The 288,358-nt window shown below is 47.3% G+C and overlaps 1 protein-coding gene and 1 long non-coding RNA gene across 2 annotated transcripts; both read left to right on the top strand.

The window, feature by feature from the left end:
* Positions 1–74,576: 74,576 nt before the first annotated feature.
* Positions 74,577–233,785, top strand: LOC138527028 (uncharacterized). Its single transcript, XR_011283800.1, has 3 exons — positions 74,577–74,829; positions 202,930–203,032; positions 233,313–233,785. It is a non-coding gene; the product is annotated as an uncharacterized lncRNA (long non-coding RNA).
* Positions 75,729–80,057, top strand: IRF2BPL (interferon regulatory factor 2 binding protein like). The gene has a single exon (XM_069638018.1). It carries the CDS (start codon positions 76,207–76,209, stop codon positions 78,235–78,237), a length of 2,031 nt encoding a protein of 676 aa, XP_069494119.1. The 5' UTR covers positions 75,729–76,206; the 3' UTR covers positions 78,238–80,057.
* Positions 233,786–288,358: the final 54,573 nt, after the last annotated feature.

Consider the following 288,358-nt stretch of genomic DNA (forward strand, 5'->3'; position numbering starts at 1 on the left):
TGGGTGGTCACAGAATTCTCATGAAACTGTTCTTCTACACAAAGGGGTTTTATTTTGAAGTGCAGTGGTGTAGTAATATACTGGTATTTTTCAAAAACATAGGACATTCACATTTGAGGACATACAAAGTGTAGTACCTAAGTACAAATGATCAAGTAGTCAATACTTGAGAAATCTACTTGTACAGTTTGTTCATTCTCTATAGGTTCTTTGGGAAGGAAGCTTAGAGAATTCAGTGGAATCATAGACAGGTAGGGGGCCCATAGAGTGTGGGCACAATCAAGAGTTGAACAACAGCATATAATACATGTCAACACAACAGTGTTCGGCCATTTTGCGTGGAGCTAGGTGAGCTCTAATGGTGTAGGCCTTCATCAGGACAGGAGTGTCTTTACGAGTGGAAGGTCCTATGTGGTCTGTAGGAGTGAAACAGACAAAGAACGTGTCAGGATGTACGTGGTCAGCAAAAGATCTAGCAGAGAGAAGTTATGAATACTATGTAAGCTGGATGCCGGTGCTTACCGAATCCGAGGAGCTTAGTGGCTCAGATTAAGAAGTGGAAGGATCCACTTCTTTAGGATGCAGGGGATAAGGAGGTAGGATTACTAAATGGCGCCCCAAGGGTGCGGTTTCTCTCTAGCCCATAGTTGGTGTGTGACTAGGGAGGTGGTGGTGTAGGTTTAAACAGATTTGGTGAGAGTAGACCTAGTGGTGGTCACACTAAACGTGGAGAGCGCTTAAATGGGATAAAAAGGGCTTCTGTGGAATCACAAATGCCATTTATAAAGTGCACGGAGAAAATAGTGCAAATCTGTATTTAATACAATGTGATTAAAAAGAGTGCCCCTTCTCAACGGTCCTGGGGGAAGGGTGGACCGTGATCTATGTGGGCTGTGCAAGTTCTGGATTACGGTGCCACAACACGTGTCATGCAGCCTATGGTGTAGGTGGCACGAAGGGCTATGGGCGTTTAAATGTGCAGAGTCATACTGTTTAGAGATTCCTTACAGTGAGGGTAGGCTTACCAATTTCTGTGCATAAAGCTGCGTGCAGTAAAGCTTACCTATTGCCAGTGCATTCAGCTGCCAAGATCATTGAAGCAGCAGTGTGTTGTCTCGGATGTCGAGGATGCAAGTGTGTAGAATGCAGGCTAAAGCCAGGTTAAAGAACAAGGGCCCTGTGGTGGGGTGACTACCTAGATGCCTGTTTGGAGTTGATGCAGGCAGTCAGTCGGGCCACAATGCAAGTCATGCAAGGAGTGGCACAGGATGATGACGTCAGCCCCTGTCAATCCCATTGGGTGTCTGGGGCTAGGGCTGTGTTAAAGAACAAGGGCCCTGTGGTGGGTTGACTACCTAAGTGCCTGTTTAGAGTTAATGCAGGCAGTCAGTAGGGCCAAAATGCAAGTCATGCAAGGTGTGGTGCATGATGATGATGTCAGCCACTGTCAATTCCTGTGGGTGTCAGCTGTCATGTAGTATAGAATCAGGCCTGTGTTACTTCATTCTCACATGTTGTTCATGACAGGTATATGACATCAATGGTTTATATCAATTTACAGAAGTAATTACTTTAAAAAAAGATTTGACACAAAATCAAAAAACAAATTGTTACACAGTGCAAATTCTTGTTTTTAGAAAATGGAAAGGATCTGTATGAAAGTCTGCCCAGATGCAAGGTGGATGTGGTTTCTCAGAGTGCATCTGCAGCCATATTGTATAAAACACATTGCTGTAGACGGGTGTTCTGTCATAGGACATACATACTGTCGCCATATTTTACAGGAAATGCTTCCACTCTACAGTTATGTTCAAACCCTCTTTGACAGTTCGTAGTTTGTGGACCCATTTCTGTTCTAGTCTGGTCAGGGTTTTGTCAATGTCTCCACCTCTACGGGTGGTGTTCACTTTCTGTAAAACAGACCACTTTATATCCATGTCGGTGTGGTTCTTCTTAACATAGTGTTCCACTAGTGGTTTGTCCAGTACCTTGTTTTTTATACAAGACAGGTGCTCGCCAATTCGGGTCTTCACAGCTCTCATGGTTTTCCAAACGTATAGAAGTCCACATGGGCATTCAATGGTGTAAATAACTTGTTTGGTATTACAGTGTGTGTGATCCTGTAAGGTCCACGAGATCTCTGTGTGTGAATACTTTGGTTGTCTCTGTGAACTGACAGGCCATGCATTTGCCACATCGGTAGTGTCCTTGGACAGGTGGTAAGTTCCATAGAGTATTGGGTTGTTTTGGAGTTTCAAGAAACGTATGGACCAGTGACTCTTTGATGTTGTAACTGTAGTAACACCAGCATATCCTGCCCTTGTCCACACGTCATCAGCTCTCTCGCCATGTATGGCGTTCAGGAGACCCTATATGTCCTCTATAGCTAACGTGTTTCCCCCGTCATTTTTTCTAACTCATGCATTCATTTCCCAGCACCAGAAGTTAAACTCAGGAGTTTACACCTTAAATTATCCTTGTCCATCTGGGGCCATGGTATATACTGTGCTCTGGCCCCTCCCCTTTCCAATAAGGGGAACTGTGATGCCCCAAACTCATTCTCATCTCTCATCATTTGTCTGTCCACCGCAGAGACAATATTCCCGCATCGGCATCTTACTGGTAGCGACTGTAATCTGCTCAAATAAGGCGGCGACTACCCCCTCTCACCACGGAGTTGACCTTTAGGTTGGTTTGACTGTCAATGGTTCTGACGCCCTAGATATAGGTGCATTTATATCTGACCATCTGACTTTTTTCTCCATCGAAAAACATCCCTGAGGATTGCATACGTTCCCTCTCTCTTCCCCATGGACGGTATCTCTGTCTTAGTCTTGACATTTCTTGTGCCCAACTTGTGCAACTTCTCTCCTCGTCATCTCGGTTAAGAGTCAGTCTATCTAGAGACAACTCCTTTTGCCTCGTACTACATGAGGCTCCCTCTTTGTCATACAACTGAGTGCTCTCAAGTTGATCATTTTTTCCTTTCCCCTTTGAGTCTTTCTGGGCTTTCATGTCATGTTTCATGATATACTTAGTCCTAGAGTCAAACTCGTCTTCTAGATTTACTCTATATGGGCCTGGAAATGACTTGTATTCTGGGAAGAATTCCTCTATGTCCTCCCATGCTACTTCTGGCTCAGGATTTCTAATATCCTTTTCCAGGTAATCGAGATTGCGTGCTCTCGGCCTTCTCTTACGTTCCATATCATCGGCAAATTCTCCTTGTTTCCTTGCTTCCTCTCTGACTGCCTTCTTTTTTCTTCATATCCCTACTCTCGTTTACCCTAAGGATCTCCTCATCTTTTTGTCTCTGTATTCTCTTTTCCCTTAACTTCTGTTCCTCTTCTTCTATTCTTTTCGCTCTAGCCTTTCCTGTTCATCGATGGTTCTCCGTCTGTTATCTCGTTTTTTTTTCTCTCTTGTTTTCTGGACTGCTCCTCTTGATATAACTGCTCTTGTCTTTTCCTATCCTTTCTTTTCGCTCCTTCATCTTTCTATCATTCCTCTCTTTATCTTTTTTATCTTGTTCATCTTGATCTTCCCTTTGTCTTACATCCTCAATGCCTTTACCATCGAGTTTGAGCAGAATCTGACCACCCATCCATTTGTTCTGTAAAAGCATCTCATCAGCTTTGTCTCTTTCTCCTTTCTATCTCATTATTTTTCTTCCTATATCTAGAGATGTGCTTGCTCAATCACTTCTCTCTTTATCGTGTCTCTCCCTGTCCCTCGGGACCTTAGAGATTGCATCTCTCTCCGTACTTTTCTCTGGACCCTTGTCACTACTTTGCTCAGGTGATTCATACGCCTGGTTGCTATACCCCGTTGCTGCCTTAAGCTCCTTCAGTGGGTATAACCCATAGTCTTTCTTGCTCTCATCTCCTATTTCAGCTGGGGTGGGGGGAGCAGTGGGCTCCTCACCCCCTTCTTTGCATACATTAAGTATCCAATATATATGGGGCGGTTCATCTAGCTGCTCTTGGTATAACTTCCAAAGCTCTAATCTCGCTGGGCGCTTGTCTAGCTTTTTTCCTGTGTACGCTGCATGCAAATATGTCATCATATGCTGCAGGACTGCCTTCGATAGTGACCCTCCTTGCAGTCACGATCATTTTATCTGCGGTTCCTTTAACCCATTCCGCACTGTACTGTCTAAGCTTAGGTGCATGTTTTGGCAACTGCTTGCAGAGATGCACAAGCGGAGTAATATCCTCCATTCTCAGCTCGTCTACTCTAAACCTGTTTGACACTCGCTTGCTTTAATCACAGATTTAAAAAAATACATTTCAGAAGAACACCACAATATGTGTGAGCACCAATCGTCGCAAGCTCCAATCCCGTTAACCACTATTTTTACTTTAATCTTACTAAAAAAAAAAACAACCACCAAGTTCAATTTAAAACAATCCATTTTTTCCGTTTATGATGTCATCATTTTTCAAAACCACATAAAACGGACAAACTCAACCGGCCACATAAATCTTCTACAATCTCACCTTTAAGACTCGTTTTCCCCTCTAACCTACTTCATACCAAGTGTAAATTAACCTCTTTAGATTCACCTTTAATCAAATCAGTTTTCTACGTGTTTTGCTACGGGACTCTAGGTTCAAATTTCTTATGTTACGTTTTGTAAAATAAGCAGGCCAGGGCATGTTCTCTGATTGTGGCCACACCCAAGACAATATTGCATTCCCTACATATATATATATTTATAATATATATATATATATATATATATATATATATATATATATTACACTCTTACTCTCACGTTATGTTTATTCCGCCACCCTCCGTTACTCACTTTGTTTCTTCACTCACCACCCATGCTTTTGCCAACTCACTCAGTTTTTTACTCACTGCTATCATTTTCGTCTTCTGACTCTCGGGATTGTCTGCCTTTTTTACTGCCTCTTCATCCTTCCGATTGATCCGCTTCTCCTAGACGTGGCAGGGGATTCTATGGAAATTAGGGGACCTGTCACACCCAACTTGCAAGGTTTTTTCAAATTATACTAACCACTATCTACGGGGAGCTTCATGTCCTTTCAGCCGAATGGCCAAGGTCGTCCGATATTTCCAGGACTCTAAGGTTTACTCAGATCGATGGCTCTGAACCATCCTCTCACTACCAAGTGAACTGGATAGCCCAGCCCCTTTGATGAGTAGCAATTACCCTGGAGATGGATGGGGATACAGACTTAATTCATACATCAATAATAGAGACGACTGGTAGTTGGCAAAAGGAAGACTGTTTTAATATCAAGTATCTAAAACAGGGAGCATAACGAACTTGCTCGATCATCTTACTCAAACCTTCTTAGTAAAAACAGTGATCTTATAAGCAATACTCTGCATAAATGACTTTAACCTACGTGTGTACAAATGTCATCCTAAAAGGCAAATTACAAAAACCTATGTGCATGGGTGATTGGCTCTGAGTGAACAACTACGTATACGATCCATACTATCCATAATAGTATAAAAAGTGTGACTATATGATTGGTTACTTAACATCAGGTGGGGCAAGTAACCCTGCCCTAAAAATAACCACTATGAACGTCACTAAATACTCATCATCCCATTGGTTTCCACAACTATAGGACCCCTAATTACATGGTCCTCTACAATTGATTGGCACTCTACCCTCCGTCAGTACTTTTCCACCTACGTCTAACAGCCTGCAGGGTGGCCATCCAGGTGCTGGCGAGTTCGCCTTAACCATTGCTTCCCACCAATTAGCATATCAATCTATTATCACCTCAATGGTCTACTGTCAATACTGGTCTACTGTCAATTAGGCTTTGAAGCTCGTCCTTGAAAGTGTTATTTACTGTGAGAAATTTAGGCAGTGAAAAGCACGGTTTGCCCTCGTGCGTAGGTGTGACCATCTTGTTCATCCAACTTCATGCTTCCATGTGACTGGAGACCATGGAATCGAGCCTGTTTGTGCATTTAATACTATTTTTTAATAAACCTCTGACGTCTTCCTTGTTATGTTCATGCCTTCTGAACAAGAGTTTTGTTCTTTCACACGATTTGTATCCAATGTCAGTTTACTCCAGTTTGACAAGACCTTAGCTTCTTGGCTCGTCCAGCTTTGTCTGCTGAGATTCACTTTATAATTCTATTTGCTTTTTAAATGCGACACACTAGAAATTAGGATTTCTTGCTACTGTCCAGCAGTGCTATAATGCGTAGTGGAAACATCCATCCTTCACTTGTCCATAGGTATATATGTATATTGGCGCTTTCCGCAATCTATTCACTATAAGCTAGCCTCATGATTATTTTTTCTACTTGCGTTTCTTTTGCATCTGTACACGTGTAAAATGACTCGATGTCTTCATCTATTTCTGTGGCATAAGCTTCTTCACCTTGATCCCAAGATGTAACTTATCCTTGTTACTTTCTTGATGCCATATAGAATATCTGCATTCTCTGGTCTCTGCATCTCTTCTATGTACGTTATCTCAGCTCTTTGTGACGTGTACTGGCAATGGTTAGTGACGTTACCATTCGTCCTTGCCATTTATTGGCTCTGCTTCTTCCGGGATTTCATTCAAAGGACCATCATATTATCTTGTATGCAGGTATGGTTTTCTCAATGGGAACCTTGCCTCAGGAGTCTCTTTGCTGTCAGTATTTTCACTGGTACTGCAGAGTCCATACTCTGCCCTTTGTTGGCTCAACTGTTCTGTGTACGTCACATACTCTGTTTTCCAGCATACAGGTACAAGGGGCGGAACGGTTGAGGTGGGGGTACTTGACTCCTCCTCTACAGTCTTAACAAATGCAGAGCAGCTTGACACATTCCATTGTATGGTCATCATCACTAGGGGTGAACAGTTGCCTTCCAGTTCGTTAGAGCCATAGATTTAATCTATCCACAATTGTGTTTCGCCTCTATGCCAACCATAGTTAGTCCCTCCCTCCTATGAGGCATTTCATGCACTAGGCCCTAATTGAGAAACAAGGGAAACTTCCAGCCATGCCCAAGCTCCCATGAGGACAACCCACATCCCCAACCACCATAAAGCTCATTCATTGTTCTAAAAGTGTTGTAAAGATGTTTTCTACTCGAAAGGAATGTGCCCTACAAAGCCGCGGTCATAGACCGGCTCCTGGTGTGCATGTTGTCTGACACTAGCCAAAGCCTGACCCGGCCCGCTCCCTGGCGACCACGAGTTATAGCCCATAAAACTGACTAAGCACCCAGATCCCTGAATTCATGGCACAACGTGACCATCAGCCCTAAAGTAACAAGTCTTGAATGGTCAAAGAGAGCGGACATTGCACGTCTGCGTGAGCTTCCAATCATATGATTTGTATTGCAAGGTGCTGTGAGGGATACATTATAATTCAAAGCAAGGGTGGAGACCTTGTGTGTGTGGGTCAGTGTCTCCTAGTAGTTCATTTGTTCTTCGACCTTCGTCGGTGAGAAGATGATCTCTGCAGCACCCACGTGATGGAAGATGGACGGACTGGGCTGGGCTGGAAGTAATGATCTGGCATCCCTTTTGGAGCAGGCGGATCCTGTTATTGCCGTTTGTATTGTAAAGATATTTTGGTAAGACATTATAAGGTAAGGCAGGGATCCCCTCCTCAGAATGGGAGGGAAGGCGGTACCACGATAAAATACATTATTTAAAGGAGAAATACGGAAATAAAAGTAGTGGTCTCACATAAGTAGTAGGCTTGGAACAAATAGTGTTTATTATAGCTTGTTAATTGTATTTGTGTTTAATTGGATGAAGAACAGGCCCTATGAAGGGCATCGTGTGTGTCACAGCGTGGTGTGGCATTGGATGGTGTCGTAAAGCAAAAGCAAAACAAAAGGAAACAGCTAATAGCAGGCACTGTGGGGGCCTACTCACTCAGCAGATGCCACCTTTGTCCTGCTTGTAGGTGTACCAGGTATGGCAGGATGGCATCTGCTGGCAAAAGGCAGATGAAATCCAATACAAGGCAAAAGAGGGAAAAGAACGGCAAGCCCCAGCAGCTAGGAACAAGAACTGCAATTCCCAGTAGCCCCAGTGCCTCCTACACATAGGAAAGCAGGCACACGCAGCCTGTAAACTTGCTGGGCAACGCCCAGGCCAACACCCCGACTCGTGCGCATGCGCAAGGACTGAACGCTTGTTTACGCTCGACTTTTCCTCCGGGTGGACGCATCAGGAGAAGCTCCAGTCTGGCAAAGCACATTGCAGGGCCCAGCCCTCGCCCAAAGCAGATCCTTCAGGCCCTGCAGGCCTTAATGATAAGTGGCATTAATCAGGCACTTCGATACTGTGAAAGGAGCATGATTTTAACTTTTTACTGACCACATGCCAGTGTTGGCACAGGCACGGGAGGGATTCCGGTTACTGCAGATGCAATACCGGAGCATTGAAGGCACGAGTGGGGACCCGGCTAACACGGCGGCTATACTGGAACATTAACCGCATGCAGCATATGCTAAATACTATTTGGGATGCATGTAGTTTTCTTGATCCTCAGAAAGAATGTAAACGTAACGCTCTGTGATACAGAGCGCATACTAACTGTTTCTCCTTTGCCAGTCATAGACGTGGCTCACAGGCCTTCGGGAGACCGCAGGTTGCAGGGACAACTCACAGGACATGCGAAAAAAGCCCAAACTAAGTGCTGGTTTTCTTCACATTATAACATTATGTGAAAACAGTGTTTATACGCAAGACAGCGTTTTGCAGCACAGTAATTAATGGTTTAGTTGTTAGACCAGCAGTGTACAGTTAGTATCCAATGTTATTTATTCCTCATGTTTTGTAAAAGGTGGCACTAAAGCAAGGTGCTCAGCAAGTTGCCTCATATTGGGGCACAGAGGTTAGGTGCCAAGTTCCTGAATCCGTGTCAAGGGACTGAGCAAGCACTTTATGTGCTCTATTGGTAACAAGCCATATCCTGTGGGGAACTCAGTGCTGATACAAACTGAGTGGTAAGACCTCCAGTAGGGTGTGTGAAAGAGTGCATGTATGAACGTAATAGGTGCTGCAAGGCCTTACCAGCACAACGCCAGCTGGACTAGGCCCACAAGACAAGAGCCAAGGAGCATGTTTTCCCTACAGTCCCTATACCCATCCATTACTTCTTCCTAACTCTCTTTCCGGTGTACCTACAACCCTCTACTCATCCAATCCGTGGACCCTAATCCTCTTTCCCCGTGGGGGTCGCGGAGGCCTGTGTGCCTACAGTTCCAAGACCGCCAAGGAGGGGTAGGAGTTTGTGCTGCCTCTGCGCTGGACTAAGATTTGCCTTGGAAGCAGCACAAACCCATGTATCATTTAGCACCCAGGTAGCACGAAGTCAGCCGCCATGGAGCAATTAGCCCAGGTTTTGCATGAGTTAAAAGCCGACTTGGCCGCCATACGGCAGGACTGTGGAACGTTGGCCACTCGTGTGCAGGTGCTCACCGCGCAGGGAAGTCCACTCCCTCAGAGAGGCCCAGCGGCTTCCCCAACCCCAGTTCAAGTCCAGGTGACTACCGAACCACCATTGGCCCTAGCTGCCCCAGAAAGGTATGGGTGGGATCCCCAGAAATACACTACCTGTATCACTCAGTGCCAGTTACATTTTTTAATGAAGCCTACCATCTTTCGATCTGATCAGGCCCGTACAGCATTTGCTATTTCGTACGTCACGGGGGATGCAGCAGTCTGGGCCACGCCTTTAGTGCAGAAAGACGATGCAGTGTTATACGACTGGCGGGGCTTCCAAGAAGAGTTCGGAAAAATCTTTAATCGAAAGGTAACCTCTCTCATGAGAGATCGGGAAGAGTTAATGTTGCAACAAGGCAGTAAAGACTTGGTGAAGTATGTGACCTCCTTTAATCGCCTGGTGGTAGAGGCAGAATGGCCTTGTGAGAAAATACTGTCTCTCTTCTATCAAGGCCTTAGAGACGACCTGAAGGATCTCATTGCGCAAGAAGATCTGCAGCCAGACTCATGTACAGAGATGATGGATCTGGCATTGCATTTGGATCATTGTCAAGGTGAGAGACGTCAGAACAAACTAAGGTGGGAAAACAAGCAGAGCTCAGCGAGGCTGGATTACCAAAGGTCAACGACGACAAAAAGTGATAAGGCTCCGGAAGCAGAACTGATGCAAATAGATCAGTCAGAGGACATATATCCATAGAAGAAAGGGAAAAGCGGAGACGAGAAAAGCTATGTCTGTACTGTGGTAAGTCAGGCCACTTTGTGTAGGAATGTGGGGCCAAACCAAAAGGGACCCCGTTGCTGGGAAACGCCAGCGCTTGCCAGTGATTGGGGTGGATCTGCCGAGACAAAGCCTTATCAACGTCCCCATTCATGTGTCAGCTAACGTAACCCACGCTTACAAGTCCCACATCACAGTCACAGGAGTTCTGCAAACACGTCAAAAGGACTTGCCAGTCAACATGTTGGACTCCGGAGCCACCAGGAATTTTTTGGATAGTATATATGCGCAATCACTGGCTTGTCCGTTAGTCTTAAGGGAAGCAAGCAGGCGGTCTGTTCAGTAGATGGATCCCTGTTGAAGTCCGGACCAGTAATGCAGCACACCGAGGAGGTGGTTCTGGAAATACAAGGGCACAAAGAAATCATCTGGTTTGATGTCATATCAGCCCCGCAGTTTGGACTCATTCTGGGTGTACCGTGGCTCACGTTGCACAATCCCGCCATTGACTGGACGCATGGTACGGTTTGGTTTTCTTCAGAGTATTGCAGCAGCCACTGTTCCAAGAAAAAAGGACGAGTCGTTCAGGTACTGGGTGCAACGCAGGCAAATAACACAGACGTGGCAGTGGGTTTAGCCCCAGACTACGAGGAATACTGGGACGTCTTCAGTAAGGCAGCAGCAGAATCCTTGCCTCTGCATCGGTCGTTTGACTGCAGGATAGATTTAGAACCAGGAGCCACATTACCATGTAGCAGGATTTAAGCTCTAACAGAAGCGGAGAACAAACACCTCAAAGAGTACATTGATGCCAACTTACAGAACTGTCATGATGTCCGCTCCCAGGGAGCCGGTTCAAGCCCGGCGTCTCTGAAAGCGGACATCCAGTCCCCAAGGAAGGACCCAGCAACCCCATATAGGGGCCCTTTGGACAGTGTCCTGGCGCCATAGGCCCCAGGCTCATTATGGGAATGCTTGGGTGCACTTACCTGATGCAGACCATGCTGCAGGATCCCGGCCTCCTTGAGGCCTGAAAGGAACTACTTTACCTGTGGGACTAATTTACCATCCGGGCGTGGTCGGGGAAGGATACATACCTGATTGGAGGAAGGATTCATACCTGGAACTTCTTCCAAGGCTATTTAAATCCCACCCGAACGGCCACACGTGCTTCGCGTTGTTCTGCATCTAGCAGCTGGACGCTCACCGTGTCTGCTCCTGCATCCTGACTTCTGCCACGCCTGGCAGCATCCTGGATCACCTGCAAAGGAAGAGAACAGAAGAAGGAAAAGTCCTTATCTGCTAAATCTGCATCCCGGAGACATCTCGCGACAATCCTGAAAAGGAAGACTTTAATTTAAAAGCTCATTGCGTCGATCGCTGCAGCGCCGCATTCCACTCACCTTTACAGGGCGCCTCCATGTTCAGCAGCGATCATCCGGATTCGCAGTCACGCCCCAGCGCCTAGGGAGAAAAAGACCAGACCAAAAGGTGAGAGAGAGAAGGGAATAAGGAAAGCTAAATCTCCATGTTAAGACTTACCTGTTGATTCATTCCCTCTTCATTTCGGGTCCGCGCCACATCCTGGCATTTCCAGACCCTGGCCCCTAAGGGGAAAAAGAGACATCAGCGTTAATGAGCGAATGAAAAGACATTACCAAAAAACGCTCATTAAAGACTTACCTGATTTCTACAAGGATTTCACCTCTCATCTCGGGTCGGTGCCTGTTCCCCGGCATTCTGTACCCCGGCCCCTATGGGGAAAAAGACACTAGCATTAGTACATTAATGCATGGACACAAGGGGAACCTCTTATCAAAAAACTTACCTGGAAGCCAAGCAAGTTTGGTTCTCACCAATCCGAAAATCCAGTGAAGTAACTGGATACCAACGCGCCCCTGCATCAGAAGCAGGATGGAGAGCTCGTCCTTCCAGACCCTAAGGTGAGACGCTACGAGAAATCATAGAAGGGTTTCAAGGAGGGTGAGAGGGGAAAGTGGGAGGCCGATTGCATTACCCCGCAGACAGTTAATACCCTATTTTCGCCTACAGAAGGATACTTCTGCGAGCCAGACAAGCCAGATTTGGGGGCCCGGTTCAGTCCGTCTTCCGAACCCTGCGCATCACCTTAGAAGAGGTCACAGCAGCGCGAACCAGGCCAGCGCCTCCGTGGGAGTCAGGTGAGCGTAACAAGAACAGCTTTATATGCCACTCCACCTAACCCGTGTCCTCACTATTGTTCTTTGTACCGAAAAAAATGCGAGACCTTAGGACTTGCATTGACTACCGCGCAGTGAATCGTATCACCGTGAAGAATCGGTACCCTCTTCCCCTCATACCGGTTCTGTTAGAACAGGTGCGTGGAGCAACCATATATACCAAGCTGGATATCATCTGGTGCAGGTGCGTGAAGGAGACGAGTGGAAGACTGCGTTTAGAACGAAATTTGGACTGTACGAGTATCAAGTCATGCCATTCTGTCTCTGCAATGCACCTGCCGCCTTCCAGCATTTTCTGGACACATTCCTCTGTGGTTACCTGGATGTCGTTGCCGTGGTTTATATCGACGATAGACTGATATACTCCCAGACCAAAGAGGAACATATACAGCATGTGAAAGCGGTACTGCAACGTTTATGGGAACATTGCTTGTATGCAAAACTTAAATGTGATTTCTACTGTACCACAGTGGAGTATTTAGGGTTTGTCTTGTCGCCTGAAGGAGTCAAAATGGACACCCATAAAGTCCAAGCTATCCTGGAATGGCCTGCTCCGAAGAGCATCAAGAAGTACAATCGGTTCTGGGCTTTGCAAACTTCTAGAGAAGGTTTATCCAAAACTTTACCAAGAAGGTACTCGCCATCACACCACTTCTCAGGAAAGGTACACCGTTTGTGTGGGATGCAGGGGTGGAACGCAGCTTCAATCACCTGAAGGAGGCCTTCACATCAGCGCCAGTCCTGCTACACCCCGATCCATCACAGCCATTCATAGTGGAAACAGACTCCTCCAGTTACGCTTTGGGTGCAGTTTTATCCCAGCATGACCAGTCGGGCCACTTACACTAAATAGCATACTATTCGAGAAAGCTAAACCCAACAGGACAGAAATATACGATAGCTGATCGTGAGTTAATTGCCATCAGGGCAGCCTTCGCCGAATGGAGGCATTACTTACTGGGAGCACGACACACCATAACAGTCGTAACGGATCATCGCAACCTCCAGTTCTTTAAGTCTGCATGCGCCTTGACTCTGTGCCAACTAAGATGAACCTTGTATTTTGCATACTTCGATTTTGTGGTGACACATCGTCCAGGACTAGAGAACAAGAAAGCAGACATATTATCCAGGTACCCAGACATTCCAATGTCTACAACCTCAGAAAAAGCAGGAAAGCCCATATTACCACAGACAAAAATCATAGGAAGTACTATCAATGGACTATTTGAACAAATAGGAAAGGCAATCACAGCTCAAGAATTGCACCAATGGGAAGATCCCAAGAAAGGCTGTCATCTACTGAATGGGTTACCTTATCGGGTAACAGCAGTATACTTACCCACCACAGTCCTTCGAACACAAGCACTAAAGTGGTGTCATGACTCACCATTAGCTGTTGAACCAGGTGTTAATAAGACACACGAACTGATTCAACGACATTACTGGTGGCCAGGTCTCCATAAGGAAGTTCAAGAGTACGTGCAACAATGTGAAGTATGTGTGCGGAACAAGACTGACCACTGCAAACCAATGGCACTTTTTACGACCTCTACCTACACCTACACAGCCATGGCATACCATTTCAATGGATTTTATCGTGGAACTACCCTCTGACCAAAGACACACCACGGTATTGGTAGTGGTGGACTCACTTTCAAAGCTCGCTCACTTTGTTCCCTGCAAGGTATTGCCATCAGCCAGTGAGTTAGTAGATTTGTTTCTACAGCATATAGGCCACCTACATGGGATACCACAGCATATAGTCTTGGATCGTGGATCACAGGTCACTTCAAAGTTCTGGTGCCTATTCTGTAAAAAGATCGGAGTCACCCTACAAATGTCCAGTAGTTACCATTCAGAAACAAACTGATATACAGAGCGTCTGAACCAGACACTGGAGCTTTACACACAGCACTGAGGGGGTTTGGGTGGAGGCCCTTTGGCTTGGCAAACTAGCCTATAACTCCCAAAATGCCTCTACTGGGTATTCTTCTTTTTACACCACATATGTGTACAATGCACATATGCAACCCTCCGTTACTCATGTCTCGTATATGCTACCATCAGTGCAGGCACGAATTGAACTCTTAACACAAACATGGGCAAAAGCACATCAGAATCTGTTTACCACTAAAGACATAAGCAAAATATACACAGATAGAAAACGTTGAGCAAGTCCAGAATACAAGGTGGGAGATGAGGCATGGTTATCGACACATTTACAATTACCTGGGTCCGAAAAATTGAAGCCTCATTTTCTTGGCTCATTCCACATTGTACAAATCATGAATCCAGTCCCCATGCATTTACACTTACCATCCCATATGAAAATACACCCTGTGTTCCACGTGGCTGTCACAGGTTTCCCCACTTCTCACCTGTCTATGTTACCTGATGTCCTCCTTTGATGGAGTCTTCTTTCGTATGGTTCGGGTCTTAAATAAGCCCGCTCGGCCGTCCTCGGCTTCCAGATTACGTTCAGCTTCGATGTCCAGGATCACGGGAAACTCCAGGAGTATTCAAGAAGGTGTTGGGGGCACGCGCAAGCGACACAGAGATTCCGGGAAGTAGAAAAGAGGGAAGAAGTCGAAAGAAGGGAATCCAGGGGCCGGGGGATAGCAAGTAGCACTAGAGAAAGTCCGGAACACACGTCCGATCACAGCTAGTAGCAGCGTTGAGACGCGGGGCCGCAGGGGTGTGGTTTCTTTATAGAGGACGCTGCATAGAATGTGAAGACAGGCGAGCAGCGTGCTGAGCTTGCCACCATGTTGGTAGTATTATGGAGTGCAAGGCCCGATGTGACAGGGACCAGGAAGCCCAGAAGGGGCGAGTTTGATGGTTCATGACAGCATGCCTCCTCCGGAAACTCGTTCCACCGGGTTTGCCCGGGTGTATGAGATGGAACCTTCTGAGTAGCTTGGGGGTATTTAGATTTGAGATAGGTTCCCAAGTGCGTTCACTAGGGGGATAGCCTTTCCACTCCACTAGGTACTGGAGTTTGCCACGTCTATATCTAGAATCGCAAATCCTGGAGACCTCATACTCCAGTTGGTCAATGATGATTAATGGTTTGGGCCGAAGGTTAGTTCGAGAGGTCTGAACATATGGCTTTATTAAGGACGGGTGAAAGACTGGGTGGATTTTCTTCCAGGAGTCTGGAAGCTTGAGTCGGTAGGCCACTGGGTTGATGGTTTCCTTTATAAGGAATGGCCCATAATATAGAGGAGCCAATTTATTTGGTTGCAAATGCCGTGGTAGTAGTTGTCGAGGACAGACAAACCTTATCCCCTATTGTATAGGAGGGGCTTGGTCTTCGTTTGGAATCCGCATACAGTTTGGTCTGGGTCCTGGCCTTTTCTAATTGTTCTTTGGCTTCTCTTTGAACATTAATGAGCATTTCAATCCAGGAATCGACTGTTGGAACTGTTGTAGGATGAGGAAGGATGGAGGGTAGAACCGAAGGGTGAAATCCTTGGTTACAGAAAAAAGGACTGGTCTTAATAGCAGAGTGGTCCGAATTATTATAGGCGAATTCCGCCACTGGTATTAAGAGGGATCAATCGTCCTGGACCTTGGTAGCGAAGCAACGGAGGTATTGTTCCAAGGTTTGGTTTACGCGCTCTTTGGCTCCGTTGGTTTGGGGATGATATCCTGAGGAAAGAGCGCATTGGATTCCTAGTATTTGGCAAAGATGTTTCCAGAACTGAGAAATGTATTGGGGTCCTCTGTCTGATATGATCTTGGAAGGGAGTCGATGCAGTCGGAATATGTGTTCCAGGAAAATTCTGACGAGGATGGTAGTTTAAACAGAGGTGTATCCCCTGGAAGGTGGTAATTCCACAATGAAGTCTGTTGCTATGAATTCCCAAGGCCTTGTTGGAAGTGGAGGTTGCTGCAATAAACCCGCTGGTCGCTTGTTGTCATGTTTGTTTTGATTACAGACAGAGTAGGCCTGGATATACCTTTGTACATCAGTTTGCACTCCAGGCCACCAAAATTGCCTTTGTATTAATCGGAGGGTATTGGTAATACCACGGTGCCCGAAGTAAAGAGTACTGTGACAGAGATTTATTATCCTTTGCTGTAGTTTTGTGTTGGGATGACCAAGGCATTGTCTTTGAACAAGTATCCATCTTTGGTCTTCAGTTTCCACTGGTTCCTGTCCGAGATACCTTTCCAGAGTTCCGAGGATTGAGTCTGAATGCGGACTTCATCTAGGAGGCTGGTCGCCTGGGCTACAATTATTGTGTGGGGAAACATCTAGGGAAATGCTCGGTCATCAGGAGGTTCATAGTCAGGGCGCCGAGACAAGGCGTCAGCAATTATGTTTTGTGTTCCCGGAACATGGTGAACTTGGAACTGGTATTGAGCAAAGAAGAACGCCCAACGGGCCTGACGGCTGTTCCTGCATTCCAGGGCCTGTAACACTTGGAGATTTCATATGGTCCGTCTGAACCTGGACAGGATGTTTAGCTCCTAGAAGTAAATGACGGCACTCGGTGAAGGCTTGGCGGTTGGCTAGAAGTTCCTTTTCTAAGACTGAGTAATGAGTTTCACTGGAGGTCAATGTCTGTGAAAGATAGGCAAGAGGATGTTCCAGCCTGTCATCTAGTTCCTGTTTCAGAACTGCTCCGATGGCATAGTTAGAGGCATCTGTTTCCACTAAGAATCGTCGATTTATATCAGGTTGAACCAGGATGGGGGCTTGTGTAAATTCTGTTTTTAGGCGTTGGAAAGCCTTCTCCTGGGCTTGGGTCCATCGATAGGGAGTATCTTTTTTCAACAAGGAGATGATCGGTTGAACAATCTCGGAGAAGAATGGTATAAACTTCCGATAGAAATTGGCCAAGCCCAGGAAAGATTGGATCTGTTTTACGTAGGTCGGAGTTGGCCAGGATAGTATGATTTAACCTTGGATTGATCCATGCCTATGCCATCTGGGCTAAGGACAAATCCTACATGGTGAACAGTGGAAACATGAAAAGGGCATTTCTCGGATTTTGCTAGAAGCTTGCGTTCGCGTAGCCGTTGTAACACTGATTTAACATGTTCTTCATGCTTGAGAGGATCCTTAGAGAATATCAAAATATCATCCAAGTAGAAGATGACGAAAAGAAATAGCATATGCGAAAACACCCGGTCCATGAAGCGTTGGAAGATTGCCAGAGCATTAGAGAGTCCAAAGGGCATGACCAAGTATTCGTAATGACCGAAGGGTGTTCTGAAGGCTGTCTTCCATTCGTCACCTTCTCTAATACAAATCAAGTGATAAGCACCCCAAGATCCAATTTGGTGAATATTACGGCTCCTCTTACGGCTTCCAGGATATTCGAGATCAAGGGTAATGGATAACGATCCTTAAGGGTGCACGGAGTAAGACCTCGATAATCAAGACAAGGTCTGTGTTCCTTGGTGTCTTTTTTAGGAACAAAGAATAATGAAGCTCCAGCCGGAGACTTGGATGGGCGTATGGTGCAATTGTTTAGGTTAGTATCTAGGTATTCACAAAGGGCCTTTTTCTCTGGTTCAGACAGGATGAACATCCTTCCAAAAGGGAATCACGGCTGAAGGTTCAGTCTCAATAGCACAGTCCTCAGGCCTATGGGGTGGCAGGGCTTGGACAATAGCAGAAGAGAACACATTGGCGTATTCCTGGTAGGTTTTAGGAACCTGGATGATATTGGAGACCATAAGAGGATCTTGCCGAGTTGTTGAATGTTCTTCTGATGTTGTCGGTGAAGGATCCTGGAGCAGACAATGGGACATACAAAATTCGGAACCTAAGAAAAGGGAACCAGCTGTCCAATTGATGTATGGGTTGTGTTTTTGTAGCCAGGGCATTCCCAAAACCATTGGGTAATGGGCAGATTTTATGATGTCAAACTTTATCCTTTCTCGGTGATGGTTTATAGCGAGCTCAATTTCCTTAGTCTGAAGGGTTATGGGTCCAGAAGAAAGAGGTCTTCCATCAATTGCTTCTACAGGTTGCTGGACGTTCCGGGATTCGTAAGGAATATGGTGTTTAAGGACCCATTCCTGATCTATGAATATTCCCATGGCCCCACAGTCCACTAGTGCCAGAATGGGGTAGGATTCCTTCTCAGATGACGATAGAAAAGCCTGTAAGACTACCAGGGAGTTTTGTCCAGGAGAGTTCAAGGATGGTATAGATGTGGAGCCTGCAGCTCTCTCCCGAAACTGAGCTCCATCTAGGATCGGGAGCTGGCGTTTCCCGAACGCTGTGGAGGGGCTAAGGGACATTCTCTTAAATGCTTGTCCGAGGCACAGTACATGCATAAGCCAGTATGGATCCTTCTCAGCCTTTCTTGGGGGGATATGGGTCCACGGAAGGCCCCTAGCTGCATGGGTTCAGGTTCATTTGTAATAGCAGGAGAATCTTCGGATTTTGAAGGGCTTGCAAGAGGATTTTTTTGGATGGTTGACTTGGTCTTCCTTTTCTCTGCCTTTCCTTCCTGGATTCGGAAATCAATTTGTAGAGCAAGATCCATAAGTGCCTGGTAAGAACTAGGATGTACTACCCTGGCTAATTCATCCTTAACATCTTCATTTAGCCCTCTTCGAAAGAGGGTGAAGCAAGCTTCAGTAGGCCAACCCGCTTCTTTAGCCAATTGCTTGAATCGAGTTACGTAGGTGAGCATGTCCTGAGAGCCTTGCTGGAAATCGAGTAAGCGTTCTTGAGCACTAAAGACCTGTTCTGGGCGATCAAACATAGTTTTTAGTGCTTGAATGAATCCATCATAATCATCCAAAAGAGAATCTCCGGTGTTAACTAATGGTGTGGCCCAGGCTAAGGCATTCCTGGAGAGGTGAGAAATAATAAACCCCACTTTAGCCCTGGGGGTGGAAAAATAATAAGGTTTAAAGGTAAAGTGGACCAAACAAGAATCCAGGAATCCTCAGAGGGTTTTTGCACAGCCGTCATATTTGTCAACAATGCCGCCCAATAGCACGCTGTCCTTAGAGGCAGAGTCGCGTGAGAGTATCAATTGTTTCAGCGCGGCGTTCTCCGCTTTCAAGTTCTGTACTTCGGTCGATAATTCTTGCATGCCACGCATAAGATCCTGGATGGCCGCCTCCATGTCTGTATCGACTTCAGTCAGGTGGCGTCTCAATTTGTCAAAGGTTTCCCCCCTTCTCACCTGTCTATGTTGCCCGATGTCCTCCTTTGGTGGAGTCTTCTTTCGTATGGTTCGGGACTTAAATAAGCCCGCTCGGCCGTCCTCGGCTTCCAGATTACGTTCAGCTTCGATGTCCAGGATTACGGGAAACTCCAGGAGTATTCAAGAAGGTGTTGGGGGCGCGCGGAAGCGGCACAGAGATTCCGGGAGGTAGAAAAGAGGGAAGAAGTCGAAAGAAGGGAATCTAGGGGCCAGGGGATAGCAAGTAGCACTAGAGAAAGTTCGGAACACACGTCCGATCACAGCTAGTAGCAGCGTTGAGATGCGCGGGGCCGCGGGGGTGTGGCTTCTTTATAGAGGACGCTGTGTAGAACGTGAAGACTGGCGAGCAGCGTGCTGAGCTTGCCGCCATGTTGGTAGTATTATGGAGTGTAAGGCCCGACGCGACAGGGACCAGGAAGCCCAGAAGGGGCGAGTTCGACAGTGGCACTTTTAAAACCAGCTGCACCACATACATGCATGGAAAGACCGCCACCCATTCTGGTGGAAAGGTATCCAGAATACGAGGTACGAACCATTCTAAATTCACAAATAAGAGGGGGTCAATTGTATTATTTTATTGACTGGGTGGATTTCGGCCCCCGAAGATCGTTCTTGGGAACCCGGCACCAATATACATGTTCCTCGGCTCTGATGCCCGTTTCACCGCAATCATCCAACTAAACCAGGCCCTTCTGTGGGGAGGGGATGTACTGTCGTAAAGCAAAAGCAAAACAACAGGAAACCGTAGCAGGCACTGTGGGGGCCTATTCACTCAGCAGATGCCACCTTTGTCCTTCCTGTAGGTGTACTAGGTTGGCATCTGCTGGCAAAAGGCACAAGAAATCCAATACCAGGCAAAAGGGGGAAAGGAACTACAAGCCCCAGCAGCTGGAAACAAAGAACTGCATTTCCCAGCAGCTCCGGCACCTCCTACGCATAGGAAAGCAGGCACACAGTGCCTGCAAACTTGCTGGGCAACGCTCAGGCCAACGTCCTGACTCGTGCCCATGCGCGAGGACTGAACACTTGTTCGTGCTCGACTTTTCCTCAGGGCGGCCGCATCAGGAGAAGCTCCAGTCTGGCAAAGCACATTGCGGGTCCCAGCCCTCGCCCGAAGCAGATCCTTCAGGCCACGCGGGCCTTAAAGATAAGTGCCATTAATCAGGAGCTTCCATACCGTGAATGGAGCATCCTTTCAACTTTTTACTGACCGCATGCCAGTGTTGAGACAGGCACGGGAGGGATTCCGGTAACCGCAGAGGAAATACCAGAGCATTGAAGGCACAGGGGTGAGGAAACCCGGCTAACACTGCAACTATACTGGAACATTAACTGCATGCAGCATATGCTAAATACTGCTTGGGATGCATGTAGTTTTCTTGATACTCCGAAAGAACGTGAACATAACGCTCTGTGATAACAGAGCGCATACTGTTTGGGTCCTTCCTCTATCTCTAACTGTGGTGTTCCCCGGGGGTCCATCCTTTCTCCCTGGCTGTTCACCAATACCTGGCACTTCCTGCCCACTGCATTGCCACTCTCTGCCCCAAATTTCAGTGCTATACGGAGGACACAACTCATTTTCAGGCTCCCTTCCGCCACCTCGTCTTCTCTTATCTCTGTCTGTCCGTTATCCAGGATTGGTGTACCGCCAACGATCTCTGCCTTAATGCCAGTAAGACTGAGATTCTCCTCATCAGCACACCTGCTACCTCCTTTCCGGTCACTCTCGGGCCGGCCTCTCTTGGCCCTCTTCCTGCTCCCACATACAAGGCTAAAAACCTTGGGGTCATCTTTGACTCGACACTTTCCTTCTCTCCTCACATCACTGACATCTCTAAGAAGTCACACTATCAGTTGGACCTCCAAGAGGTATTCTTCCTTTCCTCTCCTTCCCCCAGAAGCTCACTGTCTCCAGAGCTTTGGTTCTCTCTAGGCTGGACTACTGCAACAGCCTCTTTCTAAATCTGCCTGCCTCTACTCTCTGCAACTCATCCAAATCAGTACTGCTAGACTTGTCCTCCTCCTCAAGCCCAGGGATCGTATCTCTCCAGGAATTAAATCTCTGCCCTGGCTCCCAGTGGCTGCGAGGACTAAGTTCAAAGCCCTCTGCATTGTCTACAAGGCCTTCTGATGCCTGGGACATCAATACTTTCAACTCTCTCTTCCTTAATATCTTTCTTCCCGAGCTCTTCGCTCACCCGCCTCCAACTCCCTCAGGGTCAGTCGCTTCTCCAACCAGCTAGTTGGTGGTAGATCTCTTTCTTCTGCTGGGTCCTGCCTCTGTAACAGCCTCCCTGCCTCTCTGAAGCTTGAGGAGAACCATCTCCAGTTCCGGAAGCACTTCAAGACCCTCTCTTTGCTTTTGCTCTCTCTACTCCTCTCCCCTGCTGATCTCCCGGCTGAATCTAAAACTGCACTGGTTGCTTGGATAACCTCTGATCTCGGGCCCAGGTCTCCTACCCGCCAGTTGCACACCTGCACTGGCACCCCTTGCAGTAGGGGACTGTTTCTGTATCCCTACAGCCCAGACCATCACTTGACACCTGATGTCTGCACTTACACTAGCCACCAGCTGGCCGCAATTTTATTTGTCTTTATCTATTTTACTGTTATCCTATGTAATGCACTGCCACCTCCCTTTTCCCCACGCACATTTCCCCTTCCCCCCTTCTCTCTAGATGCGCAAGCTCAATGTCACCTGGCCTAGTAGGATCGTTGTCTCTGTCTTCCCTCGGTTTCCCCTCCCTTGCCTTGTCGCGCCTTGAAACACTTGCGTATAGGCGCGTTATAAATGCCATATCATAGGTCGAACAACTTCCATATAAGATACAAACTTAACATTATGTCCATTATTTATGACCCCTTATGCTTTATATGTCGTATATATGTGTCCTAATACTTCTTGTTTGTCCCAAACACACAGAGTTAATGTCATATAGGAATGTGTGTTCGGCATCAGTTGGCCCGAGGCACCATAAGTAGCTCTGGGTAGCTGTTGGTGTCAGGCTAACCAGGCTCTTCTAGGCTACAAGCAGGAGCTAAATAGCTCCCAGCTCCCCTCAATTTCGAACCCTGAACTGTTCCCAACCCCTTATCTGCCACCCCCCAACCCCCAATATTTTGATGATTTTTTTTGCCAAAGTGTATTCGTTAAGAAAACAGTCATAAAAGCAACTGTCAATGAAATAACATTGTACCCAGAAGTATGGATGCACAAATGATAATATATGGGCGTGTGCCTATTACTGTGGAATGACCATTATTGCAGGTTTATGTATGATATTGATGGTATTGTTGGGGCTTTATTGGGGAGAGTATGTTATAGGGGGAGGTCATATAAAGGGGGGGAATGGGACTATATACTTAAACGTGACAGTACATATAAATGTTAATAATATTAGTGGATTTACATATATAAGTAGCAACTTGAATGTTAACAATAATAATGGAAATGCATATAGGATTCGCAATGGTGTTGATACAAGTATTGGTGACGATTATAGCAGGAACAACACGACAGCGAGTGGGTGTGCACCGTTGGCAATGAGGGTAATAGTAAAGTGTTTGTTTCCAGTAATTCGAGGACTGTTTAATAACTTAAAACAATATGATATTTTTGACAGCAATGTTAAGGCCGGAACGAGAGCGTGTATAGAATAATGAAAAGGGAAGTGTCATGGGCACCTGGCAAGGACCACTAGTTCCATCATATAAAGGGTCCAAGTGGACCCAGTCCGAGAAGGTGTGCTCTGCACACTTTGTTTCTGATGCATGTGTTCTTTCCGCCCGTGCAGGGGCCCCACGTGCATCCAGGTCAAGCGTGGCCATAGGAAAACATTGGGCTGCATGTGCAGCATCCTCTGCGTGCAGCAAGGTGGGGCCACAAGGCAGTGCCAAGGGGGCATGGCTGGGACCAGGCTATTAAAGCCTGCCCCGCCCGCATGCAAGCGCTTCGCGTTAGTCTGCTGATAGCAGTGTAACGCTCACCGCCGCCTGAAGCGCTCTTACCTGATTTCAGCAATACTATCCAACGATACCATCGCCTGAAACGCATCTTCCCGATTCTAGCAGTCATCGCAGTCGGAGCTCATCCTCACCTGTTCCGGGCATCTAAGCTACGCGGGAGCTTGCCTCGTTCAGCATCCTCGTGAATCCATCCATCCAGCAACCGCCAGCAGGCTTTCAGATAGCTGCCTCTCGTCAGACTTCGCCAGGCCATCCCTGCAGGAGAAAGGGTCAAACAAGGTTAGAAACAACAAAGACTTTACGCTAAGGTCGCACACAGCACATTCATCGCACTTGACCTTAGAACCAAACTTACCTTCTACTTGGGACATCGTAAACTCCTCTGGCCCCCATTTGGACTTGCTTCTAACACCGCGACTCCGCTGGACCCTTCATCCCCTTTTGGGCAGAAGGAAAGACATTATAAGGGTTACGGACAATAATCACGGAAAAATGACATTGCAAAAGGATACGGAAAATATTCATTGTTGAGAAACACTTACCTGAGAAGTGGTCAGCCACAGCCGGTCTGGGCTGCCACGCACATGGACAAGTGAAGAAACTAGGTTCTTTAAAGGCGCCCCTGCAGTTGAGAAGCAGGACTGAGAGCTCATCTTCATAAATAAAAAGGTGAGACTATATGGGAAAACGCATGCTCATCTCGTTCTGGGAAGAAGGGTTCGAGGGAAATCACAGTCCGACCACAGCATTCTCACGGCCTCTCGTACTCTGTCAGGGGCAGTGTCAGCAACCAGCACAGTCCACACTACCGGAGCAGGGGAAAAAGCCTGATCCAGGGGAGCCAAGTGCAGGGAGGACAGGAACCGTGCCCAAACGCCCCCGCAGAGACCAGGTGAGCGTAACAGAACACGAAGCCTCTCTAAATCTCTGCCTGGGCGTTATGGACACCTCGGAAACTGACCAGTTGGCCCAATTGCTGGGGGAACTGCGGGCCAAAGTACATGCCTCCAGACAAGAAACCAATGCCTTAAGAAGGGACCTTATTGTAGCCCGAGAACAAACTGATGACTTGGCAAGGCAGATGTTTCAGACACAGGCCGGGCAGGTTCCATTACCTGGAATTGAACAGACTCCTATGCCGCAGCCATCACCATCAGTTCAAGTGCTACTCCCAGGGGCAGTGCCACTGGCCCCGCCCAAACGTTTTACCGGCGATCCTAACAAGTATGCCTTATTCATGAACCAATGTCTCCCACTTTTTGTGCCGTCCTGGGGCCTTCCCTAACGATAGCGCAAGAGTCGCCTTTGTACTTTCATACTTGGGAGGCAGCGCAGCGGACTGGTGGATACCATTAGTAAATCGGCATGATCCTCTACTCCGAAACTTAGGAGAATTCCAACGAGAACTGGAGAAATGGTTTGCTAGACACACCCAAGGACAAGCCCTCGATAACGAACTATTGTCCCTCAGACATGGAAATCATGATCTGCTGACTTATATTGCTACCTTTAATCATCTTGTAGCACAGACAAATTGGCCAGAAGAGAAGCAGACCACACTATTTTACCGGGGATTGCCGGGTGAACTAAGGGATGTTCTAGCCCAAGTGGTCAACCCTCCTGAATGCTATGCGGAGTACATCAATCTGACTGTACAGGTGGAAAACAGATTGCAGGACCGAAAAATGGATTGCAAAAGATCTGAAATGAGGTCGGTCTATATGCGACCCTGGGACAATCTAGTCAAAGCCCACAAACCAACCGAGCCTATGCAGATCGGGGGATTGCGGGCTCCTATCTCCAAGGCGGAAAGAGAAAAGAGGAGACAACAACTCTGTTTATACTGCAGAAGAGCAGGACATTTCCTCCGGAAATGCCTGGAAAAACCCCCCAAGAGAATAGTAGGTGCAACGGATAACGTCAACAAGGAGAAAGAACAAAACCCGGAAAACTCCAACGCCCGACAAGTGTAGGGGTCCACTTGTCGAGCGAGAAGAAGGAATCTGTACAGACCTCACATCTGGTCATCCCGGTACTCTTGGTCAACCACCAACAACTGTCAAAAGGTACATGCCTTGGAGGCATACATTGATAGTGGAGTGGTGGGAAATTATATTTATCAAGATCTGGCTGCACAAATAGGCCTTCCCCTCCAGCAAAAGCTACAATCGGAAAACGTCACAGCAGTGGATGGATCTCAGTTGATATCCGGCCCAGTGATGCAACATATCGACAAAGTCACGCTGATTTGTCAGGATGGTCATCGGGAAGACATCTCTTTCGATCTTAGCAGGGCTCCTCAGTTCCAAATGATCTTAGGAATGCCTTGGCTGGAAACCCATAAGCCCAGGATCGACTAACAAACACAAGTGCTGACCTTTCCTCAAGAATGCGCCAATCGCTGCTACCACAAAAGCGTGAAGAGCCAAGAACTCAAGACAAAATCTATCCTGGGGCTCTCTGGTTCCCCAGCCCCCGAATATCTGGATTACCTGGACGTGTTCCAATAGGAGCAAGCAAACACCCTGCCTCCACATAGACCTTACGACTGCCAGATCGATCTGGTGCCCGGAGCACAAATCCCCTGCAGTAGAATTTACGCTCTAACAGAGCAAGAAAACCAGCATCTGAAGTCTTACCTCGATCAGTACCGATCTAACAGATTCATCTGCCCATCTAAGTCTCCTGTCTCCTCGGTGCTCATTTTCATACCAAAGAAAGAGGGTGACTTAAGAACTTGCATAGATTATAGAACCCTGAACCAAATCACAGTAAAAAACAGATATCCCCTGCCACTCATCCCGGAGCTGCTAGCTCAGGTGAAGAATACTCAAATCTACACAAAACTGGACCTACAAGGAGCCTACCACCTTGTGAGAGTTAAAAACGGAGACGAGTGGAAGACAGCATTCCAAACCAAATACAGACTTTGAGTATCAGGTCATGCCCTTTGGGTTATGTAATGTACCAGCTGCATTCCAATTCTTCATGAACTATGTGCTTCACGAAATATTGGACGTTTGCATAATCGTTTACATTGATGACATTTTGATCTACTCAACGTCCAAGAAGGATCATGTTGGCCATGTAAGGGCAGTTCTGGAGAAGCTGTGGCAGCATCGGCTGTTTGCCAAATTGGAAAAATGCTTCTTCCATGTTACGGAACTTGAATTTTTGGGCTTCATGCTTACCCCACAAGGAGTTCACATGGACACCCGCAAGATGGATGCTATCCTCCAGTGGCCATCCCCAAAAGGAGTACAAAGTGTGCTCGGATTTGCCAATTTTTACCAATGGTTTATCCCAAGGTTTTTCGCAAATAGTTCACCCAATCACTTCCCTACTGAGAAAAAATAAGAAATTCTTCTGGCCCCCCGAAGCAGAAAACCCCTTGCAGGAATTTAAACTTGCCTTCACCACAGCACCAGTTCTTCGGCATCCCCGACCCGACCTGCCACATGTGGTTGAAAAGGACGCCTCCAGCACAGCCATGGGAGCAGTATTATCACAAAAGGACCGAACACGGGGCAATTACATCCCATAGCATTCTGGTCCCATAAGTTTTCCGCGCCGGAATTAAACTATGCAATCACTGACAAGGAACTACTAGCAATCAAAGGAGCCTTCAAAACATGGAGACACTACCTTTTAGGGGCAAGACACACAGTCACAGTTATCACAGATCACCGTAATCTGCAATACTTGAAAACTGCCGAGGCCCAATCCTCGCACCAGCTTCGCTGGGCTCTCTTCTTTGCCAAGCACGATTTCGTCATTACTTACAGACCTGGAGTACATAATGGGCAAGCAGATGCCTTGTCACGCATGGGTCAGGACAAAGAAGCTTTCACAACATCCTTGCCAGTGGTCGTTATTCCCGAAGAACGGATTCGAAACCAGATTGCCACAACCGCCTGTTGGGAGGACTTAAAGACCGATCTTCAATCTCGGTTGAACCAAACAGCTCAACAGGAGTGGTTAGATAAGGGAGACCAATACTCCATCAAAAATGACCTATCATAGTTTAAAGGAAGACCATATATTCAGGACAAGAAAATGCAAAACCCAATAATAGCAAACTACCACAAATAATTAGTGGAAGGTCATCCAGGGATTGCCAAGACTCGGGACAAAATTCAAAAGAGCTATTGGTGGCCAACCTGGAGAAAAGATGTTGCCCAATTTATTGTGACTTGTGGTGTCTGCACGCAACACAAATCCCAGAAGTTAAGTCCTGCAGGGTTACTGCGTCCATTGACTGTACCACCAGTACCATGGCATACGCTGTCTATGGACTTTATCACCGATCTTCCTCCTTGCAACGGGTTTAACACTATCCTGGTCATTGTAGACTTATTCTCCAAGTTAGCGCATTTTATTCCACTGAAGGGCCTTCTCACTGCTTCCGCTCTTGCCACTGTATTTTCTGGAACAAGTTGTCAAGTTACACTGTTTCCTGTCCATATTGATTTCAGATAGCAGAACACAGTTCGTCTCAGCTCTCTGGGGGAGGTGCTGTAAGATAGCCAAAATTGACCTTCGGCTATCCACGAGTCACCATCCCCAAACCGATGGTCAAACTGAACGAACCAATCAGACCCTGGAGCAATACCCAAGATGTATGTTGCAACAAACCGAGGAGTCCTGGAAAAGTATCCTCTGGTTAACCAAATTTGCCTACAATAACTCTATCCACACCAGCACCAGACAAACCTCATTCTACACAATGCACGGTCGACATCCTTGAACGTCCTCCTTTGATCCACTTGACAAACTGGAAATGCCAGCAATTACCACATTGCATAAGACCATTACTCGAACCCTTAAAGAAGCAACAGAAAACCTGACCAGAGCCAAAGAACAACAGAAAAAGTTTGCAGACCGACATCGAAGAGAGGCCCTGCATTACCAAGTCGGAGATAAGGTATGGGTGGCATCCAAGAACATTCCATTGAAAGGACCCCAAGCCTTCTGTCCCAGATGCCTGGGACCCTATCCCATCAAAGCCATCATTAACCCTGCTGCCATGAAATTGGATTTACTAGCCAATATGCTAATCCCTCCGGTATTCCACGTTTCTCTCCTGAAACCAATGAAACCAGATACTCGGATTAAGGCACCCCCCAACCCTGATATCATAGAAGGAGAACCAGAATACAAAGTCAAAGCCATTCTGCATTCCAAGATAGTGCGATCTAAACTGTACTACCTGATCGACTGGGAACGTTATGGACCTCAAGACCGCACATGGGAACCTGTTGAATTCATCCATGCCCCACGACTAATCAGACAATTCCATCATAACAATCCCGTCAAACCAGGACCTGGGGGGGGAAGAACCCCCTTGAGAGGGGCCTTGAGGGGGAGTGCTGTCATGGCCACTGGGCAAGGACCACTAGTTCCATTATGTAAAGGGTCCAGGTGGACCCAGTCCTGGCGCCTTTGGCACCAGGCTCATGAGAAAGTGTGCTCTGCACACTTTGTTTCTGGTGCACGTGTTATTTCCGCCCCTGCAGGGTCCCCATGTGCATCCAGGTCGGGCGTGGCCATAGGAAAACATTGGGCTGCATGTGTAGCATCCTCTGGGTGCGGCAAGGTGGGGCCACAAAGCGGAGCCAAGGGGGCGTGGCTGGGACCAGGCATGCAAGCGGTGTCTAGTCAAAGTTACGAATACAAAGTTTCGAAATGCAATATGTTCGAAACAAAAGGATCCAAAAACAATGTTCGAATGCCCTTTTTTGAATGCATTTCTTTTTTGTTGTGTTGGTTTCGTATAGGAAAAATTAGTGGTATTTCACCCAAAGAAAAGGGTGTTTGGGGGGTACCCCCCCCCCAAAAAACAGGCATTCCATTTTTTTTTTTATAGATTCTTTTGGTTCGAAAGTATTGCATTTGATCCTTTTGTATTCAAACCTTTGACTATAAACCCATGCAAGCGCTTCGCTTTAGTCTGCTTATAGCAGCGTAACGCTCACCGCCGCCTGAAGCGCTCTTACCCGATTTCAGCAATACCATCACAGCTTACTTGACGCCAGCAAAACCATCGCCTGAGTGCATCTTACCTGATTCCAGCAAAACCATCGCCTGAAGCGCATCTTACCCGATTCCAGCAGTCACCGCAGTCGGAGCTCATCCTCACCTGTTCCGGCGTCTAAGCTACGTGGGAGCTCGTCTCGTTCAGTATCCTCGTGAATCCATCCATCCAGCAACCGCCGGCATGCCTTCAGATAGCTGCCAGACGTCGCCAGGCCATCCCTGCAGGAGAAAAGGTCAAACACTGTTAGAAACAACACAAAGACTTTACGCCAAGGTCACGCGCATCACATTCCTCGCGCTTCACCTTAGAACCAAACTTATCTTCTGCTTGAGACATCGTTAACTCCTCTGGCCCTCATTTGGACTCGCTTCCAACATTGCGACTCCGCTGGGCCCTTCATCACCTACTGGGGAGAAGGAAAGACTTTACAAGGGTTATGGACAATAATCACGGAAAAAAGAATTGCAAAAGGATACGGACAATAATCATTGTTGAGAAACACTTACCTTAGAAGTGGTCAGCCACAGCCGGTCTGGGCTGCCACACACATGGACCAGTGAAGAAACTAGGTTCGTTAAAGGCACCCCTGCAGTTGAGTAGGAGGACGGAGATCTCGTACACAGAAATTAATAGGTGAGACTATATGGGTAAACGCATGCTCATCTCGTTCTGGGAAGAAGGGTTCGAGGGAAATCACAGTCCGACCATAGCATTCTCACGGCCTCTCGTACTCTCTCAGGGGCAGTGTCTGCAACCAGCACAGTCCACACTACTGGAGCAGGGGAAGAAGCCTGATTCAGGGGAGTCAAGTCCAGGGAGGGCTGCAACCATGCCCCAACGCCCCCTCAGAGACCAGGTGAGAGTAATAGGAAGTATGAAAGAAGCATAATACGTGTCAAGGGCTGGATTTGGATGCAATTGAGGATATACGCCACCCCGAGTTTACCAACATATGGTATACTGATAGGAGTGGCGTGGGAAGAAACGTGAATGGAAGCTGGTATGTGTGTTCACTCATTCCACACCCGTCAGGGGCTCCCACTGTGTTATTACCACAAGCAGTCCCAATTATAGAGGCACAATGCCTAGTTCATCTTGCGCTATGTAGAATAAAAGGAAAGTTCCAGGCACACACTGTGCGACTGCAAATGGTGGGCCCAGATCTTATGAAGTGCAACGATCCAAAAAACATCAAGTGTGCCGGGCTACCCTATTTGATGGTGAAAGGGCGTAAACATGTTAATAACAAATGGCAGGACACACACTACCTTGCCTGGCAGAAGGACTGGTAACCTATGACAAGGTAGTGATTGCGCGGCTGGACAATTTCTGTGCACAAATTCAGAGCCTATCATAATGCTGATGTGAATTGCAACAATGGAAAAGCTGGTGCGTTTGCTGTCACGGTTTTATTACCCGGCACACTCCAGGCCAGGGACTCCTTCCCCGACAATGAAGGTGGCTTACAATAAAGCGCTTTTTATTTTGAATAAACCACAGGTTCTTTTATTTGAGTAGGCCTCTAACCCGTCTCGCACCCAACCCCCACAAACACCCTGTGTCACAATGGACAAGGAATCAGGCCAGCGTGTCTCAATACAATATTTAATAATTCATTATTTAATAAAAAAGGAAAATCAAACAGTTTTACAGCCACTACTGTCGTGGTACACAATTGCACTAATCTGTACAAAACAATTCAGTGAAGATATACTGTTAAAATTCTTACAATCTTGAATGGCAACAGAGAAAAAGAGCAATTTTTAGAACGAGGTAACCCCACTGGTTTAGCACTCCCTTCTGCAACACTCATCCTCAAACATTAGCTAACTTGATTTCTTTGAATGGAAGGCAGTGGCAAGGAGTAGGGAGAGAGAGAAAATCGGATTTTGAGTAAAGCCCACCACCCCAGGATGGGAGGCCAGCACGGAAAGTGAAGAAATGTTTTTGGAGCAAAACGCTAGAATCAGATTGTTACTCACACTGCTATGGGACAGAATGAAAGGAATTTTGTGTTGCTACACTTGAGGCGATAGGGAAGCTTATCAGCACACCAGGGCAACGATAGAAATAAAGTATGGGAAATCGATTTTGGGGAGAAACAAAATGCAAAAGGAAAAATACAAATGGCAAATGGAAATTTGTTTTACACAGGATTTACAAGGACATGCAGCTCAGGGAAGGGTATAGTTCAGAATAGGAAAATCAGTTTTCATGGACACGGACAGAGACACAACAGATAGATTTGTCGGCAAAATGAATTGCTCTCAATGGGACTAGGATTTGGGGTTTTAATAGGACAGATGCAAATAGGAATTTGTGGGGTAATGCACACAATAAACGGGCAAATTCGGTTTTCAGTTACAAGGAGACTCATTCTTTTGAGGCTATACTTCAATGGTTATAATTATTAAAGTAAGACACAAGGGACAAGGGGGTTGAGTTAATTTTGAATTTTAACCAACTTGTACCGTGAATTTCAATGGGGAATTAATTGATTTACTTAAGCATATCATAAGGATTTACACAGACACTGATAGGTTTACCAAAGAGAATACACAGCCTAAACACAGATTCTTCTATGGGAAGGTGACTGATTTACACTATCAATTTAAGGTTTTCAATTGGGGTTTCAATGGGGTGTTCTATGGGGTTTTAATGGGCTTTTCAATGGGGTGTCAATGGGTGCAATGCTACAAAAGGAAGGGTTTATGCAATTTAGGGCTAAGGTTATTTGCTTCTTACAAAGTAAGCCTTGGTTTGGGATTCTGGGATGTCAGCTGGATCTCAGGACCCTCTGGACAGCTAGGCAAGGGGTCTGGTCACGGCACTCTCCTTGGTTTGGTTCAGCTGCCCCCTCTCTGTCCTCCTTCTCCTGTCTCCCCAGATTTTTGTGTGTCTCTTGACTTAGTACAGTCCCCCTTATATAGCCCAAATTACCTCACTCACTTTACAATCTAGGGGGGGGTACTCTATAATTGCCCATACCCCTTGGATAGCACAGTTTACCATTCCTCTCTCTGCCCCCTGGCATGATTAGTTCAAGGGAAGAGAGCACCATCTGTGGGGTGCATTTAGGCCCTGAAACAGAAATCCCGGTCACCTGAAAAATTGCATAAAACAGTGCAACCCAAAACGGATGTGGGTTGCTCTCCCTGGCACATGCGTGGCAAGCATTTGAACACTGCAACCCAAAAAAGAACGGCCCTGCGTTTGCCTTCATCGGAATGCCAAAAAGTTATGTACTACATCAACAAAAAAACGGCCTAGTCTTACTGTTAATTCACATGAGGGGCAAGGATTTCAACATTGCAACCCGACACGGCTTTTGTTTTCCCTTTCATGTGAACAGAAGCGCTCTAAACATTGCAAATGAAAAATGGCTTGGCTTTTTCTTTTTATCCCATGTCAAATCAAAAGAACCCTATGCAGAGGGCCTAGCACTCCGCCTCCATGGACCAACAGTAAATGCAAACCCACTCAAAAGGACAAGTTCAAAGAATATCCCATGACCTAACGAACCGCATTTCAAGCATTAGATGAAATATGGCTTGCACACGTGTGAAGGAAAATAAGGAAAAATGGCGTTTAAAAGCCAATGTGAAATGGTAGCTTTTGCTTGCACAGAAATGTCAGTGAACGTGTGGGTGGGGGGTTGGCTGCGCAATATACATTATGTTTGTTACCACACGTTTTCAGTCACCTGGGAAGAGGCTCAGAATATCAGTAAAAACAATTTTTGGGCTCAGGCACAAAACTCAATTGAAAGCCTTGCCTCCCACTGGAAGTCACACCAATAAGTGAACCATTCCGCAATGACATGTGAAGTGGCTGAGGGCATGATGGTTCTGCCAGACTAGAAGGCAGTATTAGCAGGGAGGACAAAGAAAGCAAGTGAGGAGAGAGCTGGACGAAGAACTGCGAGTTCCTCCAGCACCCACTCCCAAGGACAAACTAACAAACTTCAAAGGGTGTAATAAAAGTCATTTGTTGCAAGCTGAGCCAGGGGGAGACAGCTGGCTGTGGGGGATGAAGCACCACCCTTGCTTATGTGACAGATCCCCCAGATTGACATTAAAGGATTGATTCATTTTAGGCATTTTTTCCAGCACTCAGAATAAGAAAGAATTTTGTTTTATGCTATTTTTCCATGCGATTTCCAGGAGTTTGTTAAGAGACTATGTGCAGGTCCCTAGGACTTTGTGGACTGAAATGGCCAGTAAAGGCTAGTTTCTGGCTGATTTAAAAATGTGACAAGCATGAGATTTGATGTAAAGATGGAGATGGACATTATGAATATGCTTGATCATTTGTAGAGTTACAACTATTATACATTTTATGAAAATGGCCAAAATGTGCCAAAGGGCCGTACTACCAAGCACAGAGTTGGCTATCGGATTGCTTAATTCCAAATGACCCACTCAAACCACATCTCTAATGCATATGTCAGGGGCTAGTTGAAATATGAAGTTATGGAAAATAACTGGAGTTTGTCAAAAAAAAGGCCAAGAGAACAAAGAACTATAATAAATGTCAAACAGACATAGGATGCTCCCACCCCTGGAACCAATGATGCCTGGGGTCGGGAAGAGGAATGGTAGGCTGTCCTATCCCAGGGTTGGAGTAATTCTAGAGCACGTCCCCTAGATTGTAAAATGAATTATGTAATTTGGGCTATACAAGGGGGGACTGTAATAGACAGAAAGGGGAGACACGTGAGAATCCAGGGAGACAGGAGAAGGACGACAGAGGGAAAGCTGAACCTTACCATCCAGGAGACTGCAGAGACCAGAACCCTTGCCTAGCTGTCCAGAGAGTCCCGAGATACAGCTGGCTGTACAGCAGCCCAAGCCAAGGCTTACTTTGTAAGTAGCAAATAGCCCCAGCCCTAAATTGCATAATCTTTTTCTTTTTGCAACATAACCCTATTGAAAATCCCATTGAAAGCCCCAAATTGCCAGTAGAATTCATTCACCTTTCCATAGAAGAATCTGTATTAGCCTGCATATGTTAGCATATTCCTTTGATAAATCTTTCAGTTGTCTGTATAAGTCCTTAGTATCATTTTGAAATAAATCAATTAATTCCCCCATTGAAATTGTAGGGGAGGAGTGGTCCAAAAGACCCCCTCCCTTGCCTACATCTCCACCCCGGGTGAGGGCCATGGCTCATCGGGCGTCCCCTCCTACCACCAGGGCCCAGGTGGTGGATGGCTCACCTGCTGAAGACATCGCCCGCACGTATTAAATTTAGCTAGGCCTCAGAAACCAGTTCTTGTTTGCTAAAGATGGTGTGAGCTCAGCGCGCTGTAGAGCGGCCCCCACCTTCGGAAAGAATCAGTCCTCCCTGTCTCCGCAGCACCATGGTAGATCCGCTGCAAGCCCGTTCCCACGAACAAGACGGGCATGATCTAGCGTAATACATTAACAGTGTAACAGTTCACCTTCCGCAGTGTATCGCTGCTCCCACAATGACCCGGTCAGCAAGGCCTGGGCGATGGGAAGATCTGTAGAATGGACATCTGCTGAAAGCAGACAGGTACCCAAATATGAATGTAAGAAACCACTTTTTACATATGTATTCTCTCCATACAACCACTCTTACTAAAGAAACCTGTGACATTGTGTAATTATCGTACATGACACCAGCCGTGAAGGACCCACACCCCTGCAGGGGTGTGCAAATGATAAAAGCATTTCCGGGGGATTATTCTTCATAAATATCATTGAAAGCCCCACGCCCCGCGGTCCCGCACCACAACTGAACTGATGCTGCTAGAGTACGCAAGAAAACGAATGTAACCGTATCAAGGGCACATGTGAAGAGTGTGCGAGAATGCACTCGTCACACGTGTATGTCTAGGCCCCTCATGTGCCACCTCCGCCACGTACAGTGGCGGGTTACTTTCTATGTACTCCACCAACCCTAAGACTACCTCACTTACTGCAAATGTATATGCTTGTTTGTTTGTTTGTTTATTTATTTGTATAGCGCACCTGACCCAGAGGTATATGGGCGCTTGAGCATCATGTTACAGGCATAGGTAGGAACATTTGTACAATTGTGCAATGTAAGTATAGTTACAACATCGGTTATGACAGCAGTTATAGTAGAATGAGTGACATACATACATACGGTGCTAGTTAATTGTTAAGTAACCAGGTGATGATCTTAGTTCTGAAAGGTTGAAATGTAGGGGTAGATTTGATGTCCGATGGGATAGTGTTCCATAATTGTGCAGCTAGAACTGGGAAACTGGATCCGCCGGCTCTTTTGAGGGAGTATTTGGGCACTGTCAGTTGTAGTGTGTTAGAGGATCTGGTGGTTCTAATATTCTGTCTTAATTATGCATCTAACTAAATACTGTAGTTGTTAAAACATAGTGTATGAATAAGGTGCTCAGACTGGGTATAATCGAGACACATCCAGCAAAGTTTAAATGCATGTTTCAAAATGATTTGAATAAGTATTATAGAGTGTTCAAATGTTTGTGATGTTTTTACCTAAAATCGGCAACACACGAGGGAGATACCTTTGTGAAATACGTGCAAGGCCATTCCCCCTCCCACCCTGCGAAGGCTGCCAAGACGTGAGAGCAGAGGCCCGCGCTGCGCTACTCCACCTCCCCCAACCAGACTGGAGCCGCTTCAAAGATTTGTAGCCCCCTCTGCAGCACCCAAGGCCGCGGCCCGCCACCTGCATTATTTACAGCACAGCAGTAAACCTCTGCCTGAACACACGCTTCCAAAGGTGCCCCCTCATAAACCCCACAACCCACCGGATCATCTTAGACTTATGACCCTGTGCAATCAGGACACCCAACACTTTGACAACACACAGCGGAACATCCATAACAACTTCTAACAAGGCAGAAAAGACCTGTACCGCCCGTCCCAGGCCCTGAAGCTTAGCCCCCTTAGCCCCTCGACCTATGGCCCCGGTCAACAGGACACTGGTAACCATGTCCTGACGTATTACCTCCAGACCCCTCACAAGGTACATTCCTCCTGTGTTGCATTAACCTGTAGAATAACCTATTGGAAGATTTACTAAAGAAGATAATATTGCAATGACTGAATGACTGCGGTCTGCATGGCCCAGGGCAAATAAGTCAGGAAAGGACATTCATCTCTGACACTGGCCGCGATGGCACAACAACACCGCCCGGATGAACTCAGCCAACCTGCCAGGCCCAGCCCAACCCACGAGGCTGACCAGTGACGTCTTCCAGCCAAAGCCAACCGCATCGCAGCAGCACCTATAGTTAGTCGTCGCCACCCAATCCCATTGAACTTGTGCCCCCTATAGTGTGTAGGTTCTTATGACGTTTTTTGTAAATATATACGCCTGTCTTTGCTATTGTCAGACAGAGCACTCTCGGAGTTTTGCAGAGTTCTTTGCATGCCCTATTCTAATTGATAAACTCCCATTTAATCTCACCCGCACTCTGTCTTGGCTTGTTTCCCAATTTGGGAGAGTCCTTTATTGTCTCTCATTGCGGGGAGGATCGTGCTGGGTGGGGACGCTTGCCTTCAAAATTCACGTTCAATATTGTTGCCATTTGAAATCAACCTTGTCGAGTGTTTTTATTAACTATAGTCATTAAAGTATAGCCTCAACAGAATTAGTCTCTATGTAACTGAACATCGAATTTGCCTGTGTGTCATTTGTATTACCCCCAAACTCCTAAGTTGCATCGGTACTATGGAGAACCCTAAACCGTAGTCCCATTGAGAACAATCCCTTTTGCCTAGAATCCCACCTGTAATGTGCCTCTGTCTTTGTCTTTAAAAAACGATTTCTGATCTTTACAACTAAACCCTTTCCTTAGCTACCTGTTATTACAAATCCCATGTAAAATGAATTTCCATTTGCCTTTTGTATTTTCCTTTTGCATTTGTTTTCACCGCAAAATCGATGTTCCTTCCTCATTTTCACATTGTTCTGTGTGCTGATTAGTAGTCTCTAAGCTTCCCTATCTCCAGTGTGGCAAAACAAATGCCCTTGTGTTCTGTCCCAGCATCGCAATTGTGAGTTGCTGTGCGAGTTATCATCCAAATCCGATTCTGCCGTTTTGCTCCAAAAACGGGTTTTCCTTTTCTTTTCTGACTTCCCATCTTGGGGTGGTGGGCTTTATTCCAAATCCGATTTTCTCTTTCTATCCTTACTCTTTGCCACTGCCTTCCATTCACAGGGAATTAAGTTAGCTGATGTTTGGGTGCAAGTGTGGCAGGGGGAGTGCTTAACCTCGGCCCCATCATTTGCTTTAAAACCGTTTTTTCCTGTTTTGTCATTAAAAATCCATGTGAACTGTGTTAGGATGTTGAACCAATTGTTCTGTAGGAATCATTGCATTTGTGTTTTGCCACAACATTGGTGGCTGTTGTAAAATTGTATTTTGAATATTTTTTCCTTTTTCATTAAACAATAAATTAATAAATAGACACCGGCCTGGTTCCTAGTCCATTGTGAGACAGGGTGTTAGTGAGGGTTGGGTGCGAGACGGGTTGGAGGCCTACTGAAGACAAATCCATGGTTTATTAAAGATAAAAAGTGTTTTTATTGTGCGCCACGTTCCTTGGCAGGGGAAGATGTCCCTGGCTCGAGTGTGCCGTGTTATAAAACTGTGACACATCTGTTTATTGGCATTTATTACCCTTCTTTGTTCTCTTGGCCACTTTTTGACAAAAACCCAGTTATGTCTCATAACTTCATATTTCTACTAGCCCCTGACATATGCATTAGATATGCAGTTTGAGAGGTCCATAGGGAATTAGGTAAGCTGATCGCCAACTCCGTACGAGGTAGCATGGCCCTTTGGCACATTTTTGTTGTTTTCATCAAATGTATAACAGTTATGATTTTGTACATGATCAAGCATATTCCTAATTTCACCTTCCATCTTTCCATCAAATCTCATACTTGTCACATCTTCCGAGCAGCCAGAAAAACCGCCTGGAAATGACATAAAAACATAGCATAAAACAAGGTGTCAGTCCTTTAATGGCAATTTGGAAGATCTGTCCCACTCTCTGGAAGGAGCACTTTATTCCCCACAGCCGGTGACCAGAGATTTTTATTACCCCCTTTGAAGTTGTCAGTTTGTCCTTAGTTGGTGCAGGAGGAACTCACACCTCCCAGTCAAGTTTTTAGCCACACTTGCTTCGCTTGAATTCCCTGAGCCCCTGCCTTCAAGTCTGGCAGAGCCAGGAATTATAACGCCCCGAATACATCATGTCATTGCAGGCTGATTCACTAGTAGGTGCGACTTTCAGTGGAGAGCGGGGCTTTCAATTGAGAAGTTTCCTGCATAAGCACGAAAACTGTTTTTTCCGGTATTGTGAGCCTTTTCCAAGGTGATTGAAGTCTTGTGGGTGGGACCATAATGCACATTACTTTGTCAACATCCTCCCCACAGCAGTTTTCACTTACATTTCTGTTCGAGCAAAGCTATCCTTTCACAGTGGCTTTTTAAAGTTATTTCTTTATTATTATTTTTACACGTGCGCAAGCTGTTTCTGTGTCTGATGTTTGAACTATCTTGTATGCCACAGGATTTTTTAATTTGGCCTTTTTGAGTGAGTTGGCATTTGCTGTTGGTCCATTGACAATGAGGGGTAGGCCCCCTTCCACCTGGTTCTTTGATTTGACACTGAATAAAAGAAAAGACCAAGTCATTTTTCATTTGCAATGTTTTAAAGGGCAGATGTTCAAGTGAAATGGAAAGCAAAAGCCGTTTCTGTTTGTAAGATTCCAATTCTTGCCCCTCGTGTGAATGAAAAGTACAATAAGGCAGTTTTTGAAGCAGTGCATGACTTCATGTCATTCAAGTGAAACAAAAGTAATGCAGGGCTGTTTTTGGGATGCAGTGCATAACTTCATGTCATTTAGTTAAAACAAAACAATGCAGGCTATTTTTAAATGTACTTCATACTTGTCATTCAAATGGAATAAAACAACGCAGGGCCGTTTTTTGGATGCAGTTTTCGAATGCTCGCCACTCATGTGACAGGGAAAGCAAATCACAGAGGTTTTTGGTGAAGAGTTTCAATGCAGTGTTTTTAGTTGAAAAGAGATTTCTGTTTAAGATGTAAATGGACTTTGTTTCCGGGGTCAAGAGTACAGTCTTTGTCAGCTCAAATGAACGTTGCAATAAGACTCTCCTGGTTCCAGACATTAAGAGGAGAGCGGCAGCTGCGATGGATTATTACTGGGTCTGTGGCCAACAAGCTTACTTGCACCTCGCACCATCATGGAAGAGCTATTGTTCGCTAGCCATGGTGTACTCCGCGCTACTAGTAATCCCAGAAAAACACCTAAAGGGGGAGCACTGCCTTCTGAGGAGCCAACTAGCCCCCCTGTATTCGAAAAAAGAAATGTACCCATTGCCCACACAAGAGCTCCTCATCCTGCCAGGGAAAGGGCAGTTCCAACAACTAAAGATCAAATTACATATCCAAAGACTTCAGCTCAGCAGAATCCTTTTCTGCATCTCTACTGTTCCCGGGAGTGCAGGCTCCAGCAAACGCCAAATGGCTGCAGATCGTGCGCTGGGAGCTGGACCAGCTCGCAAATGACACAGAGTACGGGTTCAACGTGATCAAGGTTGAGTTGCAGGGATTGAGACTTATGACGATGCAAAACCGCTACATGCTGGACATGTTAACAGCAATGGAAGGCGGGTTTTACAAAATGTTTGGCGATTCCTGCTTCACATTCATGCCTTCAGAAGATACAGAGAACGTGTTGTTATCCCACATCATTACAGTTGTCCATGACCTGGGTGTTCGCATGAAGAAGGAGGAAAGAGTACAGTAGAGTGAATGGTTCACCTTAGCATTCAACTGGGCCCTGTCTTGGCTTGGAACTATCATGAAGATGTTGATGCCCATTATTGTGTTCACCCTAGTTATCTTCTGCATCTGCAAACAATGTTGTGCCGCTGCCGCACCCAATAGCGCAAGAATTATGATATCAATTGGGGTTTCAAAAGCACCTCACGAGACAAAAGATAGTGAAGTACAGACTGATATCCCACTGAGTGTCCAAGTATGAAATGATCCCCATCCCGTTTGGAAATGAAGTAGACTACAAATACCACACTATCATTACTCCACCCCTGGATCTAGAGAACTACACAGAGGTTTGGGTGAAGCTGACGGGGCACGGGGGATGCATCCATATGACTTGCTCACTTGTGGAATACGCGCGTAGCGGGGAGAGTTTCTGGGCGTAAAGGGGTATTAAGGAGTTTGTTGCTGTAGAACATGGGTTCACAACATACGGCCTGCGGGCCAGTTGCGGGCCGCCATGCCTTTTTGTCCGGCCTGCGAGGCACAAAGACTTTCCTAATGGAATGCGGCCCGCAAGCAGCATCGGCCGCCCTCCATTAGGAAAGTCTTTGTTGTCTTCCGGGCTGGACAAAACACTGGCCCTCATTGGCTCAGCACACACGCACCACGTCGCTCCTACGAGCCACGTAGTGCGTGTGTGCTGCACCAATGGTGGGCCAGCACTACGGCTGGCGTGGTCTATAAGGCTTGATGCCGAAGGCATTTCAGCCTTGCCACACCAGCCATAGTACCACTCCACTTACCTCTCCAGCGTTCCAGCTAGCCTGCCTTCCAGCACCTCCGGTAAGTGGTCTGTTTGTTTGTGTTTGTGTGTCGGGTCTGTTCTGCTGTATGTTTGTGTTATGTATGTTGAGATGCAGGGTTGGGGGGTGTCGGATGTGCATGAATGTTTGTTTTTGAATGTTTGTGTTGTGTATGTTGAGATACGGGGGTGGGGGTGTCGGATGTGCATGAATGTTCGTTTTTGTATGTTTGTGTTCTGTATGTTGACATGCGGGGGTGGGTGTCGGATGTGCATGAATGTTTGTTTTTGTATGTTTGTGTTCTGTATGTTGAGATGCGGGGGTGGGGGGGTGTCGGATGTGCATGAATGTTTGTTTTTGAAGGTTTGTGTTCTGTATGTTGAGATGCGGGGGTGGGGGGTTGTCGGATGTGCATGAATGTTTTTGTATGTTTGTGTTCTGTATGTTGAGATGCGGGGGTGGGTGTCGGATGTGCATGAATGTTTGTTTTTGAAGGTTTGTGTTCTGTATGTTGAGATGCGGGGGTGGAGGGGTGTCGGATGTGCATGAATGTTTGTTTTTGTATGTTTGTGTTATGTATGTTGAGATGCGGGGGTGGGGGGTGTCGGGTGTGCATGAATGTTTTTGAATGTTTGTGTTGTGTATGTTGAGAGGCGGGGTTGGGGGGTGTCGGATGTGCATGAATGTTAGTTTTTGTATGTTTGTGTTGTGTATGTTGAGATGGAGGGCTAGGGGGTGTCGGGTCTGTATGGGTGCATGTTTGAGAGTTTGTATGCTGCGTTGGGGGTGTTTTTGTAATGTTTGTGTTGTGTATGTTGCGATGTGGGAGTGTGCGGGGTTCGGGTATGGGTGCATGTTTGAGAGTTTGTGTGCTGAGTTGGGGTGTGGGGGGTTTGGGTCTGTATGGGTACATGTTTGAGAGTTTGTGTGCCGAGTTGGGGGTTGGGGGTTTCAGGTCTTTATGGGTGCATGTTTGATAGTTTGTGTGCTGAGTTGGGGGTTGATTTTTTAATGTTTGTGTTGTGTATGTTCAGATGTGGGAGTGTGCGGGGTTCGGGTATGGGTGCATGTTTGAGAGTTTGTGTGCCGAGTTGGGAGTTGGGGGGTTTGGGTCTGTATGGGTGCATGTTTGAGAGTTTGTGTGCTGAGTTGGGGGGTGGGGGGTTCAGGTCTGTATAGGTGCATTTTTGAGAGTGTGTGTGCTGAGTTGGGGGCTGGGGGGGGTTCAGGTCTGTATGGGTGCATGTTTGAGAGTATGTGTGCTGAGTTGGGGGTTGGGGGGTTCAGGTCTGTATGGGTGCATGTTTGAGAGTTGTGTGCCGAGTTGGGGGTTCAGGTCTGTATGGGTGTATGAGCGTTTGTGTGCTGAGTTGGGGGGTGGGGGGTTTGGGTATGTATGGGTGCGGGTTTGAGAGTTTGTGTGCGGAGTTGGGGGTGGGGTGGGTTCAGATCTGTATGGGTGCATGTTTGAGAGTTTGTGTGCGGAGTTGGGGGGTGTGGGTCTATATGGGTGCATGTTTGAGAGTTTGTGTGCTGAGTTGGGGGTGGGGTGGGTTCATATCTGTATGGGTGCATGTTTGAGAGTTTGTGTGCCGAGTTGGGGGGTTTCGGTGCCTGTAGCAAGGTGGCTGGACTAAATGGCCCATCTGTCTGGGACGCTTAGTTCACTCTAGACGTCCGTAAATCCAAGACCCAATTATTTAATGCATCTGCAAGTAAGACTATTAAATAGAAGTAGCTCCTTGGCAATACTAGCCATAAGAGCGGGCCATTGCGCATGGCCTGTATGCTCAGATTGAAATAGATTGGACCTGATCTCCCTTTGCAGAGCAGGGGGTGATGAGATTAGGTGTACCGCATGCTTCCCGGCATGTTTCTCAAAACCATCCAGAAATGATAATATAACTAGGGTCGGGCCGGCACTGTGGGAATAACTCCAGATTTATGTGCACTATCCTGGGCTACAAGCCCTGTAGAATCAATCTTCAGTAGTGAGCTATCCAATTCCTGAACTGGGCATTACAAGGGGAGGTAGGATTCTCAGGGTTCTCAGAGTTATTTGATCCAGATTTTGTGGAAGGAAATGGCTTGCAAAATTCAAACTGGTAGCACTCCCAGAAGAACCTATTTCTCTGGCGCAATATGGTAGAGCTCCTGTCAGTTTTGCCCTGGCCAGGAAGAAACGGAGATCAGTTTCTTTGTATGTTCACTAAAGTAATTGGTCATCCGGGAAACCATTTTCTTGGCGGTTGACATGCATCAAGATAAAGCCCACCTTGGATGCCTGTGAAAACGTAGCGTGTACAGCGTAAGTCTGTATTTTAGAGACGGTTCCTCGAACAAAGTGAAAACTGTATGTCAAACCTCAGTGCTAGGATGGACCATTGCACACTAAATGTCTACTGGTAATTATGATGGTTGAAGGGAATTGTGTCCAGCCTGTATATAGGTCAACATCCCCCAAACCACATGAAGACTGACAGGACATCTGAAGCTGTGGTGTGGGGAGAAGCTGTGTTTCCAATGGCTGCTGTAGTAGGGCCAGCCAATCCCTACATTTACCACCTTAATCTCAAACATAGCAGTTTGATATGCTATGCAGCCCGCTATTCCTGAAAGTATCCATCAATAAGTGCATGAAAAGGTATGCTGGCAAGGCTATGTTCTTTTGTCGCTTCTAGGCTTCTCAAACAAGTATATCATTTTTATATACTCTAGACTTGGACCGTCATAGTGGGAGCATAACAGTGGAGTTTGTATCTTTATCCAAAGATGTCCCTGCCAATGTTCAGTGCAGTAAAGAAAAGAAAGATTGACCAGGAGCACCGTCAATTTAAGGATGAGTGGACAGACTTTTTTTTCATTGAGTCCAGACCTAATGTGTACTCGTCTCATTTGTCTCGAAGCACAGCAGTCCAAGGAATATAATATCCGCCGCCATTGTGAAACAAAACATTCACAATATAAGAATTTGCAGGGGGAAGTGAGAATTAAGAAAGCTGGGGAGCTAAAAACACACCTGACTAAGCAACAGGGTGTTTTTGCCCAGAAAACAAAAGAATCTGAATGTGCCACCTTTGCGAGTTATAAGGTTGCACAGCTTATTGCAAGGTCAGCACGTACTTTCACAGAAGGGAATTTCGTTAAAGACTGCCTGATGGAGATTTGCGAGGCAGTGTGTAAAGAAAAAAAAAGATGCTTTTACAAATGTTCCCCTTTCACGTACGAGTATCCAGCGGCGTATTGTTGACATGGCTGACAATTGTTACAGCCAACTGAAAATGCGGTGTAAGGATGTCAAGTTCTTTTCAGCTGCTCTTGATGAGAGCACAGATGCAAGTGACACAGCCCGACTCTTAATTTTCATTCGTGGGGTTGATAATGGTGTCCAGACATTTGGTCGACCTAAAACTGGTCGAATGACATTTGGTCGACGCAATTTGGTCGAAAACCAAATGGTCAAATTTTTTTTTTAATTATATATTTATTTTTTGGGTTTTCGTTTTTTACAAAAATGGGTTTTTGGGAAAAAAGGGGGTTGGGGGGGGACCCCCCCCCCTCCCCAAAACCCTCCCCAAAAAAAAAAAAAGGTGAAAATAAAAAAAATAAAAAATCGACCATTTGGTTTTCGACCAAATTGGTTCGACCATTTGTCTGGTCGACCAATTTTTTCGACCAAATGTCTGGTAACCGTTGATAATCAATGCAAAGTATTTCAGGAACTGACTTCCTTGGTTTCTTTGCATGGCAGGACTACTGGTGCTGACATTTTTAATGCCTTTCAAAAAGTCGATGATTTAAATTTGCCATGGAATGCTTTGGTAGGCGTGACGACTGATGGGGCGTCAGCCATGGTTGGGGAGCAAAATGGGTTTATTGGCTGCTTGAAAAGGCACTTGGGCGAGAAGGCTGTCCATTAAGAAAATTATCACTGCATCATCCACCAGGAGGCATTATGTGCAAAACATTTGAAATTCACTGAAGTGGTGGACTTTGTTGTGAAAACCGTTAATTTTGTCCGTGCACGCTCTTTAAATCACAGATTGTTTCAGGCATTTTTAGAAGAGGTAAAGGCAGATTATGGTGATGTCCTATATCACAACGATGTTCGATGGCTTAGTCGTGGCAATGTGCTGAAGCGATTCTTTGCTTTACGGCAAGGGAATGGACACTTCTGTCATGCAAGATTTTTACTGGGTAGCTGACTTTGCTTTTCTGACTGACCTGACAGGCCATTTCAATGATTTAAATTTAAAGTTGCAAGGAAGCCAAAATCTAATATCGGATCTGTTTGAGGCAGTTTGTGCCTTTGAAATAAAGTTAAGTCTTCTGACTGGAGAAAGGGATGCTGGTACACTACCCCGCATGTGCAGAGGTTTTCCCCCCATGACAAGTATGTAGGGTGGTATCGGCATGTGAAGGTCCTGAAGGAACTGCAAAATGTTTTTGACAATCGTTTCTCACAATTCAAATCCCAGCGAGCCTCTTTTAAACTTTTTGCAGACCCTTTCTCTGCTGATGTTGACAGTGTGCAACCTGAACTGCAACTGGAACGGATTGAACTTCAGTGCTGTAGTGCCCTCAAAAATAAGCACAGAGAGATGCCTTTATTAGTCTTCTATCAGTCTCTGGACACTGCTCAATTCCCCAATTCCCCAATCTGTCAAGGGAAGCATTAAAGATGGTATCTATGTTTGGCAGTACTTACATTTGTGAGCATGTTTTTTCACAAATGAAACTACATAAATCCAGCCTAAGGACAAGACTAACTGACCAACATCTCCATGCTATCCTGAGAGTAGGAACAACCTCACTGGAGCCCAAGATCCAGAAACTGACAGCTGAGAAACACTGCAATGTTTCTCACTGATCAAGTATGTCTGGTTCACTGTTTCATCCTGTATGATTTAGGGAAATGTATAGTACAAAATGTAAGTTTTAAATACAAATCAAACGGTACACCTCCAAAAAGGTATTCTTTTTCCAACTGTCATAGTGTTTGGTTGGGGTGAGGGTGCCATGGGGCATAATGTTTGGTTGGGGGAGAGGGGGCCATGGGGCATAGTGTTTGATTGAGGGGTGGGGCCATGGGACATAGTGTTTGGTTGGGGTGAGGGGGCCATGGGGGATAGTGTTTGGTTTGGGGTGGAGGAGCCATGGGGCATAGTGTTTGCTTGAGGGGTGGGGGCCATGGGGCATAGTGTTTGGTTGGGGGTGGAGGAGCCATGGGGCATAGTGTATGCTTGAGGGGTGGGGGCCATGGGGCATAGTGTTTGGTTGGGGGTGAGGGGGCCATGGGACATAGTGTTTGGTTGGGGGTTGAAGGAGCCATGGGGTATAGTGTTTGGTTGGGGGTGAGGGGGCCATGGGGCATAGTGTTTGGTTGGGGGTGAGGGAGCCATGTGGCATAGTGATTGCTTGAGGGGTGGGGGCCATGGGGCATAGTGTTTGGTTGGGGGTTGAGGAAGCCATGGGGCATAGTGTTGCACTCCAAGAGTGAACCCAATAATAAAGCTAAAACAGGCACAGTTAGGAGATGAACATCCTTTGCTTTTTGAGGAAACCTGACTCAACGAAGGCCATACTCTTCTTGGGCAACCCAAACAGCAAACTACAGCAGTCCAAAATAACGGAATGTCCAATCAAGGGTCAATAAAATGTATATAATTTAATTAAACAGACAATATACAATAACTAAATAGAGATAAATTATAACAATGGAAAATGTGTAGTATAAAATGTAAATTCGAAATGCAAATAAAAATCGTTACCCCTCAAAAACATTCTTTTTCCATGTGTTTAATACAAATTGGGGGTTGAAAAAGCCTCCTGTCACGCCCCGCCTACCGCCCCGCCCACATTTACTTTTCGGCCCACTATAGCCATCATGTAAGGTACTTTCGGCCCTCTGTCAAAATCATTTGTGCACCCGTTGCGTCTATGCCACAACGGTCATTACAGACTTTTAATAAGGTTGACAGTAACCCCGTTTGAACCATGCTAAACCGATTTTTGTGTGAATAACATAACAAAAGTTATTAATGGATATTTGATTGGGCCTTCCCTTGATTCAGAGAGATGTGAAAGTTGGTGTGAGGGTGAAGGAAATAATTAACATGGGAACTATAAAGTGGCATATTTTTCACTGATACAGCTCCTCAGTAAATGAAGACAAACCATATCTCGCATAGGAAGGGCGTGCTGACTTCAGATTAGCATCATCCGATTTGCCTTAAAATTTAGTTCTTAAAAAAATATATTCATACATGTAAAGATTTGAAAAATGAGGGTACTTGCCATGTTGATAGCTTTTAAGAGTTTTGAACATGCCGAGCCCACCATCAGTTTGGGATGACAAAGCTTTCTCCTCCCACAGCTGTCCTAACTCACACCCCCATCTCCTTGTCCTATTAGCAAACAGGTGGGAGGTGGGTAGATAAAACCAGCCAATCCCTTTCACAGGAATCATGACATGTTTGTGATGTCATTGGCCCTATAAGTAGACCAGTTTGCATTAAAACTGGGCTTTTTCCCTTATTTCGGTAGGCAACCTGCTGCTGAACTCTCGAGGGAAACATCCAAGCAGAGAGGTCCAAATCTTGCATTAGAGACAGGAACCAGGAGACATAGAAGCGGACTGTGACCCCTTGGAGGATTCACAGGAGACTATCCTTAATTGACAGCCTTGCTGTCCCAGCGGTGCCGTCCCGTTCCCTGATGCCCATTTCAAGTCCCCTCCTGTAAGTAAAACTATCCCCAAAGCCATAAATTGTGTAGGCTCTGCATTTGTCAAGTATTGTTCTAGTTAATTCCCCATAGCAAAATATCTTCTTTGTCTGTGTAGATCCTTAGCATATTAAAGTAAATCGATGAATTCCCCTATTGAAAACACGGGATGTGTTTTGTTGGCATTCGAAACCAACAAGCTCTTCCCAGTGTGTTTTGAGCCGGCATAGACAAAGATCTGCCAAAAGAATTAATCCCAAAACAACCCTGTTTCCACGTGAGTGTGCAGGGTGCAAACCGAAATCCCCATTGATCCCCTTCATTTTAAATAAGAAGTGTGAAGCCTGATAGTGCCTTTGCATGTTGCATGTGCAGGGTGCAAAAAGAAATTGCCCCTTTGTTACCAAAACCACAAAGCCATGTGTGTTTTGTTTAGCTGTGGCAAAACAAATTTTCCCATTGCTTTTCTGCCCCTCATATTGCATCTGTGGTAACAAGTAGTCAACCGATCTTTACCCTTGAATCCCTTTTCCAAAGAGTGCATTTTTACCAGAATTAATCCCACAACGATTTTCCCATTGTGTTCCCACTCCCTGCCACTGGCCTTCAAATCAGAGGGTGTTAAGATGGATTTCTGACCTCTGACATGGTGGGCAGAGGTTCAGAAGGCCAGCCTAGTTTCTTTGAACAGGGTATCCTTCTGGACAAGCCAGACCAACCAAGGTAGCATTGGCGGCGGTCAAGTCTAGGTCTCAGGAGGGTTGAGGGTGACTCAAAGACCTCAATGAGTAGACAGAGTAAAGGACACTTACAAATCAGGTATATATATATATATATATATATATATATATATTAAAAATAAAAATACATTTATTCAGGGCCTTTGAGTTTCAACACGATAGTTATTAACAGTAACACTTTTAAACCAACACAATCCTACTAAAATACATATATACAAAACCACGGGGCCTAAAGGGTTAATGCACGAAATGGGCCACATCCTAGAAAAGGGTAGGAAGCAGGTAGTGCAAAGTGTCTTCCGGCAGTTCTGCAGTAGTCACAATCCTAACTGAAAGGCAGTCCAGTCCCGAAGAAGAGGGGAGCCTAGTGCTCTAATGAACTTGCAATGCTGGCGCACGAGGTAGTGCATATGGGCGAAAGCGGGGTCTCTTCTAGGGTCTGTAGCAGCTCAGGAAGGTGGGTGAGGTGATGCAGAACAGGTTCCCACTATTTGTGGAGGGTCTCCCCGTGAGGGCAGAGCAGGTTCTAGGAGTTAGGAATAGTTTGCTAGCTCAGGCTCGCAGTGGAAAGGAGAAGGGCCCTCAGGGGCCACTTGTGCGTAAAAATGGATGGATGCGCTAGAGGCCACTGGTAAGGGGTGCAATTCCTCACCGACAACCAGCGCACTCCAGACCAAACTTCGAGAGTCGAGTTTACTTCGGTTGCAGGTTCAAATGCGGCAATCTCACGGTTCTGCGGCTTTCAGCATCAAAGTTACAGCATTGATTCCTAAACGAGACAGTGGCGATTTCTCCACTCCTGGTGGATGGATCAGGCCAGTTTCACTGTAGCAGGCTTCAGGGCACAGAGGGACACAGCTGCAATGCACTTGCAAAGTTCGTCACCACGGCTGGACGACACTGTAACCACGTGTATTCCGGTTCGGGCGCTCTCTCTTTACTCCAGATCTGGGAATGCCAAGTGTACGAAATTCGGTGCGAGAGTGCTGTGAACAGGGAGCTTTCAATGTTAAGTTTCGAGGGCCTCCTCGAACGGCGGCAGCGACAGAGCAAAGGTCCTGCGCAAGCTGGTCAGACCACTGATTGGCACAGGGACACTTCTGAGAAGGCTTACTTGCAGGGTTTAATGAAGGTGCCGAGAATAGTTCCACTACTCCAATGGGTCGAAGCGTCTTTGCAGACCTTCTAGTTCAATCAGATGCAGAGGGGTCCAGCGGGACAACAGGGGCTCATGGTGACAAACCTTCCAGCGGGTCAACTGCGGTTCTGCAGCTCAGCTTCTTAGTTTCAGGATACTTGGACCCTATCCTTCGTTCAGTGAGAACTCCAGAGATCGACATGGTATGGGTGTTTGGAGCCTTCTCTTATCCAAAATCTCCTTTGAGCCAAAACGAAGAGGACCCAATGGGAGATCTGCTCACATACAGGCATACCATACGTGAACCAACCATGGACCATGGTTGCCCCAGGCATTCACAGCACACCAGACTCTCTGGCACCCAGGATGTGTATTGGAACCAGACAGTCCAGCCCACATCCTGGAAGCACACACACACAAGGCATGCAGAAGCCCGTGAACGCTTGGCGTTTTGTGGGAAAATGCATGCCCAAATAAGGACTGACCCGGGTCGGCTCGACGTGGAAAAGGTGAAGGGGCAAGATGGCCAAAGGACAAGAAAAAGAACCTCTTGGCATGGCCATTTTGGAGCCAGGCCACCTATTCGTGCCAAACGCGGTAAACACGGTTTACCTGGCAGCAAAGGGTTACAAATACATGAAAAAATAAGCTGCCACCAGCCCTGTCCAAGGCACACCTGCACTTCTCCTAAAAAATCCTTTGAGAGTATCTAGGGCCCTTGGAAATGACAGGAAGACCTAAGTGCACTGTACTGTAAGGTACATTGTGCACTTGCAACATGTTGTAGAAATGTTGCTGCATTTTTTTTCCTTTTTTTTGGTTATTAAACTTACAAAGTTTTTTCTCATTGCAGTAATATTTTTTTTGTTCTTCATATATTACATAAATTTGCAAAGCTGCAGTTTTGGAAGTATCTCACCAAAATAGTTGCATATACACACGTACATCAAGGACTGCGGATACAGAAGTATATCCATACTTAAAGTGCCGAGTTTCAGATGTGCAAATTCTCAATTGTGCAAATAAGAAAACAACATTAGCTCATATACTCACAACATAAAAATATTATATAAATTTTACGTGACTTAAAAGCATTATCGACCATATGCCAATACACATACACTTTACTATCATAATAAGAACAACACTATACAAACATAAAATCATGATTCAAATCTCATATAGCTCTTTGATTACACAATGGAACTGGGTTAAGACATGAGCTCAATTTCTTGTTCAATTATTTTGAAAAATGCTACAAGTGCATAGATCAGTGGTTTACATTGTCCTTGCATTAAACGGTTCCAAAAGCAATCCATACAGTCATCAAATTGCATGTTAACAAATTTCAATAGAATGTTTTTGACCATGCATCGTTAAAATGGAATCATTCTAAAATGAGATGCTTTAATGTCTCATCAGTTGCTTCACATTTAGAAAATCTACATGATTTTGAAGGATAGTTGTCCTTATTTGCACCCCAAATCTAATCTGTTCTAATTTTTTCATTTGATTGAGCTTAAAACGCATATATCTACGAGTGATATTGCAAGGGAACATTTTCCAATATAACCAGCAACCATCTCGTTTTCTGGAGAATTTACCATATTCACTATAGGTACTATATTTGGATAATTCAGAGATAGTATTGATCCAATCTCGTTCGCGTCATTTCTTTTCCACAAAACATGGACGCATTACCAGGTCCTATTGTTCCACCCCAAGATCACTAAGTATCGCACTCATTCTCACATTATAGCTCGTAAATGATTTTGAACTACAACCTTTTATCATCTCATTGAAGTCACAATAAATGGAATTCTCCAAAGGAGAGAGCATCCTAGCATAGTTAGAAAGATATCTCCAAACGTTACGACATGACAAAGAAATAAGATCTAGTTCATGACGTATGATACAATTAGGGATGGATAGCGAAAGATTTGATGCCGATTTAAGCAGTATGCCTTGAATTATATCAAGCTGCAAATTCATATTGGTAGTACAAAGGTCCAGAGCATATAGAATTACAGACTCCACTTTTAGTGTCATATATTCTATTAGAGGAACAACCGAAAATTTGCAGTATTTAGGAAATATTTTCAACTAGCTAGCGAGAGGTCTTAATTTAGTATGCAAGTATTCATTCCAAGCTTTGCACGAAGACATTGTACTCAAATTATAACCAAGGTATATAATTTCTGAAACCTGAGCAATTACAAGTTCATCAAAATGCCATTTAAATTTGCACATTTTCCGTCTGGAATCCAAAATCATAATATTAGTCTTTGCAAGATTAGGTTTTAAGTTATGTTTGAAAAACAACTCAGAAAACGGCTGCAGTTTTCTGTTTAGACCAGACGGAGTGAGGTCAAAAAGAATGAGATCATCAGCAAAGGCTAACCAGTGTAATCTTAGCACACCGAGCCGGGCAGCAAAAGTATTACTTATTTTCCACATATCTTCCATATCACATAGATAGATGTTAAATAGGCTTGCTGCAAAATTACAACCTTGTTTCAAGCCTAAGAATGCTAGTATTGGATCAGTAAGAGAACCTTCCTTAGTGATTCGTACTCTAGACAAAGTGTTTGAATGCAATTTGGAGATCCAATAAATAAGTTGTTCAGGTATACCTAAAGTAGCCATTTTTCTCCATAATACATTCCGAACAACAGTGTCAAAGGAACAAGTCATGTCAATAGATGCAAAATAAATTGGCCCGAGCTCATTGTTCTTAGTCCCAGCAATTAGATGCACCATAATTGTGGCATTCAGCATTGTAGACATAGATTTTCTAAAGCCAGTCTGAAATTTCGAGTATAAATTATAAGCTTCAAGGTCTCTAATAACCAGAATAGAAAATACTTTTGCTGCTGCATCGGTTAGAGATATAGGACAATCATTTTCTGGTTTATGCGGATCATCTTTTTTAAAAATAGGAATAATAATCTCAACCATGAATCTGGAAGGCTACCTGATTTAAGTATATTGTCAAATTTAAAGATAGCGGCCCAAAAGGTCAGCCTTATATACACACAAGTAGGGATTCGATCAGGACCAGGTGCTCGAGAATTCGAAAGCTTACTAATAGCGGAATCAATATCCGAGATTGACCACTTAAAAGGACTTGGACATGAATTAAAGTTATCCACATAACCAATGTGGGAGAATCTCAAAGGTAATAGATAATTTGTACTAATAAATTCAGTCCATGAATCTGCACTTATATTGTCATACGAGTCACGAGTATTGCCAGCATGTCCTTTTTTAATGATTGCCCAAATATCCCTAGTGTTATGTGGACATAACGATCTAATCATAGAACAATTGTTCCTAATACGGAGATTTAAATGTATACCCTTTACTTTGAAATTGTAAAATCAATTTTTTCTGATATAGTCTTTGAGAATTAGATAATAGATCATACTGTAACATTTGTATGTCTTTGATTTTCTGTCGTTTAAACAAATTAATTTCATGACTATAGGAGTGTTTCTCACAAGAGATACCTGGTTTCTGGATCGAATAAAATATTCTAAAGTATCTTCAACAGAATTAGCAATAAAATGTTCTAGCTTCATTATATAAGTCATAACCTTTGTAATATAAATAATTCCAGACCACTTTAACCATACGCTTAAATAAATTTGGATTCCATCTAACTGAAATCATATCGTGTTTGTTCTCGAGGGCTAATAGGAGCATCTCTTATTAACGGGATAAGATGCATGGTGATACTAATATGAATAGGAGCATGATCACTATATTCAAATTTATGAATAATAGCAAATTCAATAGTAGGTGTCAAAGAATTGGATATGCAAAAGTAATCGATCAAAGAACAAGAAATACCCCTTCTCCAGGTATAAGCTGGGAGCGGTGCCCTATAATCAACAAAGGACATATCCCAGTCATCACAATAAGAACTCCAAGTTTTCCCATTTCCACTAATCACAAGGCCCTTCATATTGATAGGACCGTTAGAGTCAAAATCGCCCAACCTACACACAGTATTAAAATCACCTCCCATGATGATTTCAACGTCTGAGTTGTATTCATAGGCGTTTTGTAAGCATAAATCCAAATCATCTAACACATCTGATAATGTAAATTTCAGTGGATTCCAGTATATACAAATCAATAGTAAGGGCTTGTGGGTACATGCCTTTAGGGTACATAAAACTGCTAAGACATGATAGGATGAGTGGATGATTTTGGCTAGATAATCCAGCGAACTTCTAATTCCTATTGCTAACCCACCAGATGGACGGCCCTCAGCTCCTCGAATAGCTTTAAAACAAAAGGTAGTATAATCCAACAGCACCAAATCATCTTGTTTCCTGGTTTCTTGTAACATTATGATGTCAGGTAATTTTTCGTATGCAAAAGATGAAAGCCACCATACAGTATTGCGATATCCGCAAGAATACCATGAATAAATGATGATTTTATCTTTCTTCTACGAACTATTATCTACTGATTTAGAGGAAAAAATGTACTTTAACAGGGGTTCGATCCATGACATTTCGTGGCTACCATGAGCAATTGCAAGTAATTGTGAAATGCATAAATTATCGATTTTCAAATCTTTAATTTAATCGTTTCTTCTCCAGAAATGTTTGCTGTAATTTGTTTCACTGGTCCATAATGGAGAAACTCATTGGCCATTTCTTCATTATTAAATATGTGTTAGCTGAAACCCAGATCTAACAATTCTTTTCTAAATGACCAGATAAGTTCATCGCAAGGGCAATTTTATCAAAGTCATTTGATGTGAGTATTCTTAAGGGTGGAATACTGTAAAGTAGACTTACTAAGTATGATCGGTTGATTTGTGACGTCCCTACAGTATCAGGTTTACCCGCCAAGCCCATCATATTAACCTCTTTTTGCTTCACATCAACTCCTTTAGGCTCCAACTTGCTATTTATATTAGCACCAGTATTTGCTACAAATGGTATAGTACTGGCATTAGTGTTAACAGCAATCGGAGGTGCACTGGCATTGCTATTTACTACAATTGGTGTTACATTAGTGCAACAATTACTCACTACGGGAGGGTTAGTACTGATCCAAGGGATTCCTATCTGACATTGATTTTCACCACCGCCTGTTATTACCAAGCGTTCAACATTCATTCTTGTAGGTTCTGGATTTAATAGTTTAAATACTGTTGCCAGAGATAAGCTGCCACATTTCACAGCATATTCCAAACTTGATAAATCATATCCATTTGAAGGAACGTTAGTTACATCGACACCAGGAATGAGATCCTCAACATTATTTTGAATGGCAATGGGTCCTTCAGGTATGGAAAAATAAGCCAAACTCTGATTTGCCGGAACCCAAGCGAATAACTTCAAAATCCTTTTTAGGATCATACATAACATTGGCCTCATTCACTTATTTCATACATACATCAGAATACAACATTTCCTGAATCGGCATGGCAATGAGATCATTATTATTATCCACTATTTCAGTGTTGGTTCGTAGCAACTTTGAAGTGCATTTCCTTCCTTTAACTTGTCAGCATCACCGCCGGTTTATTAGCTTCTCCAGCATTGGATCTTTCATAGATTCAGATGCTTGAATATTCCCCGTCGTCAGACTGGGAATCCTCGGTGATAAATAAAATAATAATAATAATTTTTTTTTAAATATACATACATATATATATATATATATATATACACACATATATATATATATATATATATAAATATATACTGCCACCTAGCAGTGCATGTACATAGCCCATTATAACCTATGAGCCACTTTATTATGTAGTCCCTCCACCTCACTTTGGTCCTTTATGGCCCCAGCCAATGAGGTGGCAGGGCTTAAGCTCCGCCCCCGGCAGCCATCTTCAGATTTTTCACCGCAGTCTATCAGACACAGGGAATCCTCAAGCTCTCTGAGCTTTTTCAAATTCTTTCTACTTTTGTGTGGAATATATTTGTAAAATATATTCCATCTTGTCCCCCTTCTTAGGGGCTTTCTTTCCAATTAACCTTGGTGGCAAAACTTGTTGTTTTCCTCTCAAAATCGTCGACTGAACTTCTCTTCAGAAATGGAGGCACCTCAGGCTGTCAGGAAGCCTTCCCTGTTCAGGGACTGCACGAGGTGCAAGAAGAAATTGGTTTACTACAAGGACCCCCACGAGCATTGCATTTATTGTCTGTACCCGGATGACATTAAAAAATGTGAGATTTGTAAAACTTTTTCCACCAAGACCCTTCATGACAGGCATAGAAGACTCCTTTCATACCTGGAATCCAGGGATCAATCTTCGGACGAAGAGTCTGTCAGAACAGCTCCTGTCCAATCCAGCATTCCATCTGAGAGGCAAACTTCAAAGAGAAGGGCCTCTTCAGTGGAAAGGAGTTCCTCTCCCAAATCCAAAAAGAGGAAGCTGGAATTGACACCCTTTCTGCCTCCAGTTGACCTATCAAGCCAGAAAAAGTCAGCAAAATCTGCCTCCAGAGGTAAGGAGGAGTTTGCAAAAAACGGGGGGGGGGGCAGTCGTCGGCGGGTAAACCACCCACGAATGAAGGGAAAGGTAAAGGCCCGTCATCGGCCATACCGTCGACGAAACCAGCATCGACGACGCTTAAGACATCGTCGACAGTTAGATCATCGTCATCGGACATGTCGACCACGAAGCAATCGTCGACGAGCAAGAAACACCACTCGTCCACGAAGCATTCCTCCATGACGCAGTCGTCCACGGAACACACTCCACATTCGTCAACGAAGCCCTCGTCGACGGGAAAAGGTCAGTCGTCGACGACGAATCCCTCGTCGACGGGAAAATCTCAGTCGTTGACGGGAAAATCTCAGTCGACAGCGAAGCCTTCGTCGACGGGACAATCTCAGTCGTCGACGAGAAAATCTCAGTTGGCGGCGAAGCCCTCGTCGACGGGAAAATCTCAGTCGTCGACGAGGATAACATCATCCATAACGCCTTCAGAGGCACCGCAAATTTCGGCAGTTACAGAGGAATTACTGCCTCTCACTCTTGAAGCTCCTGTCATTACAAGCAATATCATTGAGAAGAATACTGTAACTGAACCTCCGGTGCAGCAATTTTCACCTTTGGGGCACATGGCAGAACTTCCGGATATAATTCTTCAGGAAGAATTCTCTGATGCGGAAGTGGTGGAAGAGTCCATCGGTCCCTTACCGAAACAATACAGCCCTCCTTGGCACCCGTCCACGGGAGAATCCGAATATCCTCATGACCCGGTGCTCATGTTATCCGTGCAGAGGATTGTAGAAGAATTTTACAAACGGCAAAGGGAGAAGCAAATTCCGATTAATCCCATACTGACACAGCCAGAGCCATCAGTTCTTTAAAGGACAAAAGTAAGGACCATCGGTCTTTTCGTCCCTTTAGAGGTTCATCTTCCAAGTTCAGGGGATACAGTCGTTCCTCCTATGGTCAAAAAGCACAAGGCGGCACGTACCAAGACAATAAATATCAGTCATCCAACAGATACGCCCATAGAGGCAGACGTGGCTCCGCCCAAGGGAAGTCGCAAGGCAAGCAGAACTGACGACCAATCTCCCCCCCCCTTTGCCACACCCCGGTGGGGGGGGAAGGGTGAGCCAGTTTTTCCAGCGCTGGCGGTCAATTACATCGGACAAATGGGTGTTACAGGTGATCCGAAAGGGTCACACCTTGGAATTTCTGGACCAACCTCCTTCCCTGCCTCCAACTCCCCGCAGAGTGCATATGCTAAAACAGGTCATGTCCGAAGTGAGAAAACTGCTCCAGAAAGCTGCAGTAGAACCAGTACCCTATTCTCAGAGGGGAAAAGGTTTCTACTCCCGATTCTTCCTCGTCAGAAAGAAAAACGGTCAATGGAGGCCCATCTTGGACCTGAGGGCTCTCAACAAGTTCATCAAGCGCATAACTTTCAAGATGGTAGCTCTACAAGGGGTGCTACCTTGGTTAAACAAGCACGACTTCTTGGCCACTTTAGACTTGGAGGATGCATACTTCCACATTCCGATCCATCCAGCACACAGGCAGTTCCTCAGGTTCACAGTGGGAGGGCTCCACTTTCAGTTTCAAGTGCTTCCGTTCGGTCTAAAATCGGCGCCAAGAGTTTTCACGAAATGCCTGGCACCGGTAGCGGCAAGTCTCAGGAGAGCAGGAACGGACGTTTTTCCATACCTGGACGATTGGCTGATAAAGGCAAGTTCAGCTGCAAAGGCTCGTTCGGCAGTGTCGAGGACGGTCAACCTCCTAAAAGAGTTAGGTTTCTCCATCAACCAGACGAAGTCCTGCCTCGTTCCCAGCAAGGTAGCTCTCTTCCTGGGAGCCGAGCTCGACTCCAACATTCCCAGAGTGAGACCATCCACAGAGAGAATAGCAGCGATTCTACGCTTAACTTCGAACTTCCTACAGAAAGAGACAACATCTGTACGCTCTTACAAATCCCTATTGGGCATGATGTCATCATGCATATTCCTCATACCGAACTGCAGGCTTCGCATGAGGCCGGTTCAGGAAGCTCTGGACCACCAATGGAAACAAGCTTTCGGATGCTGGGAAGACATTGTCCAGATTCCATCGACGTTGCACAAGGCCCTTCGATGGTGGAACGCTCCGAGGAATCTTCTACAGGGAATGCCGTTTCAAGCACCGACATCGACCCTCCTGCTGCGGACGGACGCTTCCTTATCAGGCTGGGGCGCTCATCTTGCGGACCTCCAAACCAAGGGATCTTGGTCGGCACGAGAGTCCCAGCTACACATCAACGTGTTGGAGCTCAGGGCCGTAAGGTTGGCACTGAAAGCCTTCCTACCGGTTATAGCTGGTCAAGTTCTTACAGTCCAGACAGACAACACGACCTCCATGCACTATACAAACAAGCAGGGAGGCACGAGGTCTCAGATTCTGTCGCAAGAAGCCCAACAGCTATGGGCATGGGCCTTGCGCTACGGGATACAGATCAGGGCAGAGCACCTTCCAGGAGTGGACAATGTCCTAGCGGACAGATTAAGCAGAGAATACACAGCGTCACACGAGTGGGAGTTGGACGACAGAGAAACCCGACGGATATTTGCCTTATGGGGCCATCCGCAAATCGACCTTTTTGCCACCAGGAACAACAAAAAATGCAAGATATTTGCGTCAAGATACCCCGAGCACCAATCGCTGGGAGACGCATTCTCAGTGGATTGGTCGGGGAAGCTCCTCTACGCCTTCCCACCCATTCCCCTCATGTCGAGGGTACTTCGCAGGGTGAAAGAACAGGATTGTTCCTTGATTCTTATTGCACCCGATTGGGCACGGCAAGTCTGGTACCCGACGCTGAGACATCTATCCTGCAAAACCCTGATTCGTCTCAAATCACATCAATATCTACTGACACAACAGAACCGCAAGGTCCTCCACCACGACCCGAGGAGCCTGTCCCTCAAAGCATGGTTCCTGAGCAGCGTAAACTGATGCACCTAAAGTTACCATCAGAATGCTGGGATATCATCAGGGCCTCTAGAGCCCCGTCAACGCAACTCACCTACACCAGAAAATGGACCAGGTTTTCCAAATGGTGCGAGACCTCTGCGATCGATCCCCTCACGGCCTCGATTGATCAAATTCTGCCTTACTTGTTGCACCTGGCTAAATCAGGGCTCTCACTGTCCTCTATCAAGGTCCATCTGTCAGCCATAGCGGCCTACACAGTAACCGCAAGCCTTACTCTCCTTACCAGCGATCAAGATCTTCCTGAAAGGACTGATGCGTACTTATCCGCCTACACCAGTTCCGGACTGGAGCCTCAACACTGTCTTAACAGCCCTCATGCAACCTCCCTTCGAGCCCATACATAGATGCGATATGAAATTCTTGTCCTGGAAGACATCCTTCCTGGTAGCCATCACATCGGCCAGAAGGATCAGCGAGTTGCAAGCTTTGTCTTCGGAACCTCCGTTTACCTTGTTCCAGAAGGACCGCGTCATCTTAAGGCCTCACCCGATGTTCCTCCCCAAGGTACTTTCGGAGATGTCCTTCACTGAGCGCATTGTTTTACCAACCTTCTTCCAGAATCACGCTTCGGAAGCGGAAAGGACATTACACTCTCTAGACGTTTCTAGGGTGTTGAAGTTTTACTTGCAAAGAACCAAGGAGTTCCGCTCCTCAAACCGGCTATTCATTTCCTTCTCTGGCCGTACCAAGGGCCAACATATATCCAAACAAAGCCTGGCACGCTGGGTATCGTCCTGCATCACCCACTGTCATCAGTTGAAAGGCGACCCTTTAGCTAGACCGCCGTCTGCGCACTCCACCAGAGGAAGGGCGGCGTCAACAGCATTCCACGCAGGGGTGGCCTTGAAAGACATATGCAGAGCTGCCACGTGGAGCACTCTGCATACTTTCGCGAAACACTACTGCCTGACTGAAGATACCAACAAAGAAACTGCAGTTGGACAGGCAGTGCTTCGCCATCTCTTTGTATAAGGTAGGACCAGCCTTTTTTCCCACCTTTCCCGAAGTATGTAACCGTTGTGTTGCTGCATGGTAAAGGTTTGATCAGAAATATGTTTTTCTGTAATTATGCATATCTGTTTATAATGGTGGCATGTTTTAACTGCTTGGTATTCTATTCAAGCATCTGAATCTATGAAAGATCCAATGCTGGAGAAGTCTTAGTTACTTACCTGTAACTGTATTTCTCCAGCATTGGTATCTTTCATAGATTCACATGCGCCCGCCCGCCTCCCCTGAGAGGCTGCTCCTATGCTCAGCATCCATCATACTGTAATCTTTACGGTTCAAAATCTGAAGATGGCTGCCGGGGGCGGAGCTTAAGCCCTGCCACCTCAGTGGCTGGGGCCATAAAGGACCAAAGTGAGGTGGAGGGACTACATAATAAAGTGGCTCATAGGTTATAATGGGCTATGTACATGCACTGCTAGGTGGCAGTATATATATATATATATATATATATATATATATATATATATATATATATATAAAATAAAATAAAATAAAAATTATTATTATTATTTTATTTATCACCGAGGATTCCCAGTCTGACGACGGGGAATATTCAAGCATGTGAATCTATGAAAGATACCAATGCTGGAGAAATACAGTTACAGGTAAGTAACTAAGACTTACTACCCTTTACTAATATAGGGTTGAGTTCAATTGCTGCCAACGGCCCGTTCAAATCATTAGTATTCAGGTGTAGTGGACTCTCTTCAGTAAGTTGTTTTAAATCTATTACGTCTTCCTGACTACAATTTTCAGAGGGAGAATTTCCATCAATAGCATTAGACAATTTGGTAGAAAGGTTTTTCATTTTTTTCTTCTTCTCATTGGCAGAACGCCTTTTTTTTCAGCACGCTTCACTGCTCGCTGCATTTGTTTACGGCATCGTCTTGACACGAGTACTGGTGTGTCATTCTCTAAATCATCTGAACCTTCAAATTTGGCTTCAGTCTCAATAATATTAGTCAAAGCTATCGGACTATCCAGTTGCTCCTAAACTATTGGATCAGTATTGGTCACTATTCTCCCTTTTAATTCATTAAGCTCATAACATAGAGACTGGACTGTCGAATTAGTAGATCGTAATTCATTCACTATATCCAAGAGCATTACTTTTTTATTGTCGTTATTGACACTACCCTCAAAGTAAGAGGGTTCGTTATCTCCATTCCATTGAGAACCTTGCTCATGGGTGATTTCTATTTTATGACTTTGTTGGGGAATGATAGATTTATTACATGATTCTCTAGCTACAATTAATCCTTATAATTTATTCACCTTAGATTGTATTTCAAGAATGGAGTGTTTATGATCTCGTAGCTCAAGATGAGTAACATCATGGCCCTTATCTAATAGATCAAGGATCCTAATTATGACAGGAAATTAATAGTAATCATGCTGCTCCTGTACCGAGGGAGCATTAGCTTCACTGTCATTCAGGCATGATAAATCGGATCATGACAAATACCTGCACAGTCATTATTACCATTCTTTCTGTCACCAGGGATTGAGTTCCCCTCAATGCGTCCTCTAGGTATGAGCAGAGTTAATAAATTGTTTGAATGACATACCTGTTTGTTCAAATTGGCCATATGATGAATATTGCTATTGCTACGTACAGGGGTAAACTCATGCGTAGAACTGTGCAACGTTGATCTAGAACAATCGACCTGCGCCTCCTCGCGAGTGGGCGACGGGCTGGTGGCATTACCCTGAGCGTCATCATGGTCCAGGCGCCCTGGGACATACAATATTTTCTCCGTAGAGGAGGCTACACTACCTAAGTTGTTATTAACAGCATTAGGAGTAGTAGTAAAATCTGGGCATTCATCTACCGGATTATGATGTATTTGGCAACGTGTAACCAGGCTGTTGATCTCACAGTTCAGACTCTCATAAACGCTCTTCATACTCAGTTCATTAGTAACATCATCAACAAGTCGCTTACTACCAGTGCTCACCGTAGCTTCAGTAGTATGTATTTCAGCTGGGTTGAGACCCTTTCCGCTACGTAAACCGCTTGCCATAATGCAAAGAAAAACATACAAGAGCTACGTCTGTCAAAACCTAATCCACAGGGCAGTGAGTAGAGACAAAGAGAAAAAAAATACAAAGTACAAGAAATTACGCTTTTGTATGTAACTCAGCGAAAAATATGCAATAATGGCCTCACACACCGCACACCCAAACACTTCAACACCTGACACTTGCAGGCACTTGATGCGCGTGGCCTGCAGGTTAAGTTGGGTTCTGGGAGTTCGGGTGGGGTTATCAGCCTCGCAGTATCTACAAAGACCAAAAAAAAAGAAAAAGAAAAAAAGAGTTGGTGACGTAACACAAGGGGGTGGATACATTCAAAAAAGCATTACAAGTCTAAACCATACAGCCCAACCCACTTCAGTGACAGCAAGCTCAACCCACAAGAATGGGGGCAAGCTCACCCCACAAGAATGGAGGCAAGCCCAGTAAACACCTCCCACAGTATCACTGTAACTTCGTGATAATTACTTTGGGAATTGAAGTCCAGTAATGCAACGGGGCAGTTAGCGTTTCACTGCAGAAGTAGAAGTTGTAACTTCCTCTTGTCCATACAGTGATTCCTGAGGCTGGAACAAGAATTGAAGAGCAGGTAGACAACAAGCAGCGAACTTCGTCAACCTCAACACCTGACACTTGCAGGCACGTGATGCGCACGCAGATGCGCGTGGCCTGCAGGTTAAGTCGGGTTCTGGGAGTTCGGGGGCGGGGTTATCAGCCTCGCAGTATTTTGGGAATTGAAGTTCAGTAATGCAACGGGGCAGATAGCGTTTCACTGCAGAAGTAGAAGTAGAAATTTCCTCTTGTCCATACAGTGATTCCTGAGGCTGGAACAAGAAGTGAAGAGCAGGTAGACAACGAGCAGCAAACTTCCTCAACCTCAACACCTGACACTTGCAGGCACTTGAAGATTGATTGCAGCATTGACTAATGGAAACAAAGTCTCCCAGTACTGACTGACTGTAAGGGCATGTCAGTTTCCCCATAAGAACATGAGTGAAAGCCCAGGGGGGTGCAGCAGAAGGCTATGGTGTTAAACAGCAGCAGAAGCTTGGGGGGGGTACACAACTGGAGGGAAAATTACACATGGAATGGACATTTTTCCTAATAGAGGGGTCAAGTCTAATTGATGTTAGGAGGGTGGGGGTTGCTGGGAGAAAAGTATTATAATCAAATCAGCAATCACTGTGTGTCTTGAATTGTTCTTTTTCTGTATTGGTGGGTGATTTGAAAATAAATTGTGACTGCATATCTCTGTATTGTCGCTGTGTTGGTGCCTTTACTGAAGTCGGTGCCACAGCACTGGTGGCTGATGTTAGTCTGTTTGCCAAACTTTGTTTAAATAAATACATTAAATAAATTCTTAATACACATCAGCCTGGTTCTTAGTCCATTCTGGCACCGGGTACTTGTTGGAGGCCTTACCAAACTGACCTGAATCAAAATCATAGTGATTTATTGTGCGCCACATTCATTGGAGGGGAAGGAACTGCCTGAGTTGAGAGTTACCACGTCATAAACCGCAACACAAACAAGTTTAGAACAATTTGTGGCTTTACATACCAAACCCCTGTTACCTCAAGGGGTATTGCAACTTCACCAAGATGGAGAAGATCTAGGGAATTTCTTTTTGTATTTTGACCGGCTAGCAGAGTAATTCGGATGGCCTGAAAATCTAAAAATGTGTTACCTGGGACCATTGCTGAAAGGGGAATTACAGACTATCTACCAGTTACTCACTCTCCCAGTGAGGGCCATCTTTAACTTGATTAAAGAGGGACTTCTTAAAAGAGTAGGTCAGACCAGCAACTTTTTTAGGCAAAAATTAAGAAGTATCCGACTGAATCTAGGAGAAACCCAAATGTAGGTTTGTTGTGCCTCTGGAGCATATACATGTGACTTGCCCGGTATTCTGCTGTCTCATAATTCTCAGTGGTGGACCATGCAGCTCCGCACATGGTCAATCATAGAGCAGCATGACGGAGCTGTGTGCTACTCCCAAGCACAAGACTGAACGCCTCCTTCTTCCCCTATACACAACTGAACTCCACACTACAACTGCGATTTTTGCCCTCTGCCCTGGCTGCTCTGTTCATATTTTGAAAGCCCTCTAATTAGCGCCTCTTCCCTCCAGCGAACTACTAAGATCTTCACCCCTCCTTGGCCTATATTAGAGCTCCTCAGCAATCCCAGCACTTGACTGAGCACATACCCGAATTCCACCCCTCCCCCTGCCATTAATTAGTGACCTAATTTTCTCTCCCCAACCCATGACTGTGTTCCTTGGTCCTTCATAGATCATGGCTATGTCCACACCCTTCTCCAGCCTAACTGAGCTCCTCTCTCCTTCCGCACATGACCTAGCTTCTAACACTTAGCAAGCAGTGTAACCAGGCTCGGACTGGCCTATAGGGCAATAGGCCCATGGCCGAACCGAAAACACAAAATGCTGGTGTGGGCCAGTTGTTTTGGTAAAAGTGGGCAACTTTCTTGGCTAATTTGGGTCCGTTTTATGGGTTAATTCACTCTGTGGCTTGCAATTTTGACCACTGTTGCTGAATAGACATTCTTTCAAATGCACAATGTGCATCAAAAAACTCCCCCTTGGCCACTATTCAAACAGTCTGTCGCAAAAGGAATGAATAGCCATTTGCAACTGTGAGCCACGTTTTCATTGGTGCAAAGACAATGTTATGTCCCAGTCTGACCATGAGCTTAACCCCTATCACCACATGACCAGCCATCTGAACCCTGCCCCCCTACTTGCCTGAGCTCTTAACAACGTTTTAAGTCTCAACACAGCACAGACTCATCATTTTTTTTCTCCCAACAAATCGAGCTGAGCTTTTCACAGTTCTTCAGCTTGACTCTGATCTTCTACCTATCCCCAACATTACTGATGTTCCTACCCCCGAAGACATGACAAAGCTCTCCGCCCCCCCCCCCCCCCCCCCCCCCCCCCCCCTCCTATCACACCATGATTCGAAAACATACACCCTCGGCACATGGCTCTGCCCCACAGGCCGCTCCAGCAACATTACTAAGCTCAACTATAACCAGCCCAGTGCTGAGCTAATCGCTCCTCCTCCCCGTCGTGACTGATCTCTTGCCCTCCCCTCATGCTTTCACTCCTCACCCAGGCCTCAGCTCATTCCCAACACATGGCGGGGCGCCTCGTCCCTTTCCGAGCACATGACCCGGCCCCGCCCCTTCTCTCCCCGCAGGCCTTCGAAAGCCTCCTGCCCAGCTGCCGCTGTTTGTGTACGCCTCCTCACGCTACAGCGCTTCCTGGTCCCCCAGCCCTCCCTCCCTCGGCTCTGCAGCTAGTCATGGGGTTGCTATGTTGGTATTTCATGCTTAAGTGACTGAGCTAAAGATGCTCTTGCGTAATCCGGACTATACAACACACACAAACTCAGCAGCGACGTCTGAGGCAAGTCTTCGCCGTGCAGGAAAAACAAGCAGGCCCGTGAGCGGCGATATATAGGGGCTAATCCCAGTGCAGATAGATAAGGGAATCTATATGGCAGTGGTCACCACAACCGGACCCGTGTGCAATGCCCACGCCTACAAACAACCCCCAGATACAGGAAGAAACGTGTAAACGAACCTTTGACACTTGCAAACAGAAGAAATACGACATGTGAAGATAATGGGGTCGCCACAGACAGTTATAGCTAGCGACAACGAGACATGCTAAGGTTACCTGCAGGCAGTCACGGGCTCACGGAGACATGCTGAATTTACCCAGTTAGACACTGGGAGAGACTGGGATGTATAAATCGTCTACCAAGAAATGAATTCCGGAACGCAGAGACATGCCCATGTCACCTACAGAAAGAGGGACAGTGAGAAAGGCACATATAGTCCACTTGAACAAACACAAAACCTTGCCCCAGCACACTTTCTAGGCCCAGGCAGTGCTACAGGCATCTGCCCACAAGCTGCGTGCCTGAACTCTGCATCCGTGAGCAGCGGAGTTTGTGCACACAGCTCCTCCGGCCACAGGCGTTGCTCAAGTGCAGAGTGTGTAAGCCACGGAGGGCAGTGGGAACAATGTGTACTGTGACTCAGTAGCACGAGCTCAGCTCCAGCCGCCTGTGCACGGAGCAGCTGTGTAGAATCTGGAGAACGCAGTGCCTACTGAGTCTAGACACCTGGCCGGCGCTTTAAGAACACCAAGTCCATCGCACTGCCTGTGGGAGAGGCTAGCACCTTAGGCAGTCCAACTGCCTGTTTTAGGGCCTGGAGTTTGGACACTGAGGAATTAGGGGTGGGAGTACTCTGCTGAAAGGCACACTTCAAAACTCGCTCACATATAGCGGGTCTCACTCACTTTGCAGTCCCGCTCCTTCCACAGACTTCAATATGGGGACCTTCCCAGCCAGCCTTCAATAACCTCACGGGTTTTTTTTTTTATACTTAGACATCCATTGATTAACTGCTCAAAACATACGATGTCACCCCTAAGATCTGGAGTCCAAGTACTCATGGCTTGCGTGGGCTGAGCCAGGAGAAAGTGTGCGCTGCAGTGTATTGACGCAAAGGTGTCCTTGATGGGACGCAGCTTTCATGTTTAATTTCCCTGCTTCAGACTTGTCCATACCCCTCAGCCCCCCACCAGTATTTACATGACTGCTAGTGAGTGCGGGCTGTACAGCTAGTGGGTGGGGGTGCTGCTTATTCAGGGGTTAATAGCTGTGTGGCTGTGCTGGCGCCAGTTCGGGTTGCTGGTGACACCCACTAACTTCCCTGGCATTGGCAAGTTCGCATTAGGGCACTATCAGGCGAGGCACATTGAGCTCAACGTACCAAAGTGCCAAGTAACGCTTTTATGGGGGTTGAATAGCTCGTATTGTCCCCACTGCTATTGTTTGATGGAACCGAGATAGGTGGGTAGACTTCTACTACGGTTTGATCAGCCAGCGAACTCGCAACTAACCTCCGACATGTGAAAACAGGACATTTTCCCCTGAAATGTTAACACAGGTGGCCAGCATAGTGTCAACCGTTTAAAACAGGTGCGCTTGTCCAAGGGGGACTTTCCCCAATATGCATTTGGCTCTCTAACGTTAACAAGAAGGGGCTGACTGCAGAATATCTTAAAGTCAGATTGTAGTGTATTTCTTTAAGAGTGTCAATATTTCAGTGTCAAGGTTTCTGTGCGTTGACTGGCGAGGATGGTGGAGGGGGGGCAGCCAGTCTCCTACCACAATGCGCTCTTAAATCCTGCGGTAGGCCTTACCACAGGGAACTACAATCCTCGTGACAAGCCACCGCCTGTGGGGAAGTGAGGCGAGAGCAGACTCGCTCTGTTTTCAACATATTCTTGTCTGTAGTCAGTCAACTTCTTTGAAGTTTTTTTCGATTTGGGGAAAACAGATCCGTCATCTGACCTATGCACTCCTTGTCATCGTGTACTGCCTCACTTCCCACTGGCACCCTCGTTCATTGAGCCCCCCCCCCCACCGCCATCCATTTTCAGACGTAACCTCCTCTCTGACACACAATGTGCAGCATTTCTGCGAAGACGACTTTAAGAAATAAACACACACTTGCACATATCTTACGCATTGAAAACAATGCTGGTGGGGAAAAGTGTGCTTGTCAGTGAAGCAAATAATGCACATAAACCAATGTGGGCTTCTGTGAAGGGTGGCCCCAGTCAGATCCAGCGATAGCCAGAAGCCTGAAGTTATACAATAATCATGCGTGCCTGAGGCGCAACCTTTCACACACCTACTGTTTACTTGCTCGTCCAGTCTCGCCCCAAAAGCCTGTTCTACACAGATATCGACACAGTTATTGACAGGCTACGAACCAGCAGGCCAATCTAGTTGGCCCAGTCCTCTGCTATGGCGCCCTAGGCATAGCTTAGCTGCTGCCTAGGCCTTTCCTCTCCACTGCGACCAGTAGCTGCGGATGTGCTGGAGCATAAGAGTAGTGGGCGACTGCGAAGAGTCCCTATTCAGCTGCAGACTTTAAAAAACAGACTTTGAGAACCGTGCATGATGTACAGGCACGGACCAAAAATGCGAGTGTGGGGCAGTTCTTTTGGTCAAAGTGAGCCAGTTTGATAAATTACTTCACCATGCGACTATTCGTTTTGACCAGCGTTACTGAATATTCTTCAAAATGCACAATTTGCATCACATTTTTTCAAAAAACCTCCCCCTTGGTACTACTCAGTCAGTCACAAAAGGGCTGAATTGCCATGGACAACTGTGGGACACTTTTTCATTGGTCCTGAAAAAACTTGGCTGGTGCCTCCCTGAAACTTGAGCAGAACCATCTCTGGTTCCAGAAGCACCTCAAGACCTTCCTCTTTGCTTCTGCCCTCTCCCCTGCTGACGACCTGTCCGATACATGTACTGACACCTGGCAATGAATTCGGGACCAGGTCGCTGCCTGTCCAGCTGCATACACACACTGCCTCCTGGCACCCCCTTCACTTGTGGTCTGTATCGGTAACCCTTTCCGGCACTTATTAGACACGTATTGTCTGTACTTCTAACACTGGCACTTGCCACCTGTTGGCTGCACTACTTGTGCTGATTCCTTCTCCACTTGTCCTCCCTTCCGCCTCCCCTCCCCTCCCCTGGCACTTCTCCCATCCCTGCTCCCATGCACTTGCGAGATCTCAATGCCACTAGGCCTAGTAAGAGCTTGTTCTTCTCCTCCCTCCGTTTCCCCTCCCATCCCTTGTCGCACCTTGAAACACTAGTGTATAGGCGCCTTATAAATGCCATATCATAACTGTATGCCCCAGTCCGACCCTGACAATGTGCCCATTAAAGCCTCTCTCCCACTCAGGGAAAAACAGGGCGATGCCGAGGTCTAGGCCCACACACCCTTTTCTGCTAATAGGCCTTGTCACTTTGACAAACAATACGAGGAGGTCTGGAGCATTAAACGCAAGGATGATGGAAAGACACGCTCTGCCCTGTTTATAAAGGCCGACTTCCCCATCATTACAAGGGCCGTAGAAAATGAGTGACGCCCAACAATTGCACAGTAACTTCAGGGCCCAGCCCAAACAGGCATACTCAGACATGCAGCACTACAAACGAGACAGGCAACGAGCAGGAATGCACATCTGTTGCTTACAGATCAACTCACAATAAACCACGTACATGGATACACAGTGACACGTACAAAATTACAGCACAGACACACTAACGTGAATAAACAAAATCACACATATACCAACAATCTTCAACCTAAACATGCAGGCACAAAGAATATGGACGTCTAAATTACGCACTCACAGAACCCTAAACACAGATTTGATTTCTACACAATTCAGAGAAAAATACACATATACTAACACCCCGTAACCCAAACAGGGCAATGGAGCGCACACCAACATATAAATACCAACCTTCAAATTGACACTCTCGAAACAAACATCACAACCCATATAGGCGCCAACATGAATACATACACATTGGCATATACCTTGATTAACACCAACACCAAATCACCAAAACCGAGGTACACACGTGCTTACATCAAGCAGACAAAATCAGACATACAGCAATCGACACCCACAGGGATAAGCACACAGACACACATTCATATACTGCCCATAAATACACGCATTTAATGCTGCCGCAGAAAATGCAAACTGGCATGGAACAATAATATGATCAGGTTTGCATATAGTGCTTCATGCAACATTCCTCCCGCATGTAAGTGCTGTAATGAAATCAGTCATTACTTAAATGAACCAAACTCAAAGGCCTCATGGGATTCGAACTCGTGACTGGACTCAGGGTGGCAAGCACTGCTGACCACCCCACCCCAACAGACATAGCTTTTCTTGAAACAACTCACACAAAGATATCCCCACATAAAGAGGCACATCCTTACTCCGTGTTAAGACACACAGTTAGATACATACACAAGCCCAATTACTGTTAACTCCATAAGCAGAGTTTGTGCAACACACATTTCTGTTTGCTAAAACGTAATTTGATTTTGCAAACTGCCAGTTTGGGGAATGGGGGATGGGGCGTTGTCTATCTGAAACAACGCAGTCAACGGCCTTTCTGAAGACAGATTATATCAGAGGTGATTACTGACTCAAGGTACTTTAAACCTTGGCTTACCGGCCAGGGAGAGGTAGAGAGATAATGAGACGGGTGTGCGTGTTGAAAGAAGAAAAGACAATCCAGTAAAATATGGGCAAAGTGGGTGGTGGGGCGGGGGTGTATATTCAGGGGAAGAAGGGGGGGGGGGGGCGCCGAACACAGATCCCAGGCCACGGGAAGGGAATTAGACGGCCGCAGACAAACACCCACCTCCATCTTTCAAGATACTGGAGGATTTCAAAGCGGTTTTCAATCCATAATGTGTTTACTTCAAAGGCGAGTTCTTTTCGCCGTCTGAGCAGCAACCTTTGAAGGGCCGGCTTCGCCCCCTTATCCCTTGACGCACACGCACCCCTTTTGGGCGTTTGCACTCATCTGTATGCCAGAGAAAGGTTAGAGACTAAAAGCGAAATGTGATCGGGCGAAAGACGCCAACTTTGTGTGGGGGCAGTAGGGGAAAAGCAAGGAGGAGGAGAAAGAGAGCAGATACATGGTGAAGCGAGGGAATGGGGCACGGGAAGGAGAGCAACGAGAAGAGACGACATGTAGAAACATATGGGCAATAGAGCGAGTAACAGACGGGGGGGGTGAGTAGGGAAAAGTCAGTGAAGGGCATGGATCGAGGTTACGCGGAGAGGGTGGGAAAGGAGAAAGCGGAGTAAGAGGCGAGAACGAGGATTGCGGGCAAGGGGCGAGCTATGCCAGGGCGAGGGTATCGGGATCAGCAAAATGAAGAGGTGGCACGGGCAGAGAGAAGAGGCGAGGGAGACGGCGAGAGAAAATGAGAGCTGGGGTGGGAAAGCGAGGGGGAGGCAGAGAGAAAGGGAGCGAGAGAGAGAGAGAGAGACTGTTACCAAACATGGCGTGTGTGCAATACGAGACGAGCGAGCGAGCAGGGAGGGGTGAAGGACACGGCAGGATTTGCTGAGGTTGAGCAATGCTGCTTTACAAATGTGGGCCGTTTGTGTGTAACGTCTGTTCCAAAGCACGGGGAAGAGCTGACACACTGCCAAGAAAGCCAAGACAAGCCGCTCCTTTCTGGCGTTTCCTTTTCTGTCTTAGCAGCTCCTAGCGTTGCTTGGAAGGAACTGTACCCACAGTCTAGCTGCGTGCAATGGGGGGACATCTCCGCACAGCCCCCACTAAAACACCGAATTCACGCACACACGAAGCCCTTACACCACTCTCTGAGAAGCTTTAGCTTGATTACAAACAAAGCAGCACACCGTCACGAGAATGGTATGCACACGACACTGAAGAAGCACGGAAGTGTAGTCGAACAGAGCCATGCTTGGTTACACCGCAGGCTGCTGAGGAGCCAGCCCGGTCTTCCGGGGGAGGACCGAAAGCCTGGTTCTAATAAGACCATGGGGCAATACCACCCAGACAGGGGCTCCCTACTTGCAGAATGAGAAAGGAGGAGGCCCCAATAACGAGATGTGAGCATTTGAATGGTCTGGTGTGTTTTTGGGAGGTGAGGCTTGAAGGGTCTGCATGGTAGAAACCTTGGTAGTGAGGTGAGGGGTTGGAGGGTCTAGCCTGGTAGAAGCCTTGGTACTGAGATGTGAGGGGTCGGAGGGTCTAGCATGGTAGAAGTCTTGGTAGTGAGAGGTAAGGGGTTGGAGGGTCTAGCATGGTAGAAACCTTGGTAGTGAGGTGAGGGGTTGGAGGGTCTAGCCTGGTAGAAGCCTTGGTACTGAGAGTTAAGGGGCTGGAGGGTATAGCACAGTAGAAGCCTTGGTAGTGAGATGTGATGATTTGAAGGGCCCGACAGAAACCTCAGCATTGAGAGTTGAGGTGTTGGAGGGTCCGGTGTGGTTGAAACCTTTGTATTGAGATGTGATTATTTGAAGGGCCTGGCATGGTAGAAGCCTTGGTATTGAGAAGGGAGGCTTGGAAGGGCCTGGAATGGTAGAAGCCATGGTATTGAGAAGGGAGGCTTGGAAGGGCCTGGCATGGTAGAAGCCTTGGTATTGAGAAGGGAGGCTTGGAAGGGCCTGGCATGGTAGAAGCCTTGGTATTGAGAAGGGAGGCTTGGAAGGGCCTGGCATGGTAGAAGCCTTGGTATTGAGAAGGGAGGCTTGGAAGGGCCTGGCATGGAAGAAGCCATGGTATTGAGAAGGGAGGATTTTAAGGGCCTGGCATGGTAGAAGCCTTGGTACTGAGAAGGGAGGCTTGGAAGGGCCTGGCATGGTAGAAGCCTTGGTACTGAGAAGGGAGGCTTGGAAGGGCCTGGCACGGTAGAAGCCTTGGTATTGGGATGTGAGGATTGGAAGGACCTGGCATGGTAGAAGCCTTGGCATTGAGAAGGGAGGCCTGGAAGGGCCTGGCATGGTAAAAGCCTTGGCATTGAGAAGGGAGGCTTGGAAGGGCCTGGAATGGTAGAAGCCACAGTATTGAGAAGGGAGGCTTGGAAGGGCCTGGCATGGTAGAAGCCTTGGCATTGAGAAGGGAGGCTTGGAAGGGCCTGGCATGGTAGAAGCCTTGGTATTGAGAAGGGAGGCTTGGAAGGGCCTGGCATGGTAGAAGCCATGGTATTGAGAAGGGAGGCTTGGAAGGGCCTGGAATGGTAGAAGCCATGGTACTGAGAAGAGAGGCTTGGAAGGGCCTGGCATGGTAGAAGCCTTGGTACTGAGAATGGAGGCTTGGGAGGTCCTGGCATGGTAGAAGCCTTGGTACTGAGAATGGAGGCTTGGGAGGGCCTGGCATGGTAGAAGCCTTGGTACTGAGAATGGAGGCTTGGGAGGTCCTGGCATGGTAGAAGCCTTGGTACTTAGAAGGGAGGCTTGGAAGGGCCTGGCATGGTAGAAGCCTTGGTATTGGGATGTGAGGATTCGAAGGGCCTGGCATGGTAGACGCCTTGGCATTGAGAAGGGAGGCTTGGAAGGGCTTGGCATGGTAGAAGCCTTGGTATTGAGAAGTGAGGCTTGGAAGGGCCTGGCATGGTAGAAGTCTTGGTATTGAGAAGTGAGGCTTGGAAGGGGCTGGCATGGTAGAAGCCTTGGTACTGAAAAGGGAGGCTTGGAAGGGCCTGGCATGGTAGAAGCCTTGGTTTTGAGAAGTGAGGCTTGGAAGGGCCTTGCATGGTAGAAACCTTGGTACTAAGAAGTGAGGCTTGGAAGGGCCTGGCATGGTAGAAGCCTTGGTACTCGGATGTGAGGCTTGGAAGGGCCTGGCATGCTGGAAGCCTTGGTACTGAGAAGTGAGGCTTGGAAGGGCCTGGCATGGAAGAAGCCTTGGTATTGAGAAGGGAGGCTTGGAAGGGCCTGGCATGGTAGAAGCCTTGGTACTGAGAAGGGAGGCATGGAAGGGCCTGGCATGGTAGAAGCCTTGGTACTGAGAAGGGAGGCTTGGAAGGGCCTGGCACGGTAGAAGCCTTGGTACTGAGAAGGGAGGCTTGGAAGGGCCTGGCATGGTAGACACCTTGGTATTGGGATGTGAGGATTGGAAGGACCTGGCATGGTAGAAGCCTTGGCATTGAGAAGGGAGGCCTGGAAGGGCCTGGCATGGTAGAAGCCTTGGCATTGAGAAGGGAGGCTTGGAAGGGCCTGGCATGGTAGAAGCCTTGGTACTGAGAAGTGAGGCTTGGAAGGGTCTGGTATGGTAGAAGCCTTGGTATTGAGAAGTGAGGCTTGGAAGGGCCTGGCATGGTAGAAGCCTTGGTACTGAGAAGGGAGGATTGGAAGGGCCTGGCATGGTAGAAGCCTTGGTACTGAGAAGTGAGGCTTGGAAGGGCCTGGCATGGTAGACACCTTGGTATTGGGATGTGAGGATTGGAAGGACCTGGCATGGAAGAAACCTTGGTACTGAGAAGGGAGGCTTGGAAGGGCCTGGCATGGTAGAAGCCTTGGTACTCGGATGTGAGGCTTGGAAGGGCCTGGCATGGTAGAAGCCTTGGTACTGAGAAGGGAGGCATGGAAGGGGGAAAGGGGGCGGGTTTGGGTGGCATTAATACAAGACAAAGTTCAACTTCCCTTGTGCTTGCAATCCTAGATTTGCCTTGGATGGTCCAAAATCACAGCAAAACCAACTAGAATATACCGCCTCCGGGCTACTGTAATTTAGACTAGATTCCTTCCCACTGTTGTGCACACACAAGCACGAATGGAGACGAGACGGTACAGAGTTGCTGACTGACTTACACACACACAGAAACTAAAAATGCACACTCCAGGTACCCAACAGACAAAGCACAGGCTCACGTGAGCATGCACACCTCAAGCGCCTTTGTTTTGGTGGAGAATGTGAGCTGGTGGGGTGATGTATGACTCGTCCTTAAGTGTAGATGAAAATGAAGCGCCTGACTGGACGATATAGTGAGAATTGAGAATTCGAACAGTGCAGAAGCAGCAACCGCAGCGGTTGGAGGCCCCCGTGGTCCCGCCATCACGGTACAAGGTAAGATGGATTGCAGGCATGCAGGGACGGGGGCTGGTGTTAGGGGCTTTCACATTCAGGCATACATCACGCCGACGGAAGCCGTGCAGGCAGATCTCTGCACGTGGGAGCTGTCTGGGCAGTGTAGGGGGGCGGGGGGGGCTTCACACCTCAGCACGGTGCGGACCGGTGTTTGGGGACAGAACCGCGTGGGAGCAGAGCCCTCGATACCCCAGCACCGGGGGGGGGGGGGGCAGACTTTAATTTGCCGTCACCAGAAGATTCAATAGGCTATCAATGCAGCCGTGCGGGGGCTTAATTACCGCAAGGCAAGGCCCCTCCCAGTCTGGGGGCGAACACTGTAGAATTTACCAACGACGGGCGTGTATGTGGGGAGGGGGGGTTTGCCAGTCGCGACTGTGGGAGGTATGGTGCGGTGAGGGTGTCTTTGGTTAATATATTTGAAGGTCGAGTGTGTGGGTGTAGGGCACACGCGACCGTGGTTACGTGTGTGGGCGTTTCGTATTTCATGGGGGTTGCATCTCATATAAAGTTTGTATGTGGACTGTGTTTATGTGTATACGTAGAGTGGGCGGGTTTCGGAGTGCGCGCGCGAGGATGCGGACGGTGGTTGTTGTGCACGCGATTCCTCCGGATTAGGCTCGGAGTTGCATAAACACATGCATTTCCCTACATGGAGCCTGGGTGTGGTTTGTGCGTGCAGTGCCCGGGGCCTTGCCTTGCCTTTCCTGGTCTGTCCCACGTACATGCAACTGCTGGAGCTGTACAGACGATGCTTCCTGAATGCCGGGGGGAGGGGCGGCCCAGAATTTTTCTTTGACTCATTTCATCACCTAGTTTGAAATACACACACAACAGAGACAAGAGGGCGGGGTGTAGCGCGCATGCGCACGGAAACTTGGCGGATATGCTGGGCTGTCACTGTTCGGGCTGGAGAGCGTGGCCCTGACGTCACGGGCCGGCCAGGTGGCATTCCGAGGAGAGCGAGGGAGACGCGGCGCATGCGTGGCCCTGAGCAGTGCCAGAAAGAGAGAGAGAGGCAGGCGAAAAGAAACGAAGCTTCGAAGCAACCGAACGTTGAGCAACAATCGCAGAATTCCAAATCGGAACGTTCGGAGCAGGATGTGAGCAGCGCGTGCCACGGTGTAGCAAAGCTGCAGAGAGGGGGGGATCGGAGGGTACACGAACCCCCCTCGCTGTGCACCGACTGTGCATCCCGAGAACCCACAGCCTGTAGCCCCTGGACTGAACGGATCCGCGGGCTGTGCACCGTCCCTCAAGAGCCCTCTCTCCCACCCCCCCAGCTTGTGCACTGAGCTCCCCGGTGGACCTCAGAGCTGTGCCCCGCTGCAGAGAGCCCGCAGCCCGCGGGGCACCATGTCGGCGGCGCAGGTCTCGTCCTCCCGCCGCCAGTCGTGCTACCTGTGCGACCTGCCCCGCATGCCCTGGGCCATGATTTGGGACTTCACGGAGCCCGTGTGTCGTGGCTGCGTCAATTACGAGGGCGCCGACCGCATAGAGTTTGTCATCGAGACGGCCCGGCAGCTGAAGCGGGCACACGGCTTCCAGCAGGACGGGCGCTCCCCTGGCCCTCCCCAGCCGCCCACGCAGCCCCCCAAGGCGACCAAGGAAGCACCGCAACTCAACCACGTGGACAGCAAAGCTGGCCTGGAGCGCTACTCGCTTGGGGAAAGGACTCCACGTTTCGAGTACCAGCCTCTTGCGCACCCCAGTGGTGCCTCCACTTCAAGGCTCCCCAATGGGCTCAGCGGCCCCAATGGCTTCCCCAAGCCTCTGCTACAGTCTGAGGATGGACCACCTGAACTCAACAGGCAGAGCCCCAACTCTTCCTCAACCTCCCGCCGTGGAGGGGCCCCTCACCTTGGAGGGCCTTTGCAACCCAGTGCCCCAATGGCTGTGCCACCCAACTTGCTCCCACAGACCCTACTCAATGGACCTAGTGTTGCCAACCAGCACCCGCTTAGTCGACCCACACAGGCCCAACCACCCTGCGACAAGAGACCGGGCTCCGTGTCTGATCAGGAGCTGAAGGAGAAGCAGCGGAACGCAGAGGCCTTGGCCGAACTTGCTGAAGGCCTGCGTGGCCGTGCCGAGGAGTGGGCTGGCAAACCCAAGGCAGTAAGGGACACACTGTTGGCTCTGGCCTCCTCCTGCCCATTCGACGTGAGGTTCAAGAAGGATCATGGCCTCCTTGGTCGCGTCTTCGCCTTTGATGCAGCACCCAAGCCTGGAGGAGGCGGAGGAGGACCAGCACCAGAGCATGAGTTGCGCCTCTTCATTGAGTACCCTGCTGGTTCGCTCAGTGTCTTTTCCAGTGCATCCGGGGTGGCACGACAGATGTACCAGGACTGCATGAAGGACTTTGGACGGGGATTGTCTTCTGGCTTTAAGTACTTGGAGTATGAGAGGAAGCATGGTTCTGGAGATTGGCGCCTCCTGGGAGACTTGCTGCCTGAGGCCGTGCGGTTCTTCAAGGAGCCTGTAGTGCAGGAAATGCTACCTCAACCCTGGTTGGACGCAGGATGCCCTGTGTTGCCCAGCGCACTAGTCAATCTCCCTCGTATGATGCCCACTTCCACAGCCCGGGGAGTCGGAAGGAAGAGGAAAGCTTCCCCAGAACCAGAGGCCACTGATGGAGCAGGCCTCAAAATGGCAGAGGAGCGGCAGTGGATGGCCAGTCAGACCGAGGCCTTAAAGCTGAGCTTGGGTTCCGGTGGCTATGGTGGCCCACAGCCTCAGCAGCAGTCCGCACAACAGGCCTCTGCGTCTTCGCATAGGACCACCCCACCTGAATCTTCTGCCCCATTGCCACCAACACCTCAAAATGGCCCATCACCCAAGGCGGCCCTAATGTCGGTGACGGACACACTGGGTACAGCACATTCCCCGAAGGATAGCGGTTCTGTGCACTCCACCACCTCCTCCTCCAGCTCCACAGCATCTGGGGCCCGCAGGAACAGCAGCAGTCCGGTGTCCCCAGCCTCGGGCCAGCGTCGGCTCCCTGGGGCCCCTCAGTCTGGTCCGCCTCCACCTCACCTGGGCATGGAACAGCAGCAAGGTCACCCGCAGCAGCAGCAACAGCAGCAGCAACAGAACATTCCAGACTCTCCCACCATGGCCAGCAGTGGTGCCCTGTGCTGCACCATATGCCATGAACGCTTGGAGGACACACACTTTGTACAGTGCCCGTCAGTGCCCAGCCACAAATTCTGTTTCCCCTGCTCGAGGGAGAGCATCAAGGCACAGGGTGCCACGGGTGAAGTGTACTGCCCCAGTGGGGAGAAGTGCCCCCTGGTTGGCTCAAATGTACCCTGGGCCTTCATGCAGGGGGAGATTGCGACCATCTTGGCGGGGGACGTAAAGGTGAAAAAGGAGAGGGACCCCTGAGGCTGAAGCTGCACCCAAAGACATGCACTCTCTTGTACCCTGTAAGAAGATCACCATCTGACCCCCCAGAGACCTTTAGCATCGGCCATCCACAAACATGAGACATTCAGCACACACACAAAAGACCTAGCAGTTCTTCTGCACCCTACACAATGCTAGGTGACCATCACCCCCCCCCCCCCCCCCACCCCACCACTGTAAAAATATGAGGCAAACCTTAACCCCACGAGATCTCCAGCACCTTTACATAGAAACGGGGTGACTAGCAACACACCCTACCCCAATGCTGGGTGACGCCCACACTTCAACCTCTCGAGATCACCAGCTCCCACCATATCCCGGTATAGGCGAACCATTTATTCTTCACCCACTGGTGGTCCAAAGATATCCCCAGCACTCGTTCGAGACCTAATGGCTCTGAAATGCCCCACACCCGCATCGCATACGCATTGACCTGCAGCAGCTCCGTCGACCTTGCTGGCTCCTCTTTCGTAGTCCACCGAAATGAAGGGAGAGAATTTTGTAATCCCTCCACCACACTCCCATCTTCTGGACACAGTGCATTTGCTTTAACCATGCCCTTTTACCCCATCCACACCCACATTAGAAAAACACATCTGTGCACCATATCCCGAAAATGGGAGCTTGAGCAGATCATTCTTTAGCATGCAAAGTTTTAAAAGGTTTTCACTATTCTGTGCAGGTCTTTTCCAGGCCTCTTGAAATGGCAGACACCCCCCTCCCCCGTTCTAAAAAAAAGACCCAACAGGTATCCATTACCTCCTTCGACCGTCATCAAAACATCTGCTTTGTACTGTCTAATCAGGGCACCTATGCCATCTTATTCTCTTGGCTCTAAATGTAGAAGGGTTACACCTGCCCATTTTGATACCATTTCCCTCCCCCCCGACTCCCCCTCCACCGGGTGAAGTGAGGTCGCCTAAAATACGTTCAATGCACCCACCCCTAAAAGCAGAGGCGACCTTCAGGACCCACCATGAACTCTCTAGAGCTGTACAATTGTGAATAGAACTGACCACAGACACAAGTCACACACAAAGTTAGTCTTATGTATAGACATTATTTTCGTGGTATGTTTCTATATTTTGAAACAAAGGTATGTAATCTTCATTTGAAGGATGAAGCTGTTTTTTTGTTAAACAGATTATACGATATTGTTTGGTTACACGACCTGTGATCATTATTATTTTTGTACCTAACCCTCTTTCCTTTTTGGTGGCAGCGTTGGCTAGGTACAGAGGCGAAGGCACTTAGTGAGTTCCTGTCACACTGGTGTGTATTTTTTTTTTAGTGTAAAATGTATATGCACTTCTGTAGGGAAGAGAGGCGATGTCAAATGGAAGTTAAAAACCTCAAGCCTTTTTTTTTTTTTTTTTTTTTTTTTTCCTTGCCAGGGCCAGTGAGCATGCCTCCAATTGCTACAAAATGGTGACAGGTTGATAATTTTTTTTTACCCCAAAAAACCCTGGTGTTTTTACTCCTTTGCCTTCCCTCCCACCTATGTGAAGTCTTCAAACGTTGGTGGCGGGTGGGATGAGGTTATGGGTGGGAGGTAGAGGATAAAAATGTTTCGGTTCCCCCCTCCTTTCAGAGAAAGCCCTTTTTTTTATCTTCCCCTTTTTATTTTGTTGCTTTGATGCACGGTGCTTTGATCAGTAGAGCAAAATGCTGTCTTGTACATTTAAATGAAAAAAGTAAGAAACCATACTGTTTGTCCTTTATACATTTCTGTAGTTAACAGATCACTGTAACGTGCCTTGGAGCTTTAGTAAAAATTGTAATAAATTCAATTGATATTACCGCTCTGTGGGTGCCCCCGTTTACTTTGCTGCTAAGTGTTCAGCCTCGCCTCTACTACCCCTTTGCTTTTACTGTTTCGAGGGGCGTCTGTGTGGCTTTCGCCCGGTTGGTCGCTTGTTCTCCCATTTCCTGGCTCCTGGCACGTTGCCCGCAGCAGCAGCAGCCACCTTGCAACGTTGCAGGGGTAGAGCCTGACTAAGCATTTTCTGCAGACTGCCTGCCTCGCTTGCTCACTATCGCACAGGCCGTTTCGGGTGCACTGCCCTGTGTTGCTTGATTGCCCGAGCTGTACCAACATGTTGCCTCTGCCTGTCATGTTATGCCTGGACTTGCAGATCAGGCCAGCCATACAGGTGGCGTGTTTTGGTGCACAGCAACGGAGCCACTTCGTCGGGGGAGGGGGCGGGGGAGGGAGTTGATGGTGGTGGGCTCCTAGAGCTGGGTTTCTCACAGCAGTTGCTATGGTGCAGTGAATAGAACCGGTAACGGTTAATGACTTCCATGTCTTGGTGAGAAATGTCACCACAAAACTCCCCCAATTAACATGCGGGGGTTAATATATATATGCTGAGTCAAACCTCGTTTTCGAATGAAGGTGGGGATGGGGGCCAGTATGTCGACACTAGCGTTTTTTTTTGGGGGGGGGGGTAAATTCGATCAGGACTACGGGAGAAGGACTATGCTTATGGAAAGTAGCCGATAGCAATGTTCCGAAACGAAGTCTCATGGTTGTATGGTGTTGAGAGCGAGGGGGTGGGGATTAGTGCACGTGTGACCAGGGGGTGCTTGCTCGTCAGTACAGCCATTGATATTGCGCCATGCTGGGAGTTGGTTACCATGATCCAGAACGTTACAGTTGGATCTGGCTCGGGGGTGCTTGGCCCAAAAGCACAGTGCCGATGCCTGCGGGCATGCAGAGTTAATGCTTCTAATCAAGGTCCCTCTGAATGGCACTCTGCATACTGACTGCAATGCCAGGGCAGCAGGGGCACGAGACGAACCGGCACAGCATGTAATGCCCCCAAACCCCACCCCGCGCCCAACTTCCCTCTGGCAGATCAGAGGGTGGGGGGTGTTGGGTTTTAAATGAGCCTGGTGCTGCATGCTTGAACCGAGGGGCCACTGCTGCCCACTCGGCCTTCTAAGGGGTAAATATAGCTGTGTTTTAGGGTGATGAAGCGTATGGTGTGTTCCATCCCATAGGTTTGGCGTCGCCACTGGCAGAGGGCTGGAGATAGTGGCTACAGGATAGCCGGCACTTGTAAGTGGGTGGTTTGGTGCCGCAAGGATTGGGTTTGTTCGCTGTTGCCACATGAGCTCTGGTTTGTGGGTAGGGGTGCCTAGTGGTTGACAGGTTGGTTTTGGGGATACCTTGCAGTTGGGGCTCATTGGCGGTGGGTGGTTTAAGGTCGATGTTTGCAAATTGAGGGTTGAGTCTGCCTGCTTATCGCAGGTTGGGGTTCACTGATGTGTCAGCTGGTGGGGGCTTCCAGTTGTGCCTGTTTTGATTTTGAGGTGGTTGTTTGTAGGTGGGGGGTGTATGAGGGTGGGTGGTTAGCGGTTGCATTCCTGGTTTTTGATGGTTGGGTGTGCAGCACACTTTCCTTGGCTAGCGCACGGATTTAGAGTTTTTCCATGTACTGAATTGGCCCTTTGGACGTGTTATTTGCTGTGCCTCTCTCCAACATGGACTTCGTTGTAATACATTTTTGAGCTTAACGTGTGCAATGTACTTGTCAAGAGAAAGGGTTCTTCTGAACATTGCCTTGTGCATTACTTGGCAAACACAATGTTAAATTGTGCATTCGTTGTGTGAACTCTGCCTGGGCGGCTCGTGCTGGGCTGTGTATGATAACGGAATGCGGTTTGAAATGCCCCCAGACTTTGAACTGGGCAGGTATAGAAACACGGTGAACATTTTTGAAAGTGCAATAGTTGCATATATTTTTGTTTTTTGTAACGCCACAATCCCGCTGGAAAATAACATCTTTTTCCTACGGTGCTTCGGCCTTTCTTTCCCGCTGGCATGTAGGATAGCTTAGTCAGCAGTTTTCATCTGCTGCAGCAATCGCCGTGCCACCACCTAGTTGTGCCCCTGCTACCTCCAGTCTTTTCTATAAGAATGCCTGCCTGCTTGCAGTCCCTTATCGGACTCCTGCAGCGGCGGCGGACCATGCACACGCGCACAGACCACCCAACGGAGCACTGTACAAGGGCCTGCAGTGATCGCTTAATATGCATGCCTCTAGATGGGTAGACTTGGCGGGGCTTCCAAAGGGGGCATGGTACAGTCGGGAGTTAAGCTGCAGCACTATCTCGTCGTCTGCCGTGCCTACAGCATGCATGCACACGGTCACGTGATGTTTGCTGATGCAGCTAGGAGTGATCCCTATCAGCTCTGCTGCCAGCGAGTGCTTTTGTGCCCGTGAGTCATATGTGGGTCACCCCGGGTAATGACGCTGTGCATTGCCTGACGCACAGCGCAGTGCCCGGTCTCACCCGCAGGCGCGCCCTGTAATCTGGGAGGGATGCAGCGTTTAGTCGCTGACTTCATCTTTGCCAGACTGCTTCATAATTATTGTTTTGATTCCTTGTGCCACCATCCTGAAGCCAGCATAGATGGGAGGAAGGTGCCCTTCTCTTTCACCCTGATTTCTCCTCCCTTTTGGGGGAGTGGGCCTGTTAACGAGTGGACCTTTGGACCCACAGCACAACCATGGTTTGCAGGCTGTCGCATTGATGCACGTTTTGTGGATTTCTTATGGAAAATGTTGAGGTGTCGCATGGCCCAAAAGTACAGTTGAAGGTTCCCGTGCAGCCTTTGCCACTTGACTCAAAGGTTTACAAAAGAATCGCAATAGCTCTGTTATGCTGGGGCTACTCTCTACGAAAGAATTGCCTACCATTGTAGCTTATTTCTGTGTCGAGTACACCAGCGTTGTCCACTTGGGCGCCTCAACTTCGACCCTTCCTTGGCTTCCCACCAACACTTGTTTTGCTTGTGCCTGAATCAATTCTGGTGCCATCCAAGGGAAGACAAGCGGGCCTTCTCTCGGGCAAAGATGGCAAGTATGGTTAGTGAAGGGCGTTGCAATGGGGCTGCTTTGTCACTTGTTGCATAAGGTCCAGAATGCTGTAGGCTTTGGTTTGTTTACTACATCCATTGTCATATGTCAACTTTGAGGGGTGTTCCTCTTGGAGCATAACAAAAAAACACCTACTCTTAGTTTTACTAGGTGAGGTGGAATTTAGGGTGAAGTTGCCTCTCGGGACCCATCACGTTTGTCACTTCTACTACCACACGCTGGTTCTCTGTGCACCCCGAGCTCGGAGCTCGTTTGCTCCAGCTGGCTGGGGCCCCTGTAACCTGCCTAGGGTGTGAATGGGACCCTGGTGTTGCACTGTTGGGGCACGGGCACTTCATACTCCACACTCGCTGGTGAATTTAGCGGGTGAAGATCCTGCAGTTGAGGTTTGAGGTCTAGGCATATCTGGGACTAACCTTGGCAGTTGCCTGGGGAAGTCGAAGTGACCTTGCGCATCTTGCGTGCGTTTGCCTCATCCCATACACAGCCCTTACTTCGGTTTGGGCTGCGTAAGGAATGCTTGGGGTCGGCAAGGCAAGGCCAGTTTAGTACAGGGGCTACTCCTCCCTCCACCTCCCGTCCATCTCCATATCTGCTGCCTTAGGTTTTCAGAGCTGCCCCTGCCTGCCTGCGGGTATGCTAGCATTGAGAGGGTGTTTGTATCGACCAAACCACCCCGCCCCTCCACCCCCCAATATAGTGCTCGCGTTCACATCGGGGCGGGTTTCCACGCTCCCCAATCTGTTTCTGCCTTTTTGTTCTACGACACATTTTAAATTCCTGGTGGCAGTATTCGGGAAGGGAGGGAGTTGTTTGTTTGGATGGAGTCGGGCCTGTTTGTTCAGCTGTCTCTCCAGGGAAAGGGGAGAGGAAACGCACTTTTTTTTTTTTTTTGCGAAAAACATTCTTGAGAGCGAGCGATTTTGCTCAGAGTTGCTTTCTCGCGTCACGTGGCGTTTGTGGGTCCCCGAGGGACTGCAGTCAGTATCTAGGATGTGTGCCCCCCTCCCCGGACCCTTACTTAATATGTTTGGGCTTGCTGCTGCTGGGCACTGCCCCTCCTTATGGGTCTGGTGGGTGATGCCCACGGTATGGTTCGGGCTGTCGGATTGTCCTGGGAGGTGGCACGTTCCTATCTGCAGGCTTTTGGGGGCTCCCTCCCTGTGCCTGGCCATTCTCTACAGCGCTGTGCCCCGCCCCCTCCGTGTGTTGGTTTAGCAGCCCTGCGCGCGCCCCCCCCCCCCATTATTTGGCGGAGGGGTTGGGGTAATGGGGTGGGTGTGTCCTAGCGGGATGGTGTGCGGTTTCCTTGGAGCTGTGTCGCATTCCTTGGGTTGGGGGGCGGGGGTATGAGAAGCAACTGCTTAGATTACAACGCTCGATAAAGGGCGGCTGGTAATTTGATGACGGTCGCGCATTGTTGTGTGCGCGCCGGTGAGTGACCCCCTCCACCCCTCCTTTGCAGGACGTCACCTGCCTTAAGTTGCCATCTCCGAGGCGCAATTACTCATGTCCCGTTATTCGGGGGGAGAGGGGGGCTGTTCAGCGGTGTGGCTATAGGCGTCTTATTGGGTTTGAGATGCATTCTTATTCTGCACGCTTCCGGTGTCCATGGACCGTCGCCCCCCTCCCCCCTCATGAGCAATGGGGTCTTGCCAATTGGATGTATGTTCTCTTATTCCATATCTTTGTTGGGGGGCTGGGGGAACTCGGGCCCAGGTTGTTATTCTACCACCCCCATTATGCACGTGTACCCCCCCCGCGCCCCCTTCCGGGTACACCAGGCTGTTACTCGCATGTGATATCGTCATGCCTCAGTTGGTATTTGTTGTGATCTGGAGCCTTCTAAAGGGAGCACTTCTTCACACGGGGCCTGCAAGTCACCCCGCAGCAACGTGCCAGCTGTGGGTGCAATATTATAGGTGTGGTGGAAACCCTGGTCTCTGGGAACCCCCCCCCCCCCCGCCTGTAGTGCCAGCCGCTCCTGTTCTCTGCTGCCACAGTAGCGCCCATCTCCTTTCCCCCTTCTGCCCTCCGCAGTCTCTGCGCTCCCCGTATGTCCCGAGCCTGCCCTGCTGCCCTGTCGGACATATTCCCTCTGCCTAGGGTTCTCGGTCGTTTTTTTCTGCCTTACTTTCTCTGCCTCCTTATAGACTTTTGCATCGTCACTCCCACCCCTTGTCTGGTTACACAGCCCTGTGCCTTCTCTAGGTTGTCTCACCGTGTCTCCATTGTAGCTCTCTCTCCCAGGTGGTGGCACTCTCAGTTTTAAAATTGTACCCATGCTCGTCTCCATTTTGACACCCCCTTTCCTTGTGTTCACCATAATACCCCTTATTCTTGAACTCAAACAGTCCACAACCATTCACAACACTGTGATACTTCAAAATGTCTTAGCTGCACAAGGCAGCCAGGCATCTCGGTGTATTGCCTTGCTCGTGCTCGCATGCCAGAATATAATGTGAAAGTGTGCGTGCATTGCACTGTTTCAGGCTTATGTGCTGCTGCCGTTCACTGCGGAGAGCAGGCAAAATGAGGGGGCTCTGGAATGCTTATGGCCCCTTCCCAGTGAGCTGTGACTCATCAGGGAAAGGCTAGAACTCCTCAGTTCACACGTCTACACCCGTCCAATAATACAAGGCCTCAAAGAAATAGACTTGGGGAATGACCTAGGGGGCTGTGAAGCCCTACTGTGGTTTTTACTATAGCTTGGCTTGCTGGTCCCAACCTGCATTAGGATTTCAGGATGTCAGTTCACCGTGTTTCACACATCAAAAAAAGCACCCCTTTCCTTGTTTTTGGGTCCGAGGATGCGTACCACACCACAGTTTATGTGCCACCACCGGGTTTCTGCAGCTGTCTAGCCTCAAGGGTATGTCTCTCCCGCTCCCCCAGTGACCAGGGGAGGAATTGGGCCGGAACAAGGCGCAGCTGGCGGCAAAAAAACTGTCTTGCCGGAGCACCGTTCTTGTACAGACAATAGGCTGACGCCATCAGTCACGAATTGCATCTGAAAGTCGTCATTTGCTCAACCGTCCAAACTTAAAACAAAAACTGTCCAAAAGCTATATATATGTCTCATGCTTTACACACGTTTTACTGTCAGGGTGGATATTCTGACAGTGGAACTGAGCACCATACCCAGAGTGCATTGCATGCTCAGAAGGAATGCACGTGTGAATTACTGAGCACAGAGAGGTTTCTTAAATTGCTGGCCATTCTTATGTTTCCAAAGTGCACTTTGTTTTTATGCAAAGCCGCCAGCATCCTATATTCGGGGCACGCACATCATTCAACACCTAGCTCTGCCCCCAACTGGCAATCTGCCTTCTGCGCGTGCGAAAAGGGGGGGTTCCGCCGAGTAACTTTTAGCACTGGCCTCTACACGCATTCTCCCACCCCCCATTGTAAGTGGGGGTGTATCACCAAGACCAGGTAGTTGAGTAGGATGGGACAGTTGGTGCCACCATGTTTAAAGTAATTCCCGGTGGGTGCTGAGGTGGGACCTCGAGCAAGCCATCTTTATTCGTGCCCTAAAATGATATGGGGGGGGGAGCCTTCACGCTGGAAGTCCAAAAGATGGCTAGGTCCAGGGGCCATGTTGGAGATTTTTCACATGCATTCTGTTTTAGTTATTTAATAATCTAACCCTTAAAAACAGTGTTCTCTAGATGCTTTGGCTATGCTGGCTAAAACTGTTGGGATTCGCAGTGCACAAAATTTGGAGAGCCAATGGTTGCATACCTCTGCTGTAAAATGTTGAGAGAGGCGCTAACTTTGGAGGGGGGAGGGCGAAATGACTTGGGTTTGGGCATCTAACTTCTTTACACATTCTAATACAACTATTCTGGTGCAGTGTCAATGTTGCAAGCGGTTGGCGCTCTCCTTTCTGAAGCACACACTTGGACCTGATGTGAGACTGAGTCCTGTGCCTCTAACCTTGTAATCGATCACCTCCTAGGCGAGTGCTACAACGTTTATTGCCTGTGTCCTGCCGCAGCTCTGTAGCTCAGCTCAAGCCAACCCAAGACGTAGGAGGGCTAAAGCCTGGTCTGCCCAGTGGCCCCAATATTGTAGGTCTTGTTATAGAATCTCTTTATAGTTGGACCCATGCGTGTGAAGCGTCTTCTTTGTTCATGGCATCTGGACAGTTGTTCGAAGCGGTTGGCTTGTTTTAGAAGTCCCCGAGTGTTTGTACTGCGTTATACCAACAACTTGCACTGGCCTGTCCAGAAGGAGAAGCTGTAAGAGGCTGAATGTAGGATATGGCTCTTGAGTAAACCCTCGGCATGTGCCAAGGGAAAAACGAGCCCTTGCTGCGTTTGGAGAATGGATGGCCTGCCCATTGCAGAGCAGTGCACAAAGGCCTTCATTGTGTTGCCGGCGCCTGCCGCCGCTGATATGCAGGTGAGGGTTTGCCATCAGCAGCAGGCAGAGGTCCTGCTCTTGCGATACTCCTGATATGGATGGATGGATTCTGTTTGCTGTTGTGGCAGTTCCACAATCACATTGAACATTGCCTCTCCTGTATTGTGAAACCCGGAAGATCTATTGGTTGAGGTTGCCCCTGGGCCCTATTTTGCAGCAACCGAACTCTCCGTTTCGACAGCATCTTGCATACCACAGCCCCGGCCAATGCATCCTAGCAACAAAGAGCACACACTGCTCCCCGCTGGAGCCGAATGCCTCTGTGCCCTGGACACAGGCCACCTAGAAACAGACCCGCGCAGAGCTGCGGCTATTTCCGGTCTTCATGCACCGACGCCACAGCAGCAAAGCCTCTAACCTAACGCACCCCCTTCCCTTTCCACTGCCCCTGGAGACAGAGCATGCCAAAACCTCGAACGTAACACGTGGGCCCCACTTAAAACGACAAGAGCACGTTTCTTGTCCAATTCTGCACTGTGGATAGCTCTTGCGTGTTCTGTATGTTTCTGGGCATTCCTCCCGCTTTACTGGCAAGGCTGCAGCGCAACAGATCTGCTTGACTGCAATGGCGTCGGACTCTGCGTGTTTGCAAAGTCATGGACTAAAGCTGAGGGGTTGTGGGTGGGTGGTCCCACCGGAGCTCACTGTGCTTTTATTGAGAGTGCGTTGGCTGATACCAGACGTCCTCCCAAACCAAATGAACCTGGCGTGTGATGGTTGACGATCTGGCGTAGGGTCGTTATTATTTTGTTCACTTTTTTTCGAAATTGGAAGTACAATATACAATGATTGTTTTGGTGTGTAGAAAAAAGTAATTCCAGTGCGGTGGATGTTCTTTAGGCCAGTAGGTTTAACTGTACAATGTAATAATACCATTTTGTAAACTATATTATGTCTAGTAATTAAAATTGTACGTTCACATCAAATTTGCACCACAGATGAGGCAGTAGTGATAGTGAAACACCTTTTACCTTCGCCTGGCACTACTCGGATAATCTAGCCTCTTGGGCATCTACTTTTGCCCAGACTGTGTGGTATATTCCCTCACATCATTGGCGCGAGTCCTTTGGGTCGCTCTTCCTGTTGAACGCTTCTGTTCGGTTCTGCACAGGTTGCGTTTCGCTTGCTGTGTTTTACAGTTTGTTGGGCGTTACTGTAGACCAACCAATCCATAGCATCCTGAAGAAGGCAGAGGAGACTGTTCGTCCTTCAGGTAAAGGGCATTGGATTGCCAAGAATACATTTCCAGAGTGGGGCTCATGGCGACTCAGCCCTTTGCATCCGTTCCCGAATGTTATCTACTGACCTGTTAATGTGCTAAGTTTATGGCCACGGTGGGGGGGGGGGGCGGGCCGGGCTGAGTCCAGGATCCAGCAGGGCTTGCCCCGCTCTTTCAGCTCTACTATCCAGTTCTGTCGCTGCACCTCATCGTGCCCCCCCGCCCATCCAATCCATGGGCTCGCTAGTGAAACCACCACGTGGGATAGGTAGGTCACGCCTTACTTTGCCAGTTGGGGAGCAGAGGACCTCATCCATAATGCAGAGGAGAGCAGAAAAACAGACATTAGGAGAACTGGGGCAAAAGGCAGCTAAGAGAGCAGCGCGGGAGGGGGACGCTTGCAGGCATACGTTCAAATCCAAAAGGCCACTACTGGGTGCACCTGCTACCCACGCACACTCGCTGCAGTCTTTCTGCTGCCACAGCACTAAGGGCTGAGTCGGCAGAAACCAGAGGATGAGAAATCCACAGCCATACTAAATGATCTTGGGGCGAAGCTGACCCTTCATCTGCCTGGGCAGGATCAGCCCAATAGTGACGGAAAGGGCTTTGGGATTTGAACGTATGCCTGCAAGCGTCCCCCTCCCGCGCTGCTCTCTTAGCTGCCTTTTGCCCCAGTTCTCCTAATGTCTGTTTTTCTGCTCTCCTCTGCATTATGGATGAGGTCACTCTGGAGTAGCCACTGCCGCCGCCGGGAAGAAATATGTATTCTCTGACTAAAAAGAAAAATGTATGCCTTCTACCACAAAATAATTCCGACTGACTGGAGGAAGCTTCTTACTCGGTGCGCTCTCACGCGCAACACACGCACAGCATCGGACAGCGGGGGTATGGCTGCTGCTAGATGACTCCATGCCCAGAGAGAGTCACCCCTTTCTCCACTCCTGGGCTTTGCTTTTAGCTTCCCTTCACTTCACTAGAGAAGTGACACTGCTCTACACCGCACAGCAGCAATTGATAGAGCAGTAAAACTCCAACACCGGGGCGTGATGTCCATCCTGACAAGGAGTCAGGTGGCAAACCGATTGTGGGGGAGTGGGCTGGTGCTTTGAGTGCAGTGCATTAAACTGTGTGCTTTCATACTGCACTACCATGGCTAGGGAGGCGTATCATTGAAAGACAGTGGGGACACCTATACTACGTGCTGGTGGCACTGGCGTTGGAGCCATTGGTATGGAACTGCCCAATTGCCACGTCCTTCCGTAAGTAGCCACCTTTTTTCTGGTAATCAGTAAGATGGATGTGCTGGCAAAGTAAATAACCGGGGGCAGTCGAACCTTTGTTACATGTACAACTCGTAGCAAAGGCCAACGAATTCAACTGCAATCGTAAAAGAGAGCCCCTTTTCATACTAAAGTTCATTTTATGGAGGGGGCAAAGTCTTTACAAATACAGACAATGTCCTGTAGATTGGGGTACTTGCTTTGTCAAGGACACCTCGCCCCTCGCTTTGCCAGGTTGAATTTATCTGGACTACGCCTGTCCAAATGCAGATGATCTGGGAGTGGGGTCTCTTTTGTGCTGAGGCTCTACGTTATGTAGGAGTTGCCTATGTCTGTTCTATGCAGTCTATGTTAAGAACCTAGGTTTAAGAACCTAGGTTATCTAGGAGTTGCTTATGTCCATTCTATGCAGTCTGTAGTAAGAACCTAGGAGTTGCCTAGGTTATCTAGGAGTTGCTTATGTCCGTTCTATACAGTCTGTGGTAAGAACCTAGGTTATCTAGGAGTTGCCTAGGTTATCTAGGAGTTGCTTATGTCCGTTCTATGCAGTCTGTAGTAAGAACCTAGGTTATCTAGGAGTTGCCTAGGTTATCTAGGAGTTGCATATGTCCATTCTATGCAGTCTGTTGTCAGAACCTAGGTGCTCTAGGAGTTGCTCGTGTCTGTTCTATGCAATCCGTGGTAAGGACCTAGGTTATCTAGGCGTTATGTCCGTTAAATGCAGTCTGTGGTGAGAACCTAGGTTATCTAGGAGTTGCCTAGGTTATCTAGGATTTGCTTATGTCCATTCTATGCAGTCTGTAGTAAGAACCTAGGTTATCTAGGAGTTGCCTAGGTTATCTAGGAGTTGCTTATGTCCATTCTATGCAGTCTGTAGTAAGAACCTAGGTTATCTAGGAGTTGCCTAGGTTATCTAGGATTTGCTTATGTCCATTCTATGCAGTCTGTAGTAAGAACCTAGGTTATCTAGGAGTTGCCTAGGTTATCTAGGAGTTGCTTATGTCCATTCTATGCAGTCTGTAGTAAGAACCTAGGTTATCTAGGAGTTGCCTAGGTTATCTAGGATTTGCTTATGTCCATTATATGCAGTCTGTAGTAAGAACCTAGGTTATCTAGGAGTTGCATAGGTTATCTAGGAGTTGCATATGCCCATTCTATGCAGTCTGTTGTTAGAACCTAGGTGCTCTAGGAGTTGCTCGTGTCTGTCTATGCAATCCGTGGTAAGGACCTAGGTTATCTAGGCGTTATGTCCATTCTATGCAGTCTGTAGTAAGAATCTAGGAGTTGCCTAGGTTATCTAGGAGTTGCATATGTCCATTCTATGCAGTCTGTTGTCAGAACCTAGGTGCTCTAGGAGTTGCTCGTGTCTGTCTATGCAATCCGTGGTAAGGACCTAGGTTATCTAGGCGTTATGTCCATTCTATGCAGTCTGTAGTAAGAACCTAGGTTATCTAGGAGTTGCCTAGGTTATCTAGGAGTTGCATATGTCCATTCTATGCAGTCTGTTGTCAGAACCTAGGTGCTCTAGGAGTTGCTCGTGTCTGTTCTATGCAATCCGTGGTAAGGACCTAGGTTATCTAGGCGTTATGTCCGTTAAATGCAGTCTAGGTTATCTAGGAGTTGCTGAGTCTGAGCTATGCCCTTTGTGGTATTAATCCTTCATATGATCTGGGATAAAGGTGGCGGGAAACCTCGTGCATAAGAATGGTAGCTTTTGCATACGATCAGACCATGTCGAGATTAGCCATGATTAAGTCATGTTTTTTCCTGCAGTGAATGCAGCCGGGCTTCTGGCCTACTCCTTCTGCATCTGCCACCTTGCCAGCTGTACCCTGCAACCAACACTTGGAGGATTCCGTGCCAGCTGGAGGCATGGAAGAGGTGGGTCCAGTCAGGGGAGTACTTGCCATGCTGAAGCCGAAGCTGTCCTTTCAGGCGAGAATAGGGCAGCATGCTCGGCACCCACTGCATCCAAGGAAGTTTGTTTTCCGTAACCTTCAGTTGCGGTTCGGGTGCTAGGACTTTCCATGGCATACAAGCGACTTAAGGTAAGGTGGGTGGCTGAAGGAGTCTGCATGTACTCGGACATGCACCTGGCACTTGCGCAGGACCGTCTCCTCCGGGTCCGAGACGTGTGTGGCAGTGTGGAGTGGCCCAATTCGTCCATTTGACTGCTCTTTCAAGCCCAAGAAGGTTCAAAATGCAGTCTCCTTACTGTGCTGAAATGTGTTTCCTCTCTGCCCCGGATGCCCCAACCCTCCTCGTACCAAGAAAAGGAAGTGAGATTTCTGCCTGCCGGCTGACCTCGGAGCCCGGCTCTGACGGGGCTTTCCTGCCTCATCGGTCCAGGCTGGTTCCACCCATCAAAGGTTGCTCCTTCCGGGGCTTATGGGAGCTCTTGCAGCATCGTGCCCGCCTTAAGAGGAAGACAATTTCACAATCGAACATACAAGGGGGAGGGTGTGGGGGAGAGGAAGCTACCGTTTTTTCAGGAAGGCGAGGTCTGATGGTTCCTACTTTATTTTTCTCTTTAAGACCCGGCTGCGCTCTCGTGAGCCACGTAGGCACTTACCCTTCCGATAAGCAACGTGTTGGCGCCACATGCTGCTAATCTCTCTCTTTAAGCAGTACTTCGGCACAGTCTTGTAGATCAGTGAGTTCTTGGGCATCTGCGCTCGATTGGGCATGACTTGTTCAGGGGTGCCAAGACCCCCTTTGTTGCTGCCCGCTCCTACCTGCATAAAATCGACAGAGCACTGTGGCAGGAAACCGTTCCTCTGGACTCGATGCAGACGGGGCCATTGTGTTTCTTGGCCACCCTCCTGAAAGGTGAAGCCTCTATGTAGTCTCTGGGTGGGATGACAGGGGCGGGCTATTGGCGTGGTTGCAGATCCCAAGACGAGTATGCTGGTTCCCAACCAGTGACGGTCACATCATCTCTGCATTGAGATGGGGAAACCAGGACTCAGAATCCTAAGCCATATGGCACGGCGATTTGTGAACATGAATTGAAATCCACCCTTGCACGTGACATGCTTGGTGTGAGCCAGAATGAAAGCTTTAAATGTGGCTTGGCCTATCCAAGGCAGTTGGAGTTAGCGGGTGTTCTGCTTTACTGTCTTGAGTTTACTGTTGACCATTTTAGGGCTTGTCATATATGGTATTATTCATTTTCTGGTCAGGCAGTGGGCGTGCCCTCTGGCAAGCTCCATCGGTGACAATCGTCCATCATCATAGCTGTCGCCCACTTACCACTGGCATTCATTGCAGCCATCTCTCTCCAGTCTAAAGGGACACTGCTTATGCCGCGCAGGCTCCCTCCCTGGACGCCAATAGTCTTACGATTAATCCCAATTTCCTGCTTGCCCTTCATCTGAATTCCAGATCTTTATTGGTGACTACATTTAAGATGTTAGTCTTGTTATAGTTCTTGTTTCTTTTTCATTTTGTATACTTTGTATTTGTGTGACCGCTCGGGGCCTGGGAGGCGGCCGCACGAGGAAAGCCATTCTCTTCAGCAAAGCCAAGCTGTGTCTCTTGGCCTGAGCTTGTTTTCTATGTGCCGTCCATCTTCCCCTTTCAATGACTTTGTTAAAGGCCAAATACATCACAGGGTAGCTGAAGAAACTGCCTGGAAATATGTGCGATGCGTCACAGCAGCGGTTGCTCAACACTGTTGAGCTGACCGAGCTAAAGCCCCCCCCCCACCCACCAAATTGACATAACATGGCCGATTTACAGAACCGTGGCCAGACAGAACAGGACACATGTTTCACTGTTGGTCCCTTCAAACATGTTTAGTCAATTGAAATCGTGATGTGGGGTTAGTACTTGATATGATAGTGTATTCGTAATACGCTCATGCACCAGTGTTTCAGAGCATGGCGAGGCAAGGGAGGGGAACATGGAGGACAAAGCAGGGAGGGTAGGTACTAGGCACAGTGACCTTGTGAACGCGCGAGTGTGGGGGAGTGATTGGAAGGGTATAGCCCCCCTCTACTGTTGAGCAGTACCGCCCTCTATGCATAGCTCTCAACCATTTGTCTTGCAAAGGCGGGTGAAATCACCCGATTTTGTTTTTGGCGGGTGAGAGGCCCATTGGAATGAATGGGCGTGCAGGAGGCTTGGCGGGTGAGTCAGCCCTTTACAAGGCGGGTGACACCCGCCAAAAGCGTGTTAGTTGAGAGCTATGCCTCTACGTGTGTATAGTCGCTGGCCCACACCAGAGCGCACTTTTTTTTTCTCCATTCCCCATCTTTTGTTAGAGTGAGGGAGACGCATCCAGGTTCCCCCGCGAGCGCACACGGAATGCTGGGGGGGGCACCCTGCAGGCCACAGGGCTCTGCCTGGACATGCCTGCGCCGCGTGCGTGTTCTGCACTCCCCCGCAAGGTGGCGTGAAGCATCTGGCCTGCAGAGGGGGAACGTCTGCCCAGGACATCCGCTTACTGTGATTCAGGGAACACGTTGCTTGCTGGGCGGCTGCTGGAGCCTGCCTGGCCGCCTTCATGGTTCTACAACATGACACGAGAACGTGGTAAAAAAAGACCGTGCGCACAAGCTCTGGATTGGGGGCGAGTTTTAGGGCTAGTTAACCATTGGCCCCTCCTATTTTTTTTTTTTAGGGCACAAAGCGGTGTGATGGTAGATGTCCAAAGCATAACCGCCATGTGTGATTGGGAGTACTGCTGCTTCACAAGTACAGCATCCCAGTAGGTGCGTGTCTAAGTTGTGAAAGGTCCGAGACACAAGAGTGTTAGTTGTGTTCTTTTCTGGATGTAAGTGTCCCACTTTGGCCCAAAAAACTACGCAACACTAGAAGGTTTGGTTTTTGGTTCGGGCATTGCCCTGTAGGCCTGTCCAACCCTGAGAGTACCCACTTCAGGGCCGCCGGGTACGAGGCAACCAACTAGGATGCAGGCTAGCGATTCCTGAGCAGCACTTGATGTGAATGTTCAGCGCGCATTCACTATATCCCGAGCCCGGAATAATTTCTAATGTTACCCACTTTGGAGCAGGAATGTGCGCCCATAGACCCTACGACACTATTGGTTCTCTCTCCTTTGCCTGCCGAGAAATAGCAGAGATGCGAAAATCTTCTGCTTTTGAGTTTCGATCGCGCGCCACCAGGTGCCGCTGCTGCGCCAGCGTCATCCTGGTTCCCTCCCAGGTTTCGGGGGCAGGCAGCATGGCGGGGCCCAGGTGGCTTGAGCAGTGTTTTAAACGCTGCTTAAGAACGGGCCGCTTTAGGTGAATCCCGTCTGACTTACTGTGGTTTGGGCTGGCAAGTCATATAAGGCAGGCATGGCTGGCACAGGCATGCCAAGTTCTACCCAGCGACAGGAGGCTTGTTCTGTGCTGCCCTAGGTGGGGTGAGCGGAGTGCGATTGTTGTGGGAGCGGGAGGGGAGTGCTGTTATGCCGTGACACGTCCGGCTGGCTGGGCTCTCGACGGAGCTCTGCCATTGTGCTCTGCTCCCCAATGCTTCCAGGAAGGGCACGGCTGGAATGTCTCCACGCAGGAGCGGCGCAGCTCTCTGGGGAGCTGTGATGAAATACTTTGTGTGCGCCACGAGTGTAGGAGCTTTGCTTGTGCTGCAAGAATGTTTGTCTGCTTTCTGCAGGCCGTATCTACGGAATGCCACCTACCCACTGTCCACATGCTTCAGGCCCTGACCTGCACCCCTCCGTCCTATTCCTCCAATGTTCTGCCTCTCGACCCACAGCCCCAATTTTCCACGTTCCACACTTGTCTATAGGGCAATGCCCGAATCAAAAACGCAAAATGCCAGCCTGCGCCATTCTTCTGGGCTCAAAGTGGGTCACTTTTTTTGGGCCCAGGGGTGTCCAGTTTGAAGAGTTACTTCACCATATGCGGTTAGTAGTTTTGACCAGTGTTGTTGAATACGCAGAGGCGTTGCTAGGGGGGTGAGGGGGGGGCAGAGGGGGCTATAGCCTCGGGTCTTTTGGTTGCAGCCCCAGATAGAAGCTCAGGGACTACAACCAAAAGGCTATAGCTAGCCCCGAATCCCGCCAGTCCCGACATTATCTTAGCCCCTGATCTTTTCCAGACCTAGCAACACCCTTGTGAATACGTAATGTTTAAAATGCAAAATTTGCGTCACATTTTACCAAAAACCTTCCTCTTGGTACTATGCAAGTAGTCTGTCACAAATGGAATAAATAGCCATTTGCAACTGTGGATCACTTTTTCATTGGTGCCCGAGGTCATTTTATGCCCCAGTCTGACCATGCTTTGCACCAACATCTGCCTTGGTTTATTCAACCCAGGTACCGCCCATCAAGACAGCAACCACATACTAAAATGTATCCTCAATTCACTCACTCCCTATGGCCTCGCTTAACATATCACCTACCACCCAGCCATGACTGGCAACACCCTCAACTTCCTGATTTCTTGCAAAAATTTGGGTGTGGCAGTCTGACCACTTCGTGTTCCCTTTCACTTCACTCTGCCACACAATGTCTCCCTATTTGCCAGGCACCCCACTGCCTGCTAACCAACCAGATAAACCTAAAACATTACAGAAACAGCATTTGAACCGCTTATGACACCCCATTTCCTCTCACTCTTCCTCCATACTCCTCAACAATTACAGACACTCTACACAATAGCCCCCCGCCCCACACACCCACAAAAACAACTCGCACCCACATGCCATAGTTCATCCATGATCTCCTATCATACAGAAAGCCAGGCGCATTCAAAGAATCTGCCAAAATAACACATGTCCTGCCTCCACCCCCATGACTCCACTCCAGCATTGCTGCAACAAATTCACAGTGGCCAAACACAACCAGACTCGCACAGACCACTTTTAACATAGTCAAACCATCACCCACAACTTCCCCATGCAGTCCCACCCCCCCCCCACCAAACCTGCCAACACATGGGGCACGTTCCTTCCTACCTACCATGACGCCCTCATAACCATCACAAAGACAAAACCAGCCCACTTCTACTCACCCCAATGTGCATCACCATCCTGGCTTAAAATCACACGGTGCAATCCCACCTACAAACGAAACCAGGCAAACATCCCTCCATCTCCAGCACCCATCACCCAACCCCCTGCTCCATGCATTTCCAACACATATTTTCCATCTAAAAAATGTGCATCAAATAGATTTTTTTTCTTTTTTAGGAGGGGGCGGCTCCCCCAAAATCCCTGATTTTGACCTTTAAAATCCTCCTGAACAAAAGTTAACCCTTTACCCCCCAAAAAACATTAGATGCACATTTTTTAGATGGAAACATTTTTATGGAATGGCATTCCATGCAATGACCAGATACCTCCTCCCACGCTTCTCCAGAATTGTGGAACACTTTGTCACGAGTCACCTTCAACAACACTGCACCACAAACTCCACAGCCCTTCCAAACTGTCTGACCTGACCACAGCACTGAGACCGTAACAGGTCCCATCACCAATGGCCTCTAAAACTTCACAAAAAATACACAGCCCTCTTTGCACTTTTTGACTTCTCTGCAGCCTATGACATCAACCACCATACAAATGTGTGAAATCATATCCCACAGACTAAAAAGGCGCTGTTCATCGCCTGGTTCAACTTCTTTCTCACGACAGTACACACTTTATCTCCATGCCCCACCTGGGTTCGAAATTGCTGGAAGCTATTTAGTACTTGCTTCTATCTACTAGCAACTGGTGCTTGACAAGCATGCACATGTGACATTACCCTGGAGTGTATTAGAATGGTAAATAAAGAAGATTTTGGGCACATACTTAGGTACGCATGGTGGGTTACAGATCACCACCACACAAACAGTTACAAAGTAAAGTTACAGGTTACAAATGTCAGCAAACATTTACAAATCAGAGAAGCAGGGATTCGCCTGGATACCGATGATGCATAATTTACAGATTTATAATTTTTTACCGTGATACGAGGCAGGAAATGCACATACCTTATACAGTGGTGTGCCCAGTGTGGAGTGAGGGGGTGGGGGAAGCATTGCTAGTACATGGATTCAGCCGGAAGCCATAATTTGGTTTTGGCTCTGAAGGTCCAGAAAGCGGGTTCTGCTCTTATGTTTGGGGTCAGGGGCTCCAATATTTGGTCGTTAACACTGGGAAACTAGAGCCTCCTGGTGTTTTTAGGTTGTATTTGGGGATGGTAAATTGGTTAAGGTAGTTAGATCTGGTCGGTCTGTTCGAATGATATCTACAGAATTTGTCAGTTGGTTATTTCTCGGCCAGGTTAGAGGCATTTGTGTGTGATGACGAGCGATCTTAAAGGCAATTCTATCCTATACTGCTAGCCACGGACTACCTAGTTCCATCTTACATTCATACACCACACTGCTGCCGTTACCAAAACATGCAACCTACACAATATAACGCATCCTTTCCACCGACAGCTTCTTCAGTGCAGTCCAAGCACTAGTTCTGTCCAAGCTGGATTACGGGATCGCCCAACAACGACCCTCTCCCCCCCTCAAGCCATACCAAATGCAGTGGCAAGACTCGATCCGTAGGTACCCAAACCCTCACACTTAGCCCCATCTCTTTCCCAGATCACTGGGTCTCTGTACAATTGCTTTAAAGGACCCTGCATTGTATACAAAACTATGAACCTCAAAACCCCATCCTACCTCCACAACAAACTGAAATCCATCATCTGCACAATCGCCAGACAATCTTGCCAACCTCTCCTACGCATTCCGCTCTGCAAACTAACATGCACACGAAAAGAAGCATTCACCTAGTGGGCACCCAGAGCCTGAACACCCTTCCGCTCAACATCTGCACCACACTCGTCACTCCTTTCCTGAAAAAAAAACCATAAAAACATAACCCCCCTCCCCACACACACGCACACCTAATGCAGCCACACCACCTCCCCTGTCTATCCTTTCTTCCTATCTTGAAAAATGTGATGTCCCTGAACTTTTGAACCTCCGAGACCTGGCTATGGTCGGCGCTGGACCCAACAAATGATGGCCATCGCTTTGGATTCCATACACACTGAGCTTCTAAATCATTCCTTTCCTCCTTCGGTTCCCTGCCTGATCGCCGTCTGTGGCATTTAGTGCACGTTCTTATCCTCTTCCCTTTTCCCTACTAGGGTCTGGATTCCCAATGTGGGCGCCCAATATTCCGAACTCCAGACAAGAGGCACTGATACCACTAGGGTGATTATTTGGCACAGCATGAAAGATCTGTAACGTAACAGAACGTATGTTGTGGAATGGGTTCCATGTCATTTCATCGCAGGATTAACCCTCGCTGGGTTTTTCTCTGTGGAAATTTTATCGAGAAAACTCATTGAATGTTTTTTTTTTATTTATGGGGGGTTCCCCCCAACACCCCATCCCTTTTGAATTTTTTTGTATTCCTGAACACCCGCACCCCATATATATGCCCCCCCCCCCCAAAATCAGAGTTTTTTTTCTCGATAAAATGTGCATGGAGAAAACCCCAGCAAGGGTTAATCCCGCGATGAAAGGACGTTGTATTGTGGAATGGTATTCAGCTGTTTGTTGAAGTCACGAACACAGGTTGTTGAGCACTGCATTGTAACTGAGAATTAGATAAACCAAGGCTGCATTACCCCCACTTTATCTATCTGGCCTTGCATAGGAGTGTGTTATAGGGTCGTTTACTGGAATGCCCCCTCAGACTTCGAAACTACTGAGGTCCATAGAATGAGTAACATAATGGGTAACAGTTACAGCTTTTATCAGAATGAACAGGTGTGTCTAAAAGGAAGCTTGATAAGACTAGATTAAAAAAAAAATGTAAGGGTTGGACCAAAAGCTTTACAAAGCATAGTTAATGTTACCGCATGCATTTACAAGGTGGTTTATAGAAGTGTGTTGGCCCTGCATTCTACATAACGTACACAGTAATGTACTCCATGAATGCAGGGTCGAGTGATAATAACATTGATTGTTAATTGATCATCACAGTCCCCAATTGAATGTACTCTTGGTGCTCAATCATTTTCATGGCCTAGGAAGGGTAAAGGGCTCTGTGCTTGTAGGTTACCTACGGACGCCTGCAACAGGTGGTTAATCCTCAGAGCAGTGTTCATAGCACTGCAGGAAGATTATTAACTTTTCTTTGTCAAACATTTGCATTTAATAAGAAAAAAACAAGCATTTCTAAGAGCATGGTAAGCTGAGCAAACAGCGGGTGAGAGCCGTAACTGCACCGTGGGTCTCCGTATAGGGCCCACGGCAATTTGGCACAATCATAGGAACCTTGTTGACCAACTAAAATAACCTGCATGCTTGTATATCATTATTGTTCACACACATGTATGTAGTCTGTTAATATGGATAAAGTTCTGAGTAATAATAGGCTTCTAATTTCACTTCTGCCGCTCCTCATTTAATATCAGCCCTCCATTAGCCATCAAAACATTACCCTACAAAACATTGCACATATCATTTGCAAATGCTACATAGAACTTTGCTTTCCCCAGTCACAGATCCGTTTATAGAATTAGAATGTTCCCCCCCCCCACCAAGTGTAAGTGTGGGATTGTGGGTTTCTAGCTTGTGCATGTAATTGAATGTGTGCCGTATTATGCATTGCATATGGATTTTCAATGTTTGAGTTAGGGAAACAATATCAATTTAGAATGCACAGAATATTTCAATTCACCCACCCAGCCTGGAGAATGGTTTGATAATTTTGTTAAACTGGCATACGTGACTCACCTTTTTAATAGAATGCGATTTTACATTTGCATAATTTTTATGGGATTAGCCCTGACAAAATAAAACTTGCTCTCTTTTTCCATTCCTTCTTAAATGGCTATGGACTTCACAGAACACCCTTTATCAAGCAGAGCTTCATTAGGCTAAGAGACAGACATCGTCTTCATATCAAAGCTTCATGTTGATTAGTTCTGTGACAACACGTTCGGTACAATTTTAATGAGATTATAAATGTACAAAGAGTTGCGTGCAGAGTGCAAAAAATGCTATCTGTACCACCGTGCATACGGCTCAAAATTGTATTCTAGTTTTGATGGAAAGTCATCTGACTTGGTTTAAATGCACTGAGAAAGTACTGTACATTTCCTAATGTAATCATCAATGTATTGTGGCATCTCCTCGCACTTGCAAACGACTTTGCAGAAATCCAGAACGCTGCTCTCAGAGCGCCATCCTTGTGAAGGACCCGCACGGCTTCGCGAGCAGTTCCAGCTCTTGCCGTTCCACGCTTCCTGGAGGAGGCGTGGCTTGCGATAGTCACGTGGAGGACCACGTGACCCCTAAGCGCTACTTCTGCACCAGTGAGGCACCCTTGCGGCGTTAAGCCCGACAGGGGTAAAGGCCTTGGGCTGTTAAGCGGGTGTTGCGCGGAGGTGCGCCTATGAATCCCAAACCCCGATCCCAGTAAAACATCTACCCTGCAACAAATAGGTTTGGTTACATCGCTGACCGTGCGTGGACGCTCAATCAGCTGCAGTCCGTAGCAGGAAACCAGCTCTCAGGTAAGACCTTCTTGATCATGGCCACGCGTTCCCAAGCCCGCTCGAAAGTAATTCAAACAAGTCACTGTGCCGGGCGGGAAATGCCTCAGATTACGCCAACCGCCCACTTAGAAGACAATATTCTGGTGGCCGGGTCAAAGGCACCGAATAACACATGTAGCCTGGGCGCGGGGTACGAGGAACCTGAGCCTCCCCTGTTGAGCCCCGCCATACGTGGTTCACCAAGTCTGGATCCCTCATCGCCTGATCATCGCGACCCCTCTCAAACCTCCCCACCGCCTTCAGACGCAACCAAGGCACAACAAACACTTAGCCCAGTCACAGAAGCCGCCGTTTCAGCAGGACAACCTGAGGCAAAGCCTCCAACTAATAGCGCAGATAGGCGCAAACGTAACATCTATCCCGATGCTCCACTAACCATGGGCAGAGAGGATTATTCTGCCAATCCTATGAACAAATATGACATCACATCAAAGTCTGAAAGAAATGTCCATTTCGTCTCAAAAACAATCTGTGAAGCCTCATTAAAAACACAGCCTCAATGTCGCACACAAGAAGAGCTCAATGAGGAAGGCGAAGACTCATTTTATTCGCCGTTTGATGTGACAGATGCTGAACTCTTGAATTCAGACGCACCTAGCATTCAAAAAAACATCAAAACTTTAAGATTCCACTTCCGGAAACAGGCCTCAGATCAAACCGATGCCAACTCAAAACCATTGCCATTGACTCAGACGAGTCATCCACTAATCACCCAGCTGGCGAGAAACATCTCATCGATTGTTGACACAACAAACCCTGACACCTCAGTGTCTACAACGGAAAAAAAAACGAAAATATTGAACATAAACGACTTCGACTTAGCAGGCCGAGAAGCCAGACTTACAACGAGGCTAGAAGCCAATTATGAATCCATGAAAGAGAAGCTAGTTAAAAGTTTCTCTAAAGACAAATATAATCACGGTCTGTGTGCCAGAGAAAGTGACATGGATCTAGGGTGCGAAAATCACCAGAAAAAAACAATAAGACATCAGGTGCAAAAGGAGAATGAAGTGGGCATCTTGTCAAGATGGGAAAAGGACGCCCCAGAATCAAATCACCCCCACGATTTTGGTGATGGACGTCCTGAAAAGTCACGAGAGGCAATACCACGTGCTAAGCACTTGACAAAAAAAGATGACAACGTTCCAACCTGTTCCACTCCTTTAATCACCCACACGGAGAAAATTTCAGATTCATACTGTGGGAAGCAATTCTCGCCCAGAAAACCCGAACAACGAGAAATGACTTGCCATTGCAAGGACAAGAGGACCAGCCTGATGGAGTCAATCACAGAAGCCAAAGCAAATTTGTCTGTCGCAGCAGCTATACAGATACATAACAACGTGCTAGCTGCAACATCGCAAGCCCTCCTACCTTTCATAAAATTATACGAAAGTGTCAATGAAGCAGTACATAACAATGGAATAACCATTGGACAATTAGCTGAAAAACTATCACTGTTGGAACTCAACTTATTTACTCAACAACAGCAAAGGATAAACGAACATAACGAGACAGAAGATGGACTCAAAGGAATATTTCGGTTAATCGAAAAAAATTCAAATGAAGCCAGGTCCCAAATGGACGACCTGTCAAACTTCATGAAAAAGGTGTTCATGATTCAAAATCCAGCACTTCCAACTCCAGAAAATCTAGGAAGTGACACTTGGCCAGACACAAGCCCAGGAGAGCCATCCATCTTATATGGATTACCAACTGATAATAATATCCAAGCTCACACTCCACCCAGTACACTCCACCAGGAGAGCTCTGACACAAGCACAACAAAGGAAGTCATAAAAACAAAAGGAACGGTCACAAACAGTGCCAATCCAGCACAACCTCATTCCAACGGATTAGGGGCCCCTATACCGCACGATGCGAAATCATCAAGTGACGACTTGAAATGCACAGTTCCACCGAGTATTTGGGACCTCCCTCCCATGATACCAAGCTGTTCCAACTCAAAGGCGTCTTTCGGCATTTTCCTTGGAGGAGCAAAAAACCTTCAGAGTGGAAAGAATCTAGGCACCATCCAAATTGAAGGACAAGGAGAGGTAGCAAGAAATTTACCACACACAAAGAAGAAAGAAAAGACTAAAAACACAGCTGTCAGGAAGCAAACCACAAATTCAAGGAAATTTATAAGAAATTTAACAACTCCTCCCAAACTCAAGACATCTTTAAGCGAAAATCCCCTAGGAAAAACGAATAATAAATTATCGTTATTTACCACTGCAGAAATACCAAAAGAATACGAAAAGGAAAACGAAAAGAAAAAATCACCTAGCAATTCGACTGTAAACAGAAAAGACACAAGGACAGCGCCTAAACCGTTAAGATCAAATCCAAACAAGCGAAGGAGAGTCGCCTCAGACTCTAGCTGTGATATGACCAGCGACGGACTCGAAGAACTATGCAATTTGTCAACTTACTCATATGACACAAGTGAATCAGGCAGCTGTAAAGCCCACGCCATCCTGAAAAAACAAAGAATGAGCTTTCAAGAAGTCCTAACCCACAATCATCAAAACAGGTCGAAATCCACACAACTTCCTCACCAAAAAATGGGAGGAAACCGAGCTACGACTCCTATGACGTCCATCAACCAAAAGGACGAAGGAAAGATGTTCCACCCTCGAAACCACACGGGAAAATGTGTCACCGAATTAAATCCAAAGTGCACAGCTGCCCACAACAAAAAAACTGGAGATTTTAATTCAAAGACAGACAACAACGCACAAAATCGCACACTACCACAAAAAATCAAATTGGTAAATGTGCTGAGTGACGACATCGATGTAAACCTGAACCGTGGAAACGTAATGCGCCTCCTGCACTCAGTGCCATTGCTAAGGACAATTACATCTGAAGATATACAAATTGTCGAATATATCTCAGAAGCTCGTGTCGATAATGTACTTCTTCATATCAGCTCCCAAGCAGTCAGAAGGCTACTGATAGGCGCAAAAGACGAAATACTAAGCCTTGGATTCGAGATCTCGGAGGATCACCAACCGACAAGAAAAAAAGGAGTAGATGGTGCAGAAATGCGAGTCTCAAAGAGCCCTGCGAGAATCTGGCATGACGCGACTTGTAAATACCCGAACTCAAACTCTATGTCTGTCACGGAAAATAGGCATACTTACCATTTTGGCAAAAAACATTAACTAGGCAATGACGAACGAGATTCTGTTAACACCTTGATCTCATGGAACACCAGAGGCTTCAGCCATCTATATAACAACTTCCCGGTGGATTTATCAGACAATTTTATAATTTGCCTACAGGAAACTTGGATGCGTCAACCCCCGGTAAAGGATGGATATCAGATCCTAATAAACCCTGCAAGCATAGGCACAAAAGGTCGTCCTTTCGCGGGGCTATTGACGATGATAAAATCAGGCACAAGCTGGGAAGTGGTGATTTCATCTAACCCAAACAATTATGTCCAATCGACCCTGCTTGTAAGGAAAAATAGAGGAATAGGAAATGAGTACAACATCTCCCAACACCTACTGTTACTTAATGTTTATTGGAATCCAGCAAAAATCTCGACAGGAACATTTACTCAATCAATAACAACAATAATTGACAAAAATGTGAGGAGTCTCCAAAATCTTTGGATCATTGTATGTGGCGATCTAAACACTTCTTGGTTCAATGTAAACCAACAGAAAAACAACTCCTGCGCACACGAAGCAAGCAGGGATTCTTCTAGAAGAGCACGTTGGTCCGACGCCATGGAATCCAGAGACTGCACCATGGTTAATGGAAACGTCCCCGGCGATTGCCCACCACAAATTACGTGGCTAAACATGGGGATAAAGAAAACATTAGATTACATTTGGGTCTCAGAAAATCTGATGCATACAATAACGCATCTGCAGATAACACCGACAACGACCAGCGACCACTATCCCCTGAAAATGTCCTGGCAACCAAAGTGTAAGCGTATGAGTGGAACGAATTGTACCAACTTAGAAGTAAATTCCGGCAAAAACAGACTAAGACTGAACACCAAACAAATAGAACAACTAACGGCTACATTTCAGTCAGAAAATAAAGGAAGCTCCAAATTCACCAACTACCCGGCAATCCTTCTAAATCTGAACACGCTCCACTCGAGACCGCTTTATCCTGCATTAAATCACAAACACACGTGGAGTAACAGGTTGAACAGCGAAAAAAAGAAATTGAGAAAAGACTTAAAAAAATTACGATCAGGAGCCGGCACCAACAGAGCACAAGAAATCAAACAACGCAAACAAAGATATCGAAACTGGCTAATAGCTTTTGCAAACCAACGAGATCAAGAACGCGGCGAGACAATGCTCTCCCTGATAAGAACACATAACACCAGAGATATCTGGAAAATTTTAAATCACGACCATCAAAACCAAGCCGTAACAATGGCAAATGGAGTCTCAGAAGATGCTTGGGTGACCCACTTCCAGAAAGTGTTTTTCTGCAACCGGCAACCACTAGCTGAAGAAAACAACTCTGCCGACCCGTGCTGGGACACAACAGAGACGGTAGATGACATAGCTCACGCTATAGCCAAACTAAAAAACTCCAGAGCAGCTGGCCCGGATGGCATCACGAATATCATGTTAAAACATCACCCTCGTGAATGGGCCAAATTTATAGCTGATCTGTTTACGACTATAGCTAAAGCCAAGAAAATTCCACCATCTTGGTCTGAGGCAATAATTGTCCCAATTCACAAGAAAGGCAGCAGGGACAATCCTAGCAATTATCGACCAATTGCTTTATTGGACACAATTGGAAAGGTATTTGCCTCCTTCTTACAGGAAAAGATTTCAGCTTGGGCCTCCCAGTCTGGGCTAAACGACGTAAGACAAACTGGCTTCACTAAGGGAGTTGGCACAGAAAATAACCTTTCCATACTGAACCTCCTGAAACTAGAAGCCTTGCGAAAGAAGGAAAAATTGTTCCTGGCGTTTATCGACATGCAACAAGCTTTCGATGGAATAGATCGAGCAAGGCTCTGGGGGAAGTTGGAAAGATGGAATTGCCCTGATAACATACTAAATCCCATAAAGGCCTTGCATAAGTCAACTACGATAAGAATCCGACTAAACGAAAAAGGCGATCTTTCTCAATCAATTATTACAAATAAAGGCGTGAAGCAGGGCTGTCCGTTGGCAGCGATACTATTCAAACTCTACATTGCAGATGTATCAGAAACACTAGCCAAAACGCCTAGCTTCCCCCCTAGAGTCAACGGAAATCCTGTAAGTTGCTTGATTTACGCAGACGATCTGGTCTTGATTGACAAGACACAAATAGGCCTACAGAGGCTATTGACTACGTTGAATATTTATATGGTCGATAATGATCTAAGGATCAACGTGGAAAAATCCAAGATATTGAAATTTGGCCCTGTTGAGGGCCTGAGAAACAAGAACTTCAATTGGAAAATAAACAACGTCAAGATCGAGGAAGTAAACGAGACTCGCTACTTGGGCATACCCTTTAGCACTTCAATAAGAGAATGGAGTTGGGTCACAGAAATGGAAAAAAAAACCAAAACTCTAGCTCTCCAAGGAGCCAAAATCAATTCACAATATGGAAAATTTTCCTTGATCCCGGTAAGATCTTTTTACCTACAAAAGGTAATACCCGCAATTACGTACGGAACAGAGTCAGGCTGGAACCTCGACCAAAAGATCTGGTCCAAACTAGAAGGATTGTTCTGGCGACGCGTACTAAGACTGCCCAAATATCTATCAACAACAGTAATCCGTTATGAATTAGGCTTGGAGCCACTGTACGGAGCCGTCATTTGGAAATCAATGACACTGTTGCGAAAGATGTCAATGACGAACCCACAACCAGCTTTTGATCTGTTCAAACCCTCTAAAAACTGTAATATAAGAACTTTACAAGACATGTGGTCTGAGAAAGTAAAAGCAAATATGCAGGCCGCAAACATCACTATGGAGATGCTCCTGGAACGCCCTCTGACTGCTAAGAAAAAAGTGAGAGAATGGCTCTGGATCATCAACTTAGAAAAATATCAAGGTCTAAAGACCACCCTGGATATGAACCAAATCCTGAATAAAATGGACCAATTACCGAAGTACTTGAGTAAATTTCCGTCTAGATATCATAGAGACGCTTTCTTACGATTAAGAACAAACATCTACAAGACCAGGCAAGCCTGCTTTGTCCGCCACATTGAAAATGTAAAAGACCCTAAATGTAGGTTCTGCGCTAACAACCTGGAAACGACAAAACACATACTAACTGAATGTGAGCTTCTTAAAGACGTAAGAAGCCTATACCTGCTGAAGTTCGCCCCACTAACTGACAACATGGACGACTTGTGGACGCGAATTCTAAGTGGGTCTTCAATTCACCTGACTTGCGCAGCTATAAACTTTTTGGAAAAAATGTTAAATTAAAAGCCTTCACTCTATGAAATTAATAAGGAAGAAGAAGTGAAATGAAGAAATCCATGAGAAAGTTGACAAATGTAATAAAAGTTTGTAAAAAACTAGAAATTACAAAAAAAAAAAAAAAAAATGTATTGTGGCATCTCCTTTCTAAACCACCCCACTTTCTAGGACTTAACAAAAAAAATGGTGGCTAGACAGCAGATATGGGCAATTCTCATCCCCCTCCCTTTGAACGGATCTTCAATGGCATGGAGCCAGGAGATTTGATCACAGTATAGAAATAGTGTCAGGTGGGGAAATCTGCCATCTCCTTCTCACTAAACCAGAGTACACCGTGCCCAACATGACACCCTAGATATAAAAACACCCATCACTGATAAAACTCATTCTTATGCCAAGGGGCATTGGCACCTCTACTAACAAAACGTGATGGTCACCTCGGAGGCACAAAATGTAACTGACAAATGTAAGGTTGCAGTTTGACGACGAGAAAACAAGAGGCTGTGCTGGTAGTTGTCCCAAATCCATGTTCCCACCCCTCCCAACCCCCCCCCCCCCCCCGGCCTCTCGCTGCACCGCATCTGACGGGAGTCTGTAATCTTTGGCTCTTCCTGTGTATTGGACTGCAACTCTCCTCAGGCAGCACCGCCAATAGTTGAGGGATCATGGAAGCTTTAGTCCAGAATATTTGGTGAGTCACAGGGGACCGCTCTATGGTAAGAATAAGGTGTCCGGCTAATGTAGAATTGCATATTCTCTCAAGCTGGACTCCACCTAGCAACAAAGACAATCAGCAAATGATGGGTTAAATTCCTCCCTGCAGCTCTATGGGGGTCAATGTGGGTCCTCCTTCGTCAAGTTATCTGGTGGTGGTTCTTTGAACAGAGTGGAGACCATGGGAATCCACCCGTAAAAGCACCAACCACATCGCAGTGCCTTTGAGCACTGGATGCGCTGTCAAGTGTCGACCTGTTACAATACCGCTTAAGAACGGCTTGTTTGTTGCTGCGCTCTTATCAGCGCCCCTTCCGGACAACAGGCACCTTCATGACCATACGACTCCCTGTGGTTTAATTGCTATGCTGCTGGAGATCCCTTTAAGTGTATTGTAGAGCCTAATACAGCACTTTTGAAGGTTCTGGGCAATTAATCCGATTGCTGCTATTTCCCGCTGTAGGGACCCCGCTATTTTGATGGTGCAGTTTAGGGGCCGTTTGGAATTTTATTTTGTCCACCATGGTTTGTCTTTACTGACGATAGTGTATTGTGGTCCAGAATGGTACCAGATCCGATTTCTTGATTATTCTCCAGCGCCAAGATGCCTGTCCGCCTTGGGGGAAAGAGTGCTTGATGCAAAATAAAATTGAAACAAATCGAGTAAGAGTGTGGCAGCCTGCACTGGAACCAATTGCTGGTCAGGTCCTTTAAATGGCAGACGGCTCCTGTCTGAACACTGCAACCTTTAGTTTGCCTTTAGAGCGCCTATTGACTGAAGTCCATCAAATATATTTTAAGGCAAGTAGTTCATAGTTGAAAGCAGAATTCCTGCACAGATAAGTGTCCTTCTCCCCCCTCTGGCGTAGGGCTTTAGCAAGGAATGTAATCCCTTGTTTGGGCATGGTTTTTCCTTCTGGCTGGAAGTGGGGTGAAATGCCTTGCAATAGTTGGACACCTTATCCTTCTGGTGGCCCTTTGCACGAGGGACATGGCCTTCACTGTACTTCAAAGTGCAGTGTGTTGTGTGAACTGAGGGAGGGCTCATCCCTGTACCTGGTCACAGGCTGTGCCGCCCCTGGTGGATCCTATCGCGGAGCACGTTATCGCTTTGCTTTTTCATAGCTGGGCTAACGCCTACTGTGGCACCCAACCCCAAAACAGAACACCAACATTCCTTTTAAATGAAACTGCGGGGCCAATTTTACATTGGAAAAAACAGATCACATTATTGGAAAAAACAGATCACATTATTGGAGTCTAAGTAATGGGGGGGTCCCAGCTTCTTTCAGTGTAACTGGGCTAAAACACCTCTCTGGGTGGCCCATTGCCATTCACAGGATTTCACCATCAGTTTTTAGTCTTTATTGTCCTTGGGTGACCTTGTCACATCCGGTTTTATTTCTTAGCGGTGCGATCGCCTGTGGTTGCTTTACTGCCAGTCAAGTAAGATTCCCACACCCTTGTACAGAGTGAATAACCCTGTGTCCACTGCGTTCCGTTGTCTAGGAGTCTCACCTGTCTGTATGGGTGTCGGTGCCCATCTAACGCCATCAGCGGGTAATGCTCGTAGCAGCATCTGCAGCGTGACTCCTCCCCAGGTAGGACTGCCCAGTCATTCTGCTACGCTTTGGGGTTGGCCCCTGCGAATACCATTGCCCCAGTACCTCCTTAAACATACTCGCCTTTGCACCCTAATCACCTCCCGCCCTGTTGAGAGCTGCAAAAACGTCCAAGAGGAAAACGCTGTGTCCTTCGTTCGTTGTAAGAGTGGATGGGGTCGTTTTTATACAGCATCCTGTGCCTGATGAAACCTAAGCCCCCCTCTTGCACACATTTCGCCATACTTTTGCTCACTCTTTCTGGATTTTTCCATGGCCGCATAGGACCCTTTCCCATCTCCAAACCTTCTGGGCATCATTTCAGACCAGAAAATGTCCGTGTTTGCCAGCATCTGACCCCAAATCCTAATGCCTTCTTGTATGTGGGCTAATGGCTGTCTCCTGCTCAGGGTGGTGGGATTGTGCCCCCCTCTCCCCGCCCGGCACCAACAGGACCCTAGGGTATCTCCTTCCCAACTGTGTGCAGGCAGCAACGAATGCCATTACATGCCTGGTGCTCCCTGCCACACCAATTTGCTTTTCCTCAGACCCATGCTGCCACCTCTCCGTGGCTATTGCTGGGCTCACCTCCGCTCTTATCACGAATGAATGCCCCAGGAACCAAACCGCTCCACCTGCTGGTACAATGACATGTGACAACAGTGCCTCCTCGTCCTACCAGTATTTCTATACCATGTTACCTCCTGGAACTATGCCTGCGACTGGGAGCCCTTCTAATACCGTATCTGAGTTTGGTTTCTAAGCACCCCGGATTCGAACTTCTGATGGTTTGTGTGGTCTTGCTTCCAAGACCAGCGCCTCGGCCCTGTGCTAGCCTCCGTTCACAATACGTATCTGCCCAAGTTCCATCTGCCCAATTTCTTTATCACCGACCCAGGCATCCCTTGCTGAAACGCTGTTCTGACAGCTCCTATTCTGAAACTGTGTGAGGACCACCCTATGCTCGATAGCCTGCTCTGTCCCCTGGCTTGGGTTGAACAAGTGTGGGGTCCCTAAAAGTGTGGAACATGGCCTATTTGTTGTTCATGCTGCCCCCAACCCCCATTTAAACGGGTACATGAAATGATATTTTATTTATTATTATGCTCGTTCACAAGGTACCTACCTGCAATCCCACTGCTGGGAGATATTGCAGAGGTGTGCATTGGTGTGAGAATTAAGTGCTTTGCCTTATGCAAGGATAATTATGTGTTCTGTGAGTGGGCCCTGCAGTGGGAATGAATCCGGTCGGTGTGTGCTGTACCCTGCAGAGAGACTGCATAGTGTGAGAATTAAGTGCTTTGCCTTATGCAAGGATAATTATGTGTTCTGTGGGTGGGCCCTGCAGTGGCAATGAATCCGGTCGGTGTGTGCTGTACCCTGCAGAGAGACTGCATAGTGTTTCTGTGGTTCCATGTGTTAAAATCGCGGCAAAAGTGGCTGTGGTTTTGCAGCCGCAATCCATGTAAAGGATGACGGGGACACCCCCGCAAACCCCAGACCATTATACCATTTAAGGGGAGTGGGGGACACTCCCACAACCCCTCCTCCCCTTAAATGGTATAATGGGGTACACCTTTTCTGGGTCAAACCACTGCATTTTTGCAGCGATGTGTTTTTTTAAATTATTTTATTTTTTTGGAAAGGCAATATTTTTGCCGCGATTTCATTACTGCATACTGTTTGGGTAGTTTAGTGAGGGCGTAGTGTACCTGAAGTGAGAAAGAAGGCTTCCCGTGTGTGCAGCGTGCGTGTACACCCTGTGAGAAGGAAGGGTGCCCGTGCGCACTTCTCAGTACGTGTGCGTGGGTCCGTGTTTTTGCTCTCGCCCGTCGGAGCGTGATCCGAGGAGCCCCCACGTGATGAGCGGCCTTTGAACTGGAGGCCGGGCCTTGGCCTTTTCCGGAGGGAGGCCCCGTTTCCACCCTGACCCCTGTTATTCACAGCGCGGCCGCACTTGGTATCGGGCGGTTTCCGGGCTTCGGCGATAGCCGCTGACCTTGCTCAGCCAGGCAAGGTCGCTGATGCAATCGGATCCAAAGTCCCTCTCTGTAAAGCACGGGTTAAGCGTGATTTGAACTGGAAGACTGAGCAGATGGGATCTGCACGGTCATGTGCTTTGCACGCCCGCAACCCCAGTGACCTGTGTCAGCATGGACAGAGCTAACGTCCGTGTGACTGGAATGCACAACTGCCTAAAGAGGGGGCCAGGGGGGGCTCGAGAAACCAAGACGCCTTGGGCCCGTTTGCCCGCAGTTTATACGGTTTTAATAAAACCTGGCCTGTACGTATTCACGGGACACTGAATGTCTCTCCTCTGCTACTCTCGCTGCAAAGGCTGTTAGACCGTCACATAGACTGCTTATACCCTCTTTAGTTGGTATGAATTCGGACAAGACTTCTCTGTGTCAGAGAAGATGCCCCCTGTGGTAACCAGGGCCGCAGAAATGCCTGTAGTGGCACTAAGTTCTCCGCGCCGCCCCTGCCCCGCGGGCCCCATACTCTACCTCCCCTCCAATTCAAACCCTGTACCTGGGTCTGCCTTTCCACCACCAATAGGCAGTGAACAAAGATACGTTGGCTGACCATTGTCTCCCACCGCATGCAGCTTCCTGTGCCCTGTGCCTTCCAATCACCCACCAGGCCTTGCCCCACACTATAGCCAGGCACCCACCTCTCGGTGCCCGTCCAGGCAGCTGTGCCTGCAGCAATTCATGCTTAATGGCAGAACACCCAGCACAGGTCCGTGCCCGGTGGGGCTTTGTGCTGGCTCAGGAATGGGTGTGCAGTAACTTGTCCCAAGCAGCCAATCCAAGTAAATGCAATCTAGCGATCGAGATATAGCGCAGTAAGCTGTGACACTGGAGGGTTTCCAGCAGGAGAGATGTTATGTTATGGGTACTAATACAGCGCACCGTCACCAACGGAATTGGTCCCCAGGCGCTCTGGCGGATCTGTAAACGAGAAGGTGGGATGGGTTAGTAAGGTGAAGGAAGAGGGAGTAGGATAGTGAGAGGAGTGGTGTACTGAGAGATGTTAAAACAACATTGTGCCCTTCCATGGCTTCCTGCACTGGTGCTGTGAGAGACACTCACAGCACCAGTGATCGGACGTGATGGTGAAAGCCTCACCCTGAGTTTCATGACCCTTGGTCCTTTTTGAAGGTCCTCACTTCGCTTCTGTCCTTTACCGCGTGCCTCTGGGCCCTTGCCACCTGCATGGACTATTTCCCCAGTGCCTCCAATTCAAAGTATCTGGAAAGCGCGAGAAGAAGGGAAACCCGGCGAGGCCCACATCTGGCGTGTCTATAAAATAGGTGTCCATATGTGTCAGTATACAAACATTTAGGATAACAGTGTCATTACCTGTCGTAATACTCCATCTAGTTCTCTCTGTCTGAACCTTGACTCACAAGTGAGGTGGCCATGAGTAAGGAAAGAGACAATTAAGCGTGCAGTGTGTGCTGTAAGGAGCAGACTGCACACTTTTGAAGCACGCGTGATGAGTGACACTTTCTCCGTACGCACGGATCTGAATCATTGCTGGGTCATCTCAGTTTTGGTAGCCCAGCAAATTAAGGCACAGTGAGACCAAGTGATTCACTCAAAATCATGTAATGTGTCGAGTGAGAAGCTGGGATGGGATCCCCGGTTTCTTGGTTCTACAGTTTATTCAAGGGCTCAACTACTACTCTGCAGGAACTTCGATTTGCAGAGAACCACCACAACATTAAGTAACTTGACCGTATAGAAGGCATCTTAATAGAAATAGGACTGCAGAAATAAAAGTTATGCACTTCCGGAAAAAGAAAGGGGACTGAGTCGATCCCACAAAGATTCGTAGGGGTGCAATGTGCTGCCTGCACTGCTGCGCCCCCTCCAAAATCACTACCAACCCCATGCTCACCCCAATTCAAACCCGTACTTTGGTCTTTCCTTTCACAATGAGTGAAAGAAAATGCATACAAATGAGAACCATTAGTGTCAGTAATACCCCCCCCCCCTCGCGCCCAGCCTGCAGCCCCCTTTTCCAATCACTCCCCCATTCACACCTCCTAAGGGACATTCCCATGACTATAGCCACATACCCCCTCCCATTATCTGTACAGACAGCTTTGCCCAGATAACTGCTGAGGGGAACTGCTGTTCTATCCCAAGCAGTCTCTACAAGGAGTCCAGTGTTGTGACCTAGCACCTGACGTGGGTTTGTGTGTGTGTGTGTGTGTGTGAGTGTGTGTGTGTGAGTGTGTGTGTGTGTGAGAGAGAGAGATAGAGAGAGAGAGAGAGAGAGAGAGAGAGAGAGAGAGAAAAAAAAAAAAAGAAAAGCTTGGTGTGAGGCCTGGAACCTAGGGTGCATGGGAGCTCAAAGGATGACGGCTGGGGAGAGGCAGAGGGAGTATAAGCTAGTTACCTGCTCTCCTTACTTATCTTCCCACCTGCAACTGTAACAATAAAGCAAGGTTACCCTTTCTACATGCCTGGCTCTGGAGTGGTTCCTGTGTCCTGCCTGAAGTAAATTCCACTCCAAGAGACTACATTTAGGCGACGAGGAGTACTTGAAGAACCGAGAGGAAGGGGAGAATGGAGAAGGAGAGTGAAGAGAAATTAAGTCCTGAATGAAAAGGATGGAGTCCAGATGCCATTCACCAGCAAGTGAGGAGTGCAGACAGGAGAAGCTGGTGAAAATGAAAATGCTGATGGAGTTGTGTAGCCATCAAGAAAGTTGGCAGTGAAATCGGTGAGATTCGAGGCCCATCCATGGGGCTAGAAGAGTATGGACATGAATAGTCCTGGCCCTAGCACGAGGAGAGGGCCGGGCCGGCAGAACTGCCAGGAGAAGTGTGCGCTGATTAATGCGCGCTGATTAATGCCGGGCGCCGTCAATGAGCTGTATTACTTACTACACCCAGCTCTTAAGATAGCTCACAGTGATGGACACTGGACTGTTACCAGGAGGGGCCAGGTTCGAAGAGAAGGAAACGAGCAACTAGCATGGAGCTGTTTGGGAACGATGCTCTAGGTGGCATAATGTAAGGGAACGATAGTGCACATCCCCGAAAAGTAAACAAACGCAGTACCCACTATGTACAGCTATTGACTGCAGTCACTAAACCTGCTGAGCTACATTTTCAGTCCTTGATCTCCACGCTCAACTTTTAAAGAGTTCAACGTCGAATGTGGATTTGTGCGTTATCGACAGTGCAGGCCCCAGAACTGAGTGACTTAAAACAAAATGGTGCCCCAAAGCTGTAATCTTCTAATGGGGGCAAAGTAAGGTTCCCTTCAGAGGAGGGAGCTTATTTGCAGTCTGTGCCCATGCTGCAGGAATGTAAAAGGTCAAATTGAGGGCACGGATTGGAACGCCGGTTAGAGTCCCCTAATTGCATGTTTATGAGATAAAGGGCTCTAGCAGGGAGGTATTTAGGGAGAGCAAGCTGGATGTAACTGGGTCCCACGGCCAACCCTCTACGCTAAATATGACCTACTTCCCTTTAGGTAGGCACCAGTCTCGTGCACGTGAGTGGGGCGCTCCAGCTAAGGACCTCATCACAACCTGTGAAACTAGTGCTGCTTGTTTGAGAGCTTGGAGGATGACGCGGCCTGTCTAACCGGATGCATGTTCTCAGCCGAGTCATTGACATCTTAATTTGCAGCTCACGCCTCTCACAAGCCTCTGATCTCACAAGCTCAGTGCGTTTGCTGTACAAACCTATGGGCTCTGCAGGGGGGAGGGCGGGGAGTGCCATGGGAGAAGTGAGCAACCAGAAACATTGTATATTGGATGCCATTCCTGACACATTTTAATACACAGAAAAAACATATTTCACAAACCAAAATGCGCCAATCATACAAAACAGACTAATGATAACGCATTTTAACATCTATATTCTGACAAGTGGTCCAGGCGGACCATGACTCACGCCCCCTAGGGTGGCGCATGGTGGTTAGGCCCTGTCGCCACCCCACCATGCCCTTGGGGAGGGGCAATACCAGGAGGCAGCCCCTTCGTTACTGGCCCAAGCTGTCCCCTGACCCCCCCCCCCCCCAAACACTCCTGACCCTGCCAGGTGGCTGTACACCCATTATGATGGGGGAGCGCCCTGTGCCCACCCTTCAGCACTATTCCAGCTCCAGAGTCCCCCAGAAGGGGATCCCAGTGTCCCCATGGTCCGCCCCCCACCTAGAACAATCCTCCTCATACCCCTACAATCAGGGCGGGTGTGATGGGAAAAGGAACCTGTGAATTCGGCGGCCCCCCACTGGGTAAAACCCGTTTTTAGCCAGCATCCTCCAGCCACTAACTCCCCAGGCCTGCACCTGGCCTGCCCAACCCGGCATCGCCAACAGGCGGGCGGGTCCTTTTCCTTTGTGGGCTGTCTCTAGGCCATAGATGCGTATTACACCTTTTCATCCTTTCAAAAGGCAACTAAATTAGTCCTTTTGATTGTGGCGACTGTAACCGTTGTTTTTTGCAAGGCTATGAAGCTGCAGGATTAGAGTAGCAAGCTCTGAACTGTCCAGCACTCGCTTAGTAAACTGATGTTGGGAAAGTGAGTTTGACATTGAAACCACTGTACAAGTCCAAACCATCTGAGCCATATCTTGTCACTAGCGAAATTAGTTGTGCGCCTACTTTCAGGCCACTACAATCCATGGCCTGTTTGTACACACAAACAGCAAGCTTTAGAGGACCCACTATCTAATACAGCTTGCCTGCCTTTTGAAAAATAGACCCCAAAATCCCTTTTTTTTCTTTATTAAACCGTGTTTTAGGATTCCTCGCTTCTTGAGGTGGGGGGCAGTCTAAGAAGCGCTCTATAATCCAGCCATGCCTGAGGATACGAGAGTGATATCAGCCCTGGCAATATGTGACCCATGCAGGGAAAGATGGAGGGTGGCAGGACTGGGGCAAGGAAGAGCATAGCTCACTGTAATGGAAGCCTAAGTAATCGTAGTGTGACCCTTTCTCCGTCTTACCATCCACAGTTCCTACTTGATCAGGATCTGGAAGCAGTACTGGGGCTGTTGCCCATGATACAAAGACACATGCGATTCACACATTTTTAATTTATTTGTAGAAATGGGCTAATCGTTCACAATAGAAATGGCAGTGGACCCGAAGGATGGGGGTATGGTGGGCCCACATACAGCTTATAACGAGTGTACCAGGCGGACCTTCTGGTTGCCCTTCAGGTGGCATTCAGATGGACTCCCTTGAAGGCTGGCAGGGAGCCCTACTGGAACATCCCAAGGCAGTCCTGGGAGGGGTCTCCCCAGAAGAATGGTATGCAAACTAGATGGCTGGCCAGATGACATTCTCCCACTCCAGAGCAGCATATGCTTTCATGGAGGTGGGAAACCATCTTCAGGCACAAGAGGGAAGAGGTTTGGAGTATTAGACCCTCAGTGGTAAACCGTAAGTGTGGAGGAGTGCGGATGACAGATCCCAGCTTCCAGAGGCTCCGGACTGACGCAAGTGCCACAAGGATGAGGCAGATGAGAGGAGAACAACATGTTGGAATCCAGGCACTCAAAGATGGGATATTGGAGCCATCAAAACCAGGGGAAGATTCCGGGTGGGAAAGGGAGATCTAATGTGTGGTCCGGAAAATGTCAAAGCCTTTTAGGTCTGCAATGTAGGGCGAGTGTGTCGTGCCGTGTGACCTAGGATGGAGGCTGGGCCACTGCCAAGCCCATGGTGAATCCACAAAGCATTCATCCCAGGACTTGAACAGGCGTCACAAGTGAGTGGGTCTAGAAATGTGTCCACACACCATTTCGAAAAGGATCTCCAGTGATGGGGATAGGAACAGGGGGAGGCCCTTAAAGGCAGCGGTGAGGGCCGGGGGTAGCCCCCTGCCTCGAGGTCTAGCATCTCTGTCAGTTGAAGCATCTGGTCATCGGAGGGAAGAAGTGTGCAGAAACCATATTGTTGGTGAAGAACTGGAGCAGTCGCAGAAACCATCCTTCTGAGGCTGTTTGGGAGCACCGCGGAGTACACAGGCCCCCTCCCTCTTAATACAGAGGAGTAACTTCTGGATGAGGATTGTGAAGGCGAGCTTGGGGTGAGGCTGGGAAGACTGCCTCCTTTTCTATTGCTTTGGCCACTCGGATTTTGAGAGGAAGAAGGGTAAACAGTATCTAATTAGGCGGCAAGGATTCCTATGAAGAGGTATCGAACGTGTTGCAAGCCAGGTGAAATGTCAGTGATAAAGAGTATTGCAGCGATGAGGGCAATAGCCCATTAAGAGATGATAGATTGTTCTTCACCTACTCCATGGTCTTTGCTGCCACCCTTTGCTGCGGGCTGGGGCATGTGTCCAACAACACTGAATGTTATATGCTACTCTTTGTATACAAGGACTGCTTTCCCCATTAAGTGGGAAGATGAAGAAAGGAGGTCTTCCAGAATAACGCAAAGCTCTCCCCAGTTCGAAGACCTCAGTAGACTCCCAGTGGCCATTTCCCCTGTACTTAATCGGGATTCGGCGTAGCATCTCCTCCTGTCTGGTTGGCGGCTATGGTGAGGCGAGAGGGAGCAAGGAAAAAACTCCTCTAGCGGGGTGTCCATCAAACGCTTTCCACTTTTCTGTGGAGATTATTGATAGTTTCCCGAATGTAGCATTTGCATACAAAGATCAAGGCCCACGTTCTGCCCCTCTGGTGTGAAGGAAACTGGTGGTAGGTAGACTGATGTGTATGTGGCAGTTTGACTTTGCTATGATACCCATGCAGGAGAAAAAGGAAGACATGTGGCCAATGTCCTTAATTTTGTCGTGGTAGGATTTGTGTTGCCTGAGTTGGCTTGCAAGTAGATCACCTCTGCTGTTTGTAGGTCCACACTAAGACCAATTCTTCCCCCCATTGATGGTAGTGCCCAAGGCATGTTACCTTCCCCTCGACAGGATTGGTCTGGGACCAAAAATAAGCAGGGGTTCAAAAAAAAGGTTGCACATGTTTGCAATTCACACATTAAATAAAGAATCGGTTTGAGTTCATTTGTTAGAGGGGGCAAATTGTGCATGTTAAAAAATATTGGGCCAGTAGAATTGGTCAAATCTGCCATGTGAAAGTTTTCACACATGGCCCTAAGAATACCCAGGATTCAAGAAAGAGCTGGAGGATTTGAATTTTGTTAACAGTTCAACTTGTTGTGCAGGTATTAGCTGACTGTTGAATGATAATATAGGCAGATTGTTCAGTGTTATGCATCAGAGCTGAGGGGGGATGGGTACACTATGGGGCATCCCTCTGTCGCCCTCCGGTGGACTTCCCACCTCTCTATCCCAGGCTTCCCTATGCCCCAGCTTGGCTACTAGAGATCAGTCACACCTACAATCTGCTGCAAGCTTTTAGTGAGGACCTAACGGCAACAGCGTTATCTATCTCGCTCCCTCTGGGGCGATGCCCCAGCCTAACACTGCCCCAAGTTTCTCTGTGGGATCAAAGTATTTAAGTATGCCAATGCCCGATACGCTGGATCCTCCTCTCCCTCTCATTCATCTCCCTGATCTTACTACTCTCTCTATTCCGTAACCTCTTCCACCTTCCATTCTGTCTCGTCCATCAAATCGTCTTCTAGCTCTCCCTTCCCCCTCCGGTGTTAATAATTTATTAATAATGTGTTACAGTTTATATTTAAACTTTACACATGTTGATAAATCATATAAAATCATCCTATTGCTTATTGCATATTACATATTAATTCTAATCAGCTAAAACAACTAATCAATTATTACCATTAGGCACAGCATAATTTAAACGTATTACCCTTACAATTCTTCAAATCATTCAAACTTAATACTGATTGCACACACTGAGAATACTAAAACACATGTGGCAGAGATCATAAACCACTACCATAATCAATGTCCTGCTGTTTAACTAATTCATATTGAGATCTTCAAAGTTCTTTCAATTACCAACCATATTCTGAAGGTGGCGATCTGCAGCTGCATACTCTGAGTATTCATGAGGCGTTGCCAGAAGGCAGGTTCTCTAATGAACTCCATATCATGGACAATGTTGCCAAAATTTACTGAATAAGTATCCATCATATTTACACATCTGGATAATACATGACAAGCTGTTTCTTTGCAACCTTTATTCTTACAAAGTCTACAATATCTCTCTATAGGGGTTAAACCGTTGTATTTGCTTTTGTTAGTCAGTAGCGGTAGATTATCGATCCTCAGTAGGAGTAGAAATCGTCTAAGTCTGCTAGAGGGACTGAGGGACAGGTATGGCTGCATTTGTTTGAATGTATAGAGCATGTAATGAATACATTTATATTTTGAAAGCTTGTCAAGATGTGCATAATTTTCTAGCCAGTCCCAAAGGTCGATTTTTTTTTTTTGATAGTGCTTTTTTTTGAGGATCAGTATGTTTCTCTCCACTCATGGTCCAACATATTGTCCTCAGGAGGGCTTCAATCTCCTTTTTCAGATGGCATCTGGTGGTTTCCTTTGTGCTTTCCATGCTAAATTCTTTTAATAGCTGAGACTCTGGTTGATTAGACATCTTTAAGTACAGTTCTGCTCTCCCTGCTCTTTCTTAATCTGTCACTGCTCTCTTCTCTATTCCCATCCCCCCACTCTACGCTCACCTCCGCTCTACTCTTCCTTCCCCACTCTGCTCTTCCTTTCCCACTCTACTCATGGATATGGTGCCCCGCCCACCCTCTCGGCGTATGGTGCCCTGCTCACCCCCTGCTATCCCACTCTCCTCCTACTCATTACCCATCTCCTGACCTCTCTTCTTACCCTTCTCTATCTACACCTCTGTTCCCAGTGGTCAAAGTGTACGAAAAGAAGTAGTAGAACTATGTTCCCTGCTGGCCTCCACCCGCGCCCCTCAAACCCCATCGCCACGCTCCCTCCGACAAGCACTTAAAACCCCCAAATAACCACACCTGCTGTTTAAGGGAATGTTCAGTGCAGTGCACTGAAGTGCAAGTTTCAACTTCACCCTACACTTTTATTTTAAAACTAAACCATTCCGGAACAGTATATTTTAAAAATAAAAGTACAGGAACAGTACAACTTTAAAAAAAGAAAGTAGAGGAGCACCACTCCCGCCCACTTAGACCACTGTCTGTTACCCAATCTTACCACATTCTCTCTGCCTTTTCCTTCTACCTACTTCACCCCGTTTCCTGCCTCACTCTGCCCTCACCAGTACTCCCACTATGGCCTTGCACTCTCTCCACATCCTCCTAAAACACACCGCCTATTACTCACTCCCTCTCTCTAATTCCTTCTTCACCCCCTCTTTCTCTTTGTTTCTCTCTTTCTCATTCACCTGTCATATCCCCCCAAATTGCATTACATATTATTGTTGTTAAGGTATTTATTGAGCGCGGACCCGGCTTTGGGAAGCAACGGAGCGCAGTACAATCCTAGGGGGGAGAATAAGTTTAGGGAGCAGAGTAACAAGGGAGTGGGGATCTAACAACGGGGGCGGGAGGGCAAAATAGCCAGCAAGGGATCTATAAGTAACCAGGGGAGGAAACACTGGGGATCAGATCACCCAGTCTCGGGTAAGGTGAGGGGTGGACGGTCTATGGACATAGGCTTTGGAGGGGAGCTATTTCTTGAAGAGGAGGGTCTTGAGCTCCTTCCTGGACTGCAGAAGCGATGGAGCAGAGTCGGATAGTGATTAGGAGGGTCCAGAGTCTTATGGCATTGATAGAGCAGGCATGTCTTCTGGGGTTTTTTTCTACACCGTCGGAGTTCAAGTGGAACCACTCTCCCTTCACAATTAATATCCCACCCACTCTCTGCCACCAACTCTTCCACTCCTCTCTCCATTGCGCCTGGTTGCTTGGTCCGCCTCCACACCTCCTGACCTCACCCCTGCAACACACACTTCATCTTTTATTCACTCTCCTTTTCTAATGTTATTTTCTTTGTTCGAACTCCCCCAAGACCCTTGCATTGGTTCCGGTACTCGTCTGACTCTGTGGGTCAATGTGTGCCTGTCTTTTCCCTGCGGCTGGGTTAAACCGGTGCAAGGTTTTAAAAAACCCTCTAAGATCCACCCACTTTTCAGTTTTTACAGGAAGGCAGCCAGGGGCGCAAGCTGCTCGTTTTTCATCTGGCTTCCTTCAGGAGCTGGTGAGTTGTATTGCCAATTTGGTTTGGGAAGGGGTTCTGTTCTTTCTTGTTCCCCCTTGCAGTTTCTGCTCACTCCCAGTTAGTTTTCTGCTGCCCTAGAATTCGCTTGTGCTCCTACTGGGTTGGGCGGTTTGGTGTTGGGGGTCTCCTCTCTGTTCGACAAGAATAATTCCAGTCTTGTTTGTGATTCCATTCCCCTGGTCTGGGTGTTCTTAGTTGCTCCCAGATGAATTCTGGAAGTTGTGTTCCTGAAATAGAAAAATGAGAACACTGGCCAAAAACAGTACTGGGAGGTATCATGCAACAGAGGGTGGTATTGACATTAAGATTCACCACTTGAAGGTGGATAAGGACTTGACGCCCACCCCACTCAACTCGCTACCTCTGGTACAGGGAGGGGTCTGGCTTCCGCCCAGGTAGCCCCCCTGTCCTAGTTCGGGAGTGGTCCTAGTTCCCCCTTGACAGGGTCAGTCCCCAGACTCTGTCACAAAATCTTCAAACTCGTCCACATTGGTCCCCAACGCTGGCCTGCGCTATCTTGCAGGACCGTCTCTTCACACATTGGTCTTTCCGACCGAAGGTGGGAAAGGGTAAAATGGTAAGCAAAGCATGGAAACTGCAAGATATACGGCAAGCAGGAAGTAACGGGGAAGCAGACATCCTTAAGAGATTAAAAGGTGGGTGGGCACAGGGACAAGCGCAGACAAGAGGACAACTTCGGTGGGAAATCCAAATTCTCCTTGGTCGGGTTACATGAGCACTATACGACATTGCAAAAGGGTGATATAAACAACAGTCTGCTGCTTATATCTTTAATGTTGTATAATACAAATGAGTGGGCTCGCGGCAATCTTCCTATGTACGAAGCAAACAATTAGCGAATTCGAAATCCGGTCTGGGTTAGGCCAGCAAACCGCAATACAGAAGCGCCAAGGAAGAGAGCAGCACACAGGGCTTGTGTAATTTGCCAGACCCCTAGAAGGCTTGGCTTTTTGAGTTCCTTGTGACACACTGGAGCAATCCCAAATGCCATGTTGGCACAGTCTGCATCCTGCATTACGTCGTGCGCAGCTGCACTGTTGCTATTGGTTTCTGTCTGTTCTTAAGGCTGCCAACATTCCCACAAGCACCCACGGCTCACAGATCTTCAACAGCTTCTTGTCCACAGGTGCCGGCTCTGCCCCGGGTATGGACTGGCTGTGTACCAATACTAATGTGGCAAGACTTCTTCGCCGCTACCCACAAAGCCTGCAGAATAGTTCTCACGTCACCGAGGGAGACTGGTCCAACTATGAGGTTGTTCGCTCTGTTAGCCACTATGACAGTCATTTTTTCTGCCTTACCTATAAGGGATGGTAGGGAGCGATGAGGCCATCTTCTCTTCTTTGGACATAAAAGGGAATGCGGTATGTCAATCAAGAATGCATTTAATGAAAAGCGGTCGCCGTTTTGTTGGCCTCGCTGCCCTTGGCTCTGTAAGAAAAGAAGGGGATCTTTTGTGGGGTGGCAGGGGAGGTGGATATGAAACTTGTCCTCTTTCTATGGGTTTGGTGGTGTATCCGAAGGGCAGAGTCCAAGGTCTGATCGACTACAGCGCCTTTTGTCTGGATATGCACTGACATGGAAGAGTGTGATACTATCCCCATCAGTGTCGCTGTGGTAGGAACGCCTCTTGTGGCCATCAGTGGGAGCCTTGTGTGTGTGAAATGTAAGGTAAAAGGAGATTTTAGAGGGAAGTCGTTGTTTAGGTGGAAGGGAGACAGTCGTATTACAGGACAAAACAAACTGATATCCTCCCTGCACACCTACCACTGGACCTTGCTGATCACTCCCATTTCACGTTCTCACAGAATCAACACAACAGCAAAGCTATCTTCCCTCTCCCAGTAACCCAGATGGCAAATCCCAGTAACACAGCAGCACACTGCGCCAATTGTTTTCAAAATATTCAATTATGCTTTTTTTTAAAGTGTTGTTGTGATTTTGAGTTCCTCTCGTAAGTGAGTGGCGGGTGGCCGACTACTTATTTCCTTCCCGGAGGGGAAGCCCTTGTGTGTATCCATATTCCTCTTTAGTTGCAGCCCTTCTTCAGTTGCGAGTTTTAAACGTGCTTGTCTGCCCTTGAATGCCAGTCTTTACTCATTCCAGCATCCTCTGCCTACCTGGTGAAACCCTGTAGTAGCCCTGCCGAAAAAGAGCAAATTGTACTGTATTGGGATTTGTAGAACGCGAACAAAGACGAAAAGGCATCTAAGCGTTTGACCAGAGCAGGTGAGGACAGCTGCGAAAAAATGAGACCAGAGCAAGTGTGACTTCAGGTTCTTTTGAAAATGGAGATGATCCGGAATGTTGCAAAGATTAGTCGGCAGAGAGTTCCAGAGCATGGGGGCCAACACAGAAAAGGTTCTACCTCCAGCCCGAGCCGGACGAAATCTAGGGATATTTAGCAGAGACTGGCTGGAGGAGTGAAGTGATCAGCTCGGGGTAGCGGTAGCGAGCTTTGACCCTAGAAGTTCTGCGCCAAGGCTTTGGGTTGCATAGTGAACAAGACATAAGACTTTGAACTTGATCCGGCTCCTAAGAGGAAGCCAGTGCAATCGACAGAGTAGATCTTTGGAATGGGAGAGTCTGGGGGCTCCTTCGGCAGGCAGGCAGCTGCATTCGGAAGAGTCTGTAGGCGTTACAACAGAACTTCAGCTAGACCAAGATATATGCCGTTATCTTAGTCAACGGAGCCCATGATGATTGAAGTGACTATCGTAACCCGTAACCTTGGCTTCTGATGGAAGAAAAGGTAGCACTTTGTTAGGACTTTTAGTTTGATGAAGCCGGATTGGCAGACTGAGGAGAGTTGAGCTTCTCTGGAGCCATTGGCCATAAGTTTAATTCCCAGGCTTTTTACAATGGAAACAGGTTTGGGGCAGGGGCCCAGTGAAGATGCCCATTAAGCAGAGGTCCAAAGTGCCCCTGAGGAGTTGGACCCAACCAGAAAAACCTGTTTTTTCCCCCATTAAGTTTGAGCCAGTATTTGGCCATCCATTCTCCAACTGCAGAAAGTTAATTTTTTAGTCTAGAAGGGGAGTCTGAGGCAGGAGCATTGAGACGAAAAAGATCTTTGTGTCATCACATAAGAATAAGAATGCACTCCCTGATCAGGAATCAAGTCAACCAGTGGGCGCATATACAAATGAAAGAAGGGAGGGGAAAGAGCAGAGGCTTGGGTGACCCTGCAATTAACTTTTGTTGGGAAGCATTTCAAAAGAGGGATAGAGACTGTAGCTGGTCCGCCAGGCTAGAGGCAAACCATTGAAGCGGAATGCCAGATACCCCATCCCTTCTGGAGGCATCAGAGTAAGATCTGATGGTCCACAGCGTCAAAGGCCGCAGAGAGGTCCAGGAGCCTCAAAGCTCCCACTGCTCCGCGGTCCTGAAGCAAAGCAATGCCATCCATAGGGTGACCATTGCAGATTCAGTGCCCATACTGGGTCGGAAGCCTGATTGACAAGGGTGCAAAAGTTGCTTACACTCCATAATATTAGAGAGCTTGGGAGTCACAATAGCCTCCATCAATTTCATAAGAGCTGGAAGTAGCAAAATGGGGCGATAATTATCGACTACTGCTTGTTCGAGGTGTGATTTAAAAAAAAATGTATTTTAACAATGGAGATATTACTGCATGTTTAAGGGGCCTGGGAACACAACCTGTCGAAATCGAGTGTTGTAAAGCAGTAGTAAAAATTGAGCTGTCTTATCTGAGATGGTCTGAATCGCCCGAAGAGGGGCCGGGTTAATAGGAGATTCAGTTGTAGGTTTCAGAATTGATGTAGAGAAAATAGTGTATGCAACTGGATTGATCTGGAAAGAGCTGGGTTGTGTCTATTTAACCTCAAAAATTGAGGGATGGAGAGTTACGAGATCTGGTCATCCAGCACCAATCATTTTTCGAATGTTACAGATTTTGTCTCTTAAAAAAAAAAGAGCCAATATGATCACTGTGACGTTGTGTCTGTAAAGCAGTTGCCAAAGGGCGTGATGGAGCAGAAAGTGCTTTGACACTTCTCGCTGGAATCCTTTTCTAGTGCGTTTACACACACGGGCTTTTCTCTCCAAGAGGCCACAGGCCTGGCACTTTCCGAACGCCTGCATATGTTCCTTGACTCACTCGGTCCACTTCGGAAAGATGAAAGGCTGCGCCAGTATGTACACGTGCTGTCTGTGTCAGTGACGCAACCCACCGAGCTGCTGTTCCAGCTGCCTGAAGCGGCACTTTCACAATTGCAAATGAACCGCGCTGCTGCGTTTGATGTAGAAATGTAGTGTGGGTTTCGATTCGGAAAGATGGCCGAAGTTTTTATTGTAAGGGTGGGGGGGCGGCTGAGGGGCTGAGGCGGTGGGGCGTTTGTACACCAGATGACTGCTTCCCTGTTTCTCGCATAGACTGTTGTTCAACTTGGCTGATCGAGAGCTTCCGCATACACCAACCATCCTCCACTGCTGATATTTTTTACGCTGCAATAAGGAGGTTAAGAATGGATTGGAGCCAGCAAAAAAAAAAAAAAAAAGAAGAACCAAACCCCACCCCTGTTTACCGCAGAGCCTGGCAGCGGGCCCCTCCCGCCTGCGGATTAGAGGCGGGCCAGTGGCAGAGGCTGGAGAGGAGCTGCAATTAACTGCAGATGACTGTGTGCCCGGGCTAGACGGTCACGTGAGCCACCCCCACCCCCTACCCGCCTCCCCCTTCCTTCCAGAGGCTTGTAATAGGCCATGTTACATTTCAGTGCAGCCATAAATCACTGCAGAATTCCCCCACTGTCATCATCTAGGGTTGCCGGAGCCCCTGCCCTCCCCTCTGTGCTAATCCTGCACTCTCCGTGCAGCCGGGGTGGAGGGTGGGAGGCTGTTATTACAGCCCGAGGCCAGAATAGTCGGGATTACTCTGCAAAGCGGGTTTGTTCAGAGGGATTTCTCGACGGGGGAAGGGCAGAGCGTGCGGCACATATCCAGCCATATGCGTCGGTGAGGGGGGCGGGTGCTAGGGAGAGAAGGCGCTAGCTGTAGTACAGGCCGGACCCCTGCAGGGGGACTCGCAGGAACGTTAGATTGTTTTTTTTTCAAAACATATTTTTGTCTGACGGAGAATCTTGAGATCTTTAAATATAGAAAACTCTATGCACACTCTCAAAATTTGGTGAAATGGGAATCAGGCTATTATGTAAATGGTAAAATAATTCCGAACTGGGCAGTAGGTCCGGAGTATCAACCAATACATGATCGGCAGACTCCGCAAAATTGTTTCTGAGACAGGGCCCTGTTGGGTCTCTCTAAAGTTTGCTGCTAACCCCAGAACACGAGGCTGCAAGCAGGCAAGGATTTTTTTCTAAAGCCTGAAGCTAAGCAAGAGCTTCAAGCTTTAGAAAAAAAAGCCTTGCAGTTTCATTGTGTTGCCTAGCCCCCCTACCATGTACCCTTTCATTAGAGATGACCCAGGCATCTCTATTGAAAGGGGTACCTGGCAGGAGGGGGAGGGGGCGGCACAATGAAAAGAAGCCTTTTTTTTGTAAAGCCTGAAGTGCTGGCGCGTAAGCGAGAGCTTCATGTCTTACAAAAAAATCTTGCCTTTTTAATGTGTCGCCGACCTCCTGCCAGAGGCCCCCTTTATTAGAGATACAGGGATCATCACCCTTGACCCCCAGGTGAAAGGCTGATGATCACTGCATCTCCAGTGAAAGGGGTGCCTGGCAGGGAGCAGCGCAGCAATTAAACGATAGGCAACACTTACCTGACCTGAAAGCTGCCGGTTACGCCACGGCCCCGGCCCTTCACAAAATCAAGCCGGGGCTCTTACAGGGGTGTGGCCTAACAGGCGGCATTCAGGTAACGTAAGTGATGCCTCTTAATTGCAGCAGCCATCGCCCTGCCAGTCCACACCCCTGAGAGCCCCGGCTCGAGTTTTAGGACACTTAAGTCACTGCTTATGTGGATGGTTCTTGGGCATGAAACCCACACTATGACCAGACGCTCCTACAATAGGCATAGGGAATATGCATGGATAACACCCGCAAGCAACATGCATGGCAGGTGTAGCACCGCATATGGACAGACAATACTCGCACCTGCTCAAGGATGCTATTGCTCTATAATTGGGAACACTGCTCCTACTATCCTCTGATTCTACCAGCACCGAACTCAGGAAATGTGGGCCCCACAAGCAAGCCCAGTGTAGAGGCACTACTCACAGGCCCTCCGAGCATAGAGCAGCCATCATTTTCCAAGGTAGTACCTCAGGCAGGATCTGTGCACAAGAGCACACTTATCTGGTTCCATGTGAACATGTCCCCAGGAAAATGTAGTCACGTGAAAAAATAGCCAGCAAAGCGTTGTTTTAAAAAATGTAGTCGTTCAATAAAATCAATGCAACGTGCAATAATGATGCCAGGAATAAAGTTGCCAAAAAAGCTATTCGAAGGGATTGTGTCCTCCGACGTATTCCATATCTTTGATAGATCATCTCCCAGCTTGCTGGCCTAGGAAATTATTTTCAGTAGAGGGCGTTGTGCGTCGACGTCCCTCGAGCCGATGTCCCTTGACGGCCTCTGTATCGGCGCTGATGTAATCACGCGTATAAATAGACTCGCGCATTGTCCGTTGCTCAGTTCTGTTTTTCCGCGCTTCGTTGGGCCTCGGAATAAAGTTGCTCAGTTCTTCAGTCAAATATACTTCATTATTCCTCGTGAATACCGACTCGTACTCGATGGCTTCCTCACTCGAACCGACGACTCCACAGTCCAGCTTCAAAAAATGTCGAGACTGTGGAAAGAAAATGTCGTTGACGGATCCTCACAGGATCTGTTTGTGGTGCCTGGGAATCAAGCACCATTGTTCGGAGTGCGAGGACTGCATGTCCATGACGACGAAAGCCTTGAAGGAGCGTAAGGGGAAGCTTGAGAGAGGTAAGGCAGTTAAAACTTCTTCGAAAGTTTCCTCGGCGGAGTCGAGACATTCGTCTCTTCGCCATCACAAAAGACTTTCTCGTTCTGGGTCTCGAAGCAGTTCCCATCACTCTTCGAGATCTAAGCATTCAAAAAAGAGACGTCGAAGATCCCCTTCCTCGTCTTCTTCTTCCGTTTCCCCAAAAAGGGTCTCCTGCCCCACAAAAAACAGCTCTCAGGCTGAGTGGGAGGAATTCAGGAAAAGATGCTTAGCGTCTTCGAGAAAGCGGCCTCGACCCCCTCGCAGACTGCTGAGGGATACCCTGGGTGAAGGACCCGAAAAATCAAAACGGCGCGAGTCGCAGCACCCGGCGAAAGAAGCCACTCTAGAGGGTCACAAACCCTCGAGTAAAGGCAAGGTCACGTCTTCGAAGCCGTTGTCGAAGATCCCTTCGACGCTTAGATCGGCGTCTTCGATGCCGTTATCGAAGGGTTCTTCGACGCACAGGTCAGTCAAGTCGACGCCGTCTTCGACGCCGACGCCGAGAAAGGACAAACCCACAGCCACCTCACAGACAGTGGCCATACCCAGAGCCTCGATCACGAGAATGTCATCGACAACCTCGAGTAGAATTCCGATACTCGAGTTCATCGAGGCCTCTACCACCTTTCTCAAGGCCTTTTTCGATGGCTTCGAAGCCTTTAACGTCCGCGTCAACGACATCGATGTTTTCTCAGCCAATCATGACGAATTTGGCCCCTTCTGCTCTGGAAATGGGATTTATACCATTTTCAAGACCTGATCCCTCCAGAGTCTTATCATCTATTTATGAAAAAGGGGAGGATTCGGATCAGGAAAGACCTTTTGAGTTGCAAGGATCTGCAACTCCAGTACCAGAGGAATTTACCTCTGAGGAAGGTAGGTTCAAAGACCTCCAAGAATCCTTACAGGAAGCAAGTGGGTTGGACACTTCCCGAGAAGTGGAATTTGCCAGACGAGACCCAGGGGACATGCTGAAACCCCTTATAGAACCTTGATGGCAAGGATAATAGAGTTTATGGGGTGGTTCACACCCTCACCTGCTTTTCAGCAAGACGACCTCACAGACATCTTGGTCAAAGGTCCACAGGAGGATTCTGTGGTGCCATTTCATGCGGCATTACAAAGGAGAATATTGGCAAACTGGGAAACACCTGAGGTAATCCCGGCGGTTAACAAAAAATTATCAGCTAAATATAGGGTGTCTTCTGCTGACCCTGAATATTTATCCAAACACCCAAATCCGGAGAGTCTGGTTGTTCAGGCAGCTACTTCATCTGGTAGTAAATCGGCTTACCCTACTGTTCCACAGGACAGGGATGATAAGAGATATCACTCTATGGCCAAAAAAGTATTTTCTGCATGTAGCACAGCGTTGAAATCCATCAATGCTACTTGTACGCTCGCAAGGTTCAGTCACACACTTTGGGAGTGTGCTTCATCAGCGGCTGACTGCCTCCCGGAGGGAGAAGAAAGGGAAGCATTCCTAAACATCATCAAGGATGGTAAAGACGCTATGTGCGAATCCCTTCAAACTGGCATCGATTCTGCTGACGGCATCAGCAGGTTCATGGCGACAAGTACAACAACCCAGAGATTTGCTTGGTTGCAAAAGTCTGGTTTTGCTCCAGATGTGCAAAGCAGACTCTTGAATATGCCCTTTGACGGCTCTTCTTTGTTTGGTAAGAAGGCGGATGACAATATAGAAAAACTACAAACATCAAAGGCAGCAGCAAAATCCCTAGGAGCTGCAATCCGTCAGACACCATATCGCCCCTCAGGAACCTCTTGGAGAGGTAAGTCCTTTCGCTTCTATTCCGCATTCGGAAGAGGCAGAGGACAGCCAGTTCAAAGGGGTCAGAAAAAAAAATTCACCCGAGGTGGACGGGGTAAAAATACAAAAGCCGCAGCAGCAGGTGCCTCTTTACCCTCGGCATCTGCATCAACCGCCTCCTTAAAACCGCTCTGAGGACTCTCCTCACAAGACACCAGTAGGGGGCAGGTTAACTCAACATCTGACGGAATGGCAGGCTATTACGTCAGATGCTTGGGCATTGGAGAAAGTTGGTCAAGGTTACTGCCTGCCTTTTCTACGCATCCCTCAGAGTCATCCACCGGGGAACAGCTCTCAGAAAGTTCCAGATCCGCTCCTCTTGCAGGAAATTGTAGACCTGCTGAAGAAAGGTGCCATAGAACCGGTACCTGTAGCAGAGAGGAACAAGGGCTGGTACTCCCCCTATTTTCTCATCCCAAAGAAAGACGGAGGACTGAGACCTATCTTGGACTTACGAGAATTGTACAAGTTCCTCAGGAAGGTCAAGTTCAAGATGGTAACTCTCTCTCATATCCTTCAGGCCCTCCAGCTCCAGGACTAGCTGGTATCTCTGGACCTCTAGGATGCTTATTTCCATGTGCCAATCCATCTCAAACACAGGAAATACCTGAGGTTCGCAATTGGCGGCTCTCATTATCAATTTCGAGTTCTGCCATTTGGGCTGACCTCCGCCCCGAGGGTCTTCACCAAGCTAATGTCAGTAGTGGCTGCAAGTCTAAGGAGGGAAGGGATTCACATCTACCCCTACCTGGACGATTGGCTGATCAGAGCTGTATCTCCGGAACAAGCTCAGACTCAGCTAAATTATGTTTGCCACTTCCTTAACAAACTGGGTTTCTCCCTCAATTTAAAGAAGTCACAGATGATACCATCAGAGAGACTCCAGTTCATTGGAGCGGTTCTGGATACTTCCCTGGGAAAAGCCTCGCCACCAGAGGAGAGGGCTCAAGATATTCTGCAGATGGTCACCAAGTTTCAAAATGCCCATCGTCTCCCAGCCTTCGACTTTTTGAGGTTGCTAGTCCTCATGGCAACCTGCATCTTCCTTGTGCCAGAGGCTTGCCTGAGAATGAGATCTTTTCAGTGGGCACTGAGGACTCAGTGGTCGCAATTCTCAGGGAGAATGACAGACCTCCTTCAGGTTCCCGACAAGGTGGCTCGAGACCTTCAGTGGTGGGCCTGCCAGAAAAACATCTTGAAGGGAGAACTGTTTTGGCAACCGTGGCTGGAGATAACAGTAGTCACAGATGCCTCACTCACGGGGTGGGGAGCCCATACCAACGACTTGACCATCGGCGGTCGTTGGTTTCCATCGGAGTCCAGACTACATATCAACCTGTTAGAGCTAAGAGCAATCAGACTAGCGCTGAAAGCTTTTCTGCCATCTGTACAAGGGAAGAATGTCCTGATAATGACGGACAACACAGTGGCCATGCACTACCTCAACAAAAGAGGAGGCGTAGGATCACTGCCACTGTGCGGAGAGGCAATGCAGCTCTGGTTTTGGGCAATTCAAGAAGGAATCTCTCTATCGGCAGTTCACCTAGCCAGAGAGAAGAACTTGACGGCGGACGCTCTGAGCAGGCAGGGCACAGTCTCCCACGAATGGGAACTAGCTCAGGAAGTCCTTCAGGAGATCTTCGCCCTTTGGGGAACCCCTCAAGTGGATCTGTTCGCCACCAGTACCAACAGGAAGTGCGATCTGTTTTGTTTAAGGGAATTTCCCCCGAGAGGAGCTCTGGGGGACGCGTTCGTAGTGGACTAGGAGTTTCCACTCCTGTACCTGTTTCCACCAGTCCCTGTCATTCCTCAAATGATCAGGAGGTTGAGAAGATTCCGGAGGACCATGATCCTAATTGCCCCAGACTGGGCCAGGAGAACGTGGTACCCGGACCTTCTGGACATGTCCATCTGCCCTCCAATTCGTCTTCCACTCAAGGAGAATCTTCTCTCACAGAAAGGAGGTCAGGTTCTCCATCCAGACATCAGAACCCTCAACCTTCACGCCTGGCTTCTGAAAGGTTGAGATACACGGATTGGGACCTCCCTGATGACGTCATGGAGGTGTTGCTTTCGGCCAGAAGGCCAGCAACAAAGTTTTTATACCGCTGCCGTTGGAACAAATTTTGCAGCTGGTGTAGAGAAGAGAATATCGACCCCTTTTCATGTGGTACACCAACGGTGTTATCCTTTCTACTCTACTTGGCAAATTCAGGCCTTCAAGTTGTCACTATCAAGGGCTATCTCGCAGCGCTATCGATCTTCAAGCGCACTGCAGAGGAGCCTTCGTATTTCAAATTACCCTTAGTAATACAATTTCTAAAGAGATTAACTAATGTCTACCCTCCAAGACCTTTTCAGGTTCCTTTATGGGACTTAAATTTTGTCTTAAATTTCCTGATGGGTACTCCTTTCGAACCACTCCACTCTTGTTCGCTAAGATTTCTCACCCTTAAAACTCTTATTAGTGGCTTTAACATCTGCTAGAAGGGTGAGCGAATTACAAGCTCTATCTTGTAAACCCCCTCATACAATTTTTCATAAAGACAAAGTTGTCCTACAGGTGAAGCCTAATTTCCTCCCAAAGGTGGTTTCTGAATTCCACATCACTCAGAAAATTACCTTACCTTCATTCTATCCGCCTCCCCATCCGGGGAAAGAGGAAGAAAGGCTACATAGGCTGGACCCAAGGCGGGCTTTAAGCTTTTACATCAGCAAACTTGCTAGGATTAGACAAGCAGACCAACTGTTCGTAGGTTACTCAGGGTACAAATTCAGTCTACCGATAACAAAACAAACCATTTCCAGATGGATTATTTTGGCCATTCTGGAATGTTACAAACTAGCAGGGAAAGAGCCTCCTCAAAATCTTAGGGCTCATTCAACCAGGGGTATCGCAGCCTCCTCGGCCCTCCAAAGAGGGGTTCCAGTTCGATACATTTGTACGGCTGCCACATGGTCGTCCGCACATACCTTCACAAGATTTTACAACCTGGATTCCTCCTCTAGTCAAGAGACTAGGTTTGGCAAAGCCGTATTACATTCTGTTCATTCCTAAAAGGAAATATGGTGTTTTTACTCCCAGCTCCAATTACACACCACTGCTATGGGAGTCTATCAAAGATAAGGAATACGTCGGAGAGCACAATCCCTTCGAAGAACAAGTTACTTCTTACCTTGCAACGTTCTTTCAATGGGATGTTCCTCCGACGTATTCCTTATCGCCCCTCCCATCCATCCCCGCAGTAATACTTCCCTTGTGGTTGCAGCTTACGTTCCTTCAAGGTCAATAACCAATTCATGTAAAATAACTGTTGATGTCAAAACGGAACTGAGCAACGGACGCTGCGCGAGTCTATTTATACACATGATGACATCGGCACCGATACAGAGGCTGTCGAGGGACATCGGCTCGTGGGACATCGACGCGCAGCGCCCTCTACTAAAAAAAATTTCCGAGGCCAGCAAGCTGGGAGATGATCTATCAAAGATAAGGAATACGTTGGAGGAACATCCCATCGAAAGAACGTTACAAGGTAAGAAGTAACTTGTTCTTTTTAAATACACAAAAGTACAAGGCTGTAACCCTAACAATGACCCAAACCTTTAATAAAACCCCCACAATCACCCTAACTCCGTTCCTAAACCTTCCCCTAACTCGAATTACTACCCTGAACTATTACAGAACACTAAAACTTCTGTGCGCTAAAGCATATTATTTGCATGTTATTCGGTACAAAATCAATGGAAAACGAACAGTGAACCTAACTCCAATCTCCTCACCAGCTAGCCACAAATAACTTAGCCTTTGCCCTAACCTTTGCTCTAATCCTAACCTTACCCTAACTGCAAAACATTTACCCTATTGCTTACTTTGATCTAAACTCTATGGTTATCCTAACCCCATCCTATGCCAACATCATCAGCCCATCAAATTCCCTATCCCTTAATTTAAAACTTACCCAAACCATTAGTCTATTAGCCCTAGTCTTACAATATCCCCCACCCTAACACTGACCCGGCACTTAATCTACCCTAACGACTAAACAAACCCCAACATCACCAGCCCTGCAACAACTACCCTGACCCTAACTCTTACCCCAATTCTAACCAAAATCTTTACTCTAATACTTCCCCCCCTATCCTTACCCTGACCCTAACCCCTATCCAAACCCTAAAGACCACAAGACCTTAACCCAACAATTATCCTAGCAGCACTGCATGTTTAGCTACTTTTCAGCTGCATTGTATTACTACTTTTTGCTTGACATCTTTTTCACTGCAGAGGTATTTTCACCACAACTTTTTCACTGACTACACTTTTGCTGCTAACATTTTCACTGCATACCACTTATCTCTGGTCAAGTGCACTTCTAAGTGCACTTTTCTTCCCTGAGCTAACAGTTGTGAGACACAATGGCCGTAAGCTTTGGAACTCTGGAAGCAGTGACCTCTCCTAGACATACTGAATGAAAGGTGTTAGGCATTTTTGTATTCTCTGCTTCTGGAGCATGTAATGCCATCATGGCCCGAGGATGTATTCCCTTTTTAAACCCAAGGTTAAGCATAAAAATACTTTACTCAGAATTAAGTACTGTCAGGGCCAGAGGGTCGACAAACATTGCAAAGCCAAGAAATCGGGTTCTCTAGCCTTGGATCTTTCATGCATTCACATGCTCTGAATATGCCCCGTCATCAGGCTGGGGCTCCTCGGTAACCTCAGTTTTACAATATGCATTCAAGTGTATCAGGGGTCCTTGAAGGCTCGGAATAAATAAGTTACTACTAGTAGTGCAAAAAGTAGCACACACCGGGCAAGAAGTAATGCTGTTCAGTACAGCTGGGCAAAAACAAATGCACAGTGGAACAGAGCTGGTTGATGAGAGCTGACAAACTGGCACACAGCAGACATCATTTTTATACTGCTAATAACATTTTCATGGAGTTAGAAACAGTTGCACTTCAAACTTTGCGTCTTTGTGGTCCCCACGCAGCTAACTGGTTAGAATACGACATAGCCCTATAGCTGGACATACATTAGTCAAACATGATTGGAGCAAACATACCTGCCCTCTCCCAGCTCATCTCCTCCTGGTGTGGCGCCACATTTCTTCCCACTCCACCCGCAAACAGTTTGCAATTAGTAATAACATTTTTGTGCTGACCTCTGGTCCTTTATTTATCTGCCATTGGTCAGCACCGAAGAGGAAGGAACACAAGACACCATAAACTAGTGGGAAGGGAGACATTCACACAGCACCTGCAAGACAGCAACCTTTGCAAACACTGTAGTGGACACTCTGGGGGCTGATACTTTCCAGGGACACAGAAACGTACTGTCTGATTTGTTCTTTTTGGAGTGCGCCTCCATTCCACATCCTCGTTCCCATACCCGCTGGCCAAGGGGTGATTTGAAACCTCCTTGGTGAATGCAAGTGCCGCTCTGGGTCAGGTCGATTTCCTAAGCTCCCATGAGTAGCAATGGGGCTGGCTCGCTGGCCTTAATTACATCACCCAGTGTTGTTCCCAGCGATTGGGGTCTGCTGGAGACGAGCAACCTGACTTCAGCTTCCCCATCCCTTAGCCGCGATGAACGGTCATGTGTTCAGAATAGGCCTACAGGGTGAGGCCCAACCTGTGGCGCCCGCATGCAGAGCGCTTACCTGCGGTTTCACTTTCTTCGCATTTGTGCATACATGTTTATTGTGTCCATGTTGCATCATATACAGAGTGTCCTCCCTTGTTCATCTCCATAGCCAATCCGGGGGCTGGATACAGCACTCAGAGTCCTCCTGTCCCCACCTATAAGGAGTCCCAGCCCATCCCTCTTTCGCAATTGGTAGGTGCGCCCCCCTGTCTGGCGCTGGATCAGCACCTTCATTACATTCGCCCTTCAATCGATCTTTCGATCAACACCTTCTTTCCCATCATCTCCATACATTGTTCCTTGGGCATCCATAACCTGTTGCAGAGTATCCCCAATTATTAGACAATCCTGCCCATCTAGGGAGCATGCTACCCAAAAAGCATCAATCATAGTCTTCTATGTTTGGTGGGGGTGCTGCAAAAATCACATGTACTCTATCCTCACCCTCATTCGTCCCAGGAGGCTGCCTCTCTAGTCTGCTATCATCATCATTTATTTTATTAGCAGACATTATATACCGTACTTTCGTCTTGCGACAGTCGCATTGTTTGATGACCCACTGTCCGACATAGAAGGCAACAAGCATCACAACGAGCACAGGGACAGTTATTTTAAACATAGGCGCAAGCCACTCTGGCACCCAGGCAAATAGTGAATTCAGCCAATTGTCCAGTGCAAAGTCATGTGTTTCTTTTACCAGTTTTTCATTTAGGGTACGTATTTCCTAGACAGCTTCCATACGTTTCCCATTGGTGGCATCGTTGGCGGGTGTTGCTGTAGAACAGCTGCTCTCTATCTTGTGGCAGACCTCGTCCTCCACTGCAGTAATTAGGTCAAGAACAAATCTATTTTGTAAGGACACGAGGCGCAGGAGACAGAGCTCTTCCCGAACTACATTCAGTTCTTTTTCGGTTGCATTTGCCAACTGTAGCGCCTCGTAGCGGGTTATCTGCAGCCATTTGTCATTGTCGTCTACTTGTATTCTCTGAAGGAGGAGGGATGTGAAGAAAACTGATGCTTTGTTGAAAAGCCTTAAGTGCTGTGGGATTGTGCCCAAACTCTGTGCGGATTTGGCAGATATGTAGTTACTGCTCCTTTTCTTTCTTGTGATATTGATATTGATATTTTATTTCTATCGCGCTCGTACACACGTGTTTCAGAGCGCTACAAAGCGAGTGAGGGGAACAGGGGAGAACAAAACAACGATCTTACGAGGCCCAGTGACATTGAGAATGCGCAAGGGCATGGGAGCGGTGGAGGGGAAAAGTGCATGGAAGGGGGGAGAAGCGGAAAGTGCGAAGCAAAGGAGAAACGGAGAAATAATAATAAATAAATACATAAAAAAGGCAACAAACAGTGGTAGTGCAGCCAGCAATTGGCAAGTGCTAGGTTTAATGCTGCAGACAGGGTAGGTCTGAATAAGGGCAGGAAGAAAAAGGGGGGCTGTATGGGTACAGATACAGACTCCAGTGCAAGGGATGGCCTGAAGGCAGTGCGGGAGCGTGGCAGGGTGAGCAGGTACCTGGGCCTTGCTTTGGCTGGTCTTTCCCCTCCTTTAGTTCTTTTCCCTTATTCTTCACCCTTGATGGAGATAGTTCATTAAAAGGTAATAGGAGGGCCCGGGGAATGACCAATGCAGGACTGTGGAGGGTCAGAAGTGCATATACCCCTCCCCAGTCTGGAGGCAACTGGGCTTAAGCTTTGTGTCATTATCCCAGCCAAGGAATACAGATCCATTTCAGAAACACTAGAGAGACAAAGAACTTCATATCAATCAGTTGGGAAACAGTGGCTTCAAGCCTGGCACAAAAGGCATTTTCCTCACTCTTAGCATTGCACCCATGGGCTCATTGCACTTACATTGTTTTTTCACCTACACTCAACATTGCTGCTGCTAATTCCATAGTTAACTCGCAGTGCATGCTACACCTGTTGCAGAGGGAGCTACTTAAGCCCCGCCTCCGCTGAAGTGCTCGCTTCGCGTCTTCTACGCTGACAGCGGGTAACGCTACCAGCGATCTCTTGACAGAACCTGTCAATAGAAAAACGAGATAAAACATATTAATTTCCACAGCAAAACAACAGAATACCAGTATAATTGTAAAGACTTACAGAACCAAAGTGTTTTTCCGAAGCTTTTCCTCTGTCCACAGTTATTTTGTAGTCACCGCATCTTCTGTCAGAAGTTCCGTCTCAGCCACAGCCTTCATTCACTCAGCAGCCTTGTTTCACGGTGACAGTGCCTTCATCCAAAAGTTTTCCTCAGCAGTCTCCGCATCGTCCGAAGGTATTTTCTTCAACAGTTTTTCCAAAGACCTGCAAAACCAAGGTATTGTGTGACTGAATGAACTTGTAAAAAGAAAAGAAGAAGTTACATATGTGCTTACCTGAAGTCTAAGCAAGGCTTTCATCACATAATTATTACCGCGCTTGTCTCTGAAGGCAGCAATTACTCTGTTTCGATGAACATACGTTTTTAACATTTCCTCAAACCGAGTATAGTTGCAGCCATACCGCAACATCTGCCCTTTTCTGGGAAACCAAGAACCTGCAAAAATAAAGGAGAATTTTAGTAAGAGAGATCTCTCCAACATAGGGGCAACTCAGAATCTGATGAACTGTACATCCTATTTTCACCAAAATACTTACCCAAGCAACCTCTAGAAGAGGATAGGACGTCATTCAGTTAAGAATCAGCCAACAGCACAGCCCCTCTGGTTAAAGTTATTCAGCCCAGCGCGCCCCTGTAGAATACAGGATGGAGAGCTCCACAAAACATAAGCACAGGTGAGAAGGGAGGGTCAATGCAAATTGGTTGCCAAACATTGGCACATCCTGAGACTTGACAAGGATCTAGAGCCATACCTGACTCCTAAACCGAAATTTACTTATTTAAGATCACCAACTATTAAATCACGGGTGAGTCCATCATTCTTTGATAACAAAACCACAGAAACTTCCTGGTTACAACAACTGACGGGCTTTCGTAAATGTGGAAATTGCAATCAATGTGCCTGGGCGTTTCCCAAGTGTGAAATTTTCACTGATAAATTTGGAACTAGAGTGTCCATTAAGGACTACATTAATTGCAGATCTACCCATGTGGTATATGCCATTGTATGTGTATGTGGCAAACTCTATGTGGGCAGTACCATCCGTCAGCTTCGAATACGCATCAGGGAACACTTGGCCAGCCTCAGGATGTGTGAACCCAAATCACCATTAGCAATTCATTGGCAAGTAGAGCATCAATTGGACTCAATCACTGATTTGCGCTTTATTGGTCTGCAGAAAGCACATAAAGGGAAAAGAGGCGGCAATCTCCAGCTTAAACTGCGACAGATGGAAGCCAAATTAATTTGTCTTTTGAGATGCACAACACGTGGGTTGAATTCAGATCATGAGATGCATGTTTTTCTCTAAATAAGGCTTACCTTATCAATATTGAATTTTGTGAGCAGAAAGGTTGTTTTTTTCATGCATGTGCATCACTGTTTTGAACATCTATCTGATTGGGGCCAGTTATCACCGTGGCTCACCTCTCATGCGTGTCCGACCACCAGTAATTTTTATATTACTCTTTAGTCTAATTTGGAATCTGTTTGTATACCATATTCATGGAGTTCACGTTAAATGGTTGTGAGGATTTTCCGGCAATTATCGGGCACTGTAAGTCACCTTTTCGAAACTATGTTGATATCTGACGTCATAGCCTGCGACCGGGGCGCACTGCGTACGGCTACCGTCACCTTGTTGATACAATACGTCACCAGAGCGACGTAACGCGCCTCCACTTACGTCGCCGTCACTTCTGTGACGTCTTTAGCGACACACTTTATCTTGGAAGCTTTCGATCATTGACGGTTGAATTTATCCTGGTATATATGTTTCTCACTCGATATATCGAGTAAGTAATTTCCTCTTGGTGAATATTGAATCTTTAACTGATTGAAATCGACAGCTTTCTTATTAGATCCGGTTTCCTTTCAGGCTATATAATTCAGTCGGCCAATACGGCAACTAGTACCTTGTTCTTTTGCATTTCGCCATATTTCCCAAGTGATGGGAACTTTTTCAATATTTTGATCCGGTGAGTGATTTATTTTAGTCCTCATCATTTTGTTCAATTGATTTCATAGCTCCTGTACTGAGTTCTATTTTTGTTTTATATATTTTTACTTTGAATAGGATATAACCAGCTAATTGATGATCTTTAGTTTTGTGTGGTAAGTGACTTTTCTGTATCATATTATCATCGAAAGGAATTTTGCATTATCCTTATGCTACTCTATATAATTGGTATCTTTTAATTATTTAGTATCACGTAATATTAGCTGATGCTGTATTTACAATATCCCTCCATTTAATTTTGGGTTATTCTGGACTGTGATTAGCACTTTGTTTTTTTGTTTTTTTTGTTTTTTTTTTTTTTCCTGGTGTCTGGGCTCGCATGTGGTTGTGCCACGGGGTGCTGGCTACAGTTAGTTTTAAGATGATATTTGAGTACCAACTGTAATACGTATGGATGATTTCTCATCTGAACATTGTCTATATCTTTTTCTAAATCGTTTCTTTTCTTGTTATCTTTGATTTCACTGTGTTTTTACTGATCCACAACTGCTGTACCTCGCCCTCTGCATGTTTTCCTGGTATGTTTATTCATTTTATTTTATTTTTGCATTTCCGTTATCGTTTTGGAATATCGATGTGTACTTTATTTTAACGATTATCTTTCTACTGCTATGTATTCAATGATTATTTCTTTGTTATCTTTTTGAACATCTATATTATTCTTATTTACGATGTGTGTTAACCAGCCTTGAAAACGACCTAAGTGTCGAAACACGTGTCGGCTGTTCTTCAAAGAAAGCTTTATTATTAAAAACATTGTATTCAGCAAGACTGTTGATTTACTTTAGTTTAACAGTGTCAAGCGCATTCCTACCCCCGTTTTCATTATACTATTGTTAATTGTTGCCAGCCTTTGTGGATGGGTTGGTGGGTACGGAATTGCTGCTAGAGACGCCTTTTCTGAATATAGTAGTGATAAATAGCGCACAAGTATTCTGTTTGTGACTCCACACATTTTCTTGTCACTGTATTTTGTCACTTTTTACCTGTGCCAGCTGACCATCACTCTATTAATAATGGCTGACTATATGGCCAACAGGGACCAGGATAGAGCGGCCCTATTTGCCCCACGGGGCAGTACTGCTAATGCCTTTGCCAATAACACTAAAGTTTCTGAAACTCTTAAACAGAAATTTATCCGACTTGAAAGATTATCCAAGAAAGAAATCAATAAATACTGGGAGCAGGCTTCCCTCACTAATTATCTTGAAAACAATCTTATCCCGAGGGGCCTACGCAACTTAACATTTCCGAATTTTGATAATGAAGAGGATGCAGACTTAGCGGAACAGTGGGTAGATAACCTTAATCAAAGCTCTAAGAACATGATAGAATTATTAATTTTACATGCCACTAGAGAACACAAAAGGGTTCTTACCCAAATCACAGCACTCAAAGATGAGATTACTAAAATGCCAAATGCTGAAGAAACCAAACGTAAGAATTTTGACAAAATGCATGAAATCTTGGTTGAATATCAGGATGAAATTAAACTACGTAAATGCAGAAAGTTTTTCCGAGACGATAAGGATTATCGTCAAGATAGGGTCTATACATTTCAAACCAAATATGACAATATTAATATTGGCGGTAAATCCGCCTCAGCAACGACCTCAGCTAACACTACCCCTGCAAGTTCGGATCTCGATTCTGAAACAGACTTCAGTGAATTACCAACGGATGACGTTCCAACTAATGAACCTAATTTAAAGGGTAAACATTTTTTAGGGGAAATTCGGAGATACAAAAAAGGGAATGTAAGATTCGCAAATACCAAACAAGTTCGTTTCACCAAAACACCAACAGTATTTACTCCAATACCTCTAAACATACCAGGGGCAGGAGGGGGGGCAAGCGGAAGCGGAAGTGGCAGCTCAGACGAGGAACTAGCCCGACCGGGCATCTTGACTCGCTCCAGAAAACGTTTGGGACAATAGTTGATGTTGACTTAGTTACTAATCTTTCCAATCGTAACTTGACTGATCATGAAATATCTGCCCTGAATAAAGGTTTATCATTTTCACCCAGTGTGTGTACCAATTTCATCAATTTTCAGATTGACCTTTACAAATTTCTGAGAAAACTTAAGCTCAAAAAATATTTTGCAACACAGGTTACTATGTACAAACCTAAACCCAAACCTGATCCCCCGAGTACTTTCAGCATTTCAGACCTTAAAACCATTGAAACTTTGGTTTCCTTGGATCAGGAAGCCGGTCGTGACACCTCTAATGTTATCCATGATTTGAATATCAATCCATTGCACTTGGATATCATGGAATTTAAACCGAAATCTAAGTTTACACCTCAATTTATTGGAGACAATGTCATTGAGACATTTAATCAAGCTTTGACTCGAGATATCCATCAATATATGGACAAGCACTCCAAACCCCATTTTAAATCCAATCTTACCAAAAATCAAAAAACTGCTCTTCAAGAATTAGCCGATGACAGTAGTATTGTAATTAAAGAGGCAGATAAGGGAGGCAACATTGTCATTCTGAATACTTCTGATTACATTTCCATGGGTCTCAAACATCTTTCAACCCCTGGCTGCTATCTCACTCTTAAATCTGATCCCACTAAACGTGTTGTGTCAAATTTAATTGATCTGATTTCTCATTGGCATTCTAAAGGATTCTTAACTGATGATGAAAAAGATTTTTTGTTAATTACTGATCCTACCATACCAACTATGTATTTTTTACCTAAAATTCACAAACCTTATGAGATTCTACCTGAGGTCAGACCTATTATGAGCGGTATTCATTGGGCTACAGAGAGCTTGTCTAAATATTTGGATGAAGTGCTGAAACCATATGTAATACGAATGAATTCTTACATCAGAGATAGTACCCATATTCTTAAGGACCTCTTTGCCACTACTTGGCAATCAGACTTTTTGCTAGCTACCATTGATGTTGTTGCTTTGTACACCAATATTGATCACCATCTGGCATCACTTACATTAGATTATGTTTTTAAAGATTGTTCGGCATCTTATATTGAACATGTCTCTATGCTTAAACAATTTCTCAAATTTGTTCTAGCCAATAATATTTTTCTTTTCAATGACCAATTCTATCTTCAACTGAAGGGAGTAGCCATGGGAGCCAAGTTTGCACCCTCCCTGGCTAATCTCTTTATGGCATACTTTGAGGAGACCCATATTTTGAATCAAAATCAATATCATGCCAACATTGTTACATGGCGACGTTTTATTGATGATATCTTTTTGATTTGGAAAGGCACTGAGGATACCTTCAATGACTTCCTTACTTATGCCAATACTAATACCTTTGGGATCAATTTCACTGGCAAATCTGATTGTAAACAAATTGACTTCTTGGACTTACATATATTTGTCGAGAATCAACAAATTTACACGTGTACTTACAGGAAACCTACTGAGGTGAATTCCGTATTAGCAGCACAGAGCAACCATCGACGAACTACTATTAATAATATCCCTACGGGTGAGTTTCACAGGGCCAGACGGAACTGTACACGCCCTATCGACTTTGACAAAGAATCTAATATTATTAGTCAACGTTTTTTGAACAGAGGATACAAAGCCTCTGTAATCAATGAAGCACATGCTAAATTCATTGGTGTCACTCAACCAGACCTCTTGAACAAGGCAGCCAAATCTAAAGACTCTTTACCCCATATTTCTTTGGTTACCCCATTTACGTCTGATTCTTCCATGATGTACAAATTGGTTGCCAAACATTGGCACATCCTGAGACTTGACAAGGATCTAGAGCCATACCTGACTCCTAAACCGAAATTTACTTATTTAAGATCACCAACTATTAAATCACGGGTGAGTCCATCATTCTTTGATAACAAAACCACAGAAACTTCCTGGTTACAACAACTGACGGGCTTTCGTAAATGTGGAAATTGCAATCAATGTGCCTGGGCGTTTCCCAAGTGTGAAATTTTCACTGATAAATTTGGAACTAGAGTGTCCATTAAGGACTACATTAATTGCAGATCTACCCATGTGGTATATGCCATTGTATGTGTATGTGGCAAACTCTATGTGGGCAGTACCATCCGTCAGCTTCGAATACGCATCAGGGAACACTTGGCCAGCCTCAGGATGTGTGAACCCAAATCACCATTAGCAATTCATTGGCAAGTAGAGCATCAATTGGACTCAATCACTGATTTGCGCTTTATTGGTCTGCAGAAAGCACATAAAGGGAAAAGAGGCGGCAATCTCCAGCTTAAACTGCGACAGATGGAAGCCAAATTAATTTGTCTTTTGAGATGCACAACACGTGGGTTGAATTCAGATCATGAGATGCATGTTTTTCTCTAAATAAGGCTTACCTTATCAATATTGAATTTTGTGAGCAGAAAGGTTGTTTTTTTCATGCATGTGCATCACTGTTTTGAACATCTATCTGATTGGGGCCAGTTATCACCGTGGCTCACCTCTCATGCGTGTCCGACCACCAGTAATTTTTATATTACTCTTTAGTCTAATTTGGAATCTGTTTGTATACCATATTCATGGAGTTCACGTTAAATGGTTGTGAGGATTTTCCGGCAATTATCGGGCACTGTAAGTCACCTTTTCGAAACTATGTTGATATCTGACGTCATAGCCTGCGACCGGGGCGCACTGCGTACGGCTACCGTCACCTTGTTGATACAATACGTCACCAGAGCGACGTAACGCGCCTCCACTTACGTCGCCGTCACTTCTGTGACGTCTTTAGCGACACACTTTATCTTGGAAGCTTTCGATCATTGACGGTTGAATTTATCCTGGTATATATGTTTCTCACTCGATATATCGAGTAAGTAATTTCCTCTTGGTGAATATTGAATCTTTAACTGATTGAAATCGACAGCTTTCTTATTAGATCCGGTTTCCTTTCAGGCTATATAATTCAGTCGGCCAATACGGCAACTAGTACCTTGTTCTTTTGCATTTCGCCATATTTCCCAAGTGATGGGAACTTTTTCAATATTTTGATCCGGTGAGTGATTTATTTTAGTCCTCATCATTTTGTTCAATTGATTTCATAGCTCCTGTACTGAGTTCTATTTTTGTTTTATATATTTTTACTTTGAATAGGATATAACCAGCTAATTGATGATCTTTAGTTTTGTGTGGTAAGTGACTTTTCTGTATCATATTATCATCGAAAGGAATTTTGCATTATCCTTATGCTACTCTATATAATTGGTATCTTTTAATTATTTAGTATCACGTAATATTAGCTGATGCTGTATTTACAATATCCCTCCATTTAATTTTGGGTTATTCTGGACTGTGATTAGCACTTTGTTTTTTTGTTTTTTTTTTTTTTTTTCCTGGTGTCTGGGCTCGCATGTGGTTGTGCCACGGGGTGCTGGCTACAGTTAGTTTTAAGATGATATTTGAGTACCAACTGTAATACGTATGGATGATTTCTCATCTGAACATTGTCTATATCTTTTTCTAAATCGTTTCTTTTCTTGTTATCTTTGATTTCACTGTGTTTTTACTGATCCACAACTGCTGTACCTCGCCCTCTGCATGTTTTCCTGGTATGTTTATTCATTTTATTTTATTTTTGCATTTCCGTTATCGTTTTGGAATATCGATGTGTACTTTATTTTAACGATTATCTTTCTACTGCTATGTATTCAATGATTATTTCTTTGTTATCTTTTTGAACATCTATATTATTCTTATTTACGATGTGTGTTAACCAGCCTTGAAAACGACCTAAGTGTCGAAACACGTGTCGGCTGTTCTTCAAAGAAAGCTTTATTATTAAAAACATTGTATTCAGCAAGACTGTTGATTTACTTTAGTTTAACAGTGTCAAGCGCATTCCTACCCCCGTTTTCATTATACTATTGTTAATTGTTGCCAGCCTTTGTGGATGGGTTGGTGGGTACGGAATTGCTGCTAGAGACGCCTTTTCTGAATATAGTAGTGATAAATAGCGCACAAGTATTCTGTTTGTGACTCCACACATTTTCTTGTCTCAATGCAAAGGTACACTGCACCACAGTTCTGTTTGCAAATGGGAATTACAGTAGTTTTGTTGTTATAATTGTTGTTTCCACAGAATAAGAGCTCAGATAACAGGTCCTCTAGCAGAAAAGGCATTACGCTCCTGCAGAGTCCCAAGGTAAGCGTTACACTTTGGTTCCGCAGGCCCACCAGCAGTCCATCACTGCCACCGTCCCTTTCTGCAACGCAGAGTTGCTCTTTGTACTCTCGCAGCCAGTGTTCACCCCCAGCATGATCGTCCCAGTTGCTCTGAAACACAAAGAATGCTGTGTGAGTGGCTTTATGTATACTGGACAGTGTTTTTCATCCATCCATGTCACAGCATGTACATTGACATCTCATATTCCCCTGCATTTGCTATTTAGTTTCTTTACCACCCCTTCTTCATATCCCACCAGCCCTTCTGCGCGGCACTGCACCATCCCTCTTTCCTACTTTGCGTCGTGAAACACCAACACCCCGATTCGCATCAGGGGTCTAGTGTGGCACCACAGGATATCATGTCATGTTGAGCTTTTGCAATATATTCTCCTGTGGGTAGTAGCCAACTGGTTCCCCTCTGCACTCCTACTATATTATATTCTAGTATTACATGCTTTGGTGCTCCTTCCCTGGCCAAACTTTCAAGCTGTATATAATTGTCTGCATACACATCGTCCCCCTTTTCTATCCATTGCACTTCTACTGTGTGCCCCTGGAACAGGCCTCCAGTTCTGGAGGCATGTTCTGGCGGTAATACTGCCAGACCGGTTGGCGGTAGCACTATTTGCCCATGTGGCATCCCGGCAGTAATACCGCTAGGAAACCGCCCAACTCGTGATGAGGCCCTAAATATGCTTCTTTTGTTGCGTAACTCCCTTGCAGCACCTCCATTCCCTCTATTTAGTAGAAACCAGAAAGAGAAAAGAAGACAGAAGACAAAGAGACAAAACTGTCCTACCCCTATTATTTTCATATCAAGCTTATGTTTCTTCCCAATCCCCCCATTATCCCGCTTGCCCATTTTCTTCTTCATTTGTGGAATTTGTGTACAGTCTAATAGCAGAAGAAAGTAAATAATAACTGGGTTATAAGCCCCATCAAGGGGCGCTTCTCTTTTCTCCTTCTGCTGTGCTGCTGTTGATTTTGCAGATGTCGGTAATATGTGTCCATGCCCTCCTTTTATTAACTTTCACTGTGGTGGCCATCACGTACACAACTTCGTAGGGGCCAAAAGAATCTGTTCTTGCCACTTCAGTACGACGTTGCGGACAAATATTTTATCTTACGGCTAGAGAAGCTGTGCTATTGACATGATATTATGATATGGCATTTATTTATAACAGGCCTATACACAAGTCTTTTAAAGCACAACAAGGCAAGGGAGGGGGAACAGAGGGAAGACAGAGACAATGATCTTACTAGACCAGTTAACTTTGAGATTTCGCAAGTGCAGGGGTGGGGGGAAAGGGAAAAGTGCGGGGGGGTGGAGCGGAGGGGCAGTGCAGTACATAGGATAACAGTAAAATACATAAAGACAATAAATAAAAGTGCAGCCAGCTGGTGGCAAGTGCAAGGTTAAGCATAGACATCGGGTGTCAAGTGCTGGTAGGGGGCTGTAGGGATACAGAAACAGTCCCTGAGTGCAAGGGTTGCTGGAGGGCAGTGCAGGAGTGCAACTGGCAGGGAGGGGACCTGGGCCCAAGATCAGAGGGTAGCCAGGTAACCAGTGCAGTTTCAGCCAGGAGATTAGCAGGGGAGAGGAGGAGAGAAAGCAGAAGCAAAGAGGAAGGTCTTGAGGTGCTTCCGGAACCGGAAATGGTTCTCCTCAAGTTTCAGAGAGGATAGGGAGGCTGTTCCAGAGCGAAGCCCCAGCAGCAGAAAGAGATCTACCACCAACCTGTTCAATGAGGGAGTTGGAGGCAGGTGAGCATGTGTACTTGTCTCTTCCTAAACGTTGGTCGGCCGACTTGTTGAACCTGGTGGGAAATGCATTTGAGGACATCTGTCATTTCAGTTAAGTATGTCGGCATCTCTTTTGCTAGAACCTGTGTTGTGGTATTAGCATCCAAAATTGAATGGGCAGGAGGGACAGTGGCATGCATCCTCCTACCAGTTACAATTTCATGCAGAGCCAAGTGGTGATCCGCAACAGGTGAGTTGCGAAGAGCAGAAAGCGCCAATGGGAGGCAATAAAGCCAGTTTTGGCACAAGGATTTTGTTAGCTTTTAAGCTGTTTAATCTCTCAACCATCCCGTTTGCTTGCAGCTGGTACTCTGTGAATAGCCTGTGTTTTATTCCCAGGAGGTGTCTTATTTCCATAAAAAGGTAATTGGAAAACGGTTGGCCCTTGTCTGACCTTATTCCATTGCATAACCCCCATCTTTAAAACACCTCCCTTACTAGGAACTTGGCTGCTGACTTTGCATCATTTTTAGCACAGGGCCCTGCCTCAAGCCAACGTGAGAATTAATAGACGACAATGAACATGTACCTCTATGAGGCACAAAGGGCTGTTCCGGGTGCAGCAAAGTCGCCTTTATTGTTTTCAAAGTATGACCAGACAAAAATTGCTAGCACAGTACACAATGTTCCATAAATTCTGCCACTCGCTCATGCAAATTCGGAACATACCACCCTTCATTTATTTCTGATACTATGTTTTCTTTAAATACATGGGCAGGAAAGTGTAGCTGTTCTGATGCTAGACCTAACAATTTTTTGGGCATCACAGGTTTCTCTGTTCTGTTTTGCCTCCATATCAAATCAGTGGATGAAATGGAACAACCTCTCAGTATCCATAACATTTTTATCCTCCTTCGGGCCTCACCTTGCAGCTCTATAATCTGTACAATCCGTGTTGTGTTGAAACATTCCCCTCTTTCTTGCTCTTGACCCTTTCTTCTTTCTGCTGCCATTTTTTGCATTCTTCCTTTCGCAGCCAGGTACAGTCTCATACTTCCCTCAGGTAAGTATGCTGCTTCTTTTGCTGCTCTGTCAGCCATTCAGTTCCCTAAAGATATTTGGTCCTGCTCACCTGTATGGGCGGCACATTTTATTATGGCCACCTCCACTGGCACTTTCAGTGCCTCAATCAACTGCCCAAGCAACTCAGCATGTAATACTGGGGACCGTCTCTCCCACCACACCGGTCCTGAATGTATTGTGCATGTTACATAAGCGGAATCTGAAAATATGTTAGCTGCATGCCCTTCCATCATCATGTTTAATGCCCTGATCATGGCCACTAACTCTGCTGACTGTGCTGAATAATGTGATGTAACCTCTGCTGGCATTCTGTTACATAGTCCCTGTTCTTGTAGCACACTATCAAAGCTCCAGTATGTCTCACTCCTGTATTGGAGTCTATACTTGATGACCCATAAATGAAGACCATGTCTGCCTCTTCTTTTTCTTCTTCTTTGACCCGTATGTTATCTTCCATTCTGTCCATATGGGCTGTGCAGTCATGTAGGTAGTCCCCTTCTTCTGTGGGTTCTTCTATGAATGTTGCCGGGTTTACCGCATGACATCTTATGACCTTAATGGCTGGGTTTGTCAGTATTACCATATGCCCTGATGCCCTTTGTGTCGTTAATGTGTTTTTTGATTTTTCCAGAATGGCAAATAACGAATGCTCCACGTACAGTACTACGGGGCACACCACGGTGAATGTCTCTTCATTCTCTATTGCAAATACTGCAGCCGCGAGCGCTTGGTCATATTGAAAATGTCCCTGCATCACTGGGTCTAACATTCCACTGTATTAAGCCGTCCCTCCGGCTTCTTTTGCGTGAGGACCGCCATCAACACTGAACCGTCTGAGTGGGAGAAGAAGTAAAACCTCTTTGTGTAATTAGGGGTGGCCAACACTGACACATGGGCCAATGCTTCTTTTAGCTCTGTGAAGCTTTCATTCATTTCTGGTGTCCATTTTAGTTCGCTCTTCTCCTTTTGTGCTCCCTTAAGGGCCTGCAGTAAAGGTTTTGTAAATGTTGAGTAGTGTGAGACAGGCATGCTATCAAGAGAGATGCAGTCTCAAAAGTAACAGTTTGAACACCTTTATTTAATAAAGTTACGGGATTGGCGTGATACCTAACTGGCCTTAACTATAAAGGGATTGTTCCCTCAACTGATGTTTCTAAGGGCTGTCGATGTCTGCAATTCCAAAACAAAATCCGTCTTTGTCTAAACCTATGCTTGCCCTCATTCTTTGACAAAATGTGGTAGGAAGTCTTCTTAAAATAAAATAGTGGTTCCAAAAAGAAATATAAACCAATGTTGGTTTTAGGTGGTTTTCCCACCAGGTATAGTTCTGCCAATGTCATAAGTACAATTAAAAAATTATTGTTTGTTAAACTTTCTCCACAGAATTATTGCAATATTTTCAAACAACTTTCACGGTCTCTGGTTCCTTGGGGTTCCATTCCCCAAAATTCAATTCTTTCAAGTCTCAAACAGAATACAACACAGTTCTTCATAGGCTTGTCAGGGTTCCCTTCCCCAAGCTTAGGCCCTTTGATGCAACACACAAAGGTTCAGCTTCCAATAACTCTATAGGCCTCTCAGGGTTTCCTTCCCCAAGCTTGGGCCTTCTTTCATGTAACACAGAAGTTCTGCCTGCTAGGATGCGCCCTTCGTTAATCACAGTTTTTTCATGGGCAGTTTCAGAGACTTTCGACAATGGCGGTCTCTTTGCTCCTCCTTAGTGTGACCACTCTGATAAATAACCCCTCTCCTTTTCTTCTACTTTTACAAGTCTCTTAACTTTCCTGTGTTGAGGTTTCCTGCACCCCTTTGCACACTTTCCATGCCTTTCATTCTTTCTTCCTGCTCTACTGGGCAACTGTGCACACTTGCATCTGTTTCTTTCTCCTTTTCACTTTGCTGTGCCTCTTGCAGACTTTTTCCTTTTTATCGTGTTGACTCACATCCTTTTCCTGCTTTTGGGTCATTCACACCCTCTCTGTATTTCTTTTGCTTTTCTTGCCTCCGTGCCTCTAGCGCCGTTCACTTTTAAAGTTAATTTCTTCTTTTAACTCTGCGCATCTAGCGCATTAAACCTTGCTTTCTTTCTGTCTTCTTTCCTTTTGCAACACTTGTAATACGCTTTCCTTTAAACTTTCTTTACTTTCATGCTGCTTGCAACAATAATGGGCCTCATTACAAGTTTGCCGGTACAGCAACAAGGGTACCGTTAAGCTTGCGCCCGTGAGCAGGCCATGCCGGATGCACCGGCACCATTATCAATGGTGCCGGTGCATCCAGGCTCCCCATTCCCATTGAGCCCTATGGGGCTTGATGGGAATGGGGAGCATTTTTTACCGGCGCCCGGAAATGGGCAATTTATAAATGGGTAATTCCCGGGCGCCGGTTTAAAAAACGACTTCGGCGGCAGCCGTCCCGGTTTTACTGGCACGGCTACTGCTGTAGTCGTAATGAGGCAAAATGTTTCAATTCCGCTCCATCCACCCGCACGCTACCAAGTTTCTCTCTTCCTTTTTTGTGAAACTCGCCGGTAAGCGTGGCGCTGGCAAGCAATTTTCCTCCTGTTGCTTGGGTCAAGGTCAGGGTCTCACCACCTGCCCATCTGACACTCACATCCCAAGGGATCAAGCAGTTCTTTAAACATGGCCAGCAGTTTGCAATTGAGTACCTTGCTCCGGCTCCTTGGAGACACGGCTCCCTAGCCACATTGCACCCCCTCTGGCATACCGGGTCAGCGTCTCAGCACTCAGTTCTTTTCCAGCTCCCTCTTTCACCTGATCAGAAACACACCTTTTATAGTCCTCAGTGGGGTTAAGTGGAGTCAGGTGTGCACAGTTGGAGAAAAGTGCCTGAGCTTGCCTGACTCTATTAGTGGGACAATTCAAATGTGTTAGATTGTAGGCCTTTCTTTGTAGTCCTATGTTGTGTCTATGGGTAATCTTCATTGCTCCTGATTGCTTCTTCCTCTCCCTAGTACTTACTGGAAATGGGGAGGGGGAGATGGTGTGTGATTATAAGTACCCCATTAAGACTGAAGGAGAGTGGGCTGGTGTGTAATTGGGAAATAGGGAGTACCATCTCTCACCCTTGGGTATTCTCCCATTCCCCTGTGACCCTCCAGTCAGGTGGTCCTCCCTCGCTTGTCCACCCCCAGGGTCAAGATCCAAAAGCGATGGCCATTCCCTGGCCACCTGAATGGAAGATCCCAGGGGAGTAGGTGGGAGAATAGCGTCAGGTTTCTCACAGACCCTTCCCCTATGCGGTTTGGACTGAATTACTTCACAGGGGAACCTCGAAAGGAAATCTACGTCCCTTCAATCAAAATGTTTCTTTCAACCTTTTCGGGGAGCTTCAGGAAGATCTACGGTCACAACCAAAAATGGCAAATGATATCAAAGAGGGTCATATCACTGGCAGGGATACAGGAAGATGTACCCACCAATGCCTAAGATTACAAAGCACCTCAAAGGCGATGACCAATAACAGCCCGTCAAAGAGGGAGGCAACAAAAACAAGCCTGAATTGCACACCCCCTTGAACTGCCAAACACAGATAAGGGGCAACATTCGATACCATCTCAAAGAATGGGAGACCATAACAATCGACAAGCGGGTGTTCAACTTCATTAAGAAAGGACACTTCCTAGAATAAAAAAAAGAAATCTGCCTCCAATGCCCCCCCGCTTCCAACTCCAAACACATCTGTGCGTTTTACAAGATGAAGTAACAAAAATGCTAATCAAGCAGGCCATTCAAAATTTTCCAAAAACAGAACGAGGCAAAGGAACTCACTATCGTTTCTTCATTGTAAGAAAGCCAGACAAAACAGAGCAGACCATTTTAGACTTGAGAGATCTCAACAAATTCATCAAAAAAACAAAAATTAAAGATGGTCACTTTGACAGATGTCATCAAAGCCGTACAAAAGAACAACCTCCAAGCATTGCGAGATTTTAAAAATGCACACTTCTACTTGCTAATCCGCAAAGACCACTGGCAGTTCCTCAGGTTCTCCGTGGGAGAATAACCTTATCAGTTCCAAGTCCTGCCATTTGGCCTCCGGTTCTCTCCAGGGCCTTTCACAAAATGATTGGCTCCAGTGGCCATGCACTTAAGGGGCAGGGGTATCACCTCTACCCCTAGCTAGACGATTTGCTGGTAAGAACTGCCACAGGCAAGAAGCGCAGGGACCAATTCAGCAGGTTATAGACACACTGGAATGGTTAGGATTCAACATCAATTACAAAAAAGTGTGTATACAGCCATCCAACAATTTGTTATTCTTGGGGGCACACTTCAACACCAACAGGGGCTTATGAGAAACCTGAAGGTGTCTCACCCGCTAGTCCCTGGAGATCTGTCGTCCAGGTGGCCAGGACATTGCCATCGCTATTGGATCCAGTTCCTGGGGGTGGACCAACGGTGGAGGATCACCTGGGTGAGGGTTTGTTGGGGAGTGAAAGTGGGACACCGAGGGCTGAGACGCGGTATGTAACACCTTTTCCCCATCCTACCCTGTAGGATATTTAGAAGCTCTACCCCCCTTTTCCCCGCACAAAAACTTTCTTACACTGTAACAGACAACGGACTGACACCAGAGCCGTTTACCTGACATGTCCCAATACACGGGCCAGGCAAAGTCAGGCAATTGACAATAATCACGCACATCCGGTGGCCCTTTACCTTCCCCACGGATAAAAGGCTGAGCGCGAAAGCACCCGTCGAGCAAGGCCGAATGCCCGAGGAAACAGTGACACCAAACCGGCAGTACAAAGGGAGAAGAAAAGCGGTGAGACCTAAAAGGACGATGAAGGGGGAATAGCCCTTGCCCTTTTCAACTGAGACCCGCAAAGCCTCTAGAAGGGAAATCGTAAGACCGGGAGTTACAGCTGGAGTGCGGTGCAAAAGAGGTGAATGGTACACGGGGGCCTCTCGCTTTGATAACGCAGGTGGTGAGGCAAGCTGGCTACCGTGGTACTATCCTTGACTCCAGACAACAAAGAAGACAACAGGTTCAGCACAGCCGGTGAGTTGGAGGAAGCTGATATCAAATAAAACTGTGTTAAACCCAAGGTTGCGAGTAGCAACATTTTGACTGCAAGAAAAAAGAACTTGTGTGTATGTTTGAAATTTAAAGAAAGCCCAGTTGAGGTCCAGGTGCAGAGGGGTCCAGCGCTACGTAGGCACTCATTCGAATGTCTCTGACCAGGACCTGTTTTGTTTGAAAACTACAGCAACCAGAAGGCCCTAGGAAAGGGTGGCATGATGCGTCCAAGTGGTCCCATGAGGGTTACATCAAATCCCTTATACAATTGAAAGTCTCTGACCTGCTGCCAGAGGAAAGCTAGGGGAAGGGAACCCCGCTTTCCACAACGATTGTGTACTGTGAAAATTGGCAATTATGAACCCAACAGAGGGATGCTGAAAAGGAAGTGAAAGAGAAAGAAACCCTGCTTTCTGATAAAACTGAACAATACATTAACAGTATTAGGAATAAATGAACTGTGTTGGGGAAAGGCCATAGTGAACCCGACGGAGTGATACCCGTTTTGTAAGAAGGAGCTGAGCCCAGCAGAGGGAGATCCTGGGGCAAAGAGCAATCACCCATGACCTTTTATCTGTTAATCATTGTGACATCCGGGCGAAGAACAGTTGCCCAAGGTGCAACTGACTTTGAATCAGCAAACCTTCTAAGACAAGAGACTTTTGCAAGAAGGAGACGTAGCCTCTGATGGTCTGTGATATTGTTGAACTGAACTGTGAACCTCGTGCTGACGAGGCCAAGGAGTGTGCTGTGCTCGAGTGTCCCGCCTTGTCCCGTGCTTCAAACGTGGGCGAGGGAGACCCAGCCTTACCATCCTGACATATCATTATGTGAAAACTTCTTTCTTTTCTGGTGAACATTATACCACACTCCTTTTGAAATTCAGTAGTAAGGATTTGCAATAGTTTTATTTTTTAGTATAAGCGCCTTTTTTTTGACAAGACGCCACTAGGACTGTGTTATTATTATTTGATGGTCGTAGCTTGCTCCCATTTTAGATTTAGGTCTAGATTAGGCGTTTATCTCACCCATTATAAAGTTCAATGAACACACTTGAACTGTGATCAATTGTGTCTGTCTTTAATGTTGCCACCATGAGTTCCTTACAGGCTGGGTTCATCCTTCGCAGTAAAAGCCAGATTTTGATTCTGAGCCTAGTCACAGCCTTCAAATCAGGCGACAGCATAACAGTCAGAAAATGTATGCAACTACTAAGGACCATGTCGTCCTGCATTGCGCTAATCCCACATTGCAGGCTGCAAATGAGTCCTTTGCAAGAATTTATCTCAGACAGACGGTCCCAAACTACTGGAACATGTGCAGACAGGTGGTTATTACTGTACATCTTACACGCCAGCTTCAATGGTGGGCAAAACCATTTCTCCAGCATTGGATCTTTCATAGATTCAGATGCTTGAATATTCCCCGTCGTCAGACTGGGAATCCTCGGTGATAAATTAAATAATAATAATAATAATTTTTTATTTTTTTTATTTTTTATATATATACTTACACTGCCACCTAGCAGTGCATGTACATAGCCCATTATAGCCTATGAGCCACTTCATTGTGTAGTCCCTCCACCTCACTTTGGTCCTTTATGGCCCCAGCCAATGAGGTGGCAGGGCTTAAGCTCCGCCCCCGGCAGCCATCTTCAGATTTTTCACTGCAGTCTATCAGACACAGGGAATCCTCAAGCTCTCTGAGCTTTTCCAAATTCTTTCTACTTTTGTGTGGAATATATTTGTAAAATATATTCCATCTTGTTCCCCTTCCTAGGGGCTTCCTTTCCAATTAACCTTGGTGGCAAAACTTGTTGTTTTCCTTTCAAAATCGTCGACTGAACTTCTCTTCAGAAATGGAGGCACCTCAGGCTGTCAGGAAGCCTTCCCTGTTCAGGGACTGCACGAGGTGCAAGAAGAAATTGGTTTACTACAAGGACCCCCACGAGCATTGCATTTATTGTCTGTACCCACATGACATTAAAAAATGCGAGATATGTAAAACTTTTTCCACCAAGACCCTTCATGACAGGCATAGAAGACTCCTTTCATACCTGGAATCCAGGGATCAATCTTCGGACGAAGAGTCTGTCAGAACAGCTCCTGTCCAATCCAGCACTCCATCTGAGAGGCAAACTTCAAAGAGAAGGGCCTCTTCAGTGGAAAGGAGTTCCTCTCCCAAATCCAAAAAGAGGAAGCTGGAATTTATACCCTTTCTGCCTCCAGTTGACCTTTCAAGCCAGAAAAAGTCAGCAAAATCTGCCTCCAGAGGTAAGGAGGAGTTTGCAAAAAACGGGGGGGGGGCAGTCGTCGGCGGGTAAACCGCCCACGAATGAAGGGAAAGGTAAAGGCCCGTCATCGGCCATACCGTCGATGAAACCAGCATCGACGACGACGACGCTTAAGACATCGTCGACAGTTAGATCATCGTCATCGGACGTGTCGACCACGAAGCAATCGTCGACGAGCAAGAAACACCACTCGTCCACGAAGCATTCATCCATGACACAGTCGTCCACGGAGCACACTCCACATTCGTCAACGAAGCCCTCGTCGACGGGAAAATGTCAGTCGTAGACGACGAATCCCTCGTCGACTGGAAAATCTCAGTCGTCGACGGGAAAATCTCAGTCGACAGCGAAGCCCTCGTCGACGGGAAAATCTCAGTCGTCGACGGGAAAATCTCAGTCGTCGGCGAAGCCCTCGTCGACGGGAAAATCTCAGTCGTCGACGAGAATAACACCATCCATAACGCCTTCAGAGGCACCGCAAATTTCGGCAGTTACAGAGGAATTACTGCCTCTTACTCTGGAAGCTCTTGTCATTACAAGCAATATCATTGAGAAGAATACTGTAACTGAACCTCTGGTGCAGCAATTTTCACCTTTGGGGCACAAGGCAGAACTTCCGGATATAATTCTTCAGGAAGAATTCTCTGATGCAGAAGTGGCGGAAGAGTCCATCGGTCCCTTACCGAAACAATACAGCCCTCCTTGGCACCCGTCCAGGGGAGAATCCGAATATCCTCATGACCCGGTGCTCATGTTATCCGTGCAGAGGATTGTAGAAGAATTTTACAAACGGCAAAGGGAGAAGCAAGTTCCGATTAATCCCATTCCTAGAGAGTCATCCCCGATTCCAGGCACATCGGGTTGCTCTCCTTACAGGAGTAAACCGCAAAAACGGATGAGATCACCTGCTCGAAGACCGAGGAGCAGCACCCACAGTGCTTCACCTACAAGAGTCCCGTCACCACAGTCATCGCACAGACCGCGATCTCCGGACGTAGATCCCACCATGGTACCGTCCACCATCTCGGTATCAGACTGGCAGGAGGATCCTTTTGGTGAATTTTCGGAACCAGAAGAAGGAGAAATAACTCAGGAGCCAGACGCACACAGTGATTGGGATGACTACGTCGTCGAGAAGCCCAGGAGGAGAGACTCGCCAGGCAAGGCCTCACCACCGGATGATCTCGTTTCTTTCCACACCATAATAGGTAAAGCTGCAGAACTGTTTAAAATTCAGGTTTCTTCGGAGGAAAGGCAATCAGTGCTCTATGAGCACAGGGACAAACGAAGGAGGACAGTGACCACAATTCCCCTCCTCGATACCATCTGGGATTCCGGATCCAAGATCCTATCTACGCCCTTATCGACTCCGGCGTTGGTGTCCAGGCCAGATAAGAAATATAAAGCTCCGGATTCGGCACTGCTTTGTTTAAGGGGTCATACGAAACCGGACTCAGTTATTACAGTGGCGGCCAGAAAGAAACTCGCCAACCCCTCCTCACCTTTGTCGGCACCACCGGATAAGGACGGACGCAAATTGGAAGCCATGGGCAGGAAAGTTTCATCTTCTGCATCACTTACAATCAGAGCGGGTAATGCACTGGCCATGACCGCACGATTCGATCGCGAGCTTTGGCTCTGCATGTCTAACTTGGCGAAACAATTACCACCGGAGCTCCAGGAGGAGGCAAAATCCATTATCGCGGATGGTGAAGCAACATCGGATCACATGATCGACGCGGCAGTTGATGTGGCCGAATCAGGCTTCAGGCAGATGGCGCACGGTACAGTGCTCAGAAGGCAGGCCTGGATGAAGGCTACTAACTTCAGACCTGAAGTTCAGGCGCAGATTCTGGACATGCCATTTGACGGTCAAGATCTCTTTGGGAAAAAGATAGACGACCATTTGAAAGCAATCAAGACAGACACTGACACAGCCAGAGCCATCAGTTCTTTAAAGGACAAAAGTAAGGACCATCGGTCTTTTCGTCCCTTTAGAGGTTCATCTTCCAAATTCAGGGGATACAGTCGTTCCTCCTCCTATGGTCAGAAAGCACAAGGCGGCACGTACCAAGGCAATAAATATCAGTCATCCAACAGATACGCCCATAGAGGCAGACGTGGCTCCGCCCAAGGGAAGTCGCAAGGCAAGCAGAACTGACGACCAATCTCCCCCCCCCCCTCCGCCAAGCCCCGGTGGAGGGAAGGGTGAGCCAGTTTTTCCAGCGCTGGCGGTCAATTACATCGGACAAATGGGTGTTACAGGTGATCCGAAAGGGTCACACCTTGGAATTTCTGGACCAACCTCCTTCCCTGCCTCCAATTCCCCGCGGAGTACATATGTTAAGCCAGGTCATGTCCGAAGTGAAAAAACTGCTCCAGAAGGCAGCAGTAGAACCAGTACCCTATTCTCAGAGGGGAAAAGGTTTCTACTCCCGATTCTTCCTGGTCAGAAAGAAAAACGGTCAATGGAGGCCCATCTTGGACCTGAGGGCTCTCAACAAGTTCATCAAGCGCATAACTTTCAAGATGGTAGCTCTACAAGGGGTGCTACCTTGGTTAAAGAAGCACGACTTCTTGGCCACTTTAGACTTGGAGGATGCTTATTTCCACATCCCGATCCATCCAGCACACAGGCAGTTCCTCAGGTTCACAGTGGGAGGGCTCCACTTTCAGTTTCAAGTGCTTCCGTTCGGCCTAAAATCGGCGCCAAGAGTTTTCACGAAATGCCTGGCACCGGTAGCGGCAAGTCTCAGGAGAGCAGGAACGGACGTTTTTCCATACCTGGACGATTGGCTGATAAAGGCAAGTTCAGCTGCAAAGGCTTGTTCGGCAGTATCAAGGACGGTCAACCTCCTAAAAGAGTTAGGTTTCTCCATCAACCAGACAAAGTCCTGCCTCGTCCCCAGCAAGGTAGCTCTCTTCCTGGGAGCCGAGCTAGACTCCAGCATTCCCAGAGTGAGACCATCCACAGAGAGAATAGCAGCGATTCTACGCTTAACTTCGAACTTCCTACAGAAAGAGACAACATCTGTGCGCTCTTACAAATCCCTATTGGGCATGATGTCATCATGCATATTCCTCATACCGAACTGCAGGCTTCGCATGAGGCCGGTTCAGGAAGCTCTGGACCACCAATGGAAGCAAGCTTTCGGATGCTGGGAAGACATTGTCCAGATTCCATCGACGTTGCACAAGGCCCTTCGATGGTGGAACGCTCCGAGGAATCTTCTACAGGGAATGCCGTTTCAAGCACCGACATCGACCCTCCTGCTGTGGACGGACGCTTCCTTATCAGGCTGGGGCGCTCATCTTGCGGACCACCAAACCAAGGGATCTTGGTCGGCACAAGAGTCCCAACTCCACATCAACGTGTTGGAGCTCAGGGCCGTAAGGTTGGCGCTGAAAGCCTTCCTACCGGTTATAGCTGGTCAAGTTCTTACAGTCCAGACAGACAACACGACCTCCATGCACTATACAAACAAGCAGGGAGGCACGAGGTCTCAGATTCTGTCGCAAGAAGCCCAACAGCTATGGGCATGGGCCTTGCGCTACGGGATACAGATCAGGGTAGAGCACCTTCCAGGAGTGGACAATGTCCTAGCGGACAGATTAAGCAGAGAATACACAGCGTCACACGAGTGGGAGTTGGACGACAGAGAAACCCGACGGATATTTGCCTTATGGGGCCATCCGCAGATCGACCTTTTTGCCACCAGGAACAACAAAAAATGCAAAAGATTTGCGTCAAGATACCCCGAGCACCAATCGCTGGGAGACGCGTTCTCAGTGGATTGGTCGGGGAAGCTCCTCTACGCCTTCCCACCCATTCCCCTCATTTCGAGGGTACTTCGCAGGGTGAAAGAACAGGATTGTTCCTTGATTCTTATTGCACCCGATTGGGCACGGCAAGTCTGGTACCCGACGCTGAGACATCTATCCTGCAAAACCCCGATTCGTCTCAAATCACATCAATATCTACTGACACAACAGAACCACAAGGTCCTCCACCACGACCCGAGGAGCCTGTCCCTCAAAGCATGGTTCCTGAGCAGCGTAAACTGATGCACCTAAAGTTACCATCAGAATGCTGGGATATCATCAGGGCCGCTAGAGCCCCGTCCACGCAACTCACCTACACCAGAAAATGGACCAGGTTTTCCAAATGGTGCGAGACCTCTGCGATCGATCCCCTCACGGCCTCGGTTGACCAAATTCTGCCTTACTTGTTGCACCTGGCTAAATCAGGGCTCTCACTGTCCTCTATCAAGGTCCATCTGTCAGCCATAGCGGCCTACACAGTAACCGCGGAGACGCAAGCCTTACTCTCCTTACCAGCGATCAAGATCTTCCTGAAAGGACTGATGCGTACTTATCCGCCTACACCTACACCAGTTCCGGACTGGAGCCTCAACACCGTCTTAACAGCCCTCATGCAACCTCCCTTCGAGCCCATACATAGATGCGATATGAAATTCTTGTCCTGGAAGACATCCTTCCTGGTAGCCATCACATCGGCCAGAAGGATCAGTGAGTTGCAAGCTTTGTCTTCGGAACCTCCTTTTACCTTGTTCCAGAAGGACCGCGTCATCTTAAGGCCTCACCCGAAGTTCCTCCCCAAGGTACTTTTCGGAGATGTCGTTCACTGAGCGCATTGTTTTACCAACCTTCTTCCAGAATCACGCTTCGGAAGCGGAAAGGACATTACACTCTCTAGACGTTTCTAGGGTGTTGAAGTTTTACTTGCAAAGAACCAAGGAGTTCCGCTCCTCAAACCGGCTATTCATTTCCTTCTCTGGCCGTACCAAGGGCCAACTTATATCCAAACAAAGCCTGGCACGCTGGGTATCGTCCTGCATCACCCACTGTCATCAGTTGAAAGGCGACCCTTTAACTAGACCGCCGTCTGCGCACTCCACCAGAGGAAGGGCGGCGTCAACAGCATTTCACGCAGGGGTGGCCTTGAAAGACATATGCAGAGCTGCCACGTGGAGCACTCTACATACTTTCGCGAAACACTACTGCCTGACTGAAGATACCAACAAAGAAACTGCAGTTGGACAGGCAGTGCTCCGCCATCTCTTTGTATAAGGTAGGACCAGCCTCCTTTCCCACCTTTCCCGAAGTATGTAACCGTTGTGTTGCTGCATGGTAAAGGTTTGATCAGAAATATGTTTTTCTGTAATTATGCATATCTGTCTATAATGGTGGCATGTTTTAACTGCTTGGTATTCTATTCAAGCATCTGAATCTATGAAAGATCCAATGCTGGAGAAGTCTTAGTTACTTACCTGTAACTGTATTTCTCCAGCATTGGTATCTTTCATAGATTCACATGCGCCCGCCCGCCTCCCCTGAGAGGCTGCTCCTATGCTCGGCATCCATCATACTGTAATCTCTACGGTTCAAAATCTGAAGATGGCTGCCGGGGGCGGAGCTTAAGCCCTGCCACCTCATTGGCTGGGGCCATAAAGGACCAAAGTGAGGTGGAGGGACTACACAATGAAGTGGCTCATAGGCTATAATGGGCTATGTACATGCACTGCTAGGTGGCAGTGTAGGTATATATATATATATATATATATATATATATATATATATATATATATTTAAGAAAAAAAATTATTATTATTATTTAATTTATCACTGAGGATTCCCAGTCTGACGACGGGGAATATTCAAGCATCTGAATCTATGAAAGATACCAATGCTGGAGAAATACAGTTACAGGTAAGTAACTAAGACTTCACATAACAGAAGGTATGCCCCTGCAAGACTGTAATAACAGATGCATCCCTGACCGGATAGGGCACGCATGTGGAAAAATTGCCCTCCGAAAACCAGTGGAATGCGGACGAATCAAGCATGCATATCAATGTCCTAGAACTAAAGTAGACCAAGCTCTTTGGTAATTCCAACTAGTTCTCAAAGGGAAAGTGGTGAGAGTGTATACGGACAATACCACCACCATGTATTATATATGAAAACAGGGTGGCACTCACTCCAGAAACGTTTGTCTCAGGAGGCACAAGCGCTATGGCAATGGGCGAACTGCAATCAAATCACGCTGCAATCGTTTCACCTGCCCAGCAAGCAATACAAGACAGCGGATCAGCTCAGCAGAGCAGGGAATCAGTGCCACGAATGGGAACTAACAGACGTACAACTGAGCAAGGTGTTGAAACGGAGGGGTTCTCTCCCGATAGACCTCTTTGCGACCAAGGACATGAAGTGTTCAAAATTTGCCAGCAGATACCCTCAGAAGGGCTCGCTGGGAGATGCTTTCACGCTATTGTGGGAAGGAATGTTCACCTATTTGTTTCCCCCTTGTTAGGGAGAATTCTCTCTTTAGGCTGAATTTCCTAACCTAGTGAGTCCCCCAGCAGCTTTGCTGGATTTCTGGAGTTTGTTTTTTTCTCCTGCCAAGAGTGAGACTCTTTTTCTCCCACTCTTGGACATGATTTATGGTGTTCCTTTGACTGTTACTGTGTTTTATGGGCTATGGGGTCCTTTACTCCCTAGGGTCTTATGTGTTTTTACTATGTGTGTTACACAGCACCCTCCGTGCAGTAACACAGGGGTGTCATAGTGACACCCCACCATAGACTCCACACCCTGGGACTGACTACTATCTCCCAGGGCATGTAAAGTCACCATTGGCTTTACTAGTCCCAAATTATTAACAGAAACCGGTACAAACCATCATATTGTGGACGTACTGGTCAGGGCAATTCGATTGCCCCGGGGTCTGTTAGTCGAGGGGGCACGTCTCCGTCCCCCCTGATCGAGTTTTGGCTGGTGGCAGTGGATACTACTTTTTATATTCGACCGCGAATATATCCCTACGGGATTTTCCCATTGTTCGAGGCTACCAACTTTAATTATTTAATTCTCATAGCCTCGAACATACCGCCGGTTTATTTATTTAATATTAATTCGCCGGTTGGTATTTTTTGCCAGGACTCGATTCTAAAATGGCGTTTGTGTTCTCTTCTGTGACTCCAACCCAAGTCGAGCCCTTTGTTCAACTTTTTGGCGGGCTTCTCCACAGAAGCCTCCAAAAGTGGTGCCACTCTGTCTGGGTACCACAGGGGGTGTGGGAGGGGGTTTAGGCACCTTGGACTGAGTTACCTTGGTAACTCAAGTCGCACTCATGTGTGATTGGCCCGAGTGGTGAGCCGGCCGGCTCACCACTTAGCATGTTTGATTGACAGCTAGGCTGAGTGAATGGGGGTGTGCTGTATAAAAGCAGGGCTTTGGGGACTGGAAGTCGCCACAGGACCTGAGAATCCGACGAGGGAGAAGCTGAGCCGATCTACCACGACGACACCACCGGTGGAGCCCTGCGGAACCGACTCACCACTTCCCGACGACAGAGAAGATCTCCCGGCTGGAGAGGCTTCTTCCCCTGACTGGTGGGCACAACCAGTTTACCTTCTTCTCTTCGCACCCCAGACCGTCTTGTGGTCGAATTGCCTGTGCCAAGCACCCCGGCAACCGGATAGCCACTTACCACTGGACCGCAAATAAAAGGACCGCTCCTTTTACCTGAGAACTCTGCGGCTGGTTTCTTCCCTGGCAGTGCAACGGACTCCTGTCTTCCTCCCCGACAAGATCCTCTCTTCCCCTGGTGAAGCACCGACTTGCATCTCTCTTGTGCACTTCAACCGTGTGACCTTGGACACATTTCGTTCTGATCCTCTTAAAGTGGATCCGGCCTACTGAACTCAAACTTCAGTTTTATTTGCCTTCCTCTCTTGCTTTGATCTTACGAAAGTGTTGGAATCTGTTTCATATTATTCTCTGTTTTTCTCTCCCTTTTTAAACAAATTATTAGAGTGCCATCTGCGTTAAGCACTCACCGCTGTCTGAAAATAAGTGGGGCTTGACTTAAGACTTGTCTAATATTCTTCTAAGGGAGTGTATATCTTTTAATGACCGTGTTTTTGAATTGCTTACTATTAGTACCTGTGTGTTTTTCTAGATGTGGTTTTAAATAAATAATTATATCTCTTTTACACCAAGCTCTGGTCAGTGTTTACTTGTTCTACTATGTTCTTTTGACCTATTGTGAATGCTCTGTATACTGCCTAACTCTTCTTGAGGGAAGTCTGACTGCTCAGCCACAGCTACCAAGTAAATCTGTGTGGTACAGACTGCTACCAAGTGGGTTTACTGCCAAACACCTGTAGTCCTAAATCTTTTGCAGTGGTCCCAGAGGGAACTGCACAGGTTTCTGCCTAACACTGGTGTACAGCGGTGGGATTTGTATTGAGTATACACTTTAGAGTGCTTTTTTGAACTTTTTAGGACAACTAACCACAGAGCTTAGCACTAAAAAGCTGATTTTCTAACTATGTCTGCTATGAGAGTTATACCCTAGAATCATTGTCTGCCAAAACTGCTGATTGCTTAAAAGTATTGTGTAGACATAAGAATCTCTCTGAGAAGGGCAAGAAAATGGAACTTATAGAAAGATTGTTAGAAAACCAAAGTCTGGGTGGTACAGAGGAATCTACCCCCCAACAGATGTAGAAAACAGTGATGGTATTGATCTAAATCAAAGTCTTGAGAATGAGTCAGAAGAGGAAAGTGAACCTAATGAAGTTAGCCACTCTGAGCCTCTGTCTGCCTTACCTACTGTACCTACTGGGCCTATACCAGGTCCTACATGTAACCATGCTTATTTTGGACTTGAAAAAATGAAGCTTGAATTAGAGTACAAACGTTTTATTGCTCAATCTGAAAGAAACCAAGAGCTAGAGTTCAGAAGAATGAATGCCCAGGCTGAGCAGAAGCAAGCTGAGTTAAGACTCAGAGAAATAGAGCTTAATCATGAACTAGAAATGAAAAAGTTGTCTGTGGAAAATGCTTCTCTCTCCTCTGGTTCCTCTAGGAGTTCCAGTCCCAAAAGACCCCGGGTGCCTAAGGAATTAGTGGGTATGTATGAACCTAAGTTGGATGTGTTGGATTGGTTAAAAATGTTTGAGTATAATCATGGGCTCCAGGACATCACAGGGAATGAGTTACTTCCCTGGTTGTTCTCTAGCCTTTCCCCTTGTTGCAACTGATGTGGTAATGGAGTTGGGGGAGGTGGATAAGAAAGATTATGAATGTGTGAAACTAGCTTTGATAGCTATATTTGGGAAGACCCCTTCCCAGTACCTTAAGAGGTTTAGGACCCTCAGAAAGCATGATGGTACCCCTTGGGCTACCTGGGTGAGTGAAAGTTTGAAAAACCTAGAGGGATGGATTAAAGGTTACAGAGTTAACACTTATGAAGGAATGAAGAATCTTGTAATGGTGGAGTCAATTTATGATGCCTGCTCTCCTGAGCTCAGACAGCACTTGGCTGATTCAAAAGAATTAGATTCCAGGAAGTTAGCTAAGGCTGCTGACTTGTGGGTTGCCAACGGGGCCACTCACAAGGATTCTGGGGCTACTCAGAAAAAGGATGAGGGAAAACAGCCAAAAAAGGACTCCAAAGAGAATTCTAATAATTCCAATTCCAAAGAGGGGCCCAAACAAAACCAAAAGGGTAAGCCACAAGGGAAACCAAATCAGGGTAGTGTACCTCCTGGTGCCAAACCAGAAGGAGGTCAGAACAAGCCACCATTCCAGAAAGCATTTGGTAAATGCTTTGTTTGTGGCTCTACTTACCATGTGAAAGGAGATCCCAGATGTAAGGGTAAACCTCCAGGGGTCCAGCTTTCTCCTTAGCCTTCACTCCAGAGGAGGAAGTACAAATGGCAAGTGGAAACTTTCTATTACTGGCTGATGAACCCATTGGAGTCTCAGCCAGTGTTTCTTTAGTGTCTCTGGGTTTATGGGAACAACAGAACTTAGATGCCTATAATTCTATCCCAGATAATACTAAAGAGTATTATAAGGACAGTGTCCAAGTGAATGGTCAGGAGACTCCTGCCATTAGGGACACTGGGGCCAGCATAACTGTGGTGGACAAATCGTTTTTTCAGGATGAGGATGTTGCTAAGGCACCCAAAAGCCTCACCAAGTTAGCTGGAGGGCCTGTGCAGATGCTTCCCCAATTACCAGTTCTCATCCAGTGTAATGACATGACTGTGAAGATACCTGTCAGCATACAAAGTGAGGTGCCAGGAAGGGTTCTGCTGGGTAATGACTTGAAAACTCTTGGAGTAGTGTCACATACCCCCAGACCTCCTAGTAAAAGGTTACAGGAGCTCACCAGACCTGCAAGGGAGAGAACCATGAGAAGTACTCCCAAGGAGATGATGAAGAAAGAGATCTCTCCTGCTCCACTGGAGATGTCTGCTGCTGTCTCTAAGAAACTCGAAGAAAAAGGGAAACCTAAAACTTCTTAAAAGAACCTCAAAGCCAGCACTCCAGTGCAGCCAAAAGGGACTTCCCCTAGGTTGTCCAAAGTTACACCAGTAAATCCCCCTCCAGCTGAGGCTCAGAGGGAGGTACAACCCTGTGTGGTTGAACTAGACTCTGAAGAAGAGCTAGTGGAAGGCCAGGAACTCATTGGAGATCTGGATCCTGTTGACCATCCTGAGCTGCAGTCTTTACTGGCAGAAGGTGGACCCAACAGGGCAGACTTCAGTAAGGGACAGAGAGAATGTCCAACTCTGGAAGGTCCTCGCCACCAGGCAGATGCTCAGGCTGAAGGGCAAGAGCCTGGGAAATATATGTTACACTGGGAAGATGGCCTCTTCTACAGTGAACCAACGGAGTCTGCACCTGGGGACAACAAACGACTTGTAGTACCCCAAGAGAACAGACCACCGTTCTTGCAGTTAGCCCATGAGATTCCTTTGGCTGGTCACTTGAGTTTCAAGAAGACTAAGGAAAGGCTCTCAATCTACTTTTATTGGCCAAAGATGGGGGCTGAAGTAGATAAATACTGCAGGAGCTGCCACACCTGCCAGACTTCTGGTAAGGTTGGCTCCAAGAATGTGGCACCTTTAGTGCCTCTCCCTGTAGTGGGAGTCCCATTTGAGAGACTAGGGATTGACATTGTTGGTCCCCTTGATCCTCCAACTTCCTCAGGCAACAGGTTTATACTTGTTGTAGTAGACCACGCTACTAGATACCCTGAGGCAATTCCTATGAGGACTGTTACAGCTCCGGGTGTAGCTGAGGCACTCCTTGGTATTTTTACCAGAGTTGGGTTTCCTAAGGAAGTAATGTCTGACAGGGGGTCGAATTATATGTCCCACTACATGAAAGCCATGTGGAAAACCTGCGGAGTTACTTACAAGTTCTCAACCGCATACCACCCTCAGACAAATGGGCTGGTTGAAAGGTTCAACAGAACCATGAAGAGCATGATAGGTGCTTTAGAGGACCCCCTTAAAAGAAAGTGGGACCTTCTACTGCCATGCCTTCTCTTTGCTTATAGAGAAGTCCCTCAGGAGGGAGTAGGTTATTCTCCCTTTGAACTTCTTTATGGTCGTCCGGTCAGAGGTCCGTTGGCCCTGATCAAGGAGGGGTTGGAGAGTGCTCCTTCCCCCAAGCCAGTCAGAGTGACTGACTATGTGATAGGTCTCCGAAGGAGAATGTCATAAATGATGGCAGAAGCAAGTGATAACTTGAAAGCTGGACAAGCATTGGTCAAGCACTGGCATGACCAAAAGGCTAACATGGTTGAGTTTACTCAGGACCAGCTAGTTCTCGTTATGATTGCAACAAGGCAGAGGACCTTGCAAGACAAATGGATGGGACCCTTCAAAGTTGTGGGTAAACTTGGAGAGGTCAACTATCTGGTGGACTTGTGCAATCCCAAGGAGGCTCCAACAGTCTTCCACACCAACAGACTAAAACCGCATGTCTCCAGACCTGATGTAGGAGCTTTGCTTCTAGCATCATCAGAGGAAGAAGAAGAGAGTGAAGCTCTTCCTGATCTCCTCAGAGGCTTACCTTTAGACGAAAAGATTGAAGGAGTAAATCTCTCTTCAAATCTGACACCTGAGCAAAGGAAGAGTGCAAATCTATGTTGAATCAGTTTGCCTCTCTGTTCTCACTTTCACCAGGCTTGACTCCTTGGGGACAGCATGACATACTCACTGGTGACTGTCTGCCAGTCAAAAGCAGAGGATATCGAATGTCAGAAAATGTAAGAATCCACATCAAAGGTGAGGTCAACAAGATGCTTGATCTCGGGGTAATAGAGCCCTCTACTAGTCCATGATCTAGCCCAGTGGTGTTAGTACCAAAGGCAGGATCTAAAGAACTTAGATTCTGTGTGGATTACAGAGCTCTTAATGCAGTCACTAAGAATGATGCCCACCCTTTGCCAAGGACAGATGAGTTGGTGGATAGACTTGGTGCAGCCAAGTTCCTGAGCACATTTGACTTGACGTCAGGCTATTGGCAAATAACCCTGACAGACCATGCCAAGGAGAAAACTGCATTTTCTATCCCAGTTGGCTTATACCAGTTTAAGGTTATGCCTTTTGGATTGAAAAATGCACCTGCTACATTTCAAAGGATGGTAAACCAGGTTCTGAATGGGATGGAGGACTTCTGCATGGCATACTTGGATGACATAGCAGTGTTCAGCAATTCCTGGGAAGAACATGTGGACCACCTGAGATATGTTTTGCAGGCTCTTGGAAAGGCGGCCAATCTGACCATAAAGGCAAGTAAATGCCAGATTGGACAGAGTAAAGTGGTCTACCTTGGACATGAGGTAGGAGGTGGAGAAATAAGGCCTTTGCCCAGTAAGATTGAAGCTGTGCAAAATTGGACAACACCTATTACTCAGACCCAGGTGAGAGCCTTCTTAGGTCTCACTGGGTATTACAGGAATTTCATTGAGAACTATGGGTCCATAGCTTCTCCACTGAATTTCATCTCCTCTCCTAAATTCCCTAAAAAGGTTAGGTGGAATGAGGAATGCAATCAGGCCTTTGAAACCCTGAAAAAGGCTCTTTGCCAAGCCCCAGTACTCAGAGCTCCTGACTATCACCAAACTTTCATTGTGCAAACAGATGCTTCAAATGTAGGAATAGGTGCAGTCCTCCGTCAACTGGATGGGAAAGGTAGGGAGCACCCCATTTGCTTCATCAGTAGAAAACTGAAGGATCCTAAAACAACGTGGGCAACCATTGAACGAGAGTGTTTTGCTATTGTGTGGGCTCTGAAGAAGTTTAGGCCATACTTGTATGGTTCTATTTTTGTCATTCAGACTGACCACCAACCCTTGAGATGGTTAATGCAAATGAAAGGGGAAAACCCAAAACTATTGAGATGGTCAATCTGCCTGCAAGGGTTTGATTTCACCATTTAGCACAGGTCAGGGTGTCACCACCAAAATGCTGATGGTCTCTCTAGGATGTATGTCATCGACTAGAGGTATGAGATTCATCCAGGAGTGGATTAAATCCTCCTGTCCCTTAGTGGGGGCGGGGGGCGGTTGTTAGGGAGAATTCTCTCTTTAGGATGAATTTCCTAACCTAGTGAGTCCCCCAGCAGCTTTGCTGGATTTCTGGAGTTTGTTTTTTTCTCCTGCCAAGAGTGAGACTCTTTTTCTCCCACTCTTGGACATGATTTATGGTGTTCCTTTGACTGTTACTGTGTTTTATGGGCTATGGGGTCCTTTACTCCCTAGGGTCTTATGTGTTTTTACTATGTGTGTTACACAGCACCCTCCGTGCAGTAACACAGGGGTGTCATAGTGACACCCCACCATAGACTCCACACCCTGGGACTGACTACTATCTCCCAGGGCATGTAAAGTCACCATTGGCTTTACTAGTCCCAAATTATTAACAGAAACCGGTACAAACCATCATATTGTGGACGTACTGGTCAGGGCAATTCGATTGCCCCGGGGTCTGTTAGTCGAGGGGGCACGTCTCCGTCCCCCCTGATCGAGTTTTGGCTGGTGGCAGTGGATACTACTTTTTATATTCGACCGCGAATATATCCCTATGGGATTTTACCATTGTTCGAGGCTACCAACTTTAATTATTTAATTCTCATAGCCTCGAACATACCGCCGGTTTATTTATTTAATATTAATTCGCCGGTTGGTATTTTTTGCCAGGACTCGATTCTAAAATGGCGTTTGTGTTCTCTTCTGTGACTCCAACCCAAGTCGAGCCCTTTGTTCCACTTTTTGGCGGGCTTCTCCACAGAAGCCTCCAAAAGTGGTGCCACTCTATCTGGGTACCACAGGGGGTGTGGGAGGGGGTTTAGGCACCTTGGACTGAGTTACCTTGGTAACTCAAGTCGCACTCATGTGTGATTGGCCCGAGTGGTGAGCTGGCCGGCTCACCACTTAGCATGTTTGATTGACAGCTAGGCTGAGTGAATGGGGGTGTGCTGTATAAAAGCAGGGCTTTGGGGACTGGAAGTCGCCACAGGACCTGAGAATCCGACGAGGGAGAAGCTGAGCCGACCTACCACGACGACACCACCAGTGGAGCCCTGCGGAACCGACTCACCACTTCCCGACGACAGAGAAGATCTCCCGGCTGGAGAGGCTTCTTCCCCTGACTGGTGGGCACAACCAGTTTACCTTCTTCTCTTCGCACCCCAGACCGTCTTGTGGTCGAATTGCCTGTGCCAAGCACCCCGGCAACCGGATAGCCACTTACCACTGGACCGCAAATAAAAGGACCGCTCCTTTTACCTGAGAACTCTGCGGCTGGTTTCTTCCCTGGCAGTGCAACGGACTCCTGTCTTCCTCCCCGACAAGATCCTCTCTTCCCCTGGTGAAGCACCGACTTGCAACCCTCTTGTGCACTTCAACCGTGTGACCTTGGACATATTTCGTTCTGATCCTCTTAAAGTGGATCCGGCCTACTGAACTCTAACTTCACAGTTTTATTTGCCTTCCTCACTTGCTTTGATCTTACAAAAGTGTTGGGATCTGTTTCATATTATTCTCTGCTTTTCGTTCCCTTTTTAAACGAATTATTAGAGTGCCATCTGCGTTAAGCGCTCACCGCTGTCTGAAAATAAGTGGGGCTTTACTTAAGACTTGTCTAATATTCTTCTAAGGGAGTGTATATCTTTTAGGGACCGTGTTTTTGAATTGCTTACTATTAGTACCTGTGTGTTTTTCTAGATGTGGTTTTAAATAAATAATTATATCTCTTTTACACCAAGCTCTGGTCAGTGTTTACTTGTTCTACTATGTTCTTTTGACCTATTGTGAATGCTCTGTATACTGCCTAACTCTTCTTGAGGGAAGTCTGACTGCTCAGCCACAGCTACCAAGTGAATCTGTGTGGTACAGACTGCTACCAAGTGGGTTTACTGCCAAACATCTGTAGTCCTAAATCTTTTGCAGTGGTCCCAGAGGGAACTGCACAGGTTTCTGCCTAACCCCCCTATTCCAGTAATACGTGGGATCCTGCAAATGATGACAATGTACAAGTGCAACATCATATTTGTAGCCCTGACATGGCTGAGATAAGTCTGCTACTCAGATCTTTTGTGTCTGGCACACATCAGACCCATTCACCAGGGGAAAGCCCCAGACCTGCTCTCTCAACACGACAAGCAAATCGTCCACCAAATCTAAGAGAAATCCTAAAGGCATATAGAGCAAAGTCGACTAACAAATCCTATAGTGGGCCTGCTTCTGCAAGTGGTGCGCGCAGCAATGGCAGGATCTTCTATACATGCACTGCATCACCTATTACCATACTTGTTAAAATTAGCGAGGAAGGCCTCTCTCACTCATCTAGTAAAGTTCATCTGGCTGCAATCGCCAGATATAACAGAAAAGAGGGTAAAGTTCCCTTTTATAATGCAAGAATTATTAAGCACTTTATGAGAGGCCTATTCCGCACCTACCCACCAAAGGCCAGACTACCACCACAATGGAGTTTAAATACGCTCCTTACCGTGCTCATGAAAGTGCCTTTTGAGCCGGTGGCCACGGCCCACATAAAATGGGTTTTGTGGAGGATCGCTTTCCTACTGGCGATAACATTGTTCAGGACAACGTCAGAAATTCAAGCTCTATCCATAAGGGAACAATATGTTCGCTTGATTGTATTGTATTTTATTCATTTATTTATATAGCGCTACTTCCCGATTTATATGACCTCAATGCACTTTGTGGTTGGACCGCCCTTCGTGACCGCAGTCAATGTGGTGGAGGTTCTAAGAGTTTAGATTAAGAGATGCTTGCGTGCATTTTCGCTGGCTTAGGACTTGGGTGGCTGATTAGGCCCCACTAAGCAGCCCAAAGGTCAGGCACATGGGTGGGCGCTGTTGGTGGTTTGGCATAGAGTGCTATTGTTGAAGATTCAATTTGTGCCCAGCTATACCAAATTTCTTTTGTTGGTAGTCGCTGTATGCTAGCGGCAGAGGTGTTGCGGTACATCAGGTGTTTCAGTGTGGAAGGTTATGTGCGCTGCTAGACCGGAATGGCATAGCCATAGCTGCATTTTACATTTTAAACATAAGTTTGCCTGTGCCTGCGGCCTGTGTCCACAGACGTGTTGTAAGGTATACGTACCATATGATTTAATGTAGTTCGGGTGCTGGTCTAACCACACCTGGATTTGTAACTCCCAGAGTGTGGGGGAGAAGCCTATGCTTCACAAATTGGCAGATCTAAACACATTCACATTTGAGACTCCTGGATAGTGGGAGAGAGGCCTCTGTTATACAAAATGGCAGATCTAAACACATTCACATTTGAGACGCCTTGATAGTGGGAGAGGGGCCTATGTTTCACAAAATGGCAGATCTAAACGCACCTAGATTTGAGACTCCTCGATAGTGGGCGAGAGGCCTATGTTTCACAAAATAGCAGATTTAAACACACCTAGATTTGAGACTCCTAGATAGTGGGAGAGAGGCCTATGTTTCACAGAATTGCACATATAGGTATTGCTAAATTTGAGGTTTCTGGGTAGTAGCGTGGCTACTTGTAACTTAAATTGTGCCTACCTTGTCCTTTGATGCTGGTTGACGGCAGTGTGGTCTTCGTCTAGCCCTTGTGGATACTGCTGGGGAGCTGCGTGTGGTGCTTGAAGTAAGGTTTTAGCGGGGCTGGGGGAGGTCACCCGGTGAGTGGGTGTTAGGGAGGGGGAGGTAAGTTTCTGGATGTTTTAGAGCTTTTAAATTGTAACTAGGTTACTAGGTGCCTGTCACTGCTTTCCTTTTCCTTAAGGCAAACATTAGGTGGAGGCAGTGTTGTCTGCTTTGGATTGTAAAAGTGAATGAAGATTTGGGGTTAGTACACTGCCTGTTCCCCTGCTGACACCTGCGGACACAGCCTGGAGCCACCTCTGTAAGAGTCACCCTTTGCCTCGGGGCCCTTAGCTGCCAGGGCTCCAACGGGCAGAGGGGCTGCCCTAGCAGTGTGATGCTTATGGGGCCCATTGGCTATTCAGGGAGGGTGGAGGCACAGAGTGGGGGGCTGGGGCCTGGGATGATCTGGAGCTCATGCGCTGGGTTGGGGCAGAGAAATGGACTTTCCAAGGCCCAAAATGGATCAGATCAATCAGGCAAAGCACTCACCTGCACCAGGTGTTGTGGGAAGGTACCCGGGGCAACGGATGCACTTGCACACCCTCAGTGGTGGTCGGGAAGGATATCTGGCCAATCGGGGAAGGGGGAGGGATGGGAGGCAGGCAAGGCACGGAGTGTGGGGCTGGGGCCTGGGATGATCCGGAGCTCACACGCTGGGTCAGGGCAGCGAAATTGACTTTCTAAGGCCCAAAATGGGTCGATTCAATCGGGCAAAGCACTCACCTGCACCAGGTGTTGTGGGAAGGTACCCTGGGCAACGGGTGCACTTGCACACCCTCAGTGGTGGTCGGGAAGGATATCTGGCCAATCCAGGAATGGGGGAGTGATGGGAGGCAGGAAAGGCACAGAGTGAGGGGCTGGGGCCTGGGATGATCCGGAGCTCGCATGCTGGTTCAGGGCAGAGAAATTGACTTTCCCAGGCCCAAAATGGGTCGGTCACAACTCTGCGACTCGATATCAGTCTCCTTCAACAACAAAAAACTAGAAACTCAAGAACACCTCAACAAATTGCACAACACATCAACAACCAATTAAGAAATGCAACTAATAAAATAACCTCTGAGACTCAGAGAGCGTTCTAGGCTAAGAGCCCACTCGGCCACACGAGAGAACCATACATGCATCTTTGGCCTCAGTGCTGTCTAGGTTTATCAGTTTAGAGAACCATCCACTAAGTGGGAGTCCTAACACACATGTCTCTTGGGGAACCTTTCCAACTAAAAGTACAAACGTTAATGTGAGGGCCAAGTAACGGTTGTTCTACAAAGTGTGGATTATGAGGATATGAGTATGGAGTATGAGAATATGAGTATGAGTCCCCACTACATGTGATGTGCCTGGCCTCTAAATACAATATGGCTGCCACCTGCACAAGGTAACCAGTACATTGTGTATTATTATTTTTAATTTAGTACATGGTTTATAAAAACCTTTACAATGTATTATGTATTATTATTGTATTATTATTGTATTTATTATGCACAGACCTAGCTACCTGACTGGACTAGTGCATCCCCTCCATCTGGGCAGTCATTCTGTAAACTGACCTTTTGCTGGTTGGGAAGTACACATGTTAGGCTTCACTGTGATTGGTTTAGAAAAATTACTTATTCTGCTAAAGCAGCTCTACAATAAGAAAAGAGTCCAATTGTGCAGCCTTTCTGAGCTGGGGTGGGGAACCCATCTCTTCATATAGCCCGTGATTAGGCATGAAGCCCACAGGTACATCTTACTTGTCAGTGTGAACAGGGCCTGTTTTCTTCTACTAGCTAGCTAGTCCAGTACTGAATGTAGAGCCCGCCCATGCAGCCTGTGATTTGTCAGAGAGTTCTGCATGCAACTAGTCCATGATTCGATGAAGAAGCCACCTACGTGGCAGCTGGTAGGTTATTTGCAACAGAGCTTAACTTCTAGCTAGTCTTTGATTGGTCAGTGTGTCCACTTCTTCAGCTGGTCTGTGATTTCCAAGAAACCATAGTCAGCAGGAATCCGCAAATTGAACGTTACTATTCTGCCAAGGCTCAATGATGAAACACATTTTGTGGTTGCAATAAAAACATAACTTATTGTGAATACCCAGACTGGGGATCACCATTATCCAGAACAGCCTGTGTGTCACTTCGCTCCTTGGCAAGGAAAAGCAATTGCACGCCTCTGCTTTGTAAAGCGGAAATTCTTTGAGAAGGGGGACAAGGCTCACGCACTGCTCGCATCCCGTCTGAGGGGCCAGAGGGCAGTCCTTAAAATAAGAGGGTTCAGGGGGGGAAGTCATGGTCGACACTGTTGTGATTGCAACCAGGTTTGGGGATTTTCATTGTCAGCTGTACACCTGCGAGGAACGCGTGGAGGAGGGAGAGATTTGCACTTATCTGGACTCTCTCCCACTATGGGGGCTGAGCCTGGAAGAGCAGGAGGCCCTAGACGCCCCCATTTCAAGGGAGGAAATACGTAGTGCAATCTCAGGATACGATCGGGGTCAGTCCCTGGGCAAGACGGCTATACGCTGGGATTTTATAAGAGGCATGGCCCCTTACCATTCCTCACCAAGCTTTTTAATGTCATCCTCTCTGGCTTCTTTCACTCTGGCCCGGATAGTAGTCATTCCCAAGGAGGGCAAGGATGCATCGGAGTGTGGGTTTTACAGACCAATCTCGTGGATTAATACAGATGCAAAGATCTATGCCAGCGTCCTGGCAAGGCGGTTGGATTTAGTTCTCCCACATTGATCCACAATGATCAGGTTGGCTTCGTTAGAGATAGACGGGGTCTGAGACTGAGTGATTTTACTCACTAACCCTGGGGTCTTCCTTAAGGTCCTTACAGGCGACCATGTGCACTCAGAAATATTACTACCAATATTCTTTTCTAATCCACGCTAGCTGAAAGGGTGCTACACTCGTTAGACCTTCGGAAGGCATTGGCATTTTATCTTGATACGACAAAACAAGGGTCACGCCATCTCTAAGCAAGTCATAGCCCATTGGGTGACGTCAGCTATTTCAAAATGTCATACCGAAGCAAACAAGCCCTTGCAGGGGCCAGTAAGAGCCCATCCCACAAGTGGGGCATCAGCAGCGCTGTGGGCAGGCATCCCACTAGCCGATACCTGCAAAGTGGCTACCCGGGTGGTGCCGCACACCTTTGTGAAACACTAATGCATGGAAGGACAGACCGAGTCTGAGGTAAGAGTGGGAAGAGCAGTATTGCAGCATCTTTTTCAATAAGTATGCCTTTGTTCTCTTCTTCCACCACCGTATTTAACTGCATATTACTGTGGCAATAAGACCCGAGGCGGCGGGCCAATACCGCCCCAGGTAATGCCCCCGGGGCCGTAGTTAACGAAGCCCTGGGGGCATTACCGTGGGTGGTTTTGAAGTCCCGAGGGCATTAACGTGGGCGGTTTTGGCCCGCGGCCGAGGGTCTTATTGCCATTTGGTATGAGCACCCCGGTCTAACGGGCCGGGGTGCTAATGGCATTTTTTTTTCTGTTTCGCTTGTTTCGAAACAGAAAAAAATAAAATAAACGTAGTCCGTTTTCCCTTTCCATGGCGGCCATCGGGAGCGGACGCGCTGGGAACACAAATGTTCCCAGCGCGTTCTCTCCCAAGACCAGAAGAAAAAAGAAGGTAAGTGGGGTTGGGAGGGCGGAAGGGAGGGGGACTGGGAAGGAAAGAAAAAAAAAGTACAGCGGTCTCCGGCGGGGGACGATGGAAGCCTCCAGCCGTGTGGAGGCTTGGAGCGGGGTTGGCCCCGCTCCGAGTCTCCACACGGCTGGAGGTTTGCATCGTCCCCCGCCGGAGATCGCAGGATAGAAGGTAAGTCGGGTGGGGTGGGAGGTGGGAGGAGGGAGGAAAAAAAAAATTCTTACCTGAGTCCCCGGCGGGGGACGAAGGAAGCCTTCAGCCATGGGGAGGCTCGGAATGGGGATTGCCCCGTTTCGAGCCTCCTCAGCTGAGGGGCTTCCACGCCCCTCGCCGGGAACAGAGTAGCCTGCACGCACGGCGTAAAAGGGAATACCGTGTGGTATGGCTCGCAAATGAGCCAATCACCACGCAGTATTCCCGTTGCGCCGCGTGTGCCTAGTGCTAATGCTGTGTATTCTGTTCAAAGCATGTGAATCCATGAAAGATCCAATGCTGGAGGAGATGTTGCTTACCTGTAACCCCTGTTCTCCAGCATTTGCATCTTTCATGGATTCACATGCACCCAGCTACCACCCCAGGAAAACAAAGGCTGAAACAAATGTAGCTCTCCTGGCTAAGAATATTAAGAAAGCTTCCATGGTAGGGCTTTATACTCCAATTGCCATTGGCTGGGGTTGAATACACCCAAAAGGACAGAGATGAGTAGTGTAAGGAAGGCATGGTATCAAACGGTGAAGACAGACACAAGTGATCACAGCTCAAGGGTGTTTATTGAACTTTAATGGGTTAGTTGAACACCTATCTAAACCTAAATCTAAGGATAGGAGCAAGCTACGACCATCAAATAATAATAACACAGTCCTATTCGAGTCTCTGTCAAAATAAAAGGGCTTATACTAATAAACCTTACTTCCAAATACAAAATGGTGTGGGACAATAGTGTATGCAAAAAGAAAAGTGTTTAAGAAATAATGTGCCAGGATATTTGAGCAGTTGGCTTCTCTTCCCCATGTTTTCAGAACGGGGCAAGGCGGCACGTTCGAGCTTCGCAAACGCTCTGGCTTCTCTGCCACGAGGATACAGTTCAAAGCATAGGTATCAGGGCCTTCTGGCAAAGCCCCTTTCCCAATAACAGTCTCTTACTGTAGAGGGCCTGTCATACCAAACAAGCACCAAAGTACCTTTCTTATCAGGATTTTCACATTCACATGTTCTTGCTTCTAGTGTTCATCATGGGTCGCCTTCCTTCGGGCTCTGACCCCTTTTTACCACAATGTTCACAATTGGTCTCTCTCCTTTGGGCCCGGACAATGTAATCTCACTTTCTACGTTTCATCTTGATATCAAAAATCAAAGACTTTCGAATGTGCGCTGGGTTTTGCTTAAACCATTGCAAGACCACTTTGATTAATTTCACACAATGTTGTTGCCAATCTTCTACTTTCGCTTCTGCCACTTCTTGACTAGATACCTTACAGAGACCTTTGATTGAGCAATCACATGGTGCTGGACCACTCTGTCACTGGAATTGTATCGTTCTCCTTTAACGTTCAAACATTCATCAGCAATTAAGCTTTCCTTGCGTCTTTCATCACATGCTTTTCAATATTCGTGCTTGCGGTCTTTATACAGTGTTGACCCTTGCAAACTTGACTTCAACACAGATCGGCCTCCCTAACTCACTGGCTGTGTTGATCTCTCTGGCGCTGCTTTGATTTTGGACCCAAGACGAACCCACAGCGGCTGCTGTTCCTCCCCGACTCAGTCAGCAATGCAGGAGGGCCCCGGGTATCTCTGACACGTAATACAGGATTCTTCAGTCTGGTTTCCTGGCCTTATGCTTTCTAATCTGAAGGGTTCTGGAAAGTAATGGCTTCTCGCTGAAAAGGTCAAGGGTATCTCCCAACTTGCATATAGTTCTTCGTTTGCCGTTTCCCTTCCTTCATTCAGCTGCTGCCGGAAAAGTACTGTTCCTTTGTGTGCTTTGCCTCGCTCAGAGTGTGCTCCCATGCTCCGCCTTTTATCTGTGTGGGGAAATTTAATGGAAGTCAGGTGTGAGTGATTACCAGTAAGTGCCTGACCTTGCCTGACCATAGTAGTGGGACATGACAGGTACAATGCTTGCTGTGAGTCTGTTTTCTCCCAGAGCAGGCTGTCTGTGTGAAAGTGTTTGTGAAGGAAAAGCCGGCGGGGGATAGAGTTTCTAAATATTCTATCTGGTAGGATGGGGTAAAGGTGTTACAGGGAGGGGAATACCGCGTCTCGCCATTAGGTGTCCCACTCCCCGAAGACCCCTCACCCAGGTGATCCTACCACACTGGTCCACACCCAGGGTCTGGATCCAAACGTGACGGCCGTGCCCTGGCCACCTGAGCGAGAGACCCCCGGGGACTAGCGGGTGAGATACCTTCTGGTTTCTCACAGTTGCAATAGTGAACTGCGGTTTCTTTAATGTATATTGTAAAACTGAGGTTACAGAGAATTCCCAGCCTAACGACAGGGAATATTCAAAGCATGTGAATCCATGAAAGATGCCAGTGCTGGAGAACAGGAGTTACAGGTAAACAACATACTACTTACAACTAAGGTTTTATTGATGATAACCAAAACAGAGTGGATTAGGGTTGACTGAGGCCACGTTGTGGGCACTCTCAAAAACGGCTGCAAAGAAAGCAAGTTGCATTAGGGTGGTGGTCCTTCCCTCTCTCGCCTTTTCCGGTGCACCTGCTCTCTTGGTGAGAACAGTCACTCAAGTCTCTGGCGTTTTAAATGCCCCTGCATTTTTTTAACTTCATTGTGTCTGTCTGTTATGGTCCGGATGTTGGCTTGCTTCTTCTCGAATGATGCATGGTCGCGATGACAGGGGTTGGGCATCAGACTTTCAAGCAAATGTTGAACCCTGGAATTAGTGCTTGTTTGTTCCCCCATGTTTTGGGTAGCCCTTCCTCGACCTCTCTTCTAGGCCTTTAGCTGACAGCCAATCTATTTCCCCTAGTAGATGATTCAGCATGTGGTAAAGCTCTGAAGGCTGCCCTTTCCCACTTTCCACCTCTTTCGTACTTCCTTTCTTTCTCCTGCTCCTCTGTCTTGTGCCTCTTGCCTTCACCTTCCTCTATGCACCCTTGTGACCTTGCCATGTAGCTTGCTCCTCCGCCTCACCTCTCTTCATCACTCCTCTTCTCCTCGACTCTTCCTCTTTCTGGCTCTCAATTTCTCTCCTTCCCTTCCCTGGTTGTGCTATTACCACCACATTGCCTATCACTGCCATTTCTCACATTACCTCTTGCATTCCTTTCCACGTACACACACTTTGTTCTCTTCCCTGCTCCTCCTGTAACTTCCATTTTCCTCCAGTTTTATTTTTACCTCCGATTTTCCACTCTCCACTTTTCTACTCATACCCCCTTCCTAAATGTTTCTGCAGCTCCACCTATTACCCTTTCCTTCTTTTGTCTCCTTTCTCCAATCGCCTCTCTTCACCCCCCCCCTTTCTTCACTCTTCCCATCTCACTTAGACTCTCTTCTCTGGTCTCCTATCTTTGCTCTTTCTTCACTCTTCCCATCTGACTTAGACTCTCTTCTCTGGTCTCCTATCTTTGCCCTTTCTTCACTCTTCCCATCTCACTTAGACTCTCTTCTCTGGTCTCCTATCTTTGCTCTTTCTTCACTCTTCCCATCTCACTTAGACTCTCTTCTCTGGTCTCCTATCTTTGCTCTTTCTTCACTCTTCCCATCTCACTTAGACTCTCTTCTCTGGTCTCCTATCTTTGCCCTTTCTTCACTCTTCCCATCTCACTTAGACTCTCTTCTCTGGTCTCCTATCTTTGCCCTTTCTTCACTCTTCCCATCTCACTTAGACTCTCTTCTCTGGTCTCCTATCTTTGCCCTTTCTTCACTCTTCCCATCTCACTTAGACTCTCTTCTCTGGTCTCCTATCTTTGCCCTTTCTTCACTCTTCCCATCTCACTTAGACTCTCTTCTCTGGTCTCCTATCTTTGCTCTTTCTTCACTCTTCCCATCTCACTTAGACTCTCTTCTCTGGTCTCCTATCTTTGCTCTTTCTTCACTCTTCCCATCTCACTTAGACTCTCTTCTCTGGTCTCCTATCTTTGCCCTTTCTTCACTCTTCCCATCTCACTTAGACTCTCTTCTCTGGTCTCCTATCTTTGCTCTTTCTTCACTCTTCCCATCTCACTTAGACTCTCTTCTCTGGTCTCCTATCTTTGCTCTTTCTTCACTCTTCCCATCTCACTTAGACTCTCTTCTCTGGTCTCCTATCTTTGCTCTTTCTTCAGTCTGCTTTCTCCACTCTCTGCCACCAGGTTTTCCATCACCACACCGTCTTGATACCCTGCACTTTACCTTCCACACTGTTCTGCCTCGCCTGCCCGCTTTTGATCCACCTCTGGCGGGGGTCAGTGAATGTTTTATGCTCTGAGGTCTTTTCAATTCTGAAGGACCTGGACACGTGCCCATGGTTGGGGTGCCCCGCTTTTGGACTTTTGGTCTCACAGCTGAAGCTAGTGAGCTAGCCTCTAAGTCCACTTAGCAACGCTAGACGACCTGAGGCTATCTCATCTGACATCTTGGTCCCAGAACCAAACTATTGTTCTCTTGGGCAGGACTTCCTTCGTAGATGCCTGCACTCGAGAGTCCATGGGCTGCCTGAGTTTCTCCTCACTTTCCAATTAAAGGTCTACTTTCAGACCTGTTTTTATCCTGCTTGTGATTTTTCGTTGTGGTATTGCGTGGTGTACCGTTCAGGCTAGGGGCCATCTTAGGTGCATGGGGAGTCCACCATATATCTCCTCCCGGGCCACATCCCACGGCGCGGTGGTGGCATCTGGCACCCATGGTCACCCCAGCCCAATCCTCTAGCCTAAGACATGGAACTTAGTCACACTACGTTTAAAAGAATTACTTCCCAAGCAAGACCCCCCCAACTAATCTTTAAATAAGCAAACAGTGATTTAGGTCGACACATATTAGCCCACACAGACCTCTCTTAGGAGCGAATAAGTTCCTGATTCATACAAACCCTCTCAACAGACACGCCCACCGAACACGCAAACACATACACCAGACAGGGGTGCCCTACACATACACTCCAAACCCACTCCATACGCCCCATCATGCACACCCTAGCACAGAATTCTCTCTCTACCTGTGTGAACATATCATGCATCCATTGCACAATATATATCTAGCATGGCGCTGCAACACACACACAAACATTCCCCCAACCCTCATCTGCGCACACAATCGCCTTTTTTCCCCCTCCTGATGGGCAGCTCCGCTTTGTCTCAGGATCTTTATCTGCCCACACAGGAAGCAGGTTGGGAAGCTTATTGAGAGCTTCGCTCGCTGATGCCTCCTCCATGTGACCCATAGGATACATGGAGTGACCACCTCCTAAGCACCCGCTTCCTTGTGCCACCTTGTGCTTGCAAGGACAGTGCTTGTTGTACAGTGCCCCACAAGCGTGCCCGCACCTCTGTCCCTGCAGGCAATAGGTGAATGATTATTGGAAGTATAACACTTCTAGCGTGGCGGTCTGTGGATGTCACAGACCTCATGACAGCCAATGCATATAGTGGCCGTCTTACTCCAATGCCACTGCTGATGCGGGTTGTACTGTTACTTGTCCAAATATTTCAGATCTGACATGAAGGCTAGAAACATTCTTGTTCTGGCCTCTGAAGGAAAATCCCCCTTTAAGTGCTAAGAGCGTGTATGTTGGTCCTGAATGCCCATACAATTAAGGTCCATTAGCCGGCTGTGAAGGTCTCACAGCCCAGTGAATAGAGTGATCCCTCCAGCAGCCCATTGAGCCTTGCACTCAGTGTACATGACCTGCCATTGAGCAACATCTCAAGACTCGCCTGTTTGCTGTCATCTGAACTTACACCAACAAAGGCCCTGGTGGCCCCATCAAGTGCCAAGGACGAGTATGCTCGTCCTTTTTGCATGGACCTGCATAATAACCTGGCACTTAAGCATTATATAAATGCCCATGGCTTTAGCTGCTCATTAGGGTCAAGTTTAGCAGTCATGTTTTTTTAACCAACTGTACTTCGCATTTTGGGAATTGTAGACTTCTACTCCTAGAGTGGAAACATGAAACTCCTAGTACAAAAGGTTACATGTAATTTGAACGAATGAATACATGTCGATTTATTTTTAATTGGGGGGCCTGCCCCCTAAACCCCCTCCCCCACGATTCCAACCCAGCCCGAACCCTCCCCACACCTTTTATCCCTTTACCACCATATATATATATATATATATATATATATATATATATATATATATATATATATATATATATATATATATATATATATATGAACTGAGAAACAGAAACACAGGAAACTTTTTTATTTCACCCTTAGACCTCCGCGACTTCCACTAGTATCACAATGATTTTAGTATCTTTAGTGTTGCATTGGTGCGTGCAGAAACCGAAGACAAAGAGTTTCCCTACATCGTTTGTCATAAGTAGAAAGTATTTGTCTGCACACATCTATTACTGCGCCACTAAGAAGTATTCAATATCAGCCAGAGTGAATTTCATAATTTTCTTCCTGTATTTTATTTTCTTGCCCTTTAGGATGACACGTGTTTCGGCACTCTTAGCGTGCCTTTATCAAATCCTGGCATTTTATAACCTATTGTCGGAGTGTAAGTTCCTATCTAATGTCGTGATCATAGAACGAGTCCCATCAGACTCACAAGCGCCTATAGCACTTCAAAATCCAGGTTCCTGCTTCACGCGAAATTGACTCTGGTTGATATTGAATACTTCCTAGTGGTGCAGTAATAGATGTGTGCAGACAAATACTTTCTATATATATATATATATATATATATATATATATATATATATATATATATATATATATATTCGAAATTTTTTCGTTATCATTTCATTCATTTTTTCCCGTTAAAATCACTCCATACCAGTACATTAATCTAAAGTACTGGAGGCTCAAAAGCTAGGACTAGCTAAAGATGTCACACTAAAATCTGGCTCCGAGCCCGCACCGACTCTGGCCTTGTCCTTTTATTTAATAATACCTGCATGTGGTGAGTGCAGACCATTTCTCGCCCTTCCAGGGATGAAGTAACGATTGGATAAGCAGGAGCTAAAACCAGCTCCTGGGTATCCGACATGAACCAGTGACCATGAACCAGTGACCAGGCGCTACCACTGGGGAACAAGGAGTTTGTATATTTTGCTCCACAAATCGAACTGTCACATATGGTGCACACGTAACATTTAGCTCAGTATTAATGACCCCTTGTGCTTTACATGGCATATGGGTGTGCCCTAAAGCTAATTTATAAATCATCAGGTAATGTCACATAGTTGTGTTTGCTTGGCACCAGGTGGCCCGAGGAGCCAAAAGTAGCTCCTGGCAGCTGTTGATATCAAGCTAACCAGGCTCCTCTAGGCTACACGCAGGAGCTAAATAGCTCCTTACTCCCAGGCCCCCTCAATTTCGAACCCTGCTTTCAATGATGTGGCACACCTACCACCTGATATGTATGAACAGGCTTCAGTGCAGGACCAATTTAAAACCTTTTTTTGCATGTGCTCATTCAGCCGTTATTTCATGGTTTGTAACCCTTCCTTCCTCTAATTTTCCCTTTTTGTATTCTGCCCTTAATTTTATATATTTTATGAACTCCATTGTTCTAACGAGAGCCATTTATTGTATTTGAGGATGTTATCAGTGTTCTGCTTTGTTAACATTTTAGATGGTAACAATCAATAACTGGAATATATTCCATCAAGTTGGGTCCGAGTCACATCTAATAGACAAAGGGCTCATTTTCATCAGCGCTGTAACATAAATGCATGGTGTAATAGCTTTTACGCCATGCATCCACGCCATGGCTAATTTTCGCCCATTTGTATAAAGGGGAGGAGGGGCAGAACCCTCTTGCATTTCCGCCGCCTCCCTTCCTCCCCTGCGCCAGCATGCATTTTCCCCGTTATTAATCAATTTTGCATTGATTACGCTTCTGTCACTGCCGGACTTCCTTTCTCCAACCGCTGCCTGCAATGTCCTACGGACAAGGATTGAAGGCAAAGCAGAGAGGAGGCATGAGAGCAGTGAGAGGATGCTTAACATGGAGTAGCACATCCTCTGGGGCCTCCTCACCACTGACCGCCAACAATGAATGATCTGTCCTCTCTTCAACTCACACACCTTGCCCTCCCTCCAAAAAGCCATCCAATACCTAGCAACCTGGCACTGTCCATCACCCAACTAAGCTTCTCCACCCACTCATGCATGCCATTGCGCCCTAGAGGATGGGAGCAGCAGTCCTTTCAGTTTCTCAGAGGCAACGCTCCTGCGCCGTTAAAAGCCTAACGACGGGTGCAGGCAGTGTGTGAGTTGCTGTTCTGTAAACTGAAAGGCTCATGGCTCTGGCCCTGTCGGTCAACCATGCTGTGAAAATTCAGAGGTTCTCTTCTTCCTCCAGGGTAGGCAGAGAAAATGCTAGCCTCACTGCAGTAGCACTACCGTGGTGTCCAGCAGGGTACGGCATGCTGGAAACACTTTGGGGGTGATTCATGGAATATTCTGCGGAGAAAAAAAGAGACTTGCGTGCAATTTCTCATGCAAATCCATTTTTGTCGATTCATGGAAAGCAATGCGCGGGGCTTACCTGGGACTTGTGAGGAATCTGCGCCGGTCTGCCACGTCACTGCGAGTCGAGGAACGCCTTCGCGAGACTCCAAGAAGAGGGTAGGCAGGCCCTACACAGCCACCTGAAAAGGGGGCGGAACACACGGAATGAGGAACAACAAGTGAAAATGTGGGTGTTACAAAGGGCGTTCCACCATTAAGCAATCGCACCGCCCATATGCATGCCAAATAACATATTCATGGAATTGAACTGGGAACACCGGGTCTTGAAAAAGTACGTGCAAATCCCAGCACACCTACACCTACTCGATGGCAGGCATAAACGTCAATGCGCACCCTAACAAATGCCTATAAAGCACACAAGACACCAAACGAACGGATCCAGACACGATGAATGCATCATTCGTTGCAGCAATCATCCTGGAACAACGCAGGAGGAGGATGGCCAGGGCCCGGATCATCTACCCACAGACCAGCCTTTTTGGCATTCCTGATGACCAGGTCTATGGCAGGTATAGGGTCCCCCCCATATCATCTTAGACCTAGTCAGGGAGTGGGAAGATGACCTCACATCACTCACCGTGTGCTCACAAGCACGGAGCCCCTTGCAATAGGTGCTCACTGCTCTGCATTTTTGGCCACTGGGTCATTCCAACAGACCACTGCCATAGTAGGTGGCATGTCCCAGGCCACGCAGTCTCGCTGCCTACACCAGGTGTTGGCATGCATAACTGCACGACCTTCTGTTCGCCGGCATATCTATATGCCCAGAACACAGAGAGAAAGGCAAGCAGTGATGCAGGATTTTTATGGGGTGGCGCAGACATGCATTGCACTGGTATTGTGGGAGGCTGCCGGGAGTGATGGAGGTGAAGGGGGCTGGTGGGTGGTGTCTAAACTGGAGGGGGCTACCTGTGGTGATGTCAGAGGTGAGGGGGGCTGCTTGGGGTGATGGGTGGTGTACAGACTGGAGGGGGCTGCCTGGGGGTGGTGTCACAGGTGAGGGAGGTGTGGGGATGAGAGTGTACTGTCAGGGGGCTTCCTGGAGTGATGTCGTAGGTGAGGGGGGCTGGTGGGTAGTGTCCAGACAGGAGGATGCTGCCTGGGGTGGTGTTGGAGGTGAGGGGGCTACTGTGTGGTGTCTGGCCTAGCATGGTTGATGTACATTAAAGGTGTATGCTGGCAGAATTGGTGCCTAGGGTGTAGGGGGGTGGACTCACATTTCAATAAGGTGTGTAGCCTCCACTTACGAGTGAGTGGCACGTTTTTGCAGGAGTGTAGCCTAGGCTTGCGAGGGAAGGCGCACATTTTCGCAGGGTGCAGCCTGGGCTAGCGAGGTGAGGCGCTCGATTCCGCTGGGGTGCTGCCTCCACTTACGAGTGAGGGACGAGTTTTCGCAGGGGTCCAGCCTGGGCTTGCGAGGGAGGGCCCACATTTTTGGTGGGGTGCTGCCTGGGCTTGTGAGGGAAGGCGCACATTTTTTTGCAGGGTTGCAGCCCAGGCTAGCGAGGTGAGGTGCGTGATTTCACTGGGGTGCAGCCTGGGATTGCCGGGTGAGGCACGCAATTTCGCTGGGCTGCTGCCTCCACTTATAAGGGAAGCCTGCGGTTTTGCAGGGGTGCAGCCTGGGCTTGCGAGGGAGAGCGCATCTTCTCGCAGGGGTACTGGATGGTGGGTCAGGGGTGGATGCAGAGTGTTGCACCTGGTTTGGGGGATTTTGCTTGTTTTGTTGTGCATGGGGCGTGTTAAGGGCATGCCTCGCACAGCTTGTTTTTACCTGCGTGACAACTAGAAATGCTCCTTTGGATCCATGAATACGCGGGACACGCATTTCTTTTTCTACACCACGGCTTTATCTCGTCATCGCTTTCTGTGGAAGCACTACACATCCAAGAGAATGTAGGTATGGTGTGTGCTCACTGCTATACACGTGGGCAGTTGTCCCGTAAGCTCATAATAACGGTTTGATGACCCGTGAAAGCAGTGTTTTTGGGTCACCCACTGATCTATCACTGTTGATGTACATTGTATCTTGTGAGGTCTCCCTTTGAGACCAACTGGTAGAGACCTTAGGCTTCACCTGCGAAGCTGTGATTCAGATGCCTGCCAAAAATGCAATTTCGTCAGGAAAGGTGTTATGTTACTGGGGTAAATCCAGCGCACTGCTGCCATTTGCATGGCCTTCGGGTACTCTAACAGATATGGTAGAGAGAAGTAGGGGTTATGTTGCTGGGGCGACTTAGAACATGCATCATAGTCTTGCTGCTATGTTCCGGCGATGCCTGGCCTGCTGTTCAGCGGAAATATTAGGGTACTTTGCACAGCTCTTTTTTAAAAAAAGGTTCTGTGTCTGCAGCATAGAGAGAGGCATTTGTGTCCAGGTGTGAGCCTCATGTGCCCGTGGTGCTATGGTGATTGGGAAGGGCGGTGGTATGTTGGTTGACTGTAGAGGTCAGGTCTAGAGTTCTCTTGTTTGATGTCCTTTGGGAGGGATTTTAAATTGCTGTGTGCAAGTGTCGTAGTTGTTCATAATATAGTTTGCTTGGGCAAAAACAAAAGTGTTAGTGTTGGGGCAAACAATTAATACAAAGGACAAATCCACGTGTGCTGCCTTGTGTCGTGTCTTCCCTTCACCCTAACTCGTAAGCAAACATGTAGTGTTCTTCCACAAGCCCCATGACCACCAGAGAAAGAATGCTTTCCTGCCAACCTCTTGCAAGAGCTTTGGACTTCAGTGTTAATGGCTGCCACATCATGGCCATCTAGCCATGTAAGCAAAGGTTTTGTGTTAGTGCTAAGAGTTGTTACTGGAAGGTTAAGCCCGGAGATAAGTACCTGCAGGAGCCATGGCAAATGGGGAGAAAAGAAAAGCTAGGAGAGGCTGGCAGTAGAGTTCACATAGAACACCTGGCTATCTTCACAGCTTGCATTGGGGGCGTTGAGGTTGGAGGGAGAGAAAGGCAGAGGGTAAGGCGAGGGCAAATGAGAAAGCTGGGCCTGGACGGACGCAGGCACAGAGTCACTGAGCTGCAATGAGGAGTCAGCAAAGGACAGAGAGGGTTTGCCAGAGCGAGCAAGGAAAAGGGCAGCCAATGCAGAAGGCAATGGAGCAGGGATTGCAAGTGATCGCTGCCAGATTTACCCCACATTCCTGTTGTAAGGCCACACTGCATTGCGCTACGGTAGCCTCCTGGCCCCCACAGAGTGACACACACATGTGTATTCCGTCCGGGCTCTGCCTGCGCACTGTCGTGCATGTGCGGACTGCTCCATTTATTCCCTTCGACAGAGTTACGTCATTCCGTCGCGGGTGTAGCGTGACCACGTCACCACATCCCTCTTTTTCATACCAATGAATATAACAGGCACACATAACATGTTAATACGGTAAACATTTAACATTGGCATAGCTAAAATTCAAAACACTACACTCCAACAGTCTGTGACTCGTCCCAGTGCAATATTGACGACATTTTAGTCATCCAACACATAGTCCATCAGGTGGTACGGACTGCATTGGGATTCTCACTCTGGATACTCCTACCCCTGAGCCATCAGGCTTCGTCTTCCTCCCCTGTGCCCGGGTCTGTCAGTCCTGACGGGCTCCATGCATGCTCAGGATATGGGTCAGTCTTGCTCCACTCTGGGCTTAGATCAACAGGGTGTTTGCCACTAAGCCTCTCAAGGAAACTGGAGTTGTGAGTCACTGTCTTCTTTCCATCTGAGGCAGTCACCATGCACCCTTTTACGCACACAACGTCCAGTGCCTGTGGGTCATAGAGCAGCGAGATCTTGCCTTCTGGGTGCCGGTTCCCGACTAGCACCTCATCTCCCAGCGATATGTCGGGGGTCGCAACTTCCTCCTGATGTTCTCCCTCTCGTTTCGCCTCCTGTGGTCATCGGCCACCTGCTCCTCATCGATCACCCCCGGTCCTCCGTCTGCACTGTCTGACAATAGACTGCGCTTCTGCTGGGGCAACTCTTGGTGGAGCTATGTGGAGTGGCCCTATACTCCCTCAAAAACTGATATAGGGCTCGTTGCAGGGACTGTCCCTGTCCATTGGCAATCCGGAAACCCTTTGTTCAGCGTCCACATGAAGCGTTCAGCCTTCCCATTCACTCTGGGCCACAGTGGAGAGATATTCCTGTGTTTGACTCTGCACTCCCTCAGGAAAGTAGCAAGACTCTCCCCTTGAAAAGGCAGGCCGTTGTCGGTGCATACCTCCTCCGGGAACCCATGAGTCGCAAACATCTTTTCCATCACTGGTATGACGTTCTCAAAAGATGTCGACTCGATGAACTCCACCTCTGGATATCTGCTCCATTTATCAATAGCCATTAGGAAGTGCACATCCCCCCTATCAAGCCAAAGTCCATGCGTACTACTTCCCACGGATTGGTCCCCCTCGGCATGAAGTCGATCTGGGGTTTTCTCGGCCCTGGGGCTGCAGCCTGACACCACACACAGTTCCTCACAAACTCGTCAACCAGCAGTTCCAGATTGGGGAACCACACCTTCATCCTCAGTCAGGACTTGGTTTTGACTGATCCCTGATGCCCGTGATATGACCTTGGCAGCCAGCGCTGATGGTACGACCATCTTCCGGCCCCTCAACAGCAGCCCTGATTCCATGAAGGACAGCTCGTTCCTCTACTTCCACAGCTGCTCTAGCTCGATCTTCGCCTCCTGTGTGTGCTTGTCCAACCACATCATTGCCCACTTCCAGTCTCCTTTGCTGAGGGCTTCCCTGAGTAAGCAGAAACACTTGTCTCCTGAGGAGTGGTCTGCTCTCTCCTGCACGGACATCGAGTTCAGAACGCTGGACTCCACTACCATCCTGACAAACTCCTCGGTGACCATCTCTCCGTTCTCAGACTCCACTTAACACTTCCCAGGATGTCTGGACAGATAGTCTGCGGTGCTGTTTGCTCCTGGTCGATACACCAAGCAGAGATCATACTCTAGAAGAGCCAGCATCCACCGCTCGATTTGTGCTGGGGGTTTTGATGATGACCCCATCAAGATTGGCAACAACGGCTTATGATCGGTTTCCATTGTCACTGGTCTCCCCAGTACATAGAGCCTGAAATGCGTGCACCCCCAGAGTACCCCAGTGACTCCCGCTCGATTTGGGAGTTCCACTGTTCCGTGTCTGTCAGAGCTCTGCTTGTGAATGCTACTGGCAGGACACCCCCCCCTTCGAGATCTGCTGGGTCAGCACTGCTCCAAGTCCAAAAGGGCTCCCATCGACTATGGGTTGCAGAACGCCATGGTGCTCTCAGCCGTCAGGGCCGACTTGATCTCTTCAAATGCATTCTGTTCCAGTGGGCCCCACTGCCACGTGCACTCTTTCTTACTCGTTAGCAGGGGCACCGACAACGTAGCTAGATCCCAGATGAAGCGCTGCAGTATGTCACCATATTGAGGAAAGTTCTCACCTCCGTGACTGACTCTGGTGGTATGGCTTCTTTGATGTCCTTAACCTTCTTGGGGTCCGGTGACACACCCCCTTGTTGAAATACAAAGCCAAAGATTTCAATCTTCTCCTTGAAAAACTGAAATTTGTCCTTATGGAGAGTTAGTCCCAGCGACCAGTTCCTCTCTAATGTTTTCTCTAGCCTCTCCATGTGCTCAGTTTCAGACTTGACGAACACCAAAATGTAATCACTGATATTTATCACTCCGGCCAGGTCAGCCAGCAACAACTTGTCCCCCTGGCCCACCCCCCTCCCCCCCACCTCCTGTATGCTGTTTTGGAAAATCTCTGCGGCCGATGATACACAAAAACTGAGCTGCTTATGTCTGTACAAGCCATACAAAACTGCAATTATCCGTTGATAAGTGCAAACCCTCCATTAATTTCATTATTAGTACAATTCATGGTTAGAACGCCACACAATCCCTTCCAAAAAGATAGCCCTACTCAAAAGGCATGCATTCTAGACAGAAGACAGTGTATATGTTTAAAGTTCATTTATTTTGTTAGTCAAATCTCATCGTGAAAAAACATTTGCAAAAAATCACATGTAACACATTGACATATCATATATTAAAAACCAAATCTAGAAAAACACATATCGTATCGAGAAAAAACACATATCATATCAAACCAGTGATCACATCTCACACATAATTTCCCACATTCACTTTCATCCACATTCATACAACCAACCATTCGTACTTGTGCAAAAACCGCAATTTTAATCATTCTGTTCTGTAATCAGAACTCCCATCTATTAGGGCTAGATACTTTATCTATTGAAAGTGCATAGTTGACAATATTATTTTTCTCTAAAAGTCAAAAAAGGTAAATGTTCAAAAATGCTTGCTTATGAACATATGTCAATTACCACATTTTTTAAAAATATAAACCCAAGTTCGACCCAACTCTAAAAGGAGTGGGCTCTGTGGTGATGTCTACTCGAGTTTTGGGCAACCAGATAGACATGTACCATTTCCATCTGGTGCACCTCGTCAGGACATGCACGTTTTAAATAATAACCAGTTCTTGTTGACGTAGTTCAGCTTAATATGTAGTAAGTTTTGTCCAATGTTTAATATACAATTTCTTCCCATTTACAGAATTCCATGCTCCTATAGGTCAAAATGTGTTACTGTGGAAGCCACCACTGTTTCTCGGAAACACTGTGCACAGCTGTGCCCGAAATGTATTTTGCTGCCTTCAAATGGATATTCTTCATGTAGTTGTTCTGTCCTGGCCACAATGACGAAGGGTTACTTCCTTACTCGAAGACTCTGTTTATGTCTTGTAAATGTGGCCCATTTCCTCCGCACGGATTTCGTCTCGCCCAATACTTGTTCAGGCCCAAACAACTCAAAGAGTATTGGCATCAATTCACGTTCACGATATGTTTCTCCGAGTGGACCCTTCTTCCGTTTTACTCTCTGCGCATCCGCCGCACGTAGTGTGATCTACTCCAGGTTTGCCGGGTCTGTACAAGCCCCTGTGAGTCATAAAAAGTCTTGATGTATCACGACTCAGGGTGCAGGACCACCTGATGATAGCCGCTCTTAGGTCCAACTTGGAGAAGGACTTTGCCCCTTGTAACTCTGCAATGATGTTGTCCAGAGTGGGCTTGCAGTGCCGTTCTCGCCTGATGGCCTTGTTGGGTAGGTGAATGTCCACAAAAATCCAGACTGACTCCGGCTGTTTTGGCTTCCTTGCCACCACTATTGGTGACACCCAGAGGGTTGGCCCGTCTACAGTCTCGATGATATCCATTTCCACTAAGTGTTCTATCTCCTTGTCTATCTGGTCCCCAAGATGAAACTGGACCCTCCTGTGTTTGAGTGCCACAGGCGGATGGATTCATCAATGTTTAGCTTAATGGGATCACCTATCAGTTTACCCACGCCCACAAACATTTCTTCTAATTTCCACAGTAACGCATGGATGTCCTCCAGGTAGACCCAATATGTGATGCTGACAATCTTCAGGGCCTCTGCTGCGGCACAGCTTAACAGGGTGTCCTTTCTGATTTTGGTAATGAAGAATCACACTTTGATGGTGTTCGGCCCATGCCCCACTCTCGAGATGCAGGCCCTCTTTAGCAGGAGCGGTTGCTTGCCACCAAAAGTGAAAATCCTCTCATTCACCCGTGCTAGGGGCGGCGGGCCTGGCAGTCCTTCATAGTTTTCCACAGCCATTACACTCACAGAGGCACCTGTGTCTATCAATACCGGGATCTCGCACGGATCCACCAACACCATATATCTCGGCTGCCTCTTCCTCTTGCCTTTCAAGTCACTGAGGCTGAAGATGAAAAACACGTCTTCCTCTTCATCCTCTGGGTCCGGATCATGAGCCAGCTGGTCCTCATCCTGATTCACCTGGGCAAGCCTTGGGAATGTTTTCTGAGCAAACGTGCCCATTTTGGCAAGGCCTTGTGGTGTGACGACCAGCCCGGGCTTTGCACATGCACGCAAAGTGTTATACTGTTCCACATCTCCTACACACGCCCTTTGGCCGGGCAATCAGCCGCATGCAGGAGGTTGTCACCGCACTGCGTGCATTGAGCTGGTGTTTCTGGCCCCCTGTCTCTCCTGGGGCCCATGCCTCGCCGAGCACCCCTGGCTCCTTGCTGATGCCGTATCACGCAGACATCTTCCAGCTTCACGATCTTCATGGCCTCGTCTACTCTGCAAGCTCTTGTGTCCGCCAGCTCATAGGACCGTCCCATTTCAAAGATTCTCACCAGTGTGAGTCCCGGCTCCCTCAGGATCTGTCTCCTCAGCTTCCCTGAAGCACACCCCTGAATCAATTGGTTACGCACCATCTCTTCTTCACTGACCCATGCCCACGTGGTCGCTAGTTGTCTCAGCCTGTTGTGGAATAAGTCCAGTGACTCGTTGTCCCTCTGCTTGGCCGCACACATCACAAATCTCTCATAATCTAAATTTACTAATGGGATGAAATGGTCCTTCAGAGAGTCCTTCCCTGCTCCATTGGAGTCATCCACCGGCCTCAAGGTCTCAAACAGCTTCAAAACAGCCGGTCCCGCAGTATACAGAAGTGTCGACTTCTATGCCTGGTCATTTACCTCCCCAACCGCAGAGAAGTACATCTCCAGGCGCTTCAGCCACAGGTTGCATCTGGGGCCTAGGGCCGCTGGCACCCCCGAAATGTCAAATTCTGGCATAGGAGCAAGTTCCCCTTGCTGGTGATGCAGATGGGCCCCCGCCGGAGCAACTGCGGGTGCCGCCTGGCCATCTTGCATGCTGGCACAACACTCCCCTCGGGAGCGTCACACTGTGCGCACACACACACACCCTCTTACCAGAGGCCGCAACTTAGCATGGCTGTCAACAAGATATATACATGAACAGCTCCAGTGAAAAAATCAGGGATGAGGAAAATCTCTCAAAACTCCTCTTGCGAACCAGGAGAAAAGAGAAAACAATGTTTTTTTTCTTTTTGAAAAGCGCACCCTCAGAAATTGTCCTCGAGGCGCACGTGCCGCAACCTCCTTCCAACCAGCATTGTGAGCCCTGTTCCACCTTCCCATCTTGGGCCGCCTCAGCTGTCGAGCAAAACAAATGTTCCAAATCCCTCCATCAGCTCAGCTGTTGCAGCACGTGGATCCGGGAAAGCAAGCTCCCCGTCGCCATTGTTGTAAGGCGACATGGCCTTGCGCTATGGTAGCCCCCGGTCCCCATCAGAGTGACACTCACACACACGTATATTCCATTCGGGCTCCACCTGCTCACTGTCGCGCATGCCCCATTTATTCCCCGCAACAGAGTTCTGTCACTACATCACGAGTTTAGCCTGACCATGTCACCACAATTAATCCCCTCCTTAATTCCCTCTCGTGCATTCTGACAGTGCTAATTCATGTTAATTAATCCTTTTGTAGTCTCGAGGCCCCCATTTGTGACATTTGACCATATTTGACTATGGAAATCTGAATAAACAATTCACATACATCGACAGGAAGTCGTTTTGTGTAGCTCAACTTCAGCCATTTTGCCACCCTATTCGTCTAGGCCAGAGGTCGCCAAACAGTCGATCGCCTTTTTTCAGTCGCCCGTGCTGAAGATACCGAAAACGTGTTCAGGATCAGAACCCTAGTTGGTCCAATTGCAGGCAGAGAGCTTGGCTACTGTGCCACTTGGAACTGCTTGTAAATCCACTGACAAATGTCAGTATCACGTTATGCTTCTGCAGGCCGCCTGTAGTACCACAGTTGGCCTTGTGCGCCCCCACGACAGTCTTTCTTAAGCAAGCTGCTCTTGTTTGCCAGAGATGTTGGAGGGGCTGGGGCAGGATCAGGATCATTGTGACCACGCAATGAAAATATCACAGTAGCACTGTATCACAGTAGCACTGCTGCTCGCCTGGAAATGTTCAAAATAATATTTTAAAAAATTGTGCAATTTCTTTCCAAATTCCACACCGTACATTTCCACTTTAAATCACTTCCATGACACAAGTACACCCACTTTTAGTACATTAAGCAATCCATAGACACACTGTACAGTAGAAGCCTACCAGGGTAGTTCAGCAGGTTGACAGACCGATGCTGAGATGTTATATATTCAAAACTACAGGTTGTTAATGGTATGACTTTTTGCAATGCATTATAAAAAAAAGTGCTATACAATGTGTTTGGCCAGGGTATGGGTGGGCTGGTTGCTTGCTTATATTCAGGGCTGAGGTGAGGATATTTCTGCCCCTGTGAAAATCAAAAGTTGGCACCCATGAACCCACAGTTGAATTTCCTAAAAACTGCTGTCAGCATAACAGAAGCATTTGTGATTAACCAGTTTGACAAGCATATAACATCTTTATAAATATAACTTGTGCTAAAACACAGAGGGGCACACAAATAATAATGATGTGTTATTTATATAGCGCCTTAATCCAAAGCGCTTTACAGAGCACATATTTACATGCAATATCACCCAACTGAAATTGGTACGTGTATCGACCTCAGAAGGATGAAAGGCTGAGTTGGCCTTGCCGGGATTTTAACCTGCGACCTGCAGATCACGCTCAGATAGCAGCAGCGAGCGCTCAACCCGCTGAGCTATCTTACTGGCAAATAACAGAGTATGTGTGGTGTCTGACAAAAAAAACATTTCAAAGAAAACTTTTGAACGCAAGCAACATTTTTCAATTTGGAAATTACTTTTTTTTAATTTGGAAAATAATAGTGTGCCCAGCATGTAGAAAGCCTGCATAAAACGCAAAGGAAGGGGCACACAAATTACAGGATATTTGTATGGTAGTCCAACAAATATCTGTCTTTTTGAGACAGCTACTAATAAATAATAATGCAACAAAGAGGTTTTTGAAGTTCTTAATATATTTGTGAAGGCATAGGTTATTCCATCTGTTTATAGAGGGGAAATAATCGAGCCAAAAAAATATTGGCAAAAATTCCGAGGCTTATAAATATCCCCACTCCGATATCGTCCGCTAGTAGCTCTCCACTGTTGGCATCCACTACAAGTAGCTCGAGCTAACGTAAAGGTTGGAGACCCCTGGTCTAGGCACTGTGATAAAAGGATTAGAGGAATTTAGTTAACAAGATGCGAAACCTGAAGTGCTGATGAGTGCAGATTGGATGGAACAAAGAAGCTGTTTGCTATGTGCAGCTAAGCTCCAATGGATGGGGGTGAATGTATTTAGGATGTGTTTATTCAGAAGAGGGCTCCAGCTGTAGCTTCCGGGACGGTTTGTTACCAACTAGGTCAAGAAAGGTAGGTTGATTGTAGGGCTGCTGTGTAACAAGATGATGGGCGGGGTAGAGTTACAGCGGTGTTTGTGTGGAGGCATGGGGCGTGCTAGCTGATGTTCACCTGCATTGCACGAGCGGCTAGTCCCTTTATTTACTTACTCTAAAATGAAAAATTAGGTTGGTGACCAGGCTATGGAGGAGGTTCTCCATCTGCTGTGAGTGGGGTAATCGTCGGATCCCTGAGAGCCTAACGGCTCCTTCTGTAAAATCCCAAGTAGCACATCTGGCTTTCTTCCAATACATTCCTCCACTGGAAAAAATACAAGGCTGCAACCTGGTATTCGGCAAACACGTGCATGTGAATTCTGCTGGCCGATCGGAGGCCAAGTTAGTCGGAGCATTCGCTGATCTTACTTTCTCCCACATCCCCTTTATCCTATGGGAGACAACAATGGTAAAAGCCTATATGAAGAAGATTATAAATCGTCACCCATTCCCTCTAGCGATGGAACGCGAGAGTCCTTCTATTAGGGTGCAAACCTGCATGATATGATATGATAAGTCATTTATAACGCGCCTGTTTCTAGTGTTTCTAGGCGCATACGTCTTAGGCCCACGAAGGAGCATGAGCACGATGTTGCCCACCTTTTACTATTTTACTCTGGTTCTACCTTACATTACAGGAAGTATTCGGACTATACTGCTAGGCTCACCCAGTCTGTTCCTTTCCTTGATTACTGTTTCAGACAGATACTGCACCAGACCCATTTGCACGAATTTCCTTATTTATTTATTTTGAAGCTTAAATAGCGCGGCAAGCCCAAAGGCATCTGGGCGCTTTCTTACAGAGGAGATAAGTTACAATTGTTACACAGGGTATTTGTACAGAAAACACATAATGCAGGGTATATACAGTACAGATACATTAAAGTAGATACAGAATAAATATGGTTGCATTTGGAGGGCTGTGGCAGGGCCATGAGAGTAAGGTGTATGCTGCGGACTTGGATGGTGTGCATTAATTACCCAGGCTTTGAGTTGTCTACGGAATATCCAGAATGATTCGGTAGGCACACTACATGTTCTTTCCTTTCTGTGGCTACATATTTATTGAATAAAGGGTCTGGTTGGCTCTAGGATTGGAACCTGCCCATGCTAAGCACCATTTATAGGTTGGAAGGTTTGTTCTGGTGTCGCAAGATCACAGGAGTGGTTAGGGGTTTAGCCAGGACCCCAATTTGGTGCGTATGAGAGGTGGGTTTACTCCTGGTTATCTTGTCTGATTTTCAGTATCAATAATCCTTCTAACACGGTAGTTAGTGCGATACAGGTTCGCTTTTATTGATGGTTTTTGAAAGATTCCTCTTGATACAATAATTAGTGTGTAACACTGTTATGGCATTTTGTGCCTTGGTGCGGTCAGCCGACACGTGTTTCAACCCATAAGGGTCTTTCTCAAGGCAGGTATGTCTTGCTATGATCCCTAGGTGGGGTTCTTATTGTGTTGTGGGTGGCTGTCCTTATGGCAGTCTAGCTCCTATTGGGCTCTTCGTCAGAGTAGTGTCTGTGATGAGTTGCTCCCTGCGGCTTCAATAGGAGCTAGACTGCCATAAGGACAGCCACCCACAACACAATAAGAACCCCACCTAGGGATCATAGCAAGACATACCTGCCTTGAGAAAGACCCTTATGGGTTGAAACACGTGTCGGCTGACCGCACCAAGGCACAAAATGCCATAACAGTGTTCTACACACTAATTATTGTATCAAGAGGAATCTTTCAAAAACCATCAATAAAAGCGAACCTGTATCGCACTAACTACCGTGTTAGAAGGATTATTGATACTGAAAATCAGACAAGATAACCAGGAGTAAACCCACCTCTCATACATATTTATTGATGTAACTTTTAGTACACTGCCCATTCTTGCTTCTGGTTTCTGTTAGTAATGGAGACCTGCTATAGGTTTGCATGCCTACACAAGGCCAAAGTGTTGCAATTGCCAATGCTTGTTAACTATGCATGCTGAAACTTAGTCGTGGCATGTTTGGAAAAGACATTACACTTTTTTTTATTAAAAAAAGAAATTGTGATAAATATATTTCTTTGACATACCTTTTGCTCTGTATAATGTTTTAGGATGTGTACTGTTTTGTGCACATGCTTGGCACGTTTCCAAACAATTGTTGCTTCCAGTTCCTAACACCATTTTGAATGAGGCCCTAGCAATTGTAAGGGAACTACACTGCAAGTTATTATAAAGGGAACATTCACACAACTATATTTTTTGTTGCTGTAAAAAATGACTACCTTTCGTAATTTTGGAATGTCGGCTGGTCTTCAATGCATGCTTTTTAAAGGTGTATGTAGCCACTTAGATAGCTGGATGCATGCACCAACCATAATTTATCAACCCAAATGTTTCAGGATTTGCCGAATGTACCATTTCTAGGCTTTCCCTTGATTATAACCAATGCATTCTTCCTGTCGCACTCCACGCTTTGGAATTAGCCACATGCGCGTGTCCTGAGCATGCATCTGTTTTCACATACAACATAAGAATATAGCTACCTTTCACAACAAAAAATTCAAACTGTCACTACGCATACAATTGACTATCCTCTTACACCCCCCTCCAGCTTATTTCCCTAGTGCACCTCTCTCCACTCATACACATTACAAGTAGACATGGGTGGCTAACAGAGACCCGGCCAAACCCTCATATGATTTAATGGCCATTATGCACACACGCATACTAGCACTTTCTAACTTTCCGATACGTCCGACTTCGGTACTGCCGAGGGCGTTCATCCTACAGCGCATTGAGACAATACCCCCGGTGAAAGGCGCTATTCAAATAACGAAATTAAATGGCAGTTTTAATGAGGAAACAGTGGATGTTGTCTTTTATCATCGGAAAGCACAAATAGATGAGCAAATTACATGGTGTCACTCTTGGGTGTGTGAAGTGTAGGATTGATGAGATCATTAAATGGCCACCAGTAAAGTTCTTAAAAGCTTCAATATATTTGTTATTTATGTGTGTATTTTAATGTAGGTCTCATATTAAATATATTTTAAAAAGAAAAGGAGGGCCTAACAACATTTACTCTAAAGTCAATGGTGTTTCAAAAATGTCATATTATATTATGAAACCTCATTTGCACTTTAATTTGGATGTTCTACATGGAATACAAATTACCAATGTGGAATTTGAGTAATATTTACTTTATTCTAATTTGTGCAATATTACTATTGTAAGGGTGTGGAAAAAGGAAACCGACACACAGGTGGCATGTTTACTCTTTAAAGAAAAAAAGAGAAAATCAAACGTTTCCCTAACGCCAAGAGGGATTTCCCAGCCTCAACTAAAACCCTGAGAAAAATGTCTGGAAATAAAGAGTCCACCGTCCGGCATCAAAATCTAGTCCTTATACTTGAAAACAAGCTTAAATTGTTTACTGTCATCTTAGTCCAGAAGAATATCTCTCTTCTTCGGGACAAATAAAGTTCAATATATTTGGTCATTCAATGAAGTAGAGGGAATGTCTCCCTTCTCCTGCCCTTTCTCAAACTGGTTTTAACAGTCTCACAAAGTTTGGAGAATGGCTCCTTCCCATGGCCGTTCTCAAGCTTGTTTTCACAGTTCCACAAAGTAGGTTGAATGTATCCATTCCCCTGGCCTTTCCCAGGCTTGTTTTCACAGTTCCACAAAGTAGGGGGAATGTCTCCCTTCCCCTGGCTTTCTCATGCCCCCGATGAGCCCCTCCAGTGACTCAATTGCGGAGACCTGGTATTTGTCCTTACCAGGTACTGCAACAAAGAAGAAAGCTGTTGGTGGGCCTCGTCCTCATGCATGAGTGGGTCCTCGACCAAGTGTAGACTTAACTGGATTCTTTACAGTATCCCTGGTATAATCCCCTGCCAGGTGTACCGTCTCTCCTCTAGAGTGTCCTCAACCCTGTTGTCATCATGACTTCTTATCCTCGAGTCCAAAACCCCTTCGCATTGGCTTTTCTTCCTTGGGTCCCAGACCCCTTCACATTAGTTTCTCGGGTCCCAGACCTCTTCACCTTGATTTCTCTTTGTGGGGTCCCAGACCCCTGTATACTGATTTCTCTTTCCTGAATCCCAGGCGCCTTCACATGTGTTTCTCTTTTGTGGGTCCCAGACAGTGTTACATTGGCTTCTTGGGTCCCAGACCTATTCACATTGGTTTCTCGAGCCCCTGAAGGTCCTCGGGCTGTTCCTGTGCCTTCTGTATGGGATCCCGGTTTCTCACCTCGGTCTCTAGCCTATCTGCATCTTCTGGTGGTTCTTCTGTCTTGTTTCCTGTTTGCTCGCCGCCATACGCGGCTCCCCAGCACTTCCTGGGAGCATGCCCATACCTGCTGGACCATTTTCCACAGCGCTATTCCATGTTGGGATCCTCAGCCTCTTTCATCTTCAGATCTATGTTCCTCTTGAAAGCAGGTTGGGACTCCATCTCTCCTTCCACCATGTCCCGGTCAGCAACTGCAGGTTCAACTCTTCCATCTGTGGTATGATTGCTTCGCTCACGGTGCCTCCGGGGAGGGACTGACAACACTGTTAGTCCTTCTTCCCTTTTAAGTTCCACAGAACACAAAAGCTAGACTGCCCAATGAGATGTCTTGGGGGTTATTTCTGGTTCCAAACTTCTTCCTCGTCTCAGTACATTGAGGGGATAGTTCAGTGGGGTCAGCCCTAATCGTCCTCGTCTCAGTATTAGTTGTACTATTGCTGTAACATAAATACACGGGGAAATGTATATGATGATAATAGTGTAAAGGAGGTGAGGGGAGAAAGGTGGGTGAGGGTGGATTATATCGCGTTATCCCATGATGTCTTCTCTGTATACTAGAGGGGGAATCCCTCCCCATGAGATCCATATGCTGAATACCACCCCCAGGCGGACTATCGGGTAGGGGCCTCACCTCCCGAGCCTCATGGAAAGGGTCTCCCCCTCGGGTAGAAGGGATGACATCATAGGATTCGTCACATACCCTTCCCTTAATGCTGCTGGTTTCCTTGTCTTCTACAGGAAAACGGGACAGGAAGTCTACATTTGCCTGCTGTTTGCCTTTCCGATTTTCTACACTGACGCAAAAGGCCTGAAGGTCGAGGAACCAGCGCCTTACCTTTGGGTAAGTGTCCTTGCGGAGGCTCAACCATGTGAGTGGTCTGTGACCAGTCTATATTTTCTTCCTGTTATGTTATGTAATATCTGAGATATCCTATGGTCCATTTAATAGCCAACGCTTCTAAATCAATTTGGGTTGGCTGGGGGAACTAAACTTAAACCATGCGCTGACACTTTGCTGAATCTAGGCTAATATCAGACGTTAGAACTGAGTCTTACGTAAAGGTCAAATTGTAGGTGCTTTTATTAGTCACTTGTGCCGACACGGGTTTTGACCCAATAGGGGTCTTTTTCAAGGCTGTGATGATTGAGCAATATTGTGGTGTTGTGTGGAGAGAGAATGCCCCATGATTGGCAAAGAAATTGTGGTGAGCTCATGAGTCAAGTCTTGGCTGTAGAACCTATTTGACCAGGGCGGACACTGGAGCAAGATGGGTGGTCACGGTGATCTAGATCCATCCGCCCATCTTACTTCAGTGGCCGCCCTGGCTAAATAGGTTATACAGCCAAGCACTGACTCATGAGCTCACCACAATTTCTTCGCCAACCAATACCTGTTCACTGGGTTCATTCACATTGGGAATTCTCGCTCCACACAACACCACAATATTGCACGATCATCACAGCCTTGAAAAAGACCCCTGTTGGGTCGAAACACGTGTTGGCACAAGTCACTAATAAAAGCACCTACGATTTAACCTTTACACAAGACTCAGCTTTAACTTCTGATATGAGCCTAGATTCAGCAAAGTGTCAGCGCATGGTTTGCGTTTAGTTCCCCCACCCAACCCCATTTGAATTACAATTAAGACGTCAGGGCTGTGTCTTTACTGGAACTACTCACCTGCTCCATGACGCCCTAATGACCACTGTGTAAAAGCACATTGATCTATAATTTCCAGAGTCCCCCACTTTTCGCTTCTAACTCAATAGTTGCATAATTTCTCTCTCTTGGGAATAGTTTTTGGCTGACGTAAAGCACAGGATGTTCTATTCTGTCATATAGTTGGGATGGGACAGCACCTAATCTTACCTTAGAAGCGTCGGTTTGGAGCACAAATTCTTTGTTAAAGGTGGAAAGTTGGGCACTCTAAGTATGGGCTCACTGCATAAGATCGTCTTAAGATTATAAACACAAGCCTGATCTTCTTTCCACCATTGTAACTTTTGTGGTTCCGCATTTTTCAGCTTGTCGGTTAAACATGATATAATGGAAGAGTAGTTGGGGATAAATCTCCTTTAATAACCAATAAGTCCTAGGAAAGACCTCAATCCACGTATTGGTTTAGGGACCGGAGTTTCTTGAACAGCCCAGACTTTTTCTGTTTCTGACTGAACCAGATCATTACCCATGATGAAACTCAAGTACTTTACTTCATAGCGGGCTAGATAACACTTCTTGGGGTTGGCAGTCAGACTGGTTTGTCTCAAGGCTCAGGAAATCTTGTAAAGATGGAACATACGTTTTTCCCAGGTCTTACTATATATGACAATATCATCCAAATAAACTAGAGTACGGGCACAAGACCTGATCCATCAGTCTCTGAAAAGTTGTGGGCACGCCATGCAGCCTGAACTGTAGTACCTTAAACTGGAATTGTCCCATAACAGTAGAGAAGGCTGTTTTCTTTTTGTCCCTTGGATTTAACAGCCCCTGCCAATACCCCTTATTGAGATCAGTTGTGGAGAGGTATACTGCTGTGCTGAGCCGGTCAATACGAACATCAATCCAGGACATTGGGTAGTTATCGAATTGTGAAACAGCATGACATTTTCCGAAATCTATACAAAACCTCCTTGATTGATCAGGTTTTGCCACTAGGACAATTGGCTAGGTCCAATGACTCTGGAATGGCTTGATAATATCTGCATCCAACATCTTCTCTACTTCTTGGATTACTATTTCTTTTTTAGCTTCAGGAATTCTATAAGGTTAATGATTGTTCCAGGGGAAGTGCATATGCAGTGAAATATCCCCTTCACTCTACCATGTTCAAACTGAAGGCGTCAGGAAATTGAATGTGCTGTTGTTGGTTTTGTGGAAGATCAGCTGGTACTAGCTTGAATTCATCTTTTCCTTCTAGGATCTTCTGTCCATTCTTTTAAGAGATTACCATGGAACATTTCTGTTTTAAGGCTCCTATCAGGTTGGGCAATGCAGCAATTACAGGGGCCAGTCTACTCTATGACCTCATCCGGTCCATGTCACTTTGATAACATTTTGTGCTCAGATGTTGGGAGTAGCACTAGGACTTTTTGTCTAATGGAAAAAGATCGGATCATAGCTTTGCTGTCATACTGTGTCTGTCTTCTGATGTTCTTGGTTTTTAGTCAGATGGGAGTGGAATATGTCCTGCACCACATACATATGTTCTTTAATCTGCTGTTTGGTTTGAGACACGGGTAGGATGGTTGCTTCCCTTTACTCCCAGGTTTCCCGTAACATGTCTACCACATCCCTGGGGTCTTGACCATACAACAATTCAAAAGGTGAAAATCCTAGGGAAGGTTGGGGGCTTTCCTGATGGCGAACAGGGCCCAAGGAATCATCATAGCCTATTTTTTGCCATTTGCTGCCACTAGTTTCTTGAGTATATGTTTCAGGGTCTTGTTAAAACATTCAATGAGACCATCTGTCTGAGGATGATAGACAGAGGTCTGCGAGGTCCTTATCTTCAAGATTTGTTCTAGCTCTGCCATTGTACTACTCATAAAAGTTGTTCTCTGGTCTATCAAGATTTCTTTGGGGAAGCCTACTCTTGATAGAATGGGGATCAAGTGTTTTAGAATATGTTGCGAGGTTTTGCTTTGCATGGGGAAGGCCTGAGGATAGTGCAGCATAATCTAGCACAAATGTATGTATTCCCATGCCTAGAGAGTTTCAATGGTCCCACAATATCCACCCCTATTTGGAAAAAGGTACCCCTAGTATAGGCAAGGGTTGCAAAGGTGGAGGGTGACGTAATGACGTCTTCTAGCACAGAAAGCATGTGACTACAAAATGCTTGACATCCGCATACACTCTGAGTCAATAGAACCTAGTCACTACTTGCCATTGGGTTTTTGTTGTTCCTAAGGGACCAGCAGTTAGGTGGGCGTGTGCGATTTCTAAGTTTACCCTCCTGTGGCTACTAGGGACTACGATTTTGCAACAAGGAGTCCCCTCAGGAATGGTATCCCCCTCTATACAACAACCCCTGTTTTAGCATGTGGGGTTTAATCACAGCCCAAACAAATGTAACTGAAAGACCCACTGGAAAAGGGACCTGCCGGCCTTCAAAAACGGTCACACTGAAAATGGGCCTATTAATGCAGACTGTGTGTCTGCAAGTAACTCAAGGAAGAGTTGTGATAAAATGGAAAGGCTATGTGAATGGCCTATCATTGGAAATGAAGAGGCCTATCTTTCATTACAATTATAGGAAAAGGTCAAACTGAAAACCCACCTTTACTTCGCATTTGCAAGAGAAAATCAAAGGCCCCTTCTACATGGAAAGAAGGGTTTTCAAATACTGAAGCTAAAATTGCCTTGCATGTGCGTTTTGCAGTTTTAAATCAAGACATGAGAAAAATGTTCCCCTGCCAAAATAAAGATATCAGGGAAAAGACTGGATGTGTGGGGGCAAGATGCAATGTATTCAAATATATAATATGCTTCACATGCAAAATACTGGCAACAATTGCAAAGGCTACTTTGTTTCTATGGGTCATGTAAATCTCATTTAGGCCCGAGAAAGACCCTGTTGCTTGTTCTTGGCCAGATTTTCAAGGCCTGCCTGGCTCCTTATTTGGATGGGAAATCTCTGTGAAGCAAATGTATACTCCAAGTATTTACGACAGGGCCACATCAATACAGACCCATCGCTGGATGGGGAAAATATTTAGAAATATGAGATTTTGATATCAAACTTGCGGTCGACTTCAGATAACAGGACAAAGTGCCAGATGTCAGCATGGCCTCAGGCATCACAGGGCAGGGGTGCACCGTCTACTGCATGATAAGGATCTCCTCAGCCCATCAACTTTCAAAAAACAAAGAGGCTAATGACTTTTACCCTGGCCTTAAACAAACATTCAGCCCTAGAGAATCTGGGCACATGTTTGCAAAGAAATGAAACTTACATGGAGAAATGAGAGCTAAGATTTGCATACTTGTTGAAGATTTCCCATTAGTTTAAATGGACTATCATAACTAGTGATTTACTCAGCAACGCTAAGTTGCACTGAGCACAATGATATGTCATTTGAAAACTAGTAATGCGCTGGTTATTCTTATGTAAATTTGATCCACATGCGATTTTTGGAAATCATGTTATCACATGAATACTGTTTCTGGCTTCCTCAAAAATGTCCTGAATTTAAGGAGTTGCATGCTGATGGGTTATTAAATTAGATATGTGGAGATTAAATTGCATGTTCATAACTATTATACTTTTTTTTAAAAAGGGCAAATAATTATAGCACGCCCAGGCAATAAGGTGCCAAGATTAAAAGGTAAGCTTCACTGATCCATCATGATGAGAGGAATATTTATATATATATATATCATAGTAATTATTGATAAATGACAACATTTTGCCATGTAGCTACTTTTTATCTGAAATTGGGCACGGAAAAAAGGTGAATCTTAAAGGAGAGTTGCAATATTCTAGACTCCTGAACCAATCCTTATAGAGGGGCTGGACTTGAAAGGGAGAGAAATGTAAATGTCCAATCCTGGTTGCGAGATTATAAATTAGCACTGCCTAATGTTCACTTTCCTTGCGAGGGGCTTAGAGAGTAAAAAGGTCTTGCACTATGGAAGAAGGGGAGAGCTGCTAAAAAACTACCAGAGGCGACCACTGCCAAAAATCATCAAAGGAGATCTGCCGAAATTGCATCTGGGTGGAAGTATTAAAAGAGTGCTGGAGATTTCTGTTGCTGGGGAGACTAGAGAACATAGGCTATGATACTTCTCTGGAGCCATAGAGGGAGGAATACTGTGGAGTCCCATTGACTGAAGTGATGACCAGAATCCTGCTTTTTCCCTACAAGCAAAGCCCTGCTCAGTCTCCATGAGTGCCAAGCCCAGAGATTTCCAAAAGTAAGTAGATTGTCCAACAAAATGTCAGCGTGGGGATCTATTTAATTAACCCATTCCCTTTCATTAGTGTTTTCCTTTCCTTTGGTGGGTTGGGGATAAAGTGTGTAGACGCTTAGCAGATTTGACTATATTAATTTAATGAACTCCCAAATAGATTGACATAGGGGGAGCTTGGAAGAATTCGGAACGTTCACCCTCTCATCTAGCAGGAAGATATAAGTTAGTAATTTAAAGTAATCGGGTACCTTTTTCTGTTCACCCCTGACTTCTCTAATGAAAAGGTTGTCCTTTTCTAAAACTAAATCCCTAACTGATACCCCTTACCAAAATGTATTTTAAACAATAGATATACTTACCACCAAAACGAAGTTGATAATTGTCACCATCCCCAAACTTTGCCGTTCAACCCAAAAGATACATGTTCCAAAAACTTGTTTTAAAATAAAAGGTATCCATATCTTAAAACGAAATTCCCAATTGTCACTCACTCTTTCAACTTTGTATTTAACAAAGGGGTGCCCTTGGCTCCACAAACAAAAATGTGAAACTTTCCAACTTCCCCAACACAGGCCTTTAAGTCAGGGGGGTCTGAAAAACGAAACCTCTAACTGTCCCCTCTCCCTAGACCTGGCCATTGAATCGAAGGGTGCTGGATGTAATTGATGCTTGGGTTTTTGGAACTGGGGGGGCGGAAGAAATGCTTCGCAAAACTGAGACCTCATGTAGCTTAACACTGAATGTGTGATGCATGTCTTTTTTTAAAACCAACCCTGTGGTTATTTCTAAGCTAGATTTTGGTGAAGTAATGCATTTTTATAAATATGTAATTTAAACTGCTAGCATTTTGATTCCGAAGGGAACTCCATATGGCAAGCCTTGAAGGTGAACTAGTTTTCATAAAACAAAAATGTGCCTTTGTTTTAACACTAAAACTCTCAGCCAGTAACGTTGAAGATGATGTTCTAGTATTGTGCCATATTATTAATATTATTATTATTGAAATTCAATATACAACGGGGTACATGGGAAAAGAGCTTTGACCATTTTATTTAGCCAGTGTTCCATGTTTTTGAGACAAAAGTAAATGCAGAAAAAAGTGTGTGTAAAAGTAACAGCGTACAGAAAAGTGTGTTTTGTAATTGAAGCAGTGTTTTCTACCACAAATAAGGTGGCGTCTGTAAATTAACAAACATATTATTCATTGAGCTTATAATTAAAATAAATATATTTCTGATGTTTGTTAATCTGCTTAGAATCACATGCTGTGCATAGGTCCGACATCCAGTGGTCACTGCGGAGTATTGCATTTTGTTTTTCGTAGTCGAAAAAGGGGACGTCGACAAGGCGTGTCTGTAACACTATCCCTATAGTGACGTGCGTTGTACCCACAATCCCTCACGCGTCGAGGTCCCTCAGATTGTTTTTTTCCGCCCAGCTTCTGGTCGCCTTACGCGGAGCTCCTAGAGAGACATTGCAAATACTTACTACGGACCTCGGTCCTTAATTATACTTATTATATTGTTAAAGATCCCTCCCCTTGACGTTAGCTGTGAAGCTTTTCTCCGCCGAGCAAGTTTTCGACGGAGGGGAAGAGACGGAGGAGATCCTTCGGCGCTGCCGAACACGTGGCCTGGCCTCGCCGGCCAACATACAGTAGGGAGAGTGGGGGTTCGAACTTTTATCTTCTCTTTGAGAATGTCTTTCTTTCTCCCCTATCTTTCCCTTGGGGTTGTTATCACCAGTTATTATTGCCTCAGCTATGGAGAGGACACCTTTTAAGTTTTGCCCACGCTGTAGGGGCAAATACACTTGGAAGGACAAACACAAGCTCTGTAATCGTTGCTTGCCCCTCGATCATAAGGAGGACAGCTGCGCGGCCTGTAAGCTCTTGAAACCAAGAACTCTTAAAGAACGAAAAGTTAAGAGTTGGGCGGACTACGCTATGTCGAAGTCAGTATCCTCACCCGCCGCCGCTGTTACAGAAAGTGACGAGGAGGGTGATAACTCGACGTCCGTTACGGAAGTCATTAACCCCCAGAAGGAGCGCTCACGCTCCTCGACGTCCGTCCCCGGCCCCGACGGGCTCGGCTCACGCCCTGCTTATGGGGATGAACACCCCGGCGACAAGGACGCACATAGACCCCATAGGCCTAAGCACACAACCCATGGCTCTTCTTCGTCGAAGACGAAGGATCCATCAGCGCCGAAGGGGACGCAGGGCACTCCGGCGTCTACCTCAGACCGTAAGGGTCTCAAGCCCCACCCGCAAACGCAGCCGCGACCTAGAGATTGGGCTTTCATCAAACACGGGCGCTACCTCAAAATCATCCGACGTAACGCTCCATAGAGCGGCCGTCGAGGAACAACGCGTAACGCAGGCAACGTCGACACCAGAGCCCTCTACTGACAAACTCGTTGTCGAAAGCCTGGCGAGAATTGTTTCCGAAGACAAACGTAAGCGGACGACGAAACAAATGTCGAATACCGCACAAAAAGCTATGGAAACGCCGAAAAAGCGCAAGAGTAGCCAGGAACCGCCCCCTTCATCTAAGGGCACTTCTGAACTACCGGAGGGCTTTTCAGAGGGCGACGGAAACCTTTCTTCGACGTTGTGGGAGCGTTCCAAGCGTTTTGAAGGTGAAGACACTGATTTCCCCCCTCTAGACTATTCAGGGGTCCCCCATGAGACCCTTGAAAGACTCCATTCTTGTATGGAGAAAATGGAAAGGTTTTTGGGAAGCCAAAACCCACCCGCACCCACACCCAAAAGACCAAGAGAATGGCCCCAGGATGACCCTAGGGTCAAGATTCCTAGGCTGTTTCCCCCTTCTACAGACGCATATGACCTCACTGAGGAGGAGCAATACCTCCAGGAAGATGAGGAGTGTTTGGGTGGAGAGGAAGAACATGAGGAAGAGGGATTTGAAGAAGATCCTTACACTAGTGCAGGAGCTTTTGAAGAAGATACAGCTACCTCGCAGCCCTGGCAATCCCCATCAGTACAGCCTTGGCAATCCCCATCAGTGCACTCAGACCCTGATGTCTTTCACCCTTCTCCTCCCAAGGATTCACCTATTGGAAACACTTCTCCCATAGATGACCAACCTTCACTTAATGCACTATTGCGCAAGGCAGCAGCGCATTTTGAAATAGACACAGGGGAGACTCTTCCTGACATAGACTTTGTAGAGAAAGTTATTAAAGAAAAAGCCCCTGTTAGTCAGTCTATTCCGCTCCTGGCTTCTATAAAGAGAAGAATAACTCCTTCCCTTTCCAATCCGGCCTTAGTCAGAGGGGTCAACCCTCGGATAGAAAAGCTCTTCAGCCCTTCGTCCTCTGACCCTTTGTACATCAGAGGACATTCTATTCCGGACTCCCTCGTAGTTACTAATACAAGAAAAAGAGCGGGGGTACCACTATCCACTAGTGAGGCACCACCTGACAAAGAGGGCAAGAAGCTCTATGCACTTGGGAAGAGAATCACGACCTCCGCCGCCTTCTCAACTAGGATTGCAAATAACAATTCCCTACTAGCTAACTACGCAGATGCACAGTCGGGCAAGCTGCGCAGCGAAGCAGAGGACGCACCAGAAACCCTGCGTTCACGCCTGTTAGCTATAATCTCAGAGGGAACTCTTGTAAACCAGGGCATCGTAAAGAACTCCTTAGATGCCACAGAGACGGCTGGCCGTTCCCTAGTTCAGGGAATACTTCTCAAACGCCATGTCGGGCTGCGCAATTCGGGATTTAAGCCGGAAACCCAGGCTTCCCTGATAAATAAGCCCATAGAACAAACACATCTGTTTGGGAAAGCAGTTGATGAGGCCCTAGAACATGCGAAGAAAGAGTTTAATACCATCAAGACTCTTGACCAAATTTCTAGGCCCCCTAACAGACGCAGCTATGGCAATAGACGCTCCTTTCGTGGCCAACGCCAGCAGCAAAACCAACAGCAATTTTGCTCTGCTACCAACTGGCCCTCTAACCAGGGTAGCAACACCCAGTTCAGTTAAAGAGGCCTACGCCGTGGCAAAGGAAGAGGTTGCGGCTCCAGCCCCAAAGGTTCCACGCCCAATACCAACAAATGACCGAAGATTCGGGTCCCCTCCCATGCATCACCGGTCGGGGGCCGGCTAACATCGTTCCTTTCAGCATGGGAGGGAATATCGTCAGACCGCTGGGTATTATCCACCATAGCCCACGGATACTGCATCGAATTCAACGGTTCCCCGAAGTACAGACCCCCACACGGAACCGACGCATGACACCGGAACACCTCACTATTCTTCTTCAAGAAGTAGAAGAGCTACTGAAAAAAGAAGCTATAGAGGCTGTCCCCCTATCTCAGGTAACAGAAGGTATTTATTCAGTGTACTTCCTTGTACCCAAAAAGGACTTAACCATGCGCCCTGTATTAGATCTGCGCCCAGCGAACAAGTTTGTCAAACCCCAAAAGTTTCGTATGGTGACCTTGCAGGAAGTAATCCCACTGTTATCACAGGGGGATTACATGACAACACTGGACATGAAAGATGCATACTTTCATATTTTAATGTTGCCAGCGCACAGAAAATACCTCAGGTTCAAGATAGAGAACAAACACTACCAGTTCAGAGTACTACCCTTCGGGATAGCATCTGCACCAAGGGTATTCACGAAAGTACTGGCAGTGGCAGCGGCCCACCTGCGCAGGTTATCCATCCCGGTATACCCTTACCTCGACGACTGGCTCATAACAGGGGATTCTTACGAAACATGCTTCTCCAATACCCAAAAGACCGTAGACCTTTTGTCCCAACTGGGCTTCTCCATCAACGAAAAGAAGTCCAGCTCAGACCCCAGCCAAATCAAACAATTCCTAGGGGCTCTAATTCGAACAAAGGACGGCCTCGTCTTCCCCTCCAACGAGAGGGTCCAAAACATGCTGTTTCAGATCACCCATTATGTGGCAGGTCGAGAGTTGACGGTACGCAAAGCAATGCGCTTGCTAGGGATGATGGCGTCATGTATTTATTTGGTACCTCACGCGCGCCTGCGCATGCGCCCAATGCAAGAGTGGCTCTACAGCCAGTGGTGTCAGGCCAGTGGACAATGGGACGATCTAGTGGTGGTCTCGCAGGCCTTGGTTCTCTCGCTACGGTGGTGGACAAAAGAAAACCTGTTATTAGGGAAAACCTTTGCCACACCCGCAGTGGAAGCCACTCTAACCACAGACGCATCCCTTACAGGATGGGGGGCTCACCTATCCCATCAGACTGCTCACGGAGTGTGGACTCCGAGCTTAGCATCCAAGCATATAAACCTGCTGGAACTACTAGCGGTGTTCAAAGCACTGAAAGCCTTTCAGGAACACTTACAAGGAAAGACAGTGATGGTCCTCACAGACAGCACCACAGCCATGTACTACCTCAACAAGCAAGGGGGCACTCACTCTCCAGGACTGTCCAAGCTGTCCCAGAATATATGGAAGTGGGCTCTCAAACACAACATGTTCCTACTATCACAACATGTACCAGGGGAACTCAATCTGCTAGCAGACAAACTCAGCAGAGACTTCCCCCTGCCCGAAGAGTACGAATGGCAATTGCACGAAGACATCGTCTTAGACGTCTTCACGCAAAATAGACCTGTTCGCAACCCTGGAGAACTCACAATGCGAAAGTTACGCCTCCAGGTACCCCCAGAACCAGTCCAAGGGGAACGGTCTGTCGATTCAATGGTCAGGGAAATTTGTTTACGCCTTTCCCCCGACTCCCCTTCTCAACAAAGTGGTGCACAAGATGCACCAGGAGCAGGTTACCATGATACTAGTGGCCCCAATGTGGGCCCGGCAGCCATGGTTCGCTCACTTGATGGAGATGTCCCTATCTCCCCCAGTGAAACTTCCCTGCCCGTACAACATGCTGTCACAGGACAAGGGCAGGACACTGCATCCATGCCCTCAGACCACGAACTTAGCAGCCTGGCTCCTGAGATCATAGAATTTGGACCTTTACAACTCCCGCAGAGATGTATGGACATCCTCAGGGAAGCCAGAAAACCTAATACTCGCCACTGCTATTCTAGCAAGTGGAAAAGATTTGTCATCTGGTGTAGAGGTAAGAGCATCAACCCGGTTGACTGCTCTCCCACTAACATTGTTCTGTACTTGACCCATTTACTGGATTCAGGTCTAGTGTTCAATTCCATTAAAGTCCACCTAGCGGCACTTTCTGCATACACCACTTCCCAACTTAAAGTGTCGTGGTGGAAGATACCAGTTATCAAGGCCTTCATGGAGGGGGTAAAGAGAATACACCCTCCGATAGCTAACCCAGCTCCCGGATGGGACTTAAATGTGGTACTTTCTAGGCTCATGGGCCCTCCTTTCGAACCCATGCACAAGGCAACTCTTAAAGACCTCACTCTTAAGACTGCTTTCCTAATAGCTATCACCTCCATTAGGAGAGTAAGTGAACTACAGGCTCTTTCTGTACTAGACCCCTTCGTAACAGTTCACAAGGATAAGGTGGTTCTACGCACACACCCAAGGTTTGCACCAAAAGTCATCTCGAAATTTCATGTAAACCAGTCAATAGAACTACCAACGTTCTTTCAAAACCCTTCCAGCTTGGGAGAAAAAAAGTCTGCATACACTAGATGTACGCAGAGCTGTCATGTTCTACATGGAAAGAACCAGACCACTGAGAAGGACTAATCAGTTCTTTGTCTCTGTGGCAGCAGGAAGAGAAGGAGATGCAGTTTCAAAGTCCACTATATCTAGATGGATTGTGCAATGCATCACTCTCTGTTACACTCTTGCTAAGAGAGAACTACCCTTCAGGCCAAGAGCACATTCCACTCGAGGCACTGGGGCGTCCATAGCGCTCATTGCAAATGTTCCCCTTGAGTCCATCTGCAAAGCGGCTACCTGGCGTTCTGTGCACACCCTTTACAAAACACTACTGTCTAGATGCACATTCTAGATCTGACTCCCAGGTGGGACAGGCAGTATTAAGACATCTTTTCTCTACTGTTCCTTCTCATAACCCACCGCCAACTCCGGGTACTGCTCGCTAGTCTATGCACAGCATGTGATTCTAAGCAGATTAACAAAAATCAGAAGACAATGCATTACTTACCGTAAAAGCATTTCTGATGGTTGTATCTGCTTAGATTCACATGCGCCCACCCTTCCTCCCCGCTCGGATGGAAGGAACATAGACATCCTTTTCTATATTTCTCTCTTTTCTGTACGCACTCACGTCTAGAAGGCTCCCTCAGGGCAGAAAAATACAAACAGAGGGACCTCGACGCGTGAGGGATTGTGGGTACAACGCACGTCACTATAGGGATAGTGTTACAGACACGCCTTGTCGACGTCCCCTTTTTCGATTACGAAAAACAAAATGCAATACTCTGCAGTGACCACTGGATGTCGGACCTATGCACAGCATGTGAATCTAACCATCAGAAATGCTTTTACGGTAAGTAATGCATTGTCATTCTTCCTATACCCCTGTCTGGTTCTTGGCTTACTGTCGGCACAGGGGGGAGATTTATGTGGCTCTATATGAGTCCTCAATAGGGCTAGCGCTAAAATAACTTAAGCAAAGTGTTATATTGCTCCTTGATTGAGGTGTGAGTGCATGCCAGGTTAAGGGAGGTCTCGCAATAGAACGCTGCAAGGAAGAAGACCAGCCCCTATTTCATTGTACACGCTTCCTCGGAGATCACTTTTAGGAAGGTCTCTGCTAACACAGGGCCGTTTTGTTGGGCAAACACTAAGTCTGGAATTATTTCTGGGGCCTCCTCCTCATGATGGGGTTGTGGGAGGTTTACATCAGGTTCAGGGTTTACATCGGCTTCACTAAAACCTTTGGTCCCTCTATTGGTGCTATTAGTATCTGAGATTCTAGGGGTTGGGGGAAGAAGGCTTTTTCTAAGATCCCTGAGCAATCCTTTCCCCAGCTTTTACTTGGTAAGCCTGTTTGCTGTTGTTTTGTATCAGGACCTTGATATCCCTTCTATAGTCCAGGTCTATCACCCCGCCATCACGTCTACGCCATGTTTCCAGGCCAGCCCTGACTTGAATACTAGCTTATTTATGTGTCTTGGAGAGGGGCTAGGACTAAGCCTTTGGAGACCAGTTGTCTTTCTCCTGCTTCAATAAGTAAGCCTCTAATACTCAGGAGAGCAAAACCAATGGATTCTTTAGTGGAAATAAATGGGCTCGAGGTACGCTCAGTGGACTTCGTAAACTTTAGTGCTCCCCAATTTATGTCAACTGGGTCAGATCCCACACTGGCACCATATGTAAAGGTGTGGAAGGAGGAAACAGCCACAAAGGTGGAAGAGCCCACATCAAGCGTCAAGCTCCTACTTCTACCCCTTACACTTGAAAACAAACTATAGTGGTTTACTGTCCTCTTGGTCCAGAAAAATGACTCCCTCCTTCTGGACAAATACAGTTCAATATAATTGGCAGTGCAACGAAATAGGGGGAATGTCTCCCTTCCCCTGGATTTTCTCAGGTTTATTTCTTAGTTGCACAAAGTAGGGGGAATGTCCTCCTTTCCATGGCTTTTCTCAGGCTTGTTTTCACAGATCCACAAATTAAGGGGAATTTCTCCATTCCCCTGATCTTTCTCAGACTTGTTTTCACAGTTCCACAAAGTAGAGGAAATGTCCCCTTCCCCTGGCCTTTGTCATGCCCCAGATGAGCCCCTCCAGTGACTCAATTGGGTAGACCTAGTTTTGTCCATACCAAGTACCGCGACAAAGAAGAAGGCTGTTGGAGGACCTTGTCCTCATGCAAGGTTGGTTCCTTGACCCAGTGTATACTTAACTGGATTATTTACAGTATCCCTGGTATACGCCTCTGCCTGGTATACTGTCTCTCCTCTAGAGGGTCCTCAACCCTGTTGTCACGACTTATCCTCGGGTACCAGACCCCTTCGCATTGGCCCTTCTTCCTTGGGACCCAGACCCTATCACATTGCTTTCTCGGGTCCGAGACCCCTTCCCCGTGGTTTTTCTTTCTCAGGTCCCAGACCGATTGTATGATTATGTAACACCTCAATACAAGTTCACTTACTACTGTGTGTACCTGCAACTGTTTACAGCTTGATCCAAGCTCACTTTCTATTGTATGTATCTGCAACTATGTTCTGTAAGTCTTTCGCGCTCTGATGCCTCTGGGCCTGGCGCGCGCTATAAAAAAATAAAATACAAATGCAAATGCAGACCCCTTCACACTGGTTTCTCTTTCTCGGGTCCCAGCTCCCTGTATACTGTGTTCTCTTTCTTGGGTCCCAGACCTCTTCACATGTCTTTTTCTTTCCTGCGTCCCAGACACTGTTACATTGGGTTCTCGGGTCCCAGTCCTCTCACATTGGTTTCTTGAGCCCAACTTAGCTCCCTTGGCTACCTTTATCTTCTGTATGGGCTTCCAGCGACTCACCTCAGTCTTGGGCCTCTGTACGTCTTCTGATGGTTCTTCTGCCTTGTTTCTGGTATGCGCGCTGCCGTACATGGCTCCCCAGCACTTCCTGGGAGCCTGGCTGTGCGTACCCACGGGGCCGTCTTCTGCGGTGCTCTTCCACGTCAGCCTCTTTTGACTTTGGATCTTCGGTCCTCATGAGAGCAGGTAGGGACACCAGTTCTCCTTCAGCCACGTCCCGGCCAGTAAGCTCTTCTGCCTGCGGTATGGTTGCTTCACTCGCAGTGCCTCCTGGGAGGGACTACCCATACTGTTAGTCCTTGTTCCCTTTTTAAAATCCACGGAACACAAAAGCTTGACTGCTCAATGAGATGGTCTTGTGGGTTCTTTCTGGTTCCAAACTTCTTCCTCGTCTCAGTAGATTGAGGGGATAGTTCAGTGGAGTCAGCCCTAATCTTCCTCATCTCTGAATTTGTTGTACTATTGCTGTAACATAATGTAACGCTTACCTTGTCTCCACAGGAGCGTAATGATCCAAAAGCCCTGTTGTTCAGCTAAACTAGTTTTTAAGGGGTTTTCCCCCTTTCATAAAAGAGAGATAACAAGAAAAAGGGAACTGTAATTAATATGAATGGAAAATTCGACTAGGGCTCTCCCCTGCCTTCCATCCTGAAAATAGCTCCCCTTTTTACTTCTAAGGCCCACACTCTCCTCACCTGTGTTTTGTGGTTTGGGAGCTCTCCGTCCTGCATTCATGCAGGGGCTCCGTAGATGTTGAGGTTCAGAAGACTATGATGCTGTTGAAACTGGTAAGCCTCTGAAGGTAAGTGTCTTAATATTTGATATAAGTGTCTTGTCAGAAAAAAGGGGAGGCGGATGTCTCTGAGAAACAAAGTTCTAAAGTTGGAGAGATCTCTCTTGCTGACTTTAATAATTCTCTTTTCCTTTTTCAGGTTCTTTGAAGAAAAGGCTTTCACTGAAGAACTCGGTGTTATTGAGGAAAAAATAAAGAAAACTTTTCTTGAGGTAAATTGGCGTGCTTGCCATAGTGAAAGGAGTGCCTTCGGTAACCTAATATGGTTTTTCTATTGTGGTAAGTATGCGCGCGTATTAGGGAAAAGAGCGCTGCGCAGTGTAAGTTTGTTTTGAAACTAAAGCTTTCTTCTGTTAAATGCGGCGTTGGAATGTGAGGAAAAACTCATGGGAGCTTCAGTTACGTATACGCGTATAGTATTTTCCTTCACCTTTAATTGTGTAATGTTCGTTATTTAACTATGGTACCTTTGACTTGCAGGTCTTTGGAGGTCAGAAAATCTCGGAATGTTGCTGCGGCTGCGGATGAAGGCTGTTGACTGAACTGCGAACTACGACGGAAGAAATCTTCTGTTTGTTGGAGGGCTGCAGAAACTTTGGTCAGGTAATGCTAGTCTGTGGTCTGTAGATATTCTGTGAGCAGTTCAGGTTATAAGCATTACTTTTCTTTTATTCTGCAGGTTCTGTGAGCTGAGTGCCGGTAGCGTTACACGGCTGTCAGCGGACCTAACGCAAAGCGTGCATTACTGCAGATGCGGCGCTTATAGAGCCATCAATGCCCAAAGTCTGGTTCTCTATTATAACTTATCAATGACCCACAGGGCGGCCATCTTAGGAGTATTGGGATACTATTGAGTTTCTATGGAAGTCTATGGTTAACTTGATACTGTTGATTGTGAGAATGCCATGTTTGCCATGCTAAACCCATCTAGAGCCTAAGATCTATACAAAGAATCCCGCCTGGCCGAACTCCTGAATCTAAACCAGAAACCCTGGAAGTGATCATGACACAAAATGCATGTGGGAACTTATATGATAAGAGGGAGGTAAAGAAGGGGAAGGGGAGAAAGGTGGGTGATGGTGGGTTACACTGCATTATCTCATGATGTCCTCCCTGTATCCCACGGGGGAATTCCTCACCATGTGATCCACCCACGGGTAGCCGCCTCTCCTCTCTGGCCTCATAGCAAAGGTCTCGTCATACAATACACTAGGAAGGAACTGTTGAAATGATGAACCTTGTGATAGCCTAATTACACAGCCTCTCTAAATAGGTCATGTCACAGATGGTCTAACTCTCAAATCCTGGATGGTTCAAGGATTTTTATTAACAAGCTTTGTATGGTGTTGTGAGGTGTTTTTTCGTTTCCTGGTAATGTGCCTAAAGAGTTCTTCTAGCAGTCTAACTGGTCCCTCAGTCTCTCTTTGGCTCCCTCCTCCCTAGCCCAGGCTTCCCGAACATCCATGGTCATCTTAAACACTAGAGATCGGTAACCCCCACTGTCTAATGTATCTATCCTTGTTACCGTGGTAGGGCCTAAAGGCTAAGGCCTTATCTATCTGATCCCCTCTGGGACTTCCTAAGTGGCACCATTCTCCAAACGGTTGTAGTCGGGAAGAAAAGGTGCCTGCAGTCTGTCGCACACTCTCATGTTCACTTGCTCCCTCTCACTTCCGTTCCGTCCTCTCCCTGATCTTATGTCTCTCTATTTCCCTACTCTCCTTTCTTCTTCCTCCTCCATCTTTGGTCATCCTCAATATTTTCCACAACTTCACCTCCTTCCTCCTGCTCCCACCAGTCCCCCTCCTTCTACTCTACCCCCTTCACCTCTCATATCATACTCTCTTCTCCCACCTTCTATCTCGTCTGCCCCTCCACTCTTCTCACACTCTTCTCCCACATACCTCCAATACCTTCCTCTCCGCACCACTCCCTCGTACTTTTCCATCTTCCTCCCGCCATTCTATATCCTTCACCACTTATCCTCTCTCTCCTGCTCTCACACTTCCGCTCTTCCCCAACCTTTCCGCTAGGACACCCCCACCTCCTTCACTTTCTGCACTCTCCCACTACCCTCTGTTACCTTTTTGCAGCCTCTTTTGCTTCCCACACTCCAATTCACCTTCTGATGTACAATCGCACTTCACTCTTTCCACTAGGTACCACTCTCTCACATACACGATACCTCACCTGCGTTCCAATTCAACTGCTCCACAGACTCCACTCCACCCTTCATCCCCCTTCTGGTCTCTCAGTATATCTCGACGCCTCCGGATCTCACTTGAACACACCACAAACTCTTTGACTTTCATTCATAGTCCTTTTATACCCACATCTTACGCCTTTGAATTCTTCCCTTACCTCCATTGGTTGTGTATTCCCAATTTACTACTGCCTTTTTCCCCGGGGTGGTGCCATCACTGTGCGAGGTCACAAAAAATACCTTTAGCCCTGTCCCCTCTATGCGCATGACAATTCAAAATTCTCTGGTATTGTGTCAGCCGTCTGCTGTTTTATCGCTCCCCTCCTTCCAATTGGCAGTGAGTAATACAGCTGTTTCTTGACTGCCACAGGAGAATCAAACTTGTTATAAGTGTTCTTGTTTTAATTTAACATTCTGCTAGGTTCTCTCAAAATTGCAAGGCATGCTGATCTTGGAAGTCCAGTAACAAAAAGAACTCAAGCCAAAATGGAAGGTGCAGGGTATTGGGTGATGAAAAGTGACCTGTCATTACTGCAAAGGGTCAGAAATGAGAGCCGGACACAAGGTTGTCATATTTTCAAACAAAGGCCCTTTATTAAATGAAAAGGGATTGGGAAAAGGTCTTTCTGACCCTATTACTTAGAAACTAAAACTAAGGATCTGTCTATGTCAGGATGTCAGTAACTGAAAACCTGTCCTTGTGTCTACAATGCCCTATTCTGACCCTCACACTTTAAACAAAACAACAAAAGGTGCAAGTATGTTGGCAAAAAGTGTTCAAACTCAAAATAACTCCAACCATAATTTTCTTCCAGGTAAAGGCCCTTGAATCCAGAGGGTGGTTCTCTTTCTCTGAATTACCAAAAAAGGAGGGCAAAAATGGCTCTTTAACTAATAGTTCCTCTGTGTCTTCATTTGACTGACAAAGGTCTTGGTTAAAGAAATAAATTCTGCAACAGTCTTTCTGTAGAGTTTTCCTGTATCTTTGCAGATTCCCATGTATACTCCCTGCCAGGAATCTATGTTCAGTTTCAGTGGCCTGGTGTACTCGCCTGCCAGGACTTTTCTTTATGGGTTTTCGAACTACATGGTGTACTCCCCTGCCAGGAATCTCCCATTCAAACTTCAGCTGCCTGGTGTATTTGCCTGCCAGGACCTCTTATGTGTTTCACAGTTCTCTGGATGTATAATATTTATTCACACTTCTTCCCCACGCTAGCATCTTATGTGCCTGTATCGGATCGGGGTTTGCTTTTGTACTTTACCTTGTCTGCATTCAAACATTCTTCTTATTGGGAGTTGAATTGGTATTTTGCCTTGACAGCATTCAAATAAACTTTACTTTTGTACTTTGTCTTGTCTGCATTCAAACATTCTTATTATTGGGATTTAAACAAATTTTATATATTTTCTGCATCACCAACTCTGTATCATTCCATCACTTGTTGCGCAGCTTTCGGAATGCGCCAGGGTCCCCAGCTGCTTTGGGCAGACTCACCGGTTCTTCCCTGCGTCTCCGATTCTGTTTGCCCCCTTCGTGGGGTGGTTCCTCCACCTTTTCTCCAGCTTTGAGTGTGCAAACGTCCCTCCAGCGTCCGCACGGCTCTGCGGTTCCAGGTTCAGTCAGGATAGGAGAATGATGCTTCCTCGAGCGGCCCCACACCCAGGAGCTCCTGCACTACTCCAAATGTCTCTGTGGCCTTCCTTGCTCTCCTGCGTCGTCTCTCCGTTGGTTCCGCAGCCTTCTTGGTTCCTGTGTGCTCCGTGTCTGTGAGCCTCAATCTGGGACCTTTCGTCCTCTCCTGCACTCTCTCGCTAGCAGTCTGACTTTCCTTTTCAAAGGCCCCACGCACTTTAGGTTTAGAGATACAACTAGCCTGCACATTGTTCTTTGAGCTCTTGTCAGTCTGCATAAACTCCCTCGACCACCTCCTCGTCTCAGTACCTGAGGAATTATGGGAGTTGGAGTACATAAATGTCTTTAGAGTTGTCACTCTAAGATGGTTTCTCTCAGAGGTTTAAAATAAAGGCACATCAGAAAAAGGTGTTGTATGTGTGTTGTGGATATTTGGGTCACAAGTGGGGCCCTCATCAGAATAGCAATATGCCATTAAGAATTCCCGTTTCAGGGGTTCTTTCTCGTGGGGAAGGGGGGAATACTGTGTCTTCTCCAATGAGGTCACCATATCCCCCTGGTAGATGTCTCCTCCCATGTGATCCTCCCTCATATAACCACCCCCAGAGTCAGGATAAGGAAGTGTCTGCCGTTCCCTGGCCACATGGGAGGAGGTCACCTGCCAGGAAAAAAACAGTGATGACTGCATTGGATTCATCACATTACACACAAGGCACATTCATGGGTTTAGTTAATGGGCCCTCCCAACTCTCTCACATAATTTTTCGGGCAACACTGGCTTTGGCATACGCCCTGCTGTGCCACCTATGCCAAGCTTGCAGAGATGGCTGCTCCCCTCTGTAAGGAACTCATGGTGGCAACAAGTAAGACAGACACAAGTGATCACAGTTCAAGGGTTTATATTGAACAATGAACGCAGGGTTGAAAAACGCTTAATCTAAACCTAAATCTAAGATGTGAACAAGCATCGGCCATCAAATGAAAAATAAGGCAGTCTTGTGGTGTTGTGTCAAATAAAAAGGGCCTATACTAAGAAACCTATTGCCAAACCTCACAAATAATACAGAAAAGGTGTGGGATAGTTTTCAAGAAAAGAAAGACGTGTTCTCAAATAATATGTCAGGATGCGGTAGCCTGGGTCTCTCTTCTCCATGTTTTGAGCACGGGGGTAAAGTGGGATCTTGGAGCACAGTACGTTATCCACCATGGGTCTGGCATGGATTCACATGCTCATGAATATTCCCCGTCGTCTGGCTGGGAATCTACGGTAAAGAAAAAATCAGTATCAGTTTCGTTTCTGATCTGTCTTTCTTAGTAGTAACCAATCACTGGTCTCTGGGTCATACTGCCCCCAGCCAATGACTGCCCTCTCCCTAAGCCCCGCCCTTGGCAGCCATCCTCAGAATTTGACCGCACGCTCAAGTGTTGGGAGTCCTCGTGCTATAGCTCTCGAGCTTTTACTGCGTTTTGGGCTTTTTCAAAGAGATTTATCTCATTTTTCGGTTTAATCAAGCCTCAAACTCCACCGTTTCTACTTCCGATTAACGGGGACCCGTTTCGGATTTATCTACGCCCCTCAAGGGTGAAGTTTTCGTCGAGTTACGCTTCTTGGAGGATTCCAGAAGTTTCTGAGGCCTATCTCGTGGACGAGAAGAACATGGCCCAGGAGAAAGGAAGCTCGACTTCCGGCAAACTGTTCAGGATCTGCCCGGGATGCAACCTACAAAATGTGTTCAAGGAGGACGAGCATTCGAAATGCCTTTATTGCCTCCACGAGGACAAAACGCACGTAGAGAAGGACTGTGCGTTTTGCATGAACATGTCGGATCGGACTATGAGGGATCACCGGACCCGCCTCTCCAACTGGCTGGAAGGCAAGAGCCCAGCAGGTGAGAAGAAGAAGTCCAAGCGGTCTTCTAAGTCCTGTGAGGGCACCCCGGCGGCGGGGGCCCAACAGAAGGCAAAGCACTGCGAGTCCGCGGGCACCGGGAGCGCCGAACGGTCGGGCTCCTCGGCTGCCAGGCAGGGCGCACCTTCACCGATGCCATCAACCGCGAGCCAACGCTCTGGCTCGGGGATGGGAAAATTCGAGAACCCGGCTAAGCTTCTGGAGAGGCCCCGGTTGATCTCGAAGGAACCGGCCGAGGGGGAGCAAGGCGGTGACCCTCCCCCTAAGGTGAAGGCCTCAAGCGCGCCCAAGGCGGCGAAGGCCTTGATCCACCCAGCTAAGGCCTCTATCGAGGGAGTCGCTGCAGCCCTGTTGAAGCCTGTGGAGGCTATCCCAGTGGAGGCGACCTCGGGGCCCAAAGTTTCCCTGCCTCCGCGGAGGGAATCCTCTTTTATGCCCATCGAGAAGACCCCCGTGGAAAAAGAGGGGTGGTGGTGACCGTTACGGACACGGACACAACCTCTGTCCGTGTCCGTAGCTGACCGAGAATTTGGAAGAGGCCCAGCCCCACGGGAGGAATCCCGAGGAGGGGGGCGACGAGAGTGAGGGTGGCAACGACGACGAGGTTCCCGTGGAGGAACAACCATCGCTCCCGGCACGCCTGTTGCAACCCGAGCCTCAGGACAACTCGGTGGCCATTTTGACGGCAATCCAAGCCTTATGCACGGAGATAAGGACGAGACTGCCCCTACCCCCGACGGACAACCCAGCTGTACCTGGTCTGTCGGTAAGCCGGCCGAACAAGAGGAGGAGAATTCATCCAGTGCCCCTTCAGCCCTCACAGCCTTCTCAGCCTTTGTCGCCTTCCCCGAACCTAAGGGACGATACGGGAACGGGCACGGCCACGACAGGGACGGATGACGACGGCAGTGACGACGGGACTGGCCTCCCATCCGATTCCTCGGGCATCCCCGCCCGACGAGATTGGCTCCTTCCACGCCATAATTGCCAGGGCATCCAAGCTTTTTCAGCTCTGCCCTGAGGAGAAGAAGAAGAAAGGCTTCCTCTACCAACGGCGCAAGGCCAAGTGGAAGACAGTCCTCATGGTGCCGTTGCTGAATGACATCTGGGACGAGGGACTTGCCCTCCTCAAGAACCCGTCCACGGTACCTGCCAAAAGGGACTGGTATGAGAAGAAGTACCGGGTCCACGACGCCGCCCTGTTGTGCCTTAGGGCGCAGCCGACCCCGGATTCGGTCATCTCAGCAGCGGCCAAGAAGAAAGCGGGGGGGCATCGGCTTCATCCTCAACTTCCCCACCGGACGGTGAGGGAAAGAAGCTGGACGCCGTGGGACGACAAGTCATCTCATCGGCGGCGACGTCGATTAAGGCGGCTAACACCCTAGCGATTGTGGCCCGCTACGACAGGGAATTGTGGTACAAGATCGCCCCCCTGTTGTACTTCCTCCCGGACGACAAGAGGGCAGAGGCCCTGGCGATCCTACAGGAGGGTGAGGTGGCGTCGGACCACACCATAACTGTGGCCACGGACATTGCCGACACCGGTTTCCACCAGTTGGGCAACAACGTTTGCCTTCGACGGCGGGGGTGGCTCAAGGCAACGGATTTCCACCAGGACGTGCAAACCAAGGTTTTACGGCTCGGGCCTTGGGAGTTCTGCAGCAACAGCGGCCGCCCTTTCGGTACTCCGGAGGCAAGCAAGGTGCCGCCAAAGGATTCGGCGGCGGCTCCTCGACCTACCATCAGGCAGCCTGCTCCTCGTCGCAAGAAGCCTACAGGGGACGAGGCAAGTCAGGTGGATCTTGCCGTCGTCGCCAGGGAGGCCAAGGCGGCAAGGCTGCTTCCAAGCAAGACTGAACCGGCCGTCGCATCGGGCCCCCACCGAAGCACCCCGGTGGGAGGCCGGCTGGCAAAGTTTGTCAGCGTGTGGGAGTCCATCTCCACCGACTGTTGGGTGCTGGATGCCCTGGCCCACGGGCACAATCTGGAATTTCTAAAGAAGTGCCCCTGAATTCCGCCCGTGGCCAGGAAGGAAAACCACATCCCTCAACTGCTGTTAGAGGTAAGGTCGATGCTCAAGAAAGGAGCCATCGAGCTCGTCCCAAAGAGGCTCTGGAGTATACTCAAGATACTTCCTCGTCAGAAAGAAGACAGGAGGTTGGCGTCCCATCCTGGACTTGCGTCGGCTAAACAAATACATCAAGGCACAGAAGTTCCAGATGGTCACCCTCCAGCACGTGCTGGGACAGCTGGAGGAAGGCGACTTCCTATCGTCGTTGGATCTGGAGGATGCGTACTTTCACATCCCCATCTTAAAAGGACATCGAAAGTTCCTCAGGTTCGTAGTCCAAGGGCGGCACTACCAGTTCAAGGCCCTCCCTTTCGGATTGAAGTCGGCGCCCAGGGTGTTCACCAAGTGCCTAGCACCAGTGGCAGCACGGCTACACCTGCAGGGGATCCACGTCTACCCCTACCTGGACGACTGGCTCATCCGAGCAGGGACAAGGGAACTCGCCGTCGAACACACAGCAAAGACCGTCCGGCTGCTCACGGACCTGGGATTCTCTATCAACTTCCCCAAATCCCACCTGGTTCTGTCACAGGTCGTGCTGTTTCTGAGAGCCAAGCTCGATACAGTAGCAGTTGGCCTCGCCCTCGGAGGAAAGAACGCAGGCCATCCTGGGCAAGGTACAGCATTTGCTAGCCACGTACGTGGCCAGAGTGAGGTCCATCAAGTCCCTTCTCGGGATGATGTCCTCTTGCATCTATCTGATGCGCCTGTGCAGGCTTCGGATGTGTCCTCTGCAGGAATTCCTCGACAGCCGTTGGACGCAGGCGACGGACAGCTTCGAGGACAAGATCTCGCTCAACGAGGTATTCCACCAGGCAATTCGATGGTGGGGCACCCGCGCGCATCTCGCCGCGGGCACGGACTTTCACACCCCATCATACCAGGTGGCGGTGACGACGGATGCCTCCCTGGAGGGGTGGGGAGCGCACACTGGAGATCTTCACGCAAGAGGCCTGTGGCTCCCGGAGGACAGGCCGCTCCACATCAACATACTGGAGCTCCGAGCCGTGTTCTGGGCCCTCAAGTCATTCCTCCCATCCCTCAAGGGCAAGGTGGTGAGGATCTTCACCAACAACACCACCACAATGTTCTACATCCAGAAGCAGGGAGGAACCAGCCCCCCAGCCCTGTCCAAGGAAGCTCAAGATCTGTGGCACTGGGCCGTTGCCCAGGGGATGTTTCTGATGCCTTTTCATCTAGCAGGGATAAAAAAAACACCATCGCCGACTCACTTAGCAGGGAGCTGCGCTCTTGCCACGAATGGGAACTACGCCAGGATCAAGTGGATCAACTCTTCTGGCGATGGGGCAAACCCCAAATCGACCTGTTCGCGATGGCGACGAACTCCAAGTGCCAGAGGTTCGCCAGCAGGTTCCCCCAGCCGAGGAGCATGGGCGATGCTTTCTCGTTCCCCTGGGACGGCCTATTCCTGTATGCGTTCCCGCCGTTGCTGCTCAGGCGCATCAACCAACTCAAGAGTTCCCGGTGCAGGATAATCCTTGTCGCACCGAGGTAGCCGAGACAAATATGGTTCCCGGACCTTCTGGACTTGTCAGCGTCCCCACCAGTCAAACTGTCGATGGATGCAGATCTTCTCTCCAGAGATGGAGGCCCCATTCTTCATCACGACCCAGAGTCGCTGAACTTGCAGGCCTGGCTCCTGCAGCACTAGAGTTTGGAGGTTACGATATCCCGGCTGACTGCAGAGAGGTTCTTGCAAAGGCCAGGGCGTCCTCAACTCTCAAGTGCTACGGACACAAGTGGAAGAGGTTCTCTGTCTGGTGCCGTGCACAGAAGATTAACCCTCTACGGATTACAGCCCCTCAAGTGCTACCGTACTTACTGTCGCTGGCCAAAGCTGGACTAGCTCACGCTCCATCAACATACATCTGGCAGCGATTTCCCGATACGCCAGAACTGCAGGACGGTCGTCTCTGTGGTCTCATCTCCTGGTGAAGGAGTTTATGAAAGGACTGTTCAGATCGTTCCCGCTGGTGAAGGCTCCAGCCCCGGCGTGGGAACTCAACGTGGTGCTGACCAGGCTCATGGGCCCGCCATTCGAACCCTTGCATTCGGCTCAGTTGAAGTTTCTGTCGTGGAACACAGCGTTCCTTGTGGCCATCACCTCTGCACGACGCGTGGGAGAGATTCAGGCCCTTTCCTGCAAGCCTCCATACTTGACTTTCCACGAGACAAGAGTGGTGCTGAGGACGCACCCCGCCTTCATGCCCAAGGTGCTGTCGGACTTCCATCTCAACGAGCCCTTGGTGTTACCAGTCTTTTTCCCGTCACCTTCGTCACCGGCCGAGAGGACTTTGCACTCGCTGGATGTAGCTAGAGCGCTGAAGTACTACGTGGACCGAATGAAGAGTTTTCAGAAGACATCACAGCTGTTTGTGAACTTTGGACCTGTGAACCAAGGGAAGGCTCTCTCGATGGCTTCCATTTCCAGATGGCTCTCCGGCTGCATCATGCACTGTCATCGGTTGGCAAACCGACCGTTGCCGGCTGTCCGAGAGCCCATTGGACCAGAGCGATCGCTGCTACCACAGCGTTCTTGTCTGGTGTGCCCCTACTGGACATTTGCAGGGCTGCTACGTGGAGGTCGACGCACACCTTCACGAGATTCTACTGCGTCGACCGGGATTCCAGGGAGGAGTCCAGAGTCGGCCAGGCAGTGCTGCGCAACCTGTTCGCTTAAGGTGAGCCTGGTGAGGAGGTAAGAGATGTTTAATGTTGAGTTTTATGTGATGCTTAATGTTGAGCCTACCTTCGACAACTGAAAGTTTGTATCTTTCTTTTACTTAAGGTGAGGATTCTTCACGCTTGGGTCCCCCTCTTCTGGGCACTGACCCCTCTTGATTCTTTCAGCCTCCCTCCTCTGGGTTCACTATGGCTCTTCTGCTTTCCACAAAACTTAATGTCCTTTTCTTAACAGTTCATAGTGGACAACTGTCAAACTCCTGTGTACCCTCCCAATCCTCCTCACCTGATTCCACTGAAGTAAGGTCCTCGGATACAGTACCAGATGGTTTGCTCTTCTTTTTCTTGTCGAAATATGGCTTTTCTTTAGGCTTGTGGTCCTTCCGTTCGTGTAAATAGGGTCTGGCTCCCCCGGAGGCCACCTTGCCAGAGCTGGAACCTGCCCTAGGGGGACCCTGGGGAGCCAGCCCCAAAGCAGGGAAAAAGCCAAGTGGCGGAAAAAACCCTGATGTCCAAGAGTCTTGATTGGAGTTAAACGTTCCGGAGTGCAGAGTAGAAACAATGGAGATCTTGGAAAAGAAACGTGGCAGCAGGAAGTATCAGCAGCCATCCCTGGGATCGAAAGCAATAGCCTCCAAGATGAAACAGGATAAACACGGAGAGTTTAAAGCAGGTGAGTGGTGCTGTAAGGAATAACTAACGCCAAAACCAATAATGCGGAGGTCCGCGTAAGGATCCCTAGCGCACGAGTGCCCCAGGCAAAGAGAGCGGAGCGGAGCGGAGCACCGCTGAAAGAAGGAGACGAACAGCAGGAAACGAAGGTAAGAAATGAGCGGCGAAAGATGCCGAAATAGTACTAGAAGTGAACCGCAAGACAGCGGAAGAAACCCGGTCCCAACACTGGAAGCGGAAAGTAGTAATACCGGCAAGACACCGTAAGAAAGTAACGCGGGAAAAAGTACAGAAAGAAAGAAAGAAACAAACCTTAGTAGGGAGGCTGGATAAGAGATACACACAGAAAAACAAGGAGGAAAGTCAGGGCGAAACTGACAGGTAAGAGGACTAAAGTCTAGTTCGCACAGAGCGTTGTGCCAAGAACAACAGATACAACGCAATGAGCGAGGGGGCGGGGTCCGGTAATATACCAGACGCCGCCATATTGGATGAGGACTAGAGCGGGTGGAGCGCTAATGTCAATGCCTCCAGCGCTCCCACAGCTTCCACCCGGTTCCTGACAACAACCCTCTACTGAGTTTTCTTTTGTCAACACACTGTTTCCTGGGACTTTGGACTTCGCCCCTCTTTACTGCCACCCCTCGTTCTGGTTCCCGCTAGCTCTCGATTAGGGTGATAGTAGCTCACCCCTCGGTCCCTCTCTTCTGGGCGCTGACCCCTCATTATTTTTAACAAAGCTTTTTTTTTACACAGTTCAATGCTTGTGGGATTCGCTTCCCTTGTTTTCTCTCTATGTGGGATTCACTTTGCTTGCTTTTCAACAGTTTGTAGATCAAAGTCTTTAGACTGTACAGGGATTTTGCTTGACCTCCTCTATGACCACATTGACCTATATTGACGGGCTTCTGTTATCTGTAGTTTCGATCAGACGGGGATCGACCAGAGTGTCTCAAGTTAGCACCCACATGGTGCTGGTTGCCTCTGCAGCTGGTCTCCCCATTTACAGTTCTTTGAACTTAGTTAAATTTTCCACTTTGCGGCTTTCATTCAACGTAGACTGGCTCTTATCGGTTCTCCCCTTGACTCACCGGCTGTGATGAACCCCACTTGGATTTCCATCTTTCGGAGTCAAGGCCAGTAACACAGTGGCACGAATCTCCCTCGTTCCTACTTATCAGCGTAGGCTTGCCCGTGTACCGTTGACATCTGCTGCAGGGCACTTGTGCTATGGTTCACAGCTTTATGTCTTTTTCCATGAAGGGTCCGCAGGCCTGGGTCGAAAAGGGCATGGTCATTTCTGTTCTCGCCACCGTCTCACTTCCTGACACCTTTCTCCTTCTCTTGAAATGCTCTGCCTGTTTAGCTGTCTTGTTGTGCTTTCTGCCGTGCTCATACTGTGCTCTCTTTCTTTTTATCCCTGTGGGAAAAGGAAAGGGCTGTGAGGTGTTGGTGATTCTGATCGATTTGTGTCGGAAAACGGGGGACAGTGTTTTTGAATGTCCTACGTGAGAGGATGGGGAAAAGGTGTTGAAGGAAGGGCGATACCGCGTCTCACCTGTCGATGTCCCACTCCCCTTGGACCCCTCCATCCAGGTGATCCTCCTTCACTGGTCCACCCCCAATAACTGGATCCAATATCGATTGCCGTGTCGACACCTGGATGACAGATCCCCGGGGACTAGCTAGGGAGACACCTTCAGGTTTCTCACACTCACCTCGAAAGGCTCAAGCCACAGACCCTCTCACAGCTACTAATTGTGATCACATCAGATGCTGCAGAGTTTGGTGCAGTGTGAGATTCATTATCACATAGTTCATCATTTCTCCATCATTGGAACCTTCATAGGGCCTCCTCATTACACGGTAGGCGGTAGGGATTTAACGTTACCGGTAATGGAATACCGGTAACGCTAAATCCCCATCCAAATTATGACCTTGCTCACCGCTATTTGCGGCACCGCTAAGTACGGTGCCACTAATAGCGGCCAGTCTGCGGGCGCGCGACCCTCGTGTCCGTAATTTACGCCATGCCGCTATAAGCACATCATCACAAGCCAGGTGGACATGGAAAAGCACCCAAAACCCCTTACCGGCATGGCGCTAATACCGCCATCGCGAACCACCCGTTAAAAGAACTGTGCAGTGTTACCACCTGCCACAGGTGGCCACAATCAGCACAGGTGGAGGCAATGGAGACTGTGGATGCTCAAAAGGAGCACACCACACCCCTTCCCACACCCCTTCCCACACCAACATGGTTCCAATACTAGCAGCATTACATGGCCTGGAGGGCCTGATTGCAGCACAGCTGCAACAACAACAGGCAGCACAGAGGAGAAGCAGGAGGAGGAGGGCAAGACAGGCACAGCAAGCACCACCACGGCACCTAATCATACCACAGAGGCACCCACCAATTCCCAGGATCAGAGCCAGTCCATTGAACCTAACACCTGAGCAGATACACACCCTGTACCGTCTGGACCGGGATACCATCACCAGCATCGTGGACATGATACACCACGACATTGTGAGCCTCATAGACATCAGAACTGCCATCCCCTCTCTACTGAAGGTGGTGACTGTGCTCCACTTCCTGGCCACAGGCACCTACCAGCATACAGTGGGGCAGATGCATGGCATCTCCCAACCAGTATTCTCACTCACACTGAACCAGGTACTCGATGCCCTCCTGAAGCATGCACCTGAACACATATTCATGCCACGGACTGCCCAGGAGATTGCAAACACCAAAGTTGGCTTCTATTCACTGGCAGGCATCCCAAGTTGCATCGGGGCCATCGACTGTACACATGTGGAATTGGTGGTCCCACATCACAATGAAGTAGTGTACCGAAACAGGAAGCATTTCCACTCCATCATTGTCCAAATGGTATGTGACGCCAACAAGATAATCACACATTGCTGTGCCAGATTTCCCAGATCAACCCATGATTCCATGGTCCTGTGGAACTCAACTATCCCCCGCTACATGGAGCGACAAACGGGACAACGTTCATGGCTACTCGGTGAGTAGCAGGCCAAGCACATGGCAGTGTGCTTGGGGGCGGGGAGAGATAGATACTCCAACTGGGTGTGCTTGGGGGGGGGGAGATACATACTCCAACTGGATGTAGTCTGTAGTCTGTCGTCCAAATGCACATACTGATGTAATCCAATGTCCAACTCGGAAGGCCGCAATGTACTTGAGATGAACGGACATGCAAGTATCTGCTACACAACACAGATGACTATCCAATCTTAGAAACATCAAACATCAAACCACATCCACACTGCACAACATTCCACGCCACAAAATACACAAATGTCATCCATGCCGTCAACATAGTCATGCTGAATTCGTCCAGCACGACATCAATAATGCAATGTGCCTTTCAATGCATGCTAAGGGATACCCCCTAGCCATAGCAATGCACCACGAACCCATAGCACCACTGAAGTGATGCCTCTCAGCATGGCAACGTCAATGTTGGAAGGGCAGTACACCACCAGTGTGGTACCAAATCTGCCTGGGCACTCGGACACCTAAAACCTGGCCTCACACAGGACATGTCAATTACTGGTGGAGGCATTAATGGGGCATGTCTACTTGCAGGGTTGAGCCCACCTTTGCACATTGCAGTTACACAGACCATTTGCATGTATGCTGTTGATTGTGTACTTGAATCTCAATGCCAAGTTAATGTTTGTGAAATGAACAGGCCACACTTGAGGTGAACAGTAACAGGACCCCATTCTTTCCCCCATATAGGTGATGCCGGCTATCCCCTGAAGAGGTGGCTCCTCACACCTGTACGGAACCCACAGAACAGGCACGAAGAGGAATACAATTGTGCACACACCCGTACCCGCATCGTGATCGAGCAGACTTTTGGACTTTTGAAGTCACGGTTTAGGTGCATTAGCAGGTCTGGTGGCGCTCTCCTGTATGGCCATGAGAAGGTGGCCAAGATCACCATGGCATGTGTCATGCTGCACAATATGTGTATCAGACGGAATGTGCCACTGCCCCCTGACGTTGAAATGGAGGCACCTGATGAGGATGATGATGGAGGTGAAGGGGATGCAGGTCATGCAAGAGGGGATGGCCAGGAGGGATGTGCTGTGAGACAGCATCTGATCAACCAAATATTCTGAGTAACATGTTCTCGTACTGTCACCTGGATATGGCTAGTAATGCACTGGTGTCTGTTCGTGTGCTCACAATGGACCCTGGCGTCAATAAAGTACACATACACAATGAAGGAGTCCAGGCCTGTGTTTTGCTCAAACACCAGTGTATTAATGAACTTAAACAGGAAAATGTGAATGTCCCCACACATCCCACCACCCTTCCCCCCTCATCCCCCACAACAGTCCCATCACACCCTTCCCCCTCACCCCCCACAACAGTCCTATCACACCCTTCCCCCCCACCCCCACAACAGTCCCATCACACCCTTCCCCCCACCCCCAACAACAGTCCCATCACACCCTTCCCCCCACCCCCACAATAGTCCCATCACACCCTTCCCCCCCACCCCCTACAACAGTCCCTCATGTGTCTTCTACAATGTATGCGTCCAGGCATGCACGCGGAAGCATGAACATTAACTCCCTATTGGTCATTACCAAAACCAGCATTGGGAGGCTGCCTAGAGCTGCGCCTGGTGGTGCGTGCGGAGCGTCGGGGTGGGCTTGACTGCCGTGAACTGGCGGACGAAGAAGGGGCAGACTGTCCAGGTGGTGGTGGTGGTGGGAATTGCCGGTCCATAGCATACGCAATACGTGTGAGGACCTCACGAACTCGGATGAGCTCCCCACACAGCCTGTCTGTGCATGCCTCCATCCCCACCCTGGACTGCCTGGATGTCTCTGCAATCTCCTCCCTGAGACGGGCAGCCTCCTCCACGTGCTGCCCAACCAGCACAGTGAGACCCTCTTGCCGCTGGCTGATGCTGGCCAGGTCAAGGGCAGTGTCGGGCTCTGGTGGTGTGGCAGGTGTGCATTGTGGTGCAGGCAGGTGAACAGATGGAGGCACCGGTGGGCTACTGAAAGCTCCCATGGTCTCATCACCAGTGACGTTGGAGCCAGGTGTGTGTGATGGTGATGGCTGGGGGATTCCAGGGGGGCTTGGTGTGTGCATGCCCAGGTCGAATTCTGTTGGGTCCTCTACATCAGATAATGGAGCAGTGGCTGCCGCCTCTCCTGCCGAACTGGCTGCAGCTGATGGTGGTCCCTCGGTGGCTGTGATCGGTGGTGGTGAGTGGACCTCCGGAGGTGGGGCAGTTGGCTTTGGTGTGGCCTTGGCAGTGGCGCTCGAACGATGTTTGAGGCTCTGTAAATGGAGCCTTGTGCCTTTTCCCCTGGATGTTGTGGGGGTGTCCTCTGTGGGCTGTGGCCTTTTTTTCTTCTGCGCAGGGGGTGCCTGGGATGCATTCCCACCATCGCCACTGTCTGTATGTGACCCTGTCGGGGACAAGAAGGGGGGTGGCATTGGTTACGGTTCGATGTACTTGATGCAGGATACATCATCAATGCAGTTGTGGGCATTTGGACTTCATTGTGAAGGATGCAGGTGATGTGTCAGTTCATTGGCTCATCCATGCAGTGTTGTGTGTGGCACGTGGCTCTGTTGATGTGTGCATGTGTGTGTGTTTGGGTCTGGCACTGACATGGGCAGGGTGGGATGCATGTGTGGCTGTTTGGCCATCCATGAGGTGATTCTGGGCTGACATTTGCGGGGACCAGTAGATTCACATTGCATGCTTTCATTGGTATACTTACCTCCATCCGAAGTGCCTGCCACGCCATGCTCCATCCTCCCGACTCCCTCGATGCATTCAACTCCTATGAGGTTGGCACATGTCTCCTCCCATTCTTTTAGTTTGATTGGCTACCCCGATCCACCAGCTGTGGCAATGTTGTGATTTTCTGCCAAGATCATTCTGACCCGGAGTCTAAGGTCATCCCATCTTTTCCGGCACTCACATACAGTGCGGGTGCTGGTGCCCACAGCACTTACTTTCAGTGCCACCTCCTCCCAGATTGCTTTTTTTTGGAGGAGTGTCTCCCGCCGCATGTCGTTTGCGAAGACCACTGCAGCATTTTCAGATAGGGTCTGTGTCAGCATTAGTAGCTCCTCAGTTGAAAACTTTTCTTTCCGCTGGCGGTCAGTTGTTTTTTTGAGAGCCTTGGGCATGGTAAGGGTGTTCCAGATATTTTCCAACAGCAAAGTCCTACAAACAGGTCCAGGGGGCAGAGGGTGGCAATTGATTGTGTTTTTAAAGATGACCGCTGTGCTCTTTCCCGTTCCTGTGCGATGACGCTGTTTCCGGTTCCGCTATTTAACGGTCACCGCTATTAGCGGTGACCGCTATTTGCATGCTGCGTCAAGGCGGAGGTGCCATCTGCACTGCCGTCGAAGCCGGTAAGGGACTATTGGGGGAGTTTAGCGGCATGGCAGTTGGGGCATTACCGGCATGGCGCGATGCTCGTGTCCGCGTACTCGTAATGGTACGCTATTAGCGCCCTCATGCGAGGGCGGACACGTTAAGGGCGCCATGCCGGTAATTTGCGATTTTTAGCGCACAACGTTTAATGAGGCACGTAGACTACATGCTTTGCATATTCCCCATCGTTAGGCTGGGAATCCTCAGTAATCTAGAGCAGTTGAATTTTAAACTGAAAACCGCAGTAACTTTAATGCTCTATTATAGTCATTTTGGGTCATACTGCCCACAGCCAATAGAAAGGGCTCCCTTAGCTCAATCCTTATAGACCATCTTCAGCTTATTACATCACGTTTTCGTGTTGGGAGTCCCCAATGTTTCTCTCTCTCTACATTTTAAGTTATTTGTATTTAAGATAAACTTCACAGTATATCGACAATGTATCCAGTATCTCCTGTTTAAAGATGCTTGCCTGACGGTTTTCAGTTCGTCTGCATTCTCTCCCGCTCACGGTAGCCCAGTCTTCGATGCCCTTGACATTTCGGGCTAATGAAATGTCTGAGGTCAGGAAGAAAAGTCTGTTTAAGGTCTGCAACTCATGTGTCCTAAAGAATGTTTTTGTAGAGGACCGCCTCAAGAAATGCCTCTACTGCCTCCATCCACCTCACATCATTGAGGAGTGTGAGATTTGTCAGTCTTTTTCAATAAGACCCTAAAGGACCCTCACCAGAGATTGGTGGCATGGCTCGACGATGCCAGTGGGGCCTGTGACTGTGTGTCAATACGGAGTTATGCTTCTCTTGTAAGAGGATTCAATTCAACACTACAGCTAAGTCAATGCCTAGTCTGGGATACTGAATGGAAACCCTTATTGATATATCTTTATGTCCAGTTCATGAGTTCTGGATGACTACCCCTATATAACACCCCTCTCTTAGAATCCCCCTGACCCCACTGAGCCAAGAAGTAGTTCTGTTTTGCAAGTTTAAAAGGTTTAATTGAGAAATAAAACAAAATATAGATACCACGCTTTTATAATAAATTAATAATCAATATCGCCCTTATAAATATAATGTTAATCAACAATGGGTAATCTGACACTAGCACACGTCTTTACAATAATGAGGAGTTGGTGGAGGATGGATAAGGCAGCGAAAATACTTTTATGGTTTCAAATGGATGCAATGTTGAATGAAAATGCAGTACAGAAACAAACTAATATGGTTTCACAAAATATCATATCTTCACTTTTTCTCTGGCAATTCACCCCCCTCCCCTATATGCAATGCAAGGAGATGGAAGTAACGCACACAGTTCTCAGGAATGCAATCAAATACAATATGAAATTCAATTCCCACCCCAGCAAGCTTAGAGAAAACAGGTATGAGTTTTAAAACACAGGCCTAAGTGCTTTTAATGTGGTGGCAATGAAGTGAGAAATATGCTGAAAATGCTTTTAATTCCCTTTAGGAGGTTCAGGGTGAGTGAGAGATACTTGGGATGAGCTCAGGCTCACTTTAGCAATGATTCAGGGATGGTTATTAAGAGGCAAATGAATTTTTAGCAAAGGAAAGCAAAAAGCTGCTATCTTTTTACAGGTAAAGTAATCAGGCCAAATCGCAAATCGCGGCAAAATTCGCGAGTGCGTGAATCGTGATTACGGCAGAAGTATAAGGAGTAGCAAGTCGGTTCTCGGTTCGCTGGAAAGCTGAGATTCTAAGCCTTCAGAGGAAAGTTAAACCTAAACCAAATTGACAGGTGACAGCTTAGAAAATGACAGGTGACAAGATTTCTAGGAGACAGTTCTAATCAGATTAAAATAGTTGGATTAAATAATTTTAACTAAGAGCTTATTTCTGTCACAATCTGATCTAAGTACTCACTCCTAGCTTTGAAAGGACTGGACCTCGCCACGGATCGGGTCAGGATTGGCTGCGGTTCCCTCGCCACGGACGGTCTCTGCGTGCAGCGCCTGGGTCAGCGCCGCTCTGCTGGGTCTGTCATGCACCAGTTCTGCTCACAGCATCTGGGTCAGCTCCCCGGATACAGCGGCCTGTGGTTCTCTGGATCTCTGGTCTGCTTTCTGGGTGTCTCTGCTTTCTCTGGGTACAGCACTGCTTCTGGATCTTTCTGGCGCAGGGTTTCAGGCCAGAATCAACAGCTCAGCCCGGCTGTGAATAGTCTGCAAATGATTTTGCGGCCTGCTGAAGAGAACTCAGCTTGTGGGTTAGGCCTGTTCTTTACAAATTCTGAAGTAAAGTCTTGGTCTCTGAAGATTGGTGGATTGAAGTCTGAAGTCTCCCGGCAGAGCGTCCCGCGGAAAGTGAAAAAGGGATCTCCACTTGGCCTGCACTGTCTGCTTCTATGTGTTTTGAAAATGGGTGTGTGCCTGGGCCTAGCTAAGCCTGCCCCTCTCTACTTGTCATTGGCCCAATTCTCCCCTCTCCCCTCTCCCCTCTCCTCTCTCCTGAGTTGTGAATCAGAGTGATGAGGTAGATTTTATGGCCAGAGGGCCCTCCCCTGTCATCTTTACACACAAATCTATATTTGATCCAAATAAATCTTTCCCAACTACACAGTTGCTTTTACATCACCTACACACATCATATATCACATGAGGTAGGCACTGTTCCGACTCTGGCGTTTCTAGGAGCTTGGGTAAAGAAATGGCAACTTATTTTCGATTTTAGTGGGTTATGCAACATTGGTTTTTCATTAAAAATTATACACATATACTCGGCCTGTCCATACATACTCCAGTAAATTCCCATGTCTCTAGCTTAAACACAGAGTCTGTAGTATCAATAAATAACGGGGTTTTGCCCCAGAACATCACACAAATTGGAGTTTGGGCTTGAATTGTGGGCAAAGTTTTCATTTTAAGGATCCCCAAATTTCACATTTCTGTCATCTGGTTACCAAGAGTTATCAGTATTTCTGTAAAATATATATTTGCTTTCAATTCAAAGTACTGCAGTGTTTGAGTCCGCCCCCAAAGTTTGGGGATGACAGTGATCACATGTCTCTCCTGGCTGGCAGATCCTTGTTGACAGGAAACAGTCAAAATCACCATATCCTATTCAAGGGAAAAGGTCTTTTGTGTGGGCTCCAGCAAGCTGAGGTCAACAGACCAGGGGGCCACTTTGCATTTGGTTAGCATGACCATGTGATATCCTGGGCTTTCTGAGGTGAGAAGGTTTCCCAGCCTTTTGGCCTGTTAATCAAATTAGATTGTCTCTGGGAACAGCAGGTGGTTAGATCTTCCATTACCTAACAAGCTTTGAAGTCCCAATTGTCACAGAAGGCTGATTAGCTTCTGAAGTAGCAGTTCTCCTGTCAGAGTTTAGACCGCTAGCGCCGCCTTGAGTCCAAAGCGGGTACTGCATGCATTTTTTATTTTTTGGATCAGTCTTGAATTAATGCATTTCAAACAAGAGATTTTACATGGAAGTATATTATCCAGGTTCAGCACATGGCACTGGTGTGGTTCTGCAGTAAAATAATTTTGTGCCCATAATTTAACAATATTTGACCTGAAGAAAATGAATTCCCAATAGTTATGGGTTGCTTTTGGCAATCAGCATTGCCCCTTTTGCAATGGTTTCAGGCTACTGTGTGTAGCCCAATGGTGGTTTTAGGCAGTGCCCTTATGTGCCCACAACATAGGCAAAAATGGGTGGCAGCCTATTCTTCATGCATTTCCCTGTGCATTTTCTGGGAAGTTCTGGCCATCATGATGTTTTCAATGCCAGTAAGGCACAGTTTTTGTGGTAGGGCTCGGATGCATGGGTAAAAACATCCCACAAGCCCCCCCTTCTTGTGATGGCCATTCTGATCCTTCACAGATGGAACTCGCAAGATCTGGGATGTTTTCCTCATCTTCTTCCGGTAGATGGCACAGTTCAGCATCTTTTCCCCCACCCGGTTAGATCGATCGGTTCTCCTCGCCAGTCCTGATGGGAATATTGGGCGGTACCCCGGGCCCCTTGGGTCTCTGCTCCCGGTCCCCGGTCGTCCTCCTTGGTCAGTCTCCAGGTTTTCTTTCTCCTAGGACGACAAAGGAAAAGCGGCAATACCTATTCGTAGACATTTTTCCATCACTACTAATGGTGTGGCAGACATATACATGTTATACTTTAATATACCTAACATTTTACTTTTGAGATAAAAGTTATCATTCAAAGACAGTGGCTTACAAGAGTATAATATTTAGAGACTATATGTGGGATATTTTAGGGTTTGAACTGAATTAATCTGGAGCGGTCCCCTCTGGTATTGCAGAGGACTCCTCCAGTTGCTGCAAAGTGTGCCTGGGATGGCAAAACTTTTGCTGGTTAATATGGACCCACTTGTCTTCCCCTTCCGCCAGACTGCCTTTGGGGATGCAGATCTTATAGGCAACAGGGGAGATCTTGTCTATAATTTCAAACGGTCCCTTCCATGTAGGCAAGAATTTTCGCTGTTTGGCCTGGTTCCTTTGGAAATTGTATAGATAGACCCGATCACCCACCTTATATTCCTTTCGGGTAGTTTTTAAATCATAGTGGGTCTTCATGCTCTCGGCTGATCTTTCTAGATTCCGCTGAGCATAGGCAAAAGCATGCTGAAGGTGTTTCCTTAAATTCTCCACATACTCATGAGTTGTGGAGGCATTTATCAACGTTTGCTCTTGGGTTCTGTAGAGCAAATGCTGGGGAAGCACCATCTTGCGTCCAGTCATGAACTCAAATGGTGACATTTTGGTTGCAGATGAAGGGGTAGATCTGGTGGCCATTAGGACCAGAGGTAATCGGATATCCCAACTTGGCCCAGAATCTGCCACAAACTTTTTTAAGATGCTCACAATGGTTCGGTTATATCTCTCCACTGCTCCAGAAGAAGCTTGCCTGTAAGCAATATGTAGCTTTCTTTTGACCCCCAGTATCTCCCACATCTTTGTCATTACTTTACTAGTGAAGTGGCTACCTCTGTCTGACTCAATCCTTTGAGGTAGACCAAAACGGGAAAATATGTGGTTAATCATCAGGGCAGCTGCTGTTTCTGCCTTGCAGTTTGGGGCTGGGAGACATTCCACCCACTTGGTAAACAAGCATGTAACGGTCAACATGTACTTGTTTCCTCTAGACGAGCGAATCACAGGGCCTACAAAGTCGATTTGCAAATCTGACCATGGCAGTGTCATCCCCCTCTTTTGGAGAGGCGCACGGTGTGTGAGGGATGATGGCTGAAATTGTGCACACACAAGACACCCCTTCCAGTATTGGTCGAGGTCCTGCCCCATGTGTGGCCAGTATGCAACCTCTCTTAAGATTTCCAGTGTTGTGTGAAACCCCCTATGACCGGCGGTGGCCGCGTCATGAGCGTGACTTAACATCAGGCTTCGGAATGAGGTAGGGACCACCCACTGATCATGGCCAGCTTGGGATTTCCTTAGCAACAAACCGTCTTGGATTCGGAACCTTTTTGGACATTTCATCAACACTCTTAGGTCCTCTTTCCCAATGTAATCGGTATCCGTCAGGGGAAAGTTCTCAGGGTCCTCAAGGTGTTGGTAAAACTTACCAATAATTGGATCCCCCTTCTGAGCTGTAATTAAATCAGCATCAGTGGTCTCCTTACTCCATTGTGCAGTTGAAAGATCATTGTGAGCTTTTGTCTGGGACCTAGTGATAGCAGTGACCTGGATTTCCCCCAACAGGGACTCTATTTCGATTAGATCCCCTTGGATGGCCCCGGTTTTGGCCAGCTGATCAGCTAAGTCATTTCCTGTTTTGTCTGCTCCCTCTACTTTGGAATGACCCTTGATCTTTTTCCAGTAGATGGTCATCCCATTCGATGTGACCAGATCATCAATGTTTTGAATTAACTTCCCATGTTTCAGGGGTTTGTTATTAGCACATAACATGCCTCTGGTTTTCCAATTAACCAGGTGCTCCACGAACCCGTTCCGTACATAATCCGAATCTGTGATTATGACCAGTTCGTGGAGTTGATGTTGAACAGCAGTGAGGATGGCCTCATGCACAGCCATCAATTCTGCCACCTGACTACTTCGGGGACCAATTTTGTATCCAGCGGAGGGTTCTGGAAACTCCTTCACCCATGCATTCCCTACGCCGGCCACCAGTTCTTTCACCCCATTGTTGTCAACATGGTAAGAGCATCCATCCACATAGACAGTGGGCATTCCCTCACACTTGTCTTCTTTAAAGACTTTGTGTGGGGAATTAAGGTATGCCTCCATGTTGTCCTTGATTTTTAGGCTTTCGTCCTCGAGACAGTTTTCTCTGGCACAATCATGCAAGTCAGCCAGACCTTGCGCGAGGGGACTCTTCTTGTTTTGGCCATATCCACCTCCACAGGAAAGCCTTGCATTGACAGAATCCAGGAAGTAATTCGGGAATTATTCACATTTCCAGCCCGGATTCTGTCACTTTGGAGATATTGCAGAGGCTGGTGTGGAGTCTCCACTATGATGTGTTCCCCCTGGATAAACGGGCGGTAATTCTTCAATGCCCACACCGTTGCCAGGAGTGCCTTCTCACAATCGTTGAATTTTTCCTCCACAGAGGATAAAGTTTTGCTCGCATAGGAGATTACTTTATTGACCTTGTCATGCTTTTGGTATAATACTGCCGTCAAGCACGTATTAGAGAACCCCGTCTCCAGGAAGAACTCCTTGTTTCTGACAGGGTAAGCTAGGCAAGGCGCTTGTGAGATGCTTCTTTTGAGTTGTCTTACCGCCTCGGATTGTTCTGGACCCCATTCCCACTTGACCCCCCCCTTCAAGAGATGAATAAGGGGTGTAGTGATCTCTGCGTAGCCTTCAATGAACTTTCTGCTGTAATTAGTCAGTCCAAGGAGGCTCCTTAGTTCCCGCAGAGTTGTGGGGTCTTTCAGTTTCTGGAGTGCTTCCACTTTCTTTTCTTGGGGACAGAGACCCTGAGGAGTAATCTCATGCCCCAAGAAATTAACACGGGTTCTACACCACTGTGCTTTCTGAAAGGAAAGTTTTGCTCCGGCGGCCCTCAACTGTGTCAGAACATAACGGATCTCCGCTATGTGTTCCTCCACAGATGAACTTTTGATGAGGACATCATCTACATAAGCCAGGTTACCCCTTGCACCCAGGTCGGGCATGGCCTTATGTAGGAAAATGTTGAATTCATTGCCGGAGTTGAGGTATCCAAAGGGAGTCCGGGTCCAGGTGTACTGCTGGCCCCCAAAGGTAAAAGCCAGTTTATATTGGTCCTCCCTACTGACAGGCACGGTCCAGTATCCATTGGTCAGGTCTATTGCTGTGAATACCTGTGACCCCTGAATCTGGGCCAGCCCTTGGTCAATGTAGGGCAGAGGCCATCGGGAAGTATGGACCCGTTTGTTGAGCTCCCTAAGGTCGGCGCAGAGTCTCCACTGGCCGTTTGGCTTCAATATTCCCAGCACCGGATTATTGAAAGTGCTGTGGACTGGCTGGATTATTCCCCGGGACTCAAGGTTCTTAATTATTTCAGTAAGGGACTCCATGGATGCGAGAGGCAAGCGATATTGCTTCACAAACACTGGAGTCATTCCAGGGTCCGTGGGAATTGTTGTTGTGTGGATGTCGGTGTGACCACAGTCATATGAGTCTACCGCAAAGAGATCTTGGAAATCCAAGAAAACTTGTTTCAACTTTTGCTTCTGTTCCAGAGTCACACAGGCATCAGCTAGGTTGACTCTCTCTTCCACCATCTGCCTGAAGCCTGGAAAGACTTCTGGTTTGGCTATTTCAGCGGCCTCCTCCAGCTGGGTGGAGAAGTCCCTGGTCAGAGTGCTGATTTGGACTGGAGGCTTCAGGTGGGAAAGGCAGCCCTCATGGACCTGGAAAATCACCTCATCCCTCCTGAAGTCACAAATCACATCTTCCTTACCATAACGGCAAGAAGTGTACACCAGGAAGTTCCCCCCATGTCGGGTGAAAATCCTGTCTGGTGTTGTATTGTCCTCACTGTCACTGTCAAAACAGTCCTTGGGGATTGGTCCTAACAGTTCATTTTCTAAATCAATGGAGAAATGTCGGTCATCAACCGCCATTCCAATAGTGGTGCCTGCGGCTAGAGTAATACTCTGTAAGTCGCTGTTATCCACCTCTAGGGGAATGGTGTCATGTTCTATGTTGACTAATGGTGTTGGGTTTACCCCTAACCCTTGCTGTTGGAGAGAAGCATTTAGATGAATATAAGCATCAGGGTTTTGCAATTTTTGTCCTCTTTTAGCTTTCACTCCCAGGGAGAATTGTCGGGTCCTTTCTGGGATGGTGACTTCCTCTTTAATCTGAATTTCAACTGCATAAGGTAGCAATTGAGCTGACCTAAATGCTTTTTCTGGATCATCAAAGCCCATGGGATTATCCGCTAATCGGGACCAAGCTTTGAAGTTTATTAGGTCCAAACTAATGGCAAAGCGATTGAGAATGTCACTGCCTAAGTAAAAAGCGGCAGTGACGTCTCGCACGACCCAACAATTATGGACTATGCTCTTGTTGCCAATGGAGATTTTGAGCATACACCTGCTTCGCAGGAGATGTTTGGAATTAGGTGCTTCCAGGTACATTTCCCATTTGTCTAGCAGTTTGAATGTGGGAATGGCTGGATCTTTTGGGAGTTGGCGGAAAATGGCTTCGCTGATGAAGCTCTTACCGTTGTTCACACACACTCGAGCGAGAACAGAGTCCTTCCCATCATTTAACTGAACAGGGATGAACAACTGCCCTCCAATTTGCTGAATATCAGCCAGGCTGTGAGCTGATTTCACATCTTTCTGGACTATAGGAGTGGGAGTTTCTGATTGTGGATTAGTAAAGAATTTCAGGGTGTTTCCTTCCAGGGTGGAATACCACCTTAAACTGGAAGGAAGGTTGATTTTCAGAAATAGAGAGGACCCCCCATCACCAGTCTGTTGTCCTACTGCTATTACTGTCACGTCTGGAGTTTGGTTGTTCTGGAAGTGAAATTCTACTGGGTCAGATTTTTGTTCAACCATGTGGCAGGTGCCGTTTAAACTAACATGGTTGACACTCTGTTTTAATTTTATTGGTCGGCTAGTCTGGGTCCAGAGGACCTTGTTTACAGAATCTATTAGGGGTGACAACCTTCTCAGGAGGTCGTTCCCTAGTAAACAAGGGGTGCCCTCTGGAGTCACTACTATGACCGGGTGTTTCACCTTGTGTCGCCCAATTTTAATGTCCAAGTCTGCAGTCCCCTCAAAGGGAATTTCCTTCCCGTCAAAGTTCTGCAGTTGCCCAGGAAGAGAGCTGAGAGGAATTCGGTAATTCTCCCCCCTTCCTGCATTTAGTTCCTCAAAGGCCCTTTTGGACAGAAGGGTAGCTTGGGATCCAGTGTCCACCAGTGCCAAAATTGTACCCTGCCCCTGTACTTGTACCGGGGCATAGTATCTTCCCTCCTTCTCCTCAATGGGGCACAGATAATGCACATTTTTGGACAACTGGTGGGCTAACTGTCTGGTTTTGGACATTGCTAGCGAAGAGATTTGGGCAGAATTCTGTGGAGAGCCTTGGGAATCTGAAAGAAAAAGTTGGCAACTGGAGATCATAGCCATTGTGGGTTCCCCTGGTTCCGGTTCTGGGCCGCCCCCCCTTTTTGGAGGCAGTCCCCAGGATGGGTCTGAACCAGGGGATTTCGGTATTGTCGGTTCTGGGATGAGATGATGGGCGGCGGTAGCTCAGTCTCCACATCTCCCCAGTCTGAATTGACATCCCTTGGGACCCATTTTTCCTTGGGAGGAGTTCCCCCATCTCTGAAGGAGAAGATCCTTTTCCCAGGATCTTCTGAGGATCCCTCTCCCTCAAATTGGAAGACCTGTACCTCCTCCACAAAGTGGGTCTGTTTGGGTCCTTTGTTTCTCCTACCCCCCCTCTGCTCCTTGGGAGGCAGGCTTTCCAGGGCAGGAGATTTTGTTTCCGGTTCCTGGTTTTCCAGGGGCTGTTTACAAGTTGGGAAGGAAGCTTCCTCCAAGGCTTTACACCCCCCTTCCCCTTGTGCCTCCTCCCTGGGAACCGGTGGGTTATTGGGGTGCTGCCCCCGTCATTGTTCTGGAGCACCAGGTCCAAAGTTTGGGGCATTCTGCGGTGGCATGCTCATCTGAGGGTTCTGTTGAGCCCTCAGTATGTGACCCAGATCTCGTGCCATATTTTGGACCTGGCGCTCAAGTTGTGAAACCCGCTCAGGCTGATAAGGGGCTCTATTTTCTCCCCCGGGCTGATCCCGGGAAGGGTAGCTATCCCTTCTCTGGTAATACCCAGGATTGGGAAGGTTTTGGTACCCCTCCACCCTTGGCCTCCCCTCTCCAGGATTAGGTTGTCTGGGCTCAGGGAATTGGGGAAAGAAGGATGGATGATTTTGGGGCTGGAAATTGGGCGGATACCTGGGGAAAAAGTTCTGCCCGGGATTTGGAGAATTTCTGCCCTCCTGGGGGAAGTTAGGAGGGAAGTTCCCCGGGTCAGGTGCTTGGCTGGATCCCCCCCCTTGGGCTGGAGGAGTCCACACATAACCCAGGATTGGTCGGTTTCCCTTGTAGCGGGGACTTACATAGTCAGGGGAGCGGGGGACCCCATTTGTGGGACTACCTCCTCGACTCCCTGTCTGTGACTGGCCCGAGGGCCTTCTGGGCTGTGAATTATTTGGTGCAGGCAGGTTTTTAGGCCCCCCCATCTCCAAATCTAAAACGGGGGCAACCTTTACCTCTGCCACCTTGGCAGCAGCACAGGTGCTGTTGGTTTTGGGGTTTTTCGGCGCATTATTTTTATTTTCGATGGGCTTCTGCACCTCATAGATCTGGGTAGCCTGTTCAATGACCCAGTCTAAAGATCTTTTCTCATGAAAATCTCTCACGAGCTGGGTCATTATGTATTTGGGTAAGGCATGGAAAAACGTATTGATAAATTCTCTGCTATCCGTGCGCACCCTTCTGGTGGTCTGCGCAAAAGCACATTTTAATTCTTGCACAAACTCTTGTGGGGCCTGATCCTCCCCACATTGCAAATTGTAGGCTGCCTTGCGAGCCTCTTGAGGATTTCTGAGCACAGAAAAATGTTTCAAGACGGCCGCCCTGTATGTGGACCACCTTGAATGGTTTTGATCCTCCAGCCCCGCAAAGAAACTGGAGTATTCTGGTGAGCAGGTCCACTTTACATATTGAATACAGCTTTGGCTGTCCTTCAAATGGAAAGTCTCCATCATTTGCTCATAGAGCTCCAAGTGTTCCCAAACAGAATACTTGGCGTTCTTATGATAAGGAGTGATGACACTCCTGATTGCCTTTATTAGTTTCAATGGGGCCTTAAACAAGGCCATTTTTGCCTTATTGGCCTTTTTGGATCGGGTAACCCTGGTCCATTCATCCTCCGACTCCGAAGCGCTGCTCCCAGAGGTGCCAGTCTGATCTTCCAGGTTTTCCCGGATTCTGCGGGCCTGGGAATGGCTGGCAGAATGTGGGGACCTGGTCTCCTGTGTCCTGTGACACTCAGAGGAGTCTTCAGATCCCTCCTTGCTACCAGGATTTGCTGGGTATCCCCCCCACTGACCTAACTGGGCAGAGGTTTTCAGGATGCCCTTAATGGGCCTACTCTCCTGGGGTTCCCCACTAAATTGCACTGTGCTTGGGTGCCCATACCCGGATACCCGCCCATCCATTCCTGGGAGGTACTGGCCTATGAGCCCCATACTTCTAGCTGGATAGTAATCTGCCATCCCCGTGGCCCTGGGCTCATGTGCGCGAGGGGACATGGGGGTGGCAGAGTCCAGGGACTGGGAGAGATGAAGGCCTCTGGTACTAGGGCTCCTGAGGTTATGCTCAGGAGTTTCTCTTTCCCAGCGAACCTCATCTCTATCCGCCCCTGCTTCCTGTTGCAATGCAAGAGCCTGCGCCTTCAGGTTCTCAGTTAAGGCCTTACTAGACTCTATCAGTCTCTCCTGCATGGCTACCTGTTTCTGGAGCCTATCATTGTGCTGACAGAGAGCCTCATTTTCTCTCTGTGCCTCCTGGTTGGTCCTGGAGTACTGGGCCAGTCTTTGCTGCAGGAGGGTTACCTCCTGAGTCCCTTCCCTACTGGCCTGCTCCTTTCTTGCCAGAGCCTCCTCCACCCTCCTGGTGTGCTCTAACAAGTTCTGGTTTTCTTTTTGGAGGTCACCCAGTCCCTGGAGGGCCAGGTGATTTTCTTCCATTTTTCTTTTTAAATGGCAGACTTCCTGGCCTAAGGTGTCCCTTTCCTGACCAAGAGCCTGAATTTGTGACGCCAGGTCGTCCCTCTGCCTTTGAAAGGCACCAGCTTTCTGGCGCTCTTCATCAAACTCTGCCTGGGTATCCAGGTCTTTCAGAATCAGTTTGTTGCTCTCTGCCTTCACTCTATCTAGATGACTTTGCAGGGTGGCTACCTGCTCTGTGCATGCCCTGTTAAAGTCTAGTTGTTGCTCCAGCTTTTTCTGGCTCTGCAGGAGGGAGTCCAAACCTTCTTGGTACTCCTTCTGCAAGGCCAGAAATCTGGTATCCTGGTCAGACTTTTCCTGTTGCAGGATACACATTTCCTCTTTGATTCTAATGAGATACTGTCTGCTCTCATTTTCTGACTCCTGGCTCCTCTGCAGCCTCTGCTCAGAAGAGACCAGGTCAGATTGGGCCTTCTCTAACGCCATCTGTTGCTTATTTGCCAGATCATGGCCTTCAGCACATTTATTCTGTATGACTCCCATATACAGGTACAAGTATGCCGCTATCCTGGCAATCTTGTTATGTTCCTCTTTGGCTTTAGGGGCCATATATAGTTCACTCAGGGCCACATGTAGGGGACCCTGAACTCTCCATATATCTGACCCTGTTTCAGTGACCTGTTGCGCGATTGCCTGCATCCAGACCATTTGGTCCTGATGAGTCCACTCACCTCTCACAAATAGCTTATGTAAGAGGTGCTCCCTCGCTATTTTCATGTCTACCAAGGTCGTCATTCTAGAAATTGATTTCCGTTCTGACTTACAGAAATTAGTATTTTATTTTTGCAAGACAGACCTTTCCCTTAGAGCGTCCTTTTGAGGAGTGCTTTACAGCGTAACACAGCGTGGTGATCCGACCGGATGTATGTATCTTGTCAGTTAGCACACTGTATTAATCTGCACAAGTGATAGATCTAATCCAGAATCCCGGACGAGCCCCCAATTTGTAAGAGGATTCAATTCAACACTACAGCTAAGTCAATGCCTAGTCTGGGATACTGAATGGAAACCCTTATTGATATATCTTTATGTCCAGTTCATGAGTTCTGCATGACTACCCCTATATAACACCCCTCTCTTAGAATCCCCCTGACCCCACTGAGCCAAGAAGTGATTCTGTTTTGAAAGTTTAAAAGGTTTATTTGAGAAATAAAACAAAATATAGATACCACGCTTTTATAATAAATTAATAATCGATATCGCCCTTATAAATATAATGTTAATCAACAATGGGTAATCTGACACTAGCACATTTCTTTACAATCAATGAGGATTGAGTAGCAAGTCAGTTCTAGGTTTGTTGGAAAGCTGAGATTCTAAGTTTTCAGAGGAAAGTTAAACCAAGTTCCTAGGACAAACGGTTCTAGAGATATGAACGATTTTGTAAAGGTTGTTTTTCGGATTTAAAGTAACTCAAATTGACAGGTGACAGCTTAGAAAATGACAGGTGACACAATTTCTAGGAGACAGTTCTAATCAGATTAAAATAGTTGGATTAAATTATTTTAACTAAGAGCTTATTTCTGTCATAATCTGATCTAAGTACTCACTCCTAGCTTTGAAAGGACTGGACCTCGCCACGGATCGGGTCAGGATTGGCTGCGGTTCCCTCGCCACAGACGGTCTCTGCGCGCAGCACCTGGGTCAGCTCCGCTCTGCTGGGTCTGTCATGCACCAGTTCTGCTCACAGCGTATGGGTCAGCTCCCCGGATACAGCGGCCTGAGGTTCTCTGGATCTCTGGTCTGCTATCTGGGTGTCTCTGCTTTCTCTGGGTACAGCACTGCTTCTGGATCTTTCTGGCACAGGGTTTCAGGCCAGAATCAACAGCTCAGCCCGGCTGTGAATAGTCTGCAAATGATTTTGAGGCCTGCTGAAGAGAACTCAGCTTGTGGGTTAGGCCTGTTCTTTACAAATTCTGAAGTAAAGTCTTGGTCTCTGAAGATTGATGGATTGAAGTCTGAAGTCTCCCGGCAGAGCGTCCCGTGGAAAGTGAAAAAGGGATCTCCACTTGTCCTGCACTGTCTGCTTCTATGTGTTTTGAAAATGGGTGTGTGCCTGGGCCTAGCTAAGCCTGCCCCTCTCTACTTGTCATTGGCCCAATTCTCCCCTCTCCCATGATTGGGGAACTGAGTTGTGAGTCAGAGTGATGAGGTAGATTTTATGGCCAGAGGGCCCTCCCCTGTCATCTTTACACACAAATCTATATTTGATCCAAATACATCTTTCCCAACTACACAGTTGCTTTTACATCACCTACACACATCATATATCACATGAGGTAGGCACTGTTCCGACTCTGGCGTTTCTAGGAGCTTGGGTAAAGAAATGGCAACTTATTTTCGATTTTAGTGGGTTATGCAACATTGGTTTTTCATTAAAAATTATACACATATACACGGCCTGTCCATACATACTCCAGTAAATTCCCATGTCTCTAGCTTAAACACAGAGTCTGTAGTATCAATAAATAGCGGGGTTTTGCCCCAGAACATCACACAAATTGGAGTTTGGGCTTGAATTGTGGGCAAAGTTTTCATTTTAAGGATCCCCAAATTTCACATTTCTGTCATCTGGTTACCAAGAGTTATCAGTATTTCTGTAAAATATATATTTGCTTTCAATTCAAAGTACTGCAGTGTTTGAGTCCGCCCCCAAAGTTTGGGGATGACAGTGATCACATGTCTCTCCTGGCTGGCAGATCTTTGTTGACAGGAAACAGTCAAAATCACCATATCATATTCAAGGGAAAAGGTCTTTTGTGTGGGCTCCAGCAAGCTGAGGTCAACAGACCAGGGGGCCACTTTGCATTTGGTTAGCATGACCATGTGATATCCTGGGCTTTCTGAGGTGAGAAGGTTTCCCAGCCTTTTGGCCTGTTAATCAAATTAGATTGTCTCTGGGAACAGCAGGTGGTTAGATCTTCCATTTCCTAACAAGCTTTGAAGTCCCAATTGTCACAGAAGGCTGATTAGCTTCTGAAGTAGCAGTTTTCCTGTCAGAGTTTAGACCGCTAGCGCCGCCTTGAGTCCAAAGCGGGTACTGCATGCATTTTTTTTTTGGATCAGTCTTGAATTAATGCATTTCAAACAAGAGATTTTACATGGAAGTATATTATCCAGGTTCAGCACATGGCACTGGGGTGGTTCTGCAGTAAAATAATGTTGTGCCCATAATTTAACAATATTTGACCTGAAGAAAATGAATTCCCAATAGTTATGGGTTGCTTTTGGCAATCAGCATTGCCCCTTTTGCAATGGTTTCAGGCTACTGTGTGTAGCCCAATGGTGGTTTTAGGCAGTGCCCTTCTGTGCCCACAACATAGGCAAAAATGGGTGGCAGCCTATTCTTCATGCATTTCCCTGTGCATTTTCTGGGAAGTTCTGGCCATCATGATGTTTTCAATGCCAGTAAGGCACAGTTTTTGTGATAGGGCTCGGATGCATGGGTAAAAACATCCCACACTCTTAGATAGGGTAGGTCAACCCAGCTAACCACCTCTAGTAAGAAGTCCAGTAGGAAAGCAGAGAAAGGTGTCTTGCAGCACTCCCTGCAGGTTTCTTGTCACAGACGGAGACAGCACCATCAGGAAAATAGGAGAAACCTCCAAGTTTGTCCACGCATGGTAGGCCAGTATCTCTATCTTCGAAAGCCAAAGGTCGCACTTCGGCATCAGCGACAACAAGATTGTTGACACCATCAATGGCCATTAAGGCCTCTTCATCATCAACCACACTGTCTACGACCACCAGACCGTCCACGGCCACAAAGGCCTCATCGTCATCGACCTATAAAGAGACCTCTTCATCAGCAGTGAAGACCTTGTTGATGGCTAAAAAAAACGTGCCCCATTAACGATAAAAAGTTTTCCGTTAGCGGATGGAAGTACCATCGTGTCCACAACATCCTCGTCGACGGCCTCTAAATTCTCATCAGCAGCAACTAAATCCCTGTCGACAGTAACAAAATCTGCCCACCTGACGAGATCAGCTCTTTTCACGCCCTAATGGATAAGGCCACCAAGATGTTCGAGTTAGTGCTGGAGGAGCAAAAGAAAGATGGCCTCCTTTACCAAAGGCGTGAGTAGCACAGAAAGTTTATCTTAGCTATACCTCTTGTGAGGGGTCAGTAATGCGAGGCGGACAACTGCTTTTGTTTTTCTCTGAATTAAACATTTTGTTGAAGATAAAAATGCAAATAAATCCTCGCTAAACCTACTGTACCAGGGAGTTCCCTGCCTAGTCTGAGAGCTAAGGGGGTCACTCCTAACATAAACAAAACTGTCCCTCACACTAAACAACAAAACATTCAAAGTAAATCATAAACTACATAAAATGAGTGAATACTAAACAACCAGTAATTTGGATGACCTTCACCTGCCCTCGGTAAATCCCTTCCCCAGGATTGTTCAAAGTCAATTTCCCCAAAAGTTCAAAAAGAAAAGTACAGTCTTGAACCAGTTCTTGTAAGTTCCAAATAAAGAAAAATTCACCAAAACAAAAATCCACTTGTAACAGTTCTCCAGCCTTCTGTTGAAAGGTTACCCTTCCAATCCCAGCCAAGAAAATAGCACCATTGTTATCCTGTATGGCTTCCTTCTAAGATTGTTTTGCCACAGTTGCGGGGTGCATTTAAAGGCCCTAAACAGAAATCCTTGTCACCTGAAAAGCTGCATTAAACATTGCCACCAAAAACGGATGTGCTTGGCTTTCCCTGGCACATGTGTGGCAAGCATTTGAACACTGCCACCCAAAATGGCCCTGTGTTTGCTTTTAATCCATCTGAATGACAAAAAGTTAAACATTTCATCAAGAACTGCACTGCATTTGCCTTTATTCAATTTGAATGACAAAAAGTTGAACATGTCACCAAAAACGGCCCTGCGTTTTGCCTTTCTTCCATCTGAATGACAAAAAGTTAAACAGTTCACCAAAAATGGCCCTGCATTGCTCTGATTTCATCTAAATAACAAGAAGTATGAACTACATAAAAAATAGCTTTGTCTGACTTTTAATTCACATGAGGGGAAAGAAATTTAACACCCAACTAGAAACAGCTTTGTTTTCCCTTTCATGTGAACCGCAGCGCTTTACACACAGCAAAAGAAAAATGACTTTCAAAAGCCACAGGGAAAAGACAGCACCGCTTCAGGGAAATCTATTGTGGGGGGAGGTTGACTAAAGCAAGGTACATTATGTTTACCCGCACAAGACTTCAATCACCTTTGAAGTGGCCCAACACACCGGACAAACCAGTTTTTTTGGGCTTAGGCAGGAAACTTCGTAATTGAAAGCCCTGCTCTACACTGAAAGTCGCACCTACTAGTGAATCAGCCTGCAAGGAATTGTGATGGACTGAGGGTGTTATAATTCCCTGCTCTGCCAGACTTTAAGACAGGGGCTCAGGGACTTCAAGAAAAACAAGTGTAGCTAAAAACTTAACTGGGAGGTGTGAGATCTTCCTGCACCCACTGCCAAGAACAAACTGACAACTTCAAAAGGGGTAATCAAAACCTCTGGTCACTGGCTGTGGGGGATAAAGCGCCCCTCCCACAGAGATCCTCCAAATTGACATTAAAGAACTGTTTCCATTTTTAGGCATTTTTGTAACAATTAGAATGAGAAATAATTTTGTTTTATGCTATGTTTTTAAGTAATTTCAAGGCGTTTTTAAGAGCTATAGTGCATTTGCCTAGGACTTTGGTACTGAAATGGCCAGTTAAGACTAGTTTCTGGCTGCTCGGAAGATGTGACAAGTATGAGATTTGATGGAAAGATGGAAGGTGAAATTAGGAATATGCTTGATCATTTGAAAAGTCATAACTATTATATATTTTAAGAAAAATGTGCCAAAGGGCCACGCTACCTCGCACGGAGTTGACGATGGGCTTGCCTAATTCCCTATGATCCCCTCAAACCACATATCTAATGCATATGTCAGGGGCTAGTAGAAATATGAAGTTATGGGGCATAACTCAGTTTTGCTAAAAAGTTGACCTGAGAACAAAGAACTGTAATGAATGCCAAACAGACAGATGGTGCTCTCTCCCCTAGTACCAATAATGCCAGGGGGCGGCGAGAGGAATGGGAAACTGTCCTATCCGGGAGCAGGAGTAATTATAGAGTCCTCCCCCTAGATTGTAAAGTGAGTGATGTCATTTGGGCTATATAAGTGGGGATTGTACTAGGACACGCAGACACAGACAACCCAGGGGCCAGGAAAGGGAGGACAGAGAGGAGGGAGCTGAACCATACTAAGGAGAGTGCAGTGACCAGACCCTTCCCTTGCCTAGCTGTCCAGAGGGTACTGAGATCCAGCTGACTTTCCAGAATCCCAAAGCCAGGCTTACGTTGCAAGTAGCAAATAACCCCAGCCCTAAATTGCATAAACCATTCCTTTTTTGTAACATTGCATCCAATATTTCCCCTGTTGAAAATCCCATTGAAACTCCATTGAAAATCCCATTGAAAGTCCCAAATTGCCAGTATAATTCATTCACCTTCCAATAGAAGGATCTGCATTAGCCTGTGTATGTTAGCGTATTCCTTTGATACATTTCTCAGTTGTCTTTATAAATCCTTATCATTATTTTGAAGTAAATCAATTAATTCCCCATTGAAATTCATGTTCAAAATTGTTGCCATTCGAAATCAACAATCTTGACAAGTGTTTTTATTTAATTATTATAGTCATTCAAGTATTGCCTCAAAAGAATTAGTCTCTGTGTAACTGAAAACGAAATTTGCCCATGTATTGTGTGCATTGCCCCACAAACTCCTAACACGCATGTGTCCTATTAAAAAAATCCAAACCGTAGTCCCATTGAGAGCAACCCCTTTTGCCTACAATCCTATCTTTTATGTACCTCTGTGCTGGTTCTTGAAAACCGATTTCCGACTTTGAAAGCTAAACCCCTTCCTTAGCTACCCGTCATTGTGAATCCCATGTAAAACAAATTTCCATTTGCTGTTTCTATGTTTCCTTTTGCATTTGCTTTTTCCCAAAACCGATTTATCCTTTTCTTTCCTTGTTGCACTGGTGCACTGATTAGAATCCTATAAGCTTCCCTAGCTCCTCAATTGTAGCAACACAAATTTCCTTTTATTCTGTCCCACAGCAGTTTTAAGTAGCCGTCTGAGTAACAATCAAAAATCTGATTCTGCCGTTTTGCTACAAAAACGGGTTTTCACTTTCTTTTCTGACTTCCCATCTTGGGGAGGTGGGCTTTATTCCAAACCCGATTTTCTCTGTCTATCCTTATTCATTGCCACTGCCTTTCCTTCAAAGGAATTAAGTTAGCTGATATTTGGGGGTGAGTGTTGCAGGGTTGAGTGCTAAACCTTGGTGCTATCACTTGATTAAAACTTGTTCTTTTTCCTGTGTTGCCATTAAAGATCTGTGTAAACTGTGATAAGATATCTGAACCAATTGTTCTGTAGGAATCATTGCATTTGGGTTGCCACATATTGGTGGTCGCTGTATTTTGAGCATTTTTACTTTTCATTAAATCATAAATTAAAAAAGATCTTATTGATACACACCGGTCTGGTTCCTAGTCCATTGTGACATGGGGTGTTTGTGAAGGTTGGGTGTGTGACGGGTTGGAGGCCTACTCAGAAAGACTCAATAGTATATTAAAGATAAAAAAAAAGCATTTTTATTGTCCCTGGCTGCAGTGTGCCGTGTAATAAAACCGTGACACAGTTCAAAATAATAAATGAGCAAATTCTCCTTCTACAACTCTAAAAGTGTTCGTTACTTCTTCAGTAGATTTGGTATAAATGTCAAGATGTTTCTTCTTGGGTGGTTGCTTTCCTCTTGACAACCACCCTTCGGCTACTGTTACTGTGGAAACAGACTCCTTGGCTCCACAGTATAGCTCTACTTCATCCAGCTTCAAAGTGACATCCACTGACAGTATTATACACAACCACAATTCTGGTACTTCTGCTTCAACTTTATACTTCAGGGTGAATAGGCATTTTTAAGACAAGACACTTTGACATCTACAGGTAGGCAAGGCACTCTTCTTTTCCTAAGATCCAAGGAAAGCACAGCCTCTTTACTTCTTCTGTCTGACTTACTGCCACAAGGATAACCTGCCTCTGCTTCCCAACTGACTTTCCTCTCCACTTCAACAGTCTCAGCATTACAGATTATTTATCCAATCTTTTTACAAGCACCCAGCTGCCTTACAGTAGCTTCCTTGAAGCTGCATTGCCACACTTCCAACTTAATATAGCAATGTCACACTTGTATTAGAGGGCACTGGAACTTTAACAACTTCATCAACTAGGTGGATAGGTTTAAACAGGCTTTTCTTCACTATAGAAGGGGTTCACCTCTTGGCTTGGTTAATGCTTGTTCTTCGTGTTACTACAAAAACTTCTGAATTCAAAGAATGTTTGTTCTTAATGTTACAAAGTGCTATCTTCAAAGGAGAAACAGATTTAGGCACACACGACCACTCTTTAAGGTAGATCTTTAACCTTAAGTGTCTGTAAATGTTTGTATTCCCACGTATTAGCACAGAGACACTTCCACACTCTGATCGGGAATCACAATTGGTCACATGCAACCTTCCTTTGATGCCATAAGATCTTGTAACAATTGTGAAATTCTGCATTGGGGTTTTCAGAGTCATTTATAAAGCGTTCTCCCCACGGCCATTTTAAGCACTTCTCGGACCTGGGGGATGTACACCTTTGGGGCCCCCTCCACCAAACCAAAGGAATGAAAGGATCTAGACTATTTGGTCAGGCCTCCCTCGTTGCGATCACAACCCATAGCTTCATATGCTGTCTTGCAGCAATCAAAATAAGCCTTGTTACACCCTTTCAGTCCCCTTCCCCTTTACACTCTTGCCCTAATCAGAATGATAAACAAGTAGCATTTCAAGGCCAACATTTGCAGTCCACGATAAGGGTACTTGTATTGTAGCATAGGAACATGTCACTTTTCATCAATAGCAGCAACAAGGAAGGCATACTGGCCATTATATAAATGCAGGGCACAGATCATATGAAAAAAGTGCACATAATCCAGAATAGACAGAGGACGAAGATTATCTACCGCACAGAATACAAAAGTGCTTAAGCATGGATACAGGAGACCAATTGGAATCAAAGATAAAGATACACATACCATAGCATAGATAGTGAATGGAGATTATAAACTACCAGGTAGGTGTCCCTAGCCAAACAGACTGAGATTAAAAGAGGGACATGGTTTTCAAGTAGTGTTGCCATTAGAGAGCAAATAAACAAGGGGTTGTGGTGTGCAGTTTAGCAATGCTCACTATTATTATAAAGGAAGCAACAACCCAGTGAAACCACGAGTGAGGCTTTTTTGAAGATCATACCCTGAGAACGAAATCACTATGAAGGGTGACAATTTTGAAAGGTTTAGGGACTGGCAAATTTGACAGGTTAGGCCGTACGAAACTAAATGTGATGCCAAGGATCATACATTTGGTAAGAGGTGAAGCTGGGATTTGCCCATGCCGCAATTTGTGCACTTTACCACTTAATACCATGAACTGAAATACCATTTTATAGAACTGATTTGGAAAATACTAAAATCTCATAACCACACATGATCATTTAAAAATAATATTTAAAAAATGTTACAGAAGTGTGTAATGCAATATGGGAATTATTCTAGCTTAATTGGCTCCATTATGAATGGAAGTATACAAGTACCAGCATACTAATTGAAGTAATTTAAGAAATTAGATCTGGCTTTCTCTTTTGTATTTTAAAGCTTTAAATATGTCCTAAGCACAGGCTTGTGAAATTGTTATTTGTAAACTTGCGGGAAAGACTGTGAATTGTACAAAAAAGCAAACCGTGTTTTGAGTCAAATGAGCAGACCTTGAAATATGCTTGCCAGGGGCCTGCAATATCTGGTCCACATTCGTCTGTCAAGCTCCCCTCCCACTCAACTGCCCAACATAAAAAGAAAGTTCAGGTAATGAAGACAGCACAGTAATGTAAGTGATATGATTTGTCCAGGATCACTGTATCATCTGCTGGTAAAGCGAGAATACGAGCATGAAGGTTTTGCGCTTTGGTTTCGCAGTCTTGAATTATGGTACCTAATCACCTCTCGGGACTAATACTTTATACTCATCATTAGGGTGGCTGCCTAGGTTTTACAATGCCTCATCTGAAGGAACCAATTTCTAGACCTTCACAGTTTTTGTAGTAACCTCTATCTGGTGCAGGTACATTGCTGATAATCAAAGCACCTGTTGAGCTACAAAGCAAAGTACATATACATGCAGGTTTATCAACTTCAGACATATGAAAGGCTGAGTAAGAATTGCAGAAATTTGCTTTTGTAATCTTGCATATGAACACGGATATCTGCAATGAGTGCTTAACACACTTTGCTAACTTTTGAACTATCGCAACACTTAAAATGTATCAATATGCAATTCAACTCATCACATGATAATATAACTTCCACAGAAAGGTGAGAACGTTACAGCCATTGTGCTGTAGTAAACACACAAACTATGTATACCACAGTGAACACAGAAAGCGTTACAGGTTGAATTAATCAACAACAGACAGGCAATGGGTTTAGAGCCTCAGTCTCAGGCCATAAAATATCCTGACGTGTGCTATTTAAGTTTGCTGAACAATGGGAAGTGGATTCATTAGATCAGGCAGCTCTTGGGGGCCCCCCTCCTGCCCAGGGCAAGTGCCCCTTTTTTCCCTACTATTAAGACGCCTCTGGTTCTTCCTTCTATTAGAGACTCGCAACCACTCCGGCAACATTAGGACTTCAACAATGGAAGTGAAATGCTTTTCTTTGTACACAATCACTATACCTTTTACTAGAAGTGCGCATGAAACATTTTGATTGAAAAGAAAAGCTTCCACAAAGACGAATAATTTATACTCGCTTCTGAGCATACACAAGCCTTTTTAGAACTGGTAACAGTTATCAACAAGGGTTTTCGAGTGAACACGAACGCCCAGTTTCATTCACCCTCTCCATGACAACTGCGGTTGTGAGTTGCTTCCACTTCCAGACTTCTTCTTCTTCTACTACCACTTTAGGCACGCCTGGGACCCACCCACCTCTGCAGTATGGGTGTCTTCGATCTGGCCTTATCAACGGGGAGTCTCCTTCACTCCTCTGTCCCTTGGCTTGCTTTTTACACAGGCCTCGGGTTGCAGCATGATCACGGCTCTGCAATTACAGCTACTAGGCGCACCTGTGAAGATCTTTAATCTCAGCAAATCTCTCTCAGCTCAGCCACGGCAAGTCAGGGTTTGTGAACACAGAACTAGTAGGTGAAATCTGCTTTCCTCGTGTCCCGGCGTCCCTTAGGTGATCACACTTCCTCATAAACTGACAACCTTGTGCTCTTCTGCTTGCTTCTGCTACTACTGCTAGCCTTCCAGCTCCTGCTCCAACTCTTTCTTCCCTCTCCTGTTGCGTGCCTTTTATGCCTCGCAGGTGGGGCAATTGAATTCAGGTGCAGGCCCTTACTGTTAATTGCCTGATCCTGGCAAAAGTGTTAGGCCTTCGAGATAAAAAGGATTTCTTCTTCTGATATAATATGTTGTGAGGTAACCACCTTTGGATTTACCATCTACGTTTTACCAGGAGGTTGGGAGATATTAAAATGACAATAAGTCATAAACTGGCATGGTAGTAAGAGTATCTCTTTCAGAGGAAAAATACTGTGTCTCATCCCACGGAATCTCCTCACTACCCTGGACCCTGTCTCCACTGAGGTGATCCTCCTACAGTACACCACCCCCAGGTTTCGGATCAGGAAGCATCTCTCCTACCCTGGCAACCTGGGAGAAGACTTAAGGCAGGGTTTTAGTGAGGGATACGCAGAATTCTTCACACCCTTTTGGCTGACAAATGGGAAGAGGGCCTTCTTACCGTAACCAACCCATCATCAGCGCCTCCCAAGAAGGAGAGGTTCGATAAAAAGTACTGATTCCCTGACTCAGCGCCCACCAGCATGTAAACATAGCCAACGCTAGACTCTGTAGTCTCCCCAGCGGCACGCAAACGGTCCGCAAACCCTTCTTCCTCCTGCTCAGTCCAATCCGATAAAGAGGGTAAGCGCCTTGATACCTTCGGGAAGAGGACCATCACCACGGGTGCCACTACCATAAAGGCGGCTAATGCTATGGCTGTCCTCGACAAGTATGACTAAGAATTGGAGTTTAAGCTGTGACACATTCTCTAGATCCTTCCAGAAGATAAGAGGCCGGAAGCATTAGACACCCTTCACTCGGGTGAATCAGCATCCGACCGTGCCATTTCAGTCTCTGTGAACATTGCAGACACAGGTTTTCGGCAACTAGGAGATGGGGCTGTCCTGCTTTGACAAGGATGTTTGAAGGCTACCAACTTCCGCCTGAGGTCCAAACAAAGGTCGTCGATACGCCTTTCAACAGAGTGGATCTATTCGGTAAGAAGGTAGATGAAACTCTGCAGACCATCAAACCTGATATGGACACAGCACACTTCCTAGGGACCTTACAACAAAAATGCCATTGCTCTCATTCTGGAAAATCTTGCTTCTACAGGACATCGTAAGAGCCTTGCTCTGCCTAATATCCTCTGTCTTACAGAATACAGGCTTACGCCTCATCAGACCCTTACAGAAATAAATACCAGTCCAACAGAGGAAACCAGTGCCGGCGTGGCTCAACACAATCGAGGGGCCAATCATCCGAACAGCCTTGACCCGACAAGGGTCGTGCCCTCCCACTTCAGGATCCCAGTGGGAGGAAGACTATCTCGATTCGTGCAGAAGTGGAGAAAAATCACCACTGACGAATGGGTGCTATCCCTTATCCAGCAGGGCCATGCGCCGGAGCCATGCCCCCAGTCAAAAAGGCAGAAAAGTTCCATCATCTGCTCCAACAGAAAGTCTGGTCGCTGCTGTCCAAGGGAGCCATACAAAGTGACCCACACGCACAGCGAGGTCAAAGAGTGTACTCCAGATACTTTCTGGTAAGAAAAAATACAGCGGGTTCCGCACTGATTTTAAAGAGTATTAAACAAATATCTAAAGGCTCAAAATTTACAGATGGTCACACTTCAGTCGGTACTATTACAGCTGCAGCACAGAGATTTCCTTGCATCTCTCGGTCTAGATGACGCCTATTTTCACATCCCTATTCATCGGACGCACCAACGCTTTGTAGTACCAGGTCAACATTACCAGTTCAAGCATATTACCCTTGGGACTGGGACCCTTGGGACTGGGACCCAGTGGTAGCACACCTGCACCGTGCGGGCTCTTGCGTCTACTCGTATCTTGATGAGTGGTTGGTGAGGGCGACGTCATACGCTGAGCCGACGCACAGCACTGCTCTGACCATTCACTGTCTGCAATCCCTTGGTTTCTCTATCAACTACCCAAAAGTCTTGTTCCTTCTCAGCAAGCACATTTCAACACACTATCTTGCAAAGTGAACCTGTCAAGGGAGAGGGTGCAAACCCTCCTTGCCAAAGTACAACACCTCTCTGTGTCACCAGCAGTATCTATCTGTCTGCAGCTGCAAGTCCTTGTTGGGCATGTGTGATGCTTGAGCTAAAACATGGCCCTGATGTGCAGTGCGTTCTGGGGGCACTCAGAGCCATAATGGATATTTATTCCATTGCCTCAGTGAAAAGCTGCACTTGCTTTGCTACAAAACATGCTTTCAATGTTATGGAAGTTGCTGAGCCTGTTTTGCAGGCCTCAGCCAAGGACACAGCGCTGGGCAAGCGATAATCCACAGGTGCCGGCTGGCACCAGATATAAAAAAGTTTTTGTTATGTCTTGCTATACTTGCGCCAAGGTCTCAGGATGAGTTATGGAATTATCTGTGGTGATTTAGAAGAGGGAAGCTTTGCTCCTTGGGGTTACTCTCGGTTGACCTGGCTGGCAACCAACGGTCACTCAGCAATGCACAAGCGCTAATGCCAGAAGGTTCGGGAAATTGCCACCCCTTTTTGAGGAGGGCATATATGCGGAGCTCTGAAAAGGTCAGGTGAAAAAAACACAAAGACCTCAGTCGGAGGGGGTATGCCTTGTTCCGACCTTCCTGTGAGCTGTTGTGCTCTCTGCCTTGCTGTTACCGGGGTCTTCCAGCCGCATCTGGCGAGATGAGGGATTCAGTTACGCCCATGGTGATGTATTTTCTCTTTAATTCTCTATCTTTTCTGTGATTTATTTCTGTGTTATCACTTGTTGCTTCTTAACTATGAATAAATAACCGTATAAGTGCTTATTATCCGCTAACTGTGTGTCTGGCTGTGAGTTATTGTTCCGTCTACCTGCGTTCAAAGTATTTGCTCTGCTATGCAAATGTACTGGTGATAAATAACTGTCCCTGCACTCTTGGCAAGCAATACAGCATGTTGTCCTCCTGCATCCCTCTGCTACCTCACTGCAGGTTCCGAATGCAGCCCTAGCAAGAGTTTCTCAACGTTTGCTGGAAGCACGTTTCAGGGTCTTGGCAGGATCAAAACAAGCTGACCCAGTGCTTTAGAAAAGAACTGTACTGGTGGTCCGTCAAAGCTCATCTGGTTCAGTGTGCCCGCTTTCGGCTTCCTCTTCACAAAGTCATTTTCACAACGGATGCTTCCCTGGAAGGCTAGGGTGCACATTTGGACAACCTACATACCAGAGGCCTTTGGACAGAAGGGGAGAAGTCACTACATATCAATCTCCTGGAGCTGCGCCCACCGTCTTTTGGGCGCTCAAGTCGTTGCTTCCAAGAGTCAACGGAAAGGTGTTGCAAATCTTTACAGACAACGCCACCACAATGTTCTACATACGCAATCAAGGGGGAACAGGATTTCCCTTCCTATTATTGGACGCAAAGTCCCTGTGGTACTGGGCATTAAAACACCTAATCATCCTCATCCCTCTTCATCTCCTGGTACTTCAAAATACCATGGCGGATTCCCTCAGCAGGGAACTTCGCTCGTGTCATGAGTGGGAGTTACAGGAGGGTCAGCTTCAACAGGTTTTCTGCGTTTGCTGAAACCCCAGACAAAGACCTCTTTGCCACCTACCACTACAAATGGTGCAGAGCGTTCACAGGCAGGTTTCCCCACCTGGAGAGCCTATGGGATGCCTTCTCGCTGCTGTGGAAGGGGAAATTCTTCTATGCTTTTCCACCAATTGCCTGCTGGTGGCGCGAGTCCTAAGTGTCTTCACACAACAGAAGTGCAGACTAATGTTAGTGGCCCCTGCATGGCCGAGGCAGTTCTGGTACTCCAACTCCTCTGCCTGGCTCCCTGTGAGAAACCTGAAGGCGTCTCACTCACCATTCCCCGGGGATCTGTCATCCAAGTGGCCAGGACACGGCCATCACTTTTGGATCCAGTTCCTGAGGTCGACCAGTGCGAGAGGATCAACCTGGATGAGGAGTCTTTGGGGAGTGGAAGTGGCACATTGGAGTATGAGACGCGGTATCCCTTTCCCAATAACACCTTTTCCCCATCCTACCAGGCAGGATACCAAGGAACTCAACCTCCCACCCCCTTCTGCCCCTGCGAACACTTTTTCACATGGGTCAGGCAGTGTCAGGCACTTACTGATAATAACACACACCTGACTTCCATCACACTTCCCCACATGGATAAAAGGCAGAGCACGAAAGCCCACTCTGAGCAAGGCAAAACATGAGGAAGCAGCAGTTCCGAGATGGCAGTTTAATATGAGGAGAAAGACGGCAAAACCGGAAAAGGTTTCAAAGAGGGAATTGCCCTTGGCCTTTTCAGAGGAAGAAACCGCTACTTTTACGAGCCCTCGAGAATAAGGGACATAAGCCTATAGAAAGAGGGCATTGCTGAGATTGGGGTTCCTTTCTGGACCTGGCGTAATGGGAATAAGGAATCAACCATTGATTATTTCTTTAGGAGCTTCTTACTGCTTGCATATGCTTCCAGAAGGGTGTCAGATTTTATGAAATTTAGTGATCATGGAATCCTGACTGCGACTATACCGATTATGAAATGCAACCTTAGTGAAAATGATAAGGTGAGGGAGGTGCAGGTGAACAATGGTCTTAATCAGATTGGGTGGAATGATTAAAGCTGAAGATTAAAGTGTGTCGAGGTACCCGGAGCTCTCCTGCATCAATAGCCGAGGCGGGAGGAGCGATTGCTGCAATGGTACTGTCGTAGGCTCCTACAACAAAGCCACTCCAGTAAAGTCAGCACAGCCGGTGATTCGGGGAGACTGATTGCAGACCGGTCTGTGTTAGAACCAAGGTTGCAAGCGGCACCATTGTATGAAAAAATCTACAAAGAACAGAGTGAGCGGCGTATGTGTTGAGCTACGCCAATATAATTGAATATCCAAGGAGTGACTGAATATTTAAAACCAAGGCAGATACCATATACAGAGTGGTCCGGCGCCACGTGGGTGCTCATTCGAAGGTCTCTGTTAGGAATCCAACTGAGAATGTACAATTTTGAACTGTGAAATCAAAGTCACTACAACAGGTCAAGTCAAACCATGTGCACATTCGAAAGTCTTCGATAGCTAATACGAATTGTAATTGTGCCGAGCCCGGCTGAGGGAGCCAAATTGTGAAAAGGGGATCTGAGGGGAATCCGGGTTGAACTGTGAGTCACCCGAGAAAAGATATTCTATAGGCATTGGAGAAGAGGATCTGAGCCCGGAAGAGGGGGATCCAAACTAAAGATTGTGGTAGAAAAAGGATCTGACCCCAGCTGAGGGGGATCCATGGTGAAAAGTCAATTGCCCTACTTGCATACTTGGAAAGGAACCACCTTATCCCGTGCTGAAAACGTGGGGAAGGGAGGCCAATGGCCTGAACATCCATGACTTATCATTTTTTGAACACTTCTTTCTTTTTCATGAATATTTCCCCCTCCCCATATTTGCAATAGGTATTTTATTATAGGCTCTTTTATTTTGACAAAGACTCCACTAGGACTGCCTTATTATTATTTGATGGTTGTAGCTTGCTCCCATTTTTAGATTTAGGTTTAGAGAGGCGTTTATCACACTTGATAATGTTCAATAAACACCCTGGTCACTTGTGTCTGTCTTACTTTGATACTATGCCTTCCTTACATACGCCAATAAAATCCTACCCCTACCACAATCTACTGTCCAGGAACAAACGTTCTCCACCACGATCCGGCCTCCCTCAACCTGATGGCCTGGCTCCTCTGTTCCTAGAGCTAAGCCCTATCCACTACCTCAAGACTGCAGGTACATTCTGGCGCAGGCTCACGCTACCTCTACACTTGCTTATTACCGCAGCAAATGGGGAAGGTTTAAAATATGGTGCAGGAACAAGAAGCTAAATCCTGTAACCATTCAACCGTCCGACATCCTGTCGCACTTGTCTCTGGCACACGGCGGCTTAGCTCACTCCTCCATTAAAGTACATTTAGCAGCTCTCTCAAGGTATACCCATTCTCCTGCCTCACCTTTGTTGCGGTCGCAAAGATTAGTCAAAGAGTTCCTCAAGGGCCTCTTTTGTTCTATCCCACCCATCAAATGACCAGATCCGGCTTCGGAACTCAACGTGGCCCTTTCCATCCTGATGAAGCCAACGTTTGAGGCAATGCGCAAAGCCCCACTGAAATTCCTATCCTGGAAGACTGCGTTTCTAGTGGCCATCACCTCTCCCCGGCATGTAGGTGGAATACAATAAATTTCCTACAAGTCACCCTACCTGACGTTCCACAAATCTAAGGTGGTTCTACGCACCAACCCCTCGTTTGTGCCCAAGGTACCATCCATGTTTCATCTCAACAAACCCATTGTATTACCAGTGTTCTTTAGTTTGCCAGTTACCCCGGCAGATCGCTCTTTGCTCACATTCGACGTTGTGCTAGCTTTAAAATGCTACTTCCTTCAGCACCAAACTCTATCTGCAGACTTCACCACTTTTGTGACATTTGGTCTGTTTGGAATTGGGAAAGCACCGTCTAAACCCTCTATTGCAAGATGGTTTTCCTACTGCATTTCTTTCTGCCATCAACATGCTGGCAGGCCTCTCCCTTACAGGCCTAGCGCTCACTCCACAAGATCGGTGGTCGCCACTACAGCATTTCTTTCGGGCGTCATACTTCTAGACATCTTCAGGCAGTGACATTGAGTTTGGTGCACACGTTTACTAAGTTCTACTGCATTGACAGGGATTCTGCTGCAAGGTCTAGAGTCGCCAGGCAGTACCACGTAACCTTTTTGTATGAGGTAAGTGTCTTCTGTGGTAAGTGTTTGCTGCAAGGAGCTTGCCTCTGCTCGTTATGGTTATATGGTACTGCTTTGTAATTTATTCACAGCATGTAAATCTATGAAAGATCCAAAGATGGACAAGGGACTCGTTACTTACCTGTAACTCCGGTTCTCCAGCATTGGATCTTTCATGGATTCACATGCTTAGAATATTCCCCGTCGTCAGACTGGGACCCTCGGTACACATATATGGCCTTTTCCTGTAGGAAAACTTCCGACACTTTTGTGTCCTATCTACGTCCTTTTAGGACCTGCCTACGTACGCTCAGTAGGCCGTCCCAGTATAAGAGGCCCGCCCCCGCGGCTCCCCTTCAGATTTCAACCGTCTCCAAAGTAGTGGGATCTCCTCGCGTCGTCTTACTATTTTGTACAAGGTTGTGTACCTGGAGTTGGAGTTCGAGGAAAATTTGCCTCCATGTCAGGAAAAGCGCTGTTCCGTCCATGCGCGACGTGCGACTTGAAAATAGTTTACGAGGGGGACGGACATATGGATTGTATATACTGCCTCCACCCTCATCATTCGACGGATAACTGCGACATATGCAAAGGGTTTTCTCAAAAGACCCTCAAAGACCGAAATCGACGGCTGGTGGCATGGCTAAATGATGGAGCGGGGGCATACCCCCCTTCGGAGGTAGGCTCCACACAATCGGCGAAAACATCACACCGCGCTGGCTCGTCGGAACCACCGGCGAAGAAATCTCGACCGATGGAAAAAGAGTCATCTCGGAGTCATTCAGCTAGAGAGTCCTCGTCGAAAAAATCGTCATCTTCATCAAAAAAGCAGGACAAGGAAAGGCTGAAATCCTCCTCGGGCGATCACCATAGATCGACTTCGAGTCGAGAGTCGAGTAAAGGCAGGCCAAGTGTGGAAAAGGCGGGACCGCCTAAACCACCTGCTAAGTCACCGTCGTCGATGGCGGTCCAGTCATCGGCCTCCACCCTGCCACTGACGCATGTGGTATCCACCGTCCCACCGACAACGACTGCAACGGTGGCCTCGTCAACAGGGGCTCTACAGGAAGCCTGGAGGCCTGAAGTTTTTGATCCGATCCCCCCGGATACTTTACTGCAAGAACAGGCTGTGTCGCTGTCCTCGGGCGAGGACGAGAGCAGGAGAATAGCTGGCCCGGCAGACCTAGGGCTACGAGTGGTTGACAAGTCGTCGACGAGGGGATCCGGTATACTGGTATCTGCCCTTCTTCTCAATCTTCAATCTGTTTTGTCGTTGGAAATTCTGTCCACGCTTCAGTCTTTGGTACAGTCGTTGGACCAGAGACTACCTCAGGCAAACCTGCCACAATCACCCGTTGACGAGCCGGGCCCGTCCCGTCCACCGACGCACTTACGCACGCCAGTCTCAGCACTGGCACCCCAAGAGGAAGGTGAGCTGCCAGATTCGGAGTCTGACAGGGGAGCCATGTCGGATATCTCATCATCCCCCTCCAGGGATCCAACCTGGGAGTCAGAGGTGGAGTTAGAAACCCCAAGAAGCCCAGCTCACCCGTCCCCTACGGACGACATTGCATCATTCCATTCTATGATGGAGAAGGCGTGTAAGGAATTTGGTTTGTCCCAGGAAGAACAGAATAAGGACTGTTTTTTGTTCGACCACATGGGTAAGAGAAGGAGGTATGTGTTCTCAATACCAATACTAGACCACGTGTGGAAGGAGGGGTTGCAGACAATGCGTCACCCCTTTTCGGAGCCGGCAGTGAAAGGACGCCTCGAGAAAAAGTTTAAGGCTCCGGAGTCTACCCCCAAGTGTTTATTCTCCCAACCAACGCCAGAATCGGTGGTGTCGGCGGCAGCGGTGAGGAAGGCCAAGGCCCAGCACAAGTGCACGATTCCGCCTGAAAACGAAGCAAGACGCCAGGATGCCTTTGGAAAAAAAGTGCTATCCGTGGGAGCAACCACAGTAAAGGCCGCAAACTCTCTGGCTATTGTAGCCAGATACGACAGAGAGATGTGGCACAGGCTAGCGCCGTTGCTGGATCATCTTCCGGAGGAGCATAGGAAGGCAGCGATGTTACTTGTCCGAGAGGGTGAGGAATCCTCCAATCACGCAATAAACATTGCGGTGGACCTCGCTGAGTCAGGCTTCAAGCAAGTCAATAATGGGGTCGTATTACGACGACAGTCATGGCTTAAGTGTACCTACTTCAGACCAGAGGTACAATACAAAGTATTAGATATGCCTTTTGAGGGAGACCTTCTATTCGGAGAGAAGGTAGACGAGGCCCTAAAGGGAATGAAAGAGGACTCGGACACGGCACGTTCATTGGGTGCCCTCCAGAGTGGCCGAAGCTACAAGTCTTTTCGTCCCTTTAGAGGGGCTTCAGGTAATTCCAGATTCTCTGCGTCTGGAGACAGATCCTTTGGCAGGTCGGCTTACCCCTCCCAGGGAGACAGGCGTGCTTCCCAAACGGCAAACCGACGCCGGAACTTCCAGACGTCCAGGAAGAGACCATCCTATCCGTCGTCGTCGAGAGACAAGCAAAATAAAGATCAGCAGTGACAGACAACACACCGTTCTGGGGGGAAGAGTGTCAGCATATGTCGACGAATGGGAACGAATAACGACGGATCAATGGGTGCTGGACACTATAAGGAACGGGCACTCTCTACAATTCAAGCACAGCCCTCCGCACATTCCACCTGCGTTCACCGCTCATTCCCATCTGAGGATACTGCAACAAGAGGTAACACTCATGTTAGCAAAGGGCGTGATAGAATTAGTTCCAACATCACAGAGAGGTCAAGGAGTCTACTCAAGATACTTCGTCGTAAAAAAGCCGAACGGCAAATGGCGTCCCATTTTAGACTTACGCTATCTCAACAAGTCTTTAAAGAGCCTAAAATTCAAAATGCTCACGCTGCAGGAAGTGATCCGCGCCGTTCAAGAAGGGGATTTTCTAGCGTCCTTGGATTTGCAGAACGCGTACTTCCATATTCCTATGTGTCGGAAACACAGGAAATTCCTGAGATTTGTAATAGGGCGGACTCACTACCAGTTTGCGGTTCTTCCCTTTGGGCTCAAGACCTCCCCCAGAATGTTCACAAAATGCCTGGCCCCAGTAGCGGCCTGGCTAAGGAAGCAAGGCCACCACGTATACCCATACCTCGACGACTGGCTGGTAAGGGGATCCTCCCCAGCGTCGACCAACACAAGCTTGCAAGCCACCATGCAGCTTCTACAACAGCTGGGATTTGCCATAAACTTTGAAAAATCCTCTCTGCGGCCATCGAGAACGTTGGTGTTCCTGGGGGCACAGTTCGAGACCCAGTTAGGGCTAGTGAAGCCTTCTCTCGACAGAACCTCAAAACTATCAGCTGGCAAGCCGACTACGACAAACCACCAGGCTCTCAGTGAGGAAATACGTTTCGGTCCTAGGGGCCATGGCATCCTGCATCCATCTGGTGGCAAACTGTCGCCTATTCATGAGGCCAGTCCAGGAATTCCTCGCGGACCGATGGACGCAGGCCCAAGGATCGTGGTCAGACAAGATAACCGTCGACGATGACAAGCTGCTTCGGACCCTTCAGTGGTGGCAGAGTTTCCACAATCTGAACAACGGTGTACCCCTACAGGAGCCGGAGTTTCAGCGAACCATAGTCACGGATGCGTCCCTAACCGGATGGGGAGCTCACATGGGTACTGTTCAAACGCAAGGCCGCTGGTCTCCAACGGAGTCACTCCTACACATAAACGTGTTAGAGCTCAGAGCAGTACGATGGGCCCTGAAGGCATTCCTGCCACACAGCAAGGGATCGCGAGTACGAGTACTGACCGACAATACGATGGCCATGTTTTATTTGAGAAAACAAGGAGGGACGCGATCAATAACTCTTTCAATAGAGGCCCAGAAAACATGGCATTGGGCATTAAAGCACGAGATTTCCATCGTGGCTCACCATCTCCCGGGAGTGAGGAATTTGCAAGCAGATTCCCTCAGCAGAAGCATGGCCCAGATACACGAATGGGAACTGGACACAGTTCAGCTGATGAAAGTGTTCGAGAAATGGGGTCACCCCCCTCTGGATGCTTTCGCAACCAAGGACAACAAGAAATGCGAGCAATTCGCAAGCAGATGGCCTCAGGAGGGTTCCATGGGGGAGGCATTCTCCTTCCCATGGACGGACATGTTCCTTTATGCTTTTCCTCCGTTCCCCCTCATACGGAGGACAGTACAGTGGATACGCAGATACAGTTGCCGGGTAATTCTAGTGGCACCGTACTGGCCGCGGCAACCGTGGTTCTCCGACCTGCTTCAGCTGTCGCTGGAACATCCAATAGCGTTTCCGAGAGTCCCGAACCTACTATCCCGGGACAAAGGCACGATGTGGCATCACGACCCGGACAGTCTCAACCTTGCAGCCTGGCTCCTGACTTTTCGGAGTTCGGTGCTTTAGACGTTTCGGAGGATTGTCAAAAAATTCTGCAGGCGGCTCGAGCCCCTTCTACCAACAAATCTTACACCTATAAGTGGCGGAGGTTCTGTGAATGGTGTCGAGGACAGCAAGGCCTACAAACGTTGACGGTGACGCCGGAACAAGTTCTACCTTACCTGCTTCTCTTGGCGGAGAGGGGCTTATCCTTCACATCGATAAAGGTGCACCTGGCGGCCATCTTGAGGTTCACGAGGAAGAGACAGTCGTCTCCTCTATTCAGCGACAGACTTGTGAAACACTTCATGAGGGGTTTATTTCGAACTTTTCCCCCGGTAAAATGTTTCCCTCCAACTTGGAGTCTCAACACAGTGTTGGCAGGCTTAATGAAACCGCCCTTTGAGCCTATGGCCACGTCGGACATGAAATTCATATCGTGGAAGTTGGCATTCTTAATTGCTATCACATCAGCTAGGAGAATCTCGGAACTGCAAGCGCTGGTCGTAGACCCGCCATACTTAAGATTCTTTAAGGACAAGGTGGTCCTGGCAACTAATCCTACGTTCGTCCCAAAAGTTTTGACAGTGTATCACAAACACTCGTCCATTGTTCTCCCTACTTTCTTTGCGACCCCATCATCGGCAGCAGAAAAAGCTCTTCATACCTTGGACGTTAAGAGGGCTCTGAAATGTTACCTTCATCGTACACAGGAACTCAGGTCTACTCGACAACTGTTCATCGCATATGGTCCGTCGACGAGGGGAAAAGCAATCTCTAAACAAGGATTGGCTCGATGGGTCTTATCGACGATTGCGTTTTGCCACTCCAAGGCCGGAAGGCCGCTGCAAGGGCATCCTAGAGCCCATTCTACAAGATCAACGTCCTCCTCAGCAGCATTATGGGCAGGAATTCCGCTAACAGACATATGCCAGGCTGCGGCATGGTCAGTGCCCCACACGTTTACCCGCCACTACTGCCTTGCCAGGCAGCATGCGGACGAGGTGCAGATGGGAAGAGCTGTCCTGCGCCATCTGTTTCAGTAAGGTAAGCTCCACGCTGTGGAGAGTCTGTTTTCTACCTTTCGATGACAGTATACTTTATGTGAGTAAGGTTATATGATTAAACTTATTCCTGCTGTACATATGCATTGTGTATTATGGTGAGGGTATATTACATTACATTCTCACCGCCGTTTCAGATGTTACTGCTATACAATCTATTCTAAGCATGTGAATCCATGAAAGATCCAATGCTGGAGAAGGGAATAGTTTCTTACCTGTAACTCCATTTCTCCAGCATTGGATCTTTCATGGATTCACATGCTTAGAATATTCCCCGTCGTCAGCTGGGAATCCCCGGTACATTATATAGACCCTTTCCCGTAGGAAAACTTTTTCGACGCTTATGCGTCCTATCCGCCTCGTTTTGTATCATGCGTGCCCGCGGCGTCAGGACGCCATGATATAAATACAGGACCCGCCCCCGCGCTCCCTCAGATTTCAACCGTCTTTCAAAGTAGTGGGATCCTCGTGGTTACTACTAGTAGAAATTAGGTTGTTTTTTTTTCTTTCGCTTCGGCGACGTTATATTCTGGAGAATTATGTCAGGAAATGCGTTATTTCGCCCTTGTGCGACATGTGGACTCAAAAAAGTCTATGAAGGTGATGCCCACATGGATTGTATCTACTGTCTCCACCCGCACCACACGGCGGATACATGTGAGATATGCCAGGGTTTCTCCCAAAAAACCCTTAAAGACAGAAAAAGAAGGTTGGTCGACTGGCTTAACGATGGAGCGGTGCCTATCCGGCATCAGAAGTTGGCTCAACGGCCTCCAGGAGCAAGTCGGAACCTCCCTCGAAGAAGGCACGGCCGGTCGACAACCTCCCTGATGACAAGCATACGGGGAAGCATGCTGGGTCTTCCTCATCACACAAAAAGCCCTCCTCCTCCTCATTATCTAAGTCGGTGAGGCAAGCGACGTCAAAATCCTCCTCAGGGGACCGTCATAGGTCTTCCGTGAGTCGGGATTCTTCAGCCGGGAAATCGGCATCGAAATCGGCTTCCAAGTCTAAAGTCTCGGCGCTGGCTACTTGCTCGTCGACACCGGTGTCGTTGACGATGCCTATTACTGTTCAGGCTACAGCGGTGGGGATTCCTTCGTCGACGGCGACTCAGTCTATGGCTTGGCAACCAGAGGTCTACGACCCGGTCCCCCCTGAAGTCTTACTGCAGCCGGACACCGCCTTGTCGACGCTGTCGGCGGAAGGGGAATGTGGCATGGTTTTACAGCCGTCGGATTTGGGCTTACGGCCTTCCACTTCGACGACGACGACGGCGAGTGGGGGTATGGTCCCTCTATCCTCGACGTTGCTGACCCCCCAGACGGTCTTGTCTCTGGATGTGCTTAATACGCTGCAGAAGCTCCTACAGCGTCTGGATACGCAGATCCCTCAACCTGGGACCTCATTGTCGCTATTTCCTGTACCTTCCATCGACGAACAAGCTCAAACAGCCCGCTCGACGACCAAAAGCCCATCGGCCTCCCAGGTGGCGAAGAATCGTCCTCGAGCGCAGGAGGAGGGTGAGCTATCGGAGTCTGATTCTATCCAGGGTGACTCAGGGTCAGACATTTCCCTGTCACCGTCGAGAGACCCAACATGGAATTCGGATGTGGAGGTAGAGTCTACGAGGAGCCAGACACAACCGTCTCCTCCGGATGATGTGGGAGCCTTCCACGCCATGATGGGAAAGGCGTGCTCCGAGTTCGGCTTGATTCCGGAGGAACAAAAGAAAGACTGTTTTCTTTTTGATCATATGGGTCAAAGGAGGAAATCGGTTTTTGCCATCCCAATTCTGGACCACGTGTGGCAAGAAGGCCTCAAGACGATGCGCCATCCGTTCTCGGAGCCGGCTATCAAGGGGCGTATTGAGAAAAAGTTTAAAGCTCCGGAGTCCACTCCAAAATGTCTAACGGCACAACCTCTGTCAGACTCCGTGGTGTCGGCGGCAGTGGCTAGGAAGGCCAGAGTAGAGAAAAAATGTTCGACCCCACCAGAAAGCAAGGCCAGGAGGCAGGACGCCTTTGGAAAAAAGGTGCTCTCAGTTGGCGCGACGACGGTAAGGGCAGCCAATTCTTTGGCTATCGTATCAAGATATGTTAGAGAAATGTGGCACAAACTAGCCCCTATCCTAGAACATCTGCCAGAAGAACACCGAAAAGCAGCCATGTTACTTGTACGAGATGGCGAAGAGGCTTCGAACCACGCAATTAATATTGCAGTTGACCTAGCAGAGTCTGGTTTCAAACAGATCAATCATGGCGTAGTACTTCGTCGACAAGCGTGGCTCAAATGTACTACTTTCCGTCCCGAAGTCCAATACAAAGTCCTTGACATGCCATGTGAAGGAGAACATCTGTTCGGAGAAAAGGTAGATGAAGCCTTGAAGGGGATGAAGGAAGACACGGATACTGCTAGGTCTCTGGGAGCCCTCCAGACAGGTAGAAATTTTCGCTCCTTTCGCCCATTCAGGGGTGCTTCTGGAAACTCCCGCTTTGGAGCCTCTAGGGACCGTGGATTTAACAGGTCCTCGTACTCTTCACAAGGTTTCAGACGTGCATCCCAGTCGGCACGAAGAGGTAGAGATTATCAAGCCTCCAGAAGACGTAGCTCGGGTTCCTCTTCGACGAAGGGCAAGCAAACCGGCAACCAATGACGGCCTTCGGAACGTCCTGGGGGGCCGAGTCTCTCATCATATCGACCAATGGAAATGCATCACCACAGATCGATGGGTTCTGGACACGATTCGCATGGGTCATGCGCTTCAATTCAAAGACAAGCCTCCACGTATTCCGCCGGTGTTTTCGGCCCAGCCCCACCTTCGGGTCCTACGACAAGAGGTGGAGCTTATGCTAAAAAATGGAGCGGTAGAAAAGGTTCCTGTGACACAGGAAGGAAACGGAGTTTATTCCCGGTTCTTCGTTGTCAAGAAGCCAAATGGAAAATGGAGGCCCATTCTCGACCTGAGGGTACTCAACAAATGGCTAAAGAGCTTAAAATTCAAAATGCTAAAGCTCCAGGAGGTTATCAGGTCGGTGCAACCCAAGGATTATCTGTCGTCGCTGGACCTTCAAGACGCCTATTTTCACATCCCAATACGTCCACGACACAGGAGATATTTAAGGTTCGTAGTCGGACGAAAGCATTTCCAGTTCAAGGTCCTCCCGTTCGGTCTCAAGTCCTCCCCCAGGACGTTCACCAAGTGTCTGGCCCATATAGCGGCCCATTTAAGAAAGGAAGGTCACCACGTCTATCCCTATCTAGACGACTGGCTGATCAGAGGTTCGTCCACGGAAAAAACGCGAAACAGTCTGGGGGCCACGTTGTCACTCTTACAGAAACTGGGCTTCTCGATAAACTTCAGCAAATCCTCCTTAGAGCCTTCGAGGACTTTGGTTTTTCTAGGAGCGGAGTTTCATACGCAAACAAACCTTGTAAGACCATCCAGCGAAAGAGTACAGAAATTACAAAGCAAGGCGTCGGAATGGCAATGCGGTACCAGGGTATCGGTGCGCAAATACATGTCCCTGCTAGGGACTATGTCATCCTGCATTCCGTTGATAAACAACTGCCGTCTGTTTATGAGGCCTTGCCAGGAATTTCTAGCGGACCGTTGGGCGCAGAGTCAAGGTCGCTGGTCCGACAGACTGGTCGTCGACGAGCAACTAGTACAAGCACTCTGCTGGTGGAAAGCGTCTTCTCATCTAACGAAAGGAATGCCTCTGGTCGAACCGGAGTTCCAGAAGACGGTGGTGACGGATGCATCGTTGAGCGGATGGAGAGCTCATCTGGATACGTTGCAGGTACAAGGCAGGTGGTCGTTACAAGAGTCCTCCCTGCATATCAACCTGCTGGAACTGAGAGCAGTGCGATGGGCTCTAAAATCATTCCTTCCTCAGTTGAGGAACTCGGTGGTGCGTGTCATGACGGACAACACAACTACAATGTTTTACTTGAGGAAGCAAGGAGGGACACGGTCCAGGTCCCTGTCGATGGAGGCACAAAAAATCTGGCATTGGGCACTGCAACACAACATGCAAATCTTGGCGTTCCACCTGCCAGGAGTGAGAAATGTGGAGGCCGATGCCCTCAGCAGAGAACTGAACGATGTTCACGAATGGGTGCTGAACGACCAGCAAATACAACACGTATTCAAGAAGTGGGGACATCCCTCCATCGATCTGTTCGCGACGAGGGACAACAGGAAATGCCTGCAGTATGCAAGCAGATGGCCTCAGCAGGGCTCTCTCGGGGATGCGTTCTCCTTTCCATGGACGAACAAATTCCTGTACGCATTCCCTCCATTTCCCCTTATCCGGAGGACGTTGCAATGGATCCTCAAGTACCCATGTCGGGTGATTCTGGTGGCCCCGTATTGGGCCAGACAAGTGTGGTTTTCAGACCTACTGCACCTAGCGGCGGCGGAACCGATGAGGTTCCAGAGGACCCCCAACCTTCTGTCTCAACAGGAGGGGGTTGTTTGGCATCACGACCCGGACAGCCTCAAATTGACGGCCTGGCTCCTGACTTCGCTGAATTTGGTCAGCTAACGATTCCGGAGGAATGTCGGCGTATTCTGCAAGCGGCAAGAGCACCTTCCACAAACACCTCATACTCGTACAAATGGAGGAGGTTCTGTCAGTGGTGCTTGGATCAACCAGGTTTGGTTCCGCAGTCGATCAAGCCGGAACAGCTCCTTCCATACTTGCTGTTCTTAGCTCAAAAGGGCCTATCGGTATCGTCGATAAAAGTACACCTGGCCGCCATTTCCAGGTTTACACGTCAACGACATTCCACACCATTATTCAGCGACCGCCTGATTAAGCACTTCCTTAAGGGCCTACTTCGGAGTTTTCCTCCAGAGAAGAAATTTCCTCCGGCGTGGAGCCTCAATCTGGTGTTGCCGTCTCTTATGAAACCTCCCTTTGAACCAATGTCATCATCGTCTCTAAAGTTTTTGTCGTGGAAGTTGGCCTTCCTGGTCGCCATCACTTCAGCCAGACGTATTTCAGAAATCCAAGCTCTAATGGTAGACCCACCATACTTACGTTTTTTCAAGAACAAGGTGGTCCTAGCCACTAACCCACAGTTCATACCGAAAGCTCCGTCAGTGTTCCATAAACACTCCTCTATTGTCTTACCTACGTTTTTTCCAGAACCATGCTCGGGAGCGGAGCGTGCGTTACACACACTGGACGTAAAAAGGGCTCTCAAGTTCTATCTTCATCGCACGCAACCTTTCAGAGAAACGAGGCAGTTGTTCGTGGCCTATGGGTTGGGTGCTAAAGGCAAAGCCATTTCAAAGCAAGGACTGTCAAGATGGGTGTCATCTACCATTTCGTACTGCCATTCCAAGGCAGGGAAGCCTCTTCTACGACGGCCAAGAGCTCATTCAACTAGAGCGGCGGCATCGTCGACGGCGCTGTGGTCTGGAGTCCCGCTGGGGGACATCTGCATGGCAGCTACCTGGGCGGCTACACACACTTTTACCCGCCATTACTGCCTGTCGCAACAACATGCCGAAGATACCCGGATGGGACAGGCGGTGCTTCGACACCTATTCCAATAAGGTAAGCCCCGGCTGAGGGGTTAGATCCTGTTGCAATTGTGTTTCAATATTGTCCGCTTTTCTATGCTAATAATTAATGATGTGTACACGACCATAGGGAACGGGCATTGTGAGAAGTATGCGGTTTTGCATGCACGCCTCCTCTTTTAGGGATGGTACTGCTATGTAATCTATTCTAAGCATGTGAATCCATGAAAGATCCAATGCTGGAGAAGGGAATAGTTTCTTACCTGTAACTCCACTTCTCCAGCATTGGTATCTTTCATGGATTCACATGCGCCCTCCTGCCTCCCCTGGACATGCAAACCGGTTCCCCCACTACTTTGGGGGCCGAAATCTGAGGGAGCGCGGGGGCAGGTCCTGTATTTATATCATGGCGTCCTGACGCCGCGGGTACGCATGATACAAAACGAGGCGGATAGGACGCATAAGCGTCAAAAAAGTTTTCCTACGGGAAAGGGTCTATATAATGTACCGGGGATTCCCAGCCTGACGACGGGGAATATTCTAAGCATGTGAATCCATGAAAGATACCAATGCTGGAGATAGGAGTTACAGGTAAGAAACTATTCCCTTCTCCAGCATTGGTATCTTTCATGGATTCACATGTGCCCGCCAGCCTCCCCGGAATGCAATGTATTTGCTTGTTAAGTTTAACCCTTCCTACTTTGGAGGGGCCGAAATCTGAAGGGGAGCCGCGGGGGCGGACCTCTTATACTGGGACGGCCTACGGAGCGTGCGTAGGCGGGTCCTAAAAGGACGTAGATAGGACACAAAAGTGTCGGAAGTTTTCCTATAGGAAAAGGCTATATATGTGTACCGAGGGTCCCAGTCTGACGAGGGGGAATATTCTAAGCATGTGAATCCATGAAAGATACCTATGCTGGAGAAATGGAGTTACAGGTAAGAAACTATTCCCTTCTCCAGCATTGGTATCTTTCATAGATCTGCATGCGACCCTCCTGCCTATCCCTCTTGGCTCTCCTTGGCTCTTACTGCCAATTTATGTGCGCTATGTAAAATCTGAAGAAGCCTGCAGGGGTGGAGATAAGGAAGCCCTTTCTATTGGCTCTGGGCGGTAGTACCCAAAATGACTATAATAGAGCACTAAAGGGACTGAAGTTTTCAGTTTAAAATTAAACTGCTTTATGTTACTGAGGATTCCCAGCCTAATGAAGGGGAATATTCAGAGCATGTGAATCAATTAAAGATACTAATGCTGCAGAACAGGAGTTACAGGTAAGTAACTTGTTCCTTCTTCCACTCTCACACCTGACTGTACAAGGTAGGTTGTTTTCTAAACATTTACTCTAGCCAACATCTGCTGTTCACAAGCAGACATCTCATCAACTGCAGAATTGAGTCTAGAGTATATCATTTAAAAGTTACAGCTCGTTCTCTGTCCTCCAAGTTCCATCCTTGTCCAATGGGAGACAGAATTGTTGGCTGTGATTGGTCATCTTTGTTTCAGATCATGACCTGATAGTTGATGCTGACAAGGCGTGACATGCAGGTAATGTCTTTAAGGAGCCTCGTGATTGGAATATCTCTGCAATTGAAATAATGTGCTTTGAAGTGGGCACATAGTAAGACTGAGGAAGGAGGTTTAGATATATTCTTATAGCAAGAATGAACAATCTATGTCCTATGGAGGTCCTCATTCTGTGACATTAGTGTGCCTGCCTCTTCTTAGGTACTGCTAAGACAGTCCAATGAACAATATGAGGCAGACACTTCCATACTGCACACCACTACAAAGTCCTTTTTGTCATTTGTGCATACTGTAACGAATACAGTGAATTCTTCCCTTCGAGTGGATTGTGTCCTCCAACGTATTCCTCATCTTAGATGTATTCCATCCAGATATGCTGCTCTTCGGAAATTCTTTCGGCAGAGGGCGCCGTGCGTCGTTGTCGTCGAGTCGATGGTCCCTCGAAGGCCTCCGTCTAGGGTGACATCATCGAGTGTATAAGTAGCACGTGCGGCGCCCGTTGGCCTCAGTTCTGTTTTTCCACAGTTACGTTGCTTCGGACATTCGGCGCGCCTCGAGTTCTGTGAAGAATATATATATAAACAAGAAGAAATATGTCGTCGTCATCGACACCGAACACGACCCCGAGATGGGGTTTCAAGAAATGCAAGTCGTGCGGCTCAAAAATGTTGATCACGGACCCACACTGCAAGTGTTTGTGGTGCCTCAGAGAAGGCCACGACATGGAGGCCTGTTCGAAGTGTCAGGCGATGACGGGGAAGGCCTTGCGAGAAAAGAGAGGAAAGCTACATGTAGGTCGGAAGGATCGAAAAGCCTCTAGCGTCGAGTCGAGACCCCCATGAGAAGAAATCTCCTAGACGCAAAAGGCATCGATCTAGATCCCGAAGCGATTCTCATCGCTCGTCGTCTTCGTAAAAAAAATCGAAGAAACGACGCCACAGTTCTCCCTCCACCTCGTCGTCAGACGAGTCTCTGAAAAAAATGAAATGCCCCACGAAACATTTGTCTTCCGAAGAGTGGGAAGCATTCAGGGTCAAAATGATGGAAGTGTTTGAGAAGGCGAAGCCTCGGTCCGTGCCTTCTTCGGAAGCCGGCCGGGAGCTTCATCGCTCCGACACTCGCGCGCCCTCGAGCCCGGGTGATCGTAAAAGGAAGGATAGGGAACCTTCCAGGACGCCGAGCGATAAACGCTCGAGTCGAGTCGATCGCTCGAGGTCACCGACGTCATCCGAGACCTGTCACACCTCGAAGGGAAAATCGTCGAAGACTGCTCGACGCCCTCGAAGCAGACCCTGTCGACGACCACTATGTCGTCGACGCCTTTATCGACGTTGACACCGAAACCCTCGGCGCCAAAGGCTCCAACCAAGCCAGGGCAGCCAGAAAAAGAGAAGGAGAAAGTTACGAAACATGTAATTTCTTCAGAGCCTGGTACTACACCTCTTCCTCCTCCTCTCCCAGAGAAGGTTTTCAAGCCTCTCCCTAGGAAGGAGTTTTTCAAATCCTTGACCTCAATTTTTGAGGAACAGGAGAGATCCGAGGAGGAAAATGTACCTTTTGGATTGGAATATGGCACCCCAAATTTCCCAGAATGCTTGATCTCAGAGGAAAGCATAATGAGGGATTTGGTGGAGTCTTTACATAATGCAAGTGGCATTGACACTTCTCCTGATAATGACTTTGCTAGACCAGATCCAGGAGAGCATGCCAGTCCATCTTACCGTCAGTTAATAACCAAGGTGGTAGATTACTTGGGATGGGCTAGACCACCAGCCCAATTCGTCCAAGACAATTTAACAGACATATTGGACCATGGTCCCACTGAAGACCCAGTACTACCTTTTCATGTAGCCTTACAAAACAGGGTGGCCAAGAATTGGGAAACTCTGGATTCTATTCGTCCGGTAAATAACTCCCTTGCATCAAAATACCGCCCAGCCAGTAGCGACCCCGGCTATCTGTCAAAACATCCAACTCCCGAGAGTCTGGTCATACAGGCAGCCACAGCTTCCAACAAACTTGTGTACCTGTCTATCCCTCCAGACAGGGATGATAAGCGTGTGGATGGTTGGGCACGGAAGGTATTTTCAGCCGGGAGCATGGCATTAAAATCTGCCAACTCCACATGTGCCTTGGCAAAATTTTCGTACACTCTATGGGAGTGCATCGCAATGGCGGCAGAGCACATACCACAAGGGGAAGAAAGGAAGGTTTCCTAGCCATCGTTAGAGATGGAAAGGAGGCCATGCAGGAATCCCTTCAATCTGGATTGGACACTGCGGATGGTGTAAGCAGGTCCATGGGCACTAGCACGGTAATGCACAGGTTTGCGTGGTTACGGAAGTCGGTTTTTGCACCGGACATACAGAACCGTCTTCTGAACATGCCTTTTGACGGGTCTCACCTTTTTGGCAACAAGGCTGACGAGAGCCTTGAGAGGTTGCAGACCGCAAAGCAGCGGCCAAATCTTTAGGAGCTGCTATTAGGCTACCTCAACCTTTTCGTGCGCAAGGGCAATCATGGAGGGGACGATCCTATTGTTATTACACCTCATATGGAAAGACGAGAGGAATGGCCAGTCAAAGGGGCCAAAGAAAGGCCACTCGTGGTGGACGAGGAAAACGTGCTAAGCCAGCTCCAGCTGCAGCCTCTTTGCCATCAGCGGCTGCAACATCTGCCACAAAACCACTTTGAGGACTTGCACCACAAAACACCTGTAGGAGGCAGGCTGTCGCAGCATCTGCAAGAATGGCGAGCCATTACTTCAGATGTTTGGGCTCTAGAAATAATAGCCCAAGGCTACTGCCTTCCTTTTCTAAAGCAACCTCAAAGCAATCCACCAGGGAGACACCCGTTGAAAGTTTCAAACCCGCTCCTACAGCAGGAAGTTCTAACCCTGCTGGAGAAAGGTGCTATAGAACCAGTACCTGCAGCAGAGAGGAACAAAGGATGGTACTCCCCATATTTTGAGACCCACCTTGGACTTAAGAAACTTGAACAAATTCCTCAGGAAAGACAAATTCAAGATGGTTACCCTTTCTCAGATCCTTCAGGCCCTTCAACTCCAAGACTGGTTGGTGTCATTGGACCTCCAGGATGCTTATTTTCTTGTGCCGATTCATCTCAAACACAGAAAATACCTGAGGTTCGTAGTTGGCGACTCACACTATCAATTTTCGAGTCCTGCCATTCTGGTTGACCTCCGCCCAGAGGGTCTTCACCAAGTTAATGGTAGTGGTGGCAGCGCACTTCAGGAGAGGGGGGATTCATGTCTACCCCTACCTGGACGATTGGTTGATCAGTGCGCGCTCTGCCGAGCAAGCATTGGATCATCTGAAAGTCACCTGCCACTTCCTCCACAAACTGGGCTTCTCCCTCAATTTCAAGAAGTCTCAAAGGACACCTATCCAACAGCTTCAGTACATAGGAGCTGTACTAGACACATCCTTGGGAAAGAGCTCGCCTCCCAAGACGAGGGCTCAAGACATTCTTCAGATGGTTTCCAAATTCCAAAATGCCCAAAATCTCCTGGCTTACGACTTTTTAAGGTTGCTCGGCCTCATGGCATCCTGCATCTTTCTGGTGCCAGAGGCACGCTTGAGGATGAGATCCCTTCAATGGGCCCTAAAGACTCAGTGGTCCCAGTTCTCGGGTCAAATGACGGATCTTCTTCAGATTCCGAACAAGGTCAGACAAGACCTTCTATAGTGGACCTGTACAGAGAACATCCTAACAATTGACAACGGTCGTTGGTCTCCATCGGAGTCCAAACTACATATCAACCTTTTAGAGCTCAGGGCAATCAGACTAGCGCTAAAGGTCTTCCTGCCATCTGTCAGGGGAAAGAATGTCCTGATAATGACGGACAACACAGTGGCCATGCACTAGCTAAACAAAAGAGGGGGTGTGGGGTCACTACCCCTGTGCAGAGAGGCAATGCAGCTCTGGTATTGGGCGATTCAGTAGGGAATCTCTTTAACGGCAACTCATCTAGCCGGGAAGAGAATATGACGGCAGATGCTCTGAGCAGGCAGAGCACGGTGTCCCACGAATGGGAACTGGCTCAGGAAGTCATTCAAGAGATCTTTGCCCTTTAGGGAACCCCTCAGGCTATTCGCAACCAGTACCAACCGAAAGAATGTTACCAGTTGGTAAGTAACTTGTTCTTCTCCCCAATTGGAGCCAACCCCTTTGGTACTAGGGAGGTGAGCCCGCTCCGCTATACCCTACTTATGGGACATGGCAAGCGGGATCTCACTGTGGGGGACCCCCCCATTAAGGGACAAAGAATACCCAAGTAAGGGTTTTATTTTCCTTTACTTCAGAGAGATCGCAGTCGCCAAAGAGAAGGAAGCAAGGCCAAGCCAGAAGCAGTGAAGCGGTGTACGGTCTATGCAATGCCAAAACCCTGTCAATCCCAGACGGTATAAACCAATAAGAGAGACCCGACCATGCAGACCGGAGCAAGGTCAGGAGCACGGAGCTGCGCTGGTGAAACCGGCTCAATTTTTCAAAATGTGCAAGGAACTGGCCAATCCAACTGCAGTATCCGCCTCTCTTGTTCCTTCCCAGGCTCTCTGTACCGCTTTGACGTCCCATTTTACATCTAAAACTCAGGACATCTTGTCCTCACTCATCTCAATCTCCACTCCTGCTCCTGTTCCCCTGCCTCCCTTGGCTCCCCTCCCTCCACGCCCGCACTCTCCTCCATCCTGCCCATAGCACCTAATGAGATCTCGAAAGTTGTCCACTCTATCAAGGTTTCAACTAAGCAGGTGTTCCCCTGCTCTTCTAGACCCGTAAAGGACAACATATCCTCTCTCGCCCCCGAACCCTTGCAGACTTCAGTAACCACTCCTTCACCACTGACCCTTTCCCTCTATCCCTCAAGCACTCCCTTGTGCACCCTCTCCTACAAATGTTGTCTGCTGACCTCTCCTGCCCAGCTAACTATAGCCCTATTTCCACCAACTGCTTCCTGGCTAAACTCTTGGAGAAGTTGGTCTTCCCCCCCATTGATCCTTCATACTTAACTTGTTGGTTGCCTCCTTGACCATCAATCTGAATTCCAGGCATCCAGAGGCAGGGAAACTGCTCTCCTGAACAACCGTGAAGACATGCTAGCAAGTCTTGACTCTAACTTTCCTGCTGTTCTCATTCTCCTCGATCTCTCCTCTGCCTTTGATACGGTCAACCATTCTATCCTCATAAAATGACTCAATGATACCCTCGGCATCATCGACCGGGCACTGGAATGGCTGACCTCTTTCCTCACTAACCGCCCTTCCCAGTTGCAACTGAGCCCTTTCTCCATCACCTCACTCTCTACCTGCGGCTTCTCCTAGGGCTCTAGCCTGTCGCTGTGGCTCTTCAATATCTATCTTGCCCCTCTTGCTCACCTGATCTCCTCCTCCTCTCCTTATTTACATTGTTATGCTGATGACACACATCTTTCCTTCAAATTCCACTCTACTACCTCCTCTTCCTCCCCCCTCATCCCCGATTGTCCGACTGCCATCCAGGCATGATGTGCGGCTAACGACAGAGCCAGTAAGACAGGTGTGCCAGTAAGACAGAGATCCTTCTCACTGGGACACCTGCACGCTGTTCCCTCCTACCCTCTGGCCGCCCTCTTTGGGCCCTCTACCCTCATCATCCTGTGAGGCCAAAAATCTTGGGTTCATCTTCGACTCCGCTCTGTCCTTTTCGCCTCACATCTTGGGCCTTGCCAAGAAGGTCCACTTCCAGCTTCACCTCCTTAGAGGCATTCTCCCTTTTCTCACCTTCCCCCAGAAGCTCAATGTCTGCAAAGCTCTGGTCCTCTCTAGGCTGGGGTACTGCAACATATTTTTACTCAATCTCCCTCTTTCTTCCCTGCGCCCCCTTCAGCTAATCCAGAATAAAGCTGCAAGACTAATCCTTGGCCTCAAGCCCAGGGATTGTATCTCTTCAGCCGTAAATTCTCTCCACCGGCTCCCGGTGGTCACAAGGATCAAATTCAAGACCCTCTGCATCATTCATAAGGCTTTCTGGATCCTCGGACCACGCTATCTCCAGATTTCCCTCCCTAAATACTTCCCTGCTAGAGCTCTCCGCTCCTCTAACTCCAACTCTCCAACTCTCTGCTTGTCGAAAGCTTCTCCAAGCAGATAATGGGGGGCAGGTCTCTCTCTTCGGCTGTGCCTCCCTTTGGAACAACATCTTGGCCTCTCTCAGACTTGAGCAAGACCTCCTTAAGTTCTGGAAGCTTCTCAAAACTTTGCTTTCCCTCTTTCGCTTCCTTGCTAATCACCTCACTCCTGCTGAGACTCGTGGCCTGGTCCTTCATGAATCTCACAGGTTATCAGACCCTCTACCCAGTCGACACCAGTAGCCTTGCGGACCCCCTGCCTAGCGGCTGTGCATCCCACCTTGAGATTCCTCTGCCCTACCACTTAGCCAGTGGCCACCTCCGTTGGCTCCCCTTGGCACTAGCCTCTGGGGCTCCCACCAGCACTTGTCCACACCTTGCTGCCCCACCCTCCCTTCCCTATCTCCCACACTTCTCTTCACTGCAATTGTACGTCTGAATGCCACAAGGCCTAGTAGGACTACAACTGTATATTTACTGTTTTGACACTGCTATTTACTCCCTTTGTTCCCTCCCCACTTTGCCTTGTAGCACCTGGAAACACCATTCTGTTGTATAGGCACCTAACACATGTTCAATAAATAAATTACATAAATACTGGTCTGAGAATCCACATATCCCACAAGGTGGTGAAGCTGACAAGCACAGTCAGGCTGAGTAAGCTGCTAGCCCATGCCGGGCTGAGAATTCTCATACCCCACAAGGAGGTGAGAAAGGGGAACAGCAAAACAGGGCTAAGAAGGCCTGTAATCCACGCTAGGCTGAGAGTCCAAAGACCCCATTAGGGGGTGAGAGAATCAACTTACAAGAAAAGGCTGAAGAACAGAGGAGCCAAAGCAAGGCCAAGACACTTACATTTCCACAAGTGCATATGAAGTCCCAGGGGAGGGGAAGATGACCGGAGGATGAAGATGTCCGGGCGGAGAAGCAGCCTTCAGGCTGCTTGGAACAGAGGCTTGGATCATGGATTCAGCCCACAATCCGAGCAACCTTATTTTTCTTTGTTTCGTTTATACAAACTTTAAAAAAACGTACAAAATTACATCATTAATCATCACATATTCTAAAATAATTCATCGTAAAACATCAAACTAAAAAAAAAAAATATATAAAAACTATTTCTCACGATCGAGCCCTGTCTAAATTTAAACACTTCAGGAGCCTTACAATTGCCAATCCACCCAAGGTGTTCTGAACATTAATACATCTTAACCACAACAGGTCAGCATTGAGCCCCTTAGTGACACCCCACAATTTCCCCATTTGGGACACCATTTGTACATTTAGGGCAAAGCATTAAATTAACAGATGTTTACACATTTCTAAAATTCCCCGTAGACCACAAAATCTACAATCAGATTAATCCGGTTGAATCAACCCTGTCTTCAACAAGACCTCCCTAGTTAACTATACATTCAATAAATTCCATCTTATTTTCAAAAGCAAGATACAGGAGTACTTGTTAGGAAACTGATACATAATATAAGAAATTGTTCTGCATTTCTTATGATCTTTTGTATCAGCAAGGGATATTCATGAAACGGCTCTATGGTCATAATCCAGTCGTAATTATAGAGGGCCTTTTTAACTTTGTCCAGATTCTCAAGTAGAGTTTTCCCATGCATTGCAAGATCCCCGAACATCCTGTCACAGTCGTTAGCTAAATTTACCAATGCAACGTTCTTCTTCCCCAACGACCTATTTGCTTTCATTTGTGCCCCCAGTACTTCCTACAACGTGCCCGATCTTGGGTTTGTCAGTTTACTATAGAAGCTAAGTTTTTTCCAACCCACACAAGATTTGAGTGAGACCAGTCCCAACTCATAGCGCATAGCCGTCATAGATATAACATTTGGGACTCTCAAGCATTGTCTCCATATCAGCTCCTAAATAACTCTGAGGCGGCCAGTCATAGTCTCATGGAAACACTCTGCACCGTAAAGTAGTTTGGGAACGATAATACCCTCTTAGAATTGTATCACAGGTTTTATGGAAAACCTGCCATACCGGCTATCCAGCCTTACTAGTTGTATTGAGAGAGAAACAGCTTTCAATTTCAGACCTTCCCAAATTTTACAGCTCGCAGGTTTGGATGAAATATTACATACCAAATATACCATGCTATTTGAACCCCCAAGCTTCTTGTCCCCAAATGACCACACTGGTTTGCCACAACTCATACATCTATTAAATTGCAAGATTTTAGTTTCCCCAGGATTAATCACTAAGCCATTCTGGGAGGCATAATTATTAAACCCCAAATGAGCCTTTGCAATCTGATCCAAGTAGTATCAAACAAGAGAAAATCGTCTGCATACGATATCCTTGGGACTTTATAGCCCTCTATTTTTGGCAGAACAAAGGCAGATCTATACAGGTAGTCACCAATATCGGGGACGTATAAATTGAATAGACAGGGGCCCAAGACGCACCCCTGTCTCAATCCAGTTAACATGTCAATTCTCTGTGAAAGGTCCCCTTCCTGATTCAGACTAACCCCGATAGCGGAGACGGAGTGTAGCTCAATCAACCAATTTAAGGAGCCCCCCTGGCAGCCCCAAATTAGAAAGCTTAGACCAAAGGAAACTTCAGTCAACACTGTCGAATGCATTAGACAGGTCTATGGTGGCAGTCGACACTGTCAAATGCATTGGACAAGTCTATGGAGGCCACATACATATTCTCTAGAGGTTTTCCCCAGGCTTGCTCTTGCAATACCCACAATACCATACCATTCAGAGATGTAGCATGACCTTTTCTGAACCCTGTTTGCAATTTACACAGCTGCTCTATTGTAACCATACAATGCTCCAAATGAGACCAATTGAATGAAGAAAATAACTTTCAGTCAGCGTCGATCAAAGAGATGGGCCGGTAGTTTTTTTTGTCATTTCTAGGACCCTGCTTGTAAATTGGGACAACATTGGCAATTTCCCAGGAAGCTGGCAATACACCCAAGTTCACAATTTCCTGAAAGCGCAAAAGTTAAAATCTTCCCCCACAAGCAGGGATCAGCCTTAAAAATGCAGTTAGTCAAGCCATTCGGCCCAGATGCTCTCGAAGAACTGCAGAATTTAATTAGGGGACTGATTTCTTCCAGCTCAATCAGCAATTTACACTCCTGGTCTAAGTTTACTTTCTCTTTCCAGGGCGTTATCATATACGCCCCACCAGGCTTCCCATATATACCAAAAAAGGAGAC

The sequence above is a fragment of the Ambystoma mexicanum genome, chromosome 14 (genome assembly GCF_040938575.1).
Source record: "Ambystoma mexicanum isolate Mex_15411 chromosome 14, UKY_AmexF1_1, whole genome shotgun sequence".
In the NCBI taxonomy this organism is placed as follows: domain Eukaryota; kingdom Metazoa; phylum Chordata; class Amphibia; order Caudata; family Ambystomatidae; genus Ambystoma; species Ambystoma mexicanum.

Coding starts and splice junctions, on each gene's coding strand:
- IRF2BPL (XM_069638018.1), top strand. CDS start 76,207: ATGTCGGCGGCGCAGGTCTCGTCCTCCCGCCGCCAGTCGTGCTACCTG.